At 59.0% G+C, this 239,226-nt stretch overlaps 4 protein-coding genes and 1 long non-coding RNA gene across 60 annotated transcripts; 3 read left to right on the top strand and 2 right to left on the bottom strand.

Annotated features, from left to right (window-relative positions):
* Window positions 1–3,737: 3,737 nt before the first annotated feature.
* On the bottom strand, window positions 3,738–106,549 carry MEGF6 (multiple EGF like domains 6). 50 transcript variants are annotated; one of them, XR_011535950.1, is made up of 39 exons: window positions 106,170–106,549; window positions 100,336–100,470; window positions 96,109–96,218; window positions 83,260–83,364; window positions 35,695–35,817; window positions 27,842–27,967; window positions 26,844–26,966; window positions 25,357–25,479; window positions 24,857–24,994; window positions 24,176–24,295; window positions 23,669–23,791; window positions 22,889–23,059; window positions 22,329–22,481; window positions 21,484–21,612; window positions 19,190–19,318; window positions 18,259–18,393; window positions 18,047–18,181; window positions 16,780–16,821; window positions 15,397–15,522; window positions 14,692–14,823; window positions 14,467–14,595; window positions 14,176–14,307; window positions 13,197–13,325; window positions 12,968–13,096; window positions 12,538–12,666; window positions 12,012–12,140; window positions 11,566–11,694; window positions 11,179–11,307; window positions 10,919–11,047; window positions 10,625–10,832; window positions 10,360–10,488; window positions 9,630–9,758; window positions 8,710–8,838; window positions 8,371–8,499; window positions 7,947–8,075; window positions 7,729–7,857; window positions 7,007–7,135; window positions 5,424–5,471; window positions 3,738–5,099 (listed from the first exon to the last, which is right to left on the bottom strand). XR_011535950.1 is itself a non-coding variant. In XM_070604122.1 (39 exons), exons 1-39 carry the CDS (start codon window positions 106,376–106,378, stop codon window positions 5,035–5,037), a joined length of 4,899 nt encoding a protein of 1,632 aa, XP_070460223.1. In that variant the 5' UTR covers window positions 106,379–106,549; the 3' UTR covers window positions 3,738–5,034. The 50 variants fall into 50 exon arrangements, 45 of the variants coding, with proteins under 45 accessions (XP_070460223.1, XP_070460233.1, XP_070460240.1 ...); XR_011535952.1 differs by having other exon boundaries at window positions 3,738–5,096; XR_011535951.1 differs by having other exon boundaries at window positions 8,380–8,499.
* An 11,168-nt stretch (window positions 106,550–117,717) lies between these two features.
* TPRG1L (tumor protein p63 regulated 1 like) lies at window positions 117,718–122,412 on the top strand. The gene is made up of 5 exons (XM_008516692.2): window positions 117,718–119,733; window positions 119,846–119,937; window positions 120,036–120,212; window positions 121,074–121,227; window positions 121,883–122,412. The coding sequence occupies exons 1-5, from the start codon at window positions 119,527–119,529 to the stop codon at window positions 122,075–122,077; spliced, it is 825 nt and encodes a 274-aa protein (XP_008514914.2). The 5' UTR covers window positions 117,718–119,526; the 3' UTR covers window positions 122,078–122,412.
* A 1,389-nt stretch (window positions 122,413–123,801) lies between these two features.
* Window positions 123,802–151,983, bottom strand: WRAP73 (WD repeat containing, antisense to TP73). Its single transcript, XM_070604675.1, is given in 14 exon segments — window positions 123,802–124,059; window positions 124,062–124,160; window positions 124,496–124,687; window positions 125,244–125,369; window positions 126,884–126,989; window positions 128,640–128,717; window positions 128,800–128,934; window positions 129,280–129,366; window positions 130,175–130,278; window positions 132,126–132,198; window positions 145,205–145,321; window positions 146,086–146,238; window positions 149,179–149,515; window positions 151,801–151,983. Coding segments are annotated over 13 exon segments (1,539 nt in total). The 5' UTR covers window positions 149,248–149,515; window positions 151,801–151,983; the 3' UTR covers window positions 123,802–123,859.
* On the top strand, window positions 150,448–216,320 carry TP73 (tumor protein p73). 7 transcript variants are annotated; one of them, XM_008516685.2, is made up of 14 exons: window positions 150,451–150,705; window positions 173,017–173,107; window positions 173,553–173,673; window positions 196,221–196,463; window positions 208,372–208,558; window positions 208,916–209,031; window positions 210,424–210,533; window positions 210,861–211,003; window positions 211,362–211,450; window positions 212,223–212,353; window positions 212,852–213,000; window positions 213,281–213,419; window positions 213,788–213,881; window positions 215,126–216,320. In XM_008516685.2, the coding sequence occupies exons 2-14, from the start codon at window positions 173,049–173,051 to the stop codon at window positions 215,453–215,455; spliced, it is 1,911 nt and encodes a 636-aa protein (XP_008514907.1). In that variant the 5' UTR covers window positions 150,451–150,705; window positions 173,017–173,048; the 3' UTR covers window positions 215,456–216,320. The 7 variants fall into 7 exon arrangements, with proteins under 7 accessions (XP_070460750.1, XP_008514907.1, XP_070460708.1 ...); XM_070604607.1 differs by lacking the exon at window positions 150,451–150,705 and adding an exon at window positions 151,474–151,938; XM_008516686.2 differs by lacking the exon at window positions 150,451–150,705 and adding an exon at window positions 166,309–166,853.
* Window positions 216,321–230,563: 14,243 nt separating this feature from the next.
* Window positions 230,564–235,491, top strand: LOC139081033 (uncharacterized). The gene is made up of 4 exons (XR_011535978.1): window positions 230,564–230,663; window positions 230,819–230,935; window positions 231,152–231,202; window positions 235,371–235,491. It is a non-coding gene; the product is annotated as an uncharacterized lncRNA (long non-coding RNA).
* Window positions 235,492–239,226: the final 3,735 nt, after the last annotated feature.

Raw genomic sequence — 239,226 nt, 5'->3', positions numbered from 1 at the left:
ACCCTCCCTGGGGAGGTGGGCGGGGGGTGTGGTCCACCGGAGTGCAGGAGGCCAGGCGTGAGCGGTCACACAGCCGGTCAGCCCACCCGTTCCCCTGTCCGGTGGAGCAGCAGGCGAGGAGCCTCGCCTCGCCCTCTGCTCCACACCACCCTCCAGAGTGTGCTGTACATCCTGGAACCCGTGGGCGTCCCTGTAAACTAGTGTCCTCTTATGGGGGCTACCTAATTTACATAAAGGGTATGTGCTCATGTGACCTTAATTCTCATCTCACTCAACATGGATTTTAGGATCTCTCTCTGCCACTGTATGCACACCTGGCTCACTGCTCCCAGCCACTCTGGAACATTCCAGGGACTCCACACCCTCCCCCTTACCGCCCCCTGGTGGCCGGCAGGGGCACTGCAGCCCTGCCCTCAGGATTCGATTCCATTGCCCCAACCCCCAGGCTGTCCACAGTGGGACCCCAGCAGTACATTCCCCACGCCTCCCTTAGAGCCCTCGGACTCCACTTCTGTCCCTTGGGAGTAAAGCCGTCTCCCAGTGCTGGGACGTGTGGATCTCAGCTTCTCCGTCCAGCCCCTCGCTGGCCGTGGGGTGTCCATGAATTCTGCTCACTTCCTCACCACCCTTTGCTATTTGCTGCCGTTCCTGACATCAGACCCTCATCTGTGTCAGATATCCCGAACTGCCCACCAGTTGTGACCTGCCTACCCCATCACTGGGCCTCTCATTGAACGTGGGGTTGCATCAGATTTGAAGACGGCCGAGGCAACGTCTTCACTCCCGGGCCCTGTTCAGGTCGTCCACTCTCTTGAAGACTTCGTGCATCCTTTTGCCAGACAGATTCCCAGATGTTTCTGGGTTCTGTTGCCATGCCGAACGGTATCTTACTATGTATTCTGTTTTCTGGTGGGTTATTGCTGGTGTTGAAAAACTATTGATTTTTATAGGCTTTATTCCACATCTGATGGGATCTGTATGAGTTTGCCGCCCACCCTGCTGGATCCTTACAGTATGCTCATTTGTCTGCGGGCCCATCAGCCCCCTATCCCGAGAGTCCTCCCCCTGAAAGCAGGGCCGGTGGTCTCTTCCCTGCAGGGCCCCCCACCACTGCTTGTCTCTTGCTCAGCTGACAGTGGCCTGGGGTGTCCCGAGCACTGCTGGGCTGGGGGAGGAGTGACGATACCCACATCTTCCAATCCTTGATCTGAAGGGGGTTTACTCATCCATTCCACAGGACCCCACCCAGGTCCTGCCCGGGTGGTCCAGCATGCGGGAAGCAGGGCCCCCACCTCCTAGATTTTGCATTCTGGTGTGGAAGGACAGCCAAACAGAGATCCGGGCTATAACGTCAGGGCCGTAGAGATCAATAACCCCAGGAGAAGAACAAGCAGGACCCCACATGGTGCATTAGGTGGCAAGGCAGGCCCTGGGGTGGCTTCATGTGGACAGACTTGAATCCATTGGTTTCTGCATTAAACTTGCAGTAGACTCTTGGCACAAAAGCATCGTCAAGAAACTTGTCTCTGTACCTAGTTTTCCAAGAATTTGTATCCTGCATCGATGTCGAATGCTTCCTGCTTTGACCAATCATCTGATTTCTCACCCAAATACTGACACATTTTCCAATGTTAAACTGTCCTTATGTTTCCATCATGGCCAATTCCCCTTGGATCAAGTGGATATTATTTTTAAGATATTTTTATTTGAGTAGCTAATACTTTACTTAGGATTTTTGCATACATGTAATGAGTCTGTAATTTTCTTGTACTGCCCCAACATCTGGTTTTAGAACAAAATTGATCTTGGCTTCATGGAATGAGTAGAGTTGCTTTTCCTCTATTTAAAGTTTCTGGAAGAACTTACATTGGACAAGTTCACGGTGTCTTGAAAGTCCAGCATGACCACCTACGCCAGCACCTGCCCCAGGCATCACTGGGGACGATGGCAGAGGAGGAGGTGGGGAGCCTGCATCACTGTTTGCATTTACCTAAGCTATTGGTTTATCCAAGTTTTTTATTTCTACCTACACCAATCCTGGCATTTTATATTTTCCCAAAAACATACCCACTTTTCTAAGTTTTCAAAGTTATTGGTATATAGTTGTTCAAGTCTTCCTTTTTGTCTTACTCTATTGTGTCTGTAGTTAATTATTCCTCCTTTTGTAATTTTTTCTTCATCTTGCTGGAGTTTTTTCTCGTATTAGTCTTTAAAGAGGGAATTTTGTTAAATGTCCCATTATTCTCCGTTTGCTGAGTGTAAAGTCTATATACATAAATATAAATGTGTATATAAATGAATATAATCTGTGAAGACAGGCATATATATATATATATATATATATATAGCATGTGTGTTGAAGGTTATTAAAATGCATTATTGCTTATGTTTTGTTGCTTAACCCACTGGTTTTTGTAACAAGCACGTTAAACTCGGCAGTTACGATTCTTTGTTATATCCATCATTGCTTTGTGACTTTCTCAGCCTCTATTGTTAGGTGCATATATGTGTAGACAAATATTGATTAACAGTTGCTTATGATGCTTTTCACCCAGAAATATTAAAACCCCTAGCCCAGCTTTCTTGGTATGCTTTAGATGCTTGTATTTCTAGCCTTCAGGCGTGCCTCTTACAGTTAACATTCTGTTCAATCCTGTTTCACGTGGTCTAGGGATCTGGGTTTTGATCACCATTTGTAAACATTTACACTAGGATTTGTTCATCTATTTTCTTCTCCTCATGCTTTATTCTTCCTCCTTACCTGCCTTCCACTGGAGAGATGAAACATCCTCCAGATGGTTTAGAAGTTGAACACCCCGTCAGTATTCTGTGGTGGTCACGTCCACCTTACTACATCTGTCTGCACTTGGGTTTATGGCCTTGTCACTGTCGTAGCTCTTCACTGTGTCCCCGCACCAGCAGGTGACATCGCAGCAGTCTCCCTCCCGCCTCCAGCCCTCACGCAGGTGAGACTGTGCTCAGTTTCCAGTGTCGATTAATGTGAGCATTCGATTCTCTTACTGGATTGTATGGGGAACGTGGTGACCATTTCATGGCGGCCCCCGGGCTGCTTCCTCTTCCTGCCGGAGAACTTCCTTTGAGCGCATTTTCAAATCAGGTTTCTGTGTGGTAACCCACCGGGGCCTTGGAGACCCAAGAATAATGCTGACCTTGCTTTTTAGCGATAATTTAGCAGGACATAAAATTCAAGTTTCAAATTCTTCCTTCAACCCTGAAAACAGCAAATCACTGTCTTCCTGCCCCAAGTGTTTCTGTGTTAAAGTCTGAGGTCTCTCTGATTCCTGTTCTCTTTTTCTGAGCATTTTAGAATTTCTCTTTGCTGCTACACTCTTAAAGTTCTTTAGATTATGGCTTTTTTACTTTTATTTTTTTGGCACTGTGAGTCCTTCCAATCTGCGAGCATCTACCTTCTGACCTGAGAACTTCTTGTTCATTGCTGCTTCGCGTCACTGGTTTTTTTCTTCCTTTTCTGGGACTTCAATTCAACAGATGTTAAGACCTGTCTCACCCATTTCTGGCGGCCTTCCTTTTGTAATTTCACAGCCTCCCTTCTGCCCTGGGACAGCGTCCTGAGCTGGAAAACCCATTACTCAGCTGTGTCTGTGCCACCCACCCACGGGATGCTCCAATTTCTGCGTCCTCCACACTCTGCCTTCACCACAGGTCCTGCTCTAACCACTTCTTCCCGCATCATGTCACCATCTGATCATCTCTTATTCCTTCCAGGATATTTATTATATTTACTCCAAAGTCTGAACATGGTGGCCCATTAATCTGGCTTCCTCTCACTAGTCGTCCATTTAAGGGGACGGGTTTACTAGAACCCTCCTTGTTTTGCCCCCTGAGATCCTTTGTCGTTGGAGGTATCAGCTAGCTGGGCTGGTGTTGGAGGGGAGGGGAGGGGGCTACAGCCCAGACTTGAAGTATCCAGTGTGACAATTTGGGTCCAACACTCCCTACTGGCCACCTGGCCCTGTGATGTTCTCCCCCACTTACCATGTTTCTGCCCTGAAGATAGGGGAGACATGGGGGTAGACGGCACCTAGGCTGCCCCCACACCACCCCTGCCCGTGGGCTGGTTCTCCTCCCCTCGAGACCATGCTTCCTCCATGCAGGCTGTGCTTCCTGGGTCTCGGGACATCTCGGGGCACCTGGCTGTGAGCTTGTTTTGCAGGTCCATCTGCCTCCATTTGGGGCAGCCCCTGTGTGCCCCTCTAGAGCACCAGGATAAGCCCCAACTTTATTTTTGTGGCACCCCCATTCCCAGGGAGAGCAGGGGCTGATGGAGCCAGGTGCCTGCCTGGCTTCCCTGGTCAGGGGAGGTTCCTGACCAAGCACACTCATGCTGTCGTGCCCAGGAGGCCGCCACGGTGGAGCCCCAACAAAGCAGCAGATGCACAGGCCGCGAGGAAGCTGCCGCTCTGTTCTTAGCTGACTGGGTTTCACAGGGCGCTGGAGCCCGTGCCCGGAGGGCCCCACAGTCCCGGGTCAGGGCTTCCTGGGGCCAAGGAGGAGCCGGGCAGCCTTCCAGCCCTCAGGGCGCAGCAGGGCGTGTCCAGTGCCCATAAATACCTTTACATAAATACAGCCGGGCTACATTCCCAGGTAAACCGGCTGAGCTGCCGCAGTCAGGGGCCTAGCACCAGAAGAACCTGCTTGGGGGGCAGGGGCCCCATGCCTGCACCTGTAGCTGCACCCACAGCTGCCCTCAGTCCCGACCCAGGCCAGCCGGAGGGGTGGGCTTCCTCAGCACACGCGGGGTCCGGCCAGTGCAGCTGTGCTGCCCAAGGCCCAGTCCACTCGCCCAGGCTCTGCAGAGCTGGCCATGCAAGGCCTCCCTCCTTGTGGCCGGATGACCCTCGGAGAGCGAGAGCTGCACGCTGCCCACAGCCCACAGAGACAAGGATGGGGCTGGAGTCCTGGCCCACAGGCGTCCCTCCCTGGTCATCATCAAAGTCTCTGGTGCCCTGGGCGGTCCTCGGGCGGCAGGCCTCAGCGCAGGCAGCCTCTAAGTTAGTGCTTCTCTGTCCCGCTCCCGAGCCGGGGCGCTGATCCATGAGAGGCTGAGGGCGAGGCTGCTGCACAGGGGAAAAGAGGGTCAGCCCCAGGGCAGGTGGAGAGCTTTGAAGCCACCAGAGCTCTGGGCTCACACTTCACGCTTCCCTCACTGCCCTTCTGGCTCCAGCCCGACGGAGGAGACACAGCCACCCCCTCCTCCCAGCTCCCACGCAGCCGCATCTCAGACGTGCAGATTCTGGAATGCCCACCGCCCTGTGGAGCCCAGATTCTGCCTATGTGCCCCGTCTCCATCCCTCCTCAGGCCTCAGTCTGCTGCTAACAGACCAATGATGCCAACAACACCACCCTCCTGGAAACGTGGTGAGACTTCCCAGCCCCCTTACCTGGGCCCGGGGTTGGGGACAGGCTCTCGGGGAGCTGGGGGGGCCCACCTGAAGCAAGACAGACAGTAGCTCATACTAATGCCCTGGATCCTTAGCACCCACCACCAGACCATCCACTTAGGCCTGCAAGGACCCCCACTCCCACCCTGGAGAGCCTGCCCCCACTCCTGTGCAAATGGTGGGGTCTCCTCCTCAAATGAAAGCCCCAGCGCCGCCTGCCCAGGCAGAAGGGGGGCTGGGAGGCAGGGCTTTGGGAAGCATGAAGGCCTTCACTTGAGGCCAAGCTGTGTTCACTCCAGGGCACAGGGCAGCAAGGCCCTGCCTGTCTCCTTCCCACCTGGCCTCAGGCAGGGGAGGCCTTGGTCAGTAGCAGGGGTTGGGGCGGCAGCAGGGGTTGGGGCAGCTCAGGCAGGCATATCGCCGGCTCCACACCCCCCAGCTCAATGTCAAGGCGGCCCAGGGCAGGGCCTGCGGTGCAGTACCACACCTGACCACCAGGTGCTGCCCGAGCACCAGCCCTGCAACTTCTGCCTCCACCTCGCGGACCCCACTCCCTGTGGCAGGAGAGAGCCCTCTGCTAATGGCTCTTAACAGCTGGGGGCCAGGGCTGCCTTGGAGAGGCTTGAGAAGAGGCATGCACACACCACATCAAGCCTGTGTGTGGGGTCATCAAGCCGAGGACCCCAGTCTGGAATCCGCATTCACAGCTCCCCCTTCACCCATCTGCAAGGCCTGCCTGGCACAGCCTCAAGCCGGCCTCCTGCCTCCCTCTGCAGACATGACCCTCTCAGTGTGCACAGGTCCCTTCCCAACAGCAGGCTGGGTCTGGGGAGCTGACCAGGAGACACCAGAGGGGCCTGTGCACCCCCACACTGTGCCTGTGGACAGCATGTTCCCCCTGAGTCTCCAGGGCTGAGAGACCAAGGTGCTGCCATTGAAGCTTCCCTGACTATGCCTGTGGGTGCGTGTGGGCACATGTGTGCACTGGAGCACATGCATGCACTGGAGCACACCCGTGCACTGGGGCACACGTATATGCTAGACCACACATGCACTGGCATGCACACGTATGCACTGGAGCATACATGCACTGGCATGCACACACTGAGGCACACATAGGTGTTAGCATGCACAGATGGAGCACACACAGGCACTGCTGCACACACATGCACACGTGTACTGTCATGCACTGGTCCATGTGCAGCCAAGGCAAGGAGCGGGTGGTGGTGGGGGCTGGGTCAGTGCCCACCTGCACTGGATCACCCAGCCCTGCCCATGGGGTCACGGCCCTCTGCAGTTTGAGCCCACCCTCACTGGGGCTGGAGAAGTGGGACTACTTTGTGCTGGCAGCACGGCCAAGCCCTACCCCATGGTCCAGTGGCTGTACGGTTCACATTTCACCCACCAGAAGCCGTGCGGACACCATGGGTACCACGTGGGGATGGTGACATTAGCTCAGGTCAGCCTGGCCCAGCCGACTCTGCGTGTGGGGTGGAGGGATGGGGAGAAGAGACAGGGCCTCGGCCAGGGGTGGGCCTGGGGGCACGGTGTCCTCCTTCCTCTCCCCTGGGAGCCTGACTCACCTTGCCGGCACGTGGGCCCTGTGTAGCCGTCCACACAGTGGCACTGCCCAGTGATGGGGTCACAATCAGCCCCACCCCCGCAGTCACAGCGCAGGGCACAGCCCGGCCCGAAGAGGCCCCCTCTGCAGTCTGCAGGCAGGAGAGGGCAAGAGATGTGCCTGAGTGCTATTTCTGTCTGGCCCAGCCAGGGAACCCCCGGCCTTCGGGCAACCCTCCGGGTGGGGGCATGCGGGAGCAAAAACATCGGGCCTCAGTTTCCCGGCCGCATGTGAGCCCTCACATGGGAAAGTGCCAGCACTGGGCACCTGCCAAGGCCCCAGGCTGGCAAACGGGGACCTTGCAGTCAGGGGTGCTTCTCCCCAGGGCAAGATAGGCAAGACGTGTGTCCTGCAGCCCATGAAGAACGGCCCCTCCTATCTCCAGGCAGCCTGGCCGATCAGGGAGGTCTCCTTCCCACCTAACTGGGGCCTCTGCCTATGAGTACAGGCCCCACCCCAGGAAGAGGCCACTGCAGAGACTCTGTGGGCAGCCAGAGGGCAGGGTGTGGCCCTCACTGACCGCAAGCAGGAGCTCCATGCTGGGCCCCTCAGAGCAGCTGCCCTGCAGAGGCAGGACAGGTGCAGGAGGGCACCGTGCCCGACCGGGGCTCAATCAATGCAAGGCAGACTGGCCATTGATGGAGACCCATGCCCATGCCCCCCTCAGTGGGACCCCAGACTCACCAAGGTCACAGGTGGCCCCCATGCGCCCTGGGGGACAAAGGCAGTGGCCGGTGATGGGGTCACAGGGCACCCCACTCTCACAGTCACACTGCTGGTGGCAGCCCTCTCCAAATGAGCCCGGCTCGCACCCTGGTGAGGACAGTGGGCTCAGCGTCTCCTCCTGCCCCTCACTTGGACTGGACAGGGCCAGGGCTCAGGTTGGGGCACAGAACACTCACCCCTCTCACAGAACTGGCCGTGGAAGCCGGCAGGACAGAGGCACTGGCCGCTGACGGGGTGGCAGGGAGCTCCCTGCTGACACTCGCACGCCCCCTGGCAGCCAGCCCCGTGGAAGCCAGGAGGACAAACTGAGGGAGACCTGGGTCAGAGCTCCTGTCTCGGTTTGCCCAGAGCGAGCAAAGGGCGGGGTTCAGGGGCCCGAGCTCTCCCGTCACGGCAGGGAGCTTGTCTGCTCCCGTGTGACCCTGAGCAGGGGACCTGTGGCCTCAGAGCCCTGCTGTGAGCCAGTCAAGCCTTATCTCATGGGGCCCCCATGGGGAGTGACATGGAAAGTGGCCGTCACTGTGCGAAGCCCAGGTGGGCCCAGATCCTCCCCACAGGAAAAGCGGACGTGGGAGCAGGGGTCCCAAGCCCACCACTCACGGTGCTCACAGGCCTGGCCGTAGAAGCCGGGGCGGCAGCGGCAGGCGCCCGTGGCGGGCTCACAGGTGCCGTTGTTGCGGCAGGAGCACTCCAGGCGGCAGGCGGCCCCGTAGCGCCCAGCGGGGCAGGCTGGGGAGAGAGCCCGGGGTCAGCCTCCTGCAGGAGAACCGGGCACGAAGGCGGCCCCTCGGGCACTAGCCTGACTCAGGGGCCCTAGGAGCCTCGCTCAGCCCCATGGCAGCCAAGGGACACCCAAGCCACCATTCCCCACCACCACCACTGAGGCAGGGTCCCCTTCCCGTGCAGATGCCGACCCTCCAGGCTGGCCCAGACACTCACCCAGCTCGCAGAGTGTCCCCATCCAGCCCAGGCCGCAGGAGCAGCTGCCGTTGGCAGGGTGGCACAAACCCCCATTTCTGCAGGAGCACACGTGCTCACAGCCCAAGCCAAACCGGTTCTGGGGACAGCCTGGGGGCAGAAGGTGGGTGCCGCTCAGAGGGCTAGACACGCTCCAGGGACACATCCCATCAGGTCTGACATTCATTCAACAAATGATTCCTGGGGCATCTTGGGGCCAGTCTCTGTCCCCCAGACAGACATGTGCCAGCGAACGACACCAACTGCATCCTGCCCAAACATCCATCCCATGTCAGCAAATGCCAGGTGAAGACATGGTCTGGCTGCAGCTGGGCCCCACAGGGTTTCTGATCCTTCGCTGTCAAGGGCTGAGAACTGAGGGGAATGTCACCAGCCCTTTGATGAGACGACAGAGGTGACCAGAGGGTGGCGGAGGGCTCAGACCTACCAGGGGGTGGGGGCCAGGCTAAGAGGTTTGGGGCATGGCTGTGGGGACAGGGCTCGCTATCAGGAGCACGAGCCCCACAACTGTCCCCTGGGGCCACCCCACGCCCCCACCATGCGCTGTGCTCCAAGCCTCTCTCTACCTGGGGGACGCACCCTGGGTCCAGCGGAAAGAGCCAGAAGGACCGAGGGGACACGAGTCAGGAGGCTGGCTCGGTTCTGAGACAAAGCACCTACCTGACTCCTCCTGCCATAAGGGCTCTGGGTCGGGGCTCAGAGTGGGAACCTGCTAGCCCCAACCAGCCATGTGGGGGAACCAGTGGAGGCCGTTGCTGTGAACGCGCTACCCAGGGCCCAATTCTCCCTGTGACCCGCCTTGTGTCCCCATCATGCCCTGCCTGAGGTTGATGGAGTGACATCTACGAGGTGCGAGGACAGCCAGCGGGGTGGGCACTCACTGTGCTCGCAGTGGATGCCGGTCCTCCCTGCAGGGCAAGTGCAGGTGCCAGTCACGGGGTTGCAGGCCGCCCCCTGCCCACACTTGCACACGTGGGCACAGCTGGGGCCAAAGCGGCCCTGGGGACAAGCTGCAGGGAAGAAGACGGAGGGTGGCAGCCCCTGTCTGGGTCCCATTCTCTCTCTGCGTGTCAACCCGAAGACTACAGGATGAGGCAGAGGGGGGACCCCTGTGTCTGGCCCAGACAGGGTGGAGGCTGCCTGCTCCCAAGTCCCCTGCCCACCCTGCCGTCTCCCTTCCACCTGCAGGCTCTGCTGGGGGCCGGGCTTGCTCCACAACTGCAACAGTGACTCACTGCGGCCTCCACCCCACCCCGCCAGCCCAGCCAGGATCCTAGACAGGCAGGAAGTCCCCACATGACTTAGGGAAAGGCCCTCTTCTGGGCAGGATACCTGGCTGGCCTGCAGGGTGGTGCGCAAGCCCCTGGTGGGCACAACCAGTGAGGGGGGCATAGCACACAGCCGGGCAGAGTTGGCCAGCAGGGACACTGAGGTCACATCAACACCCCCCAGCTTGTGTGGGCTGAAGCTCAGGCCCCAGGTTGGGGTCAGGCCCAATGGGAGGGCTAGGGAGGTGGGTGGTCAGGGGGCTGTCATCTCCAGGCTGGCTGGTGGGCCCTGCCCACTGAGGTGCCGGGAGGAGCCACCCCTGCCTTCACCCCGGCCACTCACCGAGGCTGCAGTCAGGCCCGAGGAACCCAGCAGGGCAGCGGCAGGCACCCGTGGCCGCATCACAGGAGCCACCATTGACACACCCACACAGCTGCTCACAGCCCGGCCCAAACCGCCCAGGAGGGCACCCTGCAAGGGGAGGGGCCAGCTGCCAGGAGCTGGGGGGCTGGGCTTACCCCCCATGCACAGCCCGACATCCCCCTCCCATGACCTCAGGTGAGGGTCTTCCCAGGATAGCCCGGCAGGTGGCATGGGCAGCACTCACGTAGCCCGCAGCCAGTGCCGTGGAAGCCAGCAGCCCACACGCAGGCCCCTGAGGCCGGGTGGCAGGCTTGGTTCTTGCCGGGACACTGGCACTTCTGCCCACAGCTCTCCCCAAAGGTGCCGGGCGGGCAGGCTGGGGTGCAGGTAGGGGATCAGTGCTGGCCCGGCCCAGGAATGGCATCCTCCTGGAGTCGCCCCCGAGGCCCCCTCTTAGGGGAGGAGGTTTTAAGGCACAGCTCAGGGGTTCAGGCTGAGCCACCCCTTGCCCCAGGGTCCACCCAGTTCGGTCACCTACCCTGCTCACAGCCAGGCCCAGTGAAGCCTGGGGGACAGCGACACTCCCCAGAGATGTGGTGGCAGGCGGCTCCAGGCGGGCAGTGGCAGCGCTGGGCACAGGCCTCTCCAAACCAGCCCTGTGGGCAGGCTGCAGGAAGGTGTGGGCTGGGGTGGCAGGAGCACTGGGGCCAGCACAGGCCCAGAGGGGTCACTGTGTAAAGGACCAACCCCCTCCCAGGCAGGTGGTTCCCTGGGTGCCAGTGGAGCTGGGGAGCTCACCATTCTCACACTGTGAGCCCCTCCATCCCGGCGGGCAGAGGCAGGACCCCGTGACGTGGTGGCAGGTAGCTCCCTGCCGGCAGGCACAGCGCTCCTTACAGCCAGTCCCAAACGTGCCCTCGGCACAGGCTGTGGGATGAGACAGGCTGAGCCCGCTCTAGACGGTTGGGCCAGACCAAACGCACGCCAGACCCTCAGGCCAGCTTCCTGGGCTCAGACCCCCCCGCAGAGGACCCCTGGCAGCTCAGAGAGCAGCCCCACCCCTTGTCTATCAACTGACCATGGCGGTGAGGCCCCTGCATCCTGGACTGAGGCTCAAGCCACCCCCTGACGGGCCCAGTAGGGCCGCCTGGCCTCCCCACACTGGCCTCTAGCCTGCCCACTCACAACTCTGGCACTTGTCCCCCGTCCAGCCGGCTGGGCAGATGCAGTGGCCCAGGCACCGGTCACAGAGGCCACCATTGACGCATCTGCAGCTGTGCTGGCAGTCGGCTCCGAAGTGCCCTGGGAGGCACTCTGCAGGGGCGGGCATGGGTGAGGGCCCCACCTCCTGGGGCAGGGCTGGCCCTCTGGGACCCAGGAGACCCCTGCCCGACATGTGCTTCCTGCACCTAGAGCCCCTAATCCCGAGTCCCTGGGAAGGAGAGGTGCCTGGGGTCTTCTCACGCTCCAGGCCTGTGGCTACACCACAGGACAGTGTCCCCCCCACACACACCGGGAAGTGGTCTTCGGCCACAGAGGGAGGAGGCTACACTGGGGCACATTGGGGTGCTGGCCCTGGCTCCTACAGACCCCAAGGTCCCTCCTCCCTCCTCCGCCTTCCCAGGGCTCACCCTTCTCACAGGCCAGGCCAGCCCAGCCCTCTGGGCAGGTGCAGTGGCCCGAGACAGGGTCACAGGTGCCCCCGTTCTGGCAGAGGCAGGAATGCTGGCAGTCCTCACCATACAGGCCTGCTGGGCAGGCTGGGGGACAGAGAGGGGAGCAACTTGCAGCAACCCGCCAACTAGACCCACGGGGACCAAAACCCTCCCTCCCCCCAGGAAAGCCAGCCATGGGGACTTGCGGGCTTTCCAGCCCACCCCAAAGCCAAGGTGAGACTTCGGGGGTGAGGACCTCACCCAGGGCTGCCTCTAAGATGACCTGGACCCAAACCACCTGGACCCACCAACCCAGCCTTGGGGGCTCAGTGCCGAAGTGTATGGTCCTGGGTCCAAAGTGCCCTGGGTGTTGGGTCCAGTGCCCCCTGTGCATAGCCCCACTGAGCTTATGTCCACTCAGCATCCCATGCCCATGTGACCCCGCACGGCCCAGCAAGCGGCAAGCACAGTCCCTGGCCCCAGACTCCTGGGTGGGGCTTACCCTGCAGGCAGGTGGGGCCCGACCAGCCAGGGCCACAGCGGCACTGCCCCTGGACAGGGTCGCAGGAGGCCCCGTTAAAGCAGGAGCAGACTTGGCTGCAGTTGTGCCCATAGGTGTGGGCTGGGCAGGCTGCAGGGGAGAGGGGCGCTCAGGGGCCTAGGGGGTGCACCTGGGGAGGGGCTGCAGCAGAGCTGGGCAGCTGGACAGACGCCCCTGGGCTGCTGAGGTCCATCTGCCCTCCCTCTGGCCTGGACACACTCAGGGTGACTACAGACAGGGACCAACACACTGGCCTTTGTGGGCAAAGCAGCATCCCTGGGGTAGCCACCTGGCAGCTCTGGACACCCAGGAGAGGACCCAAGGAGTGAGTCTGGCACAGTGGGCCGGGGCCCCTCCCTCAGCACCCAGAGCTGACAGGGGCCTCACGCACTCTGGGCACAGCGGGGGCCCCGGCGGCCGGCGGGGCAGAGGCAGGAGCCGCTCACGGCGTCACAGGGGGCTGCAGCGGTGCAATTGCAGGCACTGCGGCAGTCCACGCCGAAGAAGCCAGCGGGGCAGGCTGCAGGCAAGAGATGTGATGGGGACATGACCAGGGGTGACGGGACCCCATCTGCACTCTGGGCCACCCCAGCCTGGCCCCGGCCCACATTCTGGCTCACCACGCTCACAGAAGGTTCCCCTCCAGCCGGCCGGGCAGGTGCAGGCCCCACTGACATGGTCACAGGCTGCCCCGTGCTCACACTGGCACCGCTGGCCACAGCCTGGCCCGAAGTAGCCCTGGGGACACTCTGAGACATGCAGCCCCGGCCCACCATCAGTCGAGGGACAGTGAGTATGACCCAGTCCTGCCCGGGCCCCCGCCATCCCAGCCGAGGCCTGGGACCGTGGGGCAGAGGCTCGTTCACAGACCGCTCCCTACCCAAGGGGGGCTGGGCTTGCTCACATGCCCTGCTCCCCTCCCTGCCCAACTAGGAACCAAGCCCCAGGGCAGGTGGGGGCCCAGGTGGGACTTTTGGGGCTGCCTCTAGGATGACCTGTCCCAAGCCCACCCTGGACCCACCAGCCCAGCCGTGGGGGGATCACACACGGAAGGGCACGGCCCTCGGTCCTCAGCAGCCTCCGCCCTCCCCTCCTCTAGGTGCCAGGTGCCCTGGGGAGTGCAGCTAGCCCCACCTCTCCCTGCCCAGTGCTCCAGGTGGGCCTTACGTCGGCCCAGGTATGTAGGAGGGAGGGGCCTGGGCCCAGGCTGGGGAGGGAGAGAGCGGTGAGCTCAGGCGAGGAGACCCTCTGCTTGTCTGGGGGACAGGAGGGCAAGCCTAGGTCCCCCAGTGCTTGCATATGTGTGTGTGTGCATGTGCATGCACCTGTGTGTACCTGTGTGTGTGCACCTGTGTGTGCGTGCACCTGTGTGTATGCACCTGTGTGTGTGTGTGCACGCACCTCTGTGTGTGTGTGCACCTGTGTGTGTGCGTGCACCTGTGTGTGCGTGAACCTGTGTGTATGCACCTGTGTGTGTGTGTGCACGCACCTCTGTGTGTGTGCACCTGCGTATGTGTGCACCTGGGTGTGTACACGCGCATGTGTGGGTGCGCACGTGTGCACACACGGCACATGGCTGTGGGCCAGGCCAGGACTCACGCTGCTCGCACTGTGGGCCCAGGTAGCCGGCCTCACACAGACACAGGCCGCTGGCAGCATCACAGCTCCCGTGGCCTGTGCTACAGTTGCAGGTGTGGCTGCAGTCAGGTCCCCAGTGCCCACTGTCACAAGCTGCAACAGAGCCCGGGTCACCCTATGCAGGCCCAGCAGAGCCCAGGGGCACCACAGCCAGGCCGGAGGCATGGAGCCTCCTGCCGGCCCCCAGTGTCCCGGGTCCGGGGTGGAGACTTCTCTAGGGTGGGAGGGATGCTTGGACAAAGGGCCGCTTACCTCTCTGGCAGCTGAGGCCGGTCCACCCAGGGGCACAACTACAATGTCCAGTCGCCGGGTGGCAGTGCCCATCATTGGCACAGGAGCACCTCATCTGGCAGCCGGGCCCAAACCAGCCAGCGGGGCAGGCTGCAGGTGGAGGGCGGGTGAGTGCAGTCAGGCCAGGCACTGCCCGCGGGCCCGGGGAGCGCAGGCGGGGGCGGAGGTGGGGCGGCACGCACTCACCGTCCTGGCAGCGGCTGCCCATGTAGCCGGGGCGGCACAGACAGGCTCCAGTCTCAGGCTCACAGGTGGCCCCGTGCTCACACGCCGGGCAGATCTCCTGGCAGCCGAGCCCCCAGCGGCCCTCAGGACAATCTAGACCCCACAGCCAGTCAGTCTCCCTGTGTGGCATGGCCCTGACCCCGCGTGCCATGGCCCAGGAGCGGGAACCACTCTTCCCATCTGAGCTAGCCCAGGGGAGGGACAGGGGCAGGCCATCAGAAGCCCCAGCCCCTCCTCAGGCTGCAGGGCGCCCACCTCGGGAAGAGCTCCTGTCCTAGGACGGCTCAACAGGCAGAATGGGGCTCCATCCGAGGGGCTGGGACACCCCACGCAGTCAACAGGAAGCCCAGGAGGGCAAAGCACAGGCCCTGGGAGTGCAGGGGGCTCTGCCAGCTGACCTGTCCCCATGGCTAACAGGGTCCCAGGGGGCCACTGTGTGAGCACGGCCACTCAGGGTAGCTGCAGACCACCCTTCCAGACCCAAGGGTGGTTCAGTATGGGCTCTTGGAGCTTCTGTGGAGGGGCCTGGGGTCTGCAGGGCTCCAGGCCAGGGGCCAGGGCTTCCCAAACACGGCCTAGGGCTGGGGTCCCCAAACATAGCCCATGGCTGGAGTCCCATCCCACAGGGAGGTGAGGGGGGCACCTCAGGACACAGCTGCCACTCACCTGCCCCACAGTCGTCCCCGGTCCTCCCAGGAGGGCACAGGCACTGCCCCGTGACCCGGTCGCAGGAGGCTCCCCAACAGGAGCAGGAACCCGAGCAGTTCACGCCAAATGTCCCCCCCGGGCACTCTGCAGGAGGGAGCATGCAGCGCCTCAGCCACCCCCATGTGGAGCTGCTCTCCTCCCCTCAGGGTCCTTGGCACCTGCCCCTTGCCCCAGCAGGGTTGCTGGACACAGCCGGGTCCCTGGGTGACCAGGGCAGCCACAGGAATGGGCAGGGGACAGGGGATCCAGGGCAGGGTGGCTGGCCTGTGCTTGGTCGGCAGCCAGTGCTTGGGCTGACCATGCATGAGGGAGCAGTGGTGAGGGGTGGCCTGGATGGGCAGGACCTAGGGGCAAGCTGGGCCAGGGGCAGTCAGAGGGCAAGGGCGTGGCTGAAGCAGAATTCTGGGCATCGAGCAGCCGGGAGCAGGTGGCAGGACAGGCTCTGCCCTCCTTCCTCCTACCCTGGTCAGCCTGGGGAACCCTCTGCTGGTCACCTTAGTGTCCTCTCCACTGCCGAGGAGTGACAGCATCCTGGGAACAGTCCCAGGGCAGGGCCTCATGAAAGAATGTAGGTGCCATGGAGCCTCACCGCCACCACGAGAAGGCCCGCAGTGGCTGCTCTGTGGCCTTGCAGAGCCCCGGGTGCTGGAAGCCCCTGAGCCCGTCCACACTCCCCAGCCTGCCCTGGCTGGACAGAAAGGCCCGGGGGTGGAGAAGACCCCTGCCTGCTCCAGCGCCATTCGGCCCACCCCGAAGCTGCTGGAAGGAAAGCTCTCCCAGGCCCCCGAAGGTGTGCATGGCACCCATAGGGGCAGGCTGCAGGCCCATGCACCACGCCTGAAGACGCAGAGCCCACTGACCACAACACTCGGGGTGCTGGGAGCTGAGGATGCGTCCTGCCTAGGGGGGGAGCATCAGCCAGATGGGGCGGGGCCCCAGACCTGGGGCCTTCCAGAGCCCAGAGAGGGGCACAGGGACAGAGGACACACCCGGGGAACTCTTGTCATGAGGGCCCAGACCCCAGAGGGCCCCGCCCACACCCCAGCCCAGGACACAGGCACATCGAGAGGACTGCAGGCGCAGCACACAGGAACACACTAGATCATTGTGTGCAACTCAAGTGCACGCCCTATGCACTCACGTGCAGCACATGCACGTGCACTAGGTGCAAATATGGCCCCCATGTAACACGGCCCAGGGAAGGGAGGCTCTGCGGCACAGGGTGAAGCTGTCCCGCCTGGCCTCAGGGAGCCCCCTCTTCACTAATTGGGGGCAGACGCCCGTTTGGGGCGGTAACACTTTCCAGAACCAACGACAGCGGGGAGCCCACCATTTCTATACCCATGTGCCATCTCCTGTGGTTCCTCCTTAGGGCTCCGGAGGCTTTTAAAGAAACAAGGAAAAGAATGAATGAGAAAATCAGCAGGGAAGGGTTGGGGGTCTCAGCAAACAGGCTGCGTGGGGCAGGCAGGATGCGGCTCTTCTGGGGAGAGGCCCCCTTGGGCGTGCAGGCAGCAGGGGAGGGTGAGCAGCACGTGAGTGTGTGTGTGTGTGTGTGAGTGTGAGTGTGTGTGCACTCACATGTGCGCGTGGGTGTGGGTGGTGTGGGGGGAGGTAGGGAGAGAAGAGAGTCAGGAGGAGTCAAGAGAAGACCCAGCCCTGTCGTGTGGGTGTTACTCATTACGGAAAACATGCCCCCACGGAGCACCGCAGGGCAGGTGGGGCTGGGGGGTCGGGCCAGGCTGGGTTCCAAGCCCTACACACACCCCTCCTGCACCAATGGGGCCTGAGAGCCCTCAACAGGAGCACTCCTGGGGTCTTTGGGACCACTATGCGGGAGGGACCTGGCGTGGGTGCAGAAGGAGACTCTGACCCTTTGGCTTGGGCTGGGTGTGGCCCCACGCCAGTCACACCCCAGACCCCCACAGCTCCCACTGCTCTGGCTGATAAACGTGGACAATGTGTGCACCGCAAACCAAGGGAGATCCCAACCTGCCCATGCCCTATTAGCGGGGGCCACAGCAGCCCTGTCACTCATGGTGAGGGCCTGTCCCCTCCATCTGCCCACGACATTCAAATGTGGGGCCCCCAGCCTCCAGCCCTGCCCACCGTTCTATGCCCACTCATACTGCCCCCAGGCCTCGGCATCCACGTGGACAGCCTTCCATCACCACCCATGCCCAGTGCTGGCACCGCGAGCCCAGACTTCACTCTGAGCCACCACCGCCAGAGGCAGCTGGCTTTGTCCAGCTCACTCAGGCCATCCAGAAGGGGCTCTGGCACCCCAACGTCAGCTCAGTATGCTCCCATGGAATGAATGAGTGAGTGAGCGAGTGAATGACTTCGGAGAGGCATCGACCCCTTCTCTGGGCCAGGCCCTGGGCACACACACCAGCTCCCACCCGAGCAGCCCTCGCAGGCACACAGGCACAGACAGCGGCTGCGTCACTGCTGGTCCAGGACAGTGACGCGGCAGTTAAAGGTGCCCCCCAGGCCAGGCTGCAGGGCTGACTTGGCCTCCAGCTTGCAGCTTCCGGTGCCCAGTGCCCATCATGAACCCCACGACCTGCACCCTACCCAGATCCTGGACACAGAGGCCATCACTCACCTTGGTCACAGTCCTTCCCGCGGTAGCCAGCCGGACACTGCTTCCCACACTCACCGCTGACGGGGTCACAGGCTGCGCCCAGAGGGCAGGCGCACGTCTGCCGGCACCCCAGCCCAAAGGAGCCCGGCTCGCACTCTGCAGGGGGCGAGGAGAGAATGGCCTGCAGGGTTCAGCCGGCCCCGGGGCCCTCCCCCCCGCACCCCTGCACTCACCATCCTCGCACCGCTCGCCCCTGAAGCCGGCCTTGCAGGAGCAGCTGCCGTCCCTCCTGTCACAGGCACGCGTGTTCCGCTGCTCACACCGGCACTCCTCCGAGCAGCCCGGCCCGAAAGCCCACGGCGGGCAGGCTGCACCCACAGAACCGTGAGGGGGCCTGCGCCCTGCATGCCAGCCCTCCCCAGTCCCAGGGCCTTCTGCCCCCACCTCCTGAGCTGCATCCCCGGGACCAGCACGGAGCCGGCACTGTCTGCCCAGCCACTGGTGCCCAGGAGACTGGGACACTGTGCCCCCCCTTACAGACGAGAAACAGGGTCTCAGTGAAGTGAAGGAACTTGCCCTGGGTCCCACCACTTCCCAGCGGGGAAACCCTCAGGATCCGGGTTTCTCTGCTCAAAATAATCCTTTTATGAGGTACTGCAGAGAGCTGCTGGGCTGGAGTCCGCTCCTCGTCATTCACCTTTTCTCCACCAGCCCACCGCCCCTGGCCTCCCGGCCTGTCCGTGGACTCCAGGGAGGGTTGACCCCACTGGGGCTCAAGACTCACCCTTGCTGCCAGGAAATTCCAAAGCCAAGATAAGCCCTACACCCCAGAAGCTTCCGGGGGAGGTCTGCCCCTGCCTCTGCCTGCAGCCCACCCATTGGCCCATTTGGGGCTGGGAAGCCCCAGGAGGCTGGGAACTGTCCACCCAGACACCCTAGAGGCCAGAGCAGCCCAGAGGATGTGGCTTTGAGTCCAGAGACCCGGGGTGGACCCCACATCCTAGCCAGGGAACTCACTGAGCCCCGTGTCCTTGTGTGCAAATGGTGAAGAGTCAACACATGCTGGACCGCGTGCAGGAAGGCACAAGGTGAGCGCTCGGCCATACTACAGGCCGTCCCTTCCACCTCCCCGGACACAGGCAGCCAGCAGGCAGCAGGACTCACTCAGGTGGCAGAAGCGGCCGTAGAGCCCTGGGTCGCAGAGGCATGCCCCGTAGAGACGGTGGCACCGGCCCCGGTTGGCGCAGTGGCACTTCTTGCGGCAGTGCTTGCCATAGAAGCCCTTGGGGCAGCCTGCGGGAAGGCAGGGCCTCTTGAGCGCCCCCAGGACATGGCCCCCATGCCCTAGGAGATGCTCCAAGGGGCCCCAGTGCCCAGCACATGAGCCAGGGGTGGTCTGGGCCTCCAGGGCACAGCGGGAGGACTTTGGGGCCACCAGTAGCCTGAGGACCCTGCATCCCAGACAGGGAAGGGCCCAGGGGGTGGGCGTGGCATCAGGAGGGCAGGGCAGGCACAAGATGAGCCCCATGGACACAGCCGTCCACCCTGGCTGGGCTGTTCCACCCAGGGTCTGTGGCCTGGAAGGTGGCCAGGGCAGGAGGCCAAGCATGTCCTCAGCACACACGTGAGAGATGCACAAAGACCTCGTCCAGATAGCCTGAGTCTGACCCACACCTACAGCATCCTGACTCCTGTCCCTTGGTGTCCATCTAGCCCAACCTCCAGATCTCAAAGGAGGAAGGACACACAGCCTCAACTGGCCAGGGTCCCAGGCCCAACTCAGGCACCCAGGGCTGGGAAGGCCTTCTGGCTTTCCTTCTAGAAACGTCTCCCTCTGGTGCAGTCCTGCCCCAGTCCTGCCTACTGAAGGGCTGCAGGGGGCTGGATGGTGACCCCAAGGTATGTGCATGTCTCAAGGGTCTGGTGGGACCATCCTGGATTATCCAAGATGGCCTAAATCCCACAGGTGTCCTTGGAAGAGAAAGGAGAGGGAGGCTGGAGACAGGAAGAGACGGAGGCCATGGGAAGATGGAGGTAGAGACTGGAGGGTTGTGGCCACCAGCCCAGGATACCCGGAGTCTCAGAAACTAATACAGGGGCCCGAGGAGCCCTTCCACCCCTGAAATCTGGCCTGCCACGCCTCTCTTGGGACTAACCTCCTCAAGCTCACCTGCACAGGTACCTCGTACCCACGGGACCCCAACTGAGACCCAGGTCTCAGGCAGCCACGCCACCTCACAAGCAGAAGCACTACAATGTGGGCCTTTATCCACCAGGAGTCCCTTGGGTCAGTTCAGGGCCCGTCACACACACAAAGCTTCTAACAGGCAGCGGGTTCTCAGCCCTCAGCAGACCAGGAAGGGCAGGGATGCTGACCGAGCCGAGAAGGCTGGCCAGAGCGAGGACTGGACCTGGGACTTCAAACCCTGCCCTGCAGGGCTCACACGGGCCATCCAGAGGCAGTGGGGACACGTTCCATGGACTGCTACCATCTACCAGCCAAGGCGGTAAGTTCTTGATAAGTTAGCTACATTCTCCAGGAAAAGAGGCAGAATTTTAAAGTTCTAAAGACTTAAACATGAGGCATTAGTCACCTGAGAAACTTATGCATGTGGACTTTCTAATTCCTCCAGAGATGCTGAAACTTCAGAGTTAGAAAGGACACTGGTGTCATCCCATGCAGCCACGGGCCGAGGTGCATCCCTTCTGCAAATCTCACTCAGACAACATATAGCTCTACTTGAATTCTTTCAGGAATGGGGAGCTCACTACCTCACAGAGGAAACCATTCCGAAAGTACTATTTTTCTGTCAAGTCTTCACCACGGCTATAGTTTTGCTGTTAGTGCCATGGAGTCAATTCTGACTCTCAGCACCCCATGGAGAGCAGAGCGGAACCCCGCTCCATCTTTCTGTGCCATCCTCTCACCCTCGGTGCCCAGCACACAATGCTCTTTTATGCACCTTTGGCGCTATATCAGACAATGTTCTGCTTCTATTCACAGGGCTTTCCCGGCCAGTTGTTGGGGGAGTGGCCAGGTCCTTCTTCCTAGCCTGTTTTAGCCTGGAAGCTCCGCTGAAGCCTGTCCACTGTGGGGCCCCTGCTGGTATTTGGAGCCTCAGTGGCAGAGCTTTCAGCATCACATGCAGCTACCACAGCGTGACAACCCACAGACGGAGGGTGTAGTTCCCTGACGGGGAAACAAGCTCGAACTCGGGCCACAGGGTGAGAGTCCCGAGTCCTAACCACTAGACCACCAGGCTTTAACGAGGCCCCAGGAGAATTAGCAAACAACGAACACTCCACGCCTCTCTGCTAAAGGGCCTCACCTGTGGTGCCCTCCCCTCCCACGGAAGGAAGGCACCAGGAGAAGCGGAGAGGGGAGCAGAGAGCTTGTGCCTCCAGCCTCCCCTCCACCCCAGGGACAATCCCCGGGGGACAGGAGGGACTGCACCCACCGTCCTCACAGTGGGCTCCGCTGACACCCGGAGGGCAGCGGCAGGCCCCCGTCATGGGGTCGCAGGTCCCGCCATTCTGACAGTTGCAGGAGAAGCTGCAGTTCTTGCCAAAGGTGTCTGGAGGGCATGCTGCAGGGGGTGACAGGGAAGCACAAGGGTCACCAGCCCGCAAAAGGACTCTGGGCCCAGAAGCCCCTCCAGAGACACCGAGACACCTGGGGTGTGAGCCTCCCGTGTCAGAAGCAACTGCCCAGAGCCACACCGGTGACTCGTGCCTGTGCCCCCACTACGCACAGGGCAGACATCACTAATCAACCACCACATCCTCCCTCTGAGCTGCGACACAGCCACCTTCTCAACCAGCACTTTCAACAGGCAGAGAGGTCACTGCGGCCCTAGGGACCAAACCGCCAGTACAGCCCTGGTCGGGGGTCATTGGGAGGGGAGCAGAACAGGCTCCAGACAGAGGCTGGGAGAGCACTTTCCAAATGCTCTCCAGCTACCAGTGTCGTGGAGTCCGGGGAAGTAGCTGCCCCATCTGGAACACAGGCACGACTGGCCACCCACCAGCCACTCTGCGCAACCCCCCATCATCTCAGTGAGCTGGAGGCTTGCTTATCACTGGACCAGCTGACGGTGACATCCGCGAGTGGAGACCCCCGCCTCGCTGGTTCCCGGGGCCTCCAGGTGCCTGGAACCGAGCCTGGCACAGGGCGGGCAGTCAGCAGACTCCGAATGGAGTGAATGAAGGCCTGAACGGAGGGCCCCGCATGGACGCCCTGCCCAGGGCTAGCAGAGGAGAGAAAACAAATGGGCTCCCGCGCGTCTGGCTCATGGCCCCTCACCCCCACCCACAGCAGCCTCACTCTCATTGCAGACGAGCCCGGTCCAGCCCTCAGGGCAGTCGCAGCCTGGCAGGCCTGGGAGGCAGGTCCCTCCATTCCTGCAGTCGTCGCAGGTCAAGCTGCAGTCTTGGCCAAAGGCGTCATCCAGGCAGACTGGGGGCAGACCAGGAGGGGCTCAGAGCTGGACCCCTGGCCTCCAACCCCACCAGGCTTCAGGCGCATCGAGGCTAGCTCAGGGCCTCAGGCCAGAGAAGGGGGCACAAGGGACGTCCTCAGCCCATGAAGGCCCCCAAGTGGGCGAGGTGGGGTGCAGGAGCTGGATGCCAGGGCCTGGGAGGGCCCTAGCCAGGAGCTTGGGGCCCCATCCAGCCCAGGCTCAGCCCTGGATGTGCTGTGCAAACTGAGCAAGCAGATTAACCTCTCTGAGCCTTGGTCAAACAAGGCCATCAAAGAGGTCCTTCTTCATGCCCAAGACTGCAGGGTGAGCAGCAGCCTGGCCCGAGGGGGCACTGGCTGTCTTCCTGGAGACCAGAAGCCACAGGGCTGGGCCCACTTCTCACCAAACTTCTCCGCCAGCGTGTGTTCACCCCGGGCCTCCGCCTCCTCCTCCTCAGCCCCCACGTAGTCGTCTTGGAAGCGATGGGGCAGCTCGTCCCGGAGCACCGCGATGTGTGGGAGGTGCCGCACGAGGGGCAGCTGGCTGTCCAGGTCCAGCTCAGGCATCTCCAGGGCTGGGCAGGGGCACAAAGGCCCCTGAACTCCTGCTGCCCACCTGCCTTCCCGGGACTGGAGTCCCCTGCCCCTGGCTACCCAGACGGAGCTCAGGGCCTGTGCCCCACCCCATGGGCCCCCAGCTATAGCCTCCACCACCTCTCCTCACCCTGGTTGCCAGAGGTCGTCCCAGCTGCACCCCTGACCCTAATTCTCAGGACGGAGAAGCCTCTGGGCCCTGAGGACCTGGCCCATGTCATGTCCTCCCCAGCTGTCCTGGCTCCTGCCCTGGCCATAGGGATCCTGAGCATGGGGGGGTGGGGGTGGGGGGCACAGGCGCAGCTCTCTGCCCCTCTGGACACTGTCCTCAGTCCCAGGGACGATGTCCCTTCTCTCATCTGGGCAAAAGAGAAGCTGGACAACGGGGACCCCCGAGTAACACTCTGCCCTAGAGGATGCCCGTCCAGCCAGCCCCTTCCCCCCACCCTGCTGCCCCCAGCCTGACCCACTGAGGTGGGGTCCATATAGACGGGATGGTGGGTGCAGGGGCTCCAGGAACAGATGCCACGAAGGCAGGGGCATGGGGCACCGGGAGCCGGGGACCCCTGCGGGGACAGGGGGGGACTCACGGGTGCAGCCCCTGCGGTCCTCGTCCAGCCGGTAGCCAGCCTCACAGGAGCACTGGAAGGAGCCAGCCAGGTTGGTGCAGTGGTGCTCACAGCTGCCACGGCCAGAGGCACACTCGTCCACGTCTGCAGGCAAACGCGGGGCTGCTGTGGCCTATCCTTCACAGGTCGGGGACGCGGGAGGCTCCTCCCACCCCGGCTCTGGCCACCAGACTGAGGCCTGGTGGACATGCCTGCTGGGCGATGCCCACGCTGCAGCCATCCTCCCGTCCCCAGGGTCAGAGTGAGGGTGGACACCCTGCCCAAGGGAGGCCGGCCCAGCCCCGGGAAAGTGACCTGTGACCACAGGTAGGGGAGCAGGAGGGCAGGTCCACATGCCCTGCAGACAGCAGGTGCTCAAGCAATGCCCAGAGGTGAAGCAGAGCAGCACCTGAAGCAACCCCGTGTCCCTCCTTAGGGTGGCCCTCTCCCCTGGCCACCCCAGCTGCCCCCCAGCCGGCTGGCACTCACCCTCACACCCGCAGCCATCGGTGCTGAGCCGGTAGCCAGCATAGCAGCCACACTCATACCCGCCGGGGCTGTTGGTGCAAACCTGCTGGCAGCACGGCGAGTCGGCACAGTCGTCCACATCTGCGGGCACACACCCGAGCCCGGCTGGCACCCAGGCGCCCACCTGCACACACGCCCTGCCCACGCCCACCAGTACATGCACGCTTGCACACAGTCCCACACATGGCCACACACGTGTGCATGTGCACCCACGTACGCTTCTGGTCCTGTACACAGACACAGAGAGGACAAACGTCACGGCCCCAAGGCCACCCCCTGCTGTGGGGGCCAGACGGGGCTGGAGGGTGGTGTGGGGTCCATGTTGGGGGCAGGGTCTCCCCAAGAAGAGAGGACACTCTCGCACACCACAGCATTTCGGGTGCTCCTCTAAGCACATGGGGATTTAACTAAGTGACTGAGCAGAGCTGGAGGAGGCGGTGCTGATGGACAATGGGGTGTGCCTGGCGGGGCCTCAGTGGGGGCTCTCGCCAGGCCCACCCTCGGACCACACCCCTGGCCCAGGGCAGAGAGAGCAAGACTGGGGGCTTCCATGTCATGGCGTCAAACCAATCCACAGACTCGGGGCAGCAGCGGGTCCCTGGTTCGGGGGGATGGGGCGGTCTGGAAGGACCCGGCTCGCACCGATACAAGTCTTCTGGTCCTCGCCCAGCTCGTAGCCGCGGGGACAGGTGCAGAGGGGCCCTGTGCTGCTGTGGCTGCAGCCGTGGGAGCAGCCGCCGTTGTCAGCCTCACAGCTGTTCACTATCTCCATCTCGATCCCTGTGATGAAACCCACCACCAGGATGTGGGACAGGGTCCTCCCCCACCCCAGCAGCCAGCCCGGGACCCCCAGGCCCACTCTGCTTGGAAACACAGAGCTCCTGAGCTAGGCAGGTTCTGGAACCTGTACCCTCCTGCGGGCCCCCCATGCTCCCCTGCCCTCCCTGGACCCTCTATCCTCCCCTGACCTCCCCAGACCCCATCATCTTCCCCTGACCTCCTGGGACCCACTTGCAGCTCCCAGGCTAGCACTGCCCTTGGCCAAAGCAAGCTGGCAGTCCGTGGGAGACCGGGGAGCAGTGCTGCCACCCCCAGGCACCTCCATGCCCCATGGTGCCAATGCCTGCCCAGTGTCCACTCACGGTAGCACTGCCGGCCATCGGCACCCAGCTCATAGCCTGCGTGGCACACGCACTTAAAGGACCCATGAGTGTTGAGGCAGCTGTGGGCACACTGGGCCAGCCCCATGGCACATTCATCCACGTCTGGATGGGAGAGATCAAGGGGAGAGCTGTGAACCACTAGCCTGGGAGATGCGGCCCCCAGGGGTGGTGCCTGGGTGTGGAGGGGTCCTCACCAGAGGGTCAGGGCTCGGGCCCCCTGTGCCAAGAGGGGGCCACCCAGTGCCCTCTCCCACCTTCCCGTTCCATGGCTCCATGACTGGGGCTGGCCCGCTGAGCTGTATTTTCATCCACAAGTTCGGGTGCAGAACCACACTCCCGCCCAGGCCGAGGAGGGCACAGCTGGAAGTCTGCTCTGGAGCCCCACCAGCTCGCACTCGGGCCCCGCCAGCAGCTTTGCCAACAGGCTCCTCCTCTCTGCGCCCACGGTCCCTCAGTGGCGCCCACCCTACTCTCACCAAGCCGTGTCCAGGGCCCGGCCTTTCACCACCTGCCTCTGGGGACAGGGGGAAGAAGCACATGGCCGCTGACATCCAGGTGCGTTCCCACAGCTGCATGGCGCTGGCTGTCAGGACCTGAACCCTGGTGTCCCCGACCAGTGCTTCGGTCACATCCCCTAAGATTCCCTGGGATGAAGAAGTTGACCCTCAGCCCATCTCCTGCTGAGCCCACCAAAGCCACCTGCACCCAGAGCGACAGGGGGCACCTTTCACTTTGGCAACGATTCCTAAAATGCTCCCTCCTGGTGTTGGTGACATGTGGGACCACTGGGCTTCTGCAGCCCGCAGGCCCCATCTCTCTGACTGCTGCCTGCCCTGGACACACCCCCATCTCCTTAGAGACTCGCCCAAGGGTGACAGCGATGCGCGCAGACCCCTCCCTGAGGCTGCTCATCCCAAGCTGTGTGTAACAGGAGTCGGGCACCAGAGAGTCCTGGGAGGGGTAACTAACAAACATGCACAGTCGCCCAGCAGACACCTTGCGGCCAAGGACACAGAAGCACGTTCTAGAAAGTGGCACCCAATTGGGATCTGGGTGATTCTAATCTGCGTATTCACAAACAACCCGAAAAAATAACTGGAAGCCAACATGGGGATGTCATCCGGGCTCAGGGTGATGCTTCCTCAGCTCTTCTGTTCCCCTAACGAGCAGGTACTACTTAGATAATACAAGAAATATTCAAAAAGCAAAAAGGCCACCTGAGCTCTCCTGCTTGCTCCGGCTGAAATGAGGCTCAGGCTGGAAGCAGCTCACCAGGGGAGTCCCTGCCCCTCCTCCCCAGCTCCCTGCTGCCCAGCCGGGCCCCTGGCCCCCAGTAGAGGAGATGAGCCGGGGCATCACCCCAGGTCAGCCCTCTCACACAAGCCGGTGCAGCAGGACCCGGTCCCTCCACAGCTGACCCTGGGGGTGGGGAGGGGGGGGCCGGAGCATGGGGAGGGGCGTCTTACCTTCACAGGCCTTGCGGTCAGCTGCCAGCCGGTAGCCCGCGTGGCACTCACAGTGAGCGAGGCCCCGGAGAGCTTGGCATGTGTGCATGCAGCCGCCATTCCGGTCCGTGCACGGGTTTCTCCCTAAGGTCACAGATCCAGAGGAAGGGAGGCAAAGGGGAGAGGTCAGGGTGGGAGGCAGGGGACTCTGTGGACTCAGAGTGCCTGTCCCAGGGCCCCTCATGAGGCCCCCGCCTGGCACTCTCGCCCCTCCTGCTCCTGTGGGTCACCCTCCTCCCAGGTGTGGGAGCCCCTGAGATCCCCCAAGAGGACTCAGAGAAGACAGCAGGGCGCCGGCCAGCTCCTCCTGCACCTGTTCTCCCAGTTGGAGCCGAGGTGCCCAGCTGGCCCCCAGGTCCATCACCCCTTGCCACTCTGCCCCCACTGCTGGCCTCAAGCCCACACTCACTCCTGGCCCGGGACCCAGGAGGCTAGGCGGGGGGACTCTCTCAGAACCTGCCCCACCCTGACCCCCCATTTCCATATCTCAGGGGGCCTCTGAGCCTGCTCCACCTCCTCCATCAGCAAAGCCCCCTCCTTCTGTGACAGGCAGCCCCGAGACGCCAGGGTAATTTGAGAAATGGGGCCTGGCCTGCCTCCTCTGCCCAAGGGCCAGGGCCTGGGTCCCACACGCCTGTACCAGCCCAGGGTGGGCCTTGGACCTGAGGGACCTGTCGGATGCCCTTCCTGTCTCTCCCATACCTGAGCTTCTTGCCCCCACAGATGTGCAACACCAGAGCACAGCCAAGGGGGCTCCCTCCCAACCCGCACTGGGGGCTGGATGATGCCCCACCACCTCTCAGCAGCCCAGGGGCCCCACTGCCCCTGGGCCCCCCTGCCAGCCCCAGAAGCCAAGTGAGGAGGCACGTCCTGCATGTGCCCCGGCTCCAGCTGCAGGGTCCCTTGAAAGACCTATGGGTCCGGAGAGGATGGGGCCCCAGGGCTGGCGGCATACTCACGGACACAGCGCCTGCCATCCTCCTGGAGCTGGAATGTGGGCCGGCACTGGCAGCGGTGCTGGGTCACCGTTAGCTGGACACAGTCGTGCTGGCAGCCGCCATTGCCCACAGCGCAGGAGTTGATGACTGAGGACACGGAGAAGAGCCCAGGTCAGCCCAGGAGGACGGGCAGGCCCAGAGCAGGGGATGACCCGGGACCACCTCCTACAGGAAGGCTCCAGGATCCTCCAGGCCACACTGGGCCCTTCCTCCTTTCCATCTCTGCCCTGGAAGCAGGGCTTTGAGAGGGCGACACTGTTGCTATTGGTCCACGGGCCTGGCTTTGCTTCCCGGCCCACACTCAGTGTAGCAGGACCATGGTCCGTCTCTGGATCCTCCGGCCCCAGCCTGCCCGAGGACAGGCATAGAGAGGCCTCGCAGAGCAGACTGCCCACCGCAATGGAAGCCCAACGCCACCCAGTACAGAATGCAGGACATCAGGGCCCCACTGAGAGCCAGGGCATCCAGGGCTCACAGGCCAAGCAGGCTAGCAGGCTCGAGGAGGTGGCAGGCCAGCAGGGGGTGGTGGAGGCCCAGACATTGCCCTATGTTGGTCATCAGGCCAGGGTGGAGGGGTGGCATGGTGCTGCCATGGACGGCCATCGTGGCCCAGAGGCCTGGCCCCCAGCTCCCAGTGGACCAGTGTAGTTCTGCCAACCCGGGCCCTGCCCCCTACTTGAACTCACACAGTCCCCACTCCTCCTGGTGGCCATGGGGAACAGTACTCAGTGAGACCTCAGAGCCAGGAACCAGCATCTCAGTCCCAGGAGGCAGGGTCCAGGCCTTCCCGCTCAGGCCCCTACAGGATCAGGCCTTGTGGGTCAGGCTGGTCAAGTGGGTGCCCGTGTACCAGGTGGATGGGCTGGGGCCATGCCCGGGGAGGACGCGCTGGGTGAGGGTGGGCACCCCGGGTGGGTACTGGGCCTCCTGCAGCTCTGTGAGTCTGGTTGGGGCCTCGAGGTTAGGGAGGTAGTCGGCCCCTCCTCCGAAGCGAAGTGGCAAGAATGTGCCGTGTCTGTGCCCCGGGAGGCACGGCCTACCGCCCAGGCCTGGACCTGGGGCAAACCTGAGTCCCGTTACTCAAACACTGCAGCCACCGCGGGACCAGGCTTCACCCCGAGATGCCACCCGTGTTGTCATCACAGACCCTGGGGGACCGCCGGCCTTGGCCCAACCTGCGGAGGCCGTTCACTGTCATTTTGTGTAGCAGCCAGGACCAGCACGCCTGGACCCTCAGGGAGCAGGAGCTCGGAGGCCAGCAGAGCTGGGAGCAGCCACAGCGTCCACACACAGGGGACGTGAATGGCCTCAGGGCTCTGGGGAGGCCTCGGCCACGCTGTCTGCCAGAAGCAAAGCTTCCTTCAAAGCAAGTTTGTTTGAAGAAAGCCAAACACAACACTCAGGTCACTGCCGCATTTCCCCACGTGCAGCATGCGGGTGGGGAGCTGTGCTTAGGGTCCCCTCCTGGGGCCAAGCTAGCCCTGCAGGGGTGGGAGGATGCCCAGAGGTGGCTGTGACAGCTCTGTCTCCTGGCTCCACCCAGCCCTGCCACGTAGGGGGAGAAGCAGCAGAGACTCGAGGCCTGGGCTAAACTGAGGCAAGCAGGGCAGCCACCAACTCACGTCCCCGTCAGACTCTGAGCCCACTCTCCACCCACCTACACCAGGCCCCGACTCTGCACTGACCTCCAAGGTCCCGCCTGCCTCACCTGAGACAGCTCTGCTAAGCCACCACATCGCTCAGAGGCTCAGAGCACAACCTGACCTGGCCCCACTCCTGCAGCTCTGTTTGTGTTCCTGACACCCTCATCCCTGCTCAGGACTCCTAATAGGAACCAGAAGCCCTTCCTGGCACAGCCAGCCAGGCACAGAGAGAGGGGCTTGGAGCCCGGGCAGGCAGGCCGGCTGGACAGGCACCGTGGCCACAAGAAGGACTTGGGGAGCTGTGCAGTGCTGAAAAGGAGCCGTTCCAGATGGGCAGACCCCAGATGGGCCCCGGGACGATCCAGCACCAGGCCCACCGGGAGAGAAACCACAGACAGGTGGGCGCAGGTGGAGGGGGTATGGGCCCCCCATGCAGCCTTGCACCCTCCCAAGTCCGTCTCTCATCGCTCTGCACAAATTCTACCATTCCAGATGCTTCCAAGCTGTGCACAGCAGGCGCCAAGCCCAGCGTCATCGTGCACGTCCCGTGCCACGGATTCCCGGAAAGCTGAACGAGATAGATTTTCTTAAGCGCTGAGCTGTGTGGCTGAGGGGAGGGCCAGCCTCTGTGTGCCCAGTGCCCAGAGCTGGTGGTGAAGTTTCCAGGCCCCCAGGTCACTATGAGATCAGGCCATGAGACCCATGTCCCAGTGACCCCTTCCCTGGCAGTCATGCAAGTCAGGACCACGCTCAGACCTGAAGCAAAGCTGAGAGCACCCATTGAAAATGGGAGATTAGGGCTTTCACAGCCCCTAATGGCTTGAACGCTTGTGTCCCTCTAAAATTCAGCCCCCAACGTGTCTGCATTTGGGGGGGGGGCTTTTATGGAGGTAATGAGGTTAAACAAGGTCATAAGGGTGGGGCCCTGATCCAACAGGACTTGTGTCCTTGTAGGAAAAGACACAAGATCTCTCGCTCCCCTCTCTCTTTCTCCCTCTGCCATATGAGGACACACAGAGAAGGCGCCAGGAAAAAAGCTCTCAGGGGGAACCAAATTGGCTGGCACCACAGTCTGGAACTTCCAGTCTCTAGAACTGTGAGGAAATAAATGTCTGTTGTTTAAGCTAGCCAGCCTGTGGCATTTGTTACAGCCTCCTGAGCTGGCTAAGACACCCTCACTCCCCAGTTTGCAAATCCCAGGACACGGGGCCTCAGCCAGGGGACTCGCGGGGTCTAACAGAGCTGGGCTGCAACTCCGCCTCCTCCCAGGAGCCTCAGGGGCAAGGCGTCCAGCACACCCAAGGGAACGGGGCCTTACCTGAGCGGACACTGGACCTTAGAAACAAACGTCCTACAGGGTGCAGGGCCTGCTTGTGCCAGTTTGTCCCCCATCGCAGAGGAGCAGGTGGCAGCACCTGAGACCCGGGCACAGATTCGGGGCAGCAGGTGCACCTGAGTGCCATGGAGGAAGTGGCAGGTGCCAGCTGTGGACAGCCGACCTTGAGGGCAGCTCTGCTGCAAGGCCCGGCATCCCAGCCCAGCACGCCTGCCAGCCCGAGCCGGTCATCCAAGGGGCTGTGCTGGTGCCAGGCCAGCCAGCAGGAGGGCAAGCCTGTCAGCCAGGGGCCAAGCCCACCAGCCCACTCTGCTCCAGCCGCCAAACCCAACCAGGCGGTTTTGGGGCTGGCTTCACGAGGTTTTGCAATCACTGCCCTCAGTTTCACTGGCTTGCCCTCAAATCACTGGCTTGGTTTCTAGGTCCCAAGAGCTTCACACCATGTGTGGTCAGCGGCCACCCACTGCCTTTCCTTCTAGGAAGCCATCTGTTGGGGACAGGGCCAGGATGGCAGGTCAGGAAGAGGGTGGCCCGCCCGGCTCAGCCAGGAGGGGAAACTCACCTGGGCTCTGCCCACCCCCCGGGTCCCCAGGCAGCTCATGGGTCACCTACTGCTCTGTCTTATGCCTCCTGCCCCATCCCCCACCCCGGGACGGGGCTTCCGTGTTCCATGAGAGGCAAGATCAACTTGCAGCCATGTAAGCAGCCACCCTGGCCCAAGAGCCAGGGGCTGGCACTGGCGCCAACATCACAGACTACACACCACCAACCGGCCCCCGCTCCTCAGTCCCAGCCCGAGAAAGCACCAAAGATAGGCCTTCAGCACAGCACAAGCGGGCACCCAGGACCAGGCTGTGCTGGCCGTCCTGCCCAGCACCTGCCCACCTTGGGATGAGGCACTCAGAGGTGTGAACCCCAGGCTCTGCAGCAGCCCCTTGGCGCCCATCCCCATCCTTCACTCCTCCCCTGTCACCCAACCCCACACACGCCTGGGCTGGAATCCAGCTCCACCCTCCTTTCACACCCGACTCTAATCCCATGGCCCGCCTCCACGCACGGCCCCAGTTAGCCCTCGCTTCCTCGTTGGGTTTCTGTGCCCAGCCCACAGTCTGCGGCCACCCCTGGCTATCCTGGCGGGGGGGAGGTGGGGGGCCATGCCACCACGCCCTGGGTGCTGGCAGGCTGCATTTTTGGGGTCCTGGTTTCAGGAAAAGCCCCCACTTCCCAGGGCAGACTCGCAGGACGGGGCCGCCCTCCCCTCTCCCCGTCCTGCTGCCTGTTTCCATTCGAAGGGGATCGGGAAACAGTCAAGGAGCTGCATCTGCAGTCTTGCACACAAGTCTTGCCGTCTCCATCTCTCTGCGGCCTGTGGTTTTGGTACCCGCCCCATGCGCTGCCAGCAGCAGCCTCTAGGGGACCAAGTGGCCTCCCCAGGGTCTCCTCTCCAAGGAGTGGAGGGAATAGCGGGCTTGAGGCCCCTGTGCAGCCCCCACGGGGAGACCCAGGCCTGAGGGGAGTGTCTGTCCTGAGGCCACACATCACACCATGGCAGAGCCCTAAGGGAAGGAGTGGCTGGGGAGACCCTCCTCATGCTGTGGACACAGTCAGGCCCATCTGACTCCAGGGACAGAGGACACGGGAGAGGCAGCCAGGCCACCAGGGGCATGCATGCTGACAGCAGAGTCCTCCCCACCGCATCTGTCCAAAAGGCCCGACAGGCCTAAGGCGAGGGGAGGAGGATGGAGAGCCCCACTCTTCCAAGAGGCCAGTGCAGGGCATTGGCCTGGAAGGACCCCATGCTGCTTGACCCAGTGACATCCCGGTTCCTCAGACTGGCCCCGGGTGTGTTGCTCACCCTGGGGAACATGGGCAAGCAGCCATGTCCAAGGGCAGGGTCCAAAAGGGACTACTGGGCAGGTGCCACTGGCTCAGAGTGCCCAGTCACCCAGAGGAGGAGGGCTCCCCAGCGCCATGTTGCAGACCCAGGAGCTGGTCTCCTCTGCAGGTTCACACACTGGTGCTCTGCAAGGTGCTGAAGAAAAGCAAGAATGACGTTCCTAGACATGTCACCAGCCACTGCTCTGCAGGCCCCACTTTCCACAAGTAGGGGACAGACGGAGTCGGCTCTGTGCCCCTAGGGTGAGAAGCAGGGTGCACCAGCCCTGGGCCACCCCAGAGCCTGGGGGACACACCTAGGAGGGCCCTAGGGCACCCCAGGATGCCTGGCTGCTTCTGCCTCTCCTGGGGCCAGGCTGGCCAGGGGGCGGCCAGGGTGGGACACTCGGTGCTCAGGGGCCTTGGGGCCAATGGCAAAATCCTTCTTGCATATTCTCACTTTTAATAATTGAAACCTTTCCTGTTTTATTTCTCTAATTTCTTTTGCAAGGGAGGGATGAAAGAAGGCTGTGTTTTTCCTGTCCTCTCCCTGCCTCAGAAGCTAATTTGATGACTGCTTCAAGGCCTCCTTTGTGTGTTTTAAAGCACCCCCTCAAGCCTGCCTCCTTTGAGGACTTTCCAGATCCCTTAGGGCCCCATGATGTGGCACCACCCTGAAAGGTCCAGCACACAGGGCAATCCCGCCCTGTACCCTGGAAGGCTGTCACATCCCTGCGGGCACTTTCTCCACACCCAACCTCCAGCATGTTTATCATCCTCACACCAGGCGGCCAGGGGCAAGGAGGTGCCTGGGCCTGCTCCCTGCCTGCCTGCAAAGCTCCAGGAGAGCTCAAGCACCCCTCCCACAAGGGGACCCCAGCAGGCCCCAGGGAGGGTCCAGAGTGGCTGTGCCCCAGCTGTGAAGCCAGCCCCCCTGGCCTGTGTGGGCGAGGGGAAGGTACAGAGCGCATGGCTCCCAGACTGATTCTTCCTATAACGTCTGCTGAGGCCCAGGGCAGTCTGGACTCAGAAGGTGCCACTGTGACCCTGGACAATGCACTGGCTCCTCCCACACCCTGCACACTGGGAGTCCCAGAGAAGCAGGGAAGGCCCCACACCTCCCAGTGGCGGGAAGTTCAGCCCCACCCCCTCAGAGCCCCAGGAGAGTCCAGCAGCCTGTAGGGGCCGGGCAGTACCCTCCACCAGCCCTGAGTTGGAAGTCTGTCTTCCAGGATCTGAGATGCCCGGCCACCCTGACCCACCCCAGGCCAGCACGTCAGGTCCACTGTGGGCTGGGCAGGGCCAGGGGCAAGGCTGAGGGGCATCCCTCCCAGGCTTCCCGAAGCCAGCAGCTCAAGGCCACTACCAGTCCCTCCAAAACTCTGAAGGGCCCCCTCCCCTTCACATGCTGTTCACCCATCCCCACCCAGCCCTCCTCCTTTCTGGCCTCTCAGTGAAGGCCACCAGCAGCACAGATGGGCGAGACTAGGGAGATGGGGAGGGGGCGTCCCAGGCCCCTCCCAGGGGCGTCGACAGCAAGAAGGGAGCACTGGGCACTCACAAGTCCCCACCTGGCCCCCCAGACCGGCCCCAAGGGACACCCTTCTCCAAAGAGAACCTGCCCCAGAGGAGAGGTGTGGGAAGGACACCTGGGACGCCTGGGGGACCAGAGAACCCCAAGGCCATAGTCCATGGCTATGGGCTCCAGAAGCTCCTCTCCCGCCCCAGGAGGCAGCAGCTGGGGGCTACACCCGTGTCGTATTTGTCTGAAGCACATCACAACATTCCTGCATCTGTTTCCACTTTCCGACCCAGAGAAACTTCACAGGCCAGTTGCTTCCTCCCGAGCGGCGGCCGGGACATGTGCGAGTGTGTGCAGGGAGGGCCCCCCAGGGCTGGCAGGCCGCCCTGCCACATGGCAGCAAGGCATGCAGGAAGAAGGCGCTCAGAGCCCGCCCGGCCGCTCTGGATCCCCAGGGCAGAAAGAGAACCACTTCTACACAGCCTCCCAGACACAGTGGCCATCAGGGAGGGGTCAGTCTTGTGCCTCAGGCACCTGTGTCCAGAGCCAGCCAGGAGAGGGGCAAGGGAGGGTGAGGCGTGGACACTGACTGCCCAACACCAAAGCCCTGGCCTCTAGCCCCTCCACCCACGGCTTCAGTGGCCACCTGGTGCTCTCCCCTTCTCTCCCCATAACTCTCCCCAGCTGGCAGGGGCAGGAGTCTGTGGCCACAGCGCCTCCACTGAGCCCATTTCTCACAGCAAAAAGACCCTGCAGAGGAACCAAGTGTTGGCGTCCCACTTCTCAGTTACCCCTTCTCTGTTATCCCCGCCTGCCACAACCCAATCCCCTAGTCCCTCGAAGCTGGGGTGGGGGGATTTGGGTCCAGGAAGCCCAGCTCTGCAGGCCAAGGGTGGTCTCACACTGCCCCTGCCCCAAGCCAGGCCTTCTGGCCAGCATCCCCCACCACCCAGTGAGCAACTGAGACTCCCCTGAGGTTGGGGACAGCACAACCAGGCCCGGGTCCCTGCTGACCCACCACCGCGGCTTTTGCTGCAGAGGACCCTCAATAGGATGGCGGCCCAGGGGCTCCTCCTCAAGTCATGAGAGGCCCCCCTCCCCCGCCGGGGAGATGGTCTTAGCACCCCAGCAGGATTCAGGTGTGGCTGCAGAGGGTGCTCAAGGTCACAGGGGCCCAGAATCACAGGGGCCAGCTCCGGCATGGCTCAGGACACCTTCTTTCACCTGCCTGAGCCTCCCCCGTCAGAGTGGAGCTGGCAAGGCCCAAGGCAGGCCAGCCATCGGGCTCCGTGCACACCACACTCAGCAGGATGGAGCTGCGACAACAGCAGCTGTCGCTGAGCCGGTAGGCTGCAGCAGGCCTCTCAGCCCAGGAGTGCAGGGACCAGGCCGAGGTCGGAGGAGGGGCGGCCACTCCCGAGGCTGCAGGGGCACTTACCCAGGCAGGTCCTGCCGTCTGCGTGGAGCCGGAAGCCAGGCCTGCACTCACAGAGGTAGGAGCCTGGCGTGTTCACACACCTGTGCTGGCAGCCACCGTTGTGTACTTGGCACTCATCCACATCTAGGCAGGGACACAGGGCCGAGGGTTAACAGCCAGTACCCTGTGTTAACACCACCTACTCTGTGGTGGCCCCAAGACCCCAGCTCAGCCCCCTCACTGAGGACATTGCCCTCAGCCCAGATGCCAGGGCCCAGACCCAAGACCCTCCTTCTCAGACCAGGCCTGCAACACTCCCAGAGCCCCTCACCCACGCCTGCAGAAGCAGAGTGGAGAGAAGGCAGGGCCCATCCCCGAGGCCTGGCCGGCCTGCTCAGGAGGAAGAGCCACCACCTCCGGGGCAACCAGAATGTGGGGAGCAGCCGGGGGTGAGTTGAAATGTGGGGAGCAGCTGGGGGTTAGTTGAAATGTGGGGAGCAGCCGGGGGTCAGTGGAAATGTGGGGAGCTGCCGGGGGTCAGCCAGAACACAGGGAACAGTGGTTCAGCCAGTGCAGTGGCTGCGGGGGGAGCAGACTCAGGTCAGGGGACGCCTGCTTCCTAGTGCCTTTCCAGCCTGAGCGTGGAGCACACACTCATCGTAAGGCCAAATCCAGAAATGCTCTCAGGGCAATGCAGCCCCTCCTCTGCGGCCCATGAGGCCAAAAGGAGAAACTGCTACCTCATGAGACACCCCTGCACAGGCTTCAGAGGAAGAGCCTAAGAGAGGGCAGGCCAGGGGGTACGTCTTGGGCTGAACACTGTCCCCCCAAAATTTATGTCCATCCAGAGTCTCAGAATGTGACCTTATCCGGAAAGAGGGTCTTTGCAGATGTCACTAGTTAAGGATCCAGATGAGACCATCCTGGATAAGCAGGGCCCTAAATCCAGTGCCTGGGGTCCTGGTCAAAGACACGCAAGGAGGCAGAGGCTGGAGGGAGGCGGCCATGAGCCAAGGAGCACTGGCAGCCACCAGAGGCTGGAAGGACCAGACAAGGAAGGGTCCTCCCCAGGAGGGTTCAGCAGCAGTGTGGCCCTGCCGACACATCGATCTCCGATTTCCCGCCTCCAGAACTGGGAGAGAACAAATGTCTATTGTGGTATTGGTTTCAGTAGCCCCAGGAAACCAGTGCAGGGGGTGTCAGCCTGGGGTCCCCCCATGGGCTCCCTGTGCCAGGGAGACAGGAGGCCAGCACAGCAGACCTCACAAGCACAGGACCTCGCGGACGGCCTAGGCACTCCGCTTCCAGGAGGACACTCCACACCCGAGACCACGGGATGACCCGCACCTGCGCAGGACACGTGCTCCTCCCCCTGGCACCACGGCTCAGGCCACAGGAAAGTGACTGAAGGCCAGGGAGCTGCCCCAGGAGCTGAGCTGGGAGGTGCAGGGGCTGGAAAAACCTCCCCAGGGCTGGAGGCCCAGGGGGCTGACCCTCAGGAGGGTCAGCTCCTGCTGCAGGGACGCAGAGGTATCAAGAAGGTTCCGGCTGCCTCGTCCCTCATCCCTCCCTCCAGGCCCACTTCCACCAACCTGGGCAGTGACTGAGGTGGACAAAACAGACCGGGAGGAAGGCAGGAGGCAGAGGCTGCCTCAGACATCTGTGTGCAAGGATAACGCCAGGAGGGACCTGACTGCCCAAGAGACACAGAGACAGAGTGGCCCTAGAGCACCAGGCACGGGCACGTGTTCCTCAGGCCAGGCCACACCTTCAGACACCGGTCTCGCCAACCCGGTGGCCAGCTTCCCGGACCAGAGAAGAGGGGAGACAGATGGACAGATGCTCTTCGCTCATGAATGTCTACCAGCAGAGAGCCTGGGGTATTCGGGCACCCTGGCCTGGACAACAGGCCCTAACCGATGACCGCGCCTCACAGGGGAGGGCTGTGTTCGGCTCAAAGGGACAGTAGAAGATTCCACTCCACATGGCTCCCCTGGGAGAAAACATGATTTCGAGGGGCAAGTCCTCGGCTGTGTGGGAAACGCAGCTATTGGGGGACGACACAGGGGCCGCACAGAGCTGATGTTTCTAATTCGGCTCAGCAATCCGGCAGGTCCACGCCATCCACCATGACTCCACTCTGCAGTTCCCACCACTGTCCCCATGAAAACGCCCCCCTCCAAGTCTCCTGTCCTAAAACTCCAGCCCTGAGCACACTTTTGAAGGGTGACAAGGCGGCACCAGGTGAGGCTCCTCCTGGCTGTCCCCCGAGCCTGCCCGCCAGGCACTGCCTCCCACACATAGAGATCTTGCCACCAGTCCACACTCTGAGAATGCGCCTGGTGTTCCAGAAATGACACCAAACTAACCCCAGGAGGCCAGGGTCTCTGTCTGGACCTCCAGGGCCATCTGATCCTTGCAGAAGCCACGTCCACTCTGGGGAGACCGCTGGGTCCCTCCCAAGCCCCGAGGCTGCCTCAGAGAAGAGGGACAGACAAGGCCAAGAGCATCTCCTCACTTGCACCAGGGGCACCTGTGGGCTGCCTCAGAACGAAGCCAGGATGGTAATCGGGGAGAAGCTTGAAGGCAAAGGGTTAACAACCCCCAACAGAGCCCCGAGAAGGCAGGGGGCAGAGCGCACCAGGGTGCAGGGGGGAGGGCTCAGGGCCTTCCTATGGGAGATCAGCTGGGGGCGGGGGGCAGACCCACACCAGCTGGGAAGGGCAGGGCAGGGCAGGCGGGCAGCACCCACCTAAGGGGGCTCAGAGAAGAGACCCCTGGCTCTGAGATCCCCCTAAGGGTCCCTGATAGGTCAAGATGTGACGCATGGAGCACAGCCCCGGCATAGGGAGCTGCTTCGTAAGGCCTTGGGGGAAGAGGTGGCACATGGGTGCTGTCTGAGGAGGAGGGCAGACCCACCAGGCCTCAGTGAGTCTAGAGTGGCCTTGCCTGGCTGGCAGACAAAGCAGGGAGAGGGGGACAGAGGGGCTGTCGTTCCAGCTCACCGATGTGCCTCCAACAGGGCCCCAGAGGCAGGCACTAAGCCAGCAGCCCAAGGGGACACTGGCTTCCGGAAACCAGCTCTCAGCTGGCGACTCAGCGTTTGCCCAGGGCTCTCTCCAGACACTCGGCTCAAGGAGGCGCTGACTCAGGGGCACTGGACTCCGGAGGGCAGGATGCTCCTGAGCCCCTAGGACACCTGGCTGGGGGGCCGCATCCTCGAGCAGGACCCAGGTGAACCTGAGCATGATGTCCAGGACGTGGGGGAGCCCAGGAGAGCGTCTGCCCCTCGGGCCAGCCCCGCAGCCCTGAGGGCCACAAGGACACCAAACAGTCTGGGAAGAAGCAGGAATGGGACGCCGGAGCAGGGCACGGCCATTGGTCAGCAGGACCCTCCCACTGGACTGGCCCTGACAGCCAGCTCCCGCCCCTGGCACCACCACACACGTGACCTGCGCTCTCACCACCCTCTTGCCCAGTGATGGGAACACTTACACTCAGCCGCCCACCTTGGACCTGGCCTCTCTCAGAAGTCCCGATCCCACCTAAAACAGGCCCTCTCAGGAGGGGCCGGCATGCTGACCCCAGCCCCAAGCCCTTCCCACCCGTAGCTGCACTGCCTGGTGGTCAGGAGGCAGCGAGACTGGGTCCCTGACCAGCGGCACAGGCAGGGGGCGGGCAATGAGGCTCAGCCACAGATTCCAGCGCCTGCTGTTGGTTGTTAGCAGGTCTGGATATGGGAACACATGGGGGCGGTTCAAGGCTGAAGGATCTGAGGCCTCCGCCTTCGCCTCTCTGGGCAGCGGAAGACTGCGTGGAGGCGGGACATGTGGCCAGACGACCTCCTGCCGGGGTCCCCTCCAGCTCTGAGACTTAAGGCCCCTTTATTAGAAATGACTTACACTCAAAACAAGGCAAGATCGAGTTACCTAAACCTTGCCGGCCGGCTCCCAAGGCAGGCCACGTGGTGGCAGAACAGAGCTGTTCTCAGCCGGCTTCAACCCCCCCGCAGCTGCTGGCCCTGTGACCCAGGCCCTGGTAGCGGCCATGACCTGAGTAGCCACAGGCTCACTGGTCTTTAAAGAGAGTGTGGTCATCTGAATAATGGCCCCTCAAAGAGGTCCACATCCTACTCCCTGGAAGCTTACGCAGCAAAAGGGACTTTCCACGTAGGATTAAGGACCTTGAGAAGGGAGATTATCCTGGAGAAACAGGTGGGCCCAGTGTCATCACTGGGCCTTATCAGAGGGAAGCAGGAAGCTCAGAGAAAAAGAGATTTGAAGGTGCGGTGCTGCTGGCTTTGAAGATGGAGGAAAGGACCACAAGCCAAGGATGCTGGCCGCCTCAAAGCTGGAAAAGCAAGAAGTGGGCTCTCCCTCCAGAGCCTCCAGAAGGAACCAGCCCTGCCCACACCTGGCTCTTGGCCCATTTCAGCCTTCTGACCTCCAGAACTGTAAGGCGCTGTTGTAAGCCACTAAGGTTGGGGTCTTTGTTACAGCAGCCACAGGGACTGAACACAGAGCACATCACTGTTGTCTCTGACGTCCTTTCCAGAGTCACGGGTCACAGAAGCTCAGAAACCCAGGTTCCCAAACGCTCACTCTGGCCAGACTGGCCTCCTGACTCCCACAGTGAGGTCAGCTGTGCCCTTTGGGGGGCTGGCTGCACTCCCTGAGTCCGTCAGGCAGGCCTGTCCTCATGCTGCACTGCCAATAGGCAGTGATCCCTGTGGGAGGACCAGCGCCCTGAGACACCCTGAATGGTGGGTCCCCAACTGAGCATCGGCCGCTAGACTCTGAAACTACAGCAGAAAACATCGCTCTCCCAGACACCACAGAGAGGGCCTGGGCCCCACGGTGGTGTGGGCACCCCCAGGCTGAAAGGGAGCCGGGAGGCCACCTGCCCCTTTCAGGGTCAGCACTCAGCCCAGGGCAAACCCACCCAGCCCTCTCCGGCCCAAGGTCCAGCCTCCACAGCTCTGGTGCAGTGCCCCCCTGCACAGGGAGGAACCGTCAGAAAGCCCTGTGGCCCAGAACCCTGTGGGCTGCACCTATTTTAATGACCAGCCCGGTCAGGGTTCTGCAGGGAGGTCCCCATGGTCCTGTGGCTGCCATCAGCTGAGACGCGTGACGAGGACTTGGGCAGCCTGGGGATGGGAACTGCCTCGTACACTGGCATATGGTGACACATCACTGTGCCAACACCAGGCCAGTTCCCCTGGGAGCCTGGCTGGACCTGTGGTGTCTGCTGAGGGGGGCAAAGGTGGTGGTTCGGGGAGCCCACCACGACCCTATTGGGAACCCGTGGGGTCTCCACCAACTGTCAGCCAGCCATACCAGCTCCTGGCCCAGGAGCGCACAGCCAGGGTCGAATCAGCTACCCTTTCGGAAACCACCCAAAATAAGCCCCTTCTGAAGCTCCCTCATACTTATGGGAAAACCTGAGCCCTCTGGGATTCTGCCGGAAAGCTCCACTCAGGTGATCAGGAAGTTCAGAGTCCTGCTTTCCCTCCAAATATGCCACAGGGTCCTCATCCCCGGACAGTGCACCCCATTATCCACAGGCCCGTCTCTCCCCTCTGAAAGCCCCAGCAGGCCCCAGAGCAGGGCGGGGGCTCCCGCTCCCCAAAGCCCAGCCCTGCCCAGCCCAGGCCTCTGGACGCTGCACAGTCTCACAGCACTTGGTGCCACCAGTGGGGGAGTGACAGTGCTGGCCCAGCCTTGGCTGAGCCACCAAGTGGGAGGTCTGCCTACCCGGTGGGGACCAAGCTTGGGCCTCAGCTGGCCGAGTAACAAAGTCAGGGGAAGCAGGAGACTCTGCCATAGTCAAGGGCCTGCAGCTCAGTGCTTTGTGGGCCCTCGGGGCATGAAGTGTGGCAGAGACTGGCCCAGAGGACAGCTGAGAAGGACCAATGTCTCCAAGGAGACCAGGTGCCCTGCACAGTGCCACATTCAGGGGCCTGGGAGGGTCTGGAGGGGAGCGGCTGCCGGGTGATCCAGGTGATGCCTCGCTGGGAGCTGCACACCAGGCCCCATCTCACGCTCCTGAGGATGCCCCGCTCTAGGCTCCTCGGATCTCAAGGATGCTTAAAGGAGCTTCCTGCAAGGAGTCTGGCCCAGACTGGGTACCAGATCTGAATCGCAGGGAGGGGCAGGATGGACCCAGGACAGCTATGTATCCACTTTCCATAGGCTGCTGGGGTCCTCCCAGCTAACCCTGAAGCCCACTAGGCTGACCATGCTCCCATGGACTGGGGGCAGGTAGTAGGCAGAAAGGATGGTGCCTGCCACACTCAAGGGGTGCAGGGGCCTCTCTGGAGCTTGCCTTCTTGCTTGACCCACACAGCTGCCAGTGCTGTGAGGCAGGGCACCCCCTGTGCCCAGCAGCAAATGCAAGGGGATGTTTCTCTTCCCTTGGGTCAAGAAACCAATCTGCCGTCAGCAACCCCCGCAGCCAGGCCCGAGAGGGGACGGGAATATGCGATGACTCAGAGCACATGAGCCCTGCCTCAGAGGCAGCGGCTGCCTGCTGGACACTGCCACGCCCGCTCCCTCCAGCCTCCGCGCTATGACCCGTCAGGGCGCAATGGGCACAAACTTTAAAAAGAAGAAACAAAGGGAGCGCACAGTGGAGCAGGCTCCCGTCCCGCCCGCCCGCGCAGAGCCCAGCCGGCGCCCACCTGGCCTCCGGTCGCCAGCGCTCACGGGGTAGCCGGCCTGACCCAGGTGGCACGGGTAGCAGCCCCTCCAGAGGTAGCGGTAGTGTGTGCCCGCGACGCCCGCCAGGCCCCCCAGGAACCCGAGGCACCAGAGCGCGGCCAGCCCGCCGCGGCCCCGGGACGCCTCCATGGCGGGTCGGCCCAGCGGCCGGGCGAGCTCGGGCTCCCACTCCCGGCTCCGGGCGGGCGCGCACACCCGCCGCGCTGCTCGCCTCCGCTCGGCGCCGCCGGGAGCCGCTGCGGCCCGGCACGCCCCGCCCCTCGCCTTTATGTTCTCAGCTTTCCCTCCGCCCCCCGCAGGTAAAGGCCAAGTCCTCGGAGCCCGAGGGGCCGCCCCAACCCCGCCCCCGGCTCCACCCCCACGGGGCTGAGCTGGTCCCCCCGGGCGCCCGCCGACCCGCCCCGCGCATTCCAGCGCGCGCTCACGTACCGGGACACAGACACAGACCCAGACCCACGCACAAACACAGGCACCCCCACGCAGACACACATGCACAAACACAGACCCACCCGTGTGCAAACATGCAGACAAGACACACACAGAACCCTGCAGACATGCACAGGCACATACATACACATAGGCATACATGCACAAACGTGTGTTCCCAGCGCCAACACGGAAAACACACCAAAGTGGCAAAGGAGGCCACCCTGGCAACACCAGGGGCCTTCGTGGGGGCAGCTTGATGGGGTTGAGCTCTGCCAAGATTGGGGAGTGTGGGGAGCCAGAGGTACTTTGAGGCCAACCCACCAACGTGGAAATCCTGGAAGGGGAGCAGCTGCCTGTAGCCCCCCAGCCCAGTGTCCGGCACCAGCACTATCATGCCCTCCACTGGACCAGGGCTGGTACCTGGACGGAGCCTGGGCAAGGGGATCCCGGCACCCTCCAGCAGGTGGGAGAGGGCCAGAGCGAAGGGAGGACTCGCCAGCAGGGGCAGTGAGCCCCAGGGGTCAGGCTGCCGAAGCCGTGGACGTGCCTCCAACCCCAGACCCCTGGGCCCTGCTTTGCTCAGAGGCACAGCCTCAGTCCCCAGCTGTGTCTGAAGCAGGCCACCCCTGGCCTCCAACTCTCGCCCACCCTGGAAAGGGCTCCCGCCCTGTCCTGCCCAGGGTCAGGGGTGGGAGGGGAGGGCAGAGCCCTGGAGCCCCTCAGCGAGGCCCCCGGCAGGGAGGGGTCCCGTTGCCACTGAGCACCTGAAGTGCAGCGCGTCCTAAATCCAGACGTGCGCTAGGAGGAAAGCACGCACCGCCTTCTGGGCCTGGATAAGAGGCGAACCACTGCCTGAACCCTTTTTATATTGACTACATGTGGAAATGATCATAGTTGGATACATTCTGTTAAATAAAATATATTATTAAAGTTGACTTCATCGATTTCTTTTTATCTTTTTATATGGCTTCGAGAAATCTTAAGACTACACATTTGGCCCTCATGTGTGGCTCACATTCTATTTCTATTAGACAGCACTGGTCTTCCCCATGCCAAGCCCCCAGCTCTGCTAGTAAGGGGCAATGCTGTGTGGCCCCAGGTGAGCCACGAACCTCTCTGTGCTCATATCTGTAACAAGGGATGATAATCACAGACCTGCCTCATATGGGGATTATGAGATGATGGGGAAAGTGCTTCACTGAGAGTCAGTAAGAGTCCATAAACGTCGGTGGCCAGGTCTGCATGCCCAACCCCCTGACCACAGAGGCCCTTTGCTCAGGCAGACACTTCCAGGCTGAGTAGTGAGACCCATGGCAGCATCCAGAGCAAAGTCCGGAGGGCCAGTATCCTGGGACCTGTCCATCTCCCTGCTCCGTGGCGGATGCAGCCATGGTCCTGAAGCCATCCTGGAAGCCAGCCAGGTCAGCCTGAGAAGAGTCATGGGACCTGAGGACTGTCCCTATCCCACAATAGCCATAACCCAGGGACCCTCACTGCTCCCTCCCCAGGTCCAGCACCTCCCCACCCACAAGCTGGCTGGGGACCAGTCCTCTGGCCCTCTCATCTCACCTCAAAGCTGCCACTACCTTTTTGTATCCACCTGGACTCCAAGTCACATCCCAGCTGATCAGGGCTGATTCACTCCCACGACCTTCCCGGGGTGGGGGTGGGCTGCTTCGGGCCCCTGTCCCCAGCGACCGGCATGGGGCAGGGCTGGGGAAGAGCAGAGCACAGCCTGGAGGCAGCAGATGTCGGTCCTGACGCACAGAAGGGCTGCATGGCAGAAGCCCCAAGACCCTGCAGGGCCTCAGTTTCCTCATCTGTACAGTGGGCCAGATTAGGGCAGCTCAGGGGCCCATGGGCCTTAAGCTATGGGACACATGTGACTTGGGAAGGACAAATGGAGCCAGGAGTGTCCCCCGCTTCCATGCCCAGGGGGTCCAGGGAGCAGGAAGGCAGTCAATAAAAAAGCAACTGGAGTTTCCTGAAGCAAGAGGCTTTCCAAATGCTTTGTGACAAGTTTGGGCAAAGCAAACACCGTCTTTCTTGCCCTGGACACCTTCAAGAGCTATAAGAGGCCTCCTGACATCCCAGTCCAATGTCCCCCAAGGTCACACAGGACAGAGGGGGGCAGTCAAGGGGGGCCACGTCTGACTCTGACCCAAATCCTGTCTTCATCGGGCCACCTCGTCCAGGCTCCTCGAGACAAGGGGCCCCAGTGGGTGCCTGGTGGCTCCCTCTGAGTGGGCACCCAGAAAGTCCTGAGTGAGTTGGAGGCAGAGGCCCAGGAGGAGGAGGGGTGCCCGTGCAGGGGCAAATGGGGTTTCTCCTGCTCACCCACTGCCCCTCACCACGGGCATCCCTGGACTGTGAGCCAGAACCCAGTGCCGGGGCTCCCTCGGGCCGGGCCACACAGGGCCCTCAGATTCTGAGCTGGACCCTGGGCAACGCGTTTCTAGGCAGCTCTGGCTTTAGATGCTGGCTCCTACCATCCTGTCTGGGTGGCCTGGCCGTCCTGGAGTCCCAGCTTCCATAGCAGCCAAGATGCCTGTCCTTCCTCCTGCCTGGTGGACAGTGAGCTCCTATGTATCTGTCAAGTGCCAACTCAGAGGTCACCTTCTCTGCAAAACCTCCCCAGCCGGCTCACCCCAGAGCCAGCCGTGGCTACCTCTGTGCTCGCCGGCGCCCGGCCCAGCCCTCTTCTCTGCTTACCCAGTCCTTCACTCATGCACTCACGCATTCATTCTTTTCGTTCAACAATGGCCTGTCTGCCCTCTCTGAACAGGACATGGTTCTGGGTGCGGTGATGTCTCCCCACCCAACTGAAGGTTACATTCAGGTCCTCAGAGCCCGGGACAACTCGTGGTATGGATGAGCTCTGGCAGCACCTCCCTGAAGGACTGGGGGTGCCAACGGCTCTGGGCCTCCATCCTCACCAGGCCGGGCATGGGGACTGGGGCACGGCCATGGGGGCCCGCAGCCTGCCAAGTGCAGAATGCCACCGGCAGCCCAGACAGTGCTCACAGCCACGCCACTGCCCTCCCCACCCCCCTGCCCAGTGCCGCCGAGCGCATCCAGGCCTGTGGCTGTGGGGTCTGGAAGCTGTTTGGGAAATGCTTTCCCAATGCAGAAAGGCGGCTGGGCGGCTCTGCCCAGCGGAATGTCTGTGTGTCAGCAGAAGGAGCCGCCCCCCACCCCCGAGGCCGGCTCCAGCTTTCCTCTCCAAGCTGGGCGGATGCCGGGCTCCTCTGCCAGGACCCGGGCTGGGGCAAGGGCCCAATGCTGCCCCCTGAATGCCATGGCTCCCCCTTAGTGCTAGATCCGTCCCACCACAGGCCCCTGACACCAGGGCCTTAGGGCAGACCTGCCACATTGCTGGGGGCCAGCAGGAACCAGAACACGGCCAAGCTGCAAAATCCACCCCCAATGTGGGGTGTCTGTTCCTCGGTGCTCACAAACACCTCCTCCTTGAAGTCCTCCCTGAGGCCTCTCAAGGCCCCACCTTGCTCTGCCTCAAGGTCCAGGACCTGATCACACGCTGCTAACCCACCGAGGCAGGCGCCCCGCAGGCCACCACGGCCTCTGAATGCAGAGCAGGTGCCAGGTGAAGTCTGGCTGGGCCTGGGAGCAGAAGACAGCTGTGGGTGTGGGGGCTGCCTGACACCTCCCCTCCAGGTTCCTAGGGGTCAAGGCACGAGCTGAGGAGGCCCTCCAATGGGACCTGGTGCAGCTTCTGAGGGCGGAACCCACGATCTGGACCCTGGTCCTTCCCATCTGGCCGGGGGACAGGGCGTTCCCAGGGCCCAAAGTCTCAGGAGGAACTGAACCCGCTGCAGGCAGGTGGAGGTGTGAGAGAGAGGAGTGGCCCTCGGAGAAGTCACTGCCCATGATCCCAAGACGCCTGGAGGTGAAGGTCCACGGCACAGCTGGCCCAGGGTGGGGCGGCAGTAGCCCACCACCGACAGATACCCACGGTGTCCTCTGTGCCGGGCACTGCGCAGGGGCTGGGGCCAGGCCGTGCCCGCTCACAGGTGGACAGGTGGACCCAGATCGAGGCCGCGTGAGTGTGGAGCAACTGGCAGGAGGCGCAAGACTCCAGGCCTCGCCAGCACCTCCGCTAACTCCCCTCCCCCTCCCGCTGAAGTTGGGTGGGTCACGTGACTGATTTCAGGGCTGGGAGGGCAGAGGCCGAGTTGGAGGATCTTGAAGGCCAGGGGGAGCAGTGTGGGGTGTGGGTGCCACCCGGGAGCTTCAGAGGGACGAGGACTGTCAACAGACAGGCCAGTGATCAGCCAGCCCCTAAGAGGCCCCCCTAGGGGCAAGGGAGGTGCCAGAAGGCCACGCACCTCTCTGGCTTCCTTTCAATCTGCCTTAGGGTGCTCAAGGACTCTCAGCCCAAAAGCCCTCCTTGGCCACCTCTGGTCCCCCAGGTGACAAACACCCGGCCTGGCTGTTTGCACCCTTGATGTCCAGAGCCCAGCCTAGAGCAGGAGGTCAGTTTACAGTCTGGGGTCACACACAGTCCTCCCCCTCCATGCAGACGGAGTAGAACTGCCCCCAGATCGTCCCTTGCCCCCTCCACCAGGGCGGCCGCGGCTGCAGTTTATTTCAGGAGCCGAGCGCCGGCCTCGTGGTAAACCCATCACCCTCTCGCTCCTCACCCAGGCCAAAGGAAGGAAAATTGAAACCACGCTTGTTTCCGAGAGCCCAGCTGCCATTCCTGCCTGCGGCTGCCCCTGGCTGGGGCCAGGTGGAAATGGGCAGCCCCCTCCTCTTACACACATGGGCCCCCTGGGGGAGCTCAAGATGAAGCAGCCTCCATCACCCACGCCACCCGGGGAGGCGCCTGCTGCCGGCCAGACCCAGAGCCATGCCAGAGGCTGCCGCACGTGTGTATACGTGTATCTGTCCGTGACAAGGTCCTCTCGGTGGTTCTCTGTTGCCGGGACTCCCCTGTAGCCATGTGAAGGCCGGGTAAGGCCAGGTCCAGCCCCGGGAGAGCCTGCACCCTGGAATACTGACATGGGTCCCACCACGGGCACAGCCCCCAAGGCCTGGCTCTCACTGGGGGCATCGAGATGCCAGGGAGCAGTGACCAAAGAAAGGGTGCATGGATAGCCCCGGGGCTCAACCTGCACTCAGAGAAGAGGAGATGATGAAGGCTGAGCGCTGGAGAGGCTTCCTGGAGGAGGTGGGCCTGGGTTGGCCTTTGGACAGATAGAGGGCAAAGGGCAGGATTCATAGGCCGCCTTGTCAGAGGACATCTGGGCAGTGCAGGGTTGCTGGTGCAGAGGCAGGGAAGCCCGAGAAGGGGCGAATGCCAGGCAGGGAGTCTGGCTGAAGCCGTGTGACTGGCCCTGACCCGCAGCAGGCACCCAGCCGGCCAGAACGAACCGGCAAATTAACTGCCCAGGCACCCCCAACAGCCTGCTGGGCCCATCGGTCACCCCTCCTGTTGTCCTTTTCCCACCCAAAGGCCAAGCAGATCACAGGATTCTGAAGTCACAGGGGTGACAGCCTGATCCGGCCGGGTGCCCAGGGCCAGCCAACGTTGCCCTCCAAGGTGCCCAAACCTGAAGCTGGCAGAGCTACCCATCAGCCCCTCCTATCTCTGATGCCCCCAGGCTGCCTGCGAGTCCTCAAGGCCACCTGCTGTACAGACTGAGCTTGGGGACAGCCCGCCATCCACATAAACACAGACAGGCAACTGCTAAGCCCACAGGACTCCCCAGCTCTGCCCAGGGGTCAGTCCCTGGCTCTGAGCGTCCACACCCTCCCCCTAAGGTCTTTACATGGAACACGCATTAGCCCTGAGGGTCTTATTACAGGCATCTCATTTCCTCGCCAGGAGGAAGGAAAAGCCCTTCCCCTCTGGATTCTAGTGCTACCGCCCACCCCACTCCCACCCCCAGCCCACGCTCACGCCCCACCCCACGCCCAGAAGGGCTCTGGCCAGACCCTGGAGAGCAAGGAGCCATGAGGATCTGACCACGGGTTTCTGGGGTTTGGTTGAGGACTGGGTGGGGTCCGGAGCTGCCCAGCAGGGTCGGGAGTAGCAGGGGGTGAGAGGGTGGGGGCGGAGGCCTGGCTCAGCTCCCCTTCTCAGGAAAGCCTGGAGAAGAGACAGATGGAGGCGTGGCGGGAAGGTGCAGCTACAGACAGGAGGGACAGAGATAAGAGGCAGCCAAGAGATACAGGCAGCAGGAGAATCCAATTAGGAGGCCGGACTCCGGTGGAAGGGGGCCCTCCAGGTGAGCACAAACACACGGGCAAGGGAACCAGACCCAGCGGTGGATGAGAAGAAGGGACAGGAAGAACTCTCTCACCCCGTCAGATGGCGAGGTGAGGCCTGCCCTTCCCGGGCAAGGCTGGGAGGAGGGCTGCCCGCCCGGCTGGGCCTGCACACGCCAGTCTCCGCGCCTCCGGCCCTGCCAGAAGCCGCACCCACACTTCCTCCCTCTGCTCCCTGAGTCTGAGGACTGCGGCCTCCGAGGGTCATACCTGTGCCAGGTCGGGGCTCAGGAGTGCGAGCCCGGCCCTTCCGGCTCCCACATCCAGCTCTGTCCCCTGCCCCTCTGCCTACACCTGCAGGTCCTGTGGCCAGCTGTAGACACCTAGAGCTCAGCCAACTCGATGCCTGCAGGTTACAGATCTTGGGGTCTCCTCCCGGGAAACTGCCCAGTGCCCTGGGCTTCGGGGGGTCAGGGTAGGCCCATGGGGCAGGCCTCTGTCACCGGCTGGCTCTGACTGCTGACGCTGACGGCTATTACTTCTCCTGCCTTGGCCTTAACCAAGAACACACCTGCCAGAATCTGCTCCCCAGAGGCACAAAGGGAGCCAGAGTTGCGAAATGAAAGCTTTTGACTCTCACCACCTCTGACGGAGGAGGCCTCTGGCCGCAGGCGCCTCGGTGGAACCGTTGCTGTCCTGCCTCAAAGGACTGTGGTTCACGGTCAGATTTCCTCACCGTGTCCGGAGGACAGGCAGCCAGACGTTCTGGCTGGGCAGACCCAGGTTCCAGCCCTCGCAGGAACGAGGCAGGGTCTTTGTGACAGGAAGACCTGAGTGCATGCTGGGCTCCACAGCCCAGGTGCCATGAACCTGCCAGGCCTCCTCTCCAGCCTCAGGCTCCACATCTATAAGGGCAGGCTGCTCAACAGATACACACCAAATGCCCACCACGTGCCAGGCACTGCCAGTGTGGACAGCGGGGAGTGAGCAAGCAGCCCCCTCCAGCTCCTAAGAAGCTGGCAGTCCAGAGGATAAGGGAGGGGACCCCCTGGTTGGGGTCTGAGCGCTGGGCCCCTACCCCCAGAGCACGGCCCTGGACTTCATCCCTCACGCCCGGCTCCCCCTGGTGTGTGACCCCAAATGCACTACCGCACCTTCTGGGCCTCCCACTCCACTTTATAAAATGGGGGCCATAGGGCGGCCATGAGCACTGGGCAGCCCAGAGCAGGGGGCTGCAGCCCGGGCCTGGGCTGGCGTGCAGGCTGGACAGGGCGGGCAGCCTTCTTGAGGCCACTGTAACAGTTGCTGCCACCCTTCCTGCTCTCCTGATTCAGCAAGAGCAGGGTTTCCCCGCAAAATGCAAAAGTCCTTTCAGCACTAAGACCTCTCAAGAGACTCCCCTGGTCGGGGGAGTCCTGCCCTCAGGGGGACCTGGTGTTGCCCCCACAAAGGGGTCAGGGAAAGCCCCCCAACAAAGGGCCAACAGAAGTGCAGATGGGCCCCACGCTGGGCACCATGATGAGGGTCCATGGCATCTCCCCTTGACCCCCTGAAGGCTGGAGGACAGCACAGCTGGCCTGGGTCAGCCCACAGCCCTCCCAGCCCGGGCCAGAGCCCCGGAGACTTCGGAATCAAGGCCTGTCACTTCCCACATTCTTGCATCTCCCTCGGGATGGGGAGAACCTGGCAGTCTCCTCTCTCCAGCTAAGCGGGTGTGAGAGGGAAGCACTTGTCCGGACGCATCCCTCAGATGCTTTCCCAGACAGGCGACGGCGTAGAGCCCACGGTGACTGCATCCCTCGGATGCTTTCCCAGACAGGGGACGGCCTAGAGCCCATGGTGACTGCCGAGCGGGGCGGGGGTGGGCAGGCAAGGCCTCAGCGAGAGGCTCCTCCATGGCCCGTGCGATCCTGAGCACACGCACCTTGGAGCAGGTCCCCTTTGCTATGGAGAAGGGCGGCTTCCCAGCATGGGGACAGCGAAACCGTCTGCTCAGCACAGACGTCAAAGCCGGGCTCACAGAGGTCGGAGTGCAGGGACACGGTAACTATCTGCCAAGGCCTTGAGCCTCCACAGGCTCCTCACAGACACCCCATTGAAGACCCCAGCTCTGCCCTGGACCCCCTACAGCCAAGGAGCAGCTGAGAGGTAGGGGTAGACACCCACAGAAAGAGCCAGCCGTTCTCACGTTGGGCCGAGAAGGACTTCCGCCCAGAGAAAGCCGGCTTGCTGCCCAGCCCTGCCTGGCAGTCACCCTCAGCCCTTCTCCCAGGCCCTCCTTATCTCCTGGAAGGAAGGGGTCACTGAGGGTTGGGAACAGCAGGACGGTCTCAGCCCAGCGTGGGAAGGCAGGCCTGTGGGCCTCGACCCAAGAGGCCCCACCCCGAGCCTCACGTCTCCCCGTGGAGACACCCAGATTTTCTCCAACCACCAGCATTAATTTCTCCTTCAGAACAGGACTGAAAAATCCTCCCCAATCCAGTGTCACTACAGTCTTCAGGCCAAACCGTCGGGCCCAACCAAGGTTTGGACCCATCTCACAGTGGGGGGCGTTTACAGGACTGAGCATCCCCACCAGCCCACAGCGGAGGGGACAGGGGAGGAGACGAGAGGGCCTCGGGCAGGGGTGGAGCATCGCCAAGGGGCCCCCAGGCCCGACGGAGGTCCTGGTCCCCACCATGGGCCTGGATGTCGGTCTCCCCTTCCCCAGCCTGGGGAGGGTCTTGGGTCTCTCCCACCCTGGGCCTGGATGTAGCCCCTCACAGTCCTGCAGACCTTGGTCTGGAGGAGGCAGTGAAGTTGGAGAGGAGGGCAGGTGCCCCAAGGCCAAGGCAGAGGATGGGTTCAGCTCCGGGGGGACAGGTCTTCTCTCCACCAGGGTTTCCCCTGAAGCTGGCCTGGGGGCTAGGAGCTTGCTACAGGCGCTGGGCCATGAGCCTCAAGGCATCTCCCCTGAGTCCTCTCCAATGCCCTAAGAGGCAAGAGAATTAGTCCCACTTTCCAGGTGAAGAGACTGAGGTTCAGAGTTACTCACCCAAGGGGCTGAGCTAAAGCTCACCCGGCGCCTTGCTGACAGCAAAGTGTGGCCCCAGAGTGGCCTCCCCAGAGGGGCTGACATGGAAAGCTGGGCAGCCCTGGATAGGAGCTCAGCGCCCTGGACTTTACAGAGGAACCCACATTTCTCCCCAGGGCCTGCAGCCTCCCTAAACCACAGGTCTGAGCCCACCTGCCCGTGGGTCAGGGGAGGGTTGGCATTTGTCAGAGGCTGCGCCCTCCTTGGGAAGCTGGGGAAGTAGTAGGCACGCGGCCTCACCCGGGCGCTGCGCCTGCCCCCGCCTCCCTGCAGAGCAGAGTGCCCGGCTCCTGCTCCAGGACGGTCTCCCAGAACACAACAAACACACCGGCCTGGCAATGCCCCCGGAGTGAGGGCCAAGGCGCCCTCCGCCAGGCTCCTGCACCAGCGTTCCGTTTTACAGCGTCGATTCATCACTCCGAGCGGTTTCTGGGCTCACCCACCATCAACTCGGCGCGCACGCCCCACGTGTGAGCGAGCAGAGCCAGCCTTGCCTCCGCAGTAACATCTTGATTTCCTGTCGGCTCTGCTTGCACGTGGCCAGCCGGCGCCCCAGGAGCCCTGCTCGCTTGCTGGAGCTGCAGTTTCGGGGGAGGCCGGCTGGCACGGGGACAGAGAAAACAGCAGGCGCTTGGCGCTCGGCAGAGCCCTCCCGGCCATGCGGTGACTCGGAGCCCCAGCCATCCCAAACACGCAGAGCTGGGGTCAGCAAACTCCCGGGGGGCCAGGGCTGGGGAAAGGGAGGGGTGGGGAGGAAGGGGTGGGTGCAGCGGGTCGCAGAGTCGGAGGCTAATCCCTCCTGCCTGGCCTCCTCCCTGGTTATCTGTCCATACGCCTGTCCTCAGCCAACTCTGCCAGATGGTAACAACCTCACCCGTCCTTAGGGAGCCTCTGGCTGGAGGGACTCCAGCGCCTCCTAAGAAACACAGTCAGGCTGGGTTTGCTGACCCTGTGCTGGGCTCTGGCTGGCGGCTGAGTTGTGGTCTTACAGGACCTGCAGACATATCACTGGCCATGCCAGTGCTGGCCTGGGGCCCAGAGCACATGACGGAAGACCCCCAGCTCTGGGGCAGCCCCAGCACGTCCCCCAGGGCCTGGTGCGAGCCCTTGACCTGAAAGACTAGGGGCGGCCCAAACATAGACCAGAGGTTGAGGCTGCAGACCCCACAGGCTGAGCAGGCTCTGGGGGCCAAGGACTGGACAAGGCAAGGGATGAGAAACCCGAGGCCCAGCCTCAACCTGGGAGGCCCCTGGACGGGAAGCCCCTCACATGGGAGACCCCAGATACAGAGGAAAAGGCCCAGACAGGCCAGGCCTGCGAGGTCGGGCCGGTGCCAGCAGCAGACACTGGCAAGGACCAGGATCCTCCAGGGGCACCTTTGCTGTGTCAAAGCCCAGGAGAACCTCAGTGGAGGGGCACATGTCAGGGGCCACTCTGTCGTCTGTGTGGGCATCATCCCTGGATGCAGAGGCTGGGAAGCTGGGGTGGGGGCTGGTGCTCACGGGGAGCTGGCCCCGGGCCTGGTGTGTTCCCCAGGATGCATTCCCTACACCAGTGCACTCACCCCCACTCTACAGGACACTAGCAGGAGAGCAGGGCGTTGGCAGCTGGGCCACCCCCCTCACCCTGGGTCTGGGGAGGGGTACTCCTCCCTTCTCCCCAACTCCATCTGCACTGGGTACATCCTGAGGTGGGAGTATGGGCTTCGGCAGGTTCTGTCCCCCCGAGTAGGGCCCGTTTCACAGAGCGGGAAACCAAGGCCAAAGGCAGGAAGCGGGTGGGTGACGTGGGGCCATCTCCCCTTCTCACCGAGCCCTGCTCCTGAGCCCTCTCCCGGAGGCCAGGGCCCAGGTCCTGGGCGCGAGCACTGGGTCACTGTGATATCTCTGCTGCACTGCTCCCCTCCCCTCCCCCTGCAGGAGCTCAGGGACACCACAGAACATCCAGGGCAGACTCGAGGCCCAGACACCCGGCCCAGTAGGCTGTGCCCCGCCCACGCCCTCTGATGGACCGATGGCTCACAGCTGGCCTCGGCACAGCTGGAGGCAGCGTTCTGCTCAGGAAAGGAAGGTCTGGGAGACGGGAGATGATAGTGATTGTCTGATACGGGGTGAGGAAAAGCAGATGCCCGCTGGCCAACACCGGCCCTCGCTCTCAGCTCTCGGGAGGGCCAAGCAGCCCAGAGCTGGCCCCGGGGGCAGGTGAGGGGGGACGACAACACAGATGAAGGAGTGAGGGGGAGATGGGGGGATGGCGCAGGCCCCACCTCGGCCCCCCCGCCTTCTCCTCGCCTCAACCCTAATCTGTTCCCCTCTCTCTCTCCCTCTCTCTTCTCTCTCAGGGGAATTTTCTTTCTGTTTGTTCGTGATTTTGCAGACAGCCTGTCAGTGATGGCAGGGCTGCGGTAAAGGGAATGCCCAGAGCTTCCAGCCCCGGGGCCCCAGCAGGGCCTTGCTGGAACAGGGTGCCCACTGGCGCCCCATTCATGCCCAGACACATGCCCACCCTCCCTCTGTCGCTGGCCCTGCTGCCTGCACTTGGCACCACTGGCCGCCCACGCTCCCTCTCCAGCTGCAGCTCTGGGCCCCCGACCTGCATCCCCCTGGGGCAGAGCCCCCTCATTCCCCCTGCATGGCCCCCAGGTGTCCCCCACCCATATGAGGTTCTGAGTCCCCCGAGGCTCATTTCAGGAGAGACGTGGGGCCTTCCTAACGGCATGGTGAGCAAGTGGGGTGGGGAGGACCCTGAGGAGCTGGACATCACCCAGAGCCCTGAGAGGCCCCCCTCACAGCAGGCTGGGGGGCTGGGGACCAGCCAGGGCAGGGAGGCCAAGGCTGGGTGGTGATGGCAGGCAGGCAGTGGGACTACCTCAGCAAGTCTGGCAGTGTCCCTACTGCTGATGGCTGGGGGCAGAAGCCCCCACAGCTTTGCAGCATCAGCCCCCACAGCCCCCGCTGCCAGCACCACACCTGCTCACATCTGAGGGGATGACACAGGTGAGTGGCGGGCCACTCGGGGACCTCCCTCCCAGCCACGGCCCAACCCCAGGCCTCAGATGGGTGAGGTTCAGGGCCCGCATGCCACAAGAGGACATTGTCCAGCAGAGACGGGCACATCCCACTCCTCCAGACAGGGCCCACGAGAGCGGAAACCGACGTGTGAACCCAGTAGCAGGGAGACACGCTGCTGGCAGGGCCCCTCCCGCACCCAGGACAAGCTGGTCCTCCAACATTTGAGTGGGATTTTTCAGGAACGCCACTCGGGCACAGCTTGGCCCAGGAGTGGGCCCTGCTCCCTAAAAGGGGCCGCAGCTGTGTGTGTGAGCCCCGGAGAAGGGCTCTGTGTGTGTTTGGGTGCAGCTGTCGATTTGCCAGGCTTCCCAGCTTTGAGGCCAGGAGGACTCACACAGAGTTGCCCTCACAGCTGCCCAGCCCTGGCGGGGGCTCCCACACCTCTCCTTACACACTGGTCCATTGGGATCATGTGGCATGTGAGTCAGGCGGGGTACTGGGCTCCCGCAAGGAGGGTAGAGCAGGCTAGGAGACCCCGGACAGAGGCCAAGTCACTGAGCCACACTGCCCTGTCATTCATCTCTGCACATCCTTGGGCAGCTCCCTGGAAGGTCCCGAGCCGGTCGCAGGGTACAGGGGTGGCCACAGTCCCACGGGAAAGGCTGTGGCTGGAACCCTCCTCGGGACTGCTGGAATGCAACAGTCAGCCCAGGCCTGCTGAGGTTACCAACAGAATTTCCTGGGAATTCCTGGACAGTTACGCCGGGCGAAACGGAGGTCAGCTCAGCCCAGGGGTCAGAGCCGGGGGGCCCAGGGGTCAGAGCTGGGGGGTCCAGGGTTTCCCTACCAGGCCTGGGGAGATAGCAAGAGGCCAGGCCTGGTGGGCAAGGAACGGGCTGGGTCTGAGGCTGCCCAGAAGCTCCGAGACCTCTACCGACATTCAGGCCGCTTGGCCGGGCAGCCAGGAGGGCATGCCATCAGACAGGCGGGGCTGGAGACCAAGCAAGCTCTCTCGCAGTTGCTCACGGCAGGGTCCCCGGCCACCCAGGAATGGATGGCTGCCCATGACGTGAGCACCCCACCATGACCGCGCCTGACAGCAGGGTGAGAGGTGGCCACTGCAGCCCCAGGCAGCCCCCTCCACTCCCTGGCTGGGCTGAGCCTCTTGTGGCTCTGCACTGGGCCAGCCGCTCAGCACCTGTGTTAGCCCGCAGCTAGACTGGGCCTCCTTAGCGTGGATACTGGGTCCCACTCGTCTCAGGGTCCCCATGTCCAGCCCAGGCCAGGCACGCAGGGGGCTGCAGGAGACCCTCAGTGAACACTGAGCAACTTCACTCATGAGCCCCCGGGAGAGAAGCAGAGGCGACGCCCACTCCCCAGGCAGTGGCTGCCAGACCGAGAGGAGGGCCCTGACCAGGGCCAGGGAGCGGCAGGGCAGACTCAGCAGCCTCCCCTCTGCGGAGCGCCCGCCGTGTAACCAGCTAGGGGCTCGGACACACTGACGTAAGCGACTCCACCATCCTGGGTAGTGGACTGCATGGGGAGGGGGGGACCACGACGGGGGAAGGGCCCAGACGCTGCGCTTCAGGCTCAAAGTTGCCTGCTCAGTGGGCCTGTTTACCCGCTGCCCAGCACGCCCTCTCTCGAGGCGCCCTGTTTAATCCCACGTCACCCACAGACGAGCGAAAGACCATGCACGCAGCACCCTCCGGAACGTGGGCCTCAGGGTAGGGAGTCTTCATCTTTTTGTGCATTGTTTTAACTCCAACACCCAGCACAAAGCCTCACACATGGCAGGTGTTCAAGTGCTCGTTGAATGAATTTGGAAGCGTAGGTGCCCCGTGGGAGCCTCCTGGGTCCCTGGCAGTCAGGGGGGCGGGAGGGAAGCTTACTCCACACCCTAGATCCTGAAATGCAGCCACCTGTGGGTGTCACCCATCAAGAACCAAAGCAAACAACAGACCCTTCAAGCTGGCGCCCCAGGGCTGGAATCCAGGGGCTGGGCAGAGGCCATGTGGCCAGAGGGAGACCAGCGGCGTAAGGGCCTGGAGCGCCCTGCACAGGCCCAGGAAGGAGAGGCTCGGCTCCAGGAGCAGGTGAGGGCTCCTCCGCAATGCCCCCAGACTCCCTTCCTCCCCCAGGACCAGGTATTTAGGGCTCCAGGTCTGGATGTGGGACTGGGGCTGCCTGGGGGCTTCTGGGAGCAGATCCTGGGAAGTACCGGCCCACACTGATGTACAGCACAAACCTCACTGGTTGGCTGCTTCCAGAATGATCCATTGATTCACCAAGGACCCCAGTGTGCGGCATCCTGGAGCCAAATTCCAACGGGCTATTCCCTGAAGCCCCCATTCCCCCCAGAAGCTGACCCAGCAGCTGGCCCCACAGGACTCCACTCCAGCTCTGGCCTGGCCTGTGCAGATCTGGAATTATACCTGGGTGACGCACCACCCAGGAAACCACCCAGGGGTCTGACCGCTCTTCCTGCTCCGGAAGCCAGTTGGGGGGGTGGCCCTCTCAGAGCCCAGCAGCCTGAGCACCAGATAGTCTCCTCACTCCGGCTTGTCACAGGGGTGACCTGAGCACAGGCTGGGTCAGGAGGTTGAGGGCCAAGAGACAACTCCTAGCCTGGAGCCGGAGCTGGAGGCCCATCTGGCCACTGGTGGAGAGCACTCTGCTCCAGAAAGCATCAGCAAGTGCTCATGAGGCAGGCACCCCGAAACCCTGACCCCTCATGTAACCGGCCCAGCAGTGCCCCGCCACCTGGGGGAGGGCAGCGTTTCTAAGGATCCATCCAGGGAGAGTGGGCTCCTTCCTGGGGGAGGGGCGGGGGCACCGTCCCCATTTTCTGGAGGGAGGCTGCAGCATGGAGTTGCCTCTGGCCCCCAAGCCAGGCCCCTGTGTGTGATGTAGTGTGGGATGTAGATGCTGACTCACAAGGCTGGCCCTTGATCCTTCTCACCACCCCCCACCCCAGGGACCCCTGCCCTCAAAGCTGCAGGTGGTGGCAGAAGTCACACAGAGCGAGGGGCCAGGCTGAAGGGTGGTGAGGGGAAGGCTGGCTGCCCCAGCCCTCTCCTCCCTGGAAGACTCTTCCATCAGCAGAAAGTAACATTTCCCTCAACAAGTTCAACAGAGTCAGCACGTGACCCAGAAATTCCACTCGTAGGCATCTGCCCCAAAGAACTGAAGACAGGGACTCAATGGGTACCCGTCCGAGAACACTCGCAGCAGTGCTACTCACCACGGCCCAAGGGTGGAAACAACCCAGCGTCCATCAGTGGACAAACGGATAACAAGTCGTGGTCCATCCACACAACGGACTACTCAGCCATTAAAAGAAATGAAGCACTGACACCGGGTACAGTGTGAATGAACCTCGGAAACACAATGCCGAGTGCAAGAAGCCAGCCACAAAAGGCCACACGTTGCAACTCCACTTATAGGAAATCTCAAGAACTGGCAAATCCACAGAGACAGCAGGGAGCTCAGTGGCGCCCGGGGCTGGGGTGAGGTAGGAGGGAATGGGAGCCACTGGTCAATGGGCACAGGGTCGCCTTTGGGCATGAAAATGGGGACTAGGCAGAGGCGGTGGCTGCACATGCTGTGAGCGTGCTAAAGGCCACTGAACTGCACACTGCAAAAGGGCCAATTTTATGTTATGTGAATTTCACCCCAATCTTTTTAAAAACATGAAGTATTCCTCACACTGGGTCCCACACTCCACTTCTCCAGGGTTTTGGTACAGAAGGAAGAGGGGCCCAGGCCTCGGCTCCTGGTTGGCTCTGGCACATCAGAGGGGCCCTCATTCAGGGGGCAGCAACTCTGCAAAGGCGCCAGGTAGCCAGCGGCCACCTGGTCCAGGAGAGGGCTCTGAAAACCCTGCCCCTTCAGCTGGCCCGGCGACCACAGGCTGCAGAGTGAGGAGCCCTCAGCATGCTGCACCTTTCCCAAACCCAGGGGGCCGAGAGGGGGCCCATGCCCCCAGGGCCAGTGTGCCCACCCTGGAAGAGCTGGCCTCCATGAACCACCCCCCCACCCCCCCATCCTCCCCCCACACCCCTGTCTACCAGCAGCCCGCGTGCGACGATGGGGCTCTCAGGTCAGCCATGAGGTACCGAGGCGGGTGGAATGGGAGAGTCTGGCCCAGCCGGGGCTGGGTGGCCACTGTGGGCCTTGGATGGAGCATAGGCGAGGCGTACGGCTCCAGGCTCCCAGAGCCAGGCCTGGGTGGTCACATGGCCGGGCATGCCCCACACACTACCAGCCCCGGGGACCGTCCCTCCCCACAGTGAGACGCCCTGGGGCTCCTCGAGGGTGGCCCCCACCTCCCTGCACACGGACAGAGCCTGTTTCCAAGGAGCACAAAGCCGGGGACGTAGCAGTCCCCGTCAGCAGGTCCAGCGCAGAGACCCCTTGGGGACAGGCTGCGTGCTTGGACCGCTCAGCCATCATTAATCACTCTGGAGTAGAGGCTGCTGGGAGTGACAGGGCCTCGGGGGGGCCTGGAAGGGATGGGATGTGGAGACACCACCCCTGCCCCGCTACTAAGGAGAGGCTCTGCCAAACACTGAGTCTGCAGTGCAGGGTCAGGCCAGGGTCGGCCGGGTCTGCACACGTCTGCAGGGCCTCCCTCAGGAGCAGATGCCATCAGGGTGACAGATGGAAACCTCCTTGGCCAGATGCGAGGTCAAGACAGGCAGGTTCCCAGGATGCAGGGCCTTGTCCCTCCCTCTTCCCCCACCCCCAACGGGACCCCGGCTGCCACGGGCCGGCTCTGAGCCAGGGGACCTGTACCACACTGGCCTGCCCAGGATTCACTGCCCCCTAACCCTCCCTATGTGCCCCCAGAGGGTGGCACACGGCTCTCTCAGCCATGCCTTCCCACAGGAGAGGACGAGAGCTGGCCTAGGGGAGTGGGACAGGTGGCAGCACGCCAGCCACAAACTAGCTGGGCAGTGGGTTTCCCACCAGGAAACCAGCCACAGGGCATCAGCCTGCCCGAGCCCACCCTCTGGGAACCCAGCTTTTACCCTCTGTCGCTTCCCAATCCACACAAGAGGCAGGACCCTGAGAGGCAGTCTCCCAACATGGAGGAGAGACCGTGCGTTCTGACCAGACAGACGGGGCTCTGAGCTGGGCGTTTCTGTGGCCTGCCAGCCGGACCCCAACTACACCCTGCCAGACTCCACACCATGAGCCTCCTGCAGACAAACTCAGCTGCCCCTGTGGCCAGGGTAGACAAGCCCCTCTGGTCCAAGGGCGGCAGGGGCAGTGAGAAAGCACAGCCACCCTCCAAGGGTCGGGGGAGGCCAGCCCCCAGACTAACCATCAGGGCCTCAGAGCCAGGCTGCCTCTCACCTGCCCAGGGAGTCCTGCCTCCCACCTGCTCTGTCTCCTCCTCCTCTTTCTTCCGACTCCCCGACTCCCAACCTCAGCATGGGGAACCCCTGACCCCCTTCCCGGGACCCCGGCCTGCTCCTGCCCCCTCCCCAGGCTGCCCTGAGTGACCTGGTGACCCCTGGAACTATACTTGCTGGTGAGAGGGCTCTGCTCATCAGCCCTGTGTCCCCTGAGCATGCCAAGTCCCTTCCTGGGAGTCTGTAGGAGGAGGCGGGGGAGAGGGCACAGGGCAGACAGGGACTCCATTACCCACCCGCGATGAAGTAGAGCTGATGAGGATGAGGAGGGCTCACCCTGCAGAACGGAAGCTGAGACACCCAAAGGGAGGCCGCCCCAAGCCCACCAGGCAGGGGAGACAGCCGAGCCTTGGCTCACCCGGTCTGTGGGGACGGTTAGCCCTCATCCCTGTCGCCCACCCAGCCTTGGGCTACCTGTCAGGAGCCAGGATTTATGAGGTCCTGCCTGCCGAGGAGGCCAAGAATCCTGCCTTCCTGCAGCCAGGTGTCACCTAGACAGGCCAGGGCTGCTCCCTGATCTCAGCCGAGAGGGTGACGAAAACCAGCTGGACCGGAGCTGGCCAAACAGAGCCCTGGAGACAGAGGTGGAGGAGCTGCAGAACGGGAGGAGGGTGGCTAGCTTCATGTTTGGACTTCACAAAGGGCCCGTTGCTTCAAGGGGCTTGGAAAGGTACCCCCCTGTGGAGGAGTGGGCAGCCCCTCACCCCCATGCCCACTGAAGGACAGGAGGTCCGGCATCTGGGAAGAGGGGTGCCCGGGAGCATCCCCACAGCCAGCTCGCCAGACGACACCAACGTGCGGAACCTCCCCCTGGGCAGGAGGCACAGTTGGTGCCTGTACATCTCCCCAGGAATGCTCCACTCCCAGAGCCCAGCCGGCCCCTCCTTCCCTTGGGGGCAGCGGGACGAGGGGCTCCCTGTGCGAGCCTGCTCTGTGGGCCGACATGCCTGCTCGGCACCCCAGCAGGGAAAGGTTTGGGCCTGCCTCAGGAGCCCGCTCAGGGCGGGGCTGAGCACTGGCACCCCACCCCACGCACACTACTGCATGCCGTGGCTGGGGGTTCCAGCCCCTGCAACGGATAAGACAAGGCCCCTGTGGGGGCTCTCAGCCAGCCTTGGGAGCAGATGCCACGGGGGCCACACGAAGTGGTGACAAAACATGTGACACTGGGCTGGGAGCATCGCCAGTCACCCACGGAGAGAAAGTGGCTCCAGCAGTGACCAGGCTGGGAAGGCGGGGCATCGAGGTTGCAGGTCTCAGACTTCTGGCTGGGTCAGGGCAGGGCTGCAGGAGGGGCCGTTGGCTTTCACCCAAAGGAGCAGGAATTATCACCCAAAGTCACGCAAGGGGCCCAGGGTATCCCAGAGGTAGTTATCTAGTGTCCTGGTGCTGCTGCAACCAGGTACCACAAACTTGGTGGCTGAAACAACAGAAATTTTTCCTCTTACAGTTCTGGAGACCAGAAGCGCAAAATCTGCATCACTGGGCTGAAACCAAGGTGTCACTAGGGCCACGCTCCCTCTGGCGGCTCTGGGCCTCTTCTGGGAGCCAGCATTCCCGGGCTTGTGGCCGCATCACTCCTACCCCCGCCCCCCCAGGCTTGGACAGCAGTGCAGGAAGGGGGGAACCCCAGAGTGTGCTCCTCCTATCTCCGGGACATTTCCCATGAGAGCCAGTGCTCAGACGTCCTGAGACCGAAAGAGGCCTCCCTCCACTCCCCCACCCCTCCGTCCACGCCCCCATGCCTCCCTCTGCACATCCACGCCTCCCTCCACCCCCCCCACCCCTCTGTCCACGCCCCCATGCCTCCCTCTGCACATCCACGCCTCCCTCCACCCCCCCCACCCCTCCGTCCACGCCCCCATGCCTCCCTCTGCACATCCACGCCTCCCTCCACCCCCCCACCCCTCCGTCCACGCCCCCATGCCTCCCTCTGCACATCCACGCCTCCCTCCAACCCCCCACCCCTCTGTCCCTCCGCGCCCCCCCTGCACTCAGAGGAAGATGGGTGAGGCATGCCCGAAAGCAGGGGTGGGGTCCCCTGGGCACGGAACCAGGCTGGCTTGGCCTCTTGGCCGCTGGGTGGACGTGACCCATTGCACACATCCTCTGGGCCTCAGTTTCCTCATCTCTAAACCGGGGAGAAGAAGGCACACGCGGGAGGACAGCTGGGGGATCAAGGGACTCCGTGGAGAGCAATGAGCCCCGTCAGTGTTCACTTCCATTTGGGACACAAATAGAAGCCTGAAGCAGCACAGCCCCAGGGCCCAGCCTGGGACCCAGGCCCACAACAGCTGGAACCCAGTCCCCAACCATTCTCCGTGGAAGCGTGGCCTGTCAGGACAACGCTGAGGCCCCGCAGGGCCGCACAGAGCCCTCTCCGTGTCCTCCACCGGCCTTCTGCCAGCCGCAGGCCTGGCACCCGCCTCAGCTTGTCCCAGGAGTTCCCGGACCACATTCCCTCCCAGGGGCCCAGGCCAAGGCTGAGCTTCCTGGCTCCCAGGGAAGCATCTGCCAGGTGGGGCAAGGACTGGGGCTGGCAGCCAAAGGCCAAGGGAACAATCATGGCGGAGGATCTGCCGGCGTACTTCTGAATATCCATCAGAGAGAATTGCCTGAGACAAGCCCCCAATTCTAAAAGCTGTCCCACCCCTGCCTGGGGGCAGGCTATTGGCTGCCAAGCCTTGTGTTGGCTGCCAGGCCCTGTGGGGGCCTACCACAACTGCCTTCGTGTCCAGTCCACCCCCCCGCAGGACGTCTGGGAACAGCCAGAGCAGCCTCTGTGGCCACTGGAGCCCCTCTGCCAGGCGGGCTCAGCCTGTCACAGAGGGAGTGGACGGCCCTGACCCGGACACTGCGTGACTTGGCTGTGCTGATGAGCCATCTCGTGGGTCCACGTTCAGCCCCCCAGCCCCGCGAGGAGTTCCCAGGATGGGGAGTGGGGCAGGGCGGCCCACGGGGAAACTGGAGCTCCGTGTGTGAAGCCAGAAGGCCAGTTTCCAGACTGTACTCCATGACCTTGGTCCAAAGAGACCCCTATAAGCTCCCCGGGGCAGAAAAAGTCACACACATTTTATGAGGTTGTCATGGTAACTGGCACGTCCAAAACTGTTTGCTGGATGGAATTAAATTCGCATGGTTTCTTCCTCCCAGAGCCAGAGCAAGCTGGAGAGAGAGAAATTCCTGTAAAGAAAAGGCACCCGCAGACTCCGATCAGATGCTCACACATGAGGCTTCCTGTCGGCAGTTCAGGGTCGGTTAGGGAGGAGGCACGTCCCCCACAGAACAGCCTGCAGTCCCCATGACAACCAAGATGACCACCTGCGATAAGGGGAACACACAAGACCACACAGTCGGTGGCGGGCGCATGTCAACTATCGTCCACACGGTTCACTTTGGAGAACAGCAGAGGCCCAGCAAGCATCACATCAGGATAATAAAGTGCTGTCCCCACTGGGCAGACGCGCTCATGGGTAAGAACCTCACAGAACACCAGGCCTGCAGGCGAGACCACGATCATTCTTCTGTTTTCCCATATTTACTCCCATATCTACTCTGACAGGCAGGCAGAATAATAGCCCCCAAAGATGTCCACGTCCTCATGCCCGGCCCCCGACACGGCAACTGGAATTGGGGTTGCTACTCAGCTGACCTTATGACAGGGGGGTGTCCTGGACGATCTGTGTGGGTCCAGTGTAATCTCGGGGTCCACACAAGGGGAGGAGGGAGGCAGAGAGAGAGTCAGAGTCCGAGAGAGAAGTGACGACGTGAGAAACAGGCTCAGAGAGACGTTGCCGCGTTGGCTGTGACGATGGAGGAGATGCCACAAGCCACGGAACAAGACACCTCGAAAGCTGGGCAAGAGGGAGCAGAGTCTCGCCAGGAGCCTCCAGAAGGAGCAGCCCCACGGCCCGGCTCTGGCCTGGGCGACCCATGTGGGACTTAGGACCCCAGCTCAGGGAGAGAATAAGTATGTGTTGTTTTAAGCCACTAAGTTTGTGGCAATTTGTCATGGCAGAAAAAGAAAAATAAACATGGTTATTAGGCTTGTTGTCGCTCTTAGTGCCGGGGAGTCGATCTGACTCCTAGCAACCCCGTGTGCAGCAGAGCAGAGCCCTGCCCAGTCTTTCTGCGCCATCCTCACACCTCCCGGGGCTGTATCAGACAAGGCTCCACTTCTATTCACAGGGTTTTCATGGCCAATTTTTTCGGAAGTGGGTGGCCAGGTCCTTCTTCCTAGTCGGTCTAGTCTGGAAGCTCCGCTGAAGCCTGTCCACCAGGGGTGACCCTGCTGGTATTGGAAATCCTGGTGGCATAGCTGTCAGCAACACAGCAACACGCAGCTGCCACAGTGTGACAAGCGACAGATGGTGGTGTGGTTCCCTGACCAGGAAATGAACCCAGGCCGCAGTGGTGAGAGCGCCGAATCTTAACCACTAGACCACCTTTAAAATTGGGAAAAGGAAACCCAAAACCCACTTCCTTAGAGAAGAGCTCTTTGCGCTGTTCCCTGCTGCAACTTGTCCCTGGCCTCCAGGGCCGGCAGGAGGGTGCCCCACCCGGCTGCACTGGCCCGGGGAGGGGCCCCTGCCCTGAGGGGGAGCCGCTCTCTAAGCAAGCCTGGGTGCCAGGCCCCCGGCCCACCTCGCTGGGCAGTTCTCTCTCTCCTGCAGGTCAGAAGTCCCCCCAGCCTGGGGCAGCCAGAACATTCCAAGGTAATTCCTGTCAGACCCCACCCCAGAGCAGGCCAGAGGGAGCCGGGCGAGGGGTCCACTTGTCACTCATTCCCTCCCACAGCAGATGTCTACGGAGTGCCGGAGACGCCCGGCCCCTGTGCAAGGAAATGCTGCCTCTGCTCTCCACGGGCTCCCGAGTCAGACGGGGAGAGGAAAACTCACAGGACGGGGAGGGGGAGCCTGAGAAGTTCATGCAGAGCGTGGGCGATCAGGGGAGCATCAGGGAGGCCTCCTGGAAGAGGCGTCCCAGGGCTGAAGCTGCTCAGACAGGCTCAGAGGAAGCCATCTGTCCCTCCAAGGAGGTGTTGCTGGGACAGGGGCGCCAGGTGGCAATGGCCATGCTTCCAGGGTTCCAAGGACAGACGTTGAACACCAAGCCCCATCTCAAGTGCTCCTGATAGCCTGCCGTCTAAAGGAATCCCGTAGATCCTTCTGCAAGGAAGACAACTTGGTGGTGCAACCATCCTCCCCCACTGCCCCGGGGGTTCAGGATTTACCGTCTGGCTTTGCTAAAGTGAGGCTTTCTCGTTTGACCCTTCAGCTGTGTCTGAAGGACACCCATTTCCTGTCCATCCTCACCTGGACAGCAACCAAGCTGCGCTGGTCCAATGTCACCCCTTGGTGACAGCTCCAGGAACTGCCTAACCGGCTCCCTTCCTTTCTTCCCTGGAGCCTGGGGTGGGGGGGGGGGTGGCGCAGTGGGGGTCGCCTTGCAACAGAAGGGACCCCTCACACCACGTGCTCAGAGGCTGCACGTGGACAACACTGGGAATCTCGATGCTTGACCACTCAAATACCAACTTCCAAACATTTGTAACAATGACATTTAGGAACTAAATGGCTTCTGGGCCAGGGATAGACAGAGAGGCTGAAACCATGGAGCCCACCCTCAGGAGAGGCACACTAAGCAATAGGCCAAGAAAACAGCAGAAAGCAAGGAGGCCGACCCTGAGCCTGGGAGTAGGGGGCCCTCAGGCCGGGTCAGCCAAGGCCACTCCCGAAGGATAAGAAGGCTGGGCTTTTGTTTAGTTTTCTTTTGTTTCGAATTAATAGATTTTATTTTTAGAGCACTTTTAGCTTTCTGGAAAAATTGAGCAGAAAGTACAGAGTCCCATGTGCTCCCTCCCCCAACACACACACCCTCCTTCATTCCTAACAGCCTGCTACATTTCTGCTACATTTGTTACAACGGAGGGGCCAATCCCCAGAAAGACGCAGCGTTGTCAACCACAGCCCAGTTTACAGAGGCTCACTCTCCGGGTTGCATGTTCCACGCTCTGTGGCTTTGACAAACGCATGACGACATGTATGCACCACTGCAGTGTCATCCGGAGTACTTTCACTGCCCTAAAAATCCTCCCACTCACCTGCTCACCCCTTCCACCCCCAACCCCCGGCATCTCCATGGTTTTGCCTTTTCCAGAATGTCATGTGGTTGGACGCACGCAGTACACAGCCTTTTCAGAGGGGCTTCCTCCACTTAGCAATGTGTTGAAGGAGGCTGAGCTGTTCTCATGGTTTTCCCAGAGGAAAGCTCAAGGAGGCAGGGACAGCTCCCCATGTTTAGGGGTTCCTTGCCAGGGCCAGAAGAGGCTGGCTCATCAACTCCCCCAGCGTTTGTGGTTTCCAGGGCAACCATGGAAACCAAGAGTGGGTCGCCTAGAAATGGTCAGACAGGCCTCACCCACTCTGGATTTCCAGAGTCACCCGGCAGTCTCCCAGGAGAAGGTCACAGGGACAGGCTGCAAGTGGGGTGCTGGGCTCTCCCTGCCCCCGGCTCTCCCATGCTTGGGTGCACACTATTTAGAACCCAGAGGCTCCGCAGGGCAGGGGTCAGCTCTTGGCCCCTCTGTACCCCCCGGGCAGGCACAGAGGTGGCGGAGGTCAAGTAAAGCTGTGAGTTTTTACAAAGCATCTGCTGACCTGTCTCCAGCAGGCAAGGGTGCCATGAAGGAAGAGGCCGTGCCTGGCTGGAGCCAGCCTGCAGAATGGGACACGGGCACTGTCCCATCGGCAGAGGCTCTGACTAGAAGATGGCAGAAGGAGATTCAGGCTTCAAGCAGAGCTTCTGGGAACCCGTGAAGGGAGGGGGTGCTCCCCGCTCAGCCGAGGCACAAGGGCTAAGCAGAGACTCTCGGCGGCCAGTCCAGCCCATGAGGCCCGAGATGGGGTGGGGGGTCAGGCATCACGGAAGTTCAGGCAAAGTCAGCGGGGGGCCCTGAAGGTTCCCAAGAAGGACCCCAGCGGGCAGTGGGCGCGAAGCCGTCATTAATGGCATTTAAGGAAGTGGAACCACCTGGGGCAGGACCAAAAGGACTCCCTCACCTCTGCTACCAGCCCAGAACCCAAGAGCTCCAACACCTGGCATGTGGCAGTGAGTAAGAGCCACTGTGGTGACAGCCTCTGTCAGGGCCAAGATCCACTGAGGACTCGGAGGCCCTTCACACGGAGCCCCAACAGCCGCCAGGTGACCCGCTGCCCGTTTAGAGATGGACACCCCGGGCCCAGAGACCCTGGGGCAACCCGGTCCCGTGGAAACGCACCGTTCCCATCCTACGCCCAGCGTGTGCCCACAGAAACACGCCTCCTCTAGAAATGTTGAAGCAGCAGAAGGAAAAATGGATATGGGAGAAGACACTGCTCAGGCAAGTGCGTCCGGGCCACGCCTGGGGCCGAAGCTGCCTTCCCGACGTCGGGCAGTTTCTCTGTTTACTCTGAAAGTTATCGGGTTTGGTCTGTTTATACAAATCAGCCTCCAAAAATGTGGGAATGGGACTTTTTTTTCCATTTATTTCCCAGAAAACAAGACAAAATGTAAAAGGCCCAGAAGAGAGCCAAGAACATTCCTTGGTTCCCCAAACATCCAGGTCTCCACTCCCACCCCCCCCCGAGGCCGAGCTCCTGGGATGGTTCTTTGGCAGTGCAGCCCGGCTGCAGCCTGGAGGCCAGTGCCCGGCTTTGAGTGGCCCCCACGGCAGGGGGTGAGGCTTAGGAAGGGCTGGGGTGGGCCAAGCCATGCACACTCTCAGCCCTCTCCTCTGTGTGTGCATGAGTGTGCACAAGTGTATGTGTATGCACAAGTGTGTGTGCAGGCATATGTGCACATGCACGTGCATGTGCGCACACAGATGTGTGCGCTCATGTGTGAGCATGCATGTGTGTTCACGTGGATGCATGTGTGTGCCTTTCTCTCTCTGTGCCAAGAACCTGGACTTCTAGGCTCACGTGGGGACCACTCAGAGCCGTTCTAATCCCCCAAATAGTCAAGACCTGAACGGTACAACCCAGAGCGCTTGCAGGGCCCCGACACACAGCATCCACCCTCTGGTCTGGATGACAGGATGTGACACCTCTCTTTTTCTCTTGCTCAGTCTCTAGGCCAAGATCAGCGAGAAGTGGGGGCTCAGCACTCCTCTATTATTTCCTGAAGCAGAGCTCAGAGCCCAGGCCAGGATGGGGTTGGGGCCTCACTGGGAGCCCACCCACACTGGGGTGAGAGCACTTAGCCAGGCTCCGACACCTTGCCGGATGCCCAGCTGTCCCCTCACACCTCCCTGGTGGGCGCATCCCCCCCTGGGCTGGACATGTTTGAGCCTCTGGTCAGCCAAGCACCTCCCCCTCCGGGAGCCCCTCGGCCAGACCCACCCCTGACCAGGACACGAGGCAGGGTGGCAGCATCCCCCGCCCCCCGGCTGGCTCCTGAGGGTGAGGTTACAGTGGAGGCGAGGAGCTGCTCCTCCCAGGATGCACCCTTGGGCGGGCAGCTTGCTCTCCCCAAGAGCTCCTGGGACATGGCTGGAAGAGCTCCCCAAAGAGGCATCCCTCTGCCCACGCAGGGACCTCTGCTGTCCCCTGGTCTGGCTCTCACCCACACCCCTTCTTAGCCTACACAAGAGCCACTTCCCCAGAGGCCTTCTGCTCTGCTGACCGGCTCAGCCCCCTGCCCAGCCTGGGAAGGGAGCCCAGCCCAGGCCTTAGGCACACACATATGTCACCTGTGCCTCCATAGGTGGCCTGTCCACCTGCCCAAACCCTCAGCACTATCCTCACTGCCCTCCAGATTCACGCCTGTCTCTCTGTAGGTCACTTAAGGCCACAAGGGCAGGTCCATGCGTCCCAGGGTTGAGCCCCACTCTTGGTGCCAACAGGCACCCCAAACCTATGGGCTTGGACAGATGGACAGATAGACAGACAGTTTTAGGAAAGTGCAGAGGAGCAAAGAGCCACCCCACAGATCGGCTGCCCCACCCCCAGACCAGGCCAGGCCCAGGCTACACGTCCCCTTCCACAGCCCACATCGCACCTCTGGCGGTGGGATGCCCGCCTCCCCGGGACTTCGTGCGGCAGCCTCAGTGGCACCTGGCACATAGGGAAGGCCGGCACGTACCTGTGGAAAGATGCTGACAGAAAGAAGGAAATGAGGTGGTGATGATCACTTCATTTGGGATCCGGATTGAGTATGAGCTCCACATTTTGTGCAAAGAGCCCTCCCCTAGCTCCCCAGACAGCCCGAGGAGGAGAAGTGAGGCTGACGCCCAGATGTCAGCATGCAAGAGGCCCTCGAGGGTCGGCCAGTGCAGCCCCCACTCTACAGATGGACACAGACCGGAGGGAAGCTGGTGCAGCCACCTGAGCGTCCAGATGCTCCAGCCCTGTGGTGTCTGCACGTCTGGGAAGGGGGGCTGTGGCCTTGCCCAGGCATGTGCCCAGATGCCCTGAGAGACCACAGCCCCCGACTCCCCAGGGCACCAGGCAAAACCCCGTGGCCAGAGGACACCTCCCTGCCAGGCCTGCCCCTCCTGGCACAGAAGCCTCAAGAGAAGCTCCACGTTCCCGCTGGCCTGCTCCTGGCCTGGTCTTCCTGATTCCAGCAAAGCCACCACTATCTACCCCATTAGTCCAACCAGACCCTGGGAGCTGCCTCTTTCCCTTATCCCCCACCAGGGGCCCATCAGCAAGTATGCCCACCCTCCCCGCACTGGTACCCACAGCCATCATCCTCTCCCCACCACGCTGGCTCCGTCTCTCTGCCCTGGCCTGACGGCACCCTGGCCACCAGCCCGGCCCCAGCACAGCCACAGTGGCTCCCTGGACTTCCGGCCTCAGCACCTCAGCAGTGTCCTAAAGCACAAGTCTGCTGCCCGTCCCAACCTAAAACTCGCGGTAGTCCTGACAGAAGCAAACACTCCACAAATACCAAGCGACAGACGCCGAATAAACCTCTGGCTGTGACCTGCCACACTCAGTGACCTGGCCCCCCGCCTCCCTGTGCCGGCTGTGTCCACGCCCCAGACCTGCCGCAGGTCTTCACGCATGTGTCCACCGCATCTACTTAAGTCCTGGGAGGCGCCGCCATCCCCACTGATGCAGCCCCCACGCCCAGTCACGCTCTACCCGCTCCTGATGGGCTCCTCATGGCTATGGCTCCCGAGTCATTATCTTTGCTTCCTGCCGCCTGCCCCACCAGGACGCAGGCCTTGAGGGCAGCGGTTCTGTTTGGATTCCAAGCCCAGGGCCTGGCACACGGTGGATGAATGAATGAATGAAGGAGTGAATGAACGAATGGGGTGTGCCCCCAGGCTGGCCGCCCCTTCCCCATTCTTGCCCTGTGACCCCCTTGTCGGGGTCTCATCCTCTTTCCCACTTGTGTCCCTCAGGCCTCAGCAGCTGTCAGATGTGACACCAAGTGTCACTGGGCTGGGCTGGCACCAGGAGTGGGTGAAGACTGCAGGAAGCCTGGCGCTCTGTCCCCGTGTTCACAGTGACCTTCCATCCCAGGCAGCCTGGGCGCCTGCTCTGGCCTCTCATCGCCACCAGGGGGCGCCGGTGCCCGCCCTGAAGACAGGCGGGACAGTGGGTGGCCCTCCGCTGGGGCAGGAGCCCCTTCCAGGAGGGGTCCCTGAGCCCCAACCCGCCCTGTGGCTGTTCTAGCATCTTCCTGCAGCCCGGGGACAGCTGTGGAAGGACAGGGAGGGCTGAGGGCACCATCAGCTGGCCCTGGGTTGAGAGGCTGGGGGCCCGTAGTCCTGGGGAGGGGAGGCTCTTGAGCCCCGTTTGCCTGGGGCCCCCATGTTCCCAGCCAGCCCCTGACCTTCCTTCCCCATCCTGGACCCTCTAGGGGCTTCCAGCGCCAGGACCACTCTCAGACCCCGGCACCAACCAAGGGCCCGAGGGCAGGCGAGTGCCCTGCACTGAGAAGGGCAGGGACAAAGCCATGCCTCGGGTGGACAACGTCTGCCTGGTGTGGGGTGAAGCCCCGTGGACACTGCTCGGTGTGTGGGGCCAGCTGCCCCCGCCCATCCCACCATGACTGTGCCCTGGGCCTCGGGGACAGCACCTTCCTGGCGGGAAGCCTACCCCACCCAGCACCTTTGGATCCCCCATGTCATTCACTCGTTCATCCATTCATTCATTCATTCACACAGCGCAGAGAGAGCCCAGCTTGGTGCTCGTCTTCCTGGAGCACACAGGGAGGGGCCCTGGGCAGACCCGCCCTCTCTAAAGGCCACAGTTCAGTCTGTAAAAGGAGGGGCTGGGATCCAACAGCATCCTTCAGCCACCTTTGACCTGGGGCCTGGTCTGCCCCGGCAGAAGTACCATCCCACAGCATCTGGGGGAAACCAAATCCCCACCCACCTGGGGAGATGCCTCTGCTCTGGGACAGCCGGGCAGGGAAGCTGTCTGAGGCGTGGGGCCCAGCTGCCCACTTCCTGGAGCCCTGGCTTCAGAAATAGACAGGGAAGCCAGGTGGGGTAACTTTGTCTGTGTGCCACACCCCCACCCGGACCCTCCCTGGGGCCTTGGCCTGGCCGAGGCTCTGAAACAAGGAGACGGGACCACGTTCACTCAAGGATGAGCAGGTGCCCATGCTACTGCAGAAGACAGCTCTGCCCAGGATCGCCCCCCCACCTCCCGATGCCATCCACCTGACCTCTGCCCACCCCTAAGGGAGCAGGTGTGTCTGTGGCCTCCAAAGGCTAGGGGAGGTGGCCAGCCTCAAGGCTCCCAGGATACAGGGGCCACACTGCCCAAGACCCTCCTGGCATGGTCCTCAGAAGCTCCCCAGCTGGACACGGTGTCCAGGATGAGCCCTCTGCCTCCTGGGGGTGATGGCAGGGCTCGGCTGCATGATGGCCAGCACTTCCCAACCCGCCCAGGACAGCCCTCCTAGTCCCTGGGGGCATCACCACACCAGCCTCATGCAACAAAACCATGATCATGGCTAGCTCTCGGCCTCAGGGACAGAAAGACAGGGTCAAGACCTGCCCTCATTGACCACTCACCCTACCTGCCAAGCTCTGGGTCTCACTCTGTGGCCTGTTGGCCCCTCGAGCCATGATGTACTGACCTCAGAGACCCCGCAGCCTGTCCAGGAGGGCCAGGGGGCAGGAGGAGAGTGATGGGCCGGGGTCCCTGTTTGGGTCCCCCATCCTGGAAGCCTGCAGCACTCAGGGCTCTTCCTGATGGCTCTGGGTTTATGGTCTAGCAGGTAGATCCCGGGGCTGGCTGGGCCAGGGTGGGGCATCCTCTGGCCACAAGCTGCAGAAAGGGTCAGAAAGCCTGGCACCTCCCCCTCACACGGGAATCCAGACAGCTCAGCCGACTCTGTGCGTGCTCCCTGGAGACGGGAGATGGGAGGGTCTGGGGGGCTGTGAGCAGAGAGGTCGGCATGGCCTGCAGCCCACCCTGTGCCCACACCTGTCCCTGCAGCTCAGCCGAGCAACAACCAGACCACTCAGCCCAGCCCTGCCGGAGTCCCCCAGAAGCAGGACAGGTGGGAAGACGGCCTCTTGGCCATGAACACTGCCCTTCATAAACCTCAGTGCCCCCATCTGCAAAGTTGGGGTGGGAGCCTGTGTCGAGGAGCTGGAGGACCCCAGAGGAAAGTGCAAGCACTCAGAAGAGCGCCACACTCAGCAGAGCGCCACACTCACCAGGGCTCCCCAGTCCCATAGCTCTGGCAGGGGGTCTAGAGGGCAGCGACCCCGCATGCAGCTCCACTCAGGGTCAGGCTGTGTGAGCACCCAATGAGCCGGCCACGCTCCCAGCAGGGGCTCCAGAGAAGGGCCCTTGCATGGGTCAGGAGCTGGCACTGGGTACTAAGTGCCATGTGGGTACCGGCCATGTCGTCTGTGCCACCTCCTCCCCAGGACAACCTCCTGCCCTCCCATGAGCCCTTGTCACCTGAGGGCACCCAGAGATGTCCACTCGAGGGGGGAGCAGCTTGACCACCCTTGGCCCACCAGCCCTGGGAGCTGGTGTCTGTCCTGGATCCAGCCCAGAGCCAGCTTGAATCTCCCTGTCCCCAGCCTGCCTTGTTCTCGGACAGCCCTTGAGAGGGGCAAGTCCAGTCAGAGAGGGCTGGGGGTGGGCAGGCCAGCGCGGGACACAAGCACCCAGACTCTAAAGTAGTGGCGCTCGGGTGTGAGCTCGCCCCATGGGGAGGAGGCAGGAAGGAAGGGGCTGTGCAGGGGGCTCCCCAGCAGGTCAGGGCAGCCAGGAGCTCTGATGCTGAACCCACCCCAGCTGTCCCCTTGGCGCATGCAGCGACTGATGCTGGGAGGGAGGCCCTGACTTCCAGGCGGGCAGATCTGAGACCCCGGGCACTGGGTCCAGAAGCCCCAGGAAGAACAGAAAGGCCTGTGACTCACGGTCCCGCAGAACACTGGCCCTGTGACAGGCCCTTGAGGGCAGCCAGCACTGGACAGAACCGTCCACCCTGCACACCTCCCAGGATGCAGCCGGAGCACAAACGGAAAAGTCCTATCCCCTCTGTGCAGGACGGCAACTGTCAGGGGACACGGTGTGGAGCGCGCTGGCCTGATGATCAAGCCATGCCGTCCTCAGTAGGTCTGCTGCCAGACCTCGCCCTTCATTTCCTCTGAGCAGAAAGGGCACTGCCTGCCCTCTGGAAGGGAGCCTACAGATGACCAGCACAAAGCCAGCCCAAGGCAAGGCCAAGGCCATGCTGGGAGGCGTCAGACTGCCCAGGGAGCTGAGATGAGCAGGGGGCTCCCCTTCTGTCTGTGGGGGCACTGAGCCCAGGCTGGGCGAGGGACGGGCTCCGCAGGTGGGAACCGGGGCTTAGCACAGAGATGTCCACTGTCCTGGAACCTTCTCAATTGCCTGGTTAAATGGAGGGACCACAGGACTGCCCTCTGCCCCGGGGGCCCATGGGCCCACACGTGCCAACACAAACTGCCTTTTCCTAAGGAAGGTCAAGGGTCCCCACGTCAGGGTGGCCACACCCACCAGGGAGAGCACGGATGTGCACAGGTACACACAGATGTGTGGGATGCCTGTGCCCTGGCCCCCTCCAGGAACTGGCCTGTGCTCCCTCCTGGCCCTCCAGGTCAGCTCTGCAGAGTCCCAACACACAGCAGGACCGGCAGCAGCATGGGGCTCCATGGGGAGGCGGCCTCGGCCCTCCTGAGACCTCTGACCACAGGGCTGGCCGCGGGGGGACCCCACTGTGGAAGCCTGACCCACAGGCCCATCCTGCTCTGACCTCCCGGCTGCTCCTGGCTCCCAGCGGGGCAGCTGTGGGCCAAGGAGACAGACCTGGGCAGCAGTTCCTGCACAGCCAGCAGGAGACCAGCCCAGCAGGTCGGCGACACCCTCCGGCTGCACCTCCTCCTCCGCGGGAACTGCCCTGTTATCAGCTGGCCTGGCTCCACATGACGCTGCCCAGACCCCGGTTCAACCCGGGCGCAGAGGGCCTGGCCCTGCTCTGGAATGCCTGGAGCCGCCAAGACCCGAGAGCAGATTCCGGAACGCCGATGCCAGCTCCCTCGCTTGCAGACCCCTCATTAATTATCCCACTGGGAGGGGAAGACAGACACGGGCCCCAGGAATCCGGAAAACGGGCAATCAGCACATTTCCTGGAACTTGCTCCTGAACAGCTACGGCTCCGGGCGGCTGGCGCTCAGCGGGCACAGCGGGGTGGAGTGGACACAAGACTGAGACGCCCGTTCAGGGGCCCAGAAAGCAGCCAGGGCCCTGGGGCTCACCCAGAGCTGTCTGCCTGCCACCCCAGCCCTCCCTCCACAAGGTCTCAGGGCACTGCCAGCAGGAGACAGGGACCCCAAGTGCTGAGGAGGCTGACCCAGCCCCCAAGCGGGTTCCTGACAGCAGGACCGCCCCAGGCAGCAAGTCTTCAGGAATTTAGACCCAGCAGGCTCTGCAGCTGGCTGCATTTTATTGACTCATTAATGTGCTCATCCCGCCAGGGCGCAGGGGTGAGAGGTGAGCCCTGCCACGGAAGCTTCCATGGTGGGGGCAGATTCCTGGGGTTATGAGAAGGGGCCCAACACAGTGGGGCCCTGGGCAGTGGTCCTGGATACCCCAGGGGGTCCCCAGGAGGCAGCCCCTTTGGAAGCAGGCTGGTGGGTCCACCCAGATGGGGGGAAGAAGGTTGGAGGGCTCAGGCGGCTCAGGTGGCTCCAGCTCCCTATGTGAGTTCCCTTCTACAAACACAGTGTCTCAAGGGCAGGGCCAGTGGCGTGCACTGTGAGGGTCTCTTCCAAGTGCAGGGACCCCTACACACTGCACTGCCCTCCCTGGCCCTCTCCAGCCACCTCTGCTGCCCCCATGCCCCGACCCAGCTGCCTATCCTTCAGCCCTCCTGGTGTGGAATTCCCCACCTCGCCCCCCTGCAGGGCCATGAGCACCCAGGGCAGACACTCAACTTATCGAGCCTCCTGGGCTGGGGCTCTGCCCTCTGCTCCTCTCCACTGGTGAAGAAAGCCTGAGCCAGCAAGGGTCTCAAGGACCAGAGGGTGGAGGAGGGCATGCAAGAGCACCTCTGTGCAGTGCAGGTCTCCAAGGGCCAGGGACCAGGCGGCCTCAGCCATCACTGCCACCCCACTCGGCTTGGCCCAGCTATTCCTCTGCCCAGAATAGGAAGTGCCAAGCCATCAACCGTGGCCAGCCGGGGGCTGTAAAATGAGGCACTGCAGCTGATTGGTGAGTGGGCAGCTGTCTGGCTCCACTTGGCCCAGTGGGCTGCCTGGAGAAGGTCCCCTCGGCCCAAACACACCTGGGGGAGCTCCTGTACCCACACTTTGTCAGATCCGAGGCAGTGATGATCTGGGGACCCACACCAGGTACTCGGGCTGCACGGGTCCTCTAGAATCCATCCAGGCTCCCCCACCCCAGCAGGGGCCTCCAGGAGCATCCAGCCCCACCCTGTGGGTCAAGGGGCTGTCTGCCACCAGTGAGCCCATCACTGACCTCACAAATCAGGGACTGACAGGCTCAGTGGCCCCATCTGTAAAACGGGACAAGCACCCAGCCCCCGGGCACACGCCAGGATGCCCCTGTGGTCCAGAGAAGAGCATTTCACCGGGAGAGTCTGGGGCAGCTTCCTGGGAGGGCAGGGGCACACAGTGTGGCCAAAGCAGGGGAAGGCAAATTGGCAGGGTCCTTTCAGGAGACCACCGGGAGGGCCAGGTGGGGCCTCTAGCCTGGGGCAGTCCCAGGGAGGCGTGGGGGCAGGTGGGGTGAGCTCACAGACCCCCCCATGCCCTAGAGGATCTGTCTCTTAGTTTCTCCTGTCGTAATTATGTCATTAGAAGCCCACCCCATCTCAGAAGCCAGCCCTGGGAGAGGCCCATTGTGCAGGGAGCCGGCCTGGAAAGACACAGTCCTCCCAACAGACAGAGGCGCCTTTGTGGGTGTTGTGGAGTGGGACGAACCTGGTAATTAGCCGACTCACTGGGGGAACATGAATGCCCTTCCCAGAGTCAGCCGCTTTGAGAGACGGGCGGGGACTCTGAGTGCGGGCCGTCCCCAGGCTGTCCTGGAGCAGCCTGCCTGCAGACGCGCTGCCCTGCAGGGACCCAGCCTGAGTGCAGGAAGGACCTGGAGTAGCCACTCCTGTCCCAGCCGACTGTCACGCCAGGAGGGACCAAGGCCAGAGGGCATAGTCAAAGCCACCCACACCCTCCACTCAACCCACAGGCAGCAAGAGCCACCAGGCAGACGCCCAGCACCAGCTCCCACAGGGAAGCAGAGCTCGCTGGAGGTTCCGAGAACTGTCCCCAAAGGAGGGGTTGAGGGCAGCCAAATGGGGCGTGTGGGGAGAAGCCAAAGGCTACAGCCACTCTGTCCACTCTGGCGGGGAGCAGAGCAGAGCAGAGCGGGGCAAGGGGCCACCGCGGGGAGAGGAGAGCCACGCACAGCAAGCTGCTGGGTCACGGGGTTTCCCATTACCCAGAAACTGCACCAAGTGCCTCAAAGGCTGGACCCTGAGGGCAGTTCAGGCTGGGGGCCACAGTGAGGAGGCGCGTCCCCACCTGGGTGAATGGGGTCAGGTGCTCAGGAAGGACGCACTCCAATCCCTGAGGTCGGAAGCCAGCTGACCTCGTGCTGACAGCCAGCATGGCCCTCAAATGGCCCGGCCACCACGCTAAGGTGGCTGAGACACTCCAGCCCTAAAGGGGAAAGCGAAAACCTTCTGCTTGGCCAGGCCCAGAGGCTGATGCCAAGAACGGCACGGGGAGCCTGGGACCACAGCCAAGGATGCAGGTCAGAGGCAGGTCAGGACAGGTTAACCCCAGACCACACCCACAGGACGGAGTTGAGCTGCCTCCTGAGGGAATCAGGCTAGGTTAGGGGCATTGGGGCTGCAGGCCTCAGAACAGTGACCCCGTGGCAGGTGGCAGGACTGCAGGGGTGCTGGGACGTGGCCTCAGCTGGCCCGTTCAGCTCCAGCACCCACCAGGATGGTGCCCTCAGTGCAGACAAGATGGAGGGAGGCTATGGAAGGAAACGTCCGTGCCCCAGAGCCCCGGCATTCCCGGAGCCTCCCCCGTGGGTGGGATGGGCTGGCCAGCCCCTCCATTCCCACCCCTCACCGAGGGCCAGACTCCAGGAGCACAGCAGCTCCCAGGCCTGGTCACGGCGGGTGGCCAAGAGCAGCCCCATGGGGCCAGCGGTCAGACTCCCACCCTCAGACACAGTGGGCAGCACTGAAGGGTGGCCTGGAAGGGCCGCTTCCTCTCCATTAATCAATTATCCCAATTTAGAAACAGAGTCGCCCTTGAGCCAAGGCTGGGGGCTCAGGACCCGCCCGGCCTGCCTCCTGCCCCCACGCCCCCACCCTGCTCTGCTTCCTGGTGTAGCCACCAGGGCTCCCACAGCCACCTCCAGCCCACTCCCAGGGACCCCCATCTGCCAGCTTCCTGCTCAGGTGGGGAAACTGAGGCTCCTTCCAAAGGCAGGCACCCGAGGGAGCCTGGGTGTGGAGGCTCCAGGGGGGACCACTGACATCTCTCCCTGCTGGGCTGGGGAGGAGGTGCAGGTGCAGGCCACAGCAGGTCCCCAGGGGCACCTGCCAGGCCAGCCCCAGGCCAGCCCTCGTGGTTCCAGATCTTTCCAACGGGCTCAGAGAGGGAAGCTTCGGATCCTCGGATTCCAGGCTGAACCTTCTCCTGCGGTCCCCCGCAGCCCCTCCGGGCCAAACTGCTTTACTCCCTCCTCTCTGCTCCTGTGCCCCTGCCTTTCTCCCCTCTGGAAAGCCCACCCTGACTCACCTGAACCTCCCCGAACCTTCCATGGCCCACAGGCCCACCTCCTCCAGGAAGCCCTCGGGACCACCAGACCTCTGCTGGGCAGCACTGACGCCTGGTCCTCTGCTGGACCAAGGAGCCTTCCCAGAACTGCCTCAGAGACCCATCCAACACGCCCGTTTTACAGGTAAGGAAACTGAGGCCCAGAGGAGACCCAGAGGCAAAGCTTCTTAGACTAAGGAGGTACTGGAAGTGACCCAGGCCTCAGTTCTCAGGGACTGCTCTTGTCCCCTAGGCCATGAGAAATGACTAGTGGTCATTCTGTCACGATTTATTGCACAAAGAAAGCCATATTAAGCAGTTAGTGTTCCTAAGCACTCATTTTTCTTGCCTGTTTTTCCTTAAAGATTCAACCCCAGGGGCCAGGCAGAGCACACGTCACCAGCAGACATGGCTGGGGGCGTCCTCCCGCGCTCCGTCTGGCAGCACACGCAGTGTGATCTGGGTGTAAAGGGAGGATGAAGCCTATTCTTGGCTGGTGAGAACCGTTCCTGGTCGGTCTGATGGAAATGACGCTCCAGCAGGACCCCCAGAGTCCAATAAGGATCAGGGGCTCCCCAGGGTCCACCTCCCTGCTCCACTGAGCAGCAGTCCTGCAGGGTGTCCCAATCCCAGGCCACCCCAAGGGAGAGGCCACGTGGGAGCCACACCTCACGGAAGCTCAGGCATGCTGTGTGCACAGTTAGCCCAAGAACAAGGGCCAATCCTGGCCACCCTGTCATCCACTCCTCACACCCTCACATGAGTCCAACAGACGAGGCCACTGGGGAGAAAACGTCACCACCATCCTGTGGTCCTTCCCCACCAGGGCGCTCCGTGCCTCACCTGCGTTGACACCTGTGACCTGTACGGACCTGCTAGTTTATACCCCTAACAGAAGGGGGAACTGGGGTCCAGTACATTATCCTGGTCCCACAGGCACATCTGGATGGCACGGAAGCCCGCCCTGGACAAACGGCGCCCAGGCCTTGACTGTACCGAGGGCCCCAGGCCAGCCCCCACCCCCACCTCAGCCCGGCTGGCACAGGCCCCCTTTGTGCTCCTGCTGCTTCCGCAGAAAGCCTTCCAGGCGAGGTGGGAGGCGCGAGGTGGGTCCAAGCTGAGCCACCGTGGGCGGGGGGGCCAAGCGTGCAGAGGGAGGGGCTCTTCTGAGGGGTACCCCCCTCTGCTCTCCACAGTCAGCCCTGCAGGGTCCCTTTCTCCCTCCCTGACTCTTGTTCAAACAAAAGAATTTGAGGGAACCAAAAAATATGGCTTCTATTTTCAAAACTGGAATCAATCACAATTGGGGAGTTAGTTAAATATTCCCAACTGTGCTGGAGCTCAGGTCTTCGGTGTCCAAACCAGGTGGAGGAGGGACAGGAAGGTGCTGGAGAGCTTCGGGCGTGAGCAGGACAGGGACTGCCCCTGCAGGCGGGACTGCCCTCACGCCTGGCCTTGCACACCAGTCCTGCACACCCAGTCCTGCATACCAGCCCTGCACACTTAGCCTTGCACAATTAGCCCTCATGCCCAGCCCTGCACACCTATGTCTGCACACCCAGCCCTCACATCCAGCTTGCATGCCCAGCTCTGTATACCCAGCCCTGCACACTCAGCCCTGCACACCAAGCTCTGCATATCCAGCCCTGCACACTCTGCTTGCACACTCAGCTCTGCATATCCAGCTCTGCACACTCAGCCTTTCTTCCAGGAGAGAGTGCCCCAGGAAGAGGCCAGGCAGCCACTCTCCAGATGTATCTACTGCTCCCTGAAGGTCACATCTGCTCCCCGAGCAGCCACTCTCCCAGGAAGCCCCAACCCTGCAGGGCTGAGGGTGGTCACATGCCCAATTCTCCGGGTGCAGATGCTCCTGCCTGCCCTGCCTGGGAGTCAACGCAGGGTGGGGACCTGGGGATCTATCTCTCTCTCCCCCGAAGCAGATCTCAACTGGGCTCCACCCTGACCAAGGCCAGACACTGTACCCAGACAGCACGTGGCCAGAAGGTTCCAAGTGCTCACTGGGAGAGACCGAGCTTCCAGCCCCAGCTCTGCTGAGCGGGCAGCAACTGCCGGGCCTCCCTGGCGCTAGTTTCCTCTTCCACAAGACGACGAAGTGAGGATGCAACGAGGTGATGCAGGCAGAGCATCAGCTTCCCGGCCCTCCTCCCGCCCCAAGAGGCCATCCCCATGGTGAGCAAGGAGAGCCGGGGCTGCTTTGGAGGCAAAGCCAAGCCCGAAGCCAAAGTTACAAGAGGCTGGTGGGCACAGAGCACATAAGCGCAGCCCCCACACCACCTGGAGTACCCAAGTGTGGATCTGAGCCCACTCAGCAGGGGCCATCCTGGGGCCCCAGGACTGGGCGAGACAGGCCCCCTCCCACTGGACACAGAGTCACCCCCCAGATGCCGAGCTCCCTGTTGGATGCCTGAGCCCCCTCCCCTGCTGGATGCCTAGCTCCCTCCACACTACACCCCTGCAAGCCCTTACACCCTCTGGTACCTAGGAGGCTAAGGGCCAGGTTCCCGTGGGAGAGGGTGCCGGCCCGTGAGGCTCAGTCGGGCGCCTGGACAGAGCAGCAGGCTAGAAGGTGCGGTGAGGGGAGTTGATGGTCGACAGAAAGCTGGGCAGAGCGGGAGGGGACTAGAGGAAGACCGGCCCTGATGGGCAAGGGCAGATTTCCCTGGCTGCTTCCCAGATGACGTGACCCAGGACAGGCCACACTGCAGAGTCACAGCCTCCCTACCTCCCCACGCAGGGGAGCAGGGACCACAGCAGGGTCTGTTGCTGCTGACGGTCAAGTCACAAGCCATCCCAGCACCTTCCCAAAGGCAGCTCAAGCCTGGACTACCCTCCCACCCCACCCACACAGCCGTGATACTCCCAACGAAACTGAAGGCAAGCCGTGTGCACTTCTCAAAGGTTAGAGGAATGAGACGGAATGTCCTTGAAGCATTTCTGCACACCCACCTGGGGTCATAATTACAGAGGCGAGAAGAGGCGAGGCATGACAGCTGGGCCCCTCTATCCTGGCCTGGACCCCAGCCTGCCTGGGAGTGCGGTGGGGTCACCTCTGGTCAGCCCACAGAGGAGCTCCGGGTCTGAAACCACAAGGAGAGTTGGAGCCAGGGCGGCACAGGGCTCAGGGCAGGGATGCCCAGCCCCTGGAGGGGCCCTTTCATCTGAGCACCACAGTGGCCTCACTGCATGGCCCGGGCAGCAGACCTCCCAGCCGCCCAGAGCCCAGGAAGCAGTCGGCTTGCAGAGCCGGCTCTTCAAAGAACCTTCCAGCTAACAGAGGACATTCGGTAAGCAATCAGAGTCACCCCAACAGCCAGCCTTTCCAACAACTGCCGGCACCCCTGACTATGAGCACCCATCTCAGAACTCTGGGGCCCAGAACCTCCCCAGGACCCTTGCCCTCAGCCCAGCGCTGGGGGGGTGGGGGGCACCACGTGTGCTCGCACAGGGAACAGCGAGAGGGCAGGGGTCCCCTCTACAAACAGGGGACCCCCTATTGCCTGATTTCCTGATTTCCTTCTGGTCACCCGCTGGGCATCAGGGAGCGTGGCAGCGCGCTCCCAGGATGTAAGCCCGGCATCCACCTGGAAGAAGCCCCAGCTGCTCACCAGCAGCAAGTCTAAGGCGCCAGAAACCATCTGGGAGTATTTCATTTCAAGGGTGGCCGCGGCTCTGCGCCCTGTCCCAGCAGGGCCCTGCGGGCTCCGTGTACAACGAAGGGACTCTGAACAAAGCCGTGAGGAGCTCTCATGCCACCCCAACCCACCACTCACGGAAATGAGGATGCAGGACTGCAGGGGTTCTTGTGACAATTTTCATGCATTTGCATGCACCTTTCTTTCCAAAAATTCTTTGAGCCCACGCGCCTGCTCTGAGCCTGTCCCCACCCGCCACCCGCGGAATCATCAACATCTCCCCGCAGGACGGCATGTACAGGGCTTGATTTTTACCATGTGTCAGGCTTCCAGTTTACAGATGCACCAAGGTTTATGCAACCAATCGCCCCAGGTGGGACCCCGGATGTCCCCCACCTTTCAACATTAAGGACATGAGAGCCTCCAGCAAGCAGGAGTACAGCTCAGAGACCCATGGGACCGGCTGCTTCCCGGCCTGCCCAGCGACCCCGGTTGGACCCTGCTGTCTCTGCGCCTACTGTCCCCATCCACAGAGGCAGGATTGGATGGTGGTCGCTCAGATTATGGGGTACAGAGGCATCTGCCTAGGAAAGGGAACTCAGGGCCACTCCCTCCTCCCAACCACCTCAGATGGGCTGCAGGGAGCAGGGTGAGGGGATTGAGAATGCCCGTCCATGCAGGGACTGCCCCTGCACAGCTGTGCCCCCCACCCCTCTGCCCACAGCCAGAGCCTCAGTGCCTGGAGGGGGCTCCACTCACCATACTGGCAGCGGGGGCCCTGGAAGCCTTGGGGACAGTGGCACAGCTGGGCTGAGCCAGGCACACAGCGGCCACCGTTAAAACAGAGGCCAGCGCTGCATTTGGCTGTGGAGAGAGGAGAAAAGGCACATGAGGAGGTGCAGAGCCTGGCCAGGACACGAAGTCCCTGGGGACCTCCCCACCCCCACCCACTGGGTTAATCTCCCCATAAGCCGAGGTCTTGGGCCTGGATGGGACCCAGACCCTCAACACAGAGAGGAAAGCCCCTCCCCCCACTGCACCTTGAATGCACTTTGAGGGCTGAGCCCCCAACCCTGGCAGGCAGCCCCAACCTCCCTCAGGTCACTGCCCCAGCTCTGCTGTCCTGGGCCACACACTGCCCCACCCCCACTGGAACCTGAACACCCCAACTCATTTCAATTGGATGTGAGATTTCCAGGGTATTTTCTGGAGGCAAGGACGGAGTGGGGGGTGGGGCCTGTGGGAAGAGGGTGGGGAGCGCGGGGTGCAGGGGAACAGGCCATGGCTGAAAGTGGGGCTGAGAGCTTGGCTAAGGACCCTCTCCAGCCCCTGCAAGACCCTGATGGTGGAAACTCTCAGGCTGGTCCCACCCCAAGGAGGGGTAATGCCAGCCCAAGCCAGCAGGCCCTGGGGAGGGGAGGAGCGGGGATCCTGGGCTGGAGGTCAGGGCTGGGAAGAGCTGCCTCCTCCACTCTCCAGAGGACACCGCCTGCTCCCAGACCTCCCCGCCCCAGCCCTCTGGGCCCACAGAGGCCGCCCACCCATGCTAATGAGCCCCACCCTCCCAGCAGGAGGCCACTAGTGTGGGTGGAGGAGGCTGCAGCTGGCCCAGGTCGGGGGCTCCAGGTGGGGAAGGACAGGTCCTTGAGGCTTGGCAGGCAGCTCCCCTGCGGCCTGACAGTCCCAAACTGCCCACTGCCCCCCATCACAGCAAGTACCCCAACTCCGGCTAGACCAAGTACCTCCTGGGGGGGCTTCCGCACCAATTTTCTCGGCCCTGCAGCCACCATCCTCACACCCCCACGTGCAGGAGGGCCAGGCCAGGCAGGTGGGCTGTACCCTCACCCCCGTGACCCCAACGACCCAGGCCTGAGTCCAGAGGCTTCAGGGGTGCTCACTGGGTGAGGGGACACTCTGAACAGTGACCTGCTCCCCCAGAGCTCCCGAGCCTGGTGCAACTTGTGGGTTCAGCGAGCTTAAATGTCACTGATGGCATTGCCAGCAGGAGCAGGGAGAGGAGCTCCAGACAGCCCCTGGGGGAGGGATGCTGGCCAGGCACATGAGTCCAAGCAGCGCTCTGGACCAGGTGCTGTGCCTGATGAGGAAACCGAGGCTCAGAGACATGCTGCACGTGGCCCCTGGTCACACAGCCAGTGAGGAGGGACCAGGTCCCAGGACTCTCCCACTTAGCATCTGGGGTCAGGAGGACCCGGCCCAGCCCAGGGAGAAACAGGTCCTGTTCAGGATGCATCTTCCTCCTCTACGTCCCATAACCCCAGTCTTGGAGGGATTCCCCCCTCAGGCCACCCTGCAGAGGTACCAGCTGGCGCTTATTCATGCCCGGCAAACGCAGGCCCCACTGGCTTCCTCCTGCCTGCCCACACCTGCAGCTGGAGGATATGAGCGAAATGGGGTGGGAGTGGGGGCTGGGGGACAAAGTGGGTGCCACAGAGGGGTGGTGAGGAAGCACATAGTGATCCTGGAGACCACACTCATGCAGCATCAGTATCCCAAGTGCTGAGGGTCTGAAACCTATTGACCCCTGCACTTCTCTTGAGGGAGAGAGGCCAGCTGTGTTTATTTTTCACATCTTAAGAAGGACTTCATTGTCCCGGAGACCTCCAGCCCCAAACCGCCAAGACGGGCCACGCCTGGGGTGGGGAGAAGGCACCCAGCCTGGAAGCCCACCCCCTGGACTGTGACCCCCAGGGCCCTCTCAGGTCCTGCCCACGTTAAGGACCAGCCTGGGGCCCCAGCTGCCAGCGCTCTGCCTTGCGTCCGCTTCTTATTTTGGTTTCAGAGCTCAGGAGAAAGCAGCCCCGGCAGCCTGTTCCTGCTCCCCTGGGCGGGCGCTCTGCCTGAAGCCTGTGGCTCCTCCATCCCCCAGGCTGGCCCGGCCCTCCCGGATGTCAGGTGCCCTCTCTGGAACCTGTGCCCACAGTGGTCACTTGCCCCTCATCCCACACCCTGCTCCACCAGCCCCCAGACTAATCCTAAACAGAGGAAAGGAAACGAGCTCTGAAAAGCCCTATCAAGACCTCGACTCCTACTGTCCCCATGCAACATCCCCGGTGGTCTGGGCTGAAAACCCCATCTCTCGAGGTAAATCGAGCCAAATCCCTCCCCTGGAGCGGGCAGCGACAAGCACATGGGCCAGGGGACCCCTTGTCTGTCCTGTGTCCCAGACAGACATCCCTCATCCATCGCCACCCTAGGCTGACACAGCTATGAGATCGCTGGACAGACCCGGGACGAGCCCATTGGACCAGTGTCTACAGAGAGACGGCTTTGTCATTTCTGAGCACGCAGTCAATGTAAACAGTGTCACCATCACCCAGAGGCTCGGGCCAGATGCCCAGGAGCCACCCTCACGGGCACTCGACAGCTCACACCGTGTCCAGCGCACAGTCAGGCCAATGGGTTCTACCCCCGCTGTACCTCGAGCACACCATCTCCCTCCATCTCCACACCGGTCAGAGCCGCCACATCGCTCCCCACAGATGCCTTGTAGCTGGCCCTGGCTTTTGCTCCTGTTTACCCACTTTCTCTACCCGCAGCCCTCAAGATATTTTACAACAGGAATCGGACGATGGCAATGGTGGAAAACCCTTTGGTGGCTTCCCACTGACTTGGCACAAAGCCCCCTGACCGCCCGTCAGACCCTGCCCAGCTCTCGGCTGCTGTCTGCCTGGATATCTTCTCTCTTCCCGAGAAGTCACTTCCTCAGGGAGTCTTCCTAATCCCCAAATCAGCACTGTGGTACCCTGCAGTCTCCCACCATAGGGCCTCTCCACCGCACCCAAGCAGTTAACCGGGGCGACAGCTTATCTCCCTGGCCATGGCTCCCCGAGGGCAGGCACCAACTCCACCTTGCTCACCGTCGTGCTCCTCGCGCCACCGACACCTCGAAGGTGCTTGATAAGTTTTTTTGAATGAATGAATGAATGAATGAGCAAACGAACAAGACAACTAATGGCAGGCAGAGCTGGAAGTGGGCAAGGTATTTGTCGAGAAGCCTTAGGGGGAAGGACAGGAGCTCAGGATTCAAGACAGAGGGATGCAAACGGCAGCACAGCCAGAGATGGGAAAAAAGAAAAGGTTTCACAACAGAGATGCACAAAGCTATGCCCCAAACCCAGAAGGGGTGCTCCTGGTGGCTCCGAGGCTCGTGGGATGCTGGAAAGACAAGGACACCACAGACAGAGCCCGGGACCAGGGCCAGGGGTGGCACGGAGTGGTGCTGGGCACGTTCCACACGTGGCAGGAGTGGAGCTCGGGGCAGGACAGAGCACCGCCACAAAGAGACAGGGCCCCCCGCAGGGCACCCAGGGGTCCAGCCCTGCAGGACCCCACCCCTCAGGCCTGGCAGCACCACGGGGATCTGCCTCTCGTGTCAGAAGGATGTGGCAGTGGTCAGGGACCCCAGGGCAGCGGTCAGCAGCAGAGCCCACCCCTTCCCCTATCACTAAAACCAGCAAACAACGGTGGTGTCTCTCTCCAGGGCACAGCACAGACCAGACGGCGGTGGCACGTTGTCTCCGCCACAAGGACAAGCCCCCAAAAGAAGCCCCCAACAGGCGAGGAGAGAGACCCACAGTCAGAAGGCGGAAGAGCTCGCTCTGAGGAAACGGAGCTCAGGGGCATCCGCCCACGGCTCTAGAGAGCGTTGGGTCTCCTCCAAGGCAGAGGGCTGGCACCGTGTAATGAAGAGAGAGGGGCGGACAGCAGGAAGACCAGGGGACTCCTGGAGACCAGACTGTAAAACTCACAAACTGTCAAACTCACCACATGCTGTCCAACGGGGGCCACGGGGCTTCACTAAACAATGTAGAGGTTTCTAAGTAACGAATTGGTTTTATACTTACTATTAGTTAATTTAAAAAAAACAATGAATCTTACAAGCACCTGCTGTGTGCCAGGGCCAAGGCAGGAGTTCTGCTTGGGGACTGTCCCTTGTGGCTGTCAGCTTGGCCGAGACGGCACTCACAGGCCCTTGGGCCCCGGAAGGAACCATCCGAACCCACAAGTGTGAGAAATGCAAGTTCAGGTGCAGGTGACCCGGGGCCACGGTGGCCACGTGCAGGCGGAGGGCAGGCCTGAGCTAGGGCGAGACGCTCACAGCTGAAGAAGGCCCCCAGTAACTGCCACCCCAAACCCTGACTGGCTCCCCACCGCCCCAGAGGCTTCAGCAGGGCGAGGGCGCTTGGGTTTGTAGACATGTGTTCAAGTTCCAGTTCTGACACTTATCAGTTGGTTAGAAACTTGGGCTACGCTCCCTTACAGGCCATTTGCACACATCAAACTCGGTATTCTCAACGACCCTTTGCACTGTCCCTGTCACCTCCAACGATCACCTGAACCTGGAGAAGCACACCCCATCTGCAGAGCCCACTTCCAGGGCTGCACGGGTCTCCCTGCCCACGATGCAGAACATCTCTCCCAAGTGTACAGACTGAGAGCCGGAGGCACGGGGATGGTGACCATCACCCAACCGTCCCAGCTTTGGGGTGAGGCTGGGCGGGTCTGCCCACATTCCTAGAATCAATGGCTTGGAGGGCCCTGAGGGGTGTCCAGACCCGAGGGTGCTCTTGGCCGGGCCCGGGTGCAGGACGGCAGCTTTGGGGAGCACGGTGGCAGGGCGAGGGCAGCACGTCTAGACATTTTCTGCGGCATCTTAACAGCCACTGTCTGTTACGGAGAAAGGCCAGAAACATCTGCATGGCTGGACCTCCAATGAACCCGCTACGAGTGGCTGGAGCAGCGCCCAGCACAATGCCCCGTCCAGGACGGGCTGACTATGGAAACCCCCTCCTCTCCAAGGGCTTGGCTTTCGCTAGTTTGGACCCCGGGCCACTTCCCTGGAACTGCTGCCCGGCCGGGCCGCCGGTTCCCTCTCTTCTCTCCCCCGAGCAGCCATCTGGTGGAAAGTTGGAGCGAGCCCAGGCGGGCAGGTGTGATCCAGGCTGACCAGTTTCTCCCAGTCTGCTAAGCCACCCACCCGCCACAGGCTGTGAACACAGGGCCGAGGTTGCCAAATGTGCACAGGGAAGAAACGTGGGGCCTTCTCAAAGCCAGCCCTGAGAGTGAGCAGTCGCCTGCATCCCCTGGCACCTCCACCACGGTGGCCCAGAGACCCCGCAGAGCAGGCTGGTTCAGCACAAGAGCCCACGAGGACTCAGCGCTGCGGCTCAGGCGTGGTTCTCATCTCATGGCTGAGGGTGCTGGGCAGCGTTTCCTAAGCCTCGCCCAAGCCACTGATAAGAGCTGCCTGTGAGCAGGTGGGCGTGGGAAGTGCAGTGCCCACCTCACGGCCAGGAGTGGCTAAGGAAGGGAGGCCACTTCCTTGGGAACCCAAGGCCCCTCGAGGCCGTGAGCCCCTCCTGCCTTGTCCCTCTGTCCCTGTTCCTGCCACCCAAACCTGCTGGCCCACGACTCAACGCTGGCTGGGGGCTAGGAGCCCCAACCACATGTCCCGACCTCAACCTCCCCCAACCCAGACCCTTGCCACAGGGAGGGAGTCAGTTCAGCTCCACGCTGGATACTGAGGCTCCAAGCTCCCAGAGGAGGGCCAAGGCCTCCAGGCCAGCCCCCTGTGCCATGTGCCGACACCAGCGCCCACCACACAGGTGGGTCCCGGGAGACAGGTGGGTGGACAGACTCTCTCTGCCCAGAGTCAGGCCCAGCTCCCAAAGCTGCTGCATGGCAGCAAGTCTGGGACACAAGCTGGCCACATGGGTTTGGGAGATCGTGTCCTGTCAATAAGAGAGGTGGCAGAGCAAGGGGACCTGATGATGACGACAGAAGCCCACTGCCCACTCCAGGCCAGCATCCATCCCAGGCTGTGAGCCCCTGAGAGCAGACGGGAGCAGGGCAGCATATCTCTGCCTACTCCCTCTCCTCCCTGACCCCCACCATGCCAGCCCCCAAAGGTGGTCGGCAGGCCAGGAGCCATGCACCTGAAACCTTCCAGAAGGGCTAGACCTGGACTGCCAGCTCCACCTGGCACTAGGATTGCTCCAGGTGGTAGTGGCATCTCTGTGTCTCATCACCTGTGCTCCCCACTACACCAGAGCCCCCGGGAGAGGCTCGGGGTCCTGTCACGGTGAATCAGCAGGGCCACCTAAGGGACCAGAACCCAACTGACCATCAGTAACTCCTGGCCAAATCGATGAGTGAAACTCCCCCACCCTCTGCTAAGGTCATGAAGTAAGTCCCAGGACTGTGTCTGAGATAGCAACGACACAGAGCTCCACGTGGGTCTCAGCCGGAGGCCGGGGCTCAGTGGGCAGGCTGTCGGCCACCGCCCCGCCCCTGCCCCCCACCAGGCGTCCTGAGGACTCCAAAGCCTCCACATGGGCTCCACGTGCCCTGTAGCGGGACTGTGACTGTGAGTATGAGCACACATATGAGCGAGCGCACATATGTGGGTATGGACACACTTGTGCAAGTGTGAGAACATACACACGTGTGAATGAACATGAACCTACGTGCACAGGTGTGTGAGCATGAGCACATGCATGCAAGTGCATGTGTGCACATGCGTGATTGAACACGTGTGAGCGAGCATATGTGAGTGTGAGCATGTGTGTTTGAATGGACCCAGGCACATGTGCATGTGTGTGGACACATATGTGTGAGGCTGTGAGTGTGGAAGCTTGTCTGGGTGGACAGCAGGTCCCATGCAGGAGCGGCATGGGTGTGCAAACGTGGGCACCAGGCCATGCTAGTCTGCATGTGACTCCACAGCTTGGAGAGACCCGGGGGGTCAGGGCTCAGCAGAACAACATGCCCCACCCCCGGCAACTGCGTGGGCATTTGTGTCCACACCGAGGACGGGAGAGCCGAGATGCCGGCCCTGCAAATTCCCACGCTGGGCGTGGGGCTGACGGGTGTCCAGAACGGAAAAGGAAAAGCGAACGGCAGAGGCAGGAAAGCAGAGGGCGGCCCTCCCTGGGGTCTCACGGCGGCCTTCCTGCCACTCCAACCAGCAGCCCAGAGCAACAGGATCACAGAGGAGGGAAGAGAGACCGGCATGGCTCACCTACCAGCAGCGGACGCTGGACACAGGCGCACCAAGCCCAGGCCCTGCCCCAGGGGCCCCTGACCATAAGTACCAAGGCCAAAGGCGCGTTAGCACCCAGACCCAGGGCTGCATCCAGCGGTCTGGGCTCCCATCCCCTCGGCCAAGCCCACTTGGGCAGGGGGCAATGGCACAGCCCCTCCTGGGTTCCTGCAGCAACAGACCATGTCAATCCCCCAGACGGGCTGGCATCCCCCGGGCAGCAGGAAAGCAGGAGTCAGTGAGGGGCAGGGACAGCCTGTGGAGAAAACTCTGGGTCACCACACTCAGTGTCCTCCCAGGGTGCAGTGACCTCTGAGGGTCTGCTCCAGAGTCATGGGCCAGGCCGCCCCAGCCACCCAGGGCACACACAGGGGGTCTGGAGGCCTCCACGGTCCTGGGACCCCAGACTTCTCGGAGGCACAGCCAGGGCAGAGACTCCCAGACCCAGCGCCCACTCCATCCACAAATCCAGAATCCCGCCACTTCTCACCCCCACGCCCTGACCACCCTGGGCCGAGTCCGCCACCTCTCCCCTGGGCCATCGTGAGCCCCTGGCCATCCTGCTCTGGCCTCTGCCCTGCACAGCAGACCGTGTCCCCCCTCTGCTCAAACCCTGCACCGGCTTCCCATCCTTACAAGAGCTCCAGGACCTGCCCCCTTGCGATGGGTTGAATCATGTCCCCCAAAGATTCATGTCCACCCAGGACCTCAGAAAGTGACTTGTGTGGAAATAGGGTCTTTGCAGGTGTGACTAAGGTAAGGACTGAGTTCACACTGCATGGGGATCAGCCCCAAATCCAATGAAGTCCTTATGAGAGAGAAAAGGACACAGACACACAGGGAGACGGCGGCCACGTGAAGACAGAGCAGAGACTGGGGTGACGCAGCCACAAGCCCAGGAACACCGAGGACCGCCAGCAGCCGCCAGGAGCCGGAAGATGCAGGGGCTCCTCCCCCAGGGCTCCCAGACGCTCGCAGTCCTGCCGAGGCCTCGACTTCAGATGTCTGGCCTCCGGAACCGTGAGAGAGTAAATGCGAGTTTATTCAAGGCCCATATGAGCAAGGCCCACTGCTCACGTCACAAGGACCATCCATGCCCCAGACAGAGGGTCGTCCCAGACCCCCATCCAAGCCAGCAGCCCCTCCCTGGGCCCCTTCCCGCCTCGTTGCGCCCTGGAGCATTTTTCACACACCTGCTGCCACAGAACCGCTTGCTTGCTTTCCTGAGTGTTGCCTGCCATAGGACATGAGTTCACTGAGAACAGGGCTGGAGCCAGTCTCTGCCCTTGCCACCCTCGCGCACCAGCCACAGCGCAGGGCCGCCACAAATGTTCGTCAAGTGGATGGCCCGTGTCAGCACTTCCCAGCAAATGCTTCAGGGGCACTTTTATTATTCTGACTTTGGTGCTTCTTTTCCTTCCTTTCTTTTGAAAGAAAGAATTAGTTTGGAAAACACTACATAGTCTGTCTCAGGAATCCACAGTGCCTGTTAGCATATTAAAGGCTCTGAGAAGTCCTGCAAAAACAGAACCTGCTTAACCGTGCTTTGCTCAGAGCTCCCTGGACCACAGAATCCCCTTCCCAGAGCTCTTCACATCCCACAGAGCTGGTGTGGCTCCTCAGGCTGTGCCCCTCCATCCTGTGGCCTCCTCGGATGGACTGAGCCCAGCCAACATGGAGAGAGTTCGAGACCAGAGCTGCAGATGGTGTTCCTGGCACCTCACTCCTGGGGGCATCCACCTCAGGGTCTGCATGCTGGGGGTCTGGGCGGCACAGCTACTCCAGGCCTGGCACGTCTGTGCAGTCAGGGTCCCCCCCTTCAATGAGGGGAAGCCAGGACCCAGGGCAACTAGAGCTGAAACATGAGGAAGCTCCAGGCAAAATGTGTCACCTGAGTGTCACTGATAGACATGGAATTCAGAGAATCACTGAGCAGGGAGACGGGGCCTCCACAGCAGAAGGGGTCAGAGCCCAGCTGCCCCCCAGGCGCACGTGTGCGGGGCCACGCGGATCCTGGGGAAGCCCCTGGTCATCAGGCAGCACCGCCCCGCCCAGCCAGCACTTCTTCTCTTCGGTCACGGCCTGGTCACAGTGCTGCTAAGTGGGTCTCGGAGAAGTCCCAGCAGCGTTCGGAGCTTCCTGCCATTGTCTCGCCCAGGCACTGCGCCTTCTCCTCGGTCCTACACACACACCCCAGGGCCCTGACACTGCCCCACACGAAGCTGCATCTCCCAGGTGTGCAGGTGCCTTCCCCAGCCGCCCACACTCCTCCTGCCCGGGGCTCCCGCCAGCTCCCTCACACCCCAGGCCCCACCTGGCTGGCCTCGCCTGCCCGTCCTCACAGCGATGCCCCAGTTGGCTCTGTGCTCCCCATCACACCCTTGTCACATCAGAATCTGCCAGCAGCCAGCCTCCTCATCAGACCTGAGCTCCGCACGGGCAGGCAGTGAATACCCACGGCTTGGTGGCAGCTGAGCAAAAGCCAAACGAATGAAGGAGTGCAAGAATGAATGAATGAGGGGCCGGCTCCGTGGCCGAGTGGTTAAGTTCACGCGCTCCACTGCGGCGGCCCAGGGTTCGAATCCTGGGCGCGGACATGGCACTGCTCGTCAGGCCACGTTGAGGCGGGGGCGTCCCACATCCCACAACTAGAAGGACATGCAACTAAGATATACAACTGTGTACGGGGGGGTTTGGGGAGATAAAACAGGAAAAAAAAAAAAAAAAAAAAAGATTGGCAACAGTTGTTAGCCCAGGTGCCAATCTTTAAAAAAAAAAAAAAAAAGCTCCTAAGGGAGTCCATTTAAAAAAAAAAAAAAAAAAAAAAAAAAGAATGAATGAATGAATGAACAAACCAATGCACACGTGCCCACACCCCTCCCACCCGTGAGAACCCCCACCCCGTCTCCTGCACGCACTGGTGACCCAGACACTGGGGGACAAGCAAGGTCCCAAGAGGCCAGATCACAGGGCTTTTCCTGGATCATTAAAACAAACAGATAAAAGCCAAAAGCATAAATCAGTAAATCCTGACCTAAAAATGATTTTTTAAAAACAAACAACCAAGAAAGCCAAAGCTTCAAGTTCAGGATACACATGGGGACCCTGTCCTGTGTCTCCGGCGGATGTGACAACCTGGACCTCCCGGGCCTGGCCCCCCATTTCCCCACCACCTCAGCCTGGCCCCAGCCCATTTCCCTCAGCTCCGCGAGGCTCAGGCTGCCCTGGGGAGGGTCCCAGCCGAGACCCCTCCCCAAGCTGAGGAACTTGAAGTGCTTCTGCCCTTCTGGGGCCCCACCTCCCAGTGAGCAGTGTGGCCTGGCCCCCCGCTGCATCCCTTCCCCTGCCGGCCCACCAGGCCAGGCATAAGAAGGCAGAGCTGTGGGATAGGCCCGGAGCTCACACAGAGCTAGACTGGGGATGAAACGCTGTCACAACCCTGGCCCTGTGGACCTGTCCCAATTTGAGCCCCAAATTCCCAAGAAGCCAGCACTCAGGCCTCAAATCCGAAGTAGGGAGAGGTCAACCTGGCCTCCCAGGGTGGGGCTGGGCCTTGGCCCTGCACTTCCCTCACCTGACCCTGGAACGGTTACTCCAAGACACAGGTGAAACCAAGGATGACCGGACACTAGCTCAGGGGTGCAGGAGGAGACAATAATCATGGGGACGCTGCCATGCAAACCTGCACCTGCCCCCCGGCTCCCTCCCCCAGCCCATGAGGGGTGCGCACACCCCCCACTCTGAGCCTGCACTGCACTTGTGCACCCATGTCCCTTTCTGGGTGTGAGAGGCCACGCTCCCCACCGTGAACCCCAGGAGTGGCAGGCCTAGGCCCCACTCCCTCTGCTCGCCCATTATTGGTTCACCAGTTACTGGAGCCACCTGTGGCAGGCCTGAGGAGCCCCACCTCAGAGCAGGAACCCGGGGGACCTCAGTTTTGATGTCCGCCTTGCACCCCCACTCAACAGACCCCTTTATTTTCCCAGATGCCAGAAGCAGAGACCGTCTCCCATCAGCCACTGCAATCACAGCGCCAGGGAGAAGGCTGCTGTCGGGGCCTGGCCACCTCGCCGAGGGCCCAGCTGGCCGGCACCCAGCCCCGGCGCCTCTCCTGCCCGCACCGGAGGCCCCTGAGCAGCTTCCTTCTATTGCGTCCTCCAACTCCCTTCCTGGAGAGAATTGTTCATTTCCTCTCCTGGAAAAACATTGCCACATCCTTTCCTTTCCCCTCTTCCCGCTGGAGTTGGCATGAGGACGTCTCTGGACCCCGTTTATGGGCCCCTTCATTTTCTGTGTGAGGAGGGACCCAGGGGCCATGAGGACCGCTGTGTCCAGTTCCCGTCCCAGCCACAGAACGACCCACCCACACTTAGCCCCCGACTCAGGGGAGCCCTGACCCCAGCCACTCCCCACAGCCCAGCCCCATCCCTCACCTCACGTCACCAGATGCCACGTCACTGTTCCAGGGGAGGCCAGGCCTCTGGGCCGATCTCTCCAGGGAAGAGATGCTGACTACTCTTACCCAGTCAGCCTCACCTGCCAGTCCCCTGTTCCCACAGCCTCCCACCTGTGCCCATGCCCACTTGCAGGCCCACCCGTGCCCACACCCACCCACCTGTGCTCACAGCCTCCTGTCCCCACAGCCACCTGCAGGCCCACCTATGCCCACACCCAGCTTCCCAAACAGCTGCTGCAGCTGGACTCCACTGCCGTGAGCCCTGTTCCTTTATGAAGCAGAGGACTCACAGCCACCCGCTAGGATCAGACAAGTCACTTCCAGCCCCAGCCCGCTTCTCAGGGCCTCAGCCTCTTTGTCTATAAAAGAGGTTGCTGGTGCCCCCCGGGTTGGGTTGTCATGTGCGGTATGGTGCCGCTCGTATGTGCTGATACTCAGGGGTCCCGCTCTCTCTCTGAGGGAGGCAGCGGCTGACTCCACTCAGTAGATGGGAAGACTGGGCCCAGGGTGCCAGCAAGTGGGAGGTGGGACAGGAGTCGCGCGTGCCCACAGAGGCCAAGGGCCCACTGCCCAGCACCAGACCTTTCTGGGACCAAAGCAGGCAGAAGGATCCCGAAAGCAGGGGCATGGGCATGGCCAGGCAGGTGGTCCAGGGGTCACACCCCCTAACACCCACCCTGAGCCAGGCTCAGAGTCGCCTGAGCCCACGGACACCAACTCGTGGCCCACAGCCACCCTCAAACCCCTTCCTGATGCCAGGCTCTCAGGCGCCAGCAGCCAGCCCCAGACCCTCCAGCTCAGAGCCCCCACAGCCCAAGCTTGCTCTTTCTGCAGCTCCTGCCAGCATCAGCACCGGGGGAATCCACCGTTCCTTCTGTCAGTGTCTCGTTCTAACAGCCTGTGGCGACAGAGTGGCTGAATGAGAGGCCCTGGACGTTGCTCATGCTGCTGGGAGCAGTCGCACGAGCGAGGAAACGCAGGGCCTGCATCCCACCGCAGCCGGAGGAACCCGGTCCCTTAGACACGGCCTCTGCCAAGGGCCGATATAGTGTCTGCAGAGTGACAGGCAAGACAGCGTGAGGGCACTCACGGGAGAGGCAGCCCCGGTCACCAGGCTGCTGGCTCCACCCTGGGCAGCACCTGAACACGGTCTGGGTCTCCATGGTGTACACCTGCCTGTAGCTTGTGTAGTACACGGTTCTAGAAAAGAAAGAGAGAAGGGAAGTGTTGACCATGGAGAGCCCAGCACTCTTGCCACACCGCCTCCCCAAGACTGCGTCTCCAAGCGTCCCCACTTCACAGCTGAGCAGGTGGAGGCTTGGAGGCAGGTAGAAGGTCTATGACCCTAGGCCGGGCCACACCCGCGTGGACGAGGGGCCAGCAAGGGGGTGCACGGCTATCCGGGAGCCAGCAACAGTGGCCTCGTGCCGTGCTCTGCCAGAGAACACGCTGCCCCGCCCCCACCCCACCCCCACTCAGCCGGGTCACGCTGCCCTGGGTTCTGGCTGCACCCCCGACTGCAGGGCTCCTACACCCCAGCTCCTCTTCAGGTGTCCACAAGGACAGGACTGGACACATGGACGTGTGGGGGCAGGAGGGAGGGAGAGGGACAGAGAGTGGAGTCACCCAAGGAGAGGAAGGGGACACCCCTGGGGCCACCCTGTAGCCTCCAGACACAGCAACCCCTCCCCCTCCCACTGCAGTCTGTAGGAACAGAGACCGACAGCGGCCAACAGCCGCTGGGTCAAGAGCCCTTGAGCCCCTGGGATGCCCAGAGGGCCTGAGCTCCCGTCTCCAGGGAACAAACACACCCTTGCGTGCAGAGGCTCAGCTCTCGGGCCACCGTGGGGACCCAGACCCCATAGACAAACAAGGGCCACTGCCCGGAAGCGTGAGTGTGTGCACACTGCACAGGGCGCCTCGGGAGGGCTGTGCAAAACCCGCCTTGGCAGGACATGAAACCACTTGCCTGGACAGAAACCGACCGCAGCAGCGGACAGGATTTGGCAGAGCGGAGAGTGTTTGGGCCTTCCACCGTAAATATTTATCCCTTTCCCGGGGCTACGTGCTGCTCCCTTCGGGCACCCGGAAGACGGGGCCCACCAGCCCATCGGCCACCCCTGTGTCCTCGAAAGTTAGAGATCCCTGGAGAGATCTGGTCAGCCTGTGCCTCCACGGCCCTCAAGAAAGCTGACCCCTCATTCCCCTGCAGCTCACATGGGAGACAGCTCACACGGGACAGCTCACATGGGACACAGCTCACATGGGACACGGCACATGGGACACAACTCACATGGGACACGGCACATGGGATACAGCTCACATGGGAGACAGCTCACACGGGACAGCTCATGGGACACAGCTCACACGGGACAGCTCACATGGGACACAGCTCACCTGGGACATGGCACATGGGATACAGCTCACATGGGAGACAGCTCACATGGGACAGCTCACATGGGATACAGTTCACACGGGACATCGCACATGGGATAGCTCACACGGGACAGCTCACATGGGACACAGCTCACATGGGACACAGCTCACATGGGACATCTCACATGGCATACAGTTCACACGGGACAGCTCACACAGGACAGCTCACATAGGACACCTCACACAGGATAGCACATGAGTTACAGCTCACATGGGATACAGCTCACGTGGGATACAGCTCACACGGGACAGCTCACATAGGACAGCTCACAGGGGACACAGCACACACAGGACACACCTCACACAGGAAACAGCTCATGTGGGACACACCTCACATGGGATACACCTCATGCGGGACACACCTCACACAGGACACAGCTCCCACAGGAAACAGTTCACACAGGCTCCCAGGCGCCACCGCAGACCTGGCTCATGGCAGGTCCACGGTCAACAGTGGCTATCAGGCTGGTGCCCGACCCTCCACCTTCTGTGGCCACCTCTGAGCCCAAGCCACAGCATGGCGGGCTCTCAGGGGGCCCTCAGGGGAGGGGTACTGTGTGTGCTCGGTGCTCTGGCCGTGACCTCCCCCCTCCTCCCTCCTCCCTCCCCGCTTTCTTCCTTTGCGTGGACCACAGCCCCAGAGGGCAGCAGGCCCCTGATGCAGCCTGGGCAGCCCCCCTGCCTGGGGTGGCCTTGCATGCTGGCGGGTTTATCGGGGAAATGCTCCTGATACACTAGGAGCAGGGGGACATGGATGAAGGAGGGCTGGACGCTGGTCTGGCAGATGGGGAAGGGAGGGTGGGGGCTCAGGGTCAGCTTCACAGGGAAGCCGCAGCCTCTGTGGGCTGGTGAAGGATGAACAGGAGCAGGTCAGCAAGAGGTCATCCTCGGCGCCGGCCACAGCCTGGACAGCTGTTGGAGGGACCCCCGGACGAGGCATTTGGGAACCTCCCACGGCCGGCTCGGTGGGCTCAGTCGTGGGCATCATGGGAGGGAATACGACACGTTAACGGTGCCCAGGGCCCTCCAGAAGGGAAGTGAGGCTGGGTCCTCCCAAACACTGGGTGCTGGGTCCAGGAGACCCCACAGGCCACCTGACCGCCCGTGGGCACAGAGGTGGCGAGACGGCTCCCACTCACCTTGAGCGAAGGGGTACCTCGGCTATGTCCCTGAGCCGGGCAGACCAGACGGCTACCCGTCCACCCAGCTGCCCCCAGCCCCGCCAGTGAAGCAAACTGCCCCCGCCGATCCCCGAGTGGGACCACCGTGTTTTGGGGAGGGAGGCTCCCAGGCCCCTCGAGCTGGGCCATGCGAGGAGAGGATCCCCGAATCCACTTTGTGCACAGGCCCTTCCTGAGCCTTCCCAGGAGACCCTGACACAGAGCACAGACCCCCAGGCACGCAGCATGGCAGAGAGCCTGTGGCCCTGCCCGCACATGGCCGGGCAGCATGGCCCCCTGACAGTTGGACTCGCCCTGCCAGATACCCCGCCAGGACGCTGCAGGCACCCAGCCACTTTGGAAATGCTACTCCCGCCCTGCCCAGGCCAGCCTGGAGACTGGCGACGAGAATCACCTGACCGCCACCACGGGGGCTTCCCCAGTGCAGCCACCACCACACTCGCCAGTCCTGGGTCCACAGGGCTTCTAGCTGCTTCCAAAGCAGTACCCTTTCACCAGGAGCTGCGGAGGAGGATGCAAAGGACGGGACCTGAGTCCCGTTTTGTAAACACACACACATCCTCGAGAGCGTGGAGGCTGGAGGACAGGCTGCAGCATGTGCCTCTGGGGGAAGCACGAGAGAGCTTTCTTCTTTTTGCCCAGGTGTCTCCACCTCAGCTTCCGCACATTCGGGGGGCCCTTCACGGCCGCGGGCCAGCCTGCGCGCCCCAGGAACTCGAGCACTCCTACTCTGGCTCCAGCAGCCCGTCCTCCCAGCTACCCTACGCAACCCAAACTCTCCAGACACTCTAGGGTCCTCGGGGTCAAGGACCACCATTGGAGCTCCGCTGCACCTTCTCTCCCATGAACACGTACGTATCGTACAGCAAACCCACGTTCAAAATGAAAGCTACACCCCCCATGGGGCAAACCAGCCGCCCTGGGGCTCCCGGGTCAGACACAGCAGGTTCACGCCCCACACAGACAACACCACGCACGCAACTTCCCAAAGACCTCGCCGAGAGGCTGGATACCACACCCATCCGAGGACACAGCCCCATATTCCCTCATCCAAACCAGAGCTGCCCCAGCTGAGCCCCCTCCACCATCCAGCTTCGCACCCAGGCAGAGTCCAGGACCCGCATCTATAAGAAGATGAGAGGTATGCAGAGGCACACCCTGCATTTGATTTTGAAATAAAATCTTGAGCAATAAAAGGTTTTGCACGGGCTTGGGAACGAGGCCCAGGGTGAGGCAGCAGCCGTCTCCAGCCAGGAACTCAGCAGGCTGGGCGCCCATGTCTCACCTGCTTGAGTGACAAGCACCCTCCCTGCAGGGCCCCAGTCGACCCCATGGGGTCCTCCCCCGCAGAGACTCCCTTTCCGAAGGGTATTCCTTCTCCCCAAAGGGTCTGCACCTCCCCCACAGGGCCCCCCATCCCCCTCAGAGCCCCTCCTCCCTGCAGAGTGCCCCCCAGCCCACCAAGGCCCGGGTGCCTGCGCAGCAGGAATGCTACAGTCTGGGAATTGGCACTGTGGCAGCCTCACCCCAAGGGGCCTGTGAGAGGCCTTGACCTCAGATGAGGGGTTCAGGGGGCTGCAGGTGGCCCTGAGACCAGGACAGCCCCCGCCCTGGCCACCTCGCTCCTGGGCAGTCAATGCTGCTTTTGGTGTGAGCAGAGACCCCACTCCCATGAGGGACCTCGGGACCCCAGCACATACCTCCGCTCGTGGCCAACACACCACACCTGCCGCCCACAGCCCGGCTTCCACACGGGCACGGTTTGGCTGAAGGCCCGCACACAGGGCTGGCGGCGGCCCACCAGGGTCAGCTCCTGCTCAGCACACACGTGGGGCCTGGGACAGAGGACAGACAGTCAGCACCCCGACTACCAACAGCTGGCAGGCAGCAGTCCCCCTGCATGCCTGCTCTCAAGTGTCCAGTCATCCGGAGCGGGGTCCAGACCCCAGGCCAGTCCCCACGGCAGGATGCCCAGCCAGATGCCCACCCCAGGCCTGCACAGGGGCTCAAAAGGAAAAGGAACAATGACCACAGGGCCACATCTGAGCATTCCCCCACGCATGGGCCACATGCTGCCCATAGCATCGCTCCAATCCTCCCAAGACCCTGACTGGTTGATACCACTGCCCCCTTGAAAAGGGAACTGGGGGTCAGCGGGAACAGCAACAACGTTGACCCTGAGTCTTCTGACGGCACTCCTAGGTTCTCTCTGCCCCACCATCCCGGCCTCAGAGATGTCCCCCGAGCTGGGCATGCTGGGGCACGCAGCTAAGTGGGAGCTTGCTCCTGGCAGGACAAGCAGAGCAGCAAGGTGTGGAAGAGAGGGGAGTATCCAGGCAGCGTGGAGTGGGGGCATGCGGGGCAGGGGCACGGCCGGCTCCCGGTGACCACCATCCCTGCAACTTCAGGGGTTCCCCAGCCCTCCTGAGCCCCAACAGGTGAACGTGTGGACAACGAACATGCCCGCTCGGGAAGGAAGTGGTGGTGAGTGCGACAATGAAGAAGGGGCCCACCCTGCTCCGGAAGGTGAGGGGAGAGGCGTCCTGGAGACAGGCCAAGCAAGATGTCCAGAGCTCGGCCCGCCCCTCGCCTGCCCTGATTCAGGGACCGGGTGGTCCCCACAGAGGCAAACTTCAGGAGAGATGGCAAGGCTTCACTGCTCCATGGGGTTTTTGAGCCGGCCAGATTCCACAGGGCCTCCGAGAAAGAGGGTCCGGCCCAGAGCAAGGCGCCTCCTCCTGCATGAGCCAAGCTCTAGGCTCGCGCCTCAGATGAGTCTGCCTTCCAAGCTGGGGGCACAGCAGGCCTGGAAAATGGGGCACAGGCCCCTCCCCAACTCCCACCTGAGGTCCCCGCTCTGCCAGGCCACATCGGCACAGCCCACAGCCCCTGTACCTAAAATCATCTGGCCTCATTTCCACCCTCCCACCCCACGCCAGGCAGGGACTTCATCATCCTGACAAGGCCCCAATGTCCATGGCTGGTCTGCTGGGCTGGCTGGTCCTCCCAGGCTCAGCACTCGGAGACTCTGGCCTGCCCTGGCCCAAGGCCGGCCACAGGCATGCACACCCACATACATGCATACACACATGCACTCACAAGCATGGGTGCACATACATGCAAGTACATGCACACAAATGCACATGCGTACATACACACACTCACAAGCATGTGCGCACACACATGTGTACACGTGTGTATACACACATGTGTGCACGCACACACACATCCTTGCCCTCTGGCTCCAGGTGGCTCTGCCGACGGGAGGACCAGCAGGAGATGGGGGGGCGAGAGGAGAGAGAAGCTGGGTACTTGCCCTTTCTCGCTCTCCTCCTGCCACGGGTGGTTGGGCAGGGGCTGCACACCTCATCCCAGGCCACAGCACCCTTGGGTGCCCCGCCTGCAGCTGCAGCTCCCTGGATTCCAGGGAATGGGCCCTCCATGTCCTTCACCTCAGCGATGGAATTGCCTTCCCATGGCTGCCACCCGAGACACCCTCTCTGAACTCGCCCTTCGCCCAGGGAGCAGAGTGCCATGCAGTGGGAAGTCCCCAGCTGCCTCTCCTGGAAGCTCATCAGAAATGCAAATTCTCTGGGCACCTGGACCCACTGACTCAGAAGCTGGGGAGGCGGGCATCCCACTGTAACGAGCCCTCTGGGGGATACTGAGGCACACTCATGTGTGAGATCCACTAGCCCAACAGCTCGCAGCACAGACCCTGCTGCCAGGCGGCCTGGGCTTGGACCTCAGCTCCCATGCACATCGAGGAGAAGCGCGAGCTGCAGCATGTCTCCGCGCCTCGGTTCCTCGCTGGACGATGAGGACTCAGCCCTGACCTCGCAGGCTGTCGTGAGGGTTAAATGAGCCAGTTCAGAAGGCTCCTGACAGCCTTGTGGGTGTGAGCTGGTATCGCTACCGATGCTGGCGCACGCGGGCAGCAAACGACTGCTTCTCTATTCAGGGAAAACAGTGCCATTTGCAAACTGAAATCAGCCCAAATGAACTGCTACAGGTGTTGCATCACTTTTGTTCCAAATTCTTTTGCCCACACCTGTGCCTCGCAAGGCAAATACCTACTCTCAGCACTCCCAGTCAAGAGTGGAAGGGAGCGGGCCTCTGAGCTTCCTGGCAGCAGGCCCCAGCCTGACCCTGAAACAGCCCCCGTGTTGTGGGTGGCCATCATGAGTGGCTCCGTCATCCTCTGAGGATGGAGGTGACACTGAGGAGAGCAGTTACAAGCTTTAGAACCAACAACCCAGGCTTGGGGCCTGCTGCGCAGTCTGAGGAAAGTCACTGGCCCTCTCTGAGCCTCTTTCAGCATCTGTAAAGAGGGTGCAATGGCAGCAAGTGCCTCTACAGCTCCTGTGCTCTTGAGATGAGACTGCATGTCTGGAACCTGGCACGGACCCTGGCTCAGAGGAAGGCCCTGTGTTTCTGGGTCCCAGGGTCCCACATGCCCTGGGATGTCACCACCATGCCCTCCTGCCAACCCCAGCTCAGCACACAGGATGCAGCACTGGGGCCTCAGGGAGGTGACATCACAGAGCGCAGGGGTCCTTAGGGGCGCCAGGGGCTGCAGGGGGAGCTGGGGCAGTGGTCTGGCCACGGGTCAGCAGGAGGAGGGGCAGGCCATGCAGAGCTTGGAAAGTCAGGACGAGGCAGGAGACTACAAAGTGAACACAGCTCCGTCGGAGAGGGCTCATCGCAGCCACGGGGCCATCCACTCCCAGACAGAGCACGGCTCCTGGAGGCTGGCGGGCTTCGCCCAGAGCTGGGGGTGAGGGTGGGCACGACATGCATCTTTCCAGGTGGGTGTTCCAGGCCCCTGGGCTTCAGGGTGAGGCAGTTAGGCTGAGAAAACTAGGGATGGCCAACCTGGCCCAAGCAGGGATGGTCGGCTGCACACACCCCCGTGTCCAGGAGGCCGCACTGCCAAGGAGCGTCTCCATCACGCCTGTGCTCCCGGGCTCCCGTCTGTACCCCCACAGCTGGCCTCTGAACGTGCATCCCCTGGCCTGGGTGCAGCCGGTATGTGGGGAAGCTTCTCGCTCTGGGCTTGGGTGAGCCCAGTTCCAGCCCCAGGGCCTGAGAGTGTCATGACCCCTGGGGTCCCTCCCACTAGACAACTGGACAGTAAGTGCAACGTCACCACGTGTGCAGCGCCAAACACAGGGCCTGGCGCGCAGCAGCTGGCGATGCATGTGCACTATGTCCCCTTCCACCAGGAGAGGCGGGGAGGCAGGGCCCCAAAGGGGAGGCTCCCAATAGCTGCCCACGGTTCCCTGAAAGTATAATTCAGCCTTCTGACTCCTGCCTGGTGGGCAGGGGGCTTCCAAACGGCCCGAGGAAGGCTCAGCCTGGCAAATGGGGCCGTTCCAGCCCTCAGGGCCAGTGGGTCCAAGAGCTACTTCCAGGTGGGGACTTGAGCTTGGGGGACCATCTCTCCCTGGATGGGAGGGGTCGATATAACTAGCTGACTCTGAAGCACTGGCCATTTTCCTGGCGCAGCTGCCCAGAGCAGACTCCAGTCCCGGGGAAGCAGAGTCCTGGAGCGGATGCCTCCTCCGAGCTGTGCAGCCCCAGACCACGGCTGGCCAGGGCCCCAGTGTGTGCACATCACCTCCCCGTCCCCAGACTCTGCTCCCACAGTCCAGCCAGCAGCCTTGGGCCAGCCCTGCATGCAGTCAGCAGTCATTCCAGGCCCAGGAAGAAAGGCAAGCCATTCTTCCACGGCTGCAGAAATTCAGTTTAGAGGCACAAATAAGAGTTGGATGTTTTGAATCTGGACACATTTGGCCTATGGGAGCCAAAGAACCAGCCACTTCGTTCTCCACAGCCCAGCGGAGAAACGGCTCCAGGGTCCAGCAGAAGAGCCTTCCCCTTACCCCGCTGAACCAGTGGCACCCATGGGGCAAACTGTATGTCGGGGCATGCGCCAGGTGCTTACAAGACCCGCGTGGGCAGCAGGGAGCTCAGTGGGAGTGGGGCGGTCTGAGGATAGAAGCTCCAAGTGGCTACACCCCAGGGCCAAGAAAGAGGGACAGAGGCCCCTAGAGAGGCAGCCACCTCTGCGAGTGGGAGGTTCCCCAAGGAGGAGGAGGAGGAGCAGTGGGCGGAGCCTTGAAAGAGCCCAGGATTTGAAGAGCAGGGAGGAGGGAGGGAGAGGCGGCTTTGGGAAAAGCATGAAGCAGGGAGAGACAGACCTCTCATGTGGCCACTAGCTGCTGGCTGGAAAGGCTTTCCCCAGCCTGGCCAGGGGTCTCCCGGAGCCCCAGGTGAGCAGGCAGACATCACAGAAACGGGCTCTGGCTCCCCTCCCGGGGCTCAGGGACGGGAGTCCAGGAAGAGCGACCAGCAGTCTGCACCGTGCACAGGGCAGGAGGCCCCCTCTTGAGAGCGGAGCACTCTGTCCTCATTGGCAGAGCAGCTGCCCACCCAGCCAGCAACCTGGAGTTCCCAGGAGCTTGGGTGTCTGGATGTCCCTGGCCAACCAGGTAAAAAGCTGGCACACTGAGCGGCCGACCGCCACCAGGATAATCCCGTCGGAGGCTGGAGATTTCCCTGGACAAACTAAGCTCCCTGGGACGGATCACAGGAAAGAGGAATGTCCGGCAGAAGTCACGTGGAGAGTAGCGACCTAGCCACTCACATTCCTGGATGCACAGGCTCCCAGAGCCTGCTCCCAGGGTGAGGGTCCTGGGGGCATGGACTGACCCCTCCCCAGCTCTGCCTGGAAGCCTGTCCTCTCCATCCTCCATGGCCAGGTGCACCAGGCCCTCCAGGAGGCCCTAACCCGGGCCAGGCCAGGGCTGCCCCCCACCCCCCTGCAGCCCCTCGACAACCTTTCCAAGCTCTGCAGGCCCCAGGCCCAGCCCCCTGCAGAAGCACGGCCCTCCTGCTCTTCTTCCAGACTGGCTCACCACGGCACCAGTGTTCTTTGAGGCCAACAAAGGATCGATTTGCTGTTTAAAAGAGACCGCTAAACGGCCCGTTGGGGAATCATCTTTCAAAATTAAATGCATCTCGGCTGGCTCCCCGACCCTCTCTTCCTGCCCATTCTGGTACTGAATTCCTTCTGTCTCTCAGCCCCAAAGCACACGTGTTTAACACACAAACCAACTCCCGGGCGGCCCCCTGTCTGGGCACAAGCCGCCCCTGCACAGGCCCCCCAGGCCCCAGGAGACAGGCTTTGGGAGGAAGTGGGAACTGACTGCTTCCTTTCTTCCTTCTCCAAGCTGGGCTCCCTGGCCAGACCCTGCCCGGCAAGGAAGGACTCAGATTCCCTCACGTCGGGTGCAGAGCGCAGCATCTGCCTGAGTGTACAAACCCACATTGCAGACTTGAGAGAGAAGAGGAAGGGGAAGGGGAGAGGCGGGATGGCCCTGCCACGGAAGCGCCCCCAGACCCAACCCCGGAAACTTGTCTCTTAACCTCCCCCTCCCCAGTTACGGCAGAACCACTGTTCTCAGAGCTCCAGGGACAAAGCCGACCAGGGACCGGGGTCTCTCCGAGCCCTCCCGCTCCCGCTACTCACATGCTGGGCTGCAGGCGGAGCAGGGCGCTGGCGCCCGCTGGCACGGCAGGGAGGAGCAGCACCAGGGTCAGGGCCACCGCGCGCCCCGCCGCCCTCGCCTCCGGAAGGAAAGGCATCGTGCCCGCGGCCCCGCGCCGGGTCCCTCCTCCGGTCCCTAGCTCACAGGCAGCCCTGGGGGTTCGCAGAGCCGCCGCCTCCACGTGCACCATGACCCCGGGGTACGCACGGGGCGCAGCCGCAGGTGTCCGCGCAGGGTCTGCCGAGCCCGAGGACGCTGCAGGTGCGGAGGGTCCGGCTTCCCGCCCGCGCCCCTGGGGCAGCGCGGAGACCTTCCCCGCGCGAGCGAGCCCTGTGCGCGCCGAGCCGCGCGCCCGAGAGGCCGGCCCGCCTTCGCCACGCCCCCGGCCGAGACCCCAGCCCCGACCCCGCCCACGGCCCGTCCCCGCCCACCACCGCCGCGCCACGCCCCCGGCCCGACCGGCCCGCCCAGACCCCTACCCCTAGCCCGGCGCCTCCAGGCTTCCAGTCCCCCCCAGGCCCGCTCCAGTCCTCAACCGGTCACCAGCGCCCCCAGCCCCCCCTCCCCGGGCCGGCGCATCCCCTTCTCTCTGCCCGCTCCCCTCAGGCTGCAAGTCCCAGGTCCCATGCGATCTGAGGGACGGAGCGCCAAGGGGCACGCCCCTTACCCCCTGCAAAGGCAGTTTTCCGCGGACCCCGGACCCCAGAGGCCCGCGCTTGAGAGCAGCCCTCAGCCCTTCTCCCTCTTAAGTACCCTGGGGAACCGGCCTTGCCTTGTCCTCCTTGCGGATGCTCCTTCCACCATCCCCTCTGGCACCCTGTCCCCTCCTGCACCGGGCGAGCTCTCCCTGTGCCTCTGAGCACTCCCACTTGGCACCTACATTGGTGGTCACCGACCGCCCTCAGGGCATTTTTATCCCTATTCTGCTCAGAGCGTTCTTGGCCGATGGCCTGGGGTTGGGGGCACCCACCTAGTCACCTGAAGCTGTGTGGAGGGCAAGCCCCCCCCAGGCCCAGCTACAGAGGCCCACAGATGATCAGCCTCACTTGCAACGCCTTCCAGGGCCTCTTCCTTGGGACTTTCCTCCTCCAACGCTTGGTGGGGTCTGAGTGACCTGGAAGGCTGAAGAACCCCCACCCTCACACAGAGCATTGGCTGGAGGGGCTTGGGAGGCAGAGACCCCCAGCTGTCCAGAAGCAATGGAGATGCAATAGTGCCCCCCATCTACCTGAGTCCTGCACACCACCTGGAGGGTTACAGTCATCCTAATTGGGGGGGGGGGGGTGTCCTGTCAGGTCTGCCGGCTGCCACTGTACTGTACAGATGGGGAACCTGAGGTCAGGGGGCAGCACCCCCAAGTCACCCAGCTTGTAAACTGCAGATCTGGGAATCGAACGCAGGGTTCTGGCTGTGGGGACCTTTGCTAAACCCCCTACTCTGTTGCCTGTAAATCAGAGAAGACCACTCAAGTGCAGACAGTAGACAAATGTCCGGCAAGTCTGATTGCCCCATGGCAGGGAGGGCATCTCAGTCAGCATGGGCTGTGTAACAAACACTGCAGACCAGGAGGTTTAAACAACAGACGTTTGTTTTCCTGCTGTTCTGGAGGCGGGAAGTCCAAGATCAAGGTGCTGGTGGTGGGGTGGCTGGTGAGCCCACTTCCTGGTTTGCAGAGGGTCCAGCCCCTCCCTGTGTCCTTGCCAGGTCAGGGAGACAGAGAGAGAGCACGAGCAAGCTCTGGGGTCCCTTCCTCTCCTTATAAAGCTCCAGCCCTAGAGGATCAGGGCCTCACCCCCTGACCTCATTTAACCTTCATCACCTCCTTCAAGGCCCCTCCAAATACAGTCACATTTGGGGTTAGGGCTGCAAGATGTGGATTTGGGGAGACACAGTTCAGTCCACAGCAGGGTGATTTCACTGTCTTCTGAAACCCCAAATACAGGCTGGCACCTGCTTGCTGATACCCCAAACGTGACCCTTGTGTGCCTGCTGGGCTCCCAGTCTTACTCCTCAGCCCCTCGCTGGGATCACAGCAGCAGGGCTGACCCACGCCTGGGTTCCCGGCCACACACTCTCCCAGGCTCCCTGACACCTCGTCCTCCAAAGACAGGCTCTGAGTGCCCCACACTCCTGGGGTGCTGTATCCACAGTCCTGGGGTACAAGTAGGCATTTGTGAACCCCAAGAGCTTCCCAGCAGGTCCACCCATTTCTCCATCTTTACAGCTTACCCTTCTCTTCTGGACCTGCCCGATAAGTGCGTGTTGAATGACTGAGTGAACACCTTTAAGATGTCACCAGCCTCTCCTCTGAATTCCATCCTGCCCCCAGACAGTGGAGTGAGGGTGACTCATGGTTTCATAAAATTCCCCAGTTTCTCAGAGGAAGAAGGAAAGAATTTGGGTGGATCCATGTTTGGTGGGGCCTGAAATATATAAAATTGGGGGGCCCTCTTTAAGAAAAGCAATGTAAATAAAAGTTATTTTGCTAATTGTACAAAAATACATGACCCGGTGCACACATTCCAGTCCCTCTCCTGCCCCCAACTTGGAAGGGCCCCTGAAGTACCCACCCACCCCACTGTCCAGGGCATCTAGTACAGGCACCAAGGGAACAGCCCTAAGGCAAGTGCCAGGTGGGCAGGCAGGTAGGAAAAGGGTGTGCTCTTCTTGCTGGAAGTCCCTTTGCTCGGCCACCTGCCCTTCCCCAGGAATCCACTCAGTAGGTCTGTGGCCACCCCCAGACAGAGCCAACATTCCTGGGTGTAGGTGTGGAGAATGAATCCGCACCTCTCAAAGCAAAGCCACCCTCACGCAGGCCGTCCGGCCTCCCTGATGCTGCCCCCAGCACGCCCGCCCGTCTCCTCTGCCCAGTCTGAAACTTGAGAGGGGGGCAATGGGTAAGCATCTGATGGTTCGAATCCTACTGTGTTTTCTGCACAGATGACCAATGTGCCACAAGAGGGATGCTTAGACTTTATACGTGAAACAAGTAACCGAGCTGCACGTATGTGTTTAGTGCTCTCTCATAAGCGGATTTCACTCAAGGAAGTTTTCTTTTAGGGTCACCAAACCAAACAGATGACACACAGTAAATATCCCCTAAGAATTATCTATCTCTGTCCATTTTCGAAATAAAGGGACAGTGTGTGAGACGCTGCAGACATTTTCCTGGTCTGTACTTTCAGTTTTAATACAGTTGACGATGCTTCCAGATGATATGTTTCTAATTTTGTGTACTCAAACGTATAGTTTTGTTTTTTAGTTTAAACAGTTTTTTTTTAAAAGAAAGTATGGTTTTTCACTCTGCTGTTTCTTCCATTGCTTAGAATTAAGCAGTTAGTGTAGACAGATCATGAATATGTTCTTTCTTCACTGACTTTTTGTATGCATTTATTCCACGTGGGATTTACCCTGCTCTGTGCCGGAAGGCAGGACTCTCACTAGTTGTCCACTTGTGCCGGTGCCACCTGGCCAGCCTGCTTCCACCCACGTGACACAGCATCTCAACTGGACAAATTGCAAATAGGATCTGCCTGTGGGCACTTCCACTGACTCTGGCGCCACCTCCAAGTGGCTTCACCATCTGCCCTGCAGCCCGCAATGAGACAGGTGCACCATGGTCGTCCTTCCAGAAGCTGCTGCTGACAGGCGTAGGTGACTGCATGGAGCACCTCCCTGTCCCTGCTTTATGTTCCCCCACACACGACACTAGTAATTCCCGCCCGTCATTCTTTCAAATGGACTTTGGAGTCCCTTTATGCAGTTCCTTCAAAGCTGCACTGGACATTTTGTTGGAATTGCACTAAACGTATACGTTAATGCCAGCAGAACCGACGGCTTCACAGTAATCCAACCTTGAGAAGGGCAAGAGTTATCGTGGGAAGATTCACCCTCTGGCGGGGGAGAAGAGGCTGGCAGCCCGCAATGTGGGGCGCTGCCCCTGCTGTAGGGCTGGAGAAGTGAAGCCCTTGGGCCCCGCGCTGTGCTCACAAGCCTCTGTATATCCAAGGCGTCAGACTCCCGTTGAGTCGAACTGGAGCTCAGGAGGGAGTGTTGCCCACCTCGGGTCTCAGGTCCCAGCCCAAATTCCCATCCCGGAAGCCTTTGCCAACCTGTAGCATGACGTCCCCCTTCCACCTTGGGATTCGCTGACTCGACTTCGCAGGTACAGACACCGTCTGCTCATCACCATCCCTCGTGTTGGTGGGTGTGTGACACCCGACGGAAGGCAACCCTCTCGGGCCAGAAAGAGAGCCCTGCTCAGCAGGCACCAGCGAGGAAGCCAGGCGTTGACAGCAGCCCCACCTCAGGCCTGGCAGACACTCACTAGCCCGCTGGTGACACCCCAGTGGCCTCTCCGGGCTCTCACGTGGAACTGGGCCTGGTGTGGAGCCTCCCCAAGCAGAGGTGGGAGAGAGCACCGTTCCCTTTCACATCAGGCAAACACAGCAGGGTGTGGGGAAAAGCATTTTTAAAAGACGCTGCTTTTCAATATTTTTGTCTCATTCTCTGCGGGGAAACAATAAAGATGGCCTCTGGTCCAAAGAAAAATAACATGGGGAGGAGGGAGAGCCCCCCACAGCCGGGCTGGTCGTTTCCATACAAACGGCTTCCTCCCACCGGCCCAGAGCCACCCGCTGCTCCTCTCCTGTGGTCCACTCGCATCCCTGGAGGGAGGGAAGACAGGGCCCCACGGAGAGGGCTCCACACAGCCTCTCAAGCTCCCGCACCCCCTTGTCGGCTGTCCAAGAGGAGAATCTCCGTCTGGGCTGAGGTTTTACAGACACTCTCCTGACAGCAAGCAGGCAAATGAAGTAGCGCCAAAGGCATTTTCAGGCCCTCCGATGAGAGGCCCGCGTGCAGGGGTTCCCAGGGGTCTGTGCTCTGTACCAGAGAGGCAGCCTCTGCCGGTGTCCACAGACAGGCCCCCCGGGGGCTGCCTGTGAATCAGCATCACTTCTGATTGGAGCCAGAGGTGGAGGAACCTCCAGACCAGCAAAGTCTGGCATCTGAAACGCTACACCTGACGTTCTGCCAATTCAGTAGGAAGTCCTTGGGTAGCCCCAGAAAAGAAACCAAAGTCAAGGAAGCGGTCTACACAAACTTAAGGCAGGCCGTGTGACGGGCCCCCAAGCTCAGTGGGTAGGATGGAGATTTGGAGCAGATGCCTGGGTCAGGGTTCCTCTGCTGACCAGCTGTGCCGCCCTGGACCAGGTGGGGTGCCTTTCTGTGCCTTGGTCCGCATGGATGAAACAGAAACAGCAGGGCAGCATCTCAGAAGCTGGTTCCCGCTCAGCTTCTGACCCGCCAGGCCTGTTGGGCTGGGTCAACATGCACAGCTGCTGTTTGGAAAGCAGACAGGCCTGGCCCGCACGCCCTCGCAGGCTCTCCTCCTCACTCATCCCTGCCCTTACCCGGGGCCGGGGCAGCATCGAGAAGGGTGTTTTAGATCACCTGCCAACACCGAGAGCAGAAACCTTCACCCATTCACATGACAGTGCCAGGTGATGGGGTCCAGCAGTGCAGTGGGGTGAACTGTGTCCCCGAAAAAGAGAGGTCCAAGTCCTAACCCCCAGTCCCTGAGAATGTGACTGGATTTGGAAACAGGGTCTTTGTAGATGTGCTTAAGGATGTTGGGATGAGGTCATCCAGAATTTAGGGTGGGCCCTAAAGCCAATGACAGGTGTCCTTATAGGAGGAAAGAGAGGGGCCAGCCCGGTGGCACAGCGGTTAAGTTTGCACGTACTGCTTTGGCAGCCCAGGGTTTGCTGGTTTGGATCCTGGGTGCGGACATGGCACCACTTGGCAAGCCATGTAGTGGTAGGCGTCCCATGTATAAAGTAGAGGAAGATGGGCACGGATGTTAGCTCAGGGCCAGTCTTCCTCAGCAAAAAGAGGATTGGTGGCAGGTGTTAGCTCAGGGCTAATCTTCCTCAAAAAAAAAAGAAAACGAGGAAAGAGATGGAGATTTGAGACATACAGAGACACACGGAGAAGGCACACGGCCACACAGAGGCAGAGACCGGGCAATGCTTCTACAAGCCAAGAAACACGGGAGACTGCGGTGACCACCGGAAGCTGAGAGAGGCACCCACGGCCCTCCCTCAGAGCCTCTGGGGGGAGCCAGCCCTGCCCCACCTGGATCTCAGGCTTCAGCCTCCAGACTGTGAAAGAACAGATTTGTGTTGTTTTAGCCACTGAGGCTGTGATCATTTCTTACGGCAGCCACAGGAAATTCATACAAGCTGTGACGACGCAGACCAGTGCCTGCCCTGGGGGAGCCCCCCCCCAGAGAGGAGACGGACATGCACGGGGAGCCCAACAGACCCCTCCTGCCGGGGCGTCTCAGCAGCACGTGTCCGCGGGACAGACAGAGGCTCCTCCTGAAGCCGAGTCTGGGGACAGAACTTTGTTGCTGGACACACTTTTGGCGGTGCAGCCCTTGCACTTCTCAGGAACGAGGCAATAGGCGTCTCCTTGTCCCTCACCTGCCATGCCGTCCGGAACAGAACCAACACCTCAGTCTCAGGCAACGTTCTTTCCAAGATCTCCTGGCCCCTAAACCTATCCTGCTGTTCCCCAGTGTCCTCCTGGCTCTCGCTTGCCGTGGTGTCAGAACTTCATGTGGTGGCTATAGCTCTCAACAGAGTAGGATGTGATGAAAGTTGCCAAGGAAACCACTTGGCCTTTCGAAACTGCAGAGAACTCTGTCCCATCCTAACTCTCCGTATCCTGCTCTTGAGCCTTAAAGCCAAGACCTTCGGAAGCCTGTCCTCTTGATCCCGAAGGCCAACGTCCCCATCTGGGTGTTTCTTTGTCGAAGTTGCCCCTACCTCTGTTGTGACCTGCCAAAGTCAAAGGTCGAGGGCAGTGTCTACCATACACTACACAGCCACTCTTAGTTGGGTCTCTAGGGGCCACAACAGCTGCCAAGCACTGTTCAGCTTTGGACGCAGCCCTGGGGCCAGCTGACTGCACAGCTTGATTCCTTCAAGGAGGAAGAGGCTTCGCCCAGAAGGCAGCTATCTCTGGAAGGTAAGCTCGGCCCACAGACCCCGCAAATGGGGATGTTCTCTGGGCTGCACATTACCCTCCAACCTGGGGGCCCTGGCCCCCGGAGCACCCTGCAGCTCTGAAGTCCCACCCTTGGGGCTCCCTCTGGCACATGCCTGGACCCACCACACCCCAGACCCCTACTTCCACCAGAGACAGATGTCAAAGGTGGGACCCATTGATTCTGTAAATTGCTGAACCACAGCATCTGGAAGTTAGGATAAGGAATCCACACTTCCCAGCTGAGACTTGGCATCTTCTGCAGGAAGAGAAGATAAATAATGACTTCATCTCGGGCTTAAGTACACACAGCACTGTGCACTGTGCTCCAATTTGGAGGTCCCGTGTGGGTGACTCTGCCACCTGCTGATGGAAGTGGGAACAACCTTTCAAAAGCCCCAGGAAAGAAGTGTCTCAAACACAGGGGGACCCAGCCCAGGGAAACTTCACAGCCAGACCCGTCGCGAGCCAGCTTCCCTACCCTATGACCAAGGCGTGTGTATGGAGAGCAACGATTTCCATTTGAAACTTCTCATTGTTTGCACATATATTACCCATCTGTTAAGGGGAGGATTGTGTCCCCAAAAAGACATGCTCAAGTTCTAACCCCCAATATCGATGAATGTGGCCTTATTTGGAGATGGAGTCTTTGTAGAGGTAATCAGGCTAAGATGAGGGCATGAGGGTAGACCCTGGCCCAACACGACTGGTGACCTTATAAGAAGAGGAGACAGAGACAGGGAGAAGACAGCCATGTGATGACAAAGGCAGGGATTGGGCTGATGCAGCCACAAGCCAAGGAACGCCAAGGATGGCCTGCAACCACCAGAACCTGGAGGAGGCAAGGAAGGACTCTTCCCCAGAGCCTTGAGAGAGCATGGCCCTGGCGACACCTTGATCTTGGACTTCTGGCCTCCAGAACTGTGAAACACCAAATTTCTGTTGTTTGAAGCCCCCAGTTTGTGGTACTTTGGTATGGCAGCCCCAGGACATGAATATAGCATCAAATGCTGTGTATTGTCTAATACACACACAGTCATCTCCCTTATCACTTCTCAAATTTATGGACCTACAGATTATACCCCACATCCACTGCAGGCCCTGAAACCTGGGTCAGCATCTCACTGTCATGCCTACTCCTGCCAACATCTTGGGGACCTCAGGACCCATTCATCTACTAGTCCTGGGCCTCCGCTTGCCCAGAGTTCTTTATCCCATTCACTGAGGCATCCAGAATGCTCTCTCTCTCTCTGCGATATTTCCAATTCCAGCACCCCACTCACAGACCACAGCTTCTGGATATCCAGGTCTTTCCACCCTACAGCCATTCACTCCACCCAGGTCTCTGCTCTTCATCCCTCCATACTCTCCTAGTCACTAGTTCCTGTTAGATCTGCTGCTATCTCTAGCCAGATGGGAAGTCTGTAGTCAAGGTCCACCATGTTGACAATGTTGGGAGACACTCCTACACGTCCTGTTGGACGTGCCAGGAACACCATGCCCTGACACTTTTTCCTGGACCATTTCTCAGGCTTACGTTTGCAGAGAGAAATCTTGAGAGCGTAGGTAACATCTGTCTCTGGGACAAGGACCAAGCTTGCCCACAGGCCTGGGTTCCTGCCCTGTGTGCAGCACCCATGTAGGCACAGTGGCATCACCCCTGTGGGAGTTGCAGCTCCGGGAACCAGCACACCATGCTGACGGCTGTCCATTGGTTTTCCTGTGCATAAGAAGGTCTTTCATTTCTGACCCAGAGGTCTTGTGTCTTCTGCCAGCATCCGTGGAACTGTGGGAGGCCAGCCTGTTACCTCGAAAGTGGGGCAAAATTCCTGACCCCTCACAGTTCTTGGCAAATATTCCCTCACAGGATCTTGGCCTCTCCTTTGTCCTTTATCTCTAACCACAGCCACCCAGCAAACCCCCAGTCTAGACCAGTCCAGTTACTGGTTTCTCCCACTCCCACCAGCTGCTGGGTGGAAGGCGCCACTGCAAACCTCTCCAAGGTCTCCAGGCTGCTCAGTGATCCCCCCCCCCCACCGCCCCTACTCAGCTCCCTTGCTCATCACCACTCTTCCAAGCCACCTAGCTACCAAAATTGCCAGCTCCATCCCCGCCCCCATGAAGAAAATAGATGTCCTGAGACCTCCTCAATGCCCCCTCCCGCTGCATCCCCACCCTCACCTGTCCATACCAGCCTCACCTGTCCATACCAGCCTCACCTGTCCACACCACCTTCACCTGTCCATACCAGCCTCACCTGTCCATACCAGCCTCACCTATCCACGCCACCCTCACCTGTCCATTATCAGCCTCACCTGTCCACACCAGTCTCCTCTCTCTCCATCTTGTCCCCTGGCAGAGGGTGTCCTCCTGCCGTGAGCTAACACTGACCCCTGTGAGAGGCCCACGGGGCAGGGGACTGTGGGTGGCTTCTAGGCTCTGGTTTGCCAGCCCCGCCAGGATCTGGTTCCATTAATTGGGCCCTTGTCCTCCTGCAACTTCATTTTTGTCATTCACTCCACAGACACCCACTGAGCATCTCAAGGAGCCTGGCTGGGCAGGGGTATAAACACTGACTGAGAGCTAGTTCAGGCGGGTCCTCTCTCTCTACGTATTAGTGCATTTAAGCCTTGTGACAACCTGTGAGCTGGGTTTTATCGTCCCAATTTCTAGACACGGAAAGGGAAGCCGGAAGGTTAAGTAACCCCTTCAAGGTCAGCCACAGCTACGCAAGGATGAGCCGGAGCTGAGACCCAGAGCAGGCTGGGCCCTCAGGGACTGGTAGTCCTGTGAAAATGGCTCGGGTCCTCTTCCACCTCACCACTGCTGCCACCTCCCGGAAGCTCCTCCGGAGCACCAACGTCTCTGCTGTTGGCTTTCTACCCTCCCACCCTCAGCCTTGACCCCTGAACCTCGGTTCCCCTTCTCACGCCCTCCCCAGCTCGCTGAGATGACCCTGATCAAGGTCACCAGGAAGTCCTGCTGTCAAAGGAAACGCTGCCTTTCCCTCGTTCTCACGTTCGAGCATGTGTAAGTGTACTGTTTGTTGGTGACATGAAGCAAGCGGGGAGTGTGTCAGTGGAGGACGGGCTCTCTCCCCACGCCCCTCCTGGGAGCCCCAGCACAGGGAGCAGGGGCGGCTGCTGAGCACTGGCTCTGGGCTGAAGAAGGTCCCAGCTCTTTGTTGATGTGCCACGTTCACAAAGTGACCATCTCTCTGGGACTGTTTCCTCCTCGGTAAAGGGGGTCAGTATTGCCTCCCACCATGCACGTGTGTTTGGAGCAAAGGTAATATTTTCAACACATGTGGCACTTGGCAGAGGCTCAACGGCCAGCATCAACAACCGTGGACACCGAGATGGTTCTAACAGGGGCCAGGCAGGGTGCCGTGCACATCACAGGTATTAACGCATTTAATCCTCCCAGCAGCCACTGGAAGTAGGAACTATCACTATCTACACTAGCCATAAAAGGAAACTGAGGCACAGAGAGCTTAAGCATCCAAGTCTACCTGGGCAGGAGTAGAGCAGCCGGATTCAAGCGCAGGCAGTCGGGCTCCTGAGTGCGCACACCCAGCTGCCACCATGGATGGGCTGCTGGCTCTGCGCCGACTCCTCTCCAGGCCGAAGGGAGACTCAGGAGAGGGCTCAGTGGGCACCTCAAGCTCAAGCGCTCAGGCCGCCCCTCGGGGGCCTGATTCAGGCCCACCTGGCAGCGACTGGGCAGAGCACACTCAGCCCGGGCTTGGCTGCCTGCAAAGAGGGGCTCCCCGGCCCACAGAGGCAGCAGTCCCCGTCCCCCGAGCAGGCCGGGGGTCTAGAAGCACTCTGCTACCTGTATTTGCACAGTCACTTAGCACTCTTCAAGTTTTTTGTTTTTCCAGGAAGCAAGTGCAGAGCTATTTCAGCATCTGTGGTATTTCGGCGCCTCCCATTTCTGCTGATGTTGACATCTGAGTAGCAAGTGGCTGTTGAGGACCTACAGAGCCACAGCATTCTCCCTCGAGGCGGGTCCTGGGGAACAAAAGGCCAGGCCACCTTGAATCCTTCACAAACTGTGAGAGCACCTACGTCTGCACAACTCAGGAGAGATTTTGCTAATTGGCACAGCTGTGCCAGCCGTGAGGCTGCAGGCACGTGACAGAACTCTCCAAACCTGTTTCTTCAACAGTAGCAAGTACACGATAGCGTGCTTACATCCCTGGGCTGTTGCGAAATTCAAAGAACTATGGAAGTGTTTATAAACCCAAAGCGCCAATCACATGCAAGGGACTAGTTCCATCAAACTTTCCCAACAAGTGGTGCACACAGACACGCACACCCCAAAAGGACCCAGCACACAGAGTGAACTAGATACAGGACACACACACACACACAGCAGAATGACCCAGCATACATGGAGCAGATTATATATGATGCGGGCTTGGTGAGCCAAGGAGTCGAAAGAAAGATTTTTGGACTCTCAAGGTCTGGTGGTAGTGCTCCTTTATTCAGAGAATAGCATGGGGACAGGACCCCAGGGCAGTGAAAGGCTGCAATGTCTTGAGGGTAGGGCTAATTTTATAAGGCATGGGTACGTGACTTATTTTCTACTAGACAAAGGAAAGACGATGTAAAAAATCATTAAATGGTATCAGTGCAGGTGGGGTCTGGTTATTGCATGGCCGTATAACTTTAGACATGAATCGGGTCGTATAGATCGGCATGTAGGCCAGGACGCCTTGGGCTTCTCTTCCTGGGGCAGCCTTGATCCACATCAATATACAGGACACAGACACACACACAGTGGAATGACCCAGCACACATGGAGCGGATTATATACAGGGCACACACACGGCAGAATGGCCCGATACACACAGATCAGATTATTACATGAGAGCAAAGAACAAAACAGTGAGGGAGTCGTGGTAAATTCAATGTCTCCTGGGGAGGGTGGTCTTAAACCCGGTGTTGGAGCATGGACACACTAGGGGTGAGGCAAGAAGGAGTTCTGGGTGGGGAGCGTAAGGGGGTGGTGTGAGTAGAGGCAGCAGAAGTCCGAAGTGACCAACTGGGTGAGGATCACAGGTGCTTACATTTGGGAGGAACTGTAAACTGTCATGGATGCACAGCCCTTGGGTTCCAGGATGACGGTGCAAAGGGGATGGCGATGAGAGGGACTGTAAACTGTCATGGATGCACAGCCCTTGGGTTCCCAGGATGACAGTGCAAAGGGGATGGCGATGAGAGGGGCCTGTGGGGGCCAAGACCAGCAAGCTGAGGCCCCGTGGCAGGGATGGCAGATGCCCAGCGTGGCGCTAGCTCCTGGAGATCACTCACAGGGAGAACAGAAGCAATTCTAGTGCCCCCAAGACAAGAGCAGGGCCCGGAGACCTACCCAGAATGAATCCTGGCTCAGCCCTTGATGGAGTGATTGGGCAGGAGACCCCGCCCGGTGTCTGCGCGTCCCCTTCCTTGAAACAGGGGTCCTGGGAGCGACGCTTCCAGGGCGCAGTGAGGGCTGCCGGGACGCAGGCATTTAGCACAGCGCTGGGCCCGCCCTGGCTGCTCCACCCCTGAAGGCACCGGCCCAAGAGAGTGCCCTGCCTCGCGGCGGCTCCTCCGATCCTGGAAGCCCGCGCGGCCTCTGCCTTCGAGGGGACACTTCCGCGCGAAGCCCCGACCCCTCCAGGCTGAGGGCCGCGCCCAGGGAGAGGTCACCCCGGGGTCGTGGTCCGCGTCCAGGGGCCGTCACCCCGGGGCGGGTATCCGCGTCCATGGGGCGGTCACCTCGGGGCTAGGGTCCGCATCCAGGGGGTCGAGGCCCCTTCTCGGATGTCCGCCGCACCTCAGCAGGGACTGAAGAACAGAGGGACGTGGACGCCGTGTCGGAGGTCGGGGGTCCAGGCCGCCGCGCGCGGGAGGCGCGAGCATCCTGTTTAGCTGGCGAAGGGGCGCTCGGCTCCTGACACCCCTTCCCGCGGACCCTCCGCGTCTCCCTGGCAACCAGCCTCGTCCCCGCCCCTTCCGTCCCGTAAACAGGAAGTGGGCGTGCGCGCGGCGTGCGCTTCCTGGGCGGCGAAGGGCGGGAGCTATTGTGAACGGCGGCGAGCGGGGCCAATCGCGGAAGACGGCTGGGGAACAGCCAATCGCGAGGGCCGGCGGGCGGGGGCGGGGCCCAAGGCGGGGCTGGCGAGGCGGAGCCAATCGCGGCGGCCGCGAGGCGGGGCGGGGCCGGGCGGCGGCTACGGCGACAGCGGCCGTGTCGGGTCCAAGTCCGGGGTCGGGGTCTGCGGCTGGCGCAGCGATGCTGCAGTTACGGGACTCGGTGGACTCGGCGGGCACGAGCCCCACGGCGCTGCTGGCGGCCGGCGAGGAGGTCGGGGCGGGCGGCGACGGCGGCGCCGGCGCGGGGCGGCCGGGGGCGGGCACGCCGCTGCGACAGACGCTGTGGCCGCTCAGCGTCCACGACCCCACGCGCCGCGCCCGCGTCAAGGAGTACTTCGTGTTCCGGGTGAGGCTGGGGGCGGGGGGTGAGCGGAGGGGAAGGGGAGTGGGACAGACGGGGACGGGGAGGGGGACAGACGGGGAGGGACGCAGAGTGACCTCTGCCCTCGACCCCGCAGCCGGGCACCATCGAGCAGGCGGTGGAGGAGATCCGCATGGTTGTCCGGCCCGTGGAGGACGGCGACATCCAGGGGGTGTGGCTGCTGACCGAGTAAGCGGGGCGCGCGTCCTGCGGGGGGGAGGGCGACCCTGGCCCTGAGGCCCTGATCGCTCGCTGGCGCGGGGGTGACCCATCTCGTTCGCGGGCAGGGTTGATCACTGGAACAACGAGAAGGAGCGGCTGGTGCTCATCACCGACCAGGCGCTGCTCATCTGCAAATATGACTTCATCAGCCTGCAGTGCCAGCGGGTGGTCCGGATAGCCCTAAATGCCGTGGACACCATCTCCTACGGAGAGTTCCAGTTCCCCCCGAAATCGCTCAACAAGTGAGTGTTCAGCAGAGAGCCCAGCAGCAGAGCCTGGTAGCCGGCCTGTCTAAAGCTAGCCCCCAGGGGCTCTTGTGTCTGCCCTTAGAGAGAAACATGATGCCTCAGCTTCATAATCAATAGTTTCTTAGAGTGGAAGTGACTTCTGGGCAGCGGGTGCCTTGTAAGGAATCCTGGCACAAAGCGTAGCTGTTAGGCTTGTAGTCAGATGAATTCCAGATATACTGAAGTAGACCTGACACCGCCAGTTCACCTCCGTCACATGAAGTCCTGCTCTGGTTAGTTTTTAAAAGAAAGAAGTAACAGTCGCTTTAATTGGCAGATATCCCTGAGGGTTAACTTTGAAGATGTTTAAGGCCTAACTTTCAAGAGCTGATCTTCATTCTTTAGGGGAATTTTCTGAAATAGGAGAAACCTAGATATCAGTATAGTCAATTAAACAGTAAATTTTAGAGTTTTGGTCTAGAGATTTGAATAGGGAATTCAGGAGGCTAAGATGAGCTAAAAATTTTAACCAACAATAAAACATTCAGGAAAAAGGACTTAAAGTTATAAAACTGTCACTCATTTAGTTATCCTGTGTATAATATGTTCCTATTACCTCTTTTACTAATTGTGTGAAAATGAAGTTTAGTTTAACCAAATCAGTATATTCCGTTTGTCATGTTTAACAGTACTTAGAGCAGTTGTTGCTGGAGACTGCTGATACTGCTGAAGCCCACAAGCCCTTTTCTGTTGTGAAAGGTCGTAGGTCTTTAGCCACGGGACAGCTTGTTAACATCATACCCCGTGGGTGCCCAGGCTGGCGTGGGAGCGCTGTGGCCTGCTCTGGGGTCTGGCTCATGTCTTCTAACTCCACAGGCGAGAAGGTTTTGGGATTCGCATTCAGTGGGACAAGCAGAGCCGCCCTTCCTTCATAAACAGATGGAACCCCTGGTCTACCAATGTGCCCTACACCACCTTCATAGAGCACCCGATGGCCGGTGTGGATGAGAAGACGACCTCTCTGTGCCAAGTAAGGCAGGCCGTGACAGCAGCGCTGCGCAGTGGTGACAGAAACAGGCCTGCACTGCCCAGTAGGGTGGGCACATGTGTCTGTTGAGCACTTGAACTGTGGCTAGTGAAACTGAGAAAATAAACTTTTAATTTTTAAAACTTTTAGTTACCTTAGATTTAAATAGCCCTGTGTGGTTAGTGGTTACTGGTCAGCATAGCTCTATAACGTGGCCCCTTGCAGCCATGATTGTCTTGCAGAAGGGCCCAGAAGGGCTTCAGGGTGACCCCAGCTTGTGCTAGAGCCAGGCAGTCCACATGCTCACCAGGAGAGGAGGCCTCCGGGCCAGTCATGAGCACGGCGCTGGGGCCTGGTGGTGGCTTCCCCACCTGCCAGCCGTGCGCTGTGGGCTGCTCACTAGTCTGGTGGTGGTGGTGAGGACTAGGTAGGTCACTATGGCAAACCCAAGGCCTGCAGGGAGCAAGGATCTGCGTGCACTGGCTGCTGCCAGTCACTGTGTGCAGAGGGGAGAGGTGACGTTTCTAGAGAGCCACAGCGAGGAGGGGAGCTGAGGGCCACCAGGCTGTGGCTGGAAGGCTGGGAGGGCTGACACGGATGAGTGGGGTCTTTCTTTGTATGCATCGCTGATTAAGCTCCATGTCTTCTCTCTTTAAAGTTGGAAAGCTTCAAAGCTCTGTTAATTCAAGCTGTCAAAAAAGCCCAGAAAGAGAGTCCCTTGCCGGGACAGGCCAACGGCGTGCTGGTCCTGGAGCGCCCCCTCCTCATCGAGACCTACGTGGGCCTGATGTCCTTCATCAACAACGAGGCCAAGCTGGGCTACTCCATGAGCAGAGGCAGAATTGGCTTTTAGACACGCACCCGGGGAGCTCCTCCTGGAGAAGGCCAGGCAGCCGCGGGGCTCCAGGGTCCGACTGGGGCAGCTCTGCGGCCGCTGCAGGCTCGGCCGCTTACCTTTAGGGATCTGAGTGCGATTAGAATAGTCAGGTGAATTATATTCTTCAACATCCAGCTGATGTGAGCTACAGACAAAAGCAAAATGCGTGTAGCTGTCACCGTGCTGGCTGGTGTCCCATTGTCCAGGACTTCAGTTCTCGTGTTCTTCCTGGAGTGTCTCCATGTGGCTTCTCGTGGTCCTTCCCACCCCAGCCTTGCAGCATGTTAATAAACGTCGTGATTCCACCAGAACACACCTGTTAGCACTTCAGCTGTGTAGTTTCTTACATCCGGGGAGGACCTCATACCCCAGTGCCTGTAGTTGCAAATATGTTTACACTTGGTGTCAAATTTTGTATTTTGAAATTTAATCCTTTTTTTTTTAAAGCTAAATACAAAAGAAGCCAGCAGACTGGTGAAGTAAGCAAGAGCCAGTCTGCCTCGTCAGCTCCGGAATGAACAGTTGCTTTTGTGTTAAATATGTTTGACCTAAAGTCACACTTTTTCTAAAATTAATCTATATTATGTTAATACTTATGGCATCTTTCCCAGGCCCGAAAAGGTTTGCAGAAAATCACTTTAGGACAGTTCATTAATTTGAGACAGTCACCTTGATAGTTCTTTGCACACAGTTTTGACAACTATATGTATTCTAAGTTTGTATTGTCATATTCGTATTTAAAGAGGGAACTGCGTGGTTTGCTTTCAAAGAATGCACTTCAAAGGAAGCATCTTAGATTCTCCTGAAGCAGCTGACACCCGCCTTGGTTACCGCAGCTCTCCGTAGAAACAGCTGTATCAGAGCCTCGCCCTGGACGTGCCTGGGCCGCCACACGCCGGGCGCGTTTCCACGTGGGGGCCCACGGCCGCGCCCCTGCACCCAGCCACAGCTACCTGGTTTGACTGGAAGCATCTGTTGATCAACCCAAGATGCTGGCTCGTGGGTTTCTTCCTCCTTTACAACTCTGGCGGGTGCAGCTCTAACTGGCATGGATGTAGTCTGAGTGCAGCAGCCTCTCCCAGTTGAAGGGCTGCCTCAGCCCCGCCTGGGCCTTGAGCCTCTGCTTTTTGTCTTGTAGTAAAGACATTAGAATTGAATGGTGGTGTTTCTTTCTTGAAATTGTAATTATTAAAGTAGGTGCAATCACCAAGAAAGTTCCCTCTTAAATGAGTGTATTTTAAAGCTTTTAACTGTTTCTGTAATAGCTTTGTAAACCTGTCAACTTGCTGTGCACGTACAGTCATGAGGATTCTAAGTGACTTACCCTGTACAGCTCTCTTTACAAAACACACCAGACAAGGTTTAGAGACGGCTGGAATCGTTCTGGGCAGCCAGCCAGGGTGGAGACACTACAACCAACTCAGCAGGTCGGGGACCCGACCCCGACCCTGCTGCCCCCTCTGTGGCACCACCTTCATGGCGCCCGGGCTCCCCGCCACACCCCAGAGCAGGCCCACGTGAAGCCCAAGCTGCGCTCCAGAAACCCTCAGTGACTGGCACGGCCGCTCTGGAGCGAGCCTGGGGGGTCGGAGGGCGCCGGCTGCTTGGGCCAGTCATGTTCCCCAAGACAGCGAATAAACTTAAACTAACCTAGAAGGGCTTCCGGTGACCCAAACCTTTCAAGAAAACAAGACTAGCTATTTTATGAATTACTGAATATTTATTTTAAGTAACAAAAATTACAGTTTTGTACCATATCTATTTACAAAAAAGCCTTGCTGTAAAAAAATAAAAGTAAATCATTTCACGTGGACCACCACGGCTGGAGAACTTGCCCCAGAGAAGCTCCATTCCTCCCCTGCTGACACGGCCGAGGGGTCCTGCGTCCATCTCACACAGGCCGCTTACGCACAGGTCCGACCTGTGGCCGCCCAGCTGTCTGACGGCTGCACGGACCCCGCCTCAGTCTCCAGGAAACACAGGCAGAAGTGGTCCTTGCTGAGGAGGGCCAGGGAGTCCCCATTTAAATGCCAGCACAGAGAAAGCACCTGAAAGTCACCTGGAGAAAGACAGGTGGCCAGAGGGTCAAGAGTGGGAGATGTGAGGGTCCCCGGGCCAGCGAAGCCCCAGATCCCATGGGCGTGTGGGTGGGCCCAGAGTGACCTAGCTAGAGGCCCAAAGCCACCTCAGCTCCGGTGGGCCTCTGCCCAGCCTATAAAGCGTAGAGCAGCAGGCCCTGTGTCAGCTGTGCACATTGGGGCCTGGCCTTGAGGTTCACCCAGAGGCTGAAGTGACTTTCACTCTATGTTCCAGACAGTGCCCCGAACGAGCCATGGTGTGTGTCTGCTGAAAGGCGCTCGTTTGCTAGGGTTCCACCGAGGGGGCAGTGCTCACCTTCCCCGGGCACCTGCACTGACACGCAGCCTGCCGGCGACCACAGGTACACCTTGCTGCCTCCCGTGCAGATGGCCAGCCGCGGCTGCTGCGGGTCCCACTGGAAGGAGCGCACTGGGGACAGCTGCTCCAGCACCACGAAGAGCCTCAGCTTTTGTATGTCCCAGATCCAGATGGCGTTCGGGACATTGTCTGAGGACGGAGGATGCAGACAGGCCCGGGGCTCGTCACTCCTCGCTGCCTGTTTCAGCACCCCCCCTTGGGGTCTACCGCTGAAGACAGACTGAGGAGGCAGACCACGGGCATGTGGTGCAGCACTGGCCTCTGCACCAGGCTCTGTGGTGGACCTTGGTGCTCCAGTGTCTGCCAGGGGTGGACCGTCCCTACCTTAGATTTTTGGCCACACACACGTTTTGGGTTTTTTTTTATACCCTTTAAAAATGTAAAAATCCTTCTTATATAAACCAGGCCCACAGCTGCAGCTGGGCCTGGAGCCCTGTTTACCTCACACAGAGGAAGAAGAGCAGAGAGGCGGGGCACGGAGGTGGAACGGGGACCCGCTGCTGCTCTGACAAAGATGCAGCCCGACTCCTCTGCGGAGCCGCCGTGACAGAACGTCCGCCGGCAGCAGGAGGACGGGAGGCCGTGCGGAGGGCCGTCACCTGATCCTCCTCTCAGCCCGTCTGCATGCCTGGGCACCCAAGGAAACTGAGTGGACACAACACAGCATGGGCCCTCGGCCACTGACCGTTCCTCGTCGCCAGGAAGTAGCTGTCGGGACTGAAGGCCAGCGCGCCTATGCCAATTTTAGGGTTCGCTCTGTCAGCAACAGGTTTCAAAGTCTGTAAGGCAACTGGCACCGAGGCGATCTCGTCTAGAATATCAAAAGGGAGGAGACTCCGTCACAGTCTCAGCACAGGGCCTGCATGTCTAAGACCCACCATGGTCTGGGATCCGGCCCCACGGCCAGGAAGAGAGCCGCTACCCTCGTCTGCTCAGTTCAGATGGCAGGAAAAGACGACTTGACACTAAAAGCATTGGGGCAAAATTTTATCGAAAAAAGGGCTTAATGGGAACCTGGCTGTAGTGGTCAGAGGCCCACTGTAGGCCCCCTCACCGCCACGCCCTGCCCATGGGGCACGCCCCGCAGCCTCAGGAGCACAGCAGCGCCGGGCCAGCAGGGAAGGGGTAGGGACGTTCCAGAACCACCTGCCCCAGCTACGGTCTCAGCAGCGCAAACACCCTGGCATTTCTCGTCTTCTCTCCACTTCTGGCATCTATTTACAATCTGCTTCAATCTCACCTTCAATATTCTGTTTTTAGACTTTTCAGATGTAGCAAAAGCCTCATAGAGCACAGAGGATTTCTAGGGCAGTGAGGATGCTCCGTGTGGTGTTAGTGATACAAAAGTGTCAACACAGGGTCATTGGCTGTAACAAATGTCCCATCTGTGGGGATGATGACAGTTGGGGTGGGTGTGAGTGTGTCAGGGCAGGGGGCATGTGGGAACTCTCTGTACCTTCCACTCAATTTTGTTGTAAACCTAAAACTGCTCTAAAAAAAATAAAGTCTTGGGGCCAGCCCCGTGGCACGGTGGTTAAGTTCTGCACGCTCTGCTTCAGTGGCCTGGGTTCACAGGTTCACATCCTGGGCAAGGACCTACACCACTTGTCAGCCATGCTGTGGCACCGTCCCACATATAAAGTAGAGGAAGCTGGGTGCAGATGTTAGCTCAGGGCGAATCTTCCTCAGCAAAAAAAAATATAAAAAATATAAAGTCTTAAAAGAGAATAAAAACATTATAAAACCCAAAGCAGCAGGTTGTAAAATGACAATGATAAAGCTCACATAAGTAGACGCACTTCCTGTGTCCAGGGCACTCCCTGTCCCTGTGTGTTTACTGAGCCCTGTGACAGGCAGGCAACCTTCTAAGACCTCGTGGCTGTTCCTACATTTCTTCTCTCTTAAAGCTCATTTGATGCCCTAATTATGCCCCTTTTACAGGCGAGGAAACTGAAGCATGAGTAAGCTGCCACACGGCCAGGATCCAGAACCAGCTCCGAGCTCCAGTGCGAGCCCTTTACCACTGCCTGCCTCCTGACCCCTTCTGGCTCATCCACGGAAATTTTATCATTCATTAAAAAATCTGGCCCTCAGAGCACCAGCTGTCAGCTGGATTTCCAGAGCTTGTGTTCAATCCACAAAAACAGTGCCCGGGGGGTCCCTAACTGATGGGGTAAGAAAGACTCTGGCTATGAGCATCACCAGGAAGGAGAAACGAATTGAAAAAAAAAAAAAGACCATGTGAAATCTACCTGGACAAAGAGGACTCTATTTCATAAAAAAAAGAAAAGGAAAACCAGCAAATGCCCGCCCTCGGTTGCTCACATTTGCTCTCCGTGCTGGCAAGGGGGCTGGCCGCTGCTCTGGGCGGAGGGAAGGCAAGGCTGCCCAGTGCCAGGCGTGGGCTCTTCTCGGCTTCCTTATACACCACCTGGAAGACACGACAGGCCCCGCCACCGCTCAGGACCGGCCGCGAGCGCTCGGTGACAGCAAGGCCTAGCCTAAACACAAGAAGCTGCCGTTGCTGGTAGGGGACGAGGAACCGTGGCCCCCACGTACGGCTCCTCATGGGCATTCTCAGTGTGGCCCCACCCCCAGGCCTGCTCCCTAAGAAAGGAGGACGACGTCTGGTAGCTGTACGTTTACACACCGCCCACCCTCCCATCACGCGGCCGGTCCCTAGGCCAGTGAGCACGTCAGTGGTGACAAGTGACAGAGACAGGCCAAGGGAATGAGGGGGCATCTGTGACCTGAAGCCTGACAGGCAAAAGGTGAGCTGCCCAGGCTGGGTCAAAGGCTGGCAGGCCACACCAAGGCATTGAGAAAGGGCCATCATCTGCCCTACATCTTTAGAACACTCTCGGGCTGTGGGTGGAAGGGGCTGGAGCAAACCCTTCAAGGCCAGTGGGGTCAGCCCCCGCTACTCCTGCGATTCTATCCCTTGCTCGCCTGTGCCTCCGCTGGCCCTCCAGTCACCATAAGTGGACCCTATCTGACTCACAGACCCCAGATGCCCACTGGGCCCCTCCCCTCCTCTGCCCTTACTCAAACATCACAGCTCCCAGGCCACCTGCCCTCAGACCCTTCTCGCAGCCCCACTGCACGTGCTCACTCTCCTCACCCAACCTGCCATGTCCTTGACTCAGGTCTCATCTGTGGGCAAACTCACCAACGCTGGGGTGTCTGTCTGCATCCCTACTGTCCCCCCGAGGCTGGGGTTTCTGTCCATGTTCCTGCTGTCCCCCCAAGGCCGGGGTTTCTGTGTCCATGCTGTCCCCCCAAGGCTGGGGTTTCTGTGTGCCTGCTGTCCCTCTGAGGCTGGGGTTTCTGTGTCCCTGCTGTCCCCCCGAGGCCAGGGTTTCTGTGTCCCTGCTCTCCCCCCGAGGCCAGGGTTTCTGTGTCCCTGCTCTCCCCGAGGCCGGGGTTTCTGCGTCCCTGCTGTCCCCCCGAGGCCAGGGTTTCTGTGTCCATGCTGTCCCCCCGAGGCTGGGGTTTCCGTCCATGTCCCTGTTGTCCCCCTGAGGCTGGGGTTTCTGTCTGCATCCCTGCTGTCCCCCAGCACTGGGACCAGCTCATGCTGAGTGAAGGGATGCACACACCCAGCTCAGGGCCTTTGCACTTCCTGTTCCCACTGCCTGAAATACTCTTCGCCGGATCCTGCATCACTGCCTCCCGGCATCTGCCCCAGTGACCCCTCCAAGGGCAGCTGTCCCTGCCCGTCCCAGGGAGACACCCAGCCCCACCCCCACTCCCCAGGGGCAGGGGTCTGCCTGCTCTTTCCCACCATGGCCCAGAGCACAGTGCCCAGCCTGGCCACAGATACTCAGTGCCTCCAGGCAGGAGACCCTAGTTACTGTGCAGAGGCAGGAGCAGATCGGAGAATGAGCCCTCTGGGGAGGGGTGTGAAGGGGCAGGGCAAGGACACAGCATCTGATCCTTCAGGAAAGCAAAGGCCACGGGCAGAGTCCGACACAGGAAGTGTCACAGTGACAGGCTCATGGTGCTGGAGGCGCCTGGGTCACAGCAAGCAGCTTTCTACCTCCTTCCCCAAACATCCAACAGAAACACAGTCCAGACTTACTATTTTGGGATTAGTAATGGTTGCAGGATGCTCGAAGTCTGTGATCATTTTCCAAGTCACATGATTAAGGATGCGCACCTGAGGAGAGACCGTGCAGGTGAGAGCCGCCCTGGCCGGTGCTGGGCTGTGGGGTCTCTCCGCGTGCACTGCTGTTGCTCACCTTCCCATCATAGCTCCCGACTGCCAGGAACTGACTGCTGGGGCTCCAGGCCACGGACTTGATGCCCAGGGACCACTCGTAAGCACAGTACGCTGACAAGAGCCGGCCGTCCAAGGAGTACAGCAGAACCTTATACTGCAGGTGAGACATTCCAATTGGTGTGACAGGTCAGTTAACCTGGGGTGGGTAAGTGGCACAGCCCCGCCAGAGCGAGTGGGCCTCGGAGAGACAACGCGGAGTCGAGGAGGCACAGCGCCCTCCCCCGGTCGGGGACGGGGACGGGAGCTGGATGGGAGATGTGACTGAAGAGTGACAACGTTGTGGGAGAGGGGGAACCAGGGTGTGACGCTAATGACTTGCAGATGAAAGCTCTTCAAGTCAACACCTGAGAGCGAGCGTTCCGTCCCGCAGCGCAGAGCCTCAGACACACACAGGCAACGGGCTTCGGAGAGAAAGGGGCGGCTGGCTCCTTCCTCATACCTCCAGGCAGGTGTCCCACACCGCCAGCACACAGCCGTTCGGGGCCCATTCAATGCCGGCCAGGTCCTGGGTGTCCGTATCAAAGTGCTGCAAAGGGAGGTGGAGAACAGATCAAACCAAGATACTGTCTTTAACAAACATACATTTATCTTATAATTGATGTTCCTAAACGTTTAGCATCTAACTTCCCCATATAGAAATGGACAAAAACGTCCACAACTCTATCCTTCTCTGCCGTTAAAATGCTGCTGAGTGCTGAGGAGGCTCAGGGCCCGCCCGGCCCCGGTGGAGCCGGTGCCCGGCAGTCCTGGGCCTGGGCCCGCGCCTGGGGTCTGGTTGAAACGCAGCTCACGCTGAGGCCCTGCCCGACACACCACTCTCCTCTTTCCTTTTCTTGCCTAAGTCTCACCCCTTTAAGACCCAGCTCAAACAAGACCCTTCCAGGACGCTCTCCTGCCCTGGGTTGACAAGGCTTCTTCTGCGCTCTGACAGCATTCCGGAGATTTCTCTGCCTCAGCCCTGTGTCTCAGTGTTGCCCCGCCTTCAGACGTGAACCCGGCCAGGGCAGGGCATGGTGCCCAGGCCCTCGGCACCTTGAAGTCTTGCCCAGCGCAGGCACTGGGTCAGCGCTACATACAAGTTCTCTCCTCCCAACATACCAGACAAACGCAAATACCAGGAAACTGAGAAGAAAAGGAAAGTGGCTCGCATCTGAGGGCACAGTAACTTTGAATTGACTTGAAGTTACACGCAACCCCCTTGCCCTCTGGAAATACGAAATCACGTTGCTCTGCGCTATACTGAAGACCCCTTGGACTCCTAGAGCACACTGCTCCTGCAGTCCCTCCCCACTGAACAGGGTGCCTTCACTGCCAGGTGGGAGAGGATGTCTCACCCGCAGGAGCTGCCAGTCGCTGCACACAAAGACGCTCACGTAGTCTTTACAGTCCCGTCTCTCAGCCAGCGCCATGTAGCGGCCATCCCTGGTAAAGGTTATTCCTGCCGGGAAGAGGACAGGCCCAGACGTCGAGAAGCAGCCAAATGGGAGGAAGCACACTGCTCATTTTGCAGGAAAAACAAGAACAAGAAAGCAGCGGTCCAAAGAAGGGGACACACAGGGACTGGCCCGGTGGTGTAGTAGTTAAGTTTGCGTGCTCTGCTTCGGCGGCCCAGGGTTCACCGGTTCAGATCCTGGGTGTGGACCCACTCACTGCTCATCAAGCCAGGCTGTGGCAGCCTCCCACATGGCACAACCGTAAGGATTTACAACTAGGATATATCATGTACTGGGGCTTTGGGGAGAAAAACAAGAAAACAAAAAAAGGGGACACGGGACCCAGGACACAAGACCACGTGTTTCCCTAGACAAGGAATGCATGTGTTCCCACGGGAGGAAACACAGCGAGTGCGGCCTGCACCGTGGGGTGGCCGGGCTCCCACACTCACACGTCCACGATTTGCCAGGGATGTGTGAAAGATACAGTAACCTGATCCCTGATGAGTCACAAAAAACTGAAAAACGCAGCACCTCATGGAGCAGAGCGTCAGGCTCCTCGAAGGGCAGCGGCAGGGGAGACAGCTCCTCACTGCCCTTCTTACTTTTACTTTTGAATTTAATTACTTGGAAGAAGTAAATCTAACGTAAGACTCGGAAATACCCTTTCACTTCTTTCTTTTACTTTTGAATTTAATTACTTGGAAGAAGTAAATTTAACATAAGGTTTGGAAATACCCTTTGGTTGAAATGTATATTTTCCAGTTTCATATTAGCTTAAAATGCCCTCGGCCACATTTTATACTTCCTGAGTCAAAAGAACACCTGCATGATGTAACTGTTGTTTCCACTCAAGAAATGTGTCTGTCGGGGGCGGCCCAGTGGCGCAGCGGTTAAGTGCGCACGTTCTGCTTCTCGGAGGCCTGGGGTGCACTGGTTCGGATCCCGGGTGCAGACATAGCACCACTCGGTAAAAGCCCTGCTGTGGTAGGCGTCCCACGTATAAAGCAGAGGAAGATGAGCATGGATGTTAGCTCAGGGCCAGTCTTCCTCGGCAAAAAGAGGAAGATTGGTGGTAGTTAGCTCAGGGCTGATCTTCCTCAAAAAAAAAAAAAAATGAAAGAAATGTGTCTGTCATCTGGAGGGACACTAACATTCAAACTATAAAAATAAATGTACAATTGTACTTCATTCAAACGCAAGTTTGCTGATGGCAACAAAATAATGGGAAAAACATTCAAATCAAGTCATGCTTTGTTCGTTTGTTAAATGAAAGGTCCATCACTGCGACCTCATGATTCAAGAGTGGGCGTCGGCTAGCTCTCGGGGGGCCAATTAAATTGGGCAGTGGCGCTGCGTCCCCTCTCCCAGACGGCTCAGAGGATACTTGTCACTTCTCCCTCCTCTGGGACGTCCAGGTGGGACAGGTGACTGTTTCCCCTCCACAGAGATGGCAGAGAGAATCAACAGAAGCCTTCAGGATTTCGAGTTCAGAATTCAGTGCAGGAGGTGGGGTCCCGGGACAGACGTCACCTGCAGGGATCTGAATACCAGGTCGTCACCGGGTGCAGGGGCTCCAGGAAAGCCCCGCCTCCTCCACGTCCTTTAGACCCTCTCTAGTACCCGTGATTGTGTCAAGGGGAGTCACACGTGGAAACACCGACAGACGAAGGATGAGGGGGCTGCGACAGGCTTTAAGATCATCGGGGGAGGGTAGAGCAAAGAGTGGCTGTCAGCTGACACACTGTTGAGGCTACTTCTGCCTGTGTTTGAAATTTCCCAGGATAAAAGATCAAGAAAACCCCAAAACAACTATAAAGAAATGGCTTTCGAGTAGCTTTGACTGACTCACCCTGCTGACAAGCTTTAGGATATTTGATGTAAGAGACGGATTTTGTGCACAAGGACCAGACAGTTATCCGCAGCTGTCAGGGAAAAAAGGGAGAAGAGAAGGGAAACAGCACACATTAGCATTTTCAGAGAGAGCTGCAGCAGGAGGAGCCGTCCAGCTGCGGGGCGTCTCCGCGGCGGCCACACCCACAGCTACTGGGGCTCAACTCCGCGCTCTCGGGGTCGTGTTTGCAACACTACTTGAGTGACACAAAGTTAAATATAAGGGCATTTTAGTGCACGAACAGTTTTCATATTACAGTAAACCTAGCAAGTTATGCAGTGAGAGAAACATCCTCCTGCAGGAAAGCCACGCAGGCTGCCTGCCGGGCTCCCGCGCAGCCGAGTCCGCTACGAGTCGCGGTGGTCCCTCCCCTGCGGGCGCGTCCGGAAACGCAGGCGCAGGACGGCAGCCTCGCTGTGCCGCTGCCCCTGCAGCCCCGGTGGGCGCGCCGCCCTCCTCCCTCCCCGTGCCTCACGCAGGGGGCTGAGGGCTGACCGGCGCGCGCACACGAGGCCGGAAAAGACGGCGTCCTGACGAGGGACCAGGGCGAGCCCGCCCGGCGGACACGGACACGGACTGTGCTCAGGCGCAAGCACCCGGGCCCGGGCCTCCCGCCGCCCCCCGCGCCCGGAGGCCCGCCGCGCACCCGCCGCCATCTGCACGCGATCCGGCGGTGCACGACCAGCCCCGACCCCCTGCGGGGCCCCTGAGCGAATAACCAGCCCCGACCGCAATTTCCCAAAATTTGCTTCTGAGAGCCGTCTGCACGCCCCTCCCGCCGGCTGCGGCGGCGCTTCCCGCTCCACGGGTCCGCCAGGCGCACGGACACCGCCCCTCCGGCCCGGGAGCGGAGCCGGACCCCGCGCCGGGCGGGCTTCCCGGGCCGCGGGGTGGGGGGAGCGGAGCGTGGGTCCGCACGTGTACCCCGGGGGGATTCCTGCAAACGGGGCCATCTGTGTTTAGTTTGGGAGGATAAGCAGTGAGTTAACTGCATTTCCCCCACATCGCCTTTCTCGGAAGAGGAAAGAACCTCGGCTGTCCCACTCCTCTCCGACCGCCCCGCCGGCGCGCACCGCACCGAGGCCGCCGCTCCGGGCCGCGCTCCCGGGCGCAGAGGGCGCAGCGCGGCTGCCGCTGCACCGGCTTGATTCCCACGTCTGTCCTTCCGCGGGACGGCGGCCCAGGGCGCCCGAGGCCCCGCCCAGGAGCGCGGCCACTCTGGGGACGGCGCCTGCTTCCCTGGACCCCGGCGTCTCGGGTGACGGAGGAGAAGCGCGCAACTCCCACCCCGCCGCTCCGGGCCTTAAACCCCACCTGTGACCCTGCGACCACCGGGTCTGGCGGCCTCCTGCTGACCTTCCAAGTGTCCCTGTCGGTCACACCTGCCCTCAGGGCGGCCCTGCTGATCGGATGAGGAGCCGACAGCAGGCAGAATGCCTCGTACATTCCCCAAAACACATTGGGGTTTTCGAGAAACAGCGTCCGCGCCTTGTGCAGACAGGACCAGCGCTGGGAGGATTCTGACGGCAGAAAAAACGCACAGACAGCCCTTCAAGCCTCATCTTTACCCTCCATCCCCCGTAAAAAACAAAAATTAAAAAAAAAAGGTCTAAAAAACCAAAAAACTAACAACTGTTTATAGCTTTAAAAATCCAATAGGAACAAAAGAGTTAGTTAATAGACACCCCCGCCAGCTCTGCTAAGGGCCGCAGCACAGCCGGGGAAGCAGCTCCGGGCCGCCGGCCTCCAGCTCACCGCACAAGACGAACCCAGGGGGGCCGAGGGCTCCTGGGGCTGACCGCACCCCACCTCCATCCGCACTCCCACATGCCCCCCACCCCACATCCTTGGTCAAAGGCAGGCACAACCCTGCACAGCCAAGGCGTTCTGCTCACAGGGGATGAACCCACAGGCCTGCCGCGTAGGATTTCAGTCCTGTCCAACTCTCTTCACAAGGGTCGGTCTTTCAGGAGGACTTCACTGTATCTTTCCTGGTCATATTGCACTTCCAAGCATTTCCACATTTAGGTGTACACCGAAATGCTCATTGCAAGAGAACATTCACTTCTGAAATGAGTTAATTTTCTCATCTCCTTCCCCATAATACTTTCACGTTTTCTTGACATAAGAAATAAGCACATTTTTATTACTATATCATTTGCTGCTGGCAAACTGGAAAACCCTAGTACCAAAGCAAAAATACTCAAAATAACCTTTTCCAACTGAGAAATTGTTTGGAAAATTAACATAAACACAGCAAATTGATGGCAGCTCATCTGAGTTCTTCGTGAGTATGAGAAAGGCTGTGTTTCCCTATTTTGTGACAAGTGGGATATGCTGAGAGAGCAAATACCTCCGTGTTCAGATGTGTAACCCTGAGGGACATTCCAGAGCCAACACAGCTCTTCTCTTGCACCAGTGCAACTAGTCAAGAGCTGATAAAACAAAACTTACAATTTAGGAATAAATTTTATAAAATATGTGCAAGACCTATACAACAAAAACATTGCTTAGAAAAATTCAGAAAGACTTAAATAAACAGAAAAATATCCCATGTTCATGGATCCACAGACTCAGTCTTGTTAAGATGGCAGTCGTCCCCAAATTGGTCTACAGAGTCAATGCAATCTCAATTTAAAAATCTTAGCAGGATATTTTTTTTAAAGAAATTGACAAATTTATTCTAAAATTGATATGGAAATGAAATGGACCCAAAAATGGCCAAAATGACTTTGAAAAAGGACAAAATTGGAAAACTCACACTGATTTGGGTTTGCAGACTTCCTAGAGTAATGAGGAGAGTGTAGCATTGATACAAAGACAGATCAAGGGAATAGGACGACGTCCAGAAATAGACCCACACACGCACAGGGCAAAGTGGAAAAAGGACAAAATGCAAAATAGGTCACACCTCTGAACTGAGGAGTTAAAGCCAGAAATTCTGGAAGAAACAGAAGAGACTCTGTGTGCTCTTGGGTGGGTGGGGAATTCTTTAAATACAAAACGCACAAATCATGGAAGAAAAAATGGATCATTAGACTCCATCAAAATGAAAACCTTCTGCTCTTTAAGACAAACCGTTAACAAAATGAAAAGCAAGCCGTAGACCAGGAGAAAATATCTGCCAAATCTGCACCTGACAGAAGACTTGTAACCAGAATATCCCTCTAAACACCTGACAGCTCAATCATGCAACAAACAACCTAATAAAGAAATGGACAGAAGATATCGTTACAAGAGAAATAATAGGCCAAAAATGGAGTCATTTGCCCCACGACAGCAAACCAAGCCTTGATTGCAGTTTCAACCTCCCCCAGGAATGTGACCTTTCTAACAGTCAATCTGAAACTTCCTGATCAGCACCAGTGAGGTCATCTGCATGATGAAACTCTGTGGTCCTTTCCCCCTAAAAGACATCTGGCCTGAAACAATCCTTTCTTTTCTTCTGCTAATGAATAACTTCCTTGCCCCTTCTGCCTATAAAAACCTTCCATTTTGTACAACTCCTGGAGAGCCCTTCTATTTGCTGGATGGGATGGTGCCCAATTCATGAATCGTTTAATAAAGCCAATGACACGTTCGAATTTACTCAGTCGCATTTTGTTTTTTAACAATATAAAGTTAAAAATTATATGATGGCAAGCGCACGAAAGATGCTTGACATCATTAGTCATAAGGAAAATGTAAATTAAAACCACAATGTAACACCATTACATAGTGGATTGACTAACAGAAGAAAGGCTGTCATCACAAGTGTTCTCGAGAAGGTGGAGCAACTGGAGCTCTCACGCGCTGGGGGGAATGCAGAATGGCAGCGCCACTTTAGGAGCCAGTGGGCAGTTTCTTAAAATGTTAACCCCCCTCCAGCAATCCTACCCCAGGTATTTACCCAAGAGAAATGAAAACACATGTCCACAGATAGACTCACATGTAAATATTCTTAACAGCTCTGTTCATAATACCCCCACACTGGAAACAGCTTGCGTGCAGATAAAAAAACGTGGTCTATCCATGCGAGGGAGATACTCAGCTATAGGGAACCAGCTGCCGATTCTCATGACAACACAGATGAATCTCAAAAACAGCATGATGCCAAGGACAGAAGCCAAATGCAGAACTCTGCATGCCATGTGGTTCCATTTATATGGAATTCTTAAAGGTAACACTATAGCGACAGGAAGCAGGTCAGTGTTGTCTGGGGCCAGAGGTGAGGAGAGGAACTGACTACAGCGTACGAGGTGCCCACTCCGGTGATGTAAATGGTCTCAGTCTTTACCGTGGTGGTGGTTATATTCGTCACAAACCACAGAACTGCACCCTGAAAGGGGGTGAATCTTATAAGATGTTTTAATTGGATTTATTGAGATATAAGAAAAAGGTTTTAAATTTGGGTGTATTTTTTTAAGCCAACCACAGGTGATTTACAACATATATATTAAAAGTTACGGATATGAAGAGGTTGAAAGTAAAGGGAGAGGAAAAGATATGCCATAAAAAGCCTAATCAAGGAAGGATGGGATTGCTATGCTAACATCCAATGAAACAGATTTCCCAATAAAAAGAACAAGACATGGAGAAGAACAGTTTATAATAAAAGGGTCAATTCAGCACGAAAATCTAACAGTTCTAAATTGGTACACAGCTAATAACACAGCCCCAAAAATACATCAAAGAGAGTGACATCAGCATCATGGTGGAGTGAGTTGTTCCCTTTGTCTCCCTTCTAAGTTACAACTAAATGGACATGCATTAACCAGCAGAGGGTTCCCTACACAGCACAATAGGGTGCCTGAGAGATCCACGCAGCCATGCATCTGAAGGTGGGTGGACTGGGCCCCTGGGAAGCAGGGGAACTAGGTGAGCGCACCCCGACCCCTCCCCGGGAGCAGTGATGCAGGCCGCGGGTCCTCACGCAGCGGCTGGAGCAACTGTAAGAGGAGGCAGGGGCAGCCTGCACACAAACACTTCTGGAGTGGTGGCCCGGTCTGCAGGAAGGGTCTGCTGTGGCACAGTGGCCCCACCCATAGGAGTGCTCCCTGCTGAGTGGTGGCAGCTCAGCCCCACCAAAGGAGCCCTGCCCACCAAGCACAACAGCTCAGCCAAACCGCCTGCCAAGGAAGAGCTGGCCTGTGCGTGAAAGAAGGCGCCCCTCCCCTCTCACCTAGCACAGCAGCTGAGCCAGTCCCTTGCTGAGCGCAGCAGTCCCACTTGCAGGACAGCGACTGGCCGGCAGAGCACAGAGGCCACACCTGCGTGTGCACGCGTGACCCACCAAGCAGCTGCGGCCAGCATGCAAACGCAGAGCAGCTGTACCTGCACAACTTCCAGCAGACGGGGCAGGATCAGAAACACAGCTCCTGCCCCCACCTCAGCAGTAGCAGGTGGAACCAAAACCTGATCCTACTACAAACATGCTGGCAAAGGGTCAGTTCATCGAACACCATGAAGAATGACAGTAACAATTCAGAGCAGGAGGAAAATGACAAGTCTCCAGAAACCAATCCTGAACTCACAGAAATTTACAATCTAAACGACAGAGAATTCAAAACACTTGTCACAAAGAAACTCAATGAGTTACAAGAAAACTCAGAAAGACAGTTCAATGAGCTCAGGAATAAAACTTATGAGCGGAAGGACTATTTCACCAAAGAGATTGAAGCTCTAAAAAAAAAAAAACAACAGAAATTCTGGATAAGAAGAACACAATTAATGAGATAAAAAATAATCTAGAATCCAAAAAAAATAGAGCTGATTCAATGGAGGACAGAATTAGTGATTTAGAGGATAGAAATCTAGAAATGCTTCAGGTAGAGAAGAAGGGAGAATTAAGGTTTTAAAAAAATGAAGAAATTCTTTGAGAACTATCCAACTCAATTAGGAAAAGCAACATAAGGATTATAGGTATTCCAGAAGGGGAGGAGAGGGAAAAAGGAGCAGAGAGCTTGTCCGAAGAAATTACAGCTGAGAACTTCCCAAACCTGGGGAAAGAATTGGACTTACAAGTATGTGAAGCCAATAGAACTCCTAATTACATCAATCCAAAAAGACCTTCTCCAAGGCATATAATATTAAAACTGCCAAAAATCAAGGACAAAGAAAGAATATTAAGGGTAGCAAGGCAGATGAAAATAACCTACAAAAGAACCCCTATCAGGCTTTCAGAGGACTTCTCAGCAGAAATCCTACATGCTAGGAGAGAACGGAATGATGTATTCGAAATAGTGAAAGACAAAAACTTTCAGCCAAGAATACTCTGTCCAGCGAAGCTACGCTTCCGATATGATGGAGTAATAAAAGGTTTCCAAGATAAACAAAAGCTGAGGGAGTTCATCACCACTAGGCCACAACATTACAAGAAACATTGAAAGGAGCCCTCCCATCTGAAACTAAAAAGCAAAGGTTTACAAAACCTTGAGCAAGGAGATAAATAGACAGGATCAGAAGATTTCAGCTCTACATCAGAATAGGTTAGTAAACACTTAATTATAACATAAAAGACAGAGGCAAGGAAAGTATCAAAAGTAACTATAAACACTTGAATTTAGTCACAAACTCACAACACAGAAAAGAACAATTTGTAACAACAATAACTCAGAAGGGGAAGAGGAAAAGGATAGAACCTGCTTAGGCTAATGGAGAAAAGAGGCTATGAAAAAATGGACTATCTCATCTGTGAGATCTTTTATATAAACCTCATGGTAACCACTAAAGAAAAAAATCATAAATAAAGAGAAAACTGAGAAAACCATCACAGAAAACCACCAAACTGAAATGGCAGTCAGAAACACAAGGGAAAAGAAATAGTGGAAATGTAGAACCACCAGGAAACAAGAGATAAAATGGCAGCATTAAGCCCTCATGTATCAATAATCACTCTAAATGTCAATGGATTGAATTCTTCAATCAAAAGACACAGAGTGGCTGAATGGATTAAAAAACAAGACCCAGCAATATACTGCCCCCAGGAAACACATCTCAGATCTAAAGACAAACAGAGGCTCAGAGTGAAGGGATGGAAGGTGATACTCCAAGCAAATGGCAAGCAAAAGAAAGCAGGTGTTGCCATACTTATATCAGACAGAGGAGATTTCAAGATAAAAACGTCAATGAGAGACAAAGAGGGTCAGTATATAATGATAAAAGGGACAAACACTTATGAATATGTATGCACCTAACACTGGAGCACCAAAGTATATAAAATCACTACTAACAAATCTAAAGGAAGAAAGTGACAGCAACAAATAATAGTAGGGGACCTCAACATGCCACCTACATCAATTGATAGGTCATCCAGACAGAGAGTCAACAAGGAAACAGTAGCCCTAAATGAAATACTATACCAGATGGACTTAATAGACATATATGGAACAATCCATCCAAAACCAGCAGAAAACACATTTTCTCAAATGCACATGGAACATTCTCAAAGACAGACCACATGCTGGGAAACAAAGCAAGCCTCAATACATTTAAGAAGACTGAAATCATATGAGGCATCTTTTCCACCCACAATGCTAAGAAACTAGAAATCAACTACAAGAAAAAGGCTGGGAAAGTTACAAACATGTGGAGACTAAACAACATGCTACTGAACAACAACTGGATCAATGAAGAAATCAAAGGAGAAATAAAAAACCACTTGGAGACAAATGAAAATGAAAACACAACACACCAACTCTTAGGGGATGCAGCAAAAGCAGTACTAAGAGGGAAATTTATAGCAACACAGGCCTACCCCAACAAATAAGAAAAATGTCAACTAAGTAATCTTAAACTACACCTAACAGAATTAGAAAAAGAAGGAAAAGAAAATCCCAAAGTCAGCAGAAGGAGGGAAATAATAAAAATCAGAGCAGAAATAAATGAAATAGAGACTAAAAAACCCAGAAACAATCAATGAAACTAAGAGCTGCTTCTTTAAGAAGATAAACAAAATTGATAAACCCTTAGCCAGACTCACTAAGAAAAAAAGAGAGAAGCTCAAATAAATAAAATTAAAAATGAAAGAGGAGAAACTACAAGAAATACAAAGGATTATAAGAAAATACTATAAAAACTATATGCCAACAAATTGGACAACCTAGAAGAAATGGATATTCTTAGAGTCACACAACCTCCCAAAATTGACTCAAGAAGAAATAGAGAATGTGAATAGACCAGTCATAAGTAAAGAGATTGAAACAGTAATCAAAACCTCCCCAAAAAAACAAAAGTCCAGGACCAGATGGCTTCTCAGGAGAATCCTACCAAACATTCAAAGAAGATTTAATACCTATCCTTCTCAAACTATTCCAAAAAGTTGAAGAAGACAGATTGAAGAAGACAGAACACTTCCTAACTCATTCTATGAGGCCAACATCACCCTGACACCAAAACCAGACAAGGACAACACAAAGAAGGAAAATTACAGGCCAGTATTGCTGATGAACATAGATGCAAAAATCCTTAACAAAATACTGACAAATTTGATACAACAATACATTAAAAGGATCATACACCACGATCAAGTGGGGTTTATACCAGGGACACAGGATGGTTCAACATCTGCATATCAATCAATGTGATACTACACCACATCAACAAAATGAGGAATAAAAATCACATGATCATCTCAATAGATGCTGAGAAAGCATTTGATGAGATCCAACATCCATTTACAATAAAAACTCTCATAAAATGGGTATAGAAAGAAAGTATCTCAACATATTATTAAACCCACATATGACAAACCCACAGCCAACATCACACTCAGTGGGGAAAAACTGAAAGCCATCCCTCTGAGAACAGGAACAAGACAAGGGTGCCCACTCTCACCATTCCTGTTCAACACAGTACTGGAGGTTTTGGCCAGAGCAATTAGGCAAGAAAAAGAAATACAAAGAATCCAAATTGGAAAGAAAAAAGTAAAACTCTATTTGCGGACAATGTGACTCTCTATATAGAAAACTCTAAAGAATCCAGCAGAAAGCTACTAGAAATAATCAACAACTACAGCAAAGTTTCAGGATACAAAATCAACTTTCAAAAATGAGTTGCATTTCTATACGCTAATAACAAACTAGTAGACAGAGAAGTCAAGAACATAATCCCACTTACAATCACAAGAAAAAGAATAAAATATCTAGGAATAAATTTAACCAAGGAGGTGAAAGACCTATACACTGAAAACTATAAGACATTATTGAAAGAAATCAAAGAATACATAAAGAAACAGAAAGATATTCCATGCTCTGATTAGAGGAATAAACATAGTTAAAATGTCCACATTACCTAAAGCAATCTACAGATTCAATGCAATCCCAATTAGAATCCCAATGACATTCTTCACGGAAATAGAACAAAGAATCCTAAAATTTACAGGGAATAACAAAAGACTCTGAATAGCCAAAGCAATCCTGAGAAACAAGAACAAAGCTGGAGATATCACAATCCCTGACTTCAAAATATACTACAAAGCTATAGTAATCAAATCAGCACAGTAATAGCACAAAAACAGACACACAGATCACTGGAACAGAATCAAAAGTCCAGAAATAAAAACACACATCTATGGACAGCTAATCTTCGACAAAGGAGCCAACAACATACAATGGAGAAAGGAAAGTCTCTTCAATAAATGGCGCTGGGAAAACTGGACAGCCACATGCAAAAGAATGATGTAGACCTCTGTCTTACACTGTACACAAAAATTAACTCAAAATGGATCAAAGACTTGAAGGTAAGACATGAAACCATAAAACTCCTACAAGAAAATATAGGCAGTATGCTCTTTCACATCGATCTTAGCAGCATCTTTTCGAATACCATGTCTTCTCAGGTAAGGGAAACAAAAGAAAAAATAGACAAATGGGACTACGTTAAAGTAAAAAGCTTCCACAAGGCAAAGGAAATCCCGAATAAAACAAAAAGACAACCCACCAACTAGGAGAAAATATTTGCAAATCATATATCTGACAAGGGGTTAATTTCCAAAATATATAAAGAACTCATACAACTCAACAACAAAAAGACAAAAAATCTGATCAAAAAATATGATATACAGATGGCCAACAGACACATGAAAAGATGTTCAACATCACTAATTATCAGGGAAATGCAAATCCAAACTACAATGAGATATCACCTCACACCCATCAGAATGGCTACAATTAACAAGACAAGAAATAACAGGTGTTGGAGAGGATGTGGAGAGAAGGGAGCTCTCATACTCTGCTGGTGGGAGTGCAAACTGGTGCAGCCACTATGGAAACCAGCATGGAGACTTCTCAAAAAATTAAACATAGAAATACCATATGCTCCAGCTATCCTACTACTGGGTGTTGATCCAAAGAACATTAAATAAACAATACAAAGATTTCTATGCACCCCTATGTTCACTGAAGCATTATTCACAATAGTCAAGATGTGGAAACAACTCAAGTGCCCATCAATTGATGAATGGATAAAGAAGATGTGATATATATATACAACAGACTACTACTCAGCCATAAAAAAGACAAAATCATTCCATTTGCAACAACATGGATGGACCTTGAGGATATTATGTTAAGTGAAATAAGCCAGACAGAGAAAGACAAACACTGTATGATTTCACTCATATGTGGAAGATAAACAAACACGTGGATAAAGAGAACAGATTAGTGGTTACCAGAGGGGAAGGGTGTTGAGGGGTGGGTGAAAGGGGTAAAGGGGCACATAGGTATGGTGACATAAAAACTAGACTATTGCTGGTGAGCATAATGCAGTCTATACAGAAACTGATAATATAATAATGTACACCTGAAATCACACAATGTTATAAACCAATATGACCTCAATAAAATTTTATAAAAAATTAAAAAACTGGCAGACCACCAGGGCAACGAAGAGGGACCAGCCCTGTTAGATCCTAACATAGAAGAAAACCCTGCTAATGTAAGCAGAGTGGTATCAGTGGACCTGCAATGGAACAGAACGAAAAACCAGAAATGATACTGTCAGTATAAAGAAGTTTAGCTCTTGATACAGGTGGTAAAGATGGATTTTACCAACAAATGTTGTTGAGAATAGATAAAAATTGACTCCTACCTCACACCACACACCATTATAAACTCCACATGAACCTACTAAAAAATTTCAACTGTGTGTGCGTGTGTGTGTGTAAAACAAGACAGGAAAGCACTCAAGCTACTAATAATTAGGGAAATGAAAATTAAGACCAAATGCAACACACTGTTTCTACTGGAGTGGCAATCACTTTAAAATCCTGACACATACGCCCTCTCCTATAACCAGGCAATCCCCCCAGGTCACATCCCGGGAGGTCATCTCGAGGTGGGTGGTAGGAGACACGCAAAATACATTCTTGGTAACGTGGGTCATAACAACACAAATGCCCAGCAGCAGTAGAATGGCTAAGTAAATCGAGGCCTGATTTTTCTTACAAGGAATGAAGGACCAGCCATACCTTCAACATGCAAGAATCTCAAAAATAATGTCGGAGAGAGAAAGAAACCCCAGAGAACACATACAGCACAGTTCATCTAAGTAAACCTTCAACAAACGCACACCAAATGGTACAGCGTCTACACACACACACTCGACCCTCAAGAAAAGGAAGGAGGGCCCAGCCCTGTGGCCAAGTGGTTGGGCTCGCACACCACTGCAGCAGCCCAGGGTTTCGCTGGTTGGGATCCTGGGCGCAGACATGGCATCGCTCATCAAGCCATGCTGAGGCGGCGTCCCACATGCCACAACTAGAAGGACCCACAACTAAAAATATCTGACTATGTACTGGGGGGCTTTGGGGAAAAAAAGGAAAAATTTTTTTACAAGTCTTTAAAAAAAAAGGAAGGAGATGATGAACACAGGCAGGATAAGGGGCCCTCTGGCTGCGGCCTGACGGGGAGCATGCTATTACTCACCGAACCGTGTCCAAAGGGCACACGGTTTCTCTTCCACGTTGACATACGGGGGACAGGAACTCCATGCCATGTGTCCATCCAGAGGCTGGAATTTGGTCCGAAGAATTATACACACCAAGACTGTTAGTAGAGGCTATATGAAAAGCTCAGATTACCTCTGAACCCTGATTGTAAGCACCTTTCAAACGCCGACACGTACAGTGCTAAGAAACCAGGCAGCCCTTCGCTGCCGGCCTCGCTGCCCAACAGCCTCTTAGCAGACGTCAGATTAAAGATGTTTGAATATCGCAGCAGCAACATGTGAAGCCACACAGCTGTCTGAAGCAGTTAATTTAGCCATCCTCTCACGGGTGGACACAGAATTTATCCCTGGCGATGACAACTTGGAAAAGCCGAGTGAGATCCTGGCCGAGAACAAACAGTGGCCCCAGTCATGCGCGCACGCTGTCACCTATGCAGAGTCTGCGGCCCCCTGAGCCGGGGGTGAGGCTACGGCAAGGCGTCCGGCAGCCCAGACCGCGGGACACGCTCAGCGGATTTAGGCCCAAATGCTGGGTTATAATACCCCCTCAAAAAAGCACATTATTAAAGCAATTCACGCATTTTTCTATATTTAAAAAAAACACTGCTGACACCAAAGATCTTATACCAAAACACCTTATATACGCCAAACTCCCTAATTTGATATATTTATGAGATATACTCATACTACCCAAGCTATCTCAGATTTCAAACGCTCATCTTCGCACTCAGAGCCCCAGCGCAGTGCCGGTGGGCCGGGCCAGCCCAGCGTTCAAAGGACCAATGAATGAAGTGGTCATCGACATCCACAGATCACACGTCTTACAGGAAAGATTTAAATTAGCTCATATTGAAGTTCATTTTCCATTGTTGAATTAAAGGAACTCTTTAATTCCTTAAAAATGTAATTTAAGATTCTTTTTAGAAACCTGCTTTATTTTTCCTTAAAACTGGGCAAAAAAGTTATATAACACCACTGATGCGCTCATAATGCTTGATGACTTAAGATACACCTCCTTCTCCATAAGTCACCCGATTCCATGCTCTCAAGCCATTTCAGGAGGAGGGGTGTAAGGAGGCACCCTCGTTTGATTAACGGGGCTTCACACTTACATGGAATTCAGTTGTGTTGAGAATGTGGCGCCCATCTGGGCTCCAACAAGAAGCCACCAGCCCAGCTGAACCCTCGTCTATTCTGCAGTGCCATTCTGGCTGTTCCAGCGACCACACCTAGACTCAGGAGAGAAACGCAGATCACAAACTAGTCATGCACTAATTAAGCTTAAAAACAACTGGATGTCAGGGCTGGCCAGGTAGTGCAGTGGTTAAGTTCACACACTCCGCTTCAGTGGCCTGGGGTTCACAGGTTTGGATCCCAGGTGCTGACCTAGCACCACTCATCAAGCCACGCTGTGGCAGGTGTCCCACATACAAAATAGAGGAAGATGGGCACGGATGTTAGCTCAGGGCCAGTCTTCCTCACACACACACAAAAAAAACCCCAAAAAACACAACTGGATGAAAACTGCAGAGGCAAAGCACAGGGTATCTTTCAAAACCTTTCACTGTTACGAAGCGCTGGTTCTAGTTTGCACCAACATATAAGCCATACCTCCTGGTGATTTCACTTTGTTGTAGTTTTAAACAGTTTACTCACTTTGCCATCCCTCAGCCCTGACTGAGCTCAGCTTAGGTCTGCAAGCAAACACCACTTCTTAGCGCTTCCCCACACGCGTGCTTCCAAGCAGCTAGACGGCCATCTGTAACACTTCGGGGATGAGTTATAGCTGCTTACAGATTAAGAATATTTAAGTGTTTTCTGGTTTTAAAAGTACTTAAACTACTAGAGAACTACTATAATTTTAGAAGAAAACTAGCTTTGAGCTGCACTGCACGGCCTTGTTTTCCAAACTAGAAGGGCACAGGAAAAGACCATTCCGTCCAGGCTGGGACCTTGGGCAGGCTCCTTGGCTCTGCCCCTGCGGGCACCGTACCTGCACTAGCCCTCGTTTATACATGGCACACAGGATGAAGAGCGAGTCGGCCGACCACTCGATGTGCTGGATCTGGTCCAGGCAGGTGTACAGCTGAAGGATCTGAAGGGTGTTCACGTCCCGGACCACTAACCGATACTGGACACAGGAAGCCTACAAATGGAAAAGACAGCCCTGATGCTCTGCTCTCTCCAGGAAGGCGGCTTTCAGGAAGTCAATGCCCCCCATTCAGGAACTGTTTCCTTCTCTCCTTTCAACATGCTTTCTATCTAGATGGTCTCATGTTTATCATCAATTATATAGCCCATTCCAAAAATGGGTTAATTAAAAGATAAAGTTGAAATATACAAACTGGGTATTAAAACTGCTATATTCCAGTACTAAGTGTTATTTTAAAGCTCTGCTTGAGTCATTTTCCACTCTAATCATATGTTAAAAACGAAACTTAAGTAGGAAATAGCACTGGGAGAAAGTTCTTATGTGAACTAACCAAATTCTCGCCTAGTTTTATCACTTGCAGACAATTTATGAGGAGTAAGAATTGAGGCCTCACATGCTGACAAGAATGACTACAGAAGCCAGAGTTCCCTTTGTACAAGGCCGAACTCTGAGCCAAACCAACAGAAAGTCAATATATGTGTTTTAACTTGTGCAAATGTAAGGACGCTTCATAATTGCTCATTTACCTACCATGAGATAATAGAAAATATATATTGGCCTCTGCTCCTGGGTGCTGACACAGGTCTCCTGGAACCCGTGCAATTTCCTGGGTGACAGGAGCATCTCTTGGTCTAATGAGGCGACTCTGGGTAGGCTCCTGGATGGGGCTGGTCACCAGAAAGACCAAGCCATAACTAGAAGCTTGGAATTTTCAGGCCCACTCCCCATTCTCTTGAGAAGGGCTGAAAATGAAGTTAATAACTGATCACACCTATGTGAGGAAGGCTCCTAAAACCCCAACAGTACGGGGTTCAGAGAGCTTCCAGGCTGGCAACACATCCACACTGGGAGAGTGATGCACCCCAGTTCCACGGGGACAGAAACGCCTGCCCTTGGGACCCTCCCAGTCCTGGCCCCATCTCTTCATCTGGCTCTTCACCAGCATCCTTAATCACACCCTTTAATAAAGTGGTAAATGTAAGCGTTTCCCTGAGTTCTGTGAGCTGCTCTAACAAATTAACTGAGCGCGAGGAGGGGGGTGTGGGAACCCCTGATTTTTAGCCAAGTTGGAGGTGGCCTGGGGACCCCATATTGAGCACCTGAAGTGAGGGGGGTAGCCTTGTGGGACTGAGCCCTTAACCTGCGGGATCTGACACAATCTCCAAGCGGACGGTGTCAGAATTGAGTTAATTTGTAGGACACCCAGCTAGTGTCATGGATAATTACTTGGTGTGGGGGAAAACTCCCCCACATTTGGTGTCAGAAGTGTTGTGAGCATGGTAGCAGTGTGAGTAAAGGAGACTCAAGGGAGGGAAAAACGGGTGGATTTTCTTACATACCTACATTAACATACTGACTATGAAAGTGTTTAAGAGATGCTGTTTTCTTAAAAATACGGTTCATGTCCATATTTGTCAATAATATCCATATCTAAGCAAATAATTTCTATGTTTGAATGTACTTAGCTACTGATTGTTAATTATATTAGTTTTAAAATCAAAAACCGATTTTTATATGTTAATTGCTTCTTTTTGGTACTTTTCAAGGTCAAACTAGATTATTAGTTTGTGTTTTATGGATTCCCATTAAATCAAAGCCACATAAGTTTTCCATAGAAAAGGGGGAGAGGGAGGGTGACTGCAGATTAGAACAAACATGTGTCACGAGGCTGATTTTTTCACACCACAGCTTTGAAAACTGCTCAGTTACAACGAATTCCTTATGAAGTGGAACATTTGTATCAACACCTGGAAAAATCACTTCAAATCTGTTGCGAGATATTAAAAATGGCAACACGGACCTACTTTCTTCAGTATTTAGGATAGAGCTTCGAAGAACACGATACCAGCAACATTATTACCAAGTGTTCACAATATCGACCAGTGTAAAAAGCAAAAAAGTACCAAAATTAAGCAAGGAAATATAACCTTTCTCTTTATAATTTGCTGGAATTTTCACAAATGACTTTTAAAAAACTAATTTGGGGGGGGCACTTTGAAAAATACACCAAGGTTTTTCGGGATGCCATTTAAACTAAAGATATTTTGCATTTTGCAGCTGAATACATTTTATGTGATTTAGAATAACACTTTCATAAAAATAAGCAGACACATAACTTGAGTTATATTTTCAAAGACCAAGAACAAAAAGAATATTAATAAAGGCTGAAACTGAAAAAGAACCATGAAGCATCAGTCAGTTAATAGACAGCAAAAGAAACTAAGTACACTTTTTATAATGCATCATTTTTTTTTCCTGAATGGCTTTCCAATGCCAATCATCTCCCACCCACCGCATCCCCTCCCCCAGATTCTGAGGATAAACACTGGTTATATTGGCATATTTCAAAACTTCAGTTTTGTGTGCAGACTAGCTCAGCGATTTAAGCAGCATTCTGCCACCCATGGAAGGAACAGCCCAAATCCCCGGAGTGCGGACAACTCTCTTTATCTAGAGATAGAACGCTACTTATTTAAACCATTTATATGGCACCTGCTAGACACCAGGGAAAACGGCTGAAAAAGACGACAGAGACTAGCTACACCATTGCACCAGTTTACAGCCAATAGAATCACGTATTTGCCTTTTTGTGACAAAACAACAACGAGCTGATATCTCCTGTGTCCTCAAGTGTGTGAAGACGGCAATGCTTTTGCTTGCCTTTGACAGATGTAAACCCAGGTGCAGGGAGGCTGGTACCTGTCCGGGTCACCTGTCTGCGGCCCGTGCCTGAGTCCCCTGCCCGGGTCCTCTGTCTGCAGCATCTGCCCAGGTCACCCGTCTGCGGCACCTGCCCGGGGAACCGGCCCAGGTCCCGTGACCAGGTCTCCTGACCGAGCTGCCTGCACCCCGGGCCCCGCGGCCGCCCGCTGCTCCCCGACCCGGGGTCCCCGCGGAGGACCCGCCCTCGGCCCAGGCTCCGCGGGCGCTCACCAGGTACTTGCCGTCCGGGGAGAACTTGCAGAGCAGGCCGGAGAGCTTGAACACCTCGGAGAAGTTCATGGCTGCCGCCGGACCTCGCGCCCGGGACCCCAAGCCCGCAGCCCCGCGCCCCTGCACCGTGCGCGGAGCCGGGACCGCCGCAACCGCCGCCTCCGCGGCCGGAAGTGATGGAAGGCGGGAAGCGCACCGGAGCCTATCAGGGCTCCGGACGACCGCGCGGCATTGTGGGGCTTGTAGTTCGCGCTAAAGGAACCGCCCCGGTTCTTCCGACGCGGGATTCCGCGATGCTGGAGGGTGGGAGGCCTCCGGGTCCGGTCCAGATAGGTTGCTAAGGAAAGGCAGGAGGGGCGCTGAAGTTGAATTTCAGATAAACAACGAATCCTTTCTAGGATAAATGTGTTCCCAAATACTGCATGGGGCATATTTATGCTAGAGAACTACATGCTTATCTGAAATTTAAATGTAACTGGGCGTCCTGTGTACTTATGTTTATATATGTATTTATACTTATATGTAAATATATTCACACATAAATATGTAATAGTTTATATACATATGTTATATTTTATACATGGTGTATAAATAAATACTCGTTTGCGTTTGTTTTTTGGCTAAACCGGGCAGCCTGCCTGCAGCGAGACCCTCCCTCACTCTCGGAGCTGCTGGCATCTGGGGGAGAACGAATCCGACCCTCACTCCGCGGGGAGAGCGCCTGGGTCGCGCGCACCCGCCGGTTCCTCGCCGCGTTCGTCTGCGCTCAGACCCGCGCGGAGCCGAGGGACCTCGCTGGGGCCCGGACCCGGCGCGCAGCCGCAGCCTGCCCTCGGCTCGGATGGGAGAGAGCACCTGCGTCCGCGCTGGCTTTGCCCATTGTGCTGTCTTCCCAGCGCGTGCCGGTCCTCTCGCCCACTCAGGACCCGTAGTCCTCTTCCTCAGCCAGCCGCCTTCCCCACGCCCCCGCTGGGCCCCCCAGCGCCTCTGCAGCCCACGAGATCGCGCGGACCCGGACACCCGCGCCCGACCCTGAGTTCTGAGAGCAGAGACCAGGCATGGGTCCTCCTCGCTTCTCCGCGCGCCCAGCCCCAGGCCTGCTCCCTGCGGACGCCTGCCAACTTCCCAGAACCAAGGGGTAGGGGATGGGTGCACCCGTACTGCTCAGCAGTGCCGGCCTTTTCTGTGCCTGGGCAGATCAAATCCTGTGTGTGATTCGTCTCTGTGTCTCCACCTCCCGCGCCTCGCAAACAGTAGGTGAGCAATAAAGGTGTGTAGAAGGCTGCCAGGCGCGCTGGGTGAGGTGTGGATTCCGTGCGGCCAGAGAACCCGGTCTGCACCAGCCGGCTCGCGCGCGGTTCCGTGGGGACACTGACTCGAAGGTCCCCCTAGCCTGGGGGCATCGGTTCGGAGGCAGATAACGGGTCCCCTGAGCAGGAGAAGGCAGCGCACCGCAGGTCCCCGTCGCCAAGAGCCGCTCGAAACTCATCCTGTGTCGGATTCTTCAGCCGAGGCCCTGCGTATGGGGTGGGTGCCCTGGAAGACCCCGCCTGCCCTACGGGGGTAGGGGGATGGCCCATGGAGCTGCAAGTGTCGCGGGCCCGAGGGAAGCCTCGGCCTCAGGCTGGTCTCTGTGCGTGGAGAGCAAGTTTTAGTGCTCGACACACGTGTCGCCGCAGACACCCGCGCGTACCTGCGAAAACGCGGAACAGAATCCAGCACCCGGGGCCAGGAGGCGGTGCTGGGGGAGGGAGTAGGGTGCGGGCTGCGACCCGGGAGTGTTTGCGTCCCGAGTTCTCCCTCGAGGCCTTCGGGCACAACCTCCGCCCTGGAAGAGAGCGGGCTGGGGCCGAGAGAATCGCGCCCGGAGGGTCCCCGCCGATCCGCAATGCTGGGCGGGGTCGAGGCGCGACCGTGACCTCAGCTCCTCCTTCTGGGCCGGCCGAGGAGTCCCGCTGGAGCCACCTGGACGCGAACGGCTCCATCTCACTCTCGGTCCTGGGGCTGCGACCCTTATCCCGGTCCCCCGTAGGCCACAGCCAGTGCGGACACTGCAGACCAGGATGGCAGCGCCACTACCATACGCGGCTCTTCTGCTGCCCTTCGGATTCCAAGCGCCCGGCGCGCGGAGTGGCCCTGCGCCGGTGGGGGTGGAGGGCATAGGACTGGGTGACGGGGAAGATGGGGCGTCTGGGGGAAAGGAAGGCGTCGGGACGCGGAGTCTGCATCTCTGACCCCCACCCCCACCCCCGCTCCCGCGCGCCCTTGCCCGCGCCCCCGAGTCGGCTGAAGGTCGCAGTCTTGTCTCGACAGTAGGACGGCCTCGCCGGGGCTCGGCAGGGGCGACGCGCGCCAAAAGACGGCGGGAAGGAAGCGGGGCGGAGCGCGCCGGCGACCCCGACTCGGACGCGGCCAGCTGCGGGGGCGGAGCGCCGGGCTGCAACCTTGGTCCCGGCCTGGCCCCGCCGCCCCGCGCTCCTCCCGCCACGCCTGAGCGGCCCGCGCTGCCTTCCCGCCCAGCGGGCTGCGGAAGGCGCTAACGCCCGCGGCCGCCCCCTTCCCCGCGGCGCCTCCCCGCCCCGCGGCCATATAACCCGCCTCGGGCCCCGCCGCCCGCCCTACCTTCCGGCCCGCGGCCGCCCAGGCGCAGCCGCCTCGCGGCCCGCGCCTGCCGCGCGCCCACGAAGGGGTTACGCGGCGAAGCTGGGGCCAGCGCCCGGCCGGCTCGGGCATCGATGCCCGGGGCTCCGACGGCACCAGGTAGGCAGCGCGGGGGCCCGGCGCGACGAGGGCCTAGGCGGGGCTGGGTTCCGCCTGCGGGGGCGGGAGTCCAGGGCAGCAGGCGCACGAGCTTGCAGCCCCGAAACAGAGAGGGGAGGCGGTGCACGAGCTAGGAGAGTGGGTGACATGAGGTCTACCCTGGAGCCAGACAGGCTACTGGAACGTGGCGTGGGGGACAGGGAGCCGGCCCAAGTTGAGCCGAGGAGGAGATGCGGAGTCCTGCCCAGCCGTGCGGCGGCCTCTGGGGCCTGGAGCAGCCTTACTGGGATTCCCAGAGGCCCTTCCTTCCACGAACCCCTCCCCACCCCAGCTTCCGAGGAACGGTTCGGAATGTGATCCCGGGAGAGGGTCTTGGGGTGCAGATGCGGGTGGAAGTTGAGAGAAGCGTTTGTCGCTGAGGAGCTCCTCCCCGCCACGGCCAACTTGCTCTGCACCCGTGAGGGCTGTACCAATCCGGAGGCATTAGCCCCCCCACCCTGGCAAGGCTGCGTGAGACCCAGGTCCTCCCCTGCGCCAGGAGAACTGGGCGGGACCACTAAGCTGGACCCATGCGGTCGGTTACTAAGGAGCTAGGTTCCAGAGGTGGCTGGGAGTTGCTTGGCCAGGGGCCTGTCTCCCTGGTCTGTTTCAGGTAGAGGAACGAGGAGGCAAAGTCACTCTTTCCTGCTCCCTTCCCGCCTGGCTCTCCTTGCCTTGCTGCCACAATCCTTTCAGCCTTTGGACTGGGGGCAGCTATTATTACCTCCTTACTCAGCTTGTATTTTTGTCTGGTCCCTCAGCCGATATGCACAAAGTATGCACATGTCTACATAAATAGATGGGTGACAGGTAGACTACTGTCAACCAGCAACAGGGTTAACTTCTGACCAGAGGTCAGTTGGTCCAAATGCACCGTGGTCTGTTTAGTAAATAGCTGAACATTTGGGAGCCATTAGCGCAATGGTTTTGTTTTGTTTTGTTTTGTTTGCTGTCATTGTTGCTGTTTCTTTGTTTAGCCCTAATAATTAGCTTTCGGGGAAAATGAGTAAACTGAAATAAAATGCATTGCCCCTTTGATATTTACCAAGAGCCCAGCCACCTATCTTTTGATTTACTCATGAAAAGATGAAAAAGCATTACATCGAGAACGGAAGGACAGAGTGTCTGAAATTTTGCAACATATGAATTTATGGACTATGCATGTAATTTAAAAAATAAGATAAACAATTGGGCACCAGAAGCTGAAAAAGTAACCTCCTCGTCAGTGTGTCAGGGCTGCCCGAGGTGAGCTCCAGGGAGACCTGGCTATGGGTGCTTGTGGGATGACCCCAGGATGCTCAGCCCCATCTTGTGGTCCTCCTGGTGAAGGCTCTGGAGCCCGGGGCGGCTGTCTTCAAACTCTGAAGGGCGCCCCGTGGAAAAGGCAGTCTAGAGCAGTGATTAATGGGGTAGATTGGAAGTCAGAATGCTGGAGTTCAAATCTCCTCTTCTCCGCTGACTAGGCATGGACCTCGAGCAAGCTACTTACCCACTCTGAGCCTCAGTTTACCCATCTGTAAAGAAGGGCAATGAGAGTCCCTGACCCAGAGAGTTGGAAGAACAGTAAACAAAATGCCATATCTAAAGTGCTCAGAACAGTGCCTGGCACCCACTAAGTGGCCCGAAAGTGATGGCTGCTGGTCCCAGGTGCTGCTCCAGAGTCCAGAACCAGGAGCCATGACGGGGAGGGCGGGGCGAAGTGCAGTTCCCTGGTAGCCAGCAGGTCTCCCCAGGGGGAATGGAATGGCTGGTGGCGAGGCAGGAATGTGCCTAGGCTCAGGCGGAGCTGATGGTGTCTGTCAGGGGTACTGTAGCAAGGAGGCCTCAGTTTAGTACTTATTTATAGAGTATGCCACACCCACATCCAAGAATGAATTTATAATGTTGAACACATGCAAACGACACAGCTAAAACAGAGATGAAAAGGAGAGGCCAGGGCCTTAGCTGAATAATTCATACGTTTATTTTTCCCATAGCCTTCACAACAGCCCACTGAAGTAGGTGGTATAATTATGCCCATTTACAGATGGAGAGACTGAGCTTTCACTAGGTTATGCAACTTGCCCAGGGTTGCCCAGGTGCAAAGTGCAGGAGTAGACGCTCCGATGCAGATGGTAAAGCCAGACCAGAGCTGCTGGACAGTCCTCTTGCCATCGCCTGGCGTAAATACAGACACAGTCCCCAGACCGCCCCCCACCCCAGTACCAAGGAACGTCCAGGCTGGAAGGGCTCTTCAAGACCACCTAAGCCAGAAGTGTGGAATTCAGGGGTACTTATTTCAGCATTTCCCTTCAGTTATGAAGGTGGGCACCAAACTGCGGCAGTTTTAGCAGTACCTGACTCTCTTCCCAATAGGAATCACTGGTATTTTCGTTGTGCATGACAGTTGCTGCAGAACTTTCAGAATTTCATTGTGCTTGTCACCAGGTTGAAACGATGAGTTGTCAGACCTGCTACAAGAGGCTAGTTAGTGCATAAATAAAGAAGCAGATGCGTTACTCTGTCACAAGGTAGCTTTGAAACTGTTACGATAACTGTGTCAGTTTCCTGGGCCTGCCGTAATGAATGACCACAAACTACCTCGCTTAAAAGAGCAGAAACTTACTCTCTCACAGGCTGGAGGCTGGAAGTCCCAGACGAAGGTGTGGGCGCGGTGGTTCCCTTTGGAGGTGCTGAGGGAGGGTCCCTCCGGTGCCTCTCTCCCAGCTTCTGGTGGCTGCAGGCGATCCTTGGTGTTCCTTGGCTTGTAGACACGTCACCCCATCTCTGCCTCCGTGTTCACATGGACTTCTCTCTGTGTCTCTGTGTCGTCTCCTTTTCTCTCTCTTATAAGGATGCTTGTCATTGGGTTTAGGGCCCGCTCTAATCCAGGATAATCTCACCCTTAGATCTTTGTCTTATACATCTGCAAAGGCCCTAATTCCAAATAAGGTCATGTTCTGAGGTTCTGGGTGGACATATCATTTTTGGGGGTGGGGGGTGCCATTCAACCCACTAGAATAACCATAATTCAATATAATTGGTTTCCTTTGTAATCTTTTGTATTTTGCTTTATGCATTTGGGATATTCCTCTGAGAAGGGGTCCACGACCTTCCCCAGGCTTTCAGAGAGTCATGGCACAAAAGGTGGAGAAGCTTGGTCTAAGCCACATCCCTCTTTTCTGGAAGAGGAGCGGGAGACACCCTTGCCCTGTTCCAAGCACGGCTGAGGGTGGGGGGAGATTCCTCGCTCAGCTCACTGCCTCTTCCCAGCCCCATCGCGCCTGGCCCCCACGTTCACAGCCTCTGCATCCTGCAAGACAGGCTGCTCCCAAACTCCAGCATCCCTTTCCTTGGGGACCTTTTGAGCCACCACAGCTCCCAGAGTTCAGGAGAGAGAGCAGACAAGTGGAGGGGCTGTCGGTGCTGTAGAGGTGCTTAGTTATGGGCGGGGACTTCAGCCCGGGCTGCTGGGCTGCACGGGTCAGGGGAGGCACCCCTGAGGGAGCGAGGGAGCGGGGCAGAGAGGGAACAGCAATCAGGAGACACCAAGCAGCAGGAAGGGCTCTGCTGGGGACAGAGAGAGATGAGGCCACTAAAGGCAGGTGTCAGGGCCCCGGAGTGGACACCAGGGCCGGGCACTCGAGGGTCAGTGGCTGGGACCCTCTGTGGGCCTTAGAGATGGAATCAGATTCCCCAAAGAGCAAGCCCTAGGATGGAAGCAGCGGAGTTGCCCCAGGACAGACCTGGGAGGGTGCAGGCGTGGGGGCTTCGCAGCAAGAGCAGCGCGCTCCTGGTGCTCCCAGCTCCCGCCCCTTCTGTTCTCCCCTCTGTGTTTTGGGTGCAAGCATGAGTTATTACGGTGACAGTAGACATTCGTACGTGCCGCCTCTGATGTACCTGCTTACAGATCAGTGCTTCTGGGTGTTTACCCCCACTTAGAGGTGGGCACCTAAGCCAGAAAGTTCAGACAATGTGACTAAGATCAGAGGCAGGCATCAGTCTGGCTGCCCGCCCCCGGCACACCGGGGCAGAGCGCACAGCAGGCAGGGCCCTGGGCTGGTGGTCCAGATCCTGGCTCTTCCACAGCCTTGGTAAGTCCCAGGCTCTTCATCCTTACGGAGGGAGTTGTGGGCCCACCCGTCTGCCTCCTATGTTGTAGAGCCCATGCCCGTGAGCTCCCTCTGAGTGGCCCGTGGGGATGTACCTGAGAACCCTCGAGGGCAGACGCAAGGTGCCCAGGAAAGGCTGGTGCAGCCCATTCCTCTCCAACAGGCAGGTACGAGCGCCTGGGCGTCACCCATCCTGCCCTCCCGACAGCCAGGGTGCAGGGGCCCCGAGCAGGCAGGGCCAGGCAGGATGACCTGGACAGCCCAGGCGTCTCTCCTTTGTGATCCTGCTCAGGGTGGCTGCTTGGGGGAAGGACCTGTCCCGATGTGTCCCTGCCCAGCGCCAGCTGGCGAATCACTCCCTGAGGCCCTGGGTGCCTGTGGGGAGGGGGCAGGGGCCTCTAATTGTTCACCTGCTGCTCTGAGTGCCAGGCCCTGGGGGCTGGCACTTGGGGAAGGCTCTGGCTAATTGGGTAGGTGGCTTCTCCTGGGGGCAGCGATGCCTGGGTTGCAGTGGGTCCTTCAAAGTGGGCAGGGCAGATAGCCCCAGCCCTCCCGCCCGATTTCCTGGAATGTTAGAGGTGACTTCTGAGCTACGTTTTCTCCATTGGGCTGAAACACGGGAGCAAGACTCAGGGGTTTCTCTTTTGCAGCCTCCTGGCCTCGTGGGGCTCGCCTGGGCGGTACCCACCTGCCAGACAGAGGCTGTTCCTGTGCCCTCGGGCACTTCTTGGCTCCTTGGGGCTGTCGGGGGCACAAGCCAGTGTGGGGATGAGAAGGGCAGCCCGAGTTCCAGTGAGGGTCCTGCCTTCCTGCGAAGTGATGTGGGGGTGTGGTGGCTTGAAGAGTCTCTGGCGGCCCCGGGGAGGGGTCTCACGCAGCAGCCCCCCATGGGTGCCCTCGGGGCTACCAGAGGGAGAGGTGGACTAAACAAATCAAATTGCCCCCGGGTCACCAGGCTGCCAGTCTCTCTGAGCTCCTCGGTCAGTCGTTTGCACTATGCGCAATGCAAATTTGGAGTCAGTTCCCAGAATTACAGACCCAGGGCCGCTAGTCTTTAGTATGCAAATCCGAGCAGGAACTCCCAGGTATTTCAGGAGCTGCGATCGGGATGCGCCGATTAAACCCTTCTCGATCTCCTTTTTACTTTCACATTCTCTGCTTCCCGCAGTCAGTCGATGACTACCGACAAAACCCTCGTAATTAAGAGTCTCCTGTCAATTTTTTTCTTTCGGAGTAAGGCATGCTCCAACTTGCTTCTGGGTTCTTAATTTTTGATCAGAGACGCTCCTTGACTAATTACTTGGCAGTAATGAGGGAGGAGAAATCAAGTTGTGAAAGTTTCCCTGAGCTTTTAGAGTGAAGCTGCAAATTAAAAAATGAGGTATTGGTAAACAGGATGCTAATTGGATTAATATGAAAATAATGAATTCTGATAAAAATAGCAAAATTGACAATTGGAAGATTGAGGTCAAGATAATTCCAAGAACACCACCGAATCTTCATCTGGTTGACGTGGTTTTTAAAAGTATTGGGATAATAGAAAGAGGCAGTTCGCTAGAGTAAAACGTGCAGGCTAAGTAATTTTCGGAAAACGCATTTTGAAACGAGACCGACTTGGTGTGCGCTGAATGTGTGTAAATCGTTCGTAATCCTGGCAGGCTGTTTGTTCAGAGTTTCGGGACAATCTGACCCAGTGTCATTTTGAGTGAGCAACAGAACCTGAGGTCACCGACTTCTTCTTTCTTTTCTCTGTTGTAGTCAAATTCCTCCGTTTCCTTAACTCCCGACAAACCCCCTTCTCAATCGACGTGATGGCAGCTGTACCCTGGGGACGGGAGCCGAGGTCTGGGGATGGCCCGGGTGGGAGCAAGACCTGCTTTGCCCTCTCGGAAACTTTTTGCACACTTTGACTTTTGTGCCGTTCGATGGCGTTTCGTTGACGAGAATCCTCGGAGGGAGAAGGTGACAGAAGTCGCCGCGGTAGGGTGGTCGACTTGGGAATCAGCCAGAAGTGGGCTCCAGGCCACCCCAGATCTGCCACTTATCTGCGTGGTCTTTCCAAGCTTGGCTTTTGTAAGATCAGGGGAAAACAACACCTTGCTGTGAGGAGAAGGTGCTGGAAGGCAGAGAGCTCTGCACACGGGGGTCCCAGGGAGCGGCCCCACTGCCCGCATCCCGCTCTCCTGGAGCTGGACCATGGGGCTCATCAGGACTTACAAAGAGTCCATGGTGCCTCTCAAAGGGGATGTGCTTTGCCCTACCTTATGGTCCACCACCCCATATCCCATGCCCCTGGGCTCCTGATGTTTCAGAATTCGGATTTTTAAAAAATTTTATTTTAGAAAAGTAACACAGTACCTGAATCCTATATTTTATACACCACCAAGGGGTCTGACAGAAACACCCACCATCAAGCTCATCCTTGTTTCTGCAACAACACACACGGATATTTACCCTCACTGGAATGAGGACCATGAAGAGCCTTGCGTGCCCCCGAGAGGAGTCAGCCCCAATTGTACAGAAAGACTGGTTTTCTGGGCTTTTAGGATAAGTGACTTATTCTCTCTGTGCCTCAGTTTCCTCATCTGCAAAATGGAGATAATAGTTTTTCTCCTGGAGTTGATGTGATCATTGGATGATTAATCTATGTAAAATGCTTAAAATGGTGGCCAGGTGCATAGTAAGCCATTCCTTAGGTATAAAACATTCGCTGTGTGTTCCCTGAGATGTGTCTGCTGTTTGACTTCCAAACGTGTTTTTGGGAACTTGTCGTTGTGCAAGGAGAGGCTACTGGTAAATACTGAAGATGGAGCAAGGAAGGATAATCCACCAATGAAAGATCGGATGCGAGGATGTCTTAACTGTCCCCTCTGTGGCCCTTCCCCACCTGCCCACCTCACCTGCCCTTGGCTGTAAGCCAGGCTGACCTCTGACCTCTGAGAGGCGTGTTCCCTGGTTGACTGAGCAGGACTGGGGCTGCCCCAGGAAGCCCATCAGCCTCCGAGATGACTAAGTGTTGACCGTTCATCGCACAATCTGCGCACCAGTGTGAAGCAGGGGTTTCTGCTTAGAGGCCCAGAGCGGCTTTAGCTGAACCCCGGCACAGAGAGCTCACAGACGTGTCTTTGAATGAAGGACATTTAGAGAAGGCAAAATAATGGCTCCCCAAAGGCATCCACATCCTCATCCCCAGAGCCTATGGCTGTCTTATTTCACATGGTGAAAAGGACTGTGATTCAGTCAAGGACCTTGACGGAGCGATGATCCTGGAGTGGCTGGTGGGCCCAATGTCATCACAAAGGTCCTTATAAGAGGGAGGCAGGAGGGTCGGAGTCAGAGAGACCTGAGGTGGACGCAGGGGCGGAGCCGTGCGCTTTGTAGATGGGACAAGGGGCTGCCAGCCGAGGAATGTGGCGGCCTCCAGATGCTAGAAAAGGCAAGGGAGTCGATGTCGTCCCAGAGCCTCTAGAAGGAACAAGCCTGCCAACACCTTGAATTCAGCCCCGCAAGACTCATTTCGGACTTCTGACCTCCAGAACTGTAAGAGAACGAAGTTGTGTTTTTCAGCTGCCACGCGGTCCTCTGTTACAGCAGTGACAGGAAACTAGGACAAGGCTCGTGTCTGCGTGGTCGGCCATTCAGCTCTCATCCTGATGGAGACAAGCAGAGGCCTCGCCTTGTGGCTCACACCTGGGCCTCCCAGTTCAAACCCGGGCAAGCGTGTCTTCAGAAGCTTTCTAACCGTGTCTTACGGTGAATGCCCCACCCAGAGCTGCTGGCCCTTCTTTGTGTCAACTGCTCTTTGGCCAGAGGTCTGGCTGCCATCATCAGTCAAGGGCCACCCGCCCACCTTTTGTCTCTGACAGGTTGTCAGAGGCCGTGCTGGGGAAGTTTGGGGCTGTGTCTCCACCATCCCAGCTTCGAAACCCAGACACCAGCCTCCCTGAGCTCAGGCCTTTCCTCTCACTGTGGGGGAGGGGGAGCTGCCAGGGGGTCACCCCCACAGGAGCCCAGGATGGTGAGCTGCGTCCATCTAAGCTTGGGAATGGGCAGTGGGGACCCCTCCCAGAGTCACCTGGCTTCAATGGGGGACCACCTCCCAGAGGCTCGGGTCCCCGGACCTGCCTGCTGCAGCCACAGCTGCCTGAGGATGGCTTGGCAGTGCCAGGGTGGGGGCGGGGGCACCCACAGCATCCCACTGCCTTCTTTGCCTCTTTTCCAAGGATCAGGAAACACCTACCTCCCAGCACCGCACACTCGCTGTGCAGTCATAACGCCTCACACCTGCACGTGTGCATTGCCACCTTCATGCACACCATACAGGTGCATGTGCACCTGCCATCCCCCACCAACACCCCCCCACACTGGTGCAGCCTCATTCCACGCATGCACACACGGACCGCACACAGACACGGGCTGCCCTGCAGAGACAGGTCTGCTTTCCCTGGGAGTCGGGGACCCCAAAGCTGCTTCTTGACACTTTCACAGCCACAGAGCGAGAGCCACTTTCCCCAGGTGACCGGCCCAGACGCTGGCCTCGCCCTGCCTGCCCCAGGGAGTCGAGGGGCAAGCGCCAGATGTCCCTGCCAGCATCCCTCAGAAGCGTGTGTGTGTGTGTGTGTGACATCCCTGAGGGGCGAGGGGTTCAACTCCAGTGATGGCAGCATCCAGTGGGGGATGTCATCCTGCAAAGCATCTCGCTTCCCAAGGGTTTCTTCTCAATCGCTCCCAGGAGAGGTTGGAACCACCGCAAATGGTGTTTCCCAAACTTGTGTTGTGTGCACTGCATTAGTTTTCTATCGCTGCTGTAACAAATCACCACTGATTTAGTGGCTTAAAACAACATAGATTTATTTTCTTATAGCTCTGGAGGGCGGATGGCTGAAGTGACACTCACCAGAGTGAAGTCCAGGTGCTGGCAGGGCTGCTCCGTCTGCACGCTCCAGGGGAGAATCCATTTCTTGCCTTTTCCGGCTTCTGGAGGGGCCTCATTCCTTGGCTTGTGGCCCCATCCTCCCTCTGCAAAGCCAGCAGCACCGCACCTCTCTCCTCCCTGACCTCCTGCCTCCCTCTCTGAGGGTGCCTGTTGATAAGCCGGGATGCTCCCATCTCCAGATCCTTAATTCCATCTGCAATGTCCCTTTCGCCGTGTCCACGCGGAGCTCTCAGTGCAGCTGCCATGCTGGGGGAAGGAAGGGACAGTGCACGCTGACACAGACTCGTCTCCCAAATCTGGAGGGCCCTCCTCAAAGTCCTTCTGACCAGCAGTTAAAACAGGGGCCTGGAAACTCCGCAGGTGGTATTATGGCTGCAGATTTCATAGGATTATCTGAACTTGCTCCGTGTGTGTGTGTGTGTGTGTGTGTGTAGACCAAAAACAATTGAATATCAGCAATTTCTTGATTGGACCTAATGTTGCAGAAGATGGGTTCTTTTCTGTTAGGAACACCTGCTCACATACGGCACGTGAAATAATATAATCTGTAGAATTTGCTACAGCCAGAGGGCAGACTGATGTTGAGGCCGGGCAACAGATTCGTGGGTTCATTGCCCCGTTTTCTCTACTTCTGTGTGTGTGTGGACATTTCTACAATGAGGAGTGCAAGAGAAGCGTGCGAACACAGGTGGAGACAGGGGCACCAATCCCGGCTCCCCGCCTCCTGCTCTGGCTCCCTGTGAGCGGGGACCTGTGCGAGTCAGTGTGCGGAGGGCCCGGCTCAGACTGAGCGCAGGCTGGGCCCACCAGCCCCAGGGCTCCCAGCCACGCTCCGCCCCGGCCTGCCCCAGGCTTCAAGCCGCTACGCGGCTGCTTCCGCGGCTCCAATGTCATCGCCTAGGAGACCGGACGCTGCTGCCACCGCGGCCACCACCAGCCTGCGGAGCCACAAGCGGAGGGCCTCCCAGCTGCCTCCCCTCCGCACCGACCCTGAGGTAGGCTCAGGTTCAGCCTGGCCCTCAGCTCTCAGGCTCGAGCGCAGGGTCCTGTCACTGCCCTCTGTGCATCGGCTCCTCAGGGCCACCCCAGGTGCAGAGCTCCCTCCCCACTGCCTCCTCTCGGGCGCCTGGGCACGGGGTGTGCTGGGGGCAGGGGCGCAGTCAGGTGGGCTGGTGGCCAGGCCAGTGAGAGGAGGCTGTGCTGGGGTCCCGGTCTGGGTTCCCCTGGTGGGAGGATGGAGCTGCTGCTGCGGGGCACTCTGGAGTGCCAGCCGGCGGGGTGACTAGCATGGCCCCGGGGCACGGGGTCAGACTGGGCAGGGGCAGAAGCCACTCTAGTGCTGCCATCTCCATCCCTTGGACCGCTGGGAACTCTCCACTTCCTGCCAAGGAGGCATGGAGCAGCGCAGCTGCCATGGCCCTGCCCCAGCCGGCACTTCCAGGGGCTTGCCTGGCTGGGGGCCAGCCCACAACCCGCCAGCTTTCCCGGAACCTGCCCTGGCACTCAGCAGGCTGCCTCCAAGACATCACTGAGACCTGGGCAGCTGGAGTCCAGCTCCTCTGCCTGGGCCACCTGCCACTGCTTCGGCTTATATGGCTGGACCCCTAAGGCCAGGGAATCCTCAGGGTTGCCTCAAACTTGAGGGAAGGGCTTGGAGTGGGGGATTCACTGTGATGAGGTCAGAGTGTGTGTGCTTGTGTATGTGTGCATGTGTGAGTGCACATGTGTAGGAGTGTGCATGTGCACACGTGCATGTATGAGCACACTGTGTGCATGTATGCACACACGTGTAGGAGTATGCATGTATGAGCACACTGTGTGCATGTATGATGCACGCACATGTGTAGGAGTGTGCTGTGCGGGCATTGTATGTATGTGAGCACATGTATACATGTCTGTACACATGTGTAGGAATGTGCATGTGTGTGCTATGGTACACACATGTGTAGGAGTGGGTGTGTGCATGTGTGCACGTACATGTGCAGGAGTGTGTGTGTGAGTGCACATGTGCAGGAGTGTGCATGTGTGCATGCCGTTGTTGGTGGTGAGAGGGTGAGTGGGGAACCTGAGTGACCGGCTCTCCTCCCCTTGTGATGCTGGTCAGGATGCAGCCCTCAGGGAGCTTGAGGAGAGCGGAGGGGCGAGGACTCACCGAGCGATGCCTAACTCGCAGATGTGTGTGTGGTCCCAGCAGTTACACAGGAAGCCACACTGTGTGCCCCTGAGACACCCAGGGAGCCTGCTAGATGCTTTCATACAGATCCACCCTGGTGGGAGGAGTCACCATCCCTGATCTTCAGACGGGAGGATGGAGGCCCCCAAATGTGCACACGGCTGGTCTGTGGCTGAAGGCGCCTGAAGTCGAAAGTGCATTAACTAGCGTGAGTTGGCTTGCAAGGGGGTCCCAGGGCAGGATGCACGTCCTCATCCCTTCCTGGCTCTCCTGCATCCCCAGCTCCATCCCTTTGGCCCATGGACCCGACCTCACCTGACCCCCAAGGCCTGCCTCACTGACCTCCGGCCTCTGGGTTCACCAGAGGGTGACTTTCCCCACAAAAATCCCACTGTGACCTTCCAGGAGCCGAACCGCTCCTCCCTGCCCTCAGCCCTCAGGCTCAGGTCATGGGCCTTCCTGTGGCCGAAACCTCGGGGGGCCCTGTCCACTCTCCAGCGCTATTCCTGTCCCCTCCTGACCTGAAGAGCTGTCCAGGGCCTTCCTCAGCTGAGCTCCACTCCATTGGTGCCCCCCCCACCCCTCGTCCCCCAAGCTCTCCATCAGCTTGTGAGACCCACTAATGACAAACCGCCATGGGCCTTCAAGTACTCTTGGACTGACCCTAGCCCATACCCTTTTAGGGTGCCCTTCAAACTCGGGGGTGAAGCCTGGTTTGCTTGTCTGTCCCCCAAGGGAAGGGGCTTCCCAGAGGATGGGGCTGCCTCGTGGGAAAGGGTTAGGTGGAACCCAACCAGAGTAGACTGAAACCCAGCCTTGGTACTTTTGAGCTGTGTGGCCCCAGACAAGTGGCCCGCCCTCTCTGTGCTTCTGTAAGGACATCTAGAGAGTAGAGACCCGGCAGTGCCTTCCTCCTGGGGTTGATTTGAGGATTGAGAGCAATCACTGCAGAGGATTCCAGGCTGGGGCTGGCACAGAGTGTTTGGGAACAACCGTTCAGGGCATGCTTGAAGGAGCACAAGAAGTTGTCTAGGGGGAGAGAAGATTCCGGAGGACTGAGCAGGCACCTCCAACCATGGCGCGCTGGCATGTAGAAGGAGTGACATGTCCAGCATGAGGCCTTGGGACAGAAGGGGGCCTGGGAGGCAGGATTGGAGGAGACGGACAGAAAGAGCAGGGGTGCCTGGCAGCCTGGCGGGTGAGGGGTGGCATCTGGTCACGTGAGGCTCCATGGCAGTCCCCTTCCAGGTGGTCCCTGAGGTCGTGGCTCCTCCAGTGAGGGCAGCTATCTGCCCTGCCTGGGCCCGTGCCAGTCCCCTAAACACATGGTGTTGGTCCCACTTGTTCTGCATGTGCCTTGTTTCCAGAGATCCCACTGGAGGGGCAGTGCTCTGCAGAGGAACGCGGCATGGGGGCAGGTTTTAGTCGAGCAGTGCAGGAGTGAGCCCGGCTGGGTCTGGTGGGAGGGCAGTCAGGCACGCACGGCCCCGAGGCCAGCTTGGCGCTCCTTCAGCGGAGTGCCAGTAAGGCTGGTGTCACAAACTGCTGGAGAGGCGGGAGATGTGGAGAGCGAGCGGGCCCTGGGGGCTTCCCGGGCCAGAAAAACTCCTCTGACTCAGTTCTGGCTGAGATAAGAGCCGAAGGGTCCAGAGGGATGGGGGACATGGTCCCACCTATGTCCCTCACTGTGTTGGGAACATCAAGCGAAGCAGAAGCAGGGGGACCAGCAAAGAGGCTGCTGCAGTCACGTAGGGGGACCTGAGGAGCCTGGGACCCGCGTGGCCCTGCGTTGGGAACACAGGGTTCTAGATAGATGTGGAGGGTGGGGTTGGATGTGGGCAGTGTGACAGAGGAGTCCAGGTTGACCAAGCTGCCGTCCACTCCTCAGCCCTCACCCGACGTGCACCCGAGCAGGAGGCTCAAACTCAGTAGCCACTCTGACCAAAAGCTTCTCTTTGTCTCCAGCCTCAAGAGACTCCCAGCCCTGTAGCCGCCCCTCCTCCCGGGTGGGTCCCCTTCCTGTCCCCCATGCTGGTCTGAACCTGCGTCACCAACACCCACACCTCTGCTCCCACCCCCCAGCTGGGGGCTCCACCCCCTCCTCCAACAGGTGGCTGGTTCTGCTGTGGAAACGCCCCGCCATGGTACAGGGGGCTCATGGCACGTCACATCTCCAAGCTCAGGGGTGCAGTGTCAGCCACCCTTGACCTGTCCCTGCTCTGTCCCCTTCCTGGGCCTAGGACCCCCACACACACCAGCATTACGCCCCTGCCCCCCCCCCCACTGCCCCCTTCTTAGAGGAAGTTTACCCCCTCAGGCCCCTCATGCCTCTGACTCCCCCTTGAACTCACCTGCTCCCCATTTCCTCCAGGCCCCATCTCCCACCCTGCGGCAGGGGCTTGGGTCAGGACCTCTCTTCCGCTCGACCTCCCCTCCTAGTGTCAGCCTCTGGAGCCCGAGCAGGTGTAAGTTATTTTGCCTCCGGCAGCGGGTTATCTACCACCCACCTTGGCCGGCTCCCGGATGGCGCACTGGGTTTCCACTGCAATGGGGTGTTGGTTCTACTCATTTTGAAGGTGCCTCGTTCCTGAGGAGGCCAGTGATGGGGAGCCCTCTGCAAATGAACAGGGACAGGGCAGCGACCAGACCCGACCTCTCTGCCGTCTGCCCTGCCCTCCGCCCGCCTTGGGACCAGGCCGGGTTGATTCTTCCTCCATGCTCCCACCTGATGCTAAGAACGTCAAGCATGCGACCCTCTCCTGCTGATGGAACTCCTACTATGTGCCTGTATCCACGCCCTGCTCAGGGCTTTTGCTTTTTCCATGCATCGTGGGAAACAGGCTCGGAACGGGCAAGCCCCCTGTCCAGGGTCACACAGCTGCAGAGCAGCAGAGGGGCCCAGGCGTGTGCTGAGCAGGGCAGAGCAGGAAACCGAGGGACAGGCACCGTGTGTCTTGGCATGACCTGCATACTGGGGCGGGGGGAGGAAGACTGTGAGCAGGTCAGCGGACGGCAGAGTGGGCCCCGGATGTGGGTAGGGCCTCGAAGAAAGAGAGGGGCAAGGGACTTCCCAGCCAGGGGCGTGGTTGGCCATGCGGGTGGGAATGCAGGCTGGGGCGCCTCCTTTGCTCGCCTGTGGGAGGACAAGCTGGGGTTAGGAGCAAGGACGCCGGAGCCTGACTGCTGGGTTTGACTCACCGCCCGACCAGCTGTGTGCCCTTGGTGGGGTGACATAACTGCTCTGCGCACGTTTCCACGACGGTCAGTGAAATGAGCCATGCTCCTCACTGGCCGTCACGGGGGTGGCAAGGCTTCGGTGTCTCTTTGTTCCGAGTGGCTGCCCGCGTGCTGCTCTACCAGGAGCCGGTCTGCGGCAACCCTCTCCCAGCAGAGGCCTGTGGGAACCCCGGGCCCTGCCGCGCTGTGAAGCTCGGTTAACGTTTTTTGCTTCCAGAAGTGCGTGAAGCCCACGTGGCCTCAGGGCTGCCACCAGACTCCCTGCCTCACGTGGGTGCTAAGCCAACCTTTAGATTCAAACAGAAACTGCCGGCAGCCTCGCAGTGCTCCAGATGGGGCCCGGGCGCTGAGGGAGGCCACCCCGTCCCTGGCCTGGCTGTGGGAAGGCGCCGTGTGCCGAGGCGGAGGCCGGTGGCCGTGAAGGGGGCTGGAGTACAGGGTAAGAGGCTGCTGGGGCTAGAAGCAGCGGGGCTGGGGGATTCCTGGGGCCGCACCCAGAGTCTGCCCCACCGCCTGCCGACGGGCCCTGGCCCGGGAGGGAGAGAGGGCAGCTTAATCGGGCACCTCCAGCTGTTTTCATATTTCACAAGTGCACCCTGCCCCAGGGTGGGGAGGCTAAATTCGTCCCTGAGTGCAGTGCTTGGTCTCGCTGGAGCAGGGCCGAGGGGGAGCAGGGTGCCATCCCCAGGTGACATAAGGCTCTTAGCCAGGCCCTCCTTGCCAGGCCCTGCAGGACCTGCTCTTTCTGCAAGAGGTCCAGGGCGCAGTGCTGGCCAGCCCTGGCTGAGGGTCCTGTCCTGACCTCACCCCGCCCCACCCCACCCTGCTTGGCGAGTGGGGACAGAGGGCGGCCCAGCGCTCCTGTGGCCACGTGGTCCAGGCCGCCAGCGGGAGGGGTGGGCGAAGATGGCCACGGCCCTCGCTCCCTGAGGAGCCTGTGTCCTGGCCTTCATTCAAGGTGGGACCCCTGGCCGGCCCCACCCTGCCGGGCGAGGGCAGACCCTGTTCTGGGGGTGGCTGGGCCAGCAGAGGCCTCTCCTTACTGAGGGCCCTGGAAGGCTGGGCTCTGGGTGTCCTGCTGGAATCGGGCTGGGCGGTGGCCAGCCCTCGGAGGAACGCCGTTTTCTAGCTGGGCTGCCTGCTTCCCTTCTCCCCCGTGTGACAGCCATGTGACGGCCGCCTGACACTTCTGCCCAGGTAGGGGGACTTCCGGGCACTGGGCCATCCTGCAGTCCCCTGGAGACGGCACCTAGGGGGTGGTTGGAAGGGGCCCGGGAGGCCTGGGCATCCGGCCTACAATGGTCTGGGTTTAGCCGTCATGTCAGGTTTCAGCCCATCCAGCTTTCCTGAAATAAAAAGTAGAATAAACGGTGGGAAGGGAACCACTGGCACAACCGCCGTGTGACTAAGAATAATGGAGACGGATCGTTGGGGTGTGGGGTGGCACGTGGAGGTCTTGGGTCTTTTCTTTGCTGAACTGAAGGAAAGCCAGTGTCCCAGAGTTTGGTGTGCTCTCCACGTTGTCCGTCCCTGCGCTCAGGCCAAATGTCGCCGCCCTGCCTGGGAGCTCTGTGGGGGGCAGTAGGAGCCCCTGTGACCAGGGCCCTGGCAGGTGGGAGGGGCTGTCCCCACAGACCAGGTGCCACTTCTGGGGGCACACAGGGACCTCAATTTACGGGAACTGGTTTTGGAGCTCTGGGCAGGGGCGGGCGGAGGGGCCAGGGGACAGGAGGGCGCTGCAATCCTGCCCGACCAACAGGGCTGTCCATGCAGGCCACACAGCTGGAGGGTCTGTGCTCTGCCGCCTGCCAGGTGATGTGGCAGGATGAGGGGGAGCCCTGACTCGGGGTCAGGTGGGCCGATGACCGCCTAGAGCAGGCCGAGTCTGGGCGGGCCTGGAAGGAGAAGGTGGGGGCGGGGGGCAGGCTGAGCACAGAGGCAGCTCCCAGCTGGGGTACAGGGGGACAGAGAGGACACGGGACAGTGCAGGGGGTCCAGGGGAGGCTGGAAGTCCTGGAAGACAAGGTCGGCGGAGGGTTGGGCGGAGCGCATGAAGCATGAGCTTCAGGTCCCTCAGGGCCTTTGACTCCCGCCGGCCTAGAGCAGAGGGGACCACGCAGGGTCAGGTCCCAGCCAGGACCCTTGGTATCTTGGGGTGAGTTCCCCAGGCCTCTGAGCCACCTGCTCATCCCCGACCTGGGCTGGTGGTTGATACGTGACCAGTGGTGTGAGAGCCAGGAGGCCCTGCCCGGGGCTCTGCCAGCACTAGCACCAGCCTGAAGAAGCAGCACAGCTCAGAGGTCCCCTGCGGCATTCGACCTCTGGTCTAGAACGTTCTATGCTGTAGGGGCTGCAGTGCATCATAGGATGTTGAGCAGCGTCCCATCCCCCATCAGCAGTAACAATTGAAAATGTCGGCAGATGTGGCCCATGGCCCCACCTGGAAACCGTTGGGTGGAACCCGTGAGTCACACCGAGAAGTCAGTGAGGCGTGGAGTTGAGTCTCCCTCAAGGGAGCTTGGGCCGAGGGCTCGGAGCTGTACCGCTCGCCCGCCCCCAGCCTGAGCTCTGCGGGTCCTGGGCCCCGGGGCACTGCGGGCGGGGAGGGCCTGTTGGGCTGCAGACCCCATCCCAGGCCCAGCTGCCAGCACCGGGGCCCTCTCTGTCCCTCCTGAGTCACAAATATTTGGGGAAATTCCTTGAGGTGAAGCAGGTTTAGGGGCCCCAGCCCACGGAGCCTTGGGGCAGGCCAGCTTCTGTCAGAATGGGGACACACACAATGCCCTTCTCAGGCTGCAGCCCAGGAAGGGCGAATGCACGCTGACTGGGAGTCAGCAATTCCACCAGAGTCAGCCCACAGACCCGTCTCGTAGTTCTCACACCCACGCGAGGCCGGCTGGACACATGCCGTGTGCTCCCGGCACGTTCCAGAAGGCGTGTTCTTTCCAGGCACCTCCATCTTCCTTGAAAAACCTACGCTGCCGACCGTGAACTTGCACCTCATGACTTCGTTATAACCTCCTGGAAGCATTTCATCAGAGGTCTCTTCCCCCTACACACACATGATTTTTTAAATGATTTGTGGCATTTGCTAAAGCAATTTCCATTTTTCAGAGAGCCTCCTTTCCATTGTGAACATGGGTCCAAATTTAAAATGCAGCTCGTTGGGGAAATTGGATAGAATTTACAGAAGGTGGTTTTGGAGTTCCTTTTTGTGTCGCCTCTGTAATCCTTGGCCAAAATGCAGCTGATGGGTGATGTCCCTGCCCTGGAGGGAAGAGGACTGGGGCCCATGGGGCCCCAGGGGTCCGGATGAGGGGCTGAGTCTCTGCACAGCACCGTCTTTGGCGAACATCAGCATTTCCTCTTCCTCATGCCCCGAGCTCCTGCTGAGCTGGCAGGTGCTCCCTGATGCCTGCAGGGACCAGGTCTGCTGCTCTGTCACTCGTGACTCGCGGCTTTGGGGGACCTGGGTTCGGTGCAACCAGCTCTTGAGAGTTTCCCAGGGAAGCTGGAATCCCACAGTGCGTGGCTTCCTGGTTCAAGTCCCACAGTACCCTCTAGGCGGCTTTCTGGACCCTTGTTTTGCCCATGAAGGACCTGAGTGGAAGCCACTAGTGGAGGCTGATGGCCATCCTCAGGTGGGCAGCTGAAGGGGCCCCACGTGGTGGGCGAGGTCAGTCTGTGTGATGCTCTGCGCCCCCCAGGGGTGCACCTCATGGTGAGTCCTCCCCGGATGCTGGTTAAAGATGCGGATGCCTGGGTCCCCAAAATGGAGCCCCTCAGGGTGGGGCCCTGGAATACCCATCTGACTGGTGTTTCTGCAGCTGGAGACCTGCTGCCGAAGTCTGGGGGTGAGCTTGGGAGGCGCATGTCCTTGCCCAGAGGAAGCCCCTTCCCGGCCCCATGCAGGCCTGCCTCCCCCTGCGGCACCCGGAGCTGCTCCTGGTGGTCGCAGCTAGGTATGTGTGCGTGGCTGAGTGTGGCCGTGGGACGGGCAGGGATGCTCAGACAGGAAGGGACGCCTTTCTTAGTTTGAGGTTCCGTGGGAAGGACGGGTGTGACGTAAGAAGACAAACGGGAGTGAAAAGTGATGTCCCCTTAAACGTACGGCTGATGCCCAGGTTCAGCACTTGGTCAGAGCCGCAATTCACTGACGAGCTGCCTGCGGGCCCTGCACGGAGGGGCGCCTGTCCACGTTCCTGCACCGACCCCGCGTGCTGAGCACTTGCACTGAGCCCGCCTCAGCTGGGGCCAGCGGGGTGTGGTCGGGCGAGCGCCTGCTGTCTCTGTCTCTGTCTCTGTGTACTTCTCTCTCTGTCTCTCCGTCTCTCTCCTTAGAGTCTGGGGGAGATGATTCTCAGGGGCAGATAATGAGCAAGGTGTTGTTGGAGAGCCATAGGAGGTAGGAGAAAGTGGGGCAGGTTGTAGGCTGGACGCCGGGACGGCCTCTGGGAAGGGGCCTTCGGGGCCTGGGGCAAGGGGACGTGTCTGCAGCCGAGGAGCGAGGAGCATGGTGTAGAGGTTTGGGGCTGGAGGAGCCCCTGGGGGCCGAGGGGGCGGGGGTGGTCTCCAGCCCAGGGCCTGGAGGCCACAGTCAGGCAGCTGGGGCTTCCCCCGAGCTTGGGGCACGGCCTGCTGGGGGCTTTAGCCTGGGAGGTGACAGGTCTGAGGTCCTGCGGGGCCAGGGTAGAGGCAGGGAGAGCCTGGGCCGGGCGCCGGGTGGTGGGTGAGCAGTGGACCAGGAGCCCCGGGTTTGGCGGTGTATTTGGGGGCAGAAGTAGCAGGACCTGCTGATGGCCTTGGAGTTTGGTGGCCCCAGCCCGCCCATCCTCCCTGCCCTCGCCAGGGCCCCGGGGACTCCGTGTCACCTAGCTTTGTGCGCTGCACTTGCTGCCTGCCAGGGAGGCTGAGGCGTCTCCGTCTGCCCGTTCTGGCGGTGAGTGCCAGGGGGGACCCCTGCTCCCTCTCTCTGCTTCCCCAGAGGGCCGGCCCTGCAGGCCTCTCCCCGAGCCACAGCCAGCCTGGCGGGGTGCAGGGCTTCTGAGACCAGCAGCCCGGGGGAAGCAGGGGAGTATGTGGAAGTGGGAGGCGCTGATTGAGGCCCTCGTCTCCCACCTCCCAGCTTTTCCTGTGGGAGGCTCTGCGGGAACCGGGGAGGAGAGGGGGCATCGGGCCCTCAGCCCCCCGGGAGATTCCCAGTGCTGACTGTCTCCTCAAATGCTGGGTGGTGGTCAGCGCTTCATTCCTTCATATTCTGTTGCATGGGCTGACTACGATGTGTGTGTCCATTGTTCCCTGGTGCACCTTTGGGCCGTTCCCACCTTTTGGCTATTGTGAATGGTGCTGCCACGAAAGAGACAGGATCTTGTCATTCACTTGCTGTATGATGTTAGCCAGGTTGTTTTCCATCTCTGGACTTAGATAGTCCATCAGCAAAATGAAGGGAGTGGATTAAATGGCCCGGCCTATTGAGTCTCGTGTTGGCACCCCAATAAGCGGCCCTGACTGACGCCTGCTCACCCAAAAAGAACCGGCCATGGGGAACGCGTGAGGACAGGTGTCTGCCCAGCCAGGCAGCCCGTGCTATTCTGCTTCTTACCAAGTTCACCCCATTCTGAATTACCAAGTGGCCAGCTCCATGCCCAACACTCGGCTCCACTGGGTTTTGCACAGCCCAGCCCATGATGGGAGTGACCTCCCTAGCACAGGAGGTATGCAAGTGAACACTGGCCAGCGCCTTGTTAGAACCCTTGTGGATTGTGTTGGGGTGGCAGCAACTAAGTTAATTTCCAATTCTGAGAAAACCGTTTAGTCATTCCTGCACTTGTAGCTGCACTGTGTGACCCCAGCAGGTCACTTAACCTCTCTGAGCCTCAGTCTCCTGAAAAGTGAGTGGAGTGGTCTATGAGCCTGCAAGAGAATTGGTTTGTGGTGAGTGCTTTCTAAGCTGCTTGTCTCAGGCCATCCTCGCTTGGCCCCACCTTTGCCCTTGGGCCTCCCTTCGCCCATACCCTGCCCAGCTCCTGCGGTGGCCCTCCCTGCTCGAGCCACTGCTCCAGGGATGGGCAGCATGGCACGTGGCGGCCCCGGGAGAGTGTCACAGGCTTCTGTCAGTGCCGGCCTGCCTGGGGAGAGACAAAGCGACAGATTGCGGGCGCGCCCTCCCTCCCCGACAGCCGTGGGCAGGTCCAGGCCTGCCCGCTTGGGCACTGCCAGGCGGTGGCCAAGCTGATTCCCACAGCCTTGCGCCAAGGACGCGGAGGCGGGCCCAGGGGAGACGTCACCTCCGCCTGCGTGGGGCAGTGGTCTCCCTGGCCCTCCCTCCACGGTGGGACGGCCTGGTCACTGCCCCCGAGCCTGGATCAGAAGCCAGGCTTGCCGTCTGCAAGGCCTGCTCCTGCCCACCCACCAGGGCCTCAGTTTCCCGCCTGGGAACCGGCAGGATGAAATGAGGGGGCGCATGAAGGGCGAGCGCCTGCCGGTGCTCCGGGATGTCCCCACATGGTCATCGGGGGTCGGCCCTGCCCGCCCCCCGGGATGCTGGAGGAGCACGGAGCACCCCTTCCCAAAGCACTCATGTTGCCCTTTCCTCCTGGCAGAGCCAGCTGCCGCCGGGCCGGGTGTGGGGAAGATGTCCCAGTCCACCGCCACCGACGAGGGGGCCACGTTCGAGCACCTCTGGAGCTCTCTGTGAGTATTTCCTCTGAGCAGCCCAGGCTGGCCTTGGGCTAGCCTCGGCCACCTCACCTGCCCAGCTCAGGGGCAGGGGTAGGCGAGAGGGGTAGGCAGGGGGAGCTGCTGCCTTGGGCCTTCCCCTGGGGACCTGGGGCCCAAAGTCTGAGCTGTTTCCACTGGCCAGCCTTCCAGAGGGCCAGGGCCCAGGACAGGTCCAGGGGCCAGAGCCCACATGTGGCCACAACTCCCTGGTGCTCACCCAGCCCTGGAGAGTCCAGCAGAGGAGGAGGGGGAGGCGGGAGGATGTGGGAGCTGAGGGTCAGCAGGAAGGGGCAGAGGATACAAAGGACCCAAGGACTCCTTGGGGGCAGGAGAGGTAGGCCCCCACAGGAGCCATGGCCCCACCCCGAGCTCTGGGCCAGGGCAGCCTGGGGCTGACGGCTCTGTCCCCTCTTCCCAGGGAGCCAGACAGCACCTACTTTGACCTTCCCCAGTCGAGCCGGGGGAGCCGTGAGGTGGTGGGTGGCACAGAGGCCAGCATGGATGTCTTCCACCTGCAGGGCATGACCACATCTGTCATGGTAAGTGGGGCTGCCGTTTGCGGAGGACTCAGGGTGGAGGCAGTAAATGTGGACTGTCCTGTCTTGGGACTCCACAGAACCAGAAACAGGGTCTCAGATGTACAGCTTCCTCTGTGGGTTTTGTCTGGACATTTCAAATTGCAAAGTAGAAAATGTATCGGCTCGTGGATTCAGGCATCTCTGGATCCAGGTATAGGAAGGCCTTTAGGCATGGCTGGATCTAGGTGTTCCAGTGGCTGCCTCTCTGTCTTTTGCCCTGCTTTCCCCATGGTGGCTTTGTCTTAGGCACCCTCTCCTTTTGTGGTGAAGGGTAAAGGCTCCACCAGCACCTCCCTCCCTGTGGGGCTGGACCCCTCATTGGTCTGAATGTGGTCATGTGCCCATCTCTGAGCCTCTGATCAGCCTGGGTCCCCTGGAACAGGGTCAGGATGGAATGGAGTGGAGTGGGCTCTGTGCACCACAGGGACTGAGTCATGCAGAAGACGGCCCCAAAGGAAGATCAAGATGCTGTTCCCAGAAGGAGGGGACTGGATGGGGGCATGCAGGGGCAATTGAGGCCCCCGACACCCTGCCAGCCCTGTGGGGTCTCAGGTCCTGACACACTGGACATTCCTCTTGGCAAGAAGGCAGGGCTGTGGTAACTGGGTGGCAGCTGTGTCCTGGCCTTTCTCTCTGGACAACTATTGCCAGGTCCTGGTGTGCCAGGAGGCGGGTGGCAGGTGGGACACAAGAAGGGGGTGTGAGGACCCAGCAATGCCTGCTGTCCTCAGCGCCCCCACCCTGCGGTCACCTCCTTGGGACACCCCCCGCCGGACCCCCGGGCTGCTCGGTCCCTCCTATGAGACTTGCTGCCCAGGGCTCCCTCAGGTGGGGCTCCTGGAGGGAACTTCGCTAGGCACGTGAGGGGACATGTCGGAAATGGCGGTCCCGTCGGGGCACTGGCTTTGCTGGCTCTCGGCTCAGCGGCTGTGCCGGCTGCTGGCCTCCCCCTGCACCGGGCTGAGAGCATCTCGTCTCCAGGCCGGGGGCTGGGGGGCCGGGGGTGATGGTGCTGGCAACTCTGGAGGCCAAGAGGGCACTGAGCCCGGCCCCCTCCCTACAGCACCCCCTCCAGAAGTTGGAGCCCTCACCCAGCACCCACCTGTCTGAGGCACCTTGAGCATCCAGAGAATTGTGGGCCCGTGGGGCTCGAGTCTGTGAATGAGCCAGGTGAAGCGGGGTTGAGGGGAGGCAGGAGGGTCTCCGTCTCCTCCGTTCGGTCTCCATCTCGGATGCTGGGCTGGTGCAGGACCCGCCAGCCCATGTGGGACTAGGGGAGAGCATCTGCTTGTGCAGTCACAGCCCTGAGTGGGGTGAGGGTCTGGTGGGCAGTGAGCTCCCCGTGATGTCCGCTCCTCTGAGGAGCCCCTGAGACTGGATCTGAGGCATCAGACTGCCTGGCCCTGGCCTCCTGCCTCTGCTCAGGAGACTGTCACAGTGGACACAGTCCGCCTGCATTTAGCACCTGTAATATCCCCACTTTACAGGTGGGGAAACTGAGGCAGGTGCTGGGACAGGGCTGGACAGTGTCATCCTCTCCCTTTAGAATGTTCTCTGTTCTGCCAACTGCTCCCCAGGGGCCATCAGTCCCAACCTCTCACCTTTCAGGCCCCCCTCCTGGACTTCAGTGTCCCCCACTGTCCTGAGTTGGTCTCAGCCTATGACAGTGATGCTGTTGGCTGGGAACGCCTCACCGGGGCCCAGACTACCTGCAGGAGCCGTGCTGCAGCCCGACCAGCCCTTGTGGTTCTTATTGTGGTTGCAGGACGCCCAGCAACACCCAGCGGGGAACTTTGAGGAACGAGGTTTTTACTCACAGGTCCTGGGGACACGTGGCACACCTGGGGCCACACAGCGAGGTCGCGGGTAGAGAGAGAGAGTGCACACACGGACCTGGGGTTCTGGCTCTGTTGGGGTCGGGGTAGGGGGCCTAGGGTTTCTCGGGTTCATCTTTATTGATGGATTTAAAACATAAGAGGGAAACTAAATCTCGGAGGGAAAAGCAGAGTCGCTGGAGCCGTCAGTTATCTGGGTCGCCCAGCGCTTGCTAGAGGGGAACCTCGTGGGGCGGGCGGCCTGGCTCCCTATCTGGTTGTTTTGCTAGTAGCTGTGTCATCCAGCTGGCAACATGTTTGTTGAGATGGATACCTGTGAAATGGACACCCGGATGACCAAAAGCTTCATGTCAGGCGTTTACATTACCACCAAAAATTTAATTGTCTCAGGCTCTCACAAACTCTCTGTGGAGGGTCCGGAGCTGCCTCCAGGCTCCAGGGAGAGGATCCCTGAGTACCGTCTCTAAGAGGTCTGTCTTTGGAGTTCCGGAAGCCACTGCCCAGCTTACTTCCCCCCACCCCCCAGGGCTGAGGGCCTCGGAGACCCCACAGACCCAGGGTCCAGAGTGGGTCCTGGGCGCCGGGAGGCAGAGGGTCCAGTCCCAGGTTCCTGCAGGGTGCAATGGGCTCCCACTGGGAGGATGCCCAGTGCTGAGCATGTCTGGGCTGGGGATGGGGGTACACGTCTCTCACCAGCCGTGGGGTAATGAGGGTGGATCCTCCCACGTCTGTAGACAACAAGAGAGCTGAATCTGTCAGGTAACAACCCGCCTCCTAGTAAAAGTCATGCATGAAATACCTGAGTGCAAAGCTCAGTTCTCGGAGGTGGGAATTCCCTGGAACCACGCTGGTCTCGGCGGGGGGGTAGGGGGACCGGGCCCCCTGGCTGGGCACCATGCGGTGAGCTTGCCCGTAGGCCACCCCTAACCCTCACGCAGGTGGACAGAGCCCAGGGCCAGAGACAGAGGCTCAGAGAACATCTCGGGCAGCTGGCTGCAGAGCCCCAGTGCCCAGCTGCCTTGCACAAGGGCCTCTGCCCACTGAGTCGAGGCCTGGAGCCCGGGGTGCAGGCACGGAGGCTCCCAGAGCTGAGCTGGGCGCCCCTCCGGCCAGGAGGCAGCCCCTGGAGGAGGCTGTACTGCTGAGGGTGGGGACCTGGGCCCGGCTTGGTGGTGATGCCGGGGGGCTTCTGAGTGCCTCGTCCTCCACCCCCATGGCCACCGGCACGTCCACGTCACTCAGGGAGAGCCTCAGGCTCGGGGGCAGTGGGCTCCAGGTTCCCAGGTCCGGCCTCGGTCAAGAAAGCAGTTGTGGAGTCGAATGTTCTCAGGATCCACCAGCCCTGTGGGCCTGACTCAGGATGCAGGCCCGGGTATCAAGGCTGGCACACAGGTGCGCCCCATCGCGCACTCTCCTGCAGGTGCCCACTGTGCTCGGTGCTCGCCCTGGCCGGCTCTTTCTCTGCTGATGGGTGCCTGTCCCCCACCCCCAGGCTCTGGGCACCCCCCGCTCCCGTTACTGTTGTGGGGCTCCAGTTTAAGAAAGCTGTTCCCTCAGGGACTGGAACAGGGGGGTCAAGGAAGGACCTGACGCCCCAGGCCCACCCTGGGGGTCCTGCGGGTGGAGCTCTCACACTGGGTGGTAGTGTGGGTTCTGGTGGTCCCTGCAGACCCCTGGGGTCTCACACACACACAGGACCTCTAAAATAGGCCCCCTACCTCCTGTAAGAGGAGAGCTGAGAGAAGCCTGCCGGTCACTGGCCTCAGGAGGTCTCCCCGGGCCCTGGAGGCCCCCGCTGTCCGCTGTCCGGGAGGAGCGTGGACAGGATGCAGCCCTCCATCACGAGCGGTCGTGGTGTCGCGGCAGGCAGGGGGACCATGCCTCAGAGGCAGGAATGCTTCCCGCCCATCTCCCATCCCCGCGCTGGGCCTGGCTTTGGGCCACGGTGTCCTCTCTGAGTCTGGGTGTCTCCTGTGACAAGAGGAGGGCAGGGCTTTTCGAGGGAGCCCCTCCCAGCTCTGACGATGCGAGAAAAGGGGAGACGATGTGAGAAAAGGGGAGACAGCAGGCGTTGCCAGGCCGGCTCTCCTCCCTCCGCCACGCCTCCCCAGTCTCCCCTGCGGAGTCTGTGGGGCTCCCTCCCATTGGTCCTGCAAGGGTCTGAAACCTTCCTGCTGGTCCTGGCAGCCGGCGCCTCCCCCCTCCCTCCTTGAGCCCTTTCCCGCCTCTGCTGGCGCCTTTCTCTGACGACAGCTGTGGTGGGCAGGTGGGCCACGGGGGTGGGGGAGGGGGGAGGGTGGTGGGAGGGCTGTAGCAGGCAGGGGTGGCAGGTGGGGCTGATCCACTCCCGCCCCCACCGCCCCCTCCTCAGGTGCCCACAGTGAACTGCGCAGAGGGACAGACGCCTGGGGTTAGAAGCTGGCGACACCTGGGGCTCCAGACCCCTGTGGTCACCTAGGGCAGGCTTTCCGGCTGGGGAGGAGACATTTCTCCACAGGGCCAGGAGAAGGGAGGGCATGGTATATACACTCCCCAGAATAGGAATTATCAGGGAACGGGGCCAGCCCCCAGGAGGGGACAGGTGGGCAGAGGGAGGGAAAGGACCCTCCCTCCTTCCAAGGAGGGTCTGCAGCCCCTGGGAAGGTGGGAGTGGAGCTCAGGAGCAGGGAGTGGGCTCAGTCCCATGGTCAGCTCTGGGACCCCCAGCCCGCCCACCTCCAGGAGTGAGCCCCCACCAGCCCTTCCCTCCACAGGCGTCAGGGGGCAGGGCCTCTGGGGTGGACAGAGCGGAGCCCCAGCCAGCCACCAGGTCCCAGAACGGCCTCCGTGGGGTGGGACAGAGCCACCTGCCTATGGATGGTCGGGACAGGTGTGAGGAGTGTGGCCCTGAGCTGGCACATCACGGGTGCCTTTCTGGGGCATCGTCCCTTCCTGTGCAGGTGGGAGAAAAGAAACGTCCCACCTGGTCCCTCCCACCACAAGTCCTGCGGAAGGTGGTCTGTGAGGCGCAATCCCCGTGAGTTAGTTAGAACAGGTGCCCAGGGCCCCGTGGGGCTGCCTGGGAGGCCACCTGGAGGAAGCAGCAGGGCCGAGCGAGGAGAAGGCCCAGTTCCTGGGGACAGAGGCCCCCGTGCCCCCGTCCCTGTCCCCCGGATGGCCGGGATTTTGGATAAGTGCACAGGAAGTGGGGGACGCTCTGGCACTTTTAGAGTTGGAACCCGGCTCTCAGTCACGCTGGGCATCCCAGCCTGGCTCAGGCTCATGAGGTGGGGACAGTGCAGGCTCTCAGGCCCAGGTGTCCCGAGCCTCTTCAGGGGGCCCCACAGTGTGGGCGGGGCGTGACCCCTCTGCCCTGGACCCTCTGCCTTCAGTGCTTCCCCAGGGGCTCCCGAGAGGAGGCCTACCTGATTCTGCCTCCCGCTGGGCAGCTTCCAGACCGGGGCACACGTGTGGCCAGCTCCTCCTGGGGCCCAGCCTTGTGTCCTGCAGGCCTGAGCCCTGGAGCCCAGAGGGAGGGCAAGGCCACCTGTGGGCCATCTCTGGCCCCAGGTCCCACAGAGCCCTGGCCTCCTTCCTCCCAAGGCCTTTGCTTGACTCCCTATTCTCCTGGTGAATTAGCCGTTCCTATGTACCAGTCACCGCAAACTTGAAACAGCTCCCGGTTATTATCTCACGGTTCCTGTGGTTCAGGAGTCCTGATGTTTCCACTGGGTCCTCTGCTCAGGGTCTCACCAGGCTGCAGGCAAAGTGTCGGCCAGGACCACGGTCTTATCTGAGGCTGAGGGGCCTCTTCCAGGCTCTGTTCCTTGGCAGAATTCAGTTCCTTGCAGATGTAGAACTGAGATTTCTTCTTTCTTGGTGGCGGTTCACCGAGGGCCCACTGTTCTCAGCTCCTAGAGGCCACCCGCCATCCCCTGCCACGTGGCCCCTCCACAACCTGACAGTTTGCTCCTCAAGGCCATCAGGAGGGTGTCTCCCTGACCTCTTTGAAGGGCTCACCTAATTAGGCCAAGCCCACCTGGGTAATCTCCCTTTAGATCAACTCAAAGTCAATTGGTTCATAACCTGTGACTACACAGGTGATGTCATCACATTCGCAGCCCCGCCTACAGGAGGGGGTGTGCAGGGCATGTACCTGGGAAGCACCTTGGGATTGAGGCCCCATCCCTGGGTCTCTCCTTTGTGTTACCCTTTGCCCATCCTGGTGTCTTTCACCTCAAATTCTTCTTCCCTTTGCCCTCCCCTTTCGGCTATTTATAAAACTGGTTCAATTAAGAAGATGCCCAGCCTTCCACAGCCTCCCTGAGCCAGGCCCTATGCCCGGAGCTTCGGCTGGCGCTCTTTTCCAGCAGGTCCTCCCTTGACAGGTCAGGACACCCGGCTGCAGGACGTCGGGCACTTTGCCCACCTTCCCACAATGCCCTATGGGGGTGGGGGTTCAAACCCAGGCCCCCCTCCTCTCCAGCTGGCTCTCGTGTCCCTCCGTCCAGCCCTCCTGCCCATCCCAAGAGGCGCCCCACCCCAGGCCCTCTTTGCTGCAAGGCCCAGCCACATCCTGCAGGAACCTCGCTGAACAGCAGACCCTCCGGGATGGGCGCGGGGGCTCCCTGCCCCAGGCCTTCCCTTCTGCGAGCGTCTTGGGCAAGGAAGGCTCTCGGCTACTGCCTCTGGCCAGAACTCCCGACCTGGGCCCCGCTGCAGGCCCCCTTCCTGAGCAGCTGTGTGCCCCGCAGACCTCTCTTTTCCCCAATTATCTCATTGCGAGGGAGGGAGGCCTGTGCTTTGGGAACTACAGCCACCGCCATGCAGAGTCACGGGAGTCCAGCCCTGGTTGGCTGCGTGTGCCAGGTCATGCCTCTGGCTGCTCCCGCCAAGGTCCCTGGAGCCTGAGCTGGGGGCTCCCCACCCAGCGCCTCGGTGGGCAGCATCTGGCTGCCCGGCCCCACCCAGACTCCCCTTCCCATTAGCCGGAGGAGCGGGCGGCTGGAGCAGCGGCAGGCTCCGTGGTGGACAGCGGCCCAGCCTCCCTCTGCCTGACCCGGCTGCTCTCAGCTCCCCGGGGAGCCCGAAGGTGGTGGGAGACGTGGCAAGAGCAGGCTGAAGACGAGGACCTCGGTGACACCTTCCCGGCACCCTGGGCGCTTGTAAGCCTTTGTTGGGAGGTGGATGCAGCTGATTGGGGGGCAGGGGGGTGGTGCTTGGAAGCATCTTAGGCACGTCCACCTTCTCAGGATTTATTTGTGTGTAACTGATGCCCTGCCTGCCTCCATGGGCGATTCTGGCCTCTGCCAAGTCTGGCAAGGGCAACTTTGTGCCAAAGATGGTTAAATTAGAATGGAAATTCAGACGCCTCTGCAAAGGTGGTGGCAGTGGCCCTCGAAAAGGCCCGGGCTAGACGGGCCACCATCACAGGGACCCGGCGGTTTCGAGGGCTGTCGGTGCACTGTCATGGCTGGGGCCCCAGGAGTCTCCCTTCTGGGCCACGTCCTGTTTCTGGGGGCTCCACGCCGGCAGGGACAAGGCTGGTGGCAGCAGGGCCTGGAGCGGCTGGCTCTGGGTTCTCTGACTCCATCTGCTGCTTTGGGCCACGCCCGGGCCGCTGGTTCTGTCACCAGACTCCCTGTGGGATCTAGGGGTGCCTCTCCTCCCCGATCAGCCCTTTGGGGTGGCCCTGGTGGACCACTTACCTTCCCCAGGCAGGAGGGAGATTCACTCCACCCTGGGCGCAGGGGCTGCGGCCACCATCTCTTCCCTTTGGAGGGGGGCCCGGCCTTGCCTACTGAGGTCTCAAGGGCCCAGACTGGCCCCCTCATGCTCAGAGGTGGAAGCCTGTGGCCCCCGGGGCCTCCGGCGGGCAGTGGCTCAGGAGCAGCCTGGTGCGGCTTAATTATGGAGCCGGCCAGTGGCCCGGCGCGCTGCGCCCTCCCCTCGCAGCCTCCTTGGTGTGGTCCGACACAGCAGTGGGCAAGCTGGGGCCTGCCCTGGACTTGATGAATAGTCATGAGGAATAAAGGGGCGGGCCGCCAGTTTTGTTGTTGGATGCAGCTCGTTGACAGAACTAAGGGAGATGGAGAGATCGCAAATGCCAGCAGACAGCCCACATGTACCCGAGCATCCTCGCGCCCTGCTTCCCTAGCCGCGGCGCCTCTCTGCCTGGGCCCACCCTGCCAGGTGGCCACCTCCCTGACCCCTGACCCCCAGCCACCCAGACCCATGCCTTGCCCCGCGGCGCGCCAACTCCCCGGCGTGTGCAGACCCCCGCGCACCCACCATGCTGTGCGGCAGTGACCCCATGCAGCCCTTCACCACGGTAGGTGTGCCCCATGTGCCCTTTGGATCTATTCGGGGACCCCGTCTCTGTCCTTCTTGGGGGCCTGGTTGGGGCTTTCATCATGGTGGAGGGGTCAGAGGGGCGTTCTCTTGTCTGTCCCCCTGGTGGGGTCCCTGCTGCTGGTTAGGGTGCTGCCATTCGGGGTGCACAGAGGCAGGCAGGAGGGGCTGAGGGGCTGGGAGGAGGTCCCAGTCATAGAGGCAGACACCTGCCTGTCCTGGAGAAGCTCTGAGGACCAGCGCCCACTGGCCGGGCAGGACCAACAGCCAGGGAGGGGCAGGGGTGTCTGGTCACGGCCGGGCGGCTGCCTCTCTCTCCATGTGGGGTTTCTGATGCTGCCTGGCTTTGGGCTGGTGGCTCTGTCCTAGGCTTGGTTCTTGAGCTGCCCTGCCCTCCTCCCAGCTATCAGGAGCTCAGTGTACCCCGGAGGTTATCTTTGCTCCCAGGGCTCTGGCTGTGAGGTTGACACCACCTTCTCCCAGGCCGCGAGCATCCTCACCTGGGAATCTGCCCACTTGGTAGCAGCGACAGGAGTGTTTCACTGGCCGAGGGCCGGCTCAGTGCAGGTCTGAGCTCCAGGTCAGGGACTTGCAGCAGGCTGGCCTCGAGGTGGAGGTGTCCTGTTGCCCCTCACGGAGGGGCAGCCAGCCTGGCAGAGGCAAAGGAAGGGACTGCAGCTTGTGCTTGGCCCCTGTGGCCTGAGCCCTGGGGACCTGGGCTCATTTCCAGACTTGCCAGGTCCCCAAGGCCAGGCAGGCACCAGGCTGCTAATTGAGCAGGTCGAGGGTGGGGCGCAGGTGCTCCACGCAGGGCCCTTTCTGCTGCCAGGGAGGCAGATAGAGTGGGGGCCATTGGTACCGTGTGCCCTGTGGGAAACCCAGCAGTGGACGGAGGGACAGCATGGACAGTTGGACAGAGTCCAGGTGTCCCCAAGCTCTGCAGGCAGAGGACAGGATCTGTGGATGCCGAGCCACAGAGACCGGGGGGGTACAGTAGCCTCTGGAGACCTGCGGGCTCTCGGCAGTATGCATGCACAGGTGTGTTTAGGTGTGTGTACACACACGTGTGTTTATGTGCGTGAGGGTGTCTTCAGCATGGACATGCATGTGAATGAGAATGTGTGTGTGTGGGTGTGTGCATTGTGTATTGGGACAGGTACATGACTGGGGGTGCCTGTGGGTGTGTGTTACCAGGCAAGGCCATGGGAAGAGTGACAGTGTGCATGTGGGCCAGGAGGGGTGAAGGACGTGGGAGACCCGTCTACGTGGCCTGACCCAGGCGCTGGCTCCTCGCACTCGAGTCTGGAAACTCCATGGCATCTCCACCCCCACCCCCCCACGAACTTTTTCTCTGAAACTCAGCCCTGGGAAAGGAAGTGGCTGTCCCCGAGTGGGCCAGTGCTGGGGCGGGGAGGAGGCGTCCTTCCCCCGCATCCCTCTATCTCTGACTCCTTCACCGATTCATTTATGCGCCACACACATCACTGGGCTCACACGGCAGGCCGGGGTCCCGCGGGGAGCAGCCTCGTCCCCCAGACTCTCCGTGCAGGTGGAGTGTGAGCCAGGAGGGCTGTCTCGCTGCTGCAGGGGTGTCTGGTTGTCACTTGTGGAACCCAAGACGCAGCCAGAAGGCCCCGGGTCCTGGAGGCCGGTGTCCCTGCCCAGCCAGCCGTTCAGCCCTGAGGACTCGAGGGACTGTGGTGTCACCTTTTCTTGAATGAAGTGGGTGTCGCCGTCTAAGTCAGCCCCGGCTGAGCTTCGCAGCTTTGCGGCGCCTTTCCTGGGTTGAGGGTGGGGCAGAGACCTGCTGCCCTGAGCCCTGGAGCATCGCCTCCCACGTGAGCTGTGGGCAGCAGGGAGCCGCTGGCGTCCACCTGCTGCTGCCGCCTGGGCCCTGGGGACCAGCAGTGGCCAGCCCTGCCATCGCTAGGCTTCTCTGTGGACCAAGAATGACCGTGCCCCTTCGTTTGTCTGTTGGTTCGGTCAGCGTGTCTGTCAAGCGGCGCCAATGCCCCCCAGCCTGGCCCAGGGAGAAGGCAGAGCCTCTTCCCCAGCAGGTGGGCTGTGCTGTGTCGTGCTGATTTGTGAAAGTGTCTGTGTCCTGTTTCTGTCCCAGAAGGAGAGTATTCCAGACCCACCATATGCAAATGTTATGGGTCTGTCGCCTTCATTGTTGCTGAGTGCCCGCTGGGCCGCCTGGCCAGGAAGGAAGCGTGGGGCTGCAGGTGCTGTCGGAGCACCTGGCGGGGCTTCCTGCACGACCACCTTGCTGAGCCCCGGTTCCTAGCTGAGAGCAGGATGGTGCTACCCACGATGCCTGCTGGATGCCTGCTCCTCCGGTGCTGAGCTGGGGCTCGCGGGGCCAGGCGGCTCTGATCCTGCTGGCTTAGCTGCACTCTGGGTTTGCTTTGCCAACTGTCCTTCCCCGTGAGGGCTGAACACCCACCCGCTTACTGGGGTCCTTCAGCTGCCGCCAAAGCAGGGCTCAGGGCGCATGGGGACCAGGCGCTGACTGCACAGGAAGGAGCCAAGGATGCGCTCAAGGGGCCCTTCTCAGATGACAAGCCCTCTCAGATCTGGCTTGGCCCCTGGGTCTCCCCAACTTTTCCCTGTCAGAAACCTCGCGATTTCCTCTGTACCACTCTTTCGGGTGAGTGGCTTGTGACCCCACCCAGCCTCCTCTGGGCCGTTATTTCACTGTTCGTCAGTCCAAAGATGAACAAGGGCAGCATCAGACATCTCTGGCTCTTCCTGCGCCCATCTCTGTTGATGGGGGCCCGGCCTGTCTGGGCTGCAGGGTCCTCACGAGCCGGATCCAGAGCGACTGGGCCTGCGTGGTGTGTGCTGTGCGAACCCGGTCACCTCTGTGCCAGAGCAGCGTGGCTCAGGGTCACCCTCTGGTCCTACGGACAGTGCAGCCTCTGGGCAGGAAGCGCCCCAGGTGGGAAAAGCCAATCAGAGCATCAAGATATATTTACTAAGCACCTATTACCTACAAGGGTATACAGAGCTGCAAGGGACCTGATCTCACAGGGTTCCACACGGGCCTCTGCTGCAGTGCTGAGAGCAGACCACAGGAGGGCAGGGCCGAGGCTGGGAGCCGACTGGAGGCTCCCGGAATAATCCAGGGAGAGCCGCTGGCGCCTCGGGCCAGGTGGGAACAGGGGAGGTGGAAACGGCGGTTCTGGATGGGATTTGCTGATGGGCTGGGTGTGAGGCTAGGGGTGACCTGAGGTTTGGACCTAGGTGATTGGGTGAAGGGAGGGGCCATTTATTCAGATGGGCAACTGCGGAAGGGGGATTTGGAGTGAAAAGTAAGTGTTCTGCTTCAACTGTGCTGTGTGTGAGATGCTCATCAGCCATGCGCAGGTGAGAAGGAGCAGTGGGCAGGGAGGAGAGGAGGAGCGAGAGGAAGAGGAGAAGAGGGGAGGGGGAGGGGAAGGAGGGAGAGCAGGTGAGTGTGGAGTTCCTGAAGTCACTCACGCGAGGGAGGGAGGGGGCGGGAGGGGATGTCCGGGTGAAGCAGGATGGACCTGAGGAGCATCCTGGAGCAGAGGCATCAGGGAGGTGGTGGGACGCAGGCAGATTAGAGTTTGAAGATGACCTTCGGAGTAAGGGCAGGAGAAGAATCAAAGAAAATGTCGAGGTTTTGATTTGAGCCTTGCAGGTGGGAGGGCAGGGTGGGGAGTCTGGGCCATGTTGGCTGGACCCAAGCGGCCGCTTGGACACTCTGCGGCAGGTGTCAGGCGGGCAGGAGGGCGTGGGTGGAGATGACCAGGGGAGAGTCCCAGCATGGGGGTTACTGTCAGGGTTGGGTGGGGGCTGCATGGAGGGACAGTAACCGGAGAGGAGACAGCAGGCCTGGGGCCTGACACCCGCCTCCCTGAGGCGGAGATGAACAGAGGGAGAGACACCGCACAGGAGAGGAGGGGGCAGCTTGGAAAGCCAGGGGAGGGTGCGGAGGAGACGGGGAGGGGCAGTGGGGGATCCCGCCTGAGAGGTGGGAGGCGGCGAGGACAGAAAAGAGACGGGGACCACTGGGACCCCTGCAGGAGAGGACAGAGCTGAACTGAGAGTGGCCAAGGGAGACTGGGCTGAGGAATGGGGGAGCGTCACAAGGCACCCCAACCGTGGGCTGCGAGGGCGTGAGGCTCTCCGGGGCCTGGGGAGGGACTGACTGTTCAGAAGGGAGAAACCAGAGCCTGAGTTGGAGGGATAGAGGGGACCCCATTCACTGGGCTCGCTGCACCTGCTCAGGCTCCTGCCCGCTCAGCCAGGTTCTGCGTCTACCCCGTAGTCCCAGTGCCCGCCCAGCCTGCCCCGAGGGCCAGCCGCCTCTCCCCATCCCCACGTGGATGTCTTGTGGGACCTCAGCTTACCAGCCCGAGCGGAGCTCCCACCTTCCCCGTGGGGGATGCATCCCGTCCCAGCTGGTGGGAAATCCCCTCTTCCTCCATGAGGCCGAACCCTGGAGCTATTCTTGACGCCCCCTTCCTGCAGCACCCAACACCCCAATTTATGGAGCTGTCAGTGTGACCTCCGAATGTACCAGGCCCCCATGCTGCCCTGACACAACCACAGGTCTCTCCATCACGGCCTTTGACTCGGGCCAGAGGGACCCCTGTCTGAGTGACATCCGTCCTCGGCTCACCCTCCATGGGCACCTGCCTCTTTCCCCTCCCGTGGGGAGGGCCATGCTCCTCTGACCAGAGTCCTGCACTCGCCTTGCCCCTGGCCCTTGCTTCAGCTGCAGGCCGTCTGCCCGCTGCTCTTCCCCGCCTGTCCAGGACCCTGTGGCATCGTTCCCTTCCTGAGGGGCTCTGCTAAGTGCTGCCTTTGCCTGTGGAGCCCCCTGGCCTGGGCGCCCCTGCCCAGCTGCCTGTTTTGAAGCTCCGAGCCCCCTACTCGCTCGCTTCCTGGTTTGTTTGCTGGGAGATGAGCTCGGGGAGGGCGTGGGCCTCTGCATCCTGCCTCTCCCAGTGCCTGGGACCGTGTTGAAGGAATGTGCCACCCTCACCTGCCAGGAAGCTGGTCCCGGTCACTGAGCTGGTGGGAGGGGCTGTCCCCACCAGAGCCCTGAACTGGGGAGGGAATGAGTGAACCAGGGCTCAACGATTCCCCGAGTGAGTGCGTGGCTCCCTCCGCCTGGACTGCCCTCCCCCCAGCTCTCTGCTGTTCCTCTGTCTTTGGGCCCACCCCCTGCCCCCGCTGGTCGCTTGGAGGGCCATCCACAGTGGCACACCCGTGACACCTGCCTCGCCCTCCCTGTGACCTTCGTTGCACTGGTCACAATCCAAATTCTCCTGTTCGTTCTTGTTCTCCCCAACTAGGGAGGGCAGCGACCCTGCCACGATACCTGGTGTGTGTGGGGGGGCCTGATTAGCATCTGTAGGACAGACAGACAGAGGATGCATAGATGCACACAGGATGTCAGGGCCGACACCTGGGCCAGTCTCCTGGGCTGCAGGCGGGTCCACTGCCTCCAGCGGTGCTCAGGGAGGAGGGGGAGAAGTACAAGAACGCCCCACCTTCATTCCAGGCTCTTGGCATCCTAGGAGGTCGGGCCTGGACTGGGTCCATTTCCTGTGGGTTAAATAAAGTCTGTGCCTCCCGTGGGCCACCTGGCTGCTCACAGGCAGTTCCGCAGAGCCTGGCAGGCTGCAGCCCAGAGACCCCACGGGCCCCGCGGATGCTCCATGGTCCAGGCTGCCCACCCGCGCATGTCCCAGCAGCACTGTCTGCAGGTGGAGGCGGCTCTGGGCCTCACGGTCCTGCAGACACACGCCTCGGCAGCCGAGCGGGGCTTCTGGGGGCACGTTTCTCCGGCGTGAGGTGTGGAAAGTTCCATATGGCCCTGGTGTAGGATTGGGCAAGGCCTTGCCCCAGCCCTGTGAGAGGAGAGAGTGTGTGTGCATATTTTCAGGAGGAGAGGGAGCCTTTCCCCCCCAAACACAAGTCGAATCTTGTTGGCATTTCCATCCGTTTAATCACAGACTCCAGGAGATAGTGTGGGAAATACCAGCGGGATGGAGGTCTTGCTCCGAATGGGATGGGTTCGCTCCACACTGCAGCCCGGCGTGCATGTCAGTCGCTCACCTCTGGGTGAGGTTGCACCCAAGCCCAGACATGCCTGCAAGAGAAGATCAGGGAGTTTGAAGTTTCAGACTCTATAAAAAAATGCCTGGTCTTGGTATTCTCCTGGGAGCATGAGGGCACAGGGGGTCAGAGCAGACACCTGCCTGGGGGTAGAGAGAGAGAGACCCCAGGGAGAGGGTGCCTGGCTAGCCCTCCCCACGACGCTCCAGGCAGACTCCTCTGAGATCAGTCCCCAGGGCCTCAAAGCCGGGGCTAGTGCCCGCCCTGGACCACACAGTAGCGACAGTGGTGATAACACAGATGGGTGTCTGCCCCCTCAGAGCTCCTCTTCCAGTGGGGGGAGTCCAGTGAAGAGCAAGGTAGAACAAGGTAGCAACAAGGTAGAAGCCAGGGGCTGGGGCGCTGGGTACCGGCAGTGGGGAGTGCTGGGCTGGGCCTCACCCCAGGGGGTGAAGGAGGCAGCTCAGCAGAGATCTAGGGAGGTGTGTGTCTGGGCCCAGCAGTGTCCCTGTGCTGGTCACCACAGAGGCCCTTGCCGTCAGCCCCTCTCCGATTCGGACCCACACTCTGGTCCCATGAGGAAGCCACTGCCGACACTCTTCACCCGGTTTTCCAGAGAGGGGAGCACGTGGCCAGGCCGTGGTGAAGCTGAGGCTGGGACCCCAGTCTCCTGATTCCCCTGCCAAGCCCAGGGCCTCGTGACGTGTTTCCCACAATACAAGCTTGCCGACCTGACCTGGGAGGGACAGATCTGAGCACCGTGCCTTTTGGGCTCAGCTCCAGCCCCTGGCCAGGAGGGGCCAGCCAGGCCAGGCTGCTGGAGGGGGCATCCAGGGAGGTGGGCTCTGAGCAGGCCTGGAGGCTGGGGGCGGAGTCTAGCTGGGGGGTGGGGAGGGGCTGGGGGGAGTGAGGGGAAGGCCTGGGCACCTATCATGTCAAAGGCTGCAGGGCGTGGCTGTTCCCCAGGAGAGGCCTTGTCCTGGGCCAGTGGCGGGTGCGTACAGGCTGGCTTTGGAGGGGAGCCTCGAAGACTGATTACTTGGGGCTGTGAAGGGAGAGGTGTTTGTGGGGCAGAGAGGGAGGAAGGGAGGGAGGAGAGAAGGAGGCAAGGAGGGATTTTCACTGTGAAGCCTCGGGCCCCCATGGGTCACCACCTTCCCCCTCTAGGAAGGTCACTGGCAGATTTTCCTGGGAGATGCTTTCGCGCCCCTGGTTTTCTTCGGAAAGGTTTTGGAGATGTCCTCACTCCCCATCGTCCCTCCCGCGTCTGGGGAAGGGCTGGAGGACTCTGATCTGACCAACTCAGCAGCCAGGCCTCCCCTTCTGGGCCCTCCGGGTCTTGGGAGGGGTGCTGTGTGAGACTATGTCATCCTGACCAGACCTTGAAAGAACAGTATAAACCTTACAAGCCTGAAACCTCCATTTCTGCCATAAACACAAATGAATGCAGGAGGAGCGAGCTGGCCTGCCTGTGGTTTATAAAAGACACAGACTTTAAAAAACAATTTATTTTCCATCTACACCCCAAAATCATTTGAGATGGTTTGCAAATTTTAAATGATAAACACATAAAGTAGGATTTGTATAAAATGGCGAAATCCAGCTTACAATGAAAGGACCGACCCCCTGGAGCGGGAAGGGCTGTATTCCCGGAGAATTCACCAGTGGGTGATCTGGTGTGGGGAGGTCAGAAACAGGTGCAGGGGAGACGGCCGCCTGCCCTCACGGAGAGCTGGCCTGGCCCTGGGTCACTGGCCGGGCTTGGGCCTGGCTGGCCTGGATGATGGTCGGTGCACTTAGTGGCCACTCCCACCAGGGGCTCCTGGAAGGGTTGCCTTGGGCTGGAGCTGCCTTTGAGCACAAAGTGTGCACAGAGCAGGAGTGGGCGTGGTGGGCCTGCAGGAGTGCCGGGGTCTGTTTGTGAGTTCCAGGATCTGTTTCATTCAACCCGGTTTCTGAGGGTCCAGTCCGGCAACAAGTGTGACGTGACAGGTGGGAACTGACCTCCCTGGGGCACGAGGGTCTCTTGGTTACCCCATCCCTGTGCCTGGTGCTGGGCGACCATGCCCTGAGTGAGTGAATGAGGGTCTGGGTGCCCCCTCTGCTCCTCAGCGTGGCCAGCCCGGCCTCAGTTTCCTCATCTGCAGCCCTTGTCTTGTTGGGCTTTTCTGTGGATGAGGATCCCTATGGCTGTCCTCCAAGTGTGCCTTGACTTCATCCCCACTTTGCAGAGGAGAAAACTGAGGCCTCAGGAGGTGGAATCATGCTCTGGGTCAATAGTGGGGCTGGGACTCGGCCCCTGGGTCTCCTGCCTTCAATGCCCTGCTCTGCCCTCCTGGACCGGGGAGGGCCCTCCTTCCTAATCTCCTCCTGCCCCCAGGACACGTCCTTGTGGGTGCTGCCCACCCTGGACCTGGATGGGCAGAGAGGCCTGCTCCTGAGAGTGGTGGGGTGGGCAGTAGGATGCCCAGGAGAGCCCCCCGTCCTGGGACAGCCAGCCAGGGCCTCCATCTCCTGCCACCTCTGGGGATCCCCACCCAGCTTGGCTGACAAAGGGCACTGGAGGCTTGGGCTGGGATGCCCAGCCTGTGGAGCAGGGGCCGCAGGGCAGGGCTGAGTTCAGGCTCCCGGGCAGGCAGACCAGTGGGCAGGCAGGACCCTCAGCTGCCTCGAGGGTATGGCACAGGGCCTGGCCCTGGATCTGGGAACCTGGTTCGCATGCAGCCTCTGCATCCCTAGCCCCTATTCTTTGCTAAGGTCACATCCCGGCATGCCTCCCCAGGGTGGGGCCTGGGGAGGACCAAAGGCAACAAGGTCTGGGAATGGGGCTGGAACCTCCCATTTTTGAGCCAGCACACCACCTGCTGTCCCCAGCTCGCTATCCCCAGCCAGGTGCTAACCATGAGCACATGTGTGCCTGGAAGGCCCACAGCAGATCTGCAGGGACTGGAGAGGAGGCCCCCCCAAGGCTGAGGATGTGGTGGGGTGGGGTGGGGTGGGAGCTAGAACTGGATCCCACCCAGGCTGGCCCCCTCTGGCCTCTCCCTGCCTCGGAGAATCCTCAATGCCTTGGGACTCCAGGAGTCCTGGGCAGAGGCTGGCTACCTTCCCAGAGGAGTGGGTGCCCAGACACAGTTTAGGACATCCTTCCAGGGACAGGACCTCTGCTTACTCCCTCCCCATCCGGCAGCCTCCTCCCTCTGCAGACAGATGGGTGGCCACAGCCTGAGGTCTAAGCATCCTTGTCTGTGTTCTGGGCCCTGTGTGTGAGCACGCATGTGCACGTGGCCCTGAGGGACACAGCCCATGTGTGCCCTTGCCTGACAGAGCAGAAATAGGCCACCGTGGGATTCTGGTCCAAGAAGCGCTGACCTAGAAGCAAGCCTGGCTACCCTGTGGCAACTGAGATGTGGACCGGGGAGCACGGTGCACAGACTGCCCACGCCCTGAGGGCAGGTCTGACACCCTCCGCCCCTGCCCAGCATCCACATGGGCAGAGAGCGTCAGAATGCATGTTTGCGGAGCAAATGCACAGGGATGGTCGTGGAGGGGCCTGCCTGGTCCTCGTGGGAGAGGTTCCCAGGGCACCGTCCTGCTCTGCTGGACACACTGAGGATCTGAGAGGGGTGCGCTCTCCCAGACTGGCCCCAACCCCCTTCCAGAGCTCCAGCCGCCGCCCAGCAGGCCTTGGGTGGGGCCTCAGAAACAGGCCCATCGGATACCTGGACGCTGGAGGCGAGGCCACCCGCTGGCTCCCTCACTCCCGCTGGCTCGCTGGGCCCTCCTTGGGTCGGGCCCAGGAGCCCTGCACGTGCATGTAGACACATGTGGGCCGCCTCGGGCCGGGCGTGTCCTAATTAGCCCACTCTCTTGGGAGTTCTTATTGAAAGCAAAACAAACCAAAAATGTCCTGGTTTTGCCCAGGTTCCTCCCTGCTGCCAAGTGGGTCTCGCCTTGGCTTCCGGGGCCGCTGGTTCTGGAGGAATCCCCCCTAAGGCTTCCGTGCAGCCGTGTTGGGCCTCTGACATGAGCCTGGCCTCTGCCCGGGGTCCAGCCTGCCTTGGTCGCAGGTGAGGCAGCTGGCAAAGCTCCCCAGCCGTTTGAGGAAAGAAATGCAAAGGACTTTCCCAGGGTCAGGAAGGAGGGCCCCTGGGGAGCCACACAGTGACCCCACACTTCCTCATCGGCGGGGTCCCCTGCTGCACTCAGAGCCACAGTGTGGGAAGCAGACGGGAGGGAAACTCTGCCGTCTCCTGGGGAAGCGAGACCAGAGAAGGGGCAGCCCCAACGGCGTCCACTCAGACAGCGTCCCCTGGGCATGAGCCGCTATGGTCCGGCTCCCTGGGGAAGAGGGAGCTTCAGAGGCACTGAAGTGGAAAACGCCACTGAGCCTGACATCTCAGAGGGCCAGCAGGAGGAGGATCCACAGAGGAGAGCGTGGACCCTCCCCCCTCACTGGCTCCCTCCGAGGGCAGGGGCGGACACTCTGTGTTGAGAGGCTGCAGGTCGTAGAGCGGCTTCTTCGCATGTCATTAGGACCCTGGCCCACACAGGCCCTGCCCGCTGGAGGCCCCGGTTCCCTCCTGCTATGGCTGCTGGGCCCAGAGATCCTATCGGCCCTGTTCCTTTTGGTTCAGTGACTAATTCCCTGGCACCTGCCTCCGATGGTAAAGAATGTGGACAAGTTAAAATCTGAACAGTGTTGTCGCGGGGCTGCCTCCTGAGCCTCCTGAACAGGGAGGCAGGAGCTATCTGCCCCACTGGCCTGGGCCGTCCTCCTGTCGGGGATGGAGCGGGGAGGGCATACCTGGAACCCCGCCTGGGCTGTCCTCGATTTTGAGGCCAGGATGGAGGCAAGCTCCCTGCAGCCCTCGGGCAGGCAGCTCAGGGCCCAACCTGGAGAGGGACTCTGGGCAGTGGGCAGGCTGGGTCTCCCTCCCCACCCCAGGGCCCACCAGGCTCTCAGCCTCTGCCGGCGGGAGGGGCAGGCTCACGTCTGGACCACATTCCTGGGCATCCGTTATACTGGGGGAGCTGTCCTGCCGCCGGGCACACCTGCCTTCATCATTCATTCATTCATTCATTCATTTGTTCGTCTGCTGGTCTCCTTGTGCAGCAAACCTCTTGGGTGACCACTCCGTAATGAGAATCCCATGACACCCTGCAAAGGGAGCGCTAATTATAATAAGACGGTAATCGCAGCTGCGAGTCCTTCTTGGCCCGGTGGACACTGATTGAGGGTCCAGTCCGGCGGCGTCCAGGAGAATGGAATTTGAGCCACATATGCAATTTTGCGTTTTCTAGTAGCCACATTAAAAAAGATGAAAAGAAGCCGGTGGGAGTAATGTAGTAATTTATTTTATTTATCCCAAACTGTGCTCGTTTCAGTACATAATCACGATGAAATTGCGAATGAGATTTTATTTTAGGATCTTCTCTTGGCCCTGAGTCTTTGGAATCGGGGAGCCTTGCCGCCCACAGCACGGCTCAGCTTGCACTCGCCACGTTCCACATCTGTGGTCACTGGCTGCCGTATCGGACGGTTCCACGCGTAGGGGCGCATCCCTAACCCATAGGACGCCTGTCCTTGTAGGGCCCGCAGCCCAGCCTGGGAGACTGAAACTGCGGGCTCACACAGCATGCACCCTCGGGAGCAGCGCTGATGGTCCAGGGGGCGTGAGAAAGCGCTTGGGGGTCCCCCGCCCAGCCCCGCCCCCCACCCGGCCCAGGGATGGCTTGTTCTGTCTCCTTATCTTCTCGGGGCTGCGGCTGTGCCTTCCCACCTCCCTTCACTTCCCACCTCCCTTCACAACAGCCTGGGGCCAGGAGAGATGAGGGTGTCCCTTTCTTGTTTTACTTTAAACATGTAGCTTTACAGACTTCTCATTTACATACCACACAACTCACCTATTTTAGGTATATGGTTCAGCGGTTTTTACACTAAATTCACAGATAGATGCACCCGTCATCACCGTCAAGTTTAGAACAGTTCTGTTGCCTTAAAGGAAACCCTGCATCCCTCAGCTCTTGGCCTCCAGCCCCCTGGCCCCAGGGCCACCCGTGTCCGTCTGTCCCTGTGTCTCTAATTCTCGGGACTCTTGTAGAAATGGAGCCGCATGATGAGGAAGCTCTCGCATCAGCTTCTCTCACTCAGCACGTCCTCGCGTTTCCTCCAGGTTGTAGTGCGTGCGTATCAGGATTTCATTTCTTCTCCGTGGCAGAGTAATGAGCTCGCGCTGTAAGGACTGCAGTGTGTTCCTGCCCTCCCGTCTGACACGGGAGGGACGGCTCTGACCACTGACATCTGTGCGAGTGGCAGTTAACTTCTGGGGCTGGAGCAGGGAGGAAAGCTCCAGGAGCGCAGGGCTGTGGCGTCGGTGAGGACCCGCCGCCTGTCACCTGTCGCCTCCCTCCCTCTCGGCCCGTCCCCTGTGCTGAGCTTCTCCCAGGCTGGGCAGCCTTCAGCAGAGGATTGTCCCTACTGAGAATCCCCCTCCTCAGGCCGGGAGGGGGCTGGGGCGCTCTGAGGACCCTTGTCACGGACACACCAGGAATGTGTGCCCTCAGTGTGCTGAGCTGGAGGGGGCCCAACCCCTCGGATAGAGACCAAGACTGGGGTGCGAAAGAGGCTGAGCCGGGGTCACCCGTGGTCCTGGGAGAGACCCGGGAATGTGCTGTTTTGTTTTTCAACCTGGAGGAGGCAGGCTGTTGGCGGGGAGGGCGGTGCCCCGCTGAAGAGTGTGCAGGGCAAGGGACCCTGGTCTCGCGGCCGCCCGCCTCTGCCCTGTGTGGGGACCTGGGCCTTCTGCCCACCAGATAGAAGCCCCCAGTTCACCATCCCACCTGGGGTTCCCAGGGCCTCTGCCCCTTGGATGGTTGGTCTCCTGTGTCGTCTGCCAGACCCACCATAATACCCTGGACAAAGTCACTCCTCACCCTGTGCCTCAGTTTCCTCACCTGTAGACCGAGGATAATAGCACCTCGGGCCTGTGGAGCAGATTTTTTTGGGTGTGTATGAGGAAGACTGGCCCAGAGCTAACATCTGTGGCCATCTTCCTCTATTTTATGTGGGTCGCTGCCGCAGCATGGCTTGACGAGCGGTGCTAGGTCCATGTCTGGGGTCCGAGCCTGTCAACCCCGGCCGCTGAAGCACAGTACGAACTTAACCACTACGCCACAGGGGCCAGCCCCCTTGTGGAGCAGATTAAATTAAACCTCAGAGCCGTCCTGGCACCGAGAAAGAGCCGTTTAAGCATTTGCGGTTAGAGGCCTTTCTGGCCAATGTCAGCTATTCTGTTACCCTCTGAACCCGAACCTGCCTCCCACCTGAAGCCTCCAGACTGGGGAGGGGTCTCCCTGGCGGGCCCTGCAGGTGGGATCTGATCTGCCTGGGTCAGAGGTATGAGGCCAGCACCCCTTCCCTCCCTCGCTGGGGCCTCCCTTAACTCCTGGAGGGGGCTGATCCATCTCGGGGTCCCAGGGCCCCACAGAGGGTGACCCAGGGGACACACCCACACTGGACAGCTCAGAGTTTCTATTCCTTTGGTGTGTGGCCCTGGGGGAGGGGCCGGGTTGCCAGGGCCCATGCCTGGGGTAGGGGCAGAGAGTGTGGACCACACAGAACTCTTCCAGCAGGAGGGAAATGTGTGGGGTGGAGGAGGAGGCGGGCAGCATTCTGATGCAGATGGCGGCAGCCCTATTGAAGGGGCCCTTTGAAAGCCACTGACCTTCGGCACCCACCCCCACCCCACCACCTAGAGGGCCAGACCTACGGGCCAGATCTGGTCCCCCACGGCCTCCTGGGCATCCTCTGCACCAGAGCCCAGGGTGAACCCACTGCCTGGCTCCCTGGGGCTGGGGTCTCCCCACTTTGAGTGGTAACGGGGAGACTGGAGGCAAGGATGTCCAGGCTCCGATGCTGCCCCTGCAGAATGCAGTCGGAGCCCAGGAGAGTGTCCAGGGGCTGGGAGCTGCCCGCCCCCACAGGCAGCTCCCTCCAGGTGTGCTTGGTGGAGCCCCAGAAACCCTGGCACCAGGGAGCTTGATGGAGAGGGGAGGGCGAGGTGAATGTCAGTTTATCCCAACACAAGTAGTGACCTGTCGGGTGGGGGGGCACCGAGGGAATATTTGGGATGACTGAGCCGCTGGCCCTTTAAGGCTCCTGTAACAGGACACCTCCCGCCCGGCGCTTCCACTCTCCAGCCTGACTGTGTGTCTCCCCCTCCCTCCTCCCCCTTCCCGCGCCAGTCCCAGTTCAATTTGCTGAGCAGCACCATGGACCAGATGAGCAGCCGCGCGGCCTCGGCCAGCCCCTACACCCCGGAGCACGCCGCCAGCGTGCCCACCCACTCACCCTACGCGCAGCCCAGCTCCACCTTCGACACCATGTCGCCGGCGCCGGTCATCCCCTCCAACACCGACTACCCGGGCCCCCACCACTTTGATGTCACCTTCCAGCAGTCGAGCACGGCCAAGTCGGCCACCTGGACGGTGAGTTGCACCCCTGCTCCCAGCGGGCATCTGTGGGGCACAGGGTGTGGAGAGCGTGGCCGGGTCCCGGGCACCGAAGGTGGGTGGAGCGTGCCCAGCTGTCCGCACAGGGTTCCCGCCTGGCCTGGGAGGCCGTCCAGGAGGAGTGTCGGGCAGGAGGCGGGTCTTGGGGCTGGGCAGTCTGGGCGTACCCACTCCTCAGACCATGGCCAGAGCCGGCCAGCCTCCCTCAGGCCCCAGAGGGGATGGGCGTGGCCCCCCAGCGAGGTCCGTGGGGCAGAGGCAGACCGTCCTCCCCAAGTCTGTCTGGCTGACGGCAGTCGGTGCGTGCAGCTGGGAGCTGGGGGCTCCGGGTGAAACCCTGTCCTGGGCGGGCAAGAGGCGCGGGCTGCCTGGAGCCATCTGAGGCTGGCCCGGGGTCCCTGAGGATGCTTCCTCCAGGCATCGCGGAGTCAACAAGGAGCGTCTGGTGGTCCGAGGGTCTGGGCTTTGCCAGCAGGGTCTCTGGTCTGTCATTTCTAAGCACAGGTGTGAGACAGGGAAGCTGGGGTAGAACCTTGGTGCTATGGGCTCGGGTCGTGCCACTGCCACCGTGCCCTTGGGAGCATTCTGGCCCCCATCGGCATTTTGCCAACTTTGATAACATCCCGTGGACCCACGGCTGCTCCCTGAAAGCTAGACATCCTCATGAGTGCTTTGAGTTTGTGTTACCTCTTGAGCCCGCCCTGCAACCCACAGGGTGGAATCTGTTATTGCCCTATTTTACAGCCAAGGAAACTGAGGCATGGAGAGGGAAAGTAGCTTGCTCAGAGTTTGCGGATAGTGAGCAGGGGTTCTGGTGTGGGAAGCCGGTGGCTGGGCTCCTGCAGCTGTGTTCCTAACCACTGGGATGCTCTGTCCTTACTGCAGCTGGGAGAGCAAGGGGCTGCCAGACGTGTCTGCTGGGGCACGGTAAAGGCTGCAGGGAGGCCGAGACCCCCTGAGAGACGGCAGGCTCACCTCCGAGTGTAGGGTAGGGCACTGAGCAGGAAAGGCAGCCCCATGGGCCCTCTGGGTCTCCTGCCCCCAGCAGGAGGGGGGAGTGGGCCTTGCCCTGCGCTCGCCCCATGGACACCTGGCAGGTCCTGGCCATGGGGCAGCAGCACTTCCTCCAGGGAGCAGCAGCTCTGTGCTCACCCCTGCTCCCTAGAAATGAGACCCTGGAGCAGAGAAGCAGGGTGGCCACATCCCCACCCCACAGGAGCACTGAGCAGGTGACCCCAAGGCTCTGTCGCTTTAAGACCCCGGTCCCACGGTCCCCACTGCCCTGTGCTGGAGGTGGGGTGGAGCCTCAGGTAGCCGGTCAGGCTCTGCAGGGGCCAACTGGGGTCAGGGTTCCTGTCCACGGCCCCCTGCGGCTGTCTCTGTTTCTCGCTTGCTGTAGGCCCCTCAAGCTGCTGGCCTGTTGCTGATTAAGGCTCAGCCTGACTCCAGGGCTTCCACTGGCCGAGAGGGGCACCTGGGCCAGAGACCCCGCCCTGTCAGTGCCTGGTTTTCCTCTTTTGTGAATTTTTACTCCCATGTTCCTTCTTGGTGGTGGTGATGATAGGTTTAAATGAGATGATGCCTGTGGAGCACAGGGCTTAGCATAGTAGGAGCTGGCGTGTTGTCTTTATTATTGCCTTGGTGGGCAGAGGTGGCAATGGAGTGTCATGGAGCCTGGTCCTTCTGGATGAGTCGTTCAGCAGCAGCTGCACCTGCCAGAGGGTTCTCTTGGTTCTTTATTTCCTGTGGGGTCCTGGGCTCCCCACCCTAGCTTTGAGATCCAGCTGGGTGACCAGAAGCCAGGTCAGGAGGCCTCTGTAGCATCCCCACACTTGCGCACCTCTGGTGACAAGAGGCTCACTACTGATCCTATTCCATGTTCAGACTTGTTTCCTAAGCACTTTCTTTCCCCTCTAAGAGGGTGGGTCCCAGTCCCCCTGCACTGACGTTCTGTCATCAGGGCCTGAGCGTCTGGTCCCCTAGGAATCCTGGCGGGCACTGTGGGGGTCCTGGCTTCCTTCCTCTCCACTGTTTGAGGATGCTGGTGCAGTCTCTGCAGTGTCTGGGGAGCTTGGAGCTCCTTGGATGCTCTGAGCTGGTCCTCAGGGAAGGCTGGGAGCTGCCCCGCTGCCGGCTGCCTCCTCCACCTGGGGGCCCTCTGCCATTTTCCCGGTTCCCTCCACCACCACCTGCCAGGTGTGTGGCCTCAGGGATGAAAGGGCTCATGGCTTGGGCTCATACTTCAGGGCTGGAGTGGTCTACCCTGGCCAGCCTCTCCGGGGAGCAGGAGAAGGCTCACCTGTGCCCAGCAGCTCTGCCTCAGAGCTCCCCTCCCGCTCCCCCATGCCTGAGCAGCAGCGCCTCCCCCCCCCCCCCCCCCCCCCCCCCCCCGCCTGGGCCCTCTGATGCTCTGGATGCTCTCCTGGGGCTGCGTTGAGGAGGAGGAGCTGTTGTCATCATCCATGCTTCCCCCTCCCCAGCCCTTATCGGTGCAGGGGGTGGAGGTGGGACAAACATTGATAATGAGATTTTTGGCACCTCAGCTCTCTGGGAGCAGACCCCCTGCAGGTTCCTTTCCTTGTCCAGGGAGGAGGTGGGCAGGCAGTGGCTCGCGGTGCAGGAAGGGGACTGCCGGGCAGCCCGCCTGCTCACGGCTCGGGGGGTCTGACCGCGTGGGTGCTGCCCAGACTTGCTGTCCAGGCCCCTGCGCCATGCTGTGCGCAGCCCCGCCACGCCAGCCGGCTGGTAACTGATAGATAATTCATATTTTTCTCAAGTACAATTCCAAATTGACTGCTGCCTTCACTCCTTTCCGTGCTCAGGAAACACCCTCACCAGCCCCAAGTGTCCACAGCTGTTAAGGGGGTGTTTGGCTTCTGTCTGGCCCAGGCCCCTGCGGGTCGCCCCAGCCCTGGGTGGTTCAGCTGCCGTGACCAGCTTCCTTTGGACCTCACATCACCCGCCTGTTCTCCTTGGGCACTGAGGGTCTGGAACCCTCAGCTCACAGACCTGTGTGTGCACGCACACGTGCATGCATGCACACTCACACACCTGCAAAACCACACACTCAGGTGGACACAAAAGCAGACATGCACAGATGTGCATGCACAGCACACATACACACATGTGCACGGTGCACATGCATACACACACATGCATGCACACGTACACACATAGTTGCACACACATGCAGCCTCCTCCAGGTCGCTACCCAGGGTCTAAGGACCCCTCCCCTCCCACAGAAGGCCAGGAGGAGGTGGGTCCCAGGTCACTGAGCAGCCAGAGGAGGGATTAGTGCTCTTCCTTGAGAGAGCCTGTAAACCAGGGACCAGGGCAAGATGGGAGTTTGCCTGGCAGGGTCACTGTGCGGCCAGAGGGGCTGGAGTGCCCCCCAACATTTGCTGCTTGCCAGCATCCTGGCTGAGGCTGTCCACTTCAGGGCCCAGCTGGGCTTTGGGGAGAGATAGATCCAGTGAAAGATCACGATTTCAAATGAGGGCTGGCACCCTTGGGCACTGATGCTCTCTGGACTGGTGGGTGAGTGGAACTGGGGCAAGGACGGCAGCACCTGGTGCCTTTGTTCCTGTTCCACACCCTCCCCAGGACACTGTGGGTGTCGGAGCATGGGCAGGGCCCTCGGCAGGACCTGGCCTGGCCTTTGGGCCCTGATGGCCACTCTCATCCCGGGGCCTCCCATGGGTTGGTAATGATGGACACAGCTGGTGACAGGAGTCCTGAGGAGCAGAGAGGGGCAGTAGCCTGGTGGTGGAGGCGGGGGCCTCTGGACACTGTCCAGCCCAGCTCAGCCTCATCCTACTCTCAGGCTTGGCCTCACCAGGGAAGGGGCTGTCCTTGATGTTCAGGAGGTTTTGAGAGGGGACTCTGAGGTCAGGAAGGAAGGCTTGGTAGGTTGGAGCCCTAGCCCAGCCTGGCACCTGTGGGCACCTGGGGGCCGGGGGGCTGAGTCTTACTGCCCACGCGGGCAGCCATGTGGCGTGACGGTGAGGGTGTGCACGGTGCAGTGGCACAGCCCATCACTGGGGGCCTCTGGACCACCTGCCAGCCTGGACCTCCAGCTGCCCCCAGACCCAGGCGGGTGTGTATGTGTTCCTCCGTCCCTCCTAGGGGCAAGCTGGCCCACATGGTGTGAGCGCCGCCCCTCCTGCCCCCAGGAGGAACATGTGGAAGGTGCTACACGGGATTCCTGGGTAGAATGCGGCTGAGTCAACACTAATGGGTTCGGGAGAAAACTTTCCAGCCCCTCGGAGGTTTGCAAGCAGGAAAATAATAGTGGAGGTGCCCCAACACGATCTTGGTATCAATTGCGTTATCCTAAAAGTTTATGGAATGCATAAGTGGAATTAATACCTGTTACTGGCCCCAGAGCAATTACACGTATTTAAAGCCAAGGGAAGAGTTCTAACACTGTTTATTGTGGGGATGAAACAGGGATTATTAAGGGGAAACGAGAGCACTCAGGGAGAAATTGCGGCAATTGCTTGCATTGTGGGAAGCTCTGTGGGGCGGAGGTGAGCTTCCCGCGGTCTGGGCCTGGCTGGGGTCGGTGCCCCAGGTTCACGGCCTCAGGTGGGGTCACCTCTTCTCCCCCCATCTTCTCCAGCAGCTGGGAAGCCCCAGGGCCTGGAGGTCACAAAACTTGGCCTTAGGGACCCTTAGTCGCCAGGTCCTGGCTCGTCCAGCCTGGATGATCCCAGGGGCTTAGGGATGCCCCCAAGGCGGCCCCCGCCCCACACCCCCTGGCTTCTTGTGGGGGACACAAAGGAAAGCCCCTTGGGGACAGGAGTCAGTTCCACAGGTTTGGGGCTGTGCATGACGCATGACACAATTGGTGTTTTAGGAAGAATCGTCTATTTTCTGGGACTTGTTTACAGAACGGAGATGTGCATGGACTCTGAGCGTCTGGTTAGCAGTATTGACCGTAACATCCAGAGCTCCTCCTGGCAGGCCCCTCAGAGCACGCTGGGTGCCTGACCAAGCGTCTCCCTCCCAGCAGCCGTGTCATAGGCGCTCATGTTCTCCCCGCTTTACAGATGAGGAAACCGAGGCTCGTAGAGGTTAGGTCCCTGCTCAGAGTCACTCGTCAGCAAAGGGCAGAGTGGGGACCTCTACCCCGGCAGCCTGACCCCCAGCTTTCATCACGCAGCTTGTCGGGGGAGCAGCCTGTGCACCCCCAGGACCCCAGTGAGCCAGTGGTAAGGGGGACTGACCCCACAGAGGTCCAGGGCCTGCCCCTGGGGGAGGGAGCACCCGGGTCCCAGCGAGCTTCAATGACTGTTTGTCAATGAGTGAGTGACAGCTGCGTCCACCTTGGCTGCCTGTTTTTTGTGACAAACAAAATTCCTCAAGAATTTATAATCAGAACGCTCCCAGGCTGACCAGCCTCAGAGGTGAAGGTGGCGACGTGCTGGAGGGGCCCGGGAGGAGGCCAGCTGGGCCTGGGACCGCTCCTCCTTGCCCCGTTCCACACTCTCCCAGGCCTGCTGCCCCCACACCCCCACTTCCATTCGCCCCCTTTATAGGTGGGAAAGTGGGGACTGGAGGGGACATCCTTCCCTGGCTTCTCCTGGAGCCAGTGCTGAAGGCTCGATGCTGTCCTGGACCCTGGGCTTTGGGACTCTGGGGGAGGGTCACGGCTGAGCAGTGAGTGGGGACTGAGCTGGTTGGTTGTGGGGAAAATCCACTTTGGGATTTTTCTGAGATGCCAAGCTCAAGTCCATGGACCTCAGCCCCCAGAATTCCACTGGCCGCGACTCTGGGGGCCCTGGCACAGAGGCCTGCTGGTCCAGCCTCCTCCTAGGTGGAGAAGCCCCTCACCACATCCAGGCATTCTGTCCATTTGCCCAAGCAGTCTCAGGATGAGGGGAGGAGGATAAATCCTAGGGTGTCAGAGCTGGAATGAAAAGTGCCTGCCCTGAGGAGGTGGCAGGTCGGGCTGTGCACACAAGCTGGGGCTTGGTGGTGGTGGGGGGAGGGCTCCTGGGCTCCAACGGCCGCAGGGGCTCTGAGGGGGCAGCTCATGAGGGCAGGAAAGTGCCCGTGGAAACATGAGTGCTCTCTGGGCTTCCGTGAGGTGGAAGGAGGTTCGGGGGCAAGCACGCAGCGGCCTAAAGCCTGGGGTCCCCCTAGGATTGCACACCTGCCTCCTCCACCGCAGCCGTGCACCCCAGGGCGTGGCACCCCATCTCCCCCTCCACAGTGTCTCCGTGTGCAGGGGGGCGCCCAGCAGTGCCTCCAGGACCTTGGGGAGGATGCCCTGGCAGTGCCAGGTGCCCACCTGGCCTCAGGAACCTGGAACTCTGCAGGGTCAGACATTTAGAAGCCAGTGCCCTCCCTGCCCCAGGCACTTGGCTGGGTATTTAGAGGGTCACTGAAACTTCAATTCCATCCAACTGGAATTAAAAGCTGAAAATGACCACCTCCAAGTGCACAGGGCGGGCGGTCCCCAAGCATGCTGCGGAAGCCGCGGGCTCCTCTCCTGCTGGCCGGGAGGGGGGTTTGTTTGGCATGAAGAGACTGAAGAGACAGCACTCCTGCTTCTGGGCCAGCAGGCGTGTCCTGAACACAGTCCTGACCTGGGGATTTAGCTGCAGCATCCATGGCAGGAAGGTCAGAGGCGAGAGGGCTCCATGCTGGAGCCAAGGTGATGGCCCTCCAGAGATACCAGCCTGAGCATCTGCCACAGTTGTGGCCACAGCCTGCTCCCTCCAACTCCCCCACAGCCTCTCCCAGCCGCCCCCCCCCCCCCCCCCCCGCCTGCAGCTGGTGCAGCTCCCACCCCGCCTCCATCCAGGCCATCAGGAAGCCGCAGGGCGCTGGGGGAAGGAGCTGACCCTGTGCCTGCCCAAACCGGACCAGCACAGTGTCCAGAATGGTGTGCCCACAGTCAGAGGCTTCCGGGACTGTCCTGTGGGCGGAGGTGCCAGCTGACCCCAGCGCCCCACCCAGGTGGGCTCACCCTTGCAATCACGGTGGGTCAAGGCCAACAAGGTCAGGCCAGCTCAGGGACAAGTGAGGTGGGCATGTGGGTAGTGGGAGGCTCCTTCCCCCTGCAGTGGGCAGCGCTGGGCTGGTCGCCCGCACCCTCACGCCATCCCGAGCTGAGCGTTCTGTGGTCTGGCCTGCAGCCCCGCTTGCTGGGTCCTTGCCAGAGAAAGGCCAGCCGGGGGAAGACCTGCTACACCAGAGATGCCCGCCTTCTCCAGGACAGGTAGGCGCGGCTCTCTGGCTGGCAAAGTCAGACACCAAGTTCCTGGGCAGAGGAACCCATGTGTGGGCCTGGCTGAGGCTGAGTGTGCTGCTTTAGACGTGGCCACCGTTTGTGCCCGTGGAGCGGGAGGGGCAGCTGCTGGTGGGAGTTCTGGGGCTCCCTGCAAGTCCAGCCCTGCCCCCAATGACTCAGAACATGCCCTGCTCACCCCTCCATCCCCAAGGTCCTCTCCTCAGTGTCCAGAGGAGGCCCGATGTGCCTGGGTTACAGAATAAGGACAGGATGGAGGCCCAGGGATCCCCACCCTGCTGGGGCGAGTGGGCCAGAGTGAGGATGATAACAATAGGACCCGCCGGGTGCCCAACGTCGCCTCCTGGCTTCCCTGGACCCCCCTGGGCCCCTCCCCTCTTCACTGGGCCCGCCCCATCTCCCACTGTCCAGGCTTCTGGTGTGGGCCTCAGCTCCTGAGCCATTGGTGTGCAGGACCTCCACACTGCACAGCAGACTGGGCGCCTGCTGGGCTCTCTCCTGGGTCAGCTCAGTGCACATGCTGCCCACCCTCACCCCAACTTTAGCCTAGGATGGAAGCTACTGGAGGCATCCCCTGCCAGCCTGCAAATGTGTGTGGGACAGGGGGCTGCACAGGCCCAAGGCCTTGTGCTTCCAGGCCCTGAGGGTCCCAGTGCCTCCTGCTGACCGGTTGGCACCTGGCTGGAGGGTGTTGAGGGGCAGGCTGCCTAGCTCACGAGCAGTGTCCTTGCCAGCTCCAGGCTCTCCTCTCCCCACTGGGCATCTTACTCCCCGCAGCCTCTGCGGGCTCCCCAGACAGTGCTCAGGGTCACTGGGCACCTGCAGAGCGTGTTTCCACCTCTCATTCCTCCTCTGGGCTCCTGGCAAAGGGAACCCCCGCTGTCCAGCCTGCAGGGTGGTGTCAGCAGATGCATCTGTCCCCTCCTCTAGCCAGGAGCTCTCAAGGAATCACGGCAGCCTCCATGATCCAGCACATCCGCTAGGCCAGGCACTGGCTGCGGCCCTATAGGTGTCCAGGAGCTCCCTGGAGCCTCCAGCCACCCAGGCCGCCGGCCAAGGTGAAGTGTTGGGCGTGAATTTCCTTGTGTGTAGAGGCAGGCTGGGTGATTGTCACAGGTGCCCTCACCCCCACTCTAGGCTGGTGGCTTCACTGTTACCCTGTCCAGACCTCCTGACACCTCCTAGAGCCCACTCCATTCTCCCAGCAGCTCTCCACTGAGTGAGGACATGGAAAAAGGTCGAGAGGTCCCATGAGGGGCTGTAGCTGAGTGCCCCTGTGGCTTGTGTCACCCTGGAGGCCACTCTTTACCTGGAAGAAGCATAGGGGTCCCTTACTAGGGGGACTGTAAATGGGGGCTGTTGACCTGGGCTCCCTGTGAGTTTCAGGGCATCGCTCTGTGAACCCACGTGCTCTGTGTATCAGCCCTGGAGCTTTTCAAGGGTGAGAGAGGGTCTGTGGCCTTGAGGAGGTCCTCAAGGGGCTTATAACCCAAGAGAAGAGAGAAATGTGGCTCTGAACACGTGTGCGTGTGCACACACACGCACACACACAGGCTCACAAGGAAAGCAGATAAAAGTGGACTATATTAAAAAAAAAATTTTTTAATAAAAGCCCCCACTGCTGGCCCCGTCTTCCAGAATCTGTTGTAACAGATTCACCCAAGCTGGTTAACGGTATTTGCGGTTTGCAAGATGCTACACGTCCCTGGAAAATGACAGACAAGTTATTATCAGCTCTCCACTCTCCTCCTGCCCAAACCTGTCTGTGCTGGGCACCCAGCTGCCGGGAGCGGGGCGAGGAAATTAACAGCCACCGCGCCGCGCCCGCCACCCGCTGCCCTCTCACCCACCGCCCCCGCACCAGCCCTGCCAGGCCGGGGCTCTGAGCCAGGCCGGGTCCGTCGTGGCTGGGGTGGGGGGGTCCGAGGAGAGAAGGGGAGGGGAGGGCAGGGATGGGCATACACTGGCGTGTAGGCACACCATTTCCTGCAGACACGAAGGAATACACGCATCCCCGAGCAGGCAAGTCTAGACGGCTCTGTGTCAACAGCCGAAGATAAATAAGATTTTATCAGCTCAGAATCTGTTGAAACACATCCATCTAGCGGTTCTAGGGAAGGAGACGCGGGAGGGAGGGAGGGAGCATCTCCATGCAGCCTTTTATATGGGACAGAAGGACCCAGGAGTCCTCCTCCTTTCTCTCTGGTTTTCCTCAGCACCAAACCCCAAGGCCCAGGACCTCTGGGAGGAGGGGAAGGAGTTGGGGCGGGGGAGGGCCCACACCCTCCTGGATTCAGACCTGGCTCTTCAGTATTCCAGGGCTTCTTCATCTCCTGAAGGTCCCACCCCCACCCCCTACCCCTGGTTTGGCCACCCCAGGCTCCCCTCCTGCCCTGCAGCCCAGCAGCCACTGTGTCACTGCCAGATGGTACCGGGTGTGGGGTAACCTCAGGCATCCTTCCCTGAGGCTGCCCGACAGGGGCCAGGCTGGGCATCCGTGGGACCAACCCCTTGCCGGGGTAGGGGCTGGCAGGCTTGTGTGCCTGAAGGCCATATGAGCAGCCAGCTAGGGCAGCACTGGGCTGGGGACACCCCTGTGGGGAGTAGGGCCAGGCCCAAAGCCGGCAGCAGCCTTGCCTGGGACGCAGAGGGAGGGAGGGGTGTCCTCCTCTCTCCATCCTGAGGCCCAGGCTCCACTGGCCTCGGTGAGGACCTGCCCACTCCAGGCTGTTCTGTGTTCCCAGCCCCAGCCCAGCTCGGAGGGGTGGCTGCTGCCGCCCGCACAGTACCAGGGACAGCTCCTGGCGGCACCTCCCTGGGGCGGGGCATCCACACACACCGCCCCCAATCCCCTACCCAGACTTGCACGCTTGTCCCTGCGTTTTCCCCAGGACCTCAGGCCTGGGGAATCCAGATCCCAGGAGCACCCGCTAGGGCCCCCACCCCACCTGGGCTTCTAGAGGGGGACTTGCGCACTGTCCCGCCCAGGCTCTGCCCACCTTTGCCAAGGAAGGGGGCCCTGACACCCTGACTCCACAGAGGCAAGGCGCCCACCAGCCATCAATGCTGCTTCTCCAGCCATCAGGGGACACAGTGGACCCGTGACTGCCGGTCTGCAGAATGGGTGCGGAGTCCCCGCTGCTGCCCAGGACAGTGCCAAGGAGGCAGTCAGTGAGGCTGGGGTGGGGGGCTTGGAAGCAGTGCCCCCACTGTTTAGACCTGAAGGGGCTATCAAGCCGGAGGGGGAACTGTGGGCACCTTCGCTCCGCTGCACCTGGAACCCCGCTCCATCCCTGTAGGCGCTCACTGGTGAGCCAAGGGAGCCTCCCCGCCTTGGGATGTTGTGTTGGGGCTGCCCAGGAGTGCGCTGGCCACAGGCCCCTGCACTCCTCACCCACCCATTCCAGCCTGCCTGGGACTCGCTGTTCGCTATTCATGGACTTGGACTTGCTGAGACTATGGGAGCCTGAGGGTCCACGGTGTCCCCTGATGGCTGGAGAAGCAGCACTGGTGGCTGGTGGGGGCCTTATGTTTGTGGGGTCAGGGTGTCAGGGCGCCCTTCCTTGGCGAAGGTGGGCTGAGACCTGCTCCTTCCTGGTTCTGCCAGCAGCTCCCTGTTTCTAGTCTCAGTTTCCCCAACTGTACCATGGGGTGCAATGGGCACTCTCTGGGGCCTTGTGGCTGGGGGAAACTCCAAGTCCCCACTGTCCATGGGAAAGGGGCATGAGGTGCCCCGGATGGGTCCCCAGGAGCCAATCATTGGGAAATCGGGCAGCTTGGAAATGAGTGGGCACCCTTGTGATCACCAGCAGGGTCAACTTTGGACTCAGGAGAGCCAGCCTGGGTTTCAGGTGGGCTACCTGGGCCCCTGGGCACTGGCCCCAGAGGTCCCTGCTGGGCTCAGGAAGGGCACCATCCAGTCATGCCTGGGGCAGGGTCCTGGGCCTGGGGTACTGGGACTGCGTGGTCAGAGGGCTCCCCACCCAGTGGTCAAAACCAAGCCAGAGAGCTCAGCCCCTCAGACTCCATGTTCCAGGGAGTTTTCTCCCGAAGCTCGAGTGCATGGGGTACCCGGCGTGTCTGAAAATGACACGTTTCCTCCTCACAAATGCCAGAAAAGCCTAACTCTGGGCTTTTACAAACTGAGACTCGACCCCCCCGCCCCGACCCCGCTTCAAACCACTGCGGGCTGGGGGCTCAGCGTCCACAGCAGGGAGAGCCGGCTTGACTGGGCGGACCTGGCTCCCAGCCCCCAACCTCCATCTCAGTCTCCAGGCTCCAGCAGCTTTCCTGGCCTTTACTGTCCTCCTCCATAAGGTGGACACAATGGCACCCACCTCTCCAGCCAGTGAGATCGACAGAGAGTCTGGGCCTGGCTGCAGTGGGCTCAGGGCAACCCTCACTGTGCCCGAACAAGCCAAACACTCTGAGTGGTGCCCGGCAGTTGGGGGAGGTGCTTTGAGGGCACTTGGCGGAGGGGAGGGGCATGCATGTGGAGGCCGTCATCAGAGAGCTTGGGGAAAGGACTCCTGACTGCCAGCAGACAACCAGGCACTCCTGGAGGGGTGCACAGCTGGGGAGGGTGTGGAGTTGAAACTCCCAGCCTCAACCTGGCTCCCCCAACAGTACTCCCCGCTGTTGAAGAAACTCTACTGCCAAATCGCCAAGACGTGCCCCATCCAGATCAAGGTGTCCACCCCGCCGCCCCCGGGCACCGCCATCCGCGCCATGCCCGTCTACAAGAAGGCGGAGCACGTGACGGAGGTCGTGAAGCGCTGCCCCAACCACGAGCTGGGGCGGGACCTCAATGAAGGTGAGGGCCCCCAGCTCCCCTGCCCAGCTGTCAGGGCGCCCCAGCCGGGAAGGGGAGGGTTGGCCCAGGGCCTCCGACTGGGAGACAGCAGGGGCTGGTGGGAGGGGCTCACGGTGGGCTCAGCTTTCCCCCAGCCCCATTTCCTCCCAGCTCTGCCTGGGCCTGGGATGCTGGTGCCCACAGGAGAACTGCTGCTGGGCAGGCGACCCGAGGGCACAAGGGCTGCCAGTGGCCTGAGCCCCACCTGGGAGGTCCCCAGGACCAGACCTTCTGGTCCCAAGTGCTGCAATGCACATGGCCCAGGGGTGGCTGGACCCAGGCTGGGCACCTCTCTGAGGTGGCATCCCCTCCCGACAGGACAGTCTGCCCCAGCCAGCCACCTCATCCGCGTGGAGGGCAACAACCTCTCACAGTACGTGGACGACCCTGTTACCGGCAGGCAGAGCGTCATGGTACCCTACGAGCCCCCACAGGTAGGCCAGCCCCCCCCGCAAGCAGAGACCCCTCATGTCACTTCCATCGGCCACCCATTTGTTCCAAGTGTCTCCAAGTGCAGTCCGTGCAGGGGAGGTCCCTGCTGGTTTCTGACCACGCCCTCGGTCCTCTCTGGGCTTCAGCATCCCCAACTACCATGGGGGGTGGGCCTGATGACCTCTGAGCCTCAGCCCTGCACTTCTGTCCTCTTTTCACCTGTCCATTCCCTACTGGCTGGTCCGCCCTGGGGCTCGGGGGGATGGAGGGGCCGAGGCCTGGAGGACTGGAGTTAGCCAGGTGGAGTGGGAGGGTGAGGAAGGGAAGCAGAGAGAACTGTGGTCAGGGACATGGGGGCGCAGGCCCTGGTGGTGGGGGGAGCCGCAAGAGACGGACAGAGGCAGAGACAGCCTGAGGGTCCGACTTGGACCTAAGGGCAGCAGAAGGTTCTGGGGCTGACATGGGGGCCCAGCTGGAATGAAAAGCTGGGGTGGAAAGAAGTGGAGGGGCTGCGGGATGATGGTGGGATGGGGGCCAGGAGTGGTGGAGAGCAGGTCCCAGCTCTGGGCTCCCTGGGCTCCCAAGCACCCTTGCAAGGTCCTCTAAGAGCAGCCCTCATGTCAGCGGGCCCAGGGCCCAGGGAGGAATGTGACCAGCCTCTCCTCCTTCCCCCTGTGCAAGACCCTCACCTGCCAAAGCGGCCCAGGAAAGCAGGACTCTCCCGCCCCCTGGTGGCAGTTTTGTGAAAGGCCAGGTTTCCCCAAGCCAGTGACTGGCTTTTAGATCCTGACCCAGGGAGACTATGACAACTGCCCCTTTTGTGGTCCCAGCTGGTCAGGAGTCCTGGGTTCATGACTCAGCAAACCCCCTGGGAGATGGGCATGTGTGCTGGGGCTGGGCGTCCACCGGCACGGCTCTGGCCCCGCCCTCTGCCAGAGCAGTGCTGTGCATCCCTCTGCCCAGCAGGGCCCACAGCGTGCTAAACACACACCTGTACCCACAGAGGCCTGTGCACATGCCTGCTCAGACCCAGCCTCCAGGGCCTGACCTCCAACCTGTGTCAGGGGGCTTGGTTGGGGCAACCAGACCATAGCACTCTGCGCCCCCTGAGAGCAAGTGTGGTGCATGGTGTTCAGTGTGTTGCATAAATGGATAGATGGGTGGGTGGTGGATGGATAGATGGGTGGATGGTAGGTGGATGTGGATGGATGGGTGGATAAATGATGGGTGGAGAGATGGTACAGGACCACAGAGCAGGGCCCAGTTCCCACAAGCCTACTGAGAGCCAGCACCAAATATGAGGGATGGATGCTTTGAGGCCCAGGAGCCTCCACCTTAGTGAGTTGGAGCCTGCATGCTGACCCCACGGCCCTCTCCCTGCTTCCCGTGTGTAGGTGGGGACGGAATTCACCACCATCCTGTACAACTTCATGTGCAACAGCAGCTGTGTGGGGGGCATGAACCGGCGACCCATCCTCATCATCATCACCCTGGAGACCCGGGAGTGAGTCTGTCAGCACGTGGGCTGGGGGGCTTGGTGTGGAGACAGGAGGGCAAAGGGCACAGAGTGGTGCCGGCCCTGGACGCGAGTTTGGGGAGGCCCTGCAGGCCGTGCTGCTGGGAGGGAGGCCTCCCCTGGCTGTAGGGGCTGCCTGGGCAGGAGCTGGGCCTTGGGAGGGAGACAGGGGACCTGGTGTCCCAGAGCAGCTGGGTGCTCAGCCCTGACCCCTTGACTCATCAAGGCCAGTCTTTGGGGTCCAAAGTGGGTGGGAATGGTGGGCAGGCTGGGGTGGGCTCCAAAGCTCACTGTTCTGGCTGTGCCCCCCAACAGTGGACAGGTGCTGGGCCGCCGGTCCTTTGAGGGCCGTATCTGTGCCTGTCCTGGCCGAGACCGCAAAGCCGATGAGGACCACTACCGCGAACAGCAGGCCCTGAACGAGAGTGCCGCCAAGAATGCGGCCGCCGGCAAGCGTGGTAAGCGGGGCTCCAGGCCAGGGTGCAGAGGGCAACCCCAGAAAGTTAGAGCCAGTCCACCCCGCAGGATGGGGCTGGACCTGCCTCAGGGCCCAGGTGGAAGCTGGCAGGGCACAGCACGAGCCTGTGTCCAGGGGGACAGAGCCAGCCCCATCCATGTGTCCACCCTGGGTCCAGCTCCATCCAGCATGGGCGGCTTCCCTGGGTGCCCCTCTAAGTGGGTTATGGTCTCTGGGCTGTCCACAAGGTGCACGCACGTGAGGGCCAGCTCCTGGTGTGGCAGTGTCGCAGTGGCTGTGCCTGCCATGGCCCACCCCCTCCCCGCCTGCTCACAAAGCCCTCCCCGCCTCACCTCCAGCCTTCAAGCAGAGCCCCCCTGCCATCCCTGCCCTGGGCACCAACGTGAAGAAGAGGCGGCACGGGGACGAGGACACGTACTACATGCACGTGAGTGTTCTCTGTGGAGCACAGGCTGGGGCAGCTGGGGAGGAGACGCAGGGCCACTGGGGAGGCAGGAGAGACCACAGCCACCCTGAGAGCTGGGGCCCCGAGCTCGGCAGGCAGCAGGGCCGCAAAAGGAGAATTAGGTTACAAAGAGCCAGACCAGACAGGGCCAGGCTGCAGGGAAACCCGGATCTGCCAACTCGCGGACTCTGGGTGACACTACTCCCGACTTCAGAAGTCTTGCTGTAAACACGATGTGTGGGATGACAAGACTCCCACCGGGCAGTGCAGGAGGAATCCCACGGCCCAAAGTCTGGCGGGCCACCTCACTGTAACCCGAGTTTACACGATGGACCCGAGAGTGACCACTCCAGCTGGTGATGCAATCATCCACGTGCTTTGCTTGGACTGGTCTTGCGTTGTGTAAGCTTGTCGTTTTTTGAGTTTTTTTAGGAATGAGTCCCTCGTTCTAAAAGCCTCCTATTTGTTGAGTGCCCCCCAGCACCCCGAGTGTGCTGAGCACTGGGGAGCAGAGGGGGGAAGGCGGGGGGAAGGCTCAGGGGCAGGCAGCAGTGGACAGAGGAGACCTGGCCACCTGCTCCTGGGGAACAGGAAGGAAGGAGCACAGACCCCAGCCTGCGGGGTGCCATGGGACCCCGTGAAAGGAGAGATGCTTCGCTACAAGCCCAGGGTCCCCCAGAGGCTCCCACTCGGGGTCTAGGGCCCAGAGGAGCCCCACAGGCACCTGGGCAGAGGGTCCGCCTCTCGTGCCCAGGTGCGGGGCCGGGAGAACTTTGAGATCCTGATGAAGGTCAAGGAGAGTCTGGAGCTGATGGAGCTGGTGCCCCAGCAGCTGGTCGACTCCTACCGGCAGCAGCAGCAGCAGCAGCAGCTCCTGCAGAGGCCGTGAGTGCCGCCCCCTCCCGCCCTGGGGTTTCACCCCTCCCCCCCAACTGCCTAGGGGGGAAGGGTGGGACCAGTTGCACCCAGCAGGAAAAATGCCAGCAGCACCAGAAATCCCTCCCAAAAGTACAGCCGCCCAGGACAGGCAGCAAGGACCCTGTTTGGTGTCCCCTCCTCCAGGAGGCCTTCCTTGAACCACAGCAGCCACAGCCATCACTACACTTTTCTCTCCCACCAAGGGGTCCTCCCAGATCTCTGCTGAGTGGAGGGTGAGAACGGGGTGCTCAGAGTGACGCAAGCCCACCGATGCCGATTCCGGAGGCATGAGCCGCCCCACCTCCCTCCCACCCACCGCCGGGGTCCTGAGGATGGAGGTGCTCTCTGACACCTCAGCAGGGTCAAGTTCCCCATCCCCCTGCAGCTCGGGTAGTATGTGGAGGTGACTGGAGGGAAAGAAGCTGCCTGTGCGCTAACCTACATGAGTTGTCGTTTTCTGAGCAGGAGCCCCCTGCAGTCTCCGTCCTATGGGCCTGTTCTCTCACCCATGAACAAAGCACATGGTGGCATCAGCAAGCTGCCCTCGGTCAACCAGCTGGTGGGCCAGCCTCCCCCGCACAGCTCGGCGGCCGGGCCCAACCTGGGGCCCATGGGTGAGTTGCTTGGGCAGTGACGGCCTGGGGTGGGCTGAGGAGGCCCAAAGGGTGGGCCTGGCTTGAGACACTTCTGCTCAGCTCAGGACCCACGCGTGGGGCTCCCGACAGCTGCCTCCCTCCAGCAGCTTCGGCCCACCAGCACTAGGCAAGGCCACAGCCAGTCCCCTCGGTCCATTCCTGATCTCAGGGAGGGCCACGCCTTGAGAGCTTCCGGTGGCTGGCAGAGCCCAGGATGCCTGGCCCGGCTCTCTGACACTCCGATCTGCCTCTCGCCCAGGCCCGGGGATCCTCAACAACCACGGCCATGCCCTGCCGGCCAACGGTGAGATGAACGGCAGCCACAGCTCCCAGTCCATGGTCTCGGGGTCCCACTGCACCCCACCACCCCCCTACCATGCCGACCCCAGCCTGGTCAGGTACGTGGGCTGCTGCTGGGCCCTGCCACTAACCCACTAACCTGGTAACCCCCGCCGGGTGGGTGGTCTCTGCATGCTGCCGCCTGTCCTGGTGTTTTAACCTCTCTGCCATCGCAAGAACAGACAGAGGCCAGGGAAATGTCAGGAGTGAGTATCCTACAGATGCTCGAGGCAAAACACAGAAAGCCTGAGGCTCCCTGGAGGCTGTACCCGGGGTCAGCATGTCCCCAGTGCTGTAGCCAGCAGCAGGCAGAGGTGGCCGGTGGGGTGGCCAGGAAGCGTCCTTCAGGAGGCAGTCCCCACCCAGGTAGCCGCACAGCCGGTACTTAGAAGCTAATGCTCCTTTATTTCCCAAATTCTCTCTGCAGTTTTTTAACAGGATTGGGGTGTCCAAACTGCATCGAGTATTTCACCTCCCAAGGGTTACAGAACATTTACCACCTGCAGAACCTAACGATAGAGGTAACTGCCCGGCCAGCCCTCTGCCTGCCCCACAGACCCAGCGTGCGCAGGGCCCGGTCCGGAGGGCAAAGAGCTCTCCCTTCTTTCTGGGGCAGCTGCTGTCTCTGGTTCTCGCCTGTGTGAGGGGGGGCTGGGAAATTTGGAAAACCCTCCTTCCCACGAGCGAGACCAACTGTATCCTCACATCTAACTCCTGCGCTGAAGTCAGCTCACAAGCTGTCAGCAAGTTCAGTTGCACAGGCAGTGGGCTGGATGGGCCTCCCACCCAGGCCCCCCACAGCCGGACCGCTCCTTTGGACTTGAGTCTTCTCTCATGCCCTTTCTGGCACCCAGAATCTCTGGCACCCAGTGACCAGGCTGCCTTTGATTTGGGGGGGGGGGGGGGGGGGGGGCGGTGCTTCCAAGGCGCAAAGAATTGTGGGAGGCAAAGACCAGGAGGGTCTCAGAGCTGGTCTAGTTCAGTGCCATTTGCACAGGGAAAAACTGAGGCCCAAAGAAGATGAGACACACCTCACTCGCTGTACACATACTACTGAACCTCCTGGGTTGAGGGTGTGGGGCTAGCAGCATGCTGGGCATCATGACCAGAGAGCCACAGCTCATCTTCAGGTTAAACAGGAACGCGGGCAGTGTGTCCCCCCTAAACAGGGCCACAGGCAAGAGATGCTGGTTTGTCAGAGGACATGGGGCCAGTGGCTCAGAAGGTAGCCGTGTCTGTGTGTCTGCTACTGCCCCCATCCCTGGTGACCCCTGCTTGGCTAGCTCAGTGCTAACCCCTGCCTCACCAGCACGACGTGTGGGCTTGGTGTGTGTGTGGAGTGGGGAGAGCAACAGGAGCCACGATGGTCTGCTCTGGTCCCAAGGGGCAGACCAGGGGGTGGCCCCACCCTGAGGCTGGGAGGCAGGCGGCCCTCCATCTGTCAGTCTGACTGTGATCAGGGACCCAGGTTCACCCCTACACATACACACACGTCACTTCTTAGCTCTCTGGCCACCTCTGGCTGGGGCCCCAAGAATGGGATGTGGCAAGATCACTGCACATAAGGTGGGTCCAGTGCTGCCCATCCTTCTAGGCCCTTCAGAGCTGCATGGCCCTCCGGGTCAGGGGCTCCTCGGCCACCCTCACAATCAGCTCTGCAGGAGCCGGGTGAGCCCGCAGACTGACATCCCTGGTGGGAGGGGGAGAAGCAGGGCCGGAAGCTCAGCCCTCTAATGGGGCGGCTGGGCGCCCACTGCTCTTGCAGGACCTCGGGGCCCTGAAGATCCCGGACCAGTACCGGATGACCATCTGGAGGGGTCTGCAGGACCTGAAGCAGGGCCACGACTACGGGGCGCAGCAGCTGATCCGCTCCAGCAGCAACGCCTCCACCATCTCCATCGGCAGCTCCGGGGAGCTGCAGAGGCAGCGGGTCATGGAGGCTGTGCACTTCCGCGTGCGCCACACCATCACCATCCCCAACCGCGGTGGTCCAGGCGGGGGCTCTGGGCCTGACGAGTGGGCAGACTTCGGTTTCGACCTCCCAGACTGCAAGTCCCGAAAACAGTCCATCAAAGAGGAGTTCACGGAGAGCTAGATCAACTGAGGGGGGTGGGGACAGCGCAGGCCGGGGGGCCCTGCCTGCTGGCTTCTGGAGGAGTCCACCTGACCTGGTGCACAGAGCAGAGCATGAGCACTTGTGGCCTGGAGTCCCAAGAAGCCTTGCTTTATCTCCTCCTTTTTGTCAGACTGCCCTGGGAGGCAGGACCTCTGGGTTGTACCCAGGAAAAGGCAAGGTCCAGCCCTGCAGCCTGCCTTCACCAGCCCCAGGAGATGCCTCTGGCCAGCGCAGCCAGCCAGCCAGTGGGAATGGCCCATGAGGGTGCCTGGAGCTGCACTGAGGGCGTGCTCTGAGGGCCAGCATCCTCTGGGATGGGCCTCACTCCTTGGCCTAATCTTTAGGGACTCTGCTGCTCCCAAGCGAGATCCCTCGAAATAAAGGGTCGCCTTTGCTGATGGACTGCCAAAAAGTATTTTTCATTGTCTTTTGGGTCTGAGTAGCAATGAGTGGCTCGTGATTGTATCCAAAACACAGTTCTTTTCCGGTCACTGCTCCAGACTGTGTCTCAGGATGGGTCCCTCTGCTGGACTTGAGGGTCAGTCTATTCCTCACACACTTGACCACTAGTTCAAACCCCACTGCAGCTACCTTCCACTTCCTGCCCAAAGTGAACAGCAGAGTTTCACTAGAATTGGAGAAGACTGGAGAGGAGGTTACCAGGGGCACGGCCCTTCCCAGGAGGCGAGGAAGCTTCTGGTCAGTCGATACAGCCAAAACCCATGCCAACACTGCTGGCCACAGTCGCTGCTCTTCAGTGACCCTCTCAGCGTCAACATGGACAGCATGCTCCTCAGACTACTGGAAATTGTCAATATTTGATAAAATCATACCCTTTTCTACATGGTGGGTCAGCTTTTTTTTAACTCATCCTCAACCTGGTGGTCTTCCAGAGTCCAACCTGGTGGCCTTCTTGGCCTCCCAGGTGGATGGCAACAACCCAGGCTAAGAAAGCTGAGGAGTAAACCAGGTGGGGGTCCAAACCGAGTGAGGGACCATCGCTTGTTCCTGGGTGGCTGGTTGGGAATGAAGCCCAGAGCAAGAGGCCGCCGAGGAAGTGCAGGGCACGTGCGTCCGCACCACCGCTCTTGGCTGGGAGGCTCTCCGGCTGGAGCAGCTCCCATGTCCCCTGGCTACTTTTGCAGTGGGGGTAGGGCAGTGGACTGCTTTCTCGGGGCCACAGGGAGAGCCCCTCCCAGGTGGAGGGAGCAGGTGGCAGGAAGGCCCACGCCTTGGGCTCAGGGGCTGGGCTCTGTGCTGGCAGAGGCCCTCGTGTGTTCACGGGGACAGCACTGCGGCAGGTGGGGGGGTCCAGTGCTTCGTGAGGCACCCCAAGGAGGCAGTGGGCTTTGGGGAGACAGCTTTCGCACGCCCAGCTTTTGTAGTGATGGGGCCATTTAAGTCTGCATGGAACCTTCGGAGCCTTTGCAGCCAGAGAATTGAATCCCAGAGCCCGGCTGCAGAGCGGGAACAAGACTACAGAGAAATGTGGGTGTGGGGCATGAAGCCAACCCCATTCCAGGCAGCTGGGATGAAGGGAATCCTGGCTAACACAAGCGGAGACACCGCCTTGGGCACAGGCCGCCAGGTGCCTGCCAAACACAAGTGGGTCCCCATCCGTTTGCCTGGGGCACGCGTGGAGTTACGTTATTTCTAGGCTGGGCTCTCCTGTCACTGATGTCCCCAGAGAAGCAGGTAAGCCCCAGGCCAGGGGAGGTGTAGACACAGCCGTTAATCACCCTCTGGGTCTCTTCTTGTTGCCATAAACCACCCAGAAGATGCCCTGCTCTTCGGGGCAGCGAGGAAGGGCTGTCTTCAGGTTGCCTGTTCAGAGAAAAAGCAGCAGATCCTGTGGAGGGTCCATTCAGAAGTCAAGCTCCATCCCTCTGCTCGTTGAACAAAGAATGGGTGTTAAAATGCCAATTTCTTTGTTAGATTTCCAGGCTCTGGAGAAAGCTGGACATTGGGAGGAGGAAGGAGTGTTAATTGTATTAAAATGGTTCAGAGACTAGCCAGCAGGGGAAGGGAGCCCTCGAGTGGCTCAGACCCCATCCAACTCCAGTGAACAAAGCCACAGAGTCAGCTCTGCCCCAAACCCACCATTGGGGTCGCGCCGACTAGGACTTCATCTCAGGAAAAAGCATAAACATCGCCAGTCTCTGTTGATTTAAAAGCAGCAATTTGTGTTGACGCAGGTGCCTGTGTCTAGGATAATGCCCCCAGCTGGCCCCCTCCACCGTGCGCTCCCTGGGGACCACCTTTCAGGGTTGTGAGAGCACCCAGGATGCTCCGCCTGCAGCCAGGGCTGAGAGCCATGTGGTCACAGAACCAGGGCACTCTGACAGGCATCAGGCTTTGCCAATTAGCCCGGAGCAGCTCAGCTCCTGGGGGATCTGCAGCTCCCCCAGAATACACAGCACGCCCAGGCGGCCACAGTCACAGTGGCCACAGACTCAGGGCTACTGCGGGCTGGGCAGACCGCCCCATCCGTGCATTTCCTCATCTCTCTCTCCCAAGCCCGGGGTAAGGACACTGTTCTTGCCATTTCACAGACAAGGGAGCTGAGGCACAGGAGGGCTAAGTCTTGTGACTCAAGTGTCACGGCCAGCTCATAGCGGAGCCGGGCTGGAGTCTCGCACTTGCTCTCGGGCCACCTGCTGGAGTCCCCCAGTTGTCCCCCTCGTACCACCTCAGGAGTGCAAGGGCCCATCCCCGACTCCCTGGGGTCCACAAACCCAGCTGAGATGCAGCTGAGTTCCCAGGTCTTGCATGGCTTTGTTTCTTAGGCATGTTTCCCATCGGCCCAAGTCTGGCAGGGGACGCCACAAGGGCCCCCACCGTATGCTCCTGGAAAGGGTTAGTGGGAGTGTGACACTGCAGGCAAGGGTGGGCAGAGCCCCCAGCCAAATGACGAGGAAGGAAGGCCTTGGGGCTGTGAACGGTGACTGTCCTCCCAGCAGGGGCCCCAGGTGCACAGGGGCTCCTCAGACCCCCACCTGCCTGTGTGAGGAGCTCACGGACCACGAGCCTGTTCTTCCTTTGCTGATGGAGGAGAGAACAGCTCTGAGAATAAAGGAGTCTCGGCGGGGAGAAAATAGAAAGCAACAAAAGCTTTCAAGGCGTAAGGTTTTCCCAAGGGGACGGGGCGGGAGGGCAGCTGCTCGCTGTGCTGAGTGACAGCCAGGCAGGAGAGCCAGCACACCAACACCTGCAGAGGTGGTTTCAGCAGGAAAACAACAGCTAGCCAGTCACTCCTCTGTCTCCCATGGCCACAGCGGGCTGTGGCTGTACCCAGACGTTCGCCACCAGGGCTGGGCGGCCACGAAGTGGTCGTTCCTCGCAGGTTTGATTGCACAGTCGGAGGCCCAGGCCCCCGACATGCATGGATCTGGGACACAGTGTAACTTGTCCCTGCGAACAGATCAGCGTTTCACCCACAAACATCCACTTCTGTCATGGTCAGTTAAAGCACTTTAATGCTTTAAGGTTGGAGAAAAAATACCTACCACCCATGTTTTTAATGTAATATAATGCTTCTTCAAGCAGTATTAACGGATATATTCCAATGATGCTAACTGTTTTTGGTAACGTAATCTTGGGAAAATGTGTTATTTTTTTAGCTGTGTTTTGGTGGGAATTTTTGTCTTTGTAACATAATAAAGCACATGTTCCAATGACTGTCTCATAAATACGTCACATTCGACAACAGCACAGACGGAGAGACGGCTCCTTATAGGCGAGGGAACCCACGGCCTGGCCTGCGCTCCTCTCGAGTGTTCGGGGGGCGTGAGGAGCCCGCGGGGTGCCCTCTCCCCTGCGCCTCGGAGCCGCGTGCTCAGCCCTGACTCAAGTCACAGGAACAACCTGCGGGCAGACAGACGGGCGGTTCTGTCCGGGCAGAGCCTGCTAACCTCCCAGGACTGACCTCGGCCTCAGCCTGGCCACCTCAGGCCTCCTGAAGTGCAGGCCATGACCCCTCATCCAACCCCCTGAGGCCTGGGGGTCTCAACTTCAGAAAGGTCATACAGGGCGTCTGTGTAGGTCATGAACACCCTCCTTGCTGTCTGGAGTCCGGTGTGTTCACATTTCTCTGCAAAACTTAGCAAAACAAAAGATGGCTGGGAGCTCAAGTTGGCTCCACTCAGGCTCTAGGCCACCTGCGCTTCCTTTCGGCTCCCCCACTTCTCAGATTCCTGGATTTCAGAACTGTGAGTAAGGCACTGGGGACCTGCCACAGCACAACTGGGCTCTCGAAATCCATGCAACCTTGAGCAAGGCCTGAGCCACTGGGCTGAAACGAAGCAGAACAGAGCAGGGGGCAGAACGGACCAGGGAGCCCACGCCCCCCAGCACTCGCCAAGCGGGGAGAGCTCGGCTGAGCGGGGAGAGCTCGGCTGGGCGGCGAGCCAGCACGGGTGGCGGGGAGGGGCTGCCTCCCTGGCCGGGCTACTCACCCACACTCCTTCACACCAAACCCGCTCATCCCTTTCCCCAGGGCCCACTGGGGAGAGCTGAGCGAGAGGTGCCGCCACCCTATCACAGGGACAGGAATCTGAATCACAAACACGCCGACCCTCAGAAACAGGACGGGACACAAAGACTCGGGATGTTTAACTAGAGAGACTGCCGCGCACACCACAGAAACAGGGACTTTGAACGCCCTCGGAGGAACGAACACAATAATCTAGTGGTCTCAGCACGAGCGCAATTTTAATATCTTTGTTAAAAAAGTTTTTGTTTTTAAAGTAGAGTACAATACAATTATTTTCAAATACATAAAAACATGTCCAATAAATTTGACGTGTAATTTTAGAAAGATAACATGAAGGCCAGCCCGGTAGCATAGTGGTTAAGTTCACATGTTCCACTTTGGCAGCCCAGGGTTTGTGGGTTTGGATCCCTGGCACAGACCTATACATTGCTCATCAAGCCATTCTGTGGCGGCATCCCACATACAAAACAGAGGAAGATGGGCACAGATGTTAGCTCACAGCCATTCTTCCTCAAGTAAAAAGAGGAAGATTGGCAATAGATGTTAGCTCAGGGCCTATTTCCCCACCGAAAAAAAAAAGATAACCTGGTTCAAAGCAGATCTGCCACTTTGCAAGGCACTATGTTTCTTGGAATGTAACTGCTCAGAAGAGAAGAGCAGGCTATTGCTGAGACGTTTCCCATGCCCCTGCGGGACACAAAGTATTGGAGCGTTTCCCTACCGACATCCAGAGAGAAAGTCTGTATTGAGGCAAGAAAAGAACAACGGTGTTTAATATCATACGCAGTACTTTATCCTGTTTCTCAGGAACGGTGCTGCATAATATTACTGTGCACAAACTCAGACTCTTCAAGAAAACTGTTTCACTTTGAAACACTGCTATAACTGCCCCAAAAGGCCCAACAAACTGGGCAGGCTGCTTCGTGCAGGCACCGTTTAGGCTAACACCCTGAACAGCCTTCAGCTCTGCTCACCACACGGAAAAGCAGACGCTCAGAGCGCAACTGCAGCTTCTGGGTCAGTTCACACGGTCGAGTTCCCGACCTGCGTTCTGCTGAGGAGCCTCTGACCAGGAGGGCAGCCCTCACTCACCAGGCCCGAGCTCCAAACAGAGAAGCAGCCCAACCTGTCCCCTGGCTCTGATGTCACGTCCTCAACAACCCCAATACACCAGGAATGAGACTCACTCGGCTTTCAAAGGCTCCCTTCTCAGTCTCCGGAGAGGACAATGCCACGGGAGGCTCTATCTGTCTCCGTGACGGGCACAAGTGGACAGGCCGTCAGACCTCAGGCAGGTCCCGGGTTCCATGAGTGCTGCGGCTCATGGTGTTTCTGTGCTGACCACAGAGGCCTCGACTGCTCCATGTCGCAGGTCCATGGTGGAGCAGTTCCGCCAGGACTGCTCTGCAGCAGTGGCCCCCGGAAGGGCCCCAAGCAGCTACTCTTTGGTGACTGCAGCAGGTTCTTTCCCCAGACACGGAGTGTGTTTGCACAGATTCAGGGCGAAAACCAAGAAACCAACCAGAGCCAAAGACATTCAACTTCTGGTTGGGGATGTGGAAAGGCCTTGGGCCTCCAGGATGGGCCCCGAAGGGATCACTGGGGGAGGCCCACTGCCTCTATCTGATGCGCCCAACCCCTACCAAGACTCCTGCCCACCCTCCTGTCATCTATGCTGCCCTTCCAGGCACATTCTTCAAGGACCCATGAAATTCAGCAGATCCCAGGAATTTGGAAGTAACTGTCACTTTGCATGCTTCAGAGCTAAAAGGCATTCCTACAAGACTGCAGGCAGCACGCATATCTGCACAACCTAACGGGGCCCCGTCAGACTGTATCTAAAACACATGCAATACAAACGATCACTCGGACAAACAACTCCGACACTGAGTGGACATGCGGAACCGACCTGAGCTTTGAAAACGGCACAGCCACTGCGCCGGCTGTAAGCGGACAGGAAACAGTCTCGCTGAAAGTCAGTGTGTCAAAGTTCTTCCTCAGAGTTCGCTACCTTTAAGGCCTCTGAGAAAGTGTCTGAAGAGCCCTTGGTACGCCCTCTGGTAGTGCCCAGCCTGGGTCGGGGAGTCCAGGGAGAGGGCTGTGCCCCAGCTGGAGCTGCCCAGGGGAGTGTGGCTATCCATCCGTAAGGTGCCTTGAGAACCACGTACCTAGGGCAGCCATCAGACAGGACTGGAAAGTGCGCGTGATCAGAAATGGCCAGTCTATGTGGCGATAACTTGTAATTGGGGGCAGGGGGCACATGACACCCTATTTTCCAGGAGTGTTTCGATCCTACTCTATGGCGCACTGTGATGCAAGCTTTACATGGAACGACCAAAGGACCACGGGTATCTTTGAAATAATCACCAAAGTAAAGGAAAACCACCTTTGGGAAGACAATTCCTTGAAGCATTATTGGAACCAAAGACTGAACCTCAGTCATCAAAGTACGGAAAATTTGGCTCTCACCACACAAGACTAAAATTACTTTTTACAAATGAAGACCAACATTCACTAAGCACCAGTCCAGAGTGGGGCTGCCGGAGCGCTGCTCCTCCTGCGCACTCCCAACAGGCACGGCCAGGTCAGACAAGGAGTCCGACCAGTCAGAAGGAGACTCCCTTCTTCATGACTGACCCTGGCTGGGGCAGGGGGTGCGGCCTCCCATCTGATCACAGCTCTTTGTGCAGGGCTGGCTGATGGCCATGCTGACAACAGCCCTGCTAGGAAATTTCATGCTGATCACAACAGTGTCTGCATCTTTTAAGGAGGCCATATCCAGGTAGAAGGACATTAGTTACTACAGAAGTTAATTCAGGCAAACTGCAAAACTTTGGATACCTAAAAAAGGCATGCAAATTTTCTTTAAAAACATGGTCAGGGTGGGGTGGAACAGTAAATCGAGGCCAGAGGAGAGGTCCTGGGGCGATGGCCAAAGGAAAACCTGCAGGGATGGAGAAGCCGGGGATGACGCATGCAAGCCCCAAGGAGGGGCCTGCCTGGTGCCCTGAGAACACCAAGAATGGCCATGGCGGGGGGCGGGTCACTGCTATAGGGCCTGGTGAGTCAGCAAGGAGGTGGCACCTTCTACCGGGAGTGAGAGGAGACCCCCTGGAGGGTTTGGAACAGACACGGACCTGGTGTGACTTTCACGGCCACTGTGCGGGGAGACAGCCGCAGCGGGACCAGTAAGAGGCTGTGGCCAGGACCAGGGTGGGTGCCCAGAAGGCAGGGGTAGGAGGATGAACTCCCTGTGGAAGCCAAAGGTAGTGTCAACACAAGCTGCCGATGGATGGGATGTGAAGTGGAGAAATGAGAGGAGCCAAAGGTGGCAACAGGCTGTGGCTCGAGCAACGCAGGAGGGCGGGCCATGTACCAGGACAGGCAAGAAGGAGCTCTGCTTTGAGCACGTTAAGGACCAGCTGGGCAGCTAGAATGTGGGGCTGGGGCTCAGGGGAAAGCTCTGGCCAGGATGTGGAAATGGGATGGTCAGCAGCAGTAGCTGAAGGGGAAGACTGAGTGTGGGGGCATCACCCAGGACTCAGCATGGGCTAATCCGTCTTCCGAGTGGAGATCTGAGTAGGGGGAAATGAGATGGAACAGTGTCCAGAAAGACGGGAGGAAGCTAGAGGACACGTGCTCTTGTAGTGTCTTTCCAGGAAGGAGAAAGGGACCAGGCTCGCAGAGCTGTGACTGATGCCAAGGAGGGGGACAGGCTTGGACCCATAAGGGGTCAGCGGGGTTCTGCAGAAGCAGCTCCCATGGAGCAGATTCCAGGGAGAAGGGAAGGAGGGGTGGAAGACCTGGAGAGCGGACGGCTCGGGAGGCTCTGCTACGAGGACAGGAGACAGGCAGCTGGAGTTCAGGAGGGGCCCAGTCAGGAGAGGGGTTTCTTTCTGAGACAGAGAGCAGTGCCCTCCACATGGCCACCTCCCCTGCCGGGCGCCCCAGACTCACCCTTCTGCTGGGGCTCTGACCTCCCACATGCAGCTTCCCTGCACCAGTCAGCCAGTGAGAAGCTGGCGTCCACTTTCACTCCTTGCCCCACACACCACTCACTGCCCAAGACTTGGGATGTCACCTACCGAGTATTTTTCCAGTGAGGGCTCTAGAGGCCAAGACTTTGCCACTCCTGCTTAAGTACAATCACATGGTGCCCTGTCTGGTCCTCCCCTCTTCACCCCATCTCATGTCACTCAGGGTGACACAGGTGTCCATGGTCCCCCAGGGCACCCTGCTGTCTCCTGCTTCGGTCCTGGGTCCAGATCCTTCTTTCTGCCCGGCTGCCCTCTCCTAGCCCTCCACCATTCTTCCCAAGGTCTAACCAGCTCTTTCTGGGCACATCTGCTGCACTGGAGGCCCCCAGTGACCCATGCCTCGTGGTTCTCACTCCTGAGCAGGCCCTTCCCTCGAACCCACAGTGGCCTGGGACCTGCCCAACCCACAGCCTGCAGCAGAGACGGCGCTGCGCTAGTTCTGGGCCCAAGCCTCGAGAGGCCCAGGGGCTCCTGCTTTTGCGCTCCTGGGGCCCTGAGATGTGTGGCCAACCTGTAGGGGAGGCCTGCAGAGGGGCTATATGGTGGAGGATGGACCCTAAGACCACACAGAAGAGAACTCAGGTGACAGCAAGACCCGGCCCTGTGATCCTGGTTGAGCTGTTCCAGGCCAGCCACCAACCAGCAGACTGTAGCCACGTGATGACCACCAACAAGACCACAAGGACCTCGCCCAGCCCAGTCTGCAGAATCCTGAAATCCTAGGTGGCTGTCATTTCAAGCTGTTAAGTGTGAGCAGTGTATCGCTGGCAACAAATAACCCATCCATTTCCTCCGCCCTTAGACTCACCCAGGCCTCATCTGCCAGGCCAGGGCCTGGGAACCACCCATCCCGCCCTGACCTTCCCAGGGTGCTGAGAAATGACCTGCTAATCTGTGCGTGCCGGACCTGGCTGTGACTTCCTCCAGGACAGGGACTGCATCTCATTCATCTCTGCAACCTCAGAGACTACAAAGGGCCTGTCGCATGGGAGGTGCTAGAGAAACATTTACTAAAATAATGAATCTCAAAGTTCACCAAATATGAAATGCTTCTTGCATGATGCCTTTTAACTGAGAGAAAGTTGAGGAATTCAGTGACGTTATCTGACTTGAATGTGACCATTTATACATCTTTTTTATACATGTCCTATGTTATTTTACTTGCTCCTAAAACTAAGGGGGTGGGGAACGGGCCGGACCCTGCACAGGGTCTCCAGCCCGTGCTGCATTTTCAGCCTCGGTGGGGGTAGGAGAGCCTTGAAAGGAGAGCCACGCCCTCACCTGGGCAGAGGGCAGAGCGCACCCCCCAAGGCAAATAACACATCTGGGGCGGGTTCTCCCAGCAGCACACTAGCGACACCCACGTCGTGCAGGGCAGCGCCACAGAAAACCTGACCTGGACACAGAGGGGAGCAAACGCTGGCATCTGGCCGGGAGCATGAGCAGGGTTCTCTGGCCAGAAGGGAGGCAAGTGGGCCTCCGCTCGGGGATTCCCCGCCTGGATTCCTCTGGAGACCCAGAGAAGCTGCTGGGCACAGATGCTGACAGCAGTGACCGGCCACACCCGTCCCAGGGCACAGCCCCCGGACCTCCTTGTGTAAGAACTGGAGAGCCGGGTCAAAGCGCCTGGAAGAGAAGAAACAGAACAGGGCAAGTCCGCCCCCAAGCCCGCTCACCTGAGAGGCACATCTGGCCAGCCGAGCTCCCAAGGCCAAGTTCGCCGCCAGAGTCTCTTCTGGGCCACGTCCCTCAGAACCCTTTCAACACATGTAAATTCTGAGGCCCACAATGGTGACCGTTCACTGGGCATAAGGGGGGCAGCGGGCAGCATACTGGATGCTTTACTTGAATCTCAGTCCTACCTTTTTTATATGCTGACGCTTCAAACATTGTGCAGTTTTGTAATCACACACATGGCTGTTTACTTGTTTAGCAGCTGTCCCTTGCTCCAGACCCTGAGCCCACGAGGGCAAAAGCCAGTCTGTTTTATTCCCCAGTAACATTCAACACCCAGCACGGTTCCTGGCAACCAGGAGCCATTCAATAAACTCCGGTCATAGCAATAATGTGATCCAGACCATCTGCATTTTACAGAAGCCAAAACAGGCCCCAAGAGGCTATCCACATTCCCAAAGTCACACATTGGCAATCGGCAGAGCCATCACCGAGAACCCGGCTGGATTCCTTCCAAAGTCTGCATTCTTCCCGCACGACACCCAACTGCTACCCATCTCTTTAGAACAAATAATCAAATGAAAAAAGCTGATAATATCCCTCTCTCACCTCTGGAAATGAGAATCTCATTTAGAGATTGCAGGTTAGCTGCTTAAAAAAGGTACTCTGAGTAGTTCACATGATTTTATTTAAAAATTCTTTGAAAATTGCCAAGAGGCTGCTTTTACTCGTAAACTCCAGACCAAAGGCTTTCCGCACCTGTCGGCTTCACCAGAGCAGGACTCAGCAGTCTGTGTTCCAACTGGGCAGCCGCTCGCAGAGCACGCCCTTCCCCGGAAACTGTGAGGACACTGAGAGGTCACGGCATGGAGAGCAGGTCACAGACAGAAAATCCCAATCTTGTTCTTCTCTATGACCACAGACCACTCCTAGGCCTGGCAGCTGTCACCCAGAGCCCCTCCCTGGTGACAAAGGGAGTTGGGCACACTGCTTTAACAGGATGGCACGAGGCAGGGAAAAAATAGATCCACCTCCAAATTTATAAATATAGAATGTAATTTCTACCAGTGTTTCTCAAACTTGAATAAGATATAGATGCCTATTAAAGGAAAAATTCTCTCAGATCCCCAGTGTTGACAAATTATTCTAAATATAACATACTTAACATAAAACCAGGTATTAATTCCTCTTATATAACTATTAAACCAAAACTAATTTATAAGCTACATATAAAGTCACAAAACCAACTAAATCCAAATAAACATTTATTTGACGTGCAAAAGCTTTGCTGCAACTACCCAGTGCCCGCAGAGGGACCCCCACTGCCGCCTCCACCCAGGTTTTCAATGTGACACGCTCCCTGCTCGCAGGCTCCCATTCCTCACCACTCTGCTCTATTCGAACTGCTGCAGATGCTGCCCCAGCTCTGAGGGCATCACTTACAACACAGTCCAAGATGATTAAAGTCTATGGCTTGATGCCAACGTGTCAATGGACGTGACAGTCCGGTCACTGAAATTACATGGCATTACTGGCTACAAAGTGGCCCCCCAGCTGACAGGAGCAGTGCCAAGAACTAACATCGAGACTGAGCACTTACTATGACCTGGGCACTGTAAACACAGGTACCAGCTTCCCTTTCTGTAACATGGCAGAGGGAGAGAAAGGTGCCCAGGGTCACACAGCTCACAGGTGGTAGAGCCATGGGGGGGACACCTGCAGAGTGGCTCCAGTCAATGTGGCCCTTATCAATGACCAAATATGGTGCAATTTTCTTAAATCACCAAAATGTAAATGCCGAATCACGAAATGTTTGTGGAGGACTTCCAGGTCTCAAGAACACCCCAAAGTCCTGGAGGCTGCTGCCACCAGCTTGAGAAACACAGGCCCCACTTTATATGTAAGCCTTCCTGTCTCCCAACGGCCAGGACATCAGCCCCTACGTGAGCGGGCACTTCCAGGAGAAGCGCTATCAAGCAGTTTCCACACTCACGCAACACAGACCTGCCGCAGCCTCACGGAAGAACCCCTGAAGCACTCCCAAAACCTCTTTCCCCAAGGAACTGTCAGCCCCGTACAGTCTCGAACAAAAAGCCTGCAACTCAGGAGCCTAAGCTGAGTGAACACTGAAATTCTTGGCTTACAACAAAAGCAAGTTACAATGACCTAGCTTCTCCCTTAAGAGACAAGAGTTGGCAAACTAGAGCTGAGGCTGTGTGTACACATCCTGAGGAGCTAAGAATGCTTTTTACATTTTTAAGAATCAGAACCTATTCTACACAAGCACGTCCAGAAAACTGGAAAGGGGGAGCACTCCCAACTCAGTCTATGAGGCAAGTGCTACCCTGAAACCAAAACCAGATAAAGACATTAGGAGAAAAGAAACCTCAGACGAGTATCTCTCCTGAACGCAGACACAAAAGTACTTAAACATTTAGCAAACAGATCCAACCACGTCTACAAAGGGATAAGGCAGCAGGATCGGGGGGCTTTTCCCAGGAACACAAGGCTGGCTAGACAGGAGAAGACTGATCATTTATCATCTCAACAGACGCAGAAAACGCATCTGACAAAGTTCCACGTCCATTCGTGATAAAAACTCAGCAGAGGAGGAACAGGAGGGAAATTTCTCCAGCTGTTAGAACTCAGAGCTGGCACCATACTCACAGGGAAAGACAGAACACCTCCGTCCAAAGACTGGGCACGAGGCAAGCTCACATCACGCCTATGCCACACCCTGACAGGTCCCCACCAGTACAACTAGGCAAGGAGGAAAACGGAAGAAACTGTCTCTATTCACAAACAACGTGGCTGTCAACATAGAAAATCACAAGAACTGATGGCAAAGCCAATGGAACTAACAAGTGAGTTTAGCGAGGTGACAAAGACAAGATCAGTATACGAAAACCAATTGTATTTCTATGTGCTTGCAATGAGCAACTGAAAATAGAAAATTTAAAAAGCACCATTTACTATTGTAACAAAACAAAAAAACTAACAAAACATGGCAAGACCTGAAATTTATAAAAGTACAAAGTACAAAACGTGATGGAAGAAATCCAAGACCTCAATAAATGCAGAGGTAGGGTGTGACGCTACTGTGAAGATGTCATTTCTCTCGGGACCCATCTACAGATGCAGTGTGATTTTAGTCAAAATCCTAACAGGACTTTTGCTGTAGAAACCAAGAGGGCGAGTCCAAAATTTATATGGAAAGGCAAAGGATCTAGAATAACCAAAACACTAATGAAAGTGAACAAACTGGAGGACCCAGGCTACCCCATTTCCTTTCAACTTACTAACAGCTGTAGTAATCAGGACAGAGTGGTACTGGCGAAACAGCAGTGTTCAAAGGAGAGGAAGAGAGATGGGTTTTGACAAAAGTAGAAAGGCAGCTCCATGGAGAAAACAGTCACTTCCACAGCATCCCAGGGGCCTGTCACCAGCCTGCCGTCAAGGTGACCGTGGTGGGAGAGCCTTCCCGACCTGGTGTCCTGACCCCTGGACCACGGCTCTCACAGCCAACAGCTGCAGGGGCAGCCTCCTGAAGGGTGGCTGGTGGAGGCAGATGGCATTTGGTCCTCTGGGGCAGACACGTCACTGGTGGTAGAGCTGACAGCACTGGGAGGGGCTGGCAGCAGACACGTGTGGCCAGCGGGAGCAGAGGGCACCCTGGTGCAGGCGCTGGCGGGGCTGCCTGAGAGGAAGAGCGAAGGCTGAGGACGCAGACCTGGGCCATTTCGGAGGGAGGGAAGGCCAGCTGCCGCAAGCTCCGAGGCTGCGGCACTAGACAGAAGATGACAGATCCCTCACTCGACAAAGCCTGGCAAGACTCGGTGTCCCCCGTCCCCGAATCATCCCATCGACGCTAAGAGTGGGGAAGCGCTCACTCTAGGATGTCCCTGGACGTCCCAAGGAAGCGTTAAGAGGGCTGGTCACAAGAGACACCGCGCAGGGACAGAGCACACGATTCCAAGACCTCACAGGATTCATCCCTCTGTTAACGAGCCACTAGCAGCTTAGCAAAACCAAGGCACCATCAGGCGGCCTGTCCACGCGATAAGCGATCGTCTGCAGGGCAGGGAGCCCTAAAGCGACCACAGGCCCTCGGCCCGCTCAGATCTCTCCCGAAGCGCTGGCGTTGGCGGGTCCCGTCCAGGCCGGGGTGACACTCACATGAGAACCGGGGTCCGGAGGCCGAGCCGCCCGGGGAGCCTGGCAGTGCCGGCCCGAGGACAGGCGCTCCGGGACGCGGGCCCTCCTGAACCTCAGGGGAGCTCGCAGGCCTCGCAGTAGAGGGTCTCCTCCACGGAGGCGTTCCCAGAGTCGCTGAGCTCGCCCGGCGCAGCTTCACCACCAGGCCCGCGACCTCGGCCGCACAGTCGTGTGACGTCCTCCTCTTCCGGCCCTTCCTGGGGTCACCAGGCCCCAGGGTGGGAGCGGGGCGGCGGGGCCCTCCGCTGGGGAACCCCGGGAGCTGCGGGCAGCGCTGATCCTCAGGACCGGGGCCCAGCGCGACCCCACCGCGGGCGCTTCCCCGCCACGAGGGCGCCCTCCGCGGGGCTGACGGGCCCGGGCCTCCGAGGGCGGGTTACGGCGTCCAGGGGGTCCCGCCCCGCCGTCGTCAGCCCCGCCCGGCCCGGGAGGAGCCGCAGCGCCGGCCCCCGCGGGCCCCGGCCCACCCACAGCTCCTCCGGGCGCACGCCACTTGGGACGCTGCGGCCGGCCTCAGCGCTGTGGATTAACGCCCCGGCGACCCCGCAGCAACCCGGAGGCGGAAGCGCGGAGGCGGAAATCCGGGACGGGACCCAGGCGTGGGGCGTGGCTCTGGGCGTGGGGCGGGCCTCGGTGGGGCGGGCCTCGGTGGGGCGGGGCCTCTGTGGGGGCGGGGCGTAAAACCCACCTCTGACCCGCTGGAAACGCACCTGTCTCAGGTGCCCTCCGCTCCCACCTTATGGCGGTTTCTCTGCGCTTTCATCTCCAGGTGAAGCCTCTACCCCAACAGGATGTCCCTGATGGGCGAGAGGGCTTTTTTTACTTACTAATTTTCATTTTTGTGAAAACTGACACTGCAATTAAAATTTTTAAAAAATAACCAAAAAGGTCATAGGTTTTTTTCCCATTTGAATTTCCACTCAGGTTTTATTCAAGAGGGCCCCCACACTCCCAGGTTGCTCTTCCATGAGTGCAAGGACACAGTGTGGGGCACCAAGCTCAAGACGGCCCCTGGACCTGGATGCCGGCAAACAGACCCAGGTGTGGGCGCCCTTCTTTCACACCAGCCGAGCACCTTGGCTCCCGAGAAATGTGGCTGCAGCAGGAGATCCCCGCTGTTAGCCCTGCCCCCACGACGGCCTGACTTCCAAGGTCTCCCCAAATTTCCAAATACATTTTCTGGTGCCACCCAGCCTGAAATTAAGCCAACTCCCAACATATTCTCCAAATTTGGTGAAAATCTAACCCTTTTCTTAGGACAAGACCAGAAAACTTGATTTGTTTACGTGATGGAATGACTGCTCCAAGGTAAGTTTTCTATTTAATGCTGGCTTCTCTATTGATTGATTTGGGTTTCTGTTAACCAAATCAGAAATCTACTTGTGTTTTAATATATAAGGACCTATTCAAATTGAATTTAAAAGACCAGTGTAAAAACCAAAGGAAGGACAATATATGTGATTTTCAAACATGTTGGACCTCAAGCAAGTTGATAAAATTTTATGAGGTCTATGTCCCAAAATAATTAGAAATTGCACATTGAAGATCACAAAGTCATTACAAAAAGAGAAATCAACAAGGTGAGAAGTATTTCCCAAAATTTGAGGATGGGAGAATAGCTCTGCTTCTTATTAAAGTGTCAAAAGTTCAAATACATAATAGGCTGGTTTTGTAATTTCCCATTTAGCTGCAAAAATAATATGAAAGCATTTTGGGATGGTGGATTTATTATTTATTTATTTATTTATTTTCTTGGTGAGGAATATTTTCTTGGCGCTGAGCAAACATCTGTTGCCAATCTTCCTCATTTTTTTTTTCCTCCCCAAAGCCCCAGTACATAGTTGTATATCTTAGTTGTGTGTCCTTCTAGTTCTTCTATATGGGGCGCTGCCACAGTATGGCTTTGATGAGCAGTGCCATGTCCACACCCAGGATCTGAACTGGTGAACCCCAGGCCACCAAATCAGAGCACGTGAACTTAACCACTCAGCCACAGGGCTGGCCCCAAATTTATTTTTTAATAAAATTTTCTTGAAAGAGATTGTGTCATGCATTTCCTTCAGCCAACAAGAAAAGAAGACTTTTTTCCCACCTCCACTCCCACCCCGCTAGAGGGATGGATAATTAGGGTTTTGTTTCTGTGTCATTAAAGGTGTTCTGAGGTAGGCATCTGAGGGCTGGGGGATCATCAGCTGGGAGGCAGGCTTCTCTTTCTCTTCTGGGTCTCTCTTGGCCAAACGGTTTCATTGGCAAGGTCACCTCCCGGTCTCGCACTTTGGACATTGCTTTAAAGGTGAGGAAGTGGAAGGTGAAAAGACCACAATTTGAACCTAAGCAGCCTCTCTCTGCATAAAGAACTCTGTGAAAGCCAAGCAACTCCTTTTGCATGGCTGGGAACTGTCTTCTTAGCTGGATTCATTCCTGCCAGGCATAGACAAGGGTTCTGTTTACAGAGAGAAAGAGATGTTGGGTAAGCAGCTGCCCCGTGGTGATTTGGTCTCATTTCTAGATTTTGAACGCAGGATGCATTCATGGGTGCAGCTGAGTGCAAATACAGGTGAAGACCAGTGTTTGAGGCCAGAGTGTGAGCTCCATGGCGGCAGAGAACTTGTCTCGTTTGCACCCCACTGTCCCCAGCGCCTACAACAAGCCTGGCATTTTTACTGGCCTTAAATATTTACTGAATTAAAGTTTGAAACTAAGCTGGAATACTCTCAGCTTTTTGCTGCATTTTTCATCAGAAAGTCTTGTAAGCGAGAAAGGATGCTTCATTCATTCAACCAGACACTCTTCAAGCACCTGCTGGATGCAGGCGCATTTTAGGTGCTCTGAGGTGAGGGGATCAGGTCTGGAGTGCTCCCTGCACTTAACGTTGCTGACAGAGGGCAGTTGTTATGGGTTGAATTGTGTCTCCCCAAGATTCACATGTTGAAGTCCTCACCCCCAGTCCCTGTGAATGTGACCTTATTAGAAGATAGAGTCGTTGCATATGTAATTGGTTGACTTAAGATGAGGTCATACTGGAGGGTGGGTGCCTAACCCCATATGACTGATGTCCTTACAAAAAGGGAAATTTGGACATAGGCACGTGCACAGGGAGAATGCCATGTGAAGATGAAGCAGACACGGGGATGAAGCTTCTACAAGACAAGGAACACCAAGGATGGTCAGCAAACCACCAGAGGCTGAGGGAGAAGCCTGGAATGGATTGTCCCTCACAGCCCCAGAAGGAACCAGCCCTACTGACACCTCGATCTTGGACTTCTGGCCTCCAGAATCGAGCGAGAATAACTCTGTCTGTGGTGGTGTGTTATAGAAGCCACAGGAAACCAGTACAGTAATATTCACCCTTGGGGATTCTGGCTGCGTCTAAGAGCTCTTACATCTTCCTGATGGTCAGTCCCCATCACGTGGAGCACAGGCCCCGAGAAGCTGGCCTCTGCCGCTGTTCGAACACGCCAAGCTCGCTTCTGCCCCAGCTGATGAACTTGCTCCATCTGCCGGGAATGCTCTTCTCCACATTCCACTTTCTGACTCTATGAGTTTGATGGCTCTCCAGACCTTGTATAAGTGGAATCACCCAGTATTTGTCCTTTTGTGGCTGGCTTATTTCACTTAGCATAACGTCCTTAAGGTTCCATCCATGTTATAGCGTATGTCAGAATTTCCTTCCTTTTTCAGGCTGAATAATATGCCACTGTATGGATGGACCACATTTTGCTTACCCCTTCATCTGTTGATGGACACTTGGGTTACCTCCACCTTTTGGCGATTAGGAATAATGCTGTTACGAACATGGGTGTGCAAATGTCTTCTACACCTTTTTAATCCCCCGCAAAGCGGTTACGATTACATTTGGAACTCTACGTTATCAAAGGTCGAATCCTTTTGTTCATCGTTTTGGATGATCTCCAGATTGGAGGCTCTGCAAGAGAAAGGACCCGGCAGGTCTGATTTTCCATTGTATCTGAGCTGGGAGCACTGGGCCGGGCCCGAGGGAGATGCGCGTCAGGGGAAAGGAAGGACGAAAGGAAGCTTGTTGAAGCTTGAACAGGTTAGGAAAAATACAGTGTATTAATGCTTCTCTGGTCTTCCAGATGGTATTGCTCAATCTTTGGGATGAATCTGTGAAAATGAAATGGCTTATTACTTCATCATGTGAAAGTGTCTCCACGGACTCTCAATAAATTTCAAGGTCATGTCTAGGATAAATTGACTTAAAATATAGGCCGTGCAGCATGGATTACATCCTGGAGGCGCCGGGAGACACAGGCAGCCCTTTGGTGGGACGCTGTACAGGTGCAAGAGACGTGGACTGCTGCCAGTGGTAAAAACTACGCTTCCTGCAACTGTGTGGCCTGGGGTTTGTCGGTTTGAATCCCGGGCCACCCACCGGGAAGCAGAACGTGCAAACTTAACCTCTGCACCACTGGGCCGGCCCCTCTAAACTCTCTACATTTATGAATTAAATCCTCACAACAACTCTGTGAGATAGGTATTATTTTTATCCCCATTTGAGAGATGAGCAAATTGGCCCAGAGAGATGAAGTATCTTACTCAAGGGCACACAGCTTCTAACAGGTCGGAGCTGGGATCTAAACTCGAGCAGCCAGGCTCTAGTGCTGTGCTCTAACTTCTTTGCCATTCTGTCTTGGATCCAATCACAACAGAATGTGGTGCATCCCTTTTTGCAAGTCAACCAATTCAATGAAGGGCGATGTAGACAGGGATGTTTAAAACATGGACCCCGAAATCAGGTTGCCAGGGTCCCCGCTGTGCCCCTTCCTAGCTGTGTGACATTGGGAAAGTTATATAACCCCTCTCTGCCTCATTGTCCTCATCTGTAAAGTGGAGTCACCCTAATACCTACCTCACTGGGTTGTATTGAGAAATACAGGAGTTACTGTATGTAAAGTGACAAATAGAAATGGCAAGCAATAGAATATTGGAGTATATAAGGAAGCCATTTGGTGTAAACCTAATTCAGCCTGACTTTGTTTTTCCAAAAGGGCCTGACATGGCCATTGGGCATGCATCATATGTCTGCTTTAAGCATTTGCTATGCCCCAAAGGCAAGAAAAAATGACCTTAAGATAAAGGTGCAACTTCCCTGCATTGGCATTTCTTTAAGCATAAGCATCTCTCCCTAGACTAGGAACTGATTGCTGCACTCACCTGTGACCACCCAGCTCACCTGTGACCACCCAGCTCCAGAGAACAGACCTGCCACCCTTCTGTGTCCACTGAGACAGCAGACCTACCTGCTGTGTCCATCAATTGCTGTGCCAACAGCAGTCTTGCGACTGTTGTAAAAGGGACGTTTCAATCATATGTGAAACATCCTCCTTGGGGGTATATAACCACTCCGTACACCCCACTTCTTTGGTGCCCTTTCTTCCTTGGGGAAGGAAGGCCCTGGGCTATATGGTCCTCACATTTTGGCTCAGAATAAACTTACCCCAATTTTCTTTTATAGATTGATTATGGATTATTTGCATCAACAAAAGCATGAAAAAAATTTAAGCGAGGAATCCCAGGCAGGAAAGAAACAGAAATGCTTCCTCATCAGTTTTAACAGCAAACAGTCTTTGAGTCACCAAGACCCTGAGGGTTCCTAGCTAAGGACTCAGACGGCTTACAGCGTCTATCCCGCGTGGACTCTGATTTTCTTCCAAGGTAACTGGGAGCCTGAGAATTCCTTGATCTGCTCTGCTAATGGTGTCACATGACGATGAAGTGAGTCACTGTCAGCACACCTGTCTAAGCCTGACAAGCACCTGCCTGCAGTGAAGGAGGGACACAGCGCCTCCTGCAGACGGCGCCCTGTGGCTGCCCATTCATTTTGCTATTCTCAGAATTGCACTGCAAAGTGTTTTGTAGCTTTCAAATTTTAAACAGTTCTTCCCGTGGGATTTTATTTCCCAAGAAAAGAAATCTCTCGCAGGTGATCTGACAGCTCCAAATCTATGAAGACAACGTGCTTGGTTTCCTCAGATGCTACATTAAAACCCGTCTCCGTTCAGAACTGGCCACAATGTTATCTTGTATTCAGTCTGGAGGAAGAATATCAAGGAAAGGAGCAGGTGCTTCGGTGTAGCTCATTTCCTTGGACAGCACTTCTTCCATTCAGATAGAGCTCCGTTGGTCCTTCCCCAACTGCACCCTGATGAGCCATTTCTGCCTGAGTCCCCACAGCGCTGTGAGCTCAGAAAGGCGGGCTGGGGGCTCGGGTCCTATTCACGGCCCACTGCAGCGTTTGCTGGGTATGATCCCATGTGATCCGTACTAAACGTTGGATGAATGAACAAGAATTCGCTCCTTCAAACCTGAGTCTCCACTGCCACTGAAGTTGTATTTAATATTCTTATTTGCATTATGCTTGGGTTCAAACGGAGGTGTTCCCCATCACTCCCAGAGGCTCTCCCGCCTGCCAGGAGTCCCTGCTTCACCCATATCAGCGGCTCCAGCCATTCTGGTGACTTTTCTGTGCTCCAGGATCCCTCTTGTCTTAGTCTGTTTGGCTCCTGTAACAAAACACCATAGACGGGGCAGCTTAAACAACAGACATTTATGTCTCACAGTTCTGGAGACTGGAAGTCTGAGATCAGAGTGCCAGCATGTTGGGTTCTGGTGAGGACCTGCTTCCTGCCTTGTAGACAGCTCCGTTCTCGCTCTGTCCTCCTGTGGTTTTTCCTGTGCATATGCTGGAGAGAGAGCTCCCTCTCTTCCTTTCCTTATAAGGGCGCTAATCCCATCACGAGAACCCCACCCTCAGGACCTCTTCTGAACTATCACCTCCCAAAGACCCCCCTCCCAATACCATCACACTGGGGGTTGGGGCTTCAACAGGCATTTCAGGGAGGCACAGACATTCAGTCTCTAACGCCTCCTGCTGAAGAGCCCGTGGTGGCCCGAGGAGGGCACTCCATGCGAGGGCCTCTCCACTAGCTCCTCCCTGCTACTGGGCACCACTACCCATTAGTGAGTAGGTTTCTGGAGGTCCGTCTACAAGATGGCCCTGGAGAGATTTCCCAAATGGACCCACGGGGTTCTGCTTCAGAGTGGAGGAGGGAACTCCCACGAGAGGGACCCCCCAACCCCTCCAACAGATGACAGTGATAAACTTGGGACAGAATGCGAAAAACGACTCCTGAGCTCTCTGAAGAGGATGAAAACAGGACTACTTTGGAGGGGGGTGAAAACTTGCAGGGAGCACCCAGCAAGGTGCAGGTTCCCCTTTCTGCTGCTTTTCTCTGAGGACAAGCACAGTTGCAGTGTGGGGCAGGTGGCTAAACATCTGAGGGAAAGGTCTCTCTGCCATCTGTCTGGCTGGAGTGAGCAGGGAAGGAGTCCAGGGGAACCAGGGCAGCTGGACAGTGAAGGAGGAAGGCCAGGCAGGACAGCCAGACAGGGGCAACCCCAAATCCTGTGTGTAAACTCTGCCCAAGCCTTGCTGACCCTCAGGCCACATGCTTGGGGCAGACAGAGGCAGTCTACACTGAGACACAGAGCTGCAGTTAAGTTCACCACGTGAGTTGACCACTAAAATGAAACCATCAACACTCTTCAGAGAATATAACAGAATTCAGAGTCTCCACAGCATAACATTCACAATGTCCCAGATAGAATCTAAAATTACTCAACCAGGAGAATATGACATGCTCTGAAGGGAAACGACAGTCAACAGAGCCAGCCTCGAGATGACCCTGACTCATTGGAATTGTCAGACAATGACTTGAAGAAGCTATTGTCACTACGCTTAGTTAGGCAAATTCTCTCATGATGAGTGAGGCGATATGGAATCTCAGCCGACAGATAGCAAATATAGAAAAGAACCAAATGGAAATTTTAGAACTGAAGAATATATCTGAAAAAATTTTAAAATCACTGGAAGGAGCTTAATGGTAGGATCAAGGTAATGGAGGAAAGACGAAGTGAACTTGAAGACAGATCTATAGAAATGATCCAATCTGAAGAAGAGGAAAAGAAGATTTTTAAAAATGAACAGGGGGCCGGCCCAGTGGCACAGTGGTTAAGTGTGCACATTCCACTTCGGCGGCCCGGGGTCCACCAGTTTGGATCCAGGTGCAGATGTGGCACTACTTGGCATGCCAGGCTGTAGTAGGCATCCCACATATAAAGTAGAGGAAGATGGGCATGGTTGTTAGCTCAGGGCCGGTCTTCCTCAGCAAAAAGAAGAGGATCGGCAGCAGTTAGCTCAGGGCTAATCTTCCTCAAAAAAAAAAAAAAAAAAGAACAGAACCTCAGGGACTTGTAGGGCAATATTAAAAGGCCTAATATATGGGTAATTGGACTTCCCAAAGGAGAACAGAGAACAGTGCTGGAAAATTATTAGAAGAAATAATGGCTAAAAACTTCTCAATTTGGTGGAAGTCATTCAATTGTAGATTTAAGAAGTTAATGAAGCCCAAACAGGATAAATGCAAAGAAAATCACCCCTAGGCACATCAGAGTCAAACTGCTGAAAGATGAAGACAAAAATCTTGAAATCCACTAAGAGGAAAATTAAACGTTATGTACAAGGAACGAGGATGAAAATGACTACAGACTTCTCATCAGAAATCAGAGAGGCCAGAATCCGGTGGGACATCTTCACAGTGCTGAGACAAAAACAAAGTTGCTAACCCAGAACTCTGTATTCATAAAAGTATCCTTCAAGAATGTCTAGATGAAGGAAAACTAAGAGACTGTGCTGCCACCAGACCTGCATCACAAGAAATGCTCAGTGGAGTTTTTCAGGCTGAAGGGAAATATACGTGTAAATACAAAAGACTATCTCTCCTCTCAATTTCTTTGAAATACTGTCAAAAGTAAAATGTATTACACTGTCTCATAGGACTTACAATGTAGGTAATGTAATATTTATGACAACTACAGCATAAAATATGGTGGGGGGTTAAGGACCCGGTTGGTCCCAAGATTTCTGTATGTTACATAAAATGGTGCAACATTAACTCTGCTAGACTGCGAAAAGTTGAGGGTGCATATTGTGACATCTAGAGCAACCTCTAAGATATAATGCCAAGAGATATATCGAAAAGTCCAATAGATGAATTCAGATGCAAGTCTATAAAGTAAACAACAAACCCCCCAAAATAAGGAGAGGGATGCAGAGAACAAGAAAGATGTGGGCAAAGAGAAAACAAATAATAAAACGGTAGACCTAATCTAACCACATCAATAATTACATTAAATATTAATGGACTGAGCACTCCAATTAACAGAGATGATCAGAGTGAAGAAGCAGACAGGATCCAACCATACACCGTCTGTGAGAGACGGGCTTTAAACATAAAGACAAACGGGGTCGA

Source organism: Equus przewalskii, chromosome 2, assembly GCF_037783145.1.
Source record: "Equus przewalskii isolate Varuska chromosome 2, EquPr2, whole genome shotgun sequence".
In the NCBI taxonomy this organism is placed as follows: Eukaryota; Metazoa; Chordata; class Mammalia; order Perissodactyla; family Equidae; genus Equus; species Equus przewalskii.
Note: the sequence above shows the minus strand (reverse complement) of the source record. Positions and strands in the feature narration are given on the sequence as shown.

Excerpts from the sequence above, each read along its gene's own strand:
- TPRG1L (XM_008516692.2), top strand. The coding sequence starts at position 119,527 with ATGCTGCAGTTACGGGACTCGGTGGACTCGGCGGGCACGAGCCCCACG. Across the intron at positions 119,734-119,845 it reads AGGAGTACTTCGTGTTCCGG|CCGGGCACCATCGAGCAGGC; the intron begins GTGAGGCTGGGG and ends TCGACCCCGCAG. Across the intron at positions 120,213-121,073 it reads CCCCCGAAATCGCTCAACAA|GCGAGAAGGTTTTGGGATTC; the intron begins GTGAGTGTTCAG and ends CTAACTCCACAG.
- MEGF6 (XM_070604122.1), bottom strand. The coding sequence starts at position 106,378 with ATGGTGCACGTGGAGGCGGCGGCTCTGCGAACCCCCAGGGCTGCCTGT. Across the intron at positions 23,792-24,175 it reads CGATGGCTGCGGGTGTGAGG|ACGTGGACGAGTGTGCCTCT; the intron begins GTGAGTGCCAGC and ends GTTTGCCTGCAG. Across the intron at positions 5,472-7,006 it reads AGGGCCCACGTGCCGGCAAG|GTGGGCCCCCCCAGCTCCCC; the intron begins GTGAGTCAGGCT and ends GTCTTGCTTCAG.
- TP73 (XM_070604607.1), top strand. The coding sequence starts at position 151,914 with ATGCCCGGGGCTCCGACGGCACCAG. Across the intron at positions 173,674-196,220 it reads GCATGACCACATCTGTCATG|TCCCAGTTCAATTTGCTGAG; the intron begins GTAAGTGGGGCT and ends TTCCCGCGCCAG. Across the intron at positions 211,451-212,222 it reads AGGACACGTACTACATGCAC|GTGCGGGGCCGGGAGAACTT; the intron begins GTGAGTGTTCTC and ends TCTCGTGCCCAG.